The sequence below is a fragment of the Ovis canadensis genome, chromosome 15 (assembly GCF_042477335.2).
Source record: "Ovis canadensis isolate MfBH-ARS-UI-01 breed Bighorn chromosome 15, ARS-UI_OviCan_v2, whole genome shotgun sequence".
Classification (NCBI taxonomy): Eukaryota; Metazoa; Chordata; class Mammalia; order Artiodactyla; family Bovidae; genus Ovis; species Ovis canadensis.
Window position 1 is genome coordinate 84,742,709 of NC_091259.1, and position 287,025 is coordinate 85,029,733.

Here is a 287,025-nt window from a genome sequence, read left to right on the forward strand (position 1 = left end):
AATGACTGGCACCTAGATAGTACCTGATCAATGGTCTTTATTATTAGTAGGGATGCAATGCGGGCCAGCCACAGCATAAATAGTGTCTTCCAACCCTTCATGGACAGAGAAGCCTGGTGGGCGGGTTAGTCCATGGGGTCACAAAGAGTTGGACATGTCTGAGCATAGCACACAGCACAATCCTGCTTCACAACAGGAATGACCCGAGGAGCTGGTGAAAAGTACAGATGCAGTCTAAGAAAAGGCCCTGGGATGTATAACAAGCTGCTGGGTGACTCTTATTGGCCCATTTTGCAACACATCCAGGAAGCCTTCCCTCCAACCTCTTGCTTGCTTCAGTCCCTGTGCACCTGGCCCCGTATTCAGCAAAGATTTTGCTTGAGGGTAGACATGATTAAAAGGTCAAATATCATTATATACTCTCAAAGAGAATGTGCCTTGAACTTTACACAGTAGATTTCTTCCTGGAAAGCTGCTTGCAAATAGAATTTGGTGTGTGCCTATGTGTGCATGTGAACAGATGTATATTTAACACCTAAGTTTGCTATTCAAAGGAATGCAATCAGTTCAGCTAAATGAATATTATATGTGTGACTATTAAGTGCTGAGGATACAGTGACCAATAAGAGGCATGCCCTGTCTTCAGGGGTCTTACTTAGGGTCCAGTGTGGTAGATAAGGTTAGCACAGGAACCACGGAGGGAAAAGGGTGCCCAACTCAGCGCTGGGGCACCTGGGAAAGTTCTAGGCGAGGTGACATGGGAAGAAGAGACCTCTACACTGGAACCTAGTCTCAAATCCTTCTGGAAAGAGAATGGTCCTTCCCTAATTCATCCCTGCGTAAAAAATGGACTTTCACACCATGTTGCCCTGGATTCATTTACACAACCAGGCAGCTGCACAAATACTAGGTTCCTGCCATGGGTAAGGCACTGAACGAGGTGTTGTAGGGCAGCTAGGGAGAGAAAGGCCCAATCCCTGCCCTCAGGGAGTTTATACCACACCTGTTTATGATCCAGCAGGATTATTCAGGTCTTAACTCCCTTTCCTGAAAATATCGTGTATTCTGTTTCATCACCATGTTGTGGAGGAATGCAGTTCCGGCCAACACAACCATGAGCATCGTATTTCATCCAGGAGATAATCCAAGTGTGTGCAGGCATCCCCAGGGCTGCTTGCAGACCCTCCATGACGTGGTGGGAGGCTTCTGAGGTGGCCCAGTGGTAAAGAATCTGCCTGCCCATGCAGGAGATGCAAGAAATGCGGGTTGGAGTCCTGGACTGGGAAGATCCCCTGGAGAGGGAAATGGCAACCCACTCCAGTATTCTTGCCTGGAGAATCCCATGGACGGAGGAGCCTGGCAGGCTACAGTCCATGCGGTCACAAAAGAGTCAGACCTGACTGAGTGATTGAGCATGTATACACATGAAGCTATGGAGGCCTGGATGAATTCTTGGGGTCTACAGGGTCTGTGAGTGTCTGGGGCAACCTGAAGACCCGGAAGCACCCGAGGTAAGGGATGCTTTCCTCCCCCGCCCCTCCCCCACTGCTGTCATCAACAGGAATGTTTTCAAAAGACCTGTCTCTGCCCTGAGAAGAGGAAGAGTCAGGAAGGAACAGCATTCCTGGTGAATTACGATCAGTACACCATGTCCAACCAGTCCATCCTAAAGGAGATCAGTCCTGGGTGTTCATTGGAGGGACTGATGTTGAAGCTGAAACTCCAATACTTTGGCCACCTGATGAGAAGAGCTGACTCATTGGAAAAGACCCTGATGCTGGGAAAGATTGAGGGCAGGAGGAGAAGGGGATGACAGAGGATGAGATGGTTGGATGGCATCACCGACACAATGGACAGGGGTTTGGGTGGACTCTGGGAGTTGGCGATGGACAGGGAGGCCTGGCATGCTGCGGTTCATGGGGTTGCAAAGAGTTGGACACGACTGAGCAACTGAACTGAACTGAACTGCACACCATGTTTACACGAAAGATGGCAAGGTATTGCAGTAAACACGTGAGGTCCCCTTGCCTTATGCTTTCTGTGTGTGGTGCCCTGGGAGGGAAGGCAGGCTCCCATCTCCCAGATGGCAAACTCGAAGCACGAGGGGTGCCTGGAGGCTGTGCTGGCCACCTGGTGATTTGCACCCAAATCTAGCCCACACTTATCATGTTGCCTTTCAAAGTCTCCTCTCTATATGAGCCCCTCAACCTTGCATTCGCTGCTCCTCAGAAGGCCACGCCTGAAGCATCCACCTCCTGGTTTTGTTTTTTTTTTTTGCCAAGTTGCTTCCACTTCCTGGGCCACTGCCCGGCCTCTAACTGGCTGGTGAAATTCAACCCATCCCTCCAAGCCCAGCTCACGTGTCACCTCTCCCTCTGGTTGGAATTCACCTCTGTCTCCTCAGCACTCCTTGTTTGGCCTTTTCACTCATTACTTTTTCTTGGGCAGCAGGCTTAAGTCTCTCAGATCCTCACTTCTCTCCTCTGCGCTTGGGCATAGCATCTGCAGTAATCTTTAACCCTTTTCGGGGAGCGGACTTCTTTGAAAATGTGACGAAAGCTGCTGGAAGAGCTACTGTTGGAAGCCCACGGTGTGTCAGTGTCGGGCCTGGGGTTTAGGGCTTTTCCGTTCATGATTTCAGGTGACTGTCAAGTCTCTCCAGCCAGGTGCCAGTATCATCCTCACGTTACAGATGAGGAAAGGAGGCGCAGAGAGGTGAAACGCCTCTCCGCAGGTCACACAGCTGGTACCACTAGCAGAGCCAGGTCTACCCCACGGCAGAGTCGGTGCTAATCTCTGGATCCGCTCCAAAGCCCCGCTTTCAGCCTCCCTGGCCCGGGGATGGGGCGGGGGGGCGGGTTAAGACAACACACGGCACGTCTCCTGCAGTTTAAGGGTTCATGCGCCTCTAAGCCACCCACTGGTCAGGTCAAGCAGGCCATCGCTGGGGTGCCATCCTAACGCAGGCCTGGCTTCTCCCTAGGGAGGGGTCTCGGTCCACCTCTGGCGACCCAAACCTGGGGGCCCCGGAGCCGGGGCCGCGGGTACAGGCTCGTGGTTCGGGAGCCGCATCCCGGGTGCCGAGTCCCAGGAATGTGGGAGGGCTGAGCGGAGAGGGCGAGCGGGGCGGGGGCGCTTCCTCTGCCCGCCAGGAGGGGAGCCGCCCGGGCGCGCGCGGGTCGCGCCGCCGCCCCCTCCCAGCGGCCCGGCCGGCCCGGCGGGGGCGGGGGCTGCAGCGGGAGGGCGGCGAGGGGCCGCGGAGCTCGTCAGCCGCCCGGCCGGCCCGGGCGGGAGGAAGCGATGAATATTCAGAGGGGGAGGGGGAAGGGAGGGGGCTGAGCGCTCGCCGCGGCTCCCTGCAGCCGGAGCCGCATGACGCGCGGAGGAGGCAGCGGGAGCCGCCGGGGCCGCGGGAGCCGGGATCCGGGCGCCGTGCGCCGGGGGTGGGCGCCGCTTGCTCCGCCCTGCGAAGCCCCTACGCGTCCGGGGACGCGTCCCCCCCGCCGCAGCCGCGCCGGGCTCCGCCGTGTGGCCGCCGCCGCCGCCGCTGCCATGTCCCCGGGGAAGCCCGGGGCGGGCGGAGCGGGGACGAGGCGGACCGGCGGGAGGAGGCGGAGGCGGAGGCGGCGGCTGGAGGCGGTGACTCAGGCTCCGGGGCTCGGGCGCACGGCGGGGCCCGGCTCGCGCGTCCCGGGCACGTTCCAGGGCGCGCGGGGCATGAAGCCGGCGGCGCGGGAGGCGCGGCCGCCTCCGCGCTCGCCCGGGCTGCGCTGGGCGCTGCCGCCGCTGCTGCTGCTGCTGCGCTTGGGCCAGGTGAGCCGCCGGGTGGTGGGCGCCGGGGCGGGGGTGGTGGTGGCGGGGGTGCGGGGGCGCGAGGAGGGGGGGCGCCGGGACTGCAAGCCCCTGCACCTGCCCGGGCGCGTCCTGATTGCGGGGATCGGGGCAGATGGCCGGGGTGGGGTGGGGGGGGGCGCTCCGCGTCCCCGGGGCCCTCCCCTCCTGGAGGCCGGCCTCGCGCGCCGGCGACCCAGCCCTTTCCCCGGCTCCCGCGTCCCCGAAGGAGGGCGGCGGGCTCGGGGGTCCCGGGTTGCGGGGATCCGGAGCCTCGCCGTGGCCGCCCCCCGCGCGGGCTGCAGGCAGTCTCTGGCCCGGCCCGGCCCGGAGCTGGTCACATCTGGCGGGCGCGGGCCCGGCTCGCCCGGCCGGAGCGGCCGGAGGGGGCGTGTTTGCGGAGAGCTCCGACCGCGGAGCCGGGCCGGCCTGGCGGAGCGGCGGCCGACCTCCGACCCGGCCTGCGGGGGCCGAGGGGCGGGGCTGAAGGGCCGCGGCCGGCGGGGAGCCCGGGCCGGGGCCGGGGCCGCGGCCGCGGCGGGTGGTGGGCGAGGCGCGGGGCCTCCGGGCCGCGGGCGCTGCTTCTGGGGAAAGTTGCAGCCCCGGGGGAAGGTGGCTTCTCGCAGGCGTGCCTCCGAGCGACGGTCCTTCTCCCGGAGAAGCTGCCTGCTTTCCCTGGGTGCTTAATTCGTGCATTGTGGGCGCCGGCTTTCCCTACTCCCCCCGCGACCGCGCGCCCTGTTCTCGAGCTTCGCTTTTCAGATAACGCGGTGCCTGGCGTTTTGGCGATCCATCCCCCTGAAAAGCGCCGTTTCCCCTTCATGGTGTTCCCACAGGGTGAGGCAGGGCAGCCGAGCGATGTCCCCATTTCACAGACAGGGAACTGGAAGGAGAGAAGTGAAAAAGCAGAATCGCCCAGCCCCGCCGCCGCAGCTGAACCAGCGCGTTCGTTCCCTTCTAGGAGCCTGCTACGGTCTTGAACCCGCGATGGAAAGGGCCTTGCCGGTTTTGTGAAGGAAAAAATGTCTCTTTTAAACCGACGGCAGCTCTAAGAACAGGATGTTTGAAACCTGGGAAGCGAGTTATTGACTAGCGAGGGAACCTGGCTTCAGGGAAAACTATCCTCCCCCCTCCCCCCCACCTCACGCCCGGCCCCATCCCAGGTCCCTTCCTTTTTTTTTCTTTCTTGAAATTGAAGGCTAGTTGATTTGGACTATCGTGTTAATTTCGGGTGTACAGGAAAGTGATTTGGTTATATGTATACACGTATGTATCTTTCTGTACATTTTTGATTCTTTGCCGCTACGGTTTACTACAAGGGAAAACTTTTCAAGCACAAATAAAACGATTGCCTGAGAAGAGGAACATCAGCCTTGGGGCAACAATGCAGCCCAGCAGGCAGGACAGGAAGGTAGCTGGGGCCTGGGGGCTCCAGAGCTCTCTGCACCCGGAGGGCTCTCTGGCTGTCCACGTCCCTTCAGTTTTCCTGGGCAGGCTTTGACCAGTCCCTCTGGAAGGCCTAGAAGGTGTGGTGACCTCCTGCAGAGAAGGTGTGGTTAAGTGTTTCAGAAGACCAGCTCCAGGGCCAAGTTCAGTCTCCTCCATCCTCAGTTAATTGCTTTTGTAGGATGGGACCACCTGCCCCATGGGTTTCCCCGGTGGCTCAGTGGTAAGGAACCTGCCTACAATGCAGGAGACGCAAGAGAAGTAGGTTTGATCCCTGGGTTGGGAAGATCCTCTGGAGGAGGAAGTAGCAACCCACTCCAGTATTCTTGCTTTGGAAATTCCATGGACAGAGGAGCCTGGTGGCCTATAATCCAGGAGGTCACAAAGAGTCCAGTGAGACTGAACACACACACACACACACACACACCCACCCACCCACCCACCCACCCACCCCCACCTGCCCCATGGGCTTGTCTGAGGGGCTTTCACTGGCCAGTGTCTGAAATAGCCTTATGAACACGAAAGGGCATCCAGGTGGGATTATCATTAAGGTACAATGTGTATGGACTTGCTCCTTGTCCCTATAAGGAAATTCATGGAGAACAGTGTATGAGATTAAAAAAATGTCACCTTATACTGAAGATCTCTTGTACCAGACGCGTCATTTAGTTTACTTTGGTACAAATGTATCTTATAGCAGTTCCCGCTTTGCATGGGCCTTAGTGGTTGCTAGCTCCGTTTGGAATCAGCGAAAAGTTTCTTGGGTAAATTTGTTTCTTGCCCAATCCTTCCTTGTGTTTCAGTAGCATTTGCCGTGCGACACTTGTCCCCTATTCAGATATTTCCTTCCTCTCTAGTTTGTTCTGTAGAAACTTGGGGAGTCTTATTTCTCATTTTTGGATGCATTATAAAATGGGAAATGTAAAAGACTTTCTGAAAAAACATCTTCAAAATCCACATTCGACCATTCATTTTGATGTTGTGTGTTTCAGGGAGTCAGTGCATTTTTGAGCTGGACCAGACTTCAAGATAGCTCAAATTCCTTTTTTTTTTTTTTTTTTAAAGATAAGGCTTTTGAGGCCCAGGGAAGACAGTGATTGGACTGAGGCCACCTGGCAAGATGGTAGAGGAGTTGGGATGGGATTGAAGCCTGTGTCCCTTGCCTGTGTCTCTGATTTTCATGATTTTTGTTGTTGTTGTTACCATTTTTCACTTTGCTCTTGATTTTACTATAGGCACAGCGCTGCCTCACTGTATACTCCTGAAACTGTGTGTATGAATAGAGTTTTTCTTTTTTCCATCTTTTTGTGGGATCTTCCCGGGTCAGGAATCACATCCATGTCTCCTGCCTTGACAGGTGGATTCTTTACCACTGAGCTGCCAGGAAAGCCCTAGAGTTTTCCAAGTCAAATCATATTTTCCATGTATATGTTTGGCTGATCGCCTTTACTGTCCACCTGAAACTATCACAACATTGTTATCAGCTATTTACTCAGATATGAAATAGAAAGTTAAAGTCAAATCATATTTGAGATGGAAAGTCATATTTGAGGTGTTCAAAGCTTATACATTTAGGAAATGTGGGTAAGGGGTCCGATTGTCTCCCTAACACTTGGTTGGCTTAGTAAGGCTTGGATTGTGTGAGTGTGTGTGTGTGTATGTTTTAAAATGAAATCAATGGTAGCAGGTTGAAAAAATGGGCAAGTTGTGGAAAAAATGCACTCTGGGCATTCATGAGGACAGATACAGAAGCAGGGAAGCTGAGATGCTAGAAGCCTCAGTGTTTAGTAGGGCTGGAGAAGCAATTTTTGAACCTGTTTCCTCATCCCCTTTCTCCGAGGCAGGAAGGATGGCTGGGGATGATTCCAACATGTGGGCTTGACTGGTTACAATGACTTCACCCATTCTCCTAGCATTTTTGCACACTAATTTTGGTTTGTATGTATGTTTTAGGCAATGTGACAAAGCTATCCACCCCTCCTCCCTTGGTCTCCTTCTCTTGAGAAAAGTAGTTCTACAGATTCCTTTTGAAATCAGCTTGATCATGGACTGCTTTAAAATGAAGGAAAAAAAAAACCCCACAAAAACCCAAACCACGAACTGGTGACTGACAGCTGTTTTGTTGGTCTTATAGTGTTTTGGATTTGCTTTTATTTTCTTGTTTCCTGGTGAATAATAACTGTTTGTGTTTATTGTCTCCTGTAGCTAATCCTTAAGTTTGCTTGCCTACCTGTTTCATCCAGGGTACAAAAAATATTTTGACTCCTTCAAAATTGCTTATTAAATTCCCATAGAGGCAACTTTAAACATTTTTGTTTTGCTTCAGAACAACAATGGAAAAAACCGAATGATTATGTTTTGTTTGCAGGCAATTTAAGAAAACAGAGCAAATTGGTTTATGGTTAGACTGTGACTTTGAGCTGACTTCAACCTTAGCCCTGTGATAAAGATAACCCTGGAATACCCAAGGTTTCCTAAGCAAAGAGAATCTTGGCTCCCGAGTGAGCAGTTTTGGTCAGCAGAGAGGTTATTTAGCTCCTAAAAGTAATTTTTGCTTGGGATTGAGACCCAGGCAAAGTTGCTGGGTTTAACCAGCACATCATCAGCAATTACTTACTTAGTTTATTCACTGCTTGGCCAGGGGAATTATTTTGAGTGCAGGGTAAGAGGCAATTTTCTGTGCATTTCCCTTCTAATAGAATGCTGCTACTAAGACTGTAATTAATAGGTAGCTTTATATGTGGCAGGTGTTGTGCTAAGGGTTTTAATGCACTATCCCATTTGGCCATATCAGAAATAATTGAGAAGTAGGTGCTGTTCATGGCCCCATCTTATTTTTTAAAATTTTACTTATTTTTAAAATTTTTTGGCTGTACTCTGTGACTTGTAGGATCTTAGTTCCCCAACCAGGGACTGAACCTGGACCCTGGCACTGAAAGCATTGTGTCCACTGGACTGGACTTCTGGGGATTTCCTGGTCGCATTTTATCTGGGAGAAAACTGAAGTTCTGAACTTACCGAAGACTCATCACAATAGTCTGTGGCAGAGCTGCGTTTGCCATCTCTGGCGCTCTAGGTTACTCTCCCGTGCTGTGAGAAGGTGTGTTACGGAGTCTTCAGTGTTCAACTGGAGAGGAGGAGACACAAATGAGCCTGCCTGCGAGAGGGAAACAGACTCGGAGAGACCAGACTGGCCGCTGCCAGGGCAGGGGGTGGGGGAGGGATGCAGTGGGAGTTTGGGGTTAGCAGACACGAACCATTATATATAGAAAGGAGAAACAACAAAGGCCTAGTGTAGAGCAGGGCAAGCTATATTCAGTAGCTTGTGATGAACCATCATGCAAGAGAATTTAAAAAATGTTTATATAGGTATAACTGAATCATTTTGCTATGCAGCAGAAATTAATACAACACTGTAAATCAACTACACTTAAAAAAAAACAAACGGGGGAGGGGGGAGAGGAGGTGACTGACTTGTGAAGGACCAGCTTGTAGGGCCTTCCCCTTCCCCTGCTTATGTTTGTTTGGGAGCCTGAATCTGCAAGGCGGGTCTGCCTTAGTGGAGATGGAATGGGATTTGGGATGGAAAGACCTGGGTTAGTAGGTCCCCCCTCAGTCACTTAGTAGTTGCATAAACTTGGGCAAGCCACTTAACCTCTGTGACTTCTCATTTCCTTATCTGGAAAATGGGACTAATACTTCCTGTTTCACCGGGTGGTTGAGAGGATCAAGTGAGATAGAAGGGGAACTGCTCCGTGAAATCTAAGGCTCAAGTTCAGTTGGGGCCTCTGCTGTTATCTGGGGAGAGGATGTGAGGCTTCAAGTCATTTATTTGTTGAACAGGTATTTATTGTCTCCCACAGAGTGGTGCAGAATAACCCCAGGGGTGTGCAAAATGAACTCACATACCGTTAAAAATAGTAATTATTCGTTTTAGGGAGCTTTTAGTAAAAATGTAAGTGATATGTCAAATCTATGAGTGTCATGCTAATAAATTTGTGTGAAGCTTAATAAAAAAGTTGAGCTGAAGGAAAATATTGAGGGGACTTCCCTGGTGGTGGTCCAGTGGCTGGGACTCCTCGCTTCCAGTGCTGGGGCTGAGGGGGCAGGGTTGATCCCTGCTCGGGGAACTAGATCGTACCTGCTGCAGCTAGAGATCCCGCATGCCCAAACAAGGATCGAAGATCCCATGTGCCCCAGCTAAAACCTGCTGCAGCCAAATAAACAAATACTTAAATAATAAATGTATTTTCAAGAGAAAAATATTGAGTAAAATAATGATGTAAATAATGGTGTGGTTATGGCAGCCTTGTGAATGTGATACCTTTTTTAAATGGGGGACGCACCGCCTGGGGCCCAGGCAGTCGTGGTGAGCGAGAGAGGCAGCCTGGCTCCGTGTCTCTTACAGGCTGGTGGGCTGGCACCGCTTGGATCACCCCCAGCTCACCAGTCACAGTTGTGACACAGGCTGCTGGTGGTGTCCTTGCTGTCCCCTGCCCCACCCCACCCCCCGCCAGAGAAAGGGCTGGCCCTGGGTTTGCCAGGGAAGTGGTGATGAGAGGGACAAAGTGGAGATCCCTGGAAGCTGCAGCTGTGTCAGGCCAGAGGAGTCCACAGCAGTTTTGTCCCCGCTCCCTATGGCTTTCCAGTGGCTTTTCTGCTGCCCGCTGGGAACATAGGAGCTGCAGGAAGTTTGCTATTGCTTCCTTATCAGCCTTGGGATTCTGTGATAGTCACCCTATTGTCTCAGCCTTTCCATGACATGTAAATGCCTGGGTGAAGGGTGGTGGTAATGAGACAGCAGATGGGGGCCACTTTGAAAGCCAAGTAGTGTCAGCTCCCACAGAAGGTCTAATTTTAAACATGCAAATAATTTTCAGTTCCACTTTTCCTTCTTCCTGTTAGAGGGAAGCTGTCCCCTGTTGCCTTCTCTGAGGCTTGAGCAGACAATGTTGTTATTATGTCACAAACTATCCCCTTCTCCAGAGCAGGGATGGGGTGGTGTTTTTCTGAGTGCCTGTGCTGGCCCCAGCCCAGGATTGTTTCATGGCTTCTGAGAAGAGATGTGAGTGAATATTAAAAATTAGCACCAACACAGAGGTTCTTAATCTTTAGGGGAGGGCGAGGTTTACAACCCCAGTAGAGTATGTATATGTAAAGACTCCTCTCCCTAAAAGAAATGGACATATTTACAATTTTGTATCCAATTTCAGGAGTTTTACAGCTCATTTAAAATAGCCCATGAAGCCTAGGTTAAAAACCCTCCAATCTAAAATTGTCACAGTTACAAAAGTATCAGATAACCACTCTGGGTATCCTTGTTTTCCTCCTAGGGGGAAAAATGTTTCTATGTAATATATTTAAGTATCTTTGTTCATCATTTAAAAAAGTTACATCAAAGGAAACCTTATATATACATTGTTTTCTACTTTTAGCCTTTTACTTTACTTAGTTATCTTGGAGATTATTTCTTATCTGGACCCATTATTCTTTTAAATGCCTAATATTCTGTTGTGTGACTTTACCACGGTTTATTTGGCCATTCCGGTCAATGGACACTTTAGTTATTTTCTGACAACCCCCTCCTTCCCTTTTTTTTTTTTTTTTTTAACAAATCATGCTTCAGAGAGTGTGTTTGATACATATTTCTTGTAACTTTCAGGAGCCATAGGGTAAATTTCTAATTTTAGGATGGCTGGCTTAGAGGGAACCTGCATTTGAAAATTTGATAACTGTTAAATTTTCCCATTTGTACCTGCACACATAGGCTTGGAGAGTCTCTGTTATCTCCATACTGTAAGCTGAACTGAGGATTGTTAAGTTTTAAAATATGTATCAGCCTGAGAGGTAAAAAATTATATCCTGTTACTTTTAGTTATATCTTCAATTTTGAGTTAGTTGAGCATTTTTTCAGGCTATTTGCATTTCTTCCTTCCTTTTTTTTTTGGTGGGGAGAGTTAACTCCCTGTTCATTAAAAAGAGATTGTCTTTTTGTTATCTATTTCTGTGCAAGCTCTTTGGAAATGAAGAAAGTTAGTCCTTTTCTCTCATTTGTGTTTCAAATGCAACAATATAATTCAAATCTAAGTATATCTAAAATATGACTATTTTAGATGCAACCCTTGTCCTTAGGAACTGAAATTTAAATAAGACCTCTGGGTGATAAAGAGTGTATAGACTTTGTAGCGAGACCGCCAGGTTGGAGTCTTAGCTCCACCATCTAAAAGCTATGTGTTTTGGGCAGGCGCCTTAACCTTTCTGATCCTTGGTGTTCACATTTCTAAATTGCTAGTATAACAGTAGTACCTCTCACACAGGGTAGTTGGATAAGTTAAATGAGATCACATTATGTTAAAGTTCCTTGTAAATTGATCTCGAAATATAAGAACACTGTTTCACTTATTCAAGGATTAGATTTTTAAAGTTAGAGCAAAAGGACATAATTCTGAATTGTAAAGATTGTGTTACGAAATTTTAAAATTGAATTTGAGATTAAATCCGCAATGGATAGTATACATACACATATACATACATATATATATGTATGTATCTATGGCATCCGGTCCCATCACTTCATGGGAAATCGATGGGGAAACAGTGTCAGACTTTATTTTGGGAGGCTCCAAAATCACTGCAGATGGTGACTGCAGTCATGAAATTAAAAGACGCTTACTCCTTGGAAGAAAAGTTATGACCAACCTAGATAGCATATTCAAAAACAGAGACATTACTTTGCCAACTAAGGTCCATCTAGTCAAGGCTATGGTTTTTCCAGTGGTCATGTATGGATGTGAGAGTTGGACTGTGAAGAAGGCTGAGCACTGATGAATTGATGCTTTTGAACTGTGGTGTTGGAGAAGACTCTTGAGAGCCCTTGGACTGCAAGGAGATCCAACCAGTCCATTCTGAAGGAGATCAGCTCTGGGATTTCTTTGGAAGGAATGATGCTAACTGAAACTCCAGTACTTTGGCCACCTCATGTGAAGAGTTGACTCATTGGAAAAGACTCTGATGCTGGGAGGGATTGGGGGCAGGAGGAGAAGGGGACTACCGAGGATGAGATGGCTGGATGGCATCACGGACTCGATGGACATGAGTCTGAGTGAACTCCGGGAGATGGTGATGGACAGGGAGGCCTGGTGTGCTGCGATTCATGGGGTCGCAAAGAGTCAGACACGACTGAGCGACTGAACTGAACTGATATACCTATATATGTATATGTGTGTGTGTGTGTGTGTGTGTGTGTGTGTATAGATAGATATATTAAAATGTATAATGTGAAAAAAATGTCGGTGTAGGCTTCTCTGCTAGGGTAATTTAAATTATATTTCTCTTCTGACAAGTTGAATTAATATAGGTTAAATGAGGACAAGATGTCACTGAAGAGTGGCCAGTGTGATCTTTGTCCCCAAAGAGCATAGGACTATTGACCGTGTTCCTTAAAGAAACAGGGTCTTCCTTGAGCATTCCTATCTTTGTGACCTGGCCAGCTCTGACTGTGGCCACCTCCTATCTCTGGGGACATTTTCTCTAGGACGATGAGGCGTTATTTTATGCTGCCAACTGAAAGTTTGAAGGCGTTATTCTTGGCTGTAATTGCAGAAGATGGGAAGTTGAGAGAGTCCGTGCCGACTGGTCCACCTTGTTTCCATGGCGACAAGGTGATGCTGCAGTTCCTGCTGCTGGCTGAGGGGCTGCCATGTTCTCACGTCCGTCTGTCGTGGGGTTTACTCCTTCCCCACTAGGCATGGACCACACTCATTCTCTTATTTTGCTGAGACGCTGGCATACTTTACTATTTATGGAAACTAAAATATTATTTTTTACCTATTTGGTTTGCAAGGCCTTCAACATATATGATCTCATTCAGTTCTCACAGCATCCCTGAGCTTGTCATTGCCATCCCCATTTAAGATGTGACTTGGACTGTCTCTCTGTGACTTGTCTTGTCCATTTCAGGTGCCATCTGTCTGTTGTACAATAATAATGTACATTCACTATATAGCCCAGTTTTTAGCATTAGTCAAATTTAGAATTAGCTTTCAAGAGGCTAATTGGCCAGTTGAGTCCCCTAGTTTGGTTCACTCATAATTATTAGGTTGAACCATAGGAAATTACTGTTTTTGGTCCTTTGAGTCCCGGCAGTTGTATATGGTTCCATCTAATATGCTCCAGGAAATGTTCTTTTATAGTGAAGTTTAGAAAACCAAATCATAGACTTGCATGCTGTAAAGTGGTATGTTTGAAACCATGGGTCATAAAATCAGTTTAATGAGTTACAATCAGCATTAAAAAATGATAGAATAGAAGATATTGGCATCTTCTGCAGGTGGGATGGGCAAGAACTGCTTAATGAAAGCATATATATATATTTGTGTGTCTGTGTTTGCACTGAATTGCATATAAATTGAATTCATCACGGCTTCAGTCATTGCCAAGAACACTGCAAGCCACCGTTACACGGCAAGGAGAGGTGGAAGGTGTTGGTCAGGGAGGGGAGGTGGTTTCTGTCTCTAAAGACAGTGGAAACTAGCATAATGTCCCCAAATGTGCATCATCAGTGCCCACATAGATGACTGCAGACCATTGTGCAGTGGCTGGTACCGGAAGGCCCTTAGGAGGGGAGTGGGTTGACTGGCAGCTGAGGAGGCCTGACCTTAAGTAGCTGCCCTTCTGGAAACTTCGGGGGGACCACCCCAGTGAGACAAGTTATCGGCCATGCCCTATATTCTTTGGTGAATAGGTTTGGTTGGGAGCTGACACTGTCTGTCTAGTGTGTTGTGTACTTTGAATAAAAACTTAGGACCTTCTCAGGGGAGCTGAGACTCTGAGGGGTTGTCACCTGCCTGTTGAGTAGTGGGACTCAGACTCACAGCCTGGCCTTTTTTTTTTTTTTTAACCTTCAGGCCATGCTGCCCTCAATCCACTCATGCTGATTGATCCCCAGTTGCCTGGAGGATCCTGACCTAGAGTATGACTTTATTCCCCTATGAGTCAGTTCAGGGTTTTTTTTTTTTTTTTAATATAAAAATTTTGAAAATACAGATAAATAAAAAAAGAAAGCAAGATTATTATCTGTAATCTCCACTCCCTTGAAATTAACTCCTGGTACCGTTTTCTGATGAGTGATCTTTGTCTTTTTTTATGCTTGTTCTATCTGTTTCTACTAAAATAGGGTTACCTGCTATACATGCTTTATAATTTATATTTTTCAATTTTTTTAAAATTGGGGTAGATGCATTTGTAGGGTGTATCCCAGCAGCCCACCGCATAAACATGAGGCTTCTTCCTGGAAGGTCGCTGTTACTCAATAGAAAAGTGAAAGTGAAGTCGCTCAGTCGTGTCTGACTCTTTGCGACCCCATGGACTGTAGCCTACCAGGCTCCACTCTCCATGGAATTCTCCAGGCAAGAATACTGGAGTGGGTTGCCATTTCCTTCTCCAGGGGATCTTCCCAACCCAGGGATTGAACCCAGGTCTCCCACATTCCAGGCAGACGCTTTAACCTCTGAGCCACCAGGGAAGTCAGTAGAAAGTCTTTTGAAAAAAAAAAAAATTTTTTTTTTTAAACAAACATGGTTACATCCAGAAAATTTTCAGCAAATACAGAAGACAACAAAAAGAATCTCTGTCCCTCTGGGGTATGAGTTCACTTTCCTCTGCTAGTCTCAGGGGCATTTTGTAAAGTACTGATAGTATGTTGCAAACATTTCCCCCTTGAGAGTAAATACTCTTTCCTTCTCTAACTTTTAACTGTTGCATCTCATTGCATTGTATGGCTGTACCTTAGTTTATCTCATTCATCTTGTGATTAGTTGTCTAGTTTGATTCTAACATATTTTGCCATGAGAAAGACTATTTGGATAACTTTGTGGTTAAATCTGAACACATCTGGTGAGTTGGGGATCCGTGGTGATAATAATAGTAGCTACCATAGGTTGAATAGCCATTATGAATTGTGAGGCCTCTGTATGTGTTAACTAATACAATCCTATGGTGTAGGTACAGGGAAGGAAACTGAGGCCAGAGAGCTATAATCTGGACCATGGCCACAGCCTGTGCCAGGACCTCACCCAGCTCGTTGTGGGTTTCCTTGAGGACACAGGGAGATGTGGGGGGCATTGCCCCCATGCGCCGGGGTGCGACTGAGTCTCCTGGAAGGACAGCTGGGCTTGAGGGCCACTCTCACAGGTGGGAGAGCCACCTTCCTGAGGGGGAGGGGAAGCCCATTGACATTTGCTGCTCACGTGCCGTGACTTGGCAGGAATGAAATGCTTCCCAGAACCACAGAAGGTAAGAGTGTCTTGGCCATGGATTTTAGATCCTGAAGCTCTAAGTGGTAAATTGAAAGTGAAAGTGAAGTCGCTCAGTCGTGTCTGACTCTGCGATCCCGTGGACTGTAGCCTACCAGCCTTCTCCGTCCATGGGATTCTCCGGCCAAGAGTACTGGAGTGGGTTACCATTTCCTTCTCCAGGGGATCTTCCCGACTCAGGGATTGAACCTGGGTCTCCCGCATTGGAGGCAGACGCTTTAACCTCTGAGCCACCAGGGAAGCCCCTCTAAGTGGTAAAGGCTACCTGAAACTTTGGGGCCTTGGCTCAGATCAAATGATGACATAACGGCATGGCTTTGGGGTCTTGACCTTCCTTTTGTGAACGAATTTGGATTTCATAGAGCTTGAAATTGGGCATGGATGACATGTCTTTGGGGTGTCCCAGGAGAAGAGCAGCATGACAAAGGGCGTGGGCTTTGGCATCAGCAGAACATGCATCCAAATCCATGTTCGTCTTCTGCAGCCTTGTCTTGGAAACTTGTTACATCACCTGGGAAAGTGGTCATAATTACTGGGCCACATGTTATTAGGGTTAAATGAGGGAAGGTATGGCTTAAATGTGAGCTCCCAACTCACCCGTAGTATCATGGTGTTTCCTGACTTTGGGCTATAGTTGCCATGCATCCAAGGAGAAGACCTGCTGTGTAGGTGTTGAGACAGTTTCTGCCTTGGTGCCCAGGAGTAGTATTGTCTAGAGTGGTCACCAGACCCTACTGCGTGAAGAGAAATTGTAGGGGTACAGATGGGGGCTCTTATTTCAGATGACACGCTAGCATGTCTGAAGATGTGGGCATATATTCACTGTGAATCACAGTGACCTCTAAAAGAGAAAAATGTTAATTAAGCTGGAGCAGGAGATCATCAGACAGAGGGGTGGAGAGAAAGAGGTCACATACAAGCAGCTAGAGAGAGTCAGCTCTTCCTGGAGGAAAGTAATGGCCCCGTGTGCCTTTTCTCCCTGTTGGTGAGGTCATGCCAGCCTGTCACATTCTTGCTTCAGGCAGGAAACATTTAGCCAGCACTAATCTCACCTTTTAGATCTAGCACGCTGCAGCCCAGCCTGTCTCTCTAGGGTAGCTGTACCCATCCCGGTGACCTATAGCTTGGCTTCATCATCCAGCACCAGTCTTCAGACTTCCTGCCTGAATCCATCCCTCGAGGTCCTCTCCTCCTGCAAACCGCTCTACCTGATACCACCTCTGATTCTGCATTCTCGTTAGAGTTCAGACCTGATGCTGAAATTGTTTCATAGCACCGACCCGTGCACCTCTCCAGTCAATCATAACCTCCAACTTAGCTTCCTTGTATCTGGCTACTGGGAGTCCATTCCTGTGAGAATGGATGTCAGATGGCTTAAAGTCACTTTGGGGACAGTTTCACCAAACTCTGGGCTTGTTTCTGGAACTGAGAGACAGTGTGTGCAGTTGTCGGAGCCCAGGCTCTTGAGGAAGAAGACTGCATGGGAATCCCATGAGAAAGCGTGTTTTGTCATGTGGTTTAACCCCCCTGTGCCTCATTTTGCTCGTCTATAAAATAGTGGTGGTTGTATGATTCAGCTCTAGGGCTGTTAGAGGAAGCAGCTAAGATAAGGTAGGTATTGCAAAGAATTAGTCACCGCATGTTGAATATCAGTAGAGATTCCCAGGGAGCTCAGTGGGAAAGAGTCCGCCTGCCAGTGCCGGAGATGCAGGAGAGACGGGTTCAGTCCTTGAGTTGGGAAGATCCCCTGGAGAAGGGAATGGCAACCCACTCCAGTGTTCCTGCCTGGAAAACCCCATGGACAGAGAGCTACAGTCCATGGGGTCACAAAGAGTTGGACATGACTGAGCGCCCTCACACATGCAACTAAATATCAGTAAAAGTTACAAAAAAGGAAAGGGACTGGACGGGGGTAAGACTCAGGCGCTCGGCCTCTGTCTGACTGTAAAGTCTGTGACCAGCCGTTTGATTTCCTTTGGAAGAGGCACATGTGGTACTGAGCCTTTGCTGTCCCCTGGAATCTGGCCTTTAGGCTTTGAGGCTGTATCCCAGGGTCACTGGGGGTGAGAGGGGACAGCTACTATTCCTTTAGACCAGGGCTTCTCAACCTCAAATAATCCCTCATTTGGGGGACTAGTCTATGCACTGTAGGCTGTTTGGCAGCATCCATCCCTGGCCTCTGCCCATTGCCTCCCGCAACTTGTGACAATTAAAAAACAGTCTCCAGCTATTGCCAAATGTCCCCTGAGGGGTAATGTTGACTTAGTAGGCGGGCCCAGCTGTCCCTCCATTCCCAGGTGATGATGTCACTGACTTCATCTTTTCTTTTTTTGGTTGGACCCTTTTAAAAGTCTTTATTGAATTTGTTACAATATTGCTTCTGTTATATTTTGGTTTTTTGGCCAAGAGGCATGTGGGATCTTCCCTCCCGGAGCAGGGATTGAGCTGCACCCCGTGCATTGGAAGGCGAAGTCTTAACCCCTGAATTGCCAGGGAAGTCCCCCGCTGATTTCCTCTTGTGAGACAGTCACAAGATCTCAGCTAACAAGTGCATTTACAGATGTGACGAATAGCTGCACCGCTGGGTCTCAGAAGAGGACTCCCATTCAGCCTCTGCTTGTGCAGTGAGTACCTTTCAGGGATGCTATGCAGGTCAGGTGCTGTCCTGGGAGTCTCGGCACCCAGGAGTCGAGTCCTGTGCCAGGCTCCTCCCTGTGTGCTCAGGCTCACTTCTTCCTCTGCAAAATGGGAATAGCTGACACTGTTCTCATCCTGCCCAGTGGGACAGGAAGCCCGTGTTAATGTGATAAGTGTGGTTCGAAGCTTTCCTGCAGGGCATGTGAAGTTGAAGGAAAGGCTTCGTGTTTATTAGGAGTGAAGCCAGATGTGCCGAGTTCCGCACAAGAGATAGACTGGTCAAGAGGAGATCGCATTACACAGAGGCACTGCCAAGTTCCCCCTCCCACCACCTCCCTACAAGATTTTTCAGCTTTTTGAGTGTTTTGCAGCCCCAGAGGTAGGCATAAGCCTAGAGATAATGCCTTCAGAGCCAGTGACAGGGAGACCAGCAGGAGCAAGGCTGGAGGATGAACCCTGGAAAACCTGCTGAGATGGTGGTAGCGCCAGCCCAGGGCGAGGAGGGTTGAGAAGGGTTCGTGCATGGTGCTCAGTGGTGTCCAACTCCCTGCGACCCTACAGACTGTGGTTTCACCAGGCTCCCCGTCCCTGGGATTTTTTCATGCATGTTACTGGAGTAGGTTGCCATTGCCTTCCTCAGGGGCTCTACCTCACCCAGGGGTTGAACCTGCATCTTCTGTGTTGGTGGGCAGGTTCGTTACCCACTGAGCCATCTGGAAAGCCCTGTCCAAGAGGGTTGGGTTTCTGAAAGTCTGATATTGACGCAGCTGTTTGAGGACATGTCACTTTGTGAAGCCAACAAAGGGTTCCTCCCTCAGTGTCGGTCACGGCTGGTCAAGACATACTCTTTCTAGCGGCTCTAGTCTTGTACCCAGATTCCAGCAAGTTCTCCCAAGCTGGCCACTGGTCTGCCACATGCGGTGCTGGGCTCCCTCTTCATCCATTTCATTCTGGCCATTTCAGAGCTGAGGCACAAAGAGGTGAGGGGACTTGCCCAGAGCCAGGGATGGGGCTGCTCAGGAATCTTTCTATTGCTTTGTGATCAACAGCAATTTAAATAGCTTTCAAAGCCTGAATTTTCCTGCATTGCCAAATGGGGCTAATAAACACCTCAAAGGATTCTGATTGAGATGCCATGAGAAAATGCATGGGGAGCCCCCAGCCTGGTGCCTGGCATACAGAAGGTGCTCCATAAATGCCAGCTGCTGTTGTTATTATTGTCTCAACTATCAGTGATAGCACAGGGCACCAGCTTGGATGAGCTTTTCCAGGAATGGGAGTGGCTTGCCTGATCTAAGCATATAGCCAGTCTCAGGCCCTGCTCAGTGAATGTGTGGGGGGTGCACCTGTCTGGAGGGGAGGGGGGGATGTCATGGGAGGACGGAGAGCCTGGGATTGAGAGAAGAGAGCAAAGGAAAGCAGAATCTGCCCTCAGGGATGGACTACGCGATCTCCGTCAAACCACCTGAGCTCACTGGCACGCTACTTGGTGGTTATGTGTGGCTTATCAGAAGATAAAAAGGATCCTCATCTTGAAGAGTGAGAAAGGACCTTAGGGACATTAGGCTAGGACAGATGGGTTCCAGTTTGAGTCCATTTTCAAGTGGTTGATAGTGGCTGTGCCAGCCCTCCATGGCAGGGTTCTTAGACCACTTGGGTTGGCCTCGCTCCGCTGGAGAGAGTGCTGGGATCAATTAGTGATGTCTGTCACAGCCACAAGCAAGGCAAGAGGTAGCACAGGTTTATTTGCTCTCGTTGATTTCAGCTGAGACACTGAGGCCTAAGTACTCACTAGAGGGTCACCCAGCAAGTCATAAAACCACAAAAATCTCTTTTGGAAGGGATCTTTTAAGGGTATCTAATTCTTGGGTTTCATCTCCAAGAAAGTGATTTTTTGCTGGACTGTCTTTAGAGAGAAGGAGCTTGCTGCCTCAAAAGGTGGCTGGGTCTGTCTTTGGGCACCTCTCCGGTGTGCGTGCTAAGTCGCTTCGGTTGTGTCCGACTCTCGCGACCCCGTGGACTGTAGCCCTCCAGGCTCCTCTGTCCATGGGGTTCTCCAGCAAGAATACTGGAGCGGGCTGCCGTGCCCGCCTCCAGGGGATCTTCCTGAGCCAGGGATCGGACCTGCGTCTCCTGTATCTCCTGCTTTGGCAGGTGGGTTCTTTACCGTGAGCGCTACGTGGGAAGCACCTTTCCTGGGTGGCACTTCTACTGCAGACGGGGAGAAGGCCTTAGAAGCCACTTCTGGTGGTCTCTTCCCCACCGTGGCTGTACCTGGGGAGCTTCTAGAAAATGCTGATTGGAGGCCCCCCACTCCAACCAGTGGGGTTTGAACTTCTGGGTGGGTGGCCACACACCTCCCCCAGCTTTGTTGTTTCATTTTTATTTTTCCAGACGCCTCACGTGGTGTTAAAGTGTGGCCAGGCATGAGAATCACCAAGACCAAACTTTTTGTTTTTTGAATCAGAAGTCTGGAAAGCATATGGTTGTCCAGGTCTAGTGAGGCAGGGGAAGGAAACTAGGGTTTCTTTCTTCATAAAGGGCCAGCCATATACTAGGTTCTTTCAATTTCCTGCAGAGGCTCTTTTTGTCCCATAGAGGTGTGTAATCCCGCTGTTTAAACCCACATGGCTTCATATATAAACCCATATGGTGTGTCTGCAAGACCCTAAACCTTGGTCTGGATGACCAGACCCATCCTTCCTCTCTGACTCACCCTGTTCACCTGCTCCTTTTTGCCGACTCCATTCATGCTGGTTCCCTTGTAGCAGACACTGGTACTCACCCCGCTTTCTCCCTTGGTGGGTTGGGAGGACTTGCTACACGTTCTTCCCCAGATCCTTCTGGTTCCTTCTCAGGCTTTAACTCAGGTGACTTGCCCAGACCCCTCCAGCCCTTTGTCCTGCTTCATTTCCTCCCTGCTTGCCAGAAACTGTCTTAGTGGTTTGCTGTTTCTATTTCCCTTGTGGTTTAGCTGCTGAGTAGTGTCTGACTCTTTGCCACCCCGCGGGCTGTAGCCCACCAGGCTCCTCTGTCCATGGAATTTCCCAGGCAAGAACTTTGCAGTGGGTTGCCATTTCTGTTTCCCTGTTCCCTGGAATAAGAACTTCAGGAGGTAGGGACCCTGTCTGGGTCTCTGCTCCATCTCTCATGACTTGGACAGAGCCTGCCTCAAAAAGATGCTTGGTAAATGGATGAATTAAAAGAACAACCTTGACATAGACCTGGTATTATCCCCAAGTTGCAACCAACGAGGATCCCAGTTAACCGCCTCTCAATCTCATATTCTTTCCAATGATCTCATAACATTTTTACCTTTAGCCATGACAGCCCGAATGTGCATGTGTTTGTGAGAGGGCATGCTCTAGTTAAAAAAAAAAGCCCAGATTTTTAAGTCCTTTGGACTTCAGTTTGAATCCCTGCGTCTTGAATCCCAGCACTGCATCTTACTAGCTGTGTGATCTTGGGAGATTATGGAACCTGTCTGAGACCCAGTCTTTCTTGTCTGCAAAATGGAATGACAGGCAATAATAATGCTTGTGCAGCTGTGCTAAGTCACTTCAGTTGTGTCCGACTCTGTGTGACCCCATGGACTGTAGCCCACCAGGCTCCTCTGTCCATGGGATTCTCCAGGCAAGAGTACTGGAGTGGGTTGCCATGTCCTTCTCCAGGGGATCTTTCTGACCCAGGGATCGAACCCGCATCTCTTCCATCTCCTACATTTGCAGGCCGGTCCTTTCCCAGTAGGGCCGGCCACCTGGGAAGCTCAGTATTAATGCTTAGTTGGCATGGATTGAATGCTTTCTGTGTGCCAGGCACTGTGCAAAGGGCTTCATGTGTTTGGACTGAGTGAATCCTCATGACCACCTCAGGAGGAGGCTCTCTTTTTGCCTTCATTTTGTAGGAAAGAAAAACCGAGATCCAGAGAGGTTAGGCAACCAGCCTGAGGTCACACCGTGAATCCAGCCAGACGTGAGAGTTCAAACTTTGGCAGTTTGGTTCTAGAGTCAGAGTGTTTTGAATTTATGAAACCATATCCGGGTGGCCCCAGATGGGTGGTGGTGATGAGTCCCCAAGGCTTGCTCAGGGTGTTGAGCCCAGGCACTCAGGGAGTGTGGGCAAATGAGTGTATTTCCCATGAAAAAAACAAAACAAAAAAACTCTTTGCCTCAAATATTTAATCAGGTGTCTACTTTGTGCCTGGCATTGTGACTAGGGCCAGTAAAAAAAAAAATTAGAAAAGGTCTCAATCCTGTCACTCCAACTCATCAGCCTTTTATGCCTGACTACTTGGGCACTTCTTGTGGTTGTGATGGTTTTAACTGGACATATGACTTTATGACTGCTGGGCCTGGGTTGGGCATCAACTTGCTGAGGCATTTTCTGGAAGGACTTGCCCTGTTCTGATAAATGGAAGTGTGAACAGCCATGCCTGCATTTCCAGTAGCTGCTACACTTTGGGGTGAGCAGGCCTCAGGGTTGATGTGAGACTGAGAAGCCTCAAGTGAGTTTGGTCTTTTTTTTTTTTTAAATTATTTTTTCCTAATTATATTTGGGTGGCATAACAACATTAAAAGAAGCTGGAGAAATGGGGGGAAAAAGCCATGTATCTCTCCTTATCACAGAACTACTATATTTTAAAGCAGTTATAGCTATGATTTAGTCCATGCGGCTTCTTGTTTAAGATAATTGTGATCACTGCTATTAATATATTCAAAGTGGATAATCAACAAGAAGCTACATATAGCACATGGAACTCTGCTCAACATTATGTGCCAGCCTGGAAGGGAGCGGGTTGGGGGAGAATGGATGCGTGTATGTGTATGACTGCGTCCCTTCGCTGTCCACCCGAAATTATCACAGCATTGTCAACTGGCTACACGCCAATACAAAATAAAAAGTTTAAAGTTTCGAAGAAAATAAATAAAATAATGGTGATCACAGAACAGGGACAGTTTCAGACCTCTGAGGTCAAAAGGCCAAATGAAGAGCAAAACATTTTTCCCCGGTGATACATGGATGATATAACCATGATTTTTAATAGCTGCAGGATTCTGCACAGGGTGAATGTTCTGTAATTCACTTAAGCTTTTTCCTATTTAGAGTTTTAGGCAGCAGCCAATTTTCCCCTTGTTACAAGTAATGTAGGGACGACCGTCTTCATGCCTGTTGCTTTTTCTGAGAAACAGAAATGATTTCTTCTGGATTAATTTCCAAGCATCTTTATAATCTTTGACACCACTTGGCAAATGACTTTCCAAAAGGGGTGTATTGTTTATATTGCCATTAGAATGCATGAGACTGCCTGCTTCATTACGCCCACACTGGCACTGGGTGTTATCATTTTTTAAAGACAGATTTTAAATTTAATGTTTTCACTTGCAGACGTGCCAACTGGGCTATGTGGTGGCTGGCTGCCTCATGCCGCTTTTGACCACGTGTGACTCATATAGAACCTGTTTTGTGTAATCTTTTAAAAAAATTCGTTAATTCTTTTTTTTTTTTCTAATGCTTGGGGAAAATGTCAGGTCACTATCTGTGTTTTGTACCAAAGTCTACACTTGTCTGGTTCAGTTCAGTTCAGTTGCTCAGTCGTGTCCAACTCTTTGCGACCCCATGAATCACAGCATGCCAGGCCTCCCTGTCTATCACCAGCTCCTGGAGTTCACCCAAACTCATGTGCATCGAGTCGGTGATGCCATCCAGCCATCTCATCCTCTGTCATCCCCTTTTCCTCCTGTCCCCAATCCCTCCCAGCATCAGGGTCTTTTCCAATGAGTCAACTCTTATGCATGAGGTGGCCAAAGTATTGGAATTTCAGCCTCAGCATCAGTCCTTCCAACGAATGCCCAGGACTGATCTCCTTTAGGATGGACTGGTTGGATCTCCTTGCAGTCCAAGGGACTCTCAAGAGTATTCTCCAGCACCACAGTTCAAAAGCATCAATTCTTCGGCCCTCAGCTTTCTTCATAGTCCAATTCTCACACCCATACATGACCACTGGAAAAACCATAGCCTTGACCTTAGTTGGCAAAGTAATATCTCTGCTTTTGAATATGCTATCTAGGTTGGTCATAACCTTCCTTCCAGGGAGTAAGCATCTTTTAATTTCATGGCTGCAGTCACCATCTACAGTGATTTTGGAGTGGTTAGGTACCTAGAAAATTCTAAGCACAGCCAGAAGCCAGCTGGGCCTAGTTGGGTATTTTCTGATTGGAGAGATGATCAGCTGTATTCACTTCTGTTAGAGATGTCTGCCCTGCCGTATCTTAAACTTGAATTCTGTGATGGTTGGGGGGACATCGGGGAAATGAAATGTTATTGAGTGCTTCCTAGATATCTAGGCCTTCCTGGTTACAGCTTGAAAATGGCAGCACGTGCTAGCATAGCAGGCAGAGAAAGTGAAGTGAAGTCTCTCAGTCGTGTCCGACTCTTTGCGACCCGTGGACTGTAGCCCACCAAGCTCCTCCGTCCATGGGATTCTCCAGGCAAGAATACTGGAGTGGGTTGCCATTTCCTTCTCCAAGCAGGCAGAGAAAGCTGCGTTCAAATCCTCGCTGCGCCTCCTGCCTCCCCCCGCCCCTCCCTACCTGTAAGTCAGTCTGCTAGTGCTGAGGTCAGGGTGCAGAGCCCTGTTATCAAGGATTCAGCCCACAGGCAGACTTGGGGATCTCCTTTTGGTGTTGACGCAGCAGAGGCCTGAGAGGTGGGGACAGCAGAGGGAAGCAGGCCGCCCCACATGGGCTTCCTTTGGGAGGTTCTGGTTTAGCAGGAGAGATGAGATGGGCTGCTGGATCAGCGTCAGGCCATGGAGGGGACGGCCCTCAGAATAACGGCCGGTAGCTGAGACAGAAGGGAGCCCAAACGAGTTACCCTGGTCCCTGATCGGGGCTGAAGGTTGGGTGCCCAGCCCGGCAGTGGGGAGGACTCCTTCTGGGTCCAGTGGGGGAGTCGCAGTCAGCAAGTTCGGTGTGTTTGTGGCAAGGTGGGCTGGGGCCAGGCTGGAAGGTGTCTGGAGTCTGAGTACTTTAGACTCAGACTTGTAGAGCCCGAGGCCTTACAGGAGGATTTTCTTACAGATTTTAAATACTAACCGTTGTGTGTGTCTGTGTGTGTGTGTGTGAGTCACTCAGTCGTGTCCGACTCTTTGTGACCCCATGGACTGTAGCCCACCAGGTTTCTCTGTCCATTGGATTCTCCAGGCAAGAGTACTGGAGTGGGTTGCCATTCCCTTCTCCAGGGTATCTTCCCGACCCAGGGATCGAACCCTGGTCTCCTGCATTGCAGGCAGATTCTTTACCCTTTGAGCTACAAGGAAATCCTAACTGTTGTTTTGTTGTTATTTTTTCATGGTCTTTTAAAAGTTAACAGCTGTATTGAGATGTAATTCAGGTACCACAAGACTCATCCTTTTAAAGTCTCCAACTTGGTTGTTTTTACTATATTCAGAGGCAATCGTCTCTGTTACCTAGTTCCAAAATATTTTCATTATCTGCCCCCTATACCCACCCCCCCGCCCCCGCAAAATAACCCCATGCCCATTAGCAATCACTTCTGATGCTTCTTCCTCCCGGCGCCTGGCAACCACCAGTTTGCTTTCTGTTTCTAATAATTTGCCTGCTCTGTGTGTTTCGTGTAAGAAGAATTGTACAATATTTGTCCTCTTGTATCTTTCTGGCTTATTTCATCTAGCATAATGTTTTCAGGGTCCATCCTTCTTCTTTCTTTTTTTGACTGCACCACACAGCTTTCAGGATCTTGGTTCCCCAACCAGAGACTGGACCTGTGCCCTCTTCATTAAAATCCCAAAGTCCCAAACACTGGACTGCCAGGGAATTCCTTCAAGGTATACTGGAGAATAGCAGCACCTCATTCCTTTTCGTGGCCAAGTAATGCTCCACCATAGCCCCCCACCTCCCCGCCAGGTGTTATTTCTGCTTTAATGAATTGATGGGCATTTGCCCTAATCCCTCTTTTCAGCTGTTGTGAATAATGCTTCTGTGAACATTTGCGTGTAGGTTTTCCCGCGGACAGAGGTTTTCATTGTGAGAGGATTATGAACTGGGGAGTAGGTTCGGAGCCTTTGAGCAAGATGGTCTGTGAGGAGGCCCGTGTTGTCTCCACCCTTAGCAGGCCAGTCCAGGGCAAGCTTAACGTACTTCTTTTCTAAGGCCCTCTGAAGCAGAGTCTGATCTTACTCCGTTTTGACAGGTGAGGATACTCAGGTTCAATGAGGTGAAGTTATGTTGCCCGGCTAGAAAATGGTAAGTCCAGCTCAGTTTGCGCTCAGCTGGCTGGCAGGCCACCTGCTCCTGGAGATCGGGTGGTGGCGGTGGCCTCCCTGGGAGGCTGAGTGGTGCTGCAGAGTGTCAGGGAGTGGGATAGAGTGGGGTGTGTGTGCACCGGTGTGAGCCGGGTGTGTGGGGTGGGGAGGCCTTGTACAGGCATCAGGGGCAGGACCTGCCTTTCAGCTGCGACAGTGGAGAGAACCCTGAGCTGGAGTCAGTGAGAGTCAGTTGGATTCTTGGCACCATCTCTGTGACCTTGGGCAGATCTTGTCACCTCTGAACTTGACCTTCCTCGTCTGGAACCTGGGGCTCTTCTCCCAGCCTCCTGCCTCCCTGAAGACTGAAATGAGCAAGAAGTGAGTGCAGGGTGGGGAGAGAAGGGCAGAAGGGAGGCGAGGAGGAGAAAGGAAGAAGGGGGGACCAGAACCTGCTGGAACATGTCTGGAGGGGCGGCAGGGAGGGACACGTGGCAGGTGCAGGCAGGCTCGGGAGGAGGTCGCCAGCTGGTCTGGGAGGAGGAACATCCCTGACCATCTGGGGGAGTCCCGAACCCTGGAAGAGCTCCTACCTAGAGGTTAATGAGCTGGTTGTCACCCTGAAACTGTTGGTTTTTCCTAGTATTTGAATTGGAACTTTCGTTTCCAGGAAGAGTCTGGCGCTGACCTGCCCTCAGCATCAGTGGCTCCTCCAGCACATCCCTTCCTCATTCTGCCTGCGTACCACCTTTAAGCTGCTGAGGCTTGCCCGGGTCCTTGAGGTCACTCTGGTGGCCTCTCCTATCTGGGCCTGTTTCTGTTCCAGTGGCAGAGCTGGCTGTCCCCTTTATCAGTGACTTGCAGCTTACCAGCGTTTTGTGTAAAGCTTGTCATTGCCAGTTAGAAAATAAAGATAGAAACCTCCCCTTTGGAGTTGGCATTGCACTGACTTGCTCTTGTTCTGACTCCAGTATTTTGCTGGATTGTTATCAATCAGTCACTTTTTTTTCCCCCCAAGTGTGACAAGCACATTTGTCTTAGAATGAGAAGCTAGGGGTTTATGTGATGCAAGTCAGGTGATTTTACCTTAGACTAGGAATCCTGCCCTTACCTGGCAACCCAGGGCCAGTATCCTTGCCTCGAGAATCCCATGGACAGAGGAGCCTGGCGGGCTACGGTCCATAGGGTTACAATGAGTCGGACATGACTAAAGTGACTGAGGACGCATGAGGGCACAGGGGACTTCGGTGTCATCCTTCCTCTGTGTAGTTTCTGCCCCTTTGCCTCCAGGCAGCAGCTGTTGGCTTGGGGCTGCACTTATGAGCTCAGATTGTGGAGTCCAGTCACTGTTCATTTATATAACTGGTCAGGCCCAAGGGTCTCCTTCCCAGCAGGAAGGGACCTTAAGGCTCACCGCATCCAAACCTTGCCCTTTGCAGATACTGAGAGTGAGGCCCCAAGAACGGAAGCCGTGTGCCCTCGGCCACACAGCTGTTCACAATGTAAGCCCGGCTTCCTGGCTCCCCCAAGGTGCTGTCTTTCTTCCAGACAGTAAAGCTCCCAACAGTGAGCACGCCGTGGGGCCTTCCGGGAGCATACCTGTCTTGGATCCGTTTCCCTAGCAGATGCAGAGCTGGTTTTCTGGAGGTGAATTCTGTCACACGCTTGGCGATCTGCTGGGGAGAATTCCGTGCTTTCTGCGTAAGAGTTGAAGGTGTCCGCGGGAGTCTGGCGTCTCTGCACTTTTTGGCCATCTGGGGAGAGACTGAGCATGCTTAGATCCTGAAGGTATTGGCTGCCAGATGGTCCTCACCTGCTACCCCCAGTTATTGCATTTATATCTAATAGAGCAGGGGTTCCCCAACCTCCAGAGTCTAAGGCCTGACCATCTGAGGTGGAGCTGATGTCATATTAACAGCAATGAAGTACCCAATACGTGTCATGTGCCTGAATCATCCCAAAACTATCACCCCCTCCCAGTGCATGGAAAATGTGTCTTCCACGAAACCAAAAAGGTTGGGGACCACTGTAATAGAGAACCTAGCCCAGCAACCAAAACTGGGGGCGCTGAGTTGGGAAAGGAAAAGAGTGGTGTTTCTTTTAGAATAAAACTTGGTGTAGTTTTGAAAGTCATTGTCTTACTCATCCTTGTTGGAGATAAGTCACACAATGGGTGGTATCTGGGGTGCTGTTTGCCCTGTGAGAGCACAGTGAACTGAACCTTGTGTGGGCTGGTCGGTTGAAAACCCAGAAGCCATGGGTTGGAAACAACCGAAATGTTAAGCAGCGGGGGAGCTGCTGAAACCGTGCGCTGCCATGAGGTCATCACAGAGGCTTTGAAAGAATGCTCTGTGATCTGGGAAGATGTTCATCACGTAAGATACTAGAAGGTATGAGCTACAACATAAGGTAAAGCAGAAACATTCAACCTGACTTCAAACTCAAAAACGTGTTTTGCAAGGACGCAGCGGTGTCCTACAGTGTGGTGGTTTTTTTTTAAAACAGAAAAAGACAACAAACAGAAAGACTAGTTAGGCAGGCCTAGGCCCCTTGGGCAAGTCATCAGACCTTCCAGACTCAGGCTTCTCATCTGTAATTTGGGAGATGTTCCTTGCCTCTGGGTTGTGGGAGGAATTCCGTGAGCTCTTCAGGCCTTCAGAGATTGGGCTTGCCTCCACCTCCGGTCTTGGACCCTAAGTCTTCATGCTTCACTTCAGGTTGAGTGATTGGACCAGACGCAATTATCTGCCGCTTCAGGCCCATCAGAGCTCCCAGGGCCTTCTGGACCCTGGACCTGCACGCTGGGGGCTCAGACCGTCACGTAGCTTGCCGTTTCCTCCACGTGCTGTGCCCTTTCTGGCCACCAGGCCTGTACACGTGCTGAAGTATCTCATGTGTTTCTGTCTTCCTAAGTAGCCTGGCTTCCACCCAGGGCACCGTGTCCAGGAGGTGCTTAGTCCAGTGTTTGTCAACTGACTTGAAGAGGTGGGACTTGAATTGGGCCTTTAAGTGCGAAGTGGGGCTTGGTGATCGAGGTTGGAGCATCATCCTAGGAGCCAGGCAGGGCAGAGGGCAGTGGTGGTCATCACTCCTGCCTGTTCAGGGACCAGGCCAGCTGGGCACAGCAAGGAGTTGACATAGGCACAGCCTGCCTTTTTTTTTTTTTAATAATTTTACTTTTTTATTAATTTTTGGCTGTGCTGGGTTTTCACCGTTGCATGGACTTTTCTCTAGTTGGGGCCAGCAGGGGCTCCTCTCTAGTTGCGGGATGCCAGCTTCTCACCGGGGTGGCTTCACTTTGTCACGGAGCAGAGCTCTGAGGAGTGCGGGCTTTGGTGGTTGTGGCTGCCAGGCCCTAGTGCACTGGTTCAAGAGCTGTGGCGCATGAGCTTGGTTGCCCTGTGGCACGTGGGATCTCCCCAGATCAGGGCTGGACCCCATGCATCCTGCATCGGTAGCTGGGCTCTTTACCACGGAGCCGGCAGGAAAGCCCCGAGGCACAGCCTGCCTTCACTGTCCGTTGTCACTGGGCATCACTGCCCTTTGTAAGACATGCAGTGGGTCAGGCTTGATCGGTCTTGCTAGCTTTTGTAGCCTGGGGCCGTGTATGCTTCCTTATAAGAGAGACCCATTGAGACCAAGCCTGTGGGTGGTCATATGTGTATGGAGGCTGCTGAGATCCTGCTGAAGGCGAGACCCAGCTGGACCTGGAGGCAGGAGGCAGCCTGGGTGCTTTGTCTCACTTTGCCACTTCCTGGGTGTCCCAGGTGGCCCTAGTGGTAAAGAACCCTCCTGCCAATGCAGGAGGTACTAGAGACGCGGGCTTGATGCCTGGGTCGTGACGATCCCCTGGAGAAGGGCAAGGCAACCCACTCCAGTATTCTTGCCTGGAGAGTCCCATGGACAGAGGAGCCCTGCGGGCAGGCTATGGTCCATAGGGTCACAAAGAATCACACGTTTCACACAACTGAAATAACTTAACACCCCCCCCCCCCACACACACACTTACTAGATCATGTCCTGAGTGGAGTGACCTCAGGAATGAAAGCAGTGCTTGCCAGCATGTTCCGAGTGCCATCTAGCCCGGCGTTCTTATCTGGTTCTTACAGCACTGGTGTTGTTCCGAACGTGTCCAGTCAGTCGCACGGGTGTGGTTGCCGTCCGTGAGGCAGCAGGGAGAAGTGGGGACTCAGAGAATCTGCCCTGTTTGAAGGGGAGCTCTCCCCTTTTTAAGAGGATACATTAAAATGTGTCAGGCAGTTGTTTTTTTTTTTTGGCCAGACAGCCTATGGGATGCTAGTTCCCTGACAGGGACCAAACTCAGCTCCTGCCAGTGGCCAGTGAAAGGGCCACGTCCTGACCACTGGGCTGCTAGAGAATTCCCTTGCTGTTTTTTAAAAAATTGCAGTAAAATATACATAACATAAAATTTAGCATTTTAACCATTAAAATTTTCTTAAAAAACTTTGTTTTTATTTTGTGTGTTTCAGCCGTTTTTAAGCTCAGCACTGTGCACTCACAGAGCTATGTACTGGCCCCCACCCTCCACTCAGGCAGGTATTTTGTGCTTTATAAACACCACCCCCACTTAATCCTCACTAAACCTGCTGAGATAGCTCCGATTTTTAATCCTCATTTGAGAACTGAGGAATTTGAGCCACGGATGGGTTAAGGCACTGGTCAGTGTTGGAACTGGAATTCTAACCCTTAGGGGACCCAGAGTTGTCAGTTACTCTGATTCTTTTTTTATTTTTTCTTTCTTTCTTTTTTTCCAGAAAAGCTGGACATAGCTTTAAATGTTAAAACTCCTGCTTTTAAAAAAGATTGACTCAAACTAACCAAACAAAGCACCATGGAGGCCAGACAACAGCCTCTCCGTTACTATCTGGGCATGGTTTTCCCGGTAACTCACTGTCACCCATCCAGTCTGCCTCCAGAGGCACTGGGACAGTCCAGGGTCCAGTTGCTTCCCGGGTGATGCTAGTGGTAAAGAATCTGCCTGCCAACACAGGAGATTTAAGATACACTGATTCAGTCCCTGGGTCTGGAAGATCCCTTGGAGGAGAGTATGGCAACCCACTCCAGGATTCTTTCCTGGAGAATCCCATGGACAGTAGCCCAGGTTGCAAGAGTCGGACACGACTGAACGACTAAGCACACTCACACACAGGGAGATAATGTAAGTAAAACTGTGTGGAACCTGTGAGGAGCTGATGTCTGATTTGGGGGTTCGTGAGAGTAGCCAAGTACGCATATTGAGTGCTCTGTGTGTGTCAAGTCCTGTTCTTTCGAGAGCCCTCCAGGGTCGGGGTATCGTTGCCCTCCTTTTACAGATGTGGCTCAGACAGGTCAGGTACCTCTTCTGAGGTCAGGAGTGGTGGAGTCAGGATCTGAGCCTGGGCAGTGGACTCCAGAGTGAGGCTCTTGCCACTGTGCTTATTGCCTTGGAGCCCAACTCTGAAGAATTGCCAGGGAAGGGGAAGCGACGAGCATCTGTTTAAAGCCCAGAGCAGGGCCAGACACTTTGCCAGGCACCTTCTCACACTTTATTTCATTTCACTCTCACAACAATCAGGTGGGAACTGAGGCTCAGACAGGTCTAATGGCTCGCCAAGGTCCTGTGGGGAGAGAGTGGCAAAGCTGGGGTTTGAACTTGGATCTGAGAGACTGCAAAGCCTACGCTAGGCTTTCCTCTCCGTGAAAGGTGAAGTGTTAGTCTCTCAGTCATGTCTGACTCCTGCGACCCCATGGACTGTAGCCCACCAGGCTCCTTGGCCCATGGGGTTCTCCAGGCAAGAATACTGGAGTGGGTAGCCATTCTCCTCTCCAGGGGATCTTCCTGTCCCAGGGATCAAACCTGGGTCTCTATGTCTCCTGCATTGCAGGCAGATTCTTTACCATCTGAACCATCAGGAAAGCCCTTCTTCTTCATGGAAAGGTAGTAATCAACTAATTTTCATATTTTAAAAATGTATCTGCTTAAGGGAAGAGCGCTGAAAAAGTGCAGTTAGAAGATTAGGGCGGCTCAGGGGAAGCCCCCGAGAGCTGTAGCAGTTTCCCTCACGCGTGTTTAGGTGGCTCCTTGGGGGTCACGTGGGTCCAGATCTGCTGCAGTTCGGGGGTGTGGGGCAGGGAGCGTGGAGCTGGGGTGAGGGCTGTGCTGGCCCCAGTCTCCTCTTTTTTTTCTTTGTTTGGAATGCTGCTAACAACCCTTTTATTTAGCTTGTTTGGATCCACATCCTCCCTCTAAGTGGTGCTGATTGAAGGAACCACGGCCCCAAGGTGGTGTTTTCAAGGTTGGCATCTTGGGGGCTTGGTGGGAACGTCTTCCAGCCACTGTGCTGATGGCGCCTCCTCTCCATTCAGCACGGTCCCTCGAGGCTGGCCCTTGCCAAGCCCTGTGCTGAGTCCACGGGGAGTGAGAAGGCGGGGGATGTCCCCGTAGTTAAGGACTGAAGTCAAGGACCTCGTGATCCAATGCAGGAAAGAAGGAGCTGCCACTCTGCCTGTTGTGACAGCCGATCCGCCGTCAGAGAGGACCTTCTAGGTGGCAGGAACCACACGGGCAGATGAGGGGCATGCAGGGCATAGGGGAGAGACTTGTCGGCCGGGCCTTAGAAGAAGGGAGTTCGTGGACCTCACCCACCTTTCTGTCCCTGGAGCTTAGCCCTGGACCTGCTTACCAGGCTTCTGAGAATGAGTCAGGGTTGTATTTGAGCTGTCAGGCCCCAGGGGGCAGAAGGTAGATGGCAAGAGAGAGATGCTAAACCCTTGGGCCCATGTGCACCTGGCCACTTTGCTTTCTTTCAGACCCATGGACTAGGTGGCTAGAAGTAGGAGGACCGTGACTCTGTGGGTCCATGCTAGGTGAGGACCACAGGCCACAGCCTGCCAGTGGCACAAAGCTCAGAAGTTCAAGGCCAGGCCTTATTTAGAAGCCTGGGCCAGTACTTGGTCCTCAGGGCTAGGTAGGCCCTTAAAAGCTGCTTCTTGAATGAGCGGATGGACACCAGAACCCGCCCGGGGTGGATCCAAGGCTGGGAGCAGCCCTCCACTGCCCGGAAGTGCTCAGTAAATGCTTGTTAATCATTTCCTGCCTGGCAAGCCCTGTGGGTGCCCGGGAGAGCCCTGGTTCGCTTGGGGGAAGGGTCATTCAGATGACCTGGCTTCCGGCCCGCCCGGCTCTCTGGGAGCTGGAGGCGGGGTGGCACCTGCGGGCGTGGCGGCGGGAGCAGCAGCCAGGGAAACCTGGTGCCAGGAGGCCTCTCAGCTTAGTGAACTAAAGGGAAACACGTGACATGCCCTGCAGGCTGCCCCCCAGGGACTCCTGGATGGACACCTGTCCTGGCCTCCTCCCCCCGCACCCTGTTCTATGAATGTGCTGCCCACCCTGGGAGGTTGGGGGCTGGTGAGGACCCTTCCCTGGCCCCAGACGCAGATCTTTCCTTTGACTTGGGTGTTTCTCTGCAGGCTGGTGACCCCGAGCCAGGAGGCTGGGAGTCGGTCTTGCTGAACAATCGAGTTCTGGAATGTTCAGGGGCAGCCAGAGTGTCCATGTGTCCAGACAAGAGGGAGCTGCTTAGGTCTGAAGGATCCATTCTATTCGTAAAAATGCCATGTGTTCCAAAGTCAATAGGTGGTGGTAGTGGAGGGGGTTGGCTTGGAGACCAGGGATGCTCTTTGTTCCCTGGCGGTTATGGGACCATCTCTTATCTCTGGGGTGGCCCGCTTTTCCTTCTTAGGATAAGTTCAAATCCCCTGGGGTCATGAGAACACTTGTGAGTCTATTTCCATTCTGTGGGGGGAAAAGAGGAGGTTTTTGCTTAAGAAAATTTGGAGAACTCTGGGCTAAACAGAATCAAGCAGATGTCTTTCTTGCTAGACTTTCAAGAACCTTCTATGTGCTTCTGACTCTTTGAGAGGCGGGGGGATATAAAATGCTTATTTCCCCCAGTTTTTTGTTTTACCTCATGTCTATTTATCTGTTATTAGAAATACCTCAGGAGGCTTAATGTTTTTAGGAACCTGATGCAGGAAATGAATCAATTAATTCAGCAAACATTTATTGGGTAATTACTATGTGCAGTGGCCATTATAGATGCTATGGATAAGTTAATGACAAGTCCAGACCTAGAACCCTATGCTGGAGGAACTCATCTCCTTGTGGAAGTGATGACGTGACCTCTGCGGGGGACCTGCTGTGTGTCAGGCCTGTGCGTTATCACACGTTATCCTGTGTAACCCTCACAACAGCCTGGTTGGATAGAGGGACCATTTTATAGTTTAGGCTGTAACGGAAGCTCCCAAAGGTAAAGTGACCTCCCCACTTGGGCTGAGTTGCAAGAGGAGCTGGTGAAGTGAGGGACACCGGGCAGAGATGTTGGGGTCTGTGGCAAGGATCTGTTGCTATCCTCTGGTGTCCGTTTGTGAGGGTCTGATGGAGACACTTTCCCGAGAGTCTTTGAATCAGACAGCGGCAGACGTGCTTCTCCTGAACAACTGGTTTGTTTTCCTCTCTGGACACTGAGGATCTCATGACTGATCGTGTTTCCTTTTGGCTTCGGTTACTAAGCACCTGAGGGCTAGGTGTGTGACCTAGCTTGACACCTCTGCAGAAAGAAACTGACCATATGGTATATTTTTCTACGTGTTGGTCTTGCCTCTGGCTTTGTTATTTTCCTTATGCTTATTTTTCTCTTGGCCTGATTCCCTTGACTGTTTATTCTTTGGTGGTGTTTGTATTGTTTGCTGTAAATACTGGGTGGTGGGTGTAACTGAATTTAAAAAATGCTGGTCAGGTGCGTTGTGTCAGGTCCTCCAGCTAGTTGGCCGGGGGAGGCAGGCTCCATCTCTGTCCTCCACACCATGTGTCTTTCTGGATGAGGATCCACCAAGAGACAGTTCCGTTTGCTTTTGCAGCCGCCATTCTGTGGGTTTCAGCAGAAACCAGGCTGGCTGAATTGGAGGTCTTGAATGGCTTGAATTGACCTGCATGTCATACACGTGGTTTGAGCAAGACTCTGGGCTGTGGATCCTTTCTTGGTGAGAGCTCCTCAGCCTTCGCTTCCTGCCTGTGGTTTGGAGGGTTCCCAGGGGGGACAGACCCTCTCCCCGGCCTTGGACAGACAGATGAGCACTGGATGCTTTCTGCAGCTACCTCTCATTCATTATCCTCATGGCAACTCTGGAGAGTGTCAGGAGGAGCAGGTGGTATTGATGAGAAAACGGGCCTGGAGAGGCTAAAGGACTGCACCCACTGGGGGACACGTTAGCCTGCACCGCGACGTGAGAAACCACGCTGCCCCCAGGAGAGCTCCCTGAACCCTCTGTCGGCAGCGTGGGAGTGGGGAAGAGCTTGGGACTTGGGGTTTGGATCACACTGGACATGAGTCCTGGTGCACACAACTGTGTGTGCCTATGGGTGAGTCACTTTTTCTGAGCCTCGGAAGCCTCATCTGTAAAATGGGCGCCCTAATTCCTGCCCTGCCAGCCTCACTGGATAAAGGAGAAGGCGAGCATGGAAGCATTTGTCTGGTGTTAGGTACTGTGCGTGTGTGCTCTGCTCCATCTTCATTGCCCTGGTGATGAAGAGGGCGGCAATAACGATGCTGATGAGAATGGCGGAAGTCATAAGAATGTTACTTCTTTACTCATACGTTATCTTAATGAACGCACAAAGTAAGCAGATGAGTGGGGGATATGAGAGTTCCTTTTTGCAGGTGGAAAAAAAAATTGAGTAATTTATTTAAAAAAAGATTAAGTAATTTGCTTAAAGGCACAGAGCTATTAAGTGGTAAAGCCAAGATTTGAACCCAAGCAACTGACCCCACAGCTGAACTTATCATCACAATCATGGGAAAGGGCAGAAGCCCGGGGCCTTTTAGGGTGATGGTATTATTATTTTAGGGTGATGGTATTATTGCACATCAATGTGAGAGGAACCAGTAGGGACCACCTGGGCAGGCAGTTGGTGTGGGTGGTCCCTGGAACAGCCTTGGGCAACTGAACCCCCCTCGGAGATTCATGGTTTTCACCCGTAAGATGAGATAATAACATGCTTCTTGGTGTTAATGAAATAGGGGATGCATAGATGGTTGTACCTTGCTATAAAAGTGTTTGTGAGATGTGAATGACATTCTGCAGACATGGAGAGCAGATGTAAATTAGTTGTCACGGCCCCCTCTGTTTCTTAAAATCATCTCCCTTGATGAGATGGTGCGATCACCTGTAGTAGGCAGATTCTTCGTTCAACCAGTTTGTTGAGAATCCGTGTTGCAAAGTCTTAGCAAGGTGCTGGCTCAGCAGGTAAAGAATTCGCCTGCAGTGCTGGAGAGACAAGAGATGTGGGCTTGATCTCTGGGTCAGGAAGATGCTCCCCCCCACCCCCCACCACCTCGGAGGAGGAAAGGCAAACCACTCCAGTATTCTTGCCTGGACAGAGGGGCCTGGTGGGTTACAGTCCGTGGGGTGGCAGAGACAGAACTGAGCACAGCAAAGTGCCAGGCGGGGGGTGCCTACCCAGGGTGCTGCTTTTGCGGGTGGCTGGGGGCCATGTCGGCACTGCCCGAGGCCCTCGGCCTGCCTGGGAAGAGGTGGGAGGACCCTTAGCAGGGAAGCCCCTGGGATGAGGCAGTGGGATCCCAGGCTTCTCAGGTCGGGGGGGAGAATTCTCTTCTCATTGTTTAGTTCTTTTCTCTTCCCATCTACAAGTAATGCTAACACTTTGAAAAGTTATGTGAAAATCGGCTAGCTGAAAATGTAAATACGAGCCACTGGGAGATTGGAAACAGACCCCGGAGAAACAGGTTCCTTGGGAACAAGGTGTTTTTGTAAGCGCCAGTCGGGGGGCGGGGCGGGGGCGGGGCTGGCGAGCCACTCCCACCTTCTGAAGGGGGAGACGGGGCGCGCCGTTTGGTTAAGCTTGATGAACTTTGGCTTTGAGTAAGGGATAGCCCTTTTATTTCCTGCTTTGTTCTGTCCCAGGTATGCGGCGACCACAGCCCTCATTCATGCAAATAACAGCTGCCCGAGGGGGCGGGCTAGACACCTGGGAGGAGAAAACTGAAGCCTTCCTTTCCTCCTGTTTCCGTGGGAGTCCAGTTACCTTCTCTCCAAACTTCCTGACGGTGGTGGTGGTGGTGGTGTGTCTGTGTGGACAGGGACACCTGGCGTGCTGCAGTCCATGGGGTCACAAAGAGGTGGACACGACTGAGCCACTGAACAAAGGCCCCCGACCCAAGAAAGGCCCCGGGTGGGCCTTTGAGGTCAGGCTGTCCCAATCTCCCCCGTTCTTTTCCTGCCTTTGGGATGACCTCTGTCCAGGAATATGGAGGTGGCAGAGGTGAGGCAGACCCTTGGCCTTGACAGGAACAATGCAGAAGTACTCTCAGGGGAAAGGAAGCATCCTTCCTGGTTCACCCTCTCCTGCCTGACCCCTCTGGACAGATGCACATGGACAAGCCTGTTTGGACTGGAGACCTCTTCCCAACAGCCCCTCCCACCCCGCCCCCCAGTTCTGAAAGCAAAACTGAGGGCCTGCAGCCAAGGAAGCTTCAAACCAGGGGGAACTTGGCACCCTCGTCATAACTGATTCTGATTGAGGTAGTGACCCTGGGCTAGGCTGTGCTTAGTCGCTCAGTCGTGTCTGACTTTTTGCGACCCCATCCATGGGCTGCAGCCCGCCAGGCTCCTCTGTCCGTGGGGATTCTCCCGGCAGGAATACTGGAAGGGGTTACCATACATCTTCCCCACTCAGCAATAAACCGATATCTCCTGCATTGCAGGCAGATTCTTTACCAGCTGAGTTCCCAGGGAAGGACCCTAAGGAGTGTTATTTTGGGGAAGCATCTTTGGACTTAACTCCCCTCCCCAACCTCTAAAACATACCCAGCACCCACCATTTCTTTTCTCTGAGACTGAGAGGAGTAAACTGGGCTGGGGAATCTTCAGGAAGGGGTCCAACACTCGCTGTTGACCGTTCAGCAAACCCATATGCCCAAGCCCGAAGGTAAAAATTTGCTGACCCAGGTGAAAAGGGTGAAAACACGTTGTGCCAGGAACTCCAGGAGATAGTGAAGAACAGGGAGGCCTGTGTGCTGCAGTTAACGGGGCCGCAGAGGGTTGGACGGGTCTTAGCGGCTGAACGCCAGCAACAGAGGGAACCCACAGTGTGTGTCTGCTCCCAAGGCATCAGCCTGAGGCACAGGAACATGTGGGTCTCTCCTGCCAGTGTGTTGAATGCTTGTCAGCTTTCCCTTCCTGAGTCTTCATCTTAATAAATTATTTGAGTAAGGCGGATTTGCTTTGGAACGTCAGCACCTAAGTCTGCGCCATCAGAGGGCACACAGCTGACAGACCCATGCAGTTCTTTAGAATTCGCAAGCTGTGTTATGTACACAGCAGTGGACCTGGGTGGTGGTTATGTGTGTAACCGCTGACAAAAAAGGAACCATAAATTTTGCAGGAAAGAATTTGTTTTGGTTCCCTGTTCTTTTTGCTTTATATCGCATATTGTTTAAAAGAGGGATTTTTTTTTTTTTTTTTGGCTAAAGGAAAGGGAACTGTGTATTTGAGATAAGTAGACTAAAGTGAGATAAATAGTTGGGTTCTGTCATGTGCGAATCAAAATGGCGTGATTTCTGAGGTCACCCTGGTTCTGTCCTGAAAATTAAAACATATGAAGTATGGGCAGGTCCTGCGATGCTGGTTCGATTGGGATTTATGATGGCATTCCTTTCTGTTCGCTTTACAGAGCTGAGTTTGGTGAAGTTTCAGGAGATTGTAGCCAGTGGTGATCCAGAGACAATAAATATTGCTTTCTGGGGAGGTCTATGTCGTGTCTGATTTGGTGACTGTTAAATGGTGGCCAAATGGCAGAACCCATTATGCAAATGTGGAAGTGGCCAGATTTGAGTCAGTCACCTCCGCTTGCGGCATGAAATACCCTAATTTTTGGTGGCGATGGTGGAGGGCGTTGGCACAGAAAGTCAAGAGGCTTTCCATTCCCTGCTGCTGTGGGAATGTCTCTCATCTCTCCCAACCCTTCATTTGGTGTGGTCCCCGTTCCTTCTTAGGACATCTGGGGTTCCCTGGGGCGTGGGAACCCGGTCCACAGCTGACCCCCACTGAGCTCACGGTTGGAGGTCTAATAACTGGGCTTGGTGCAATCTGGGTGCAGACCAAATGCTTGGTGACCGCAGCTGTCCCAGCCCAAGACCCTGAGGTGGGTCAGAAGCTGAGCAGGCAGAGGTTTCAGAACCCTCTGAAAGTCAAGCTGTGTATTGATTCCGCCATTGCCTGCTGTCAGCCTGTAGCTTCTGGAGCTACCATTGGCGTGGATGAGCCAATGAGCTATGAACAGGCTGTGGGCAAGTTCATGAAACAGTAGATGAGCAGGGGCTTTGGACAGTTCACCTCTGAATTATCCGGCTTTATTTTATCATGTGTCAGAGTTGACCATAGGTCCCCAGATGCAGAGAAAGACCGCAGAGGGCAGGCTGAACACTGATGGCTTATTTTTTAAAGAAACAGCCGGGCACTTTCTTGCATTGAGTGGCATCACCGGTTCAATGGACATGAGTTTGAGCAAGCTCCAGGAGATGGTGAAGGACAGGGAAGCCTGGCCTGCTGCAGTCCATGGGGTCGCAAACAGTTGGAGATGACTGAGCGACTGGGCAACAACAGCAAGGCATTTTATTTTTCTGTGGCAGGAGAGTAGTCTGCCCAGAGCCCTTAACAGGAGGGTGGGTTTTGTATGCAAGCCTCAGGGTTTGGGGCATCAGAGGTAGGAATGAAGCCAAGAGCCTTATGCGAAGGACACATGCATTGTGAACAGGCTGAAAAATTTGGGCTACTGTGGACATTACCATGTGACTGCCTCATCCCACCCCTCACAAACAGGCAACGCCCGAGCGAAGAAGCCGACAGACCTCTCGGAGGGGCGTTTAGCACGCTCAGGCTTCCATTGCGACCTCCAGTGTCGTGGGTGTTGTTTTAATTTTTTGTGTTTGTTGTTCGTTTGCTTCTTAAGGGACCCTCTGGGTGTATTTCCTTTGTCAAATGGTTAATAGCACAGTATTCCCTTTTCTGCCTACTTTTCCTTCCAACAAAGTGCTTAAGAACCACCCATCTAAAGCCTGGCTCCCTGGGTTCAACCCCCTGGCTCCGCCCTCATCAGCTCTGTGACCTTGGCCTAATTCCTAAAGCTCTCTGTGTCTCGGTTTCCTACTCTGTGAAATGGAGGGCATAAGAGAACTCGTGTCCTTAAGACTGTTGTGGGGATGAAATGTGTTCACCTGTAAGAGAGGGCATAGGGAAGTGCTGGGCACCTGGTCGGTTCTATGCGAGTGTTGGTTACGTGAGTTGGTTAAGCAGCCGTGTGGGCAGTGGAAAGTGCTCTGGTCGGGTGAGTTGAGAAACCTGGCTTCCGGCCTGATTCTGACAGACTGAGGTCCTCCGGCCGGCTGGGCGCTTTCCCTCTCTGGGGGTTCTGACTTTGCACCTGTGAGATGAAGGCATTTGGCTTGATGAGTGCTTTTCTGGGGCTCTGTGGTAAGGGGTAAGAGGGGTGGGGGCAGCCCCACAACAGTGACAGAGGCTTGTAGGTCTCCGTCTTCACTTCAGCTGGAGCAGGTTGGGTTCACTGCATCTGTGGACTTTGGTTCAGGGGGAGGAAAGGGTTCTTTTTGGGGGTGGTGTGTGTGTGTAAGAGAGAGAGACAGAGAGGGGGGAGCAAAGAGGTATGGAAGTGGCTGAACTCAAGGGCCCTTCCTGGGGAAAGAGGCAGGGTGAGTGGGTCAGCCAAGGGGAAGTTGTCCAGGGAGGGGTGGGCCTGGTGGGCCTAACAGAGCCTGGGGAGGGGGTCTGAAGGCCTGAGGTCAAGCGGTACAGGACGGGACTAAATACAGAACAGTAGGGAAATGCTGCCTGTTCAAGTGGTCTGGGCTGATCTCCTTACTTGGGCAGTACAAATGACTGCTTGTTTATAAGGTGACCAGACTTTGGAGAAGAAATTAAGAGCCAGGAAACCAAAAAAAATGACTATTAGACGTGGAGAAATTCAGTTTTGTTATAGCTTACTAGTTCTTGCTGGAGGTCATCCCAACTTGAACAAAACAGTTGCTGCCTTTTCTAGAATTGAAACCAGAGGGTGTCTGCCAGTCCTTAATACTTGTTTCCATCTCCCCCTCTTTCCTTTCCATTCTAATAATCACTAGGAATTTCCCTGATATGAATGCCCATTCATTCCTTTATTATCACTTAGAGACGAGGCGCTATCTTGCCAAGTGGAAAACCCATTCACAGGCTGAATGGGTCCAACTTTCTCGAATGAGTTTTCCGTGGGATTTTGAACTTCATTCTTCCTAAAATGGGATTTAATGTTTCCTTTTTTTTTTTCTTCAATTGTAGTTTTATTAGATCTACAGTATTTTTTATCAGAGGGAGGTCCTGATGTTTAATCCAGCAGAAGTTAGATGATTTATGCCGCCCCGCCCAGGCTACTTCTTTGATTAAAAGCATCTTTCAAAACCCTGCCTTAGGGACGTCCCTGGTGGTCCAGTGGTTAAGGCTCCATACTACCAGTGCAGGGCGGGGGCAGGTTCAATCCCTGGTCAGGGAACTAAGATCCCACATGCTGTGGGACCAGAAAACTAAACCCCCTAAACAACAAAACACCAACAATCCCTCCCACATACCTGCCCCCCCACCTCCCCAGCACACACATCTCATCCAGCAGCTCTCCTACCTGGACCCCTGCCTCTGTTCACATTCCTCCCATATTGGTGACTTCATTAATCGGTAGGGTTCAGTGTTTGAATCCTTGACTAGGCTGTTAGCTCACTGAAGATAGGAGTCGTAGTTAGATTTCCTTTCTGTTAGTATTTTGCTGCCGTGACCAACCTTCTCTCTCTTTCCAGCCTCTCTCACTCTGTCTAAGATGAAAGCAGTGGAGTAGATTTCCTGGTACAAACAGCTGATTCTGATGGGAGTAAGGGCTGGGGACTGAACACCCACCCTGTCCTGAACAGGCTGTGCCTGCTGCCTTAGTTACCAGCTAGCTAGTGTTGAGCGTTTGCTTGCAGAATGTGCATGGATTGCTGTGTTTCGTGACTGAGCGGTGTTGTTATTTCCCTCATTCTGAGTGGCATCTAAGCCAGATCCGCCTGGGCTTACTCCAGGCTCCCCCCACCAACCCCGGACCTGGCAAACGCACGGATCCCACCTTACTCAGATGTTATTTCTTGACCTCTGCTTGGAAGGCCTGGCACGCACTGGGTCATCAGGAAGAGCTGAGCTGGTAATAGAAGGGAAAATCAAGATATCTTGCGTTTCCTCTGAGCTTGTTGCGCAGCTCTCTGGAGGGCGCTTCTGGATTCTTTTAGCCATGCTGTCGAGCAGGGCCTGAGAGTGTATGAGGAGGAGTGAGGTGCCAGGCCACTGTGAGTCAACCGTGGGCTCTGGGGTCAGGATCGGTACCTGGGGCTGAAGGAGTCAGGAATATCTGCTAGGCCCATAGGTCTAACATAAATGTGGTTGATGTTGCAACTCAGAGGGCTCTGGGGGTGTGGTAGGTGGCCTGGTAAAAGATAAGCGGACAGTGGAGGTTTACCCTCCTTCCTGGAGATTCGAGAGAGGTGACCGTATGGAAAACGGGTGGCTGTGTGCTCTGCCTAGTGGGAGCAGCTGCCAGTCAGCTTCTTTGTCACCGTGTAGAACTGTCATCCTAGAAAAATTCAGAATTTTTTTTTTTTTAATGCGATGTCTCCTAATTTTTGAGTGTTGGCAACTGTGTCAACCACAGAGTCACGCCTGCTGGCTGGCCTCAGGGTGGGAGGGCCAGGCTGATGAATGCCAGAGGCCCCCAGGGGACACACATTTGCCAGAGGGTCAGTTTGGGAGGGTGGAAGTCACCATCCTGATGGTGACATACCGTGATGGCCACGGAAATGGACTTGGCATTCGGGGTGGGCGGCGCAGAGGCCAGAGGTTGGCATCAAGGAGATGTTAATGACAAAGGCCGAGTTCTTGGCCCAGCAGAAAACCTTCCGGCTCCTGTCTCCTTCCCTGCCCCGTGCCTTCCAGGTCTCCTCCCTGCCCCCTGGAGCCTCAGTCTGCCTTTTTGAGTCTGACATTCAGGGCCTTCCTTGTGCGGTGTACCTGTAAATGTTGCTCCCGTGTCAGAGAGAGGCCTCAACCGACTGACACACCTGTGGGGTCCCACTGGGCCCCTCCAGGCTTCCCGGGTCGCGCCTGGGCGCTTCCAGGACACGCCCACAGCTTCTTCCCTCCTGGCTTCACTCACGCCGTCCGCTCTGCTGGAGCGCTCGTCCTTGCAGCGTATGGGCGAGCCCACGGCCTGCCCCGCTCTGTAGACTGGGAATGAACCGGGCGTTTCCCTTAGCTACCGCGGTGTGTTCTCTCCATCTGCACCCCTGTCCTCGGCTCGCGGATGTCTGAAGCTCTGGCTCCCGTGGTGGATGGTGCAGGCTTTGTGGGAGGGCCCCGGTCTCACTCGGCACTCTGTGCCCTCGGCGCTTGGCTCAGGACCGCGGTCCACAGGAGTTTGTTGAATTAGACGCTTCTATTGGGGGAATGGAGATTTCTTAAGAGGAAGCTGCTTCAGGTCTGCAGGGAGCATGGAAAAGGGGGCGTTGGCCGGAGAAGAGGGTGGGATGCTGCCTCGTGGGCTTTCTGGGCTTCAGAGCAGGCCCTGCCCACAGGACTGTCGGCTTTTGTTCCTCTTTACCCCCCAAAGCTCTTCTTTAGGGGCGTGCTTAGTTCCCACGCTCACAGGCACCCAGGGTCCAGGCATGGAGTGGCAATGAGAGGGGCTCCCCCGGCGAAGGGAAAAGCACCCCATGTTAATAGCCCTTCTTCACAGCCGCGCCTGCCTCGCGTCTTGGAGGCGGAGGGCTTTCCCGTTGCTCCGTTGTCTGCTCTCTCACTTTGCTGGGAGCACAGGGTCTTCCTGGCTTCTCTTTCCATTTTGTGCTGCTGACAGAGACATGGACGCCACGAAATGTTGCTTTTATGGTGGAGGAATAAGCTGGAGGTGGGTGCTGGCCTAACGTGGTGGTGCTGGGAGCAGCCTCGGGACCCCTCTGTGCCCCCTCGCACCACCTGTCATCCACCCTCAGCCCAAGCACGGGGATCTGGCACGCCCACATCCCCCAGGTCTTCGCAAAAAAACTGGAAATCTGGGCTTTTAATGGGAAATCTCTTAATCGTTAGCTTTGTTTCAAACACTGTGCAGCAGACCATCCATGGGGCTGATGAAGCCACGAGCCCCTCCTGGTCTTTGTCTGGGATCCGTGGCAGAGGGGAAAGCTAGAGCTGCATGTGAGGGCTCCTGAAAATAAAGGGTGGTTTGAAATTGAATAAAAGCAGAGAAGATCTGCAGTGGTAGGTGCGGGGTTTCTCACTGGGCCCTGGTGCCGTGTGGCAGAGGCTTGTCCCGGTGACGTGCGGGGGCTTTGAGCCCGGTGCTGGCCTTGCTGTGTCTGCCTCAGGCCCTGTGCTGGGAGCTGCCAGTGGACGCATCCTGCCTTGGTGGCCACCCCTCCCCGTGCCTCGATGGTGTGGGCTGCCTCTCACGGGTCAGGGGAGCCTCACACCTGTGTGCATTGCTTAGCCCCTGTGACCTCATGCAGACTGGTCCAATTACTTTTCCGTTTCCAGAGCCATGAACAATAACTTAATTTTTTTTTAAAGGGAAAAATGTCAGTACATGTACATGGTTGTATGAAATTCAGATTATACAGAAAGGTCTAGAGAGGAAATTACTTTTGGCCCTTTCCTCTCTTCCTCTCCCAGTTATTTGAAACAAACAAACAAACAAAAACAACTGGCTAGTTATGTGACCTCAGACAAATCCTCTAACCCCTCCAAACACAGTTTCCTTATATGTTATGGGATAATAGTAAAACATGAGCTTCCCTGGTGGCTCAGACAGTAAAGAATCTATCTGCAACGCAGGAGACCCGGGCTTCATCCCTGGGTTAGGAAGATCCCCTGGAGAAGGGAATGGCTACCCACTCCAGTATTCTTGCCTGGGGAATCCTGAGGATGGAGGAGCCTGGTAGGTCCATGGGAATCACAAAGAGTCAGACAAAAACCTAGCCCACAGTATTCTTAATTTTTCTTGAGCGTGGATTAAATGAGATGATGTGAAATCCCCCAAATCCTAAGCACACAGATTATGTTTTCTTTTTTTTTTCTTGTGTGGAGGATTTCTTTGGCAGTCTCATTTGTAATTATCACACGTTTGTCTTTGATAAACATACATGTTCAGCTGCATAAGAGAAATAATAAAAATAGTAAAGCTGAGCAGTACCATTTTCAACTTGAAATCCTGTTCCTCCCCGCTTCCCATGGAGGAATCTTTACATTGCTTCCATACCCTTGCATCCCGAGACTCCTGAAGACCTCTGATGACTGGCTCTCAGTAAGACCAGAGGACATTTTTCTCTCAATTAGAACAGGACGTGGGATCTTGATGGTACATTCTTTGCAGCCAGTGATAGAGATGGTAGTCTGAGATGTGCTGGAAGTCCAAATGTAAAGCAGATTAATTTGTAGGAATGTTGGATTTTTATCTGGGCAGATGTTTTGCTTTTTATGGAGTTGGTTGGGAGTAAAGATGTGGTCAGGGTTTCATTGGAGCTTTCGTTTTGCTTTGAGCTCATGTTGGTTAGGATCAGCTTCAGCTGCATGAGCTTCCCTGGTGTCTCAGATCATAGAGAGTCTGTCTGCCACGCCGGAGACCCAGGCTTGATCCCTGGGTCAGGAAGATTCTCCTGGAGAAGGGAATGGCTACCCACGCCAGTGTTCTTGCCTGGAGAATTCCATGGACAGAGGTGCCGGACAGGTTACAGTCCATGGGGTCGCAAAGAGTCAGACACGACTGAGCGACTAACCCTTCTTCTACACTTTTTAGCCGCATACAACAAAATGAAACCCCGGCAACCTCCAGGCTCACTGTAATTTAAAAGATGCTTAAGGGATGTAAGGTTTTGTTTCTCACGTAAAAATAAGCTGGAGGTAGAAGTTCAGGGCGGAGAAGGTGATGGCACCCCCCTCCAGTACTCTTGCCTGGAAAATCCCAGGACAGAGGAGCCTGGTGGGCTGCAGTCCATGGGGTCGCTAAGAGTCGGACACGACTGAGCGACTTCACTTTCACTTTCCACTTTCATGCATTGGAGAAGGAAATGGCAACCCACTCCAGTGTTCTTGCCTGGAGAATCCCAGGGACGGGGGAGCCTGGTGGGCTGCCGTCTATGGGGTTGCACAGAGTCGGACACGACTGAAGTGACTTGGCAGCAGCAGCAGCAGTTCAGGGCCCGTAGAGCCCCAGGGTGTCATCTGAGATCCAGGTTTCCATCCTCGGTCACTTCATGGTCAAGGGCGTTCCTTGAACCCCAGCTGTCGTGTCTGAGCCACATGCGGCCAGGGAAGGGAGGGCACAGCCCTCGCAGGAGGCGCCTCCTCTGCTGCCTTAGCGCTCTCTGAGCTCTTTTCTGGAAGCCCCACAGAACACTTCTGCTTGTGTCTCACTGTAGTGGCTTGGTCACGCACACACACACTTAGCTGTAAGGAGGCTGTAAAGTGTAGCCTTTTCGTCCCCAGTGCAATGTGTAAACTTAAAAAAAGGGTCTTTGACTGAGGAGAAGGAGCCTGGATATTATGGATGTGGGCAGCCAGCAGTGCTTTCAGGAACTGTAAATGGTAGAGATTTGTGAGCTGACCTCCTTCCCGCTTCTGTGCTCCCCTCTAAGCAAAGGACCACCTCATTGTTCCGTGCAGTGACCGTCGCCGATTAGTGTCTAGGGGTGCAGACTCCTAGCCGACTCCTCCTTTTTATAAATGGTGCGGTGAGGGTATCAGAGCCTGGAGAAGTTGGAGGGCTGATGGTAAACTAGCACGGGGCAGAAGGTAAATCGTGTGGGGCCGTAGAAGGCACCCAGGCCCTGGTGTTGGAAGACCTGGGTCAACTCCCAGCCTCCTCTGACCTCTCTGAGCTCTTCCCATCAGTGAGACGAGGAGTCCTGCCACCTTACAGGGCTGCTGAAGCCTGTGGAAGCCTTGGGGGATCCGCAAGCGTGATGTGAATGATTAACCCACTGCTGGGCTCAAGTGTTTCCCGCAGGCATGTGGGAAGTGCCCATAGGGCAGAAGATGCCGTGGGTTCAAAGACGTCACAGAAGCGGCCCAGCCTGAGTCTGGCCCAACACGCTGGTGGGGTGCAGTTGGACTCTGTTTTTTACCAAATGGCAACCCACTCCAGTATTCCTGCAAGATCCCATGGACGGAGGAGCCTGGCGGGCTACAGTCCGTGGGGTCGCAAGAGTCGGACACCACCACCATATATGTCCAGATGTGGCCTGCAGGGCGTGCAGGATTGGAAACACACGCCTTTTCCTTGTTGGTGTCCTCGTGCCTCTCTCAGTGTGGTCATGCTGCCTTGCCAGTGTGCTTCCAGGAATTAAAATGTATGTTTTCCATGTATGTTCCTTCATGTAGACCATCTGCCTGTCCCTTCATCTGTCCAGAGCTGGAGAGCAGGGGACAGTGTGTCCTTCCAGTGACTGCCTTGGTTGGCACATTTCGAGGGTTATTATGCCCGTGGTTGGTCCTATCCCCACACCCCAGTGACATTAGTACCTAGCCCTGTGTTAGAGGGAGCATCCCCATGGCTCTATCATGGGGTTGTCATGAGGATGAGCACCCAGCCAGGTGCCCGGCGCTTGGTCAGAGCTTGCTGAGTGACCACTGCTGTGTCCAGAGCAGGCCAGGCGGCAGAGAGTGACTCGGTTCCCCCAACACCTCTTCTGCCTCCTGCCAGGATGTTTCCCCAACTTGGTTCCTGTTTTTGGGGTGAGATTCTCATCCCTCAGCTCTGGATATTCATGTGCCATCAGTTTCAAACGTGATGAGAAATAAAACACAGAAGGGGGAAGGGAGAGAAGGGAAACCAAGCAGCTCAACCGGACTGGCTGCTGAGCACCTCCACGAGACTCCTTGGCTGGGCTTCAAGTGCGTCTTAAAAACTTGAAGTTAAGCCGCAGATATGATTTTGTTTTCTGACCCTTTCTTTGTCTATCTTGCCTTCTAATTAGTTAACCAGTTAATGGATTCATTCAGCACATGCCCCATATTCAGTGCCTGCTCTGTGTCAATCCCCACTTATGTCCTGGGGATACTGACATGCCCAGAACTGGCCACGCCCCTCCCTCATGGAGCTTCCATCTATCTGGTGGGGAAGACTGGTGGATTTCAGGCTGAGAACTAAAATAGGCAGGTACTGTTTTACATATGGCAGCCGGGGCAAGCCTCCACAAGGGGGTTCAGGAAACAGCAAGTACGGATGCCTTGAGGAAAGACCGATTGGCTTGTTTGTGGAACAGCAAGGAGGCAGCCCTTTGGGGGATGGAATGAACCGGGCAGGGGGTGTAGGTTTTAGACTTTTGAGCTTGAGATACTTTTCAGCATGAATGTGGAGGTTGAGTAGGGTGTTGGTAGCAGGTCCCTGGAGTTCAGAGGAGCCGCGGAGTCTGGGACTGGATCGCATGAGGTTGGTTGCACAGGCCAGGTGGTGCACGTGTCCAGTTTTGGTGGATCGCGGAGTCTGGGACTGGATCGCATGAGGTTGGTTGCACAGGCCAGGTGGTGCACGTGTCCAGTTTTGGTGGATCTTCAAGAGATACAGGTGCCCGTCTGCCTCATTCGTTGGCCGTGGATTTGCGTCTGGACAGAGTGACCAGGACCATTCCCTGTGTTGCTCCCCATCTGGTGTGGAAATCCCTCAGAAGGATGAGATGGGTACAGTGGAGAGGAAGTCACTGATGAGTCTGTCCTTGAGGTCTGGCCTCGATAACTGTTCGCTGGGTGGCCACTGATGGTGGTGGCCCCACTGGGACTGCTTAGCAGAACCAGAGCATTTGACCTGTACTAGCCAGCTGAGTTTTCAATAAGTGCGTTCTTTATTACCAGCCTTCTCTCCAAGGTGAATAGGGCCATGTACCGAGTAGGGACTCGGCAGGACTCCCAAGTGTGAACTCTGAAGTGCTGACATTATTAACAGCTGCCAAGTGGCAACAGCTGCCAGTTGTCAAGCCCTTCTTACTTGGTCAGAAAGTAGCATACAGACTTGGCACAGGACTCCCCTTTTCTCCTTCAGTCTGTCCTGTCCTGGTGCTAGACCCCGGCGTGGACCTTCCTGCTGGCCATTCCCTCAAGGTGGCATGTGAGAAGGATGTGATCTGTTGGGAAGAACTTGGCTGTGCAGGCAAAGGCTTGAGCTAGAAAAAGAACAAATGGTCATTCATTTAATGCTTCCCATTAACCAGTTTTTTCTTTTTTCTTAAAGGAAACCTTCAAGAAAGGGAGATTCCCAGGCCATCTTTAGAATTTAGGCCCTGATTTCACATCATAGAACTGTTTCTTTTGGGGGAGGTTCAATGAAAGACTTAAATAACTTAATGGATATGAATGTGAAGACATACTGTAGATGTTAGGAACTGCTGCTGTGGCCTTAAAGGATACCCTTTCCCCAATTCCCTGTTGATTCATCTTATTCATATAACAAATCCATAGCCTAGAGCCTGGCGCATATGTATACACCGTGTAACTGCTGTGCATGTATTAACTCATTCATCCGACACACTAGTTGGGAGGTAGGCGCTGTTATTTCATCTGTTTTACAGATGAGGAAATAGACACAGAGGTTAAATAAGGTCACCGAACTAGCAAGTGATAGAGCTCAGATATGAACCAGAGGAGCCTGGCTGTGGCTCCAGGCTTTTCACCTTATTGGCTTTTCCGCAAATCTTTACTAAAGAATAATGACAGTGGCCGTATCCGTATATTTCAGAGGCTAAAACTGTTCATTCCCGTGTCGTCTTCAAAGCCCATTTTTCAGAGAAGGAAACAAAAGGCTGCGGGTCATTAAATAACCACTCTGAGTCTGAGGAATGGCGCCAGGATGCCAACTGTGGCCTGTCTGGCTTCCGAATCCTGCTGTTTCCTCAGCACAATGACTGTCCTGCCCTCTGCACATAATGCTGTCCTGCCCTGGGTGACTCATGGTCCCCGGTCACCTCCTTTCAGACTTTTGTGGCCCATGGCACCAGTTGGGCTGCAGGACGGGACAGTGGCCCGTGTTTCTCCAGGCCTGGCTTCCAGGCCATGTGAACAATCCCCTGCCCCCCGCTACCCTCCTCCCCACTCCATCTCTGGGGAGGCTGGCGAAGTCGGAGCTTGGACTTGAAAGCTGTTAATCCAGCTGGGCCCCCTCCATATCTTCTGTTTTATTAAGCTCAGGGTTTTCCTAAAGCACCTCAGATCTCCTTTCCCTGTGCGAAGAGATTAGGCCAACACGCACACACCCAGTGTGTGCAAGATTAGGCATCACACCCAGTGTGATACGCAAGCATCCAGTTTCTGGTCTGCACTGGGATGAGCAGTTTCTCGTGACGTGCCCGGCCCTGGAGAAGCCTTGGGAGGGTGGGGACCATCTGTGCTGTCCTGTAAAGGAAATTGTGGTTTCTTTCTTTCCTTTTTTTTCTTTTTTTTTTCATTTATGGGAAAGGGAGACTTCTGTCTCAATCGAGTCTTTGTGGCATTGCATTTCAGAGAGTCACAGAAAATGTTCTATGTAAATGACTACAAGCCCTGATGAGGGCCTCAATGGGTGCCATTGTGTCATATTGCTATTATTGGCGATTGCAGGATTCTAAATGATATTCTCATCAGGCTGAAAAAGTTCAGTGTTAGCAGCAAAACTCGGGGTTAATTATACCGCTCTGAATTAGAGCATAGAATTAAGTTTCGAGGAGAGCGGGGCTCTTAATTTCTCTCCTCCCCTCCCCCACTCTCTGTCTCTGCAGGGTTGCTGTTGGAGGTTTGATCAGACTATTGTTTAACCCGTGTTCTAAATTTGTACTTATTGGCATTTTGCTCTGCATGAGTGAGTACCCTTTCTGGTGTTGGGAAACACAGGACCAATTTATAGGATGGTTGGAGAGGGGGAGAAGGGGTCAGCTTCCTAGCGCATCCTTAGTCCCTCTCTGCCTAAGAAAGACTGGAGTCTAAGGGGGCGTGCGGGACCCCCTGGAGAGGCTCCTTTAATTCAGCTCTTGTCTCTTCTGCCTTGGGATTATCGGCTGTTCTGATGCCGACTCACCTCTTTGAAGAAATGACACACTGACCTACATCTCAGCTGAAACAGATAGAAGCCTCTTCTCTCTGTTCTGCCCTTTCTGGGCATTCCCCGGGGGACCTGCACAGGAGGCCTGCAAGGCAGGCCCGCTCAGGTTTCTTGCCCTCGACTCTCTCTTGCCTGTTTGAACTGCAGAGCTTGGCTCTTTGACTCGTTGCTGATTGCAAACTTCCTGCATCCCTTCTGCTCCTTGCTTTTGTCTGTAAATTTCATGTTGCCTGCATCTCTTCTGACCCGCATCCCCCTTCTCTCTAATATGTTACATGGGCTATGAATGTAATTGTTACATTAAAAAAAAAAAACTTTGAAAAAAATTTTTTCGTAGCAGTAGCTTCCTAGTTTATTGTCTGTATATATCATTATTTAACCACTTCATCATTATTCAAAAAATTAATTTTTATTGGAGTATAGTTGCTTTACCGTGCTGCATTAGTTTCTGAACCAGCTATACTTACACAGATAGATATCTCCTCTGTTTTGGACTTCCTTCTATTTAGGTCACCTCGGAGGACAGGGTTGAGTTCCTAGAGCTGCACAGAAGGTTCTCGTTAGTTATTCACCGCTTTAGGTTTCTTTGTTTTTATTTTGGCTGCCCAGCTTGTGCGATCTTAATTCCCTGACCGGGGCTCGAACCCAGGCCCATGGTGGTGAAAGCACCCAGTTCTGAGCACTGGCTCACCAGGAACTCCCCACCACGTCACCACTTTTGGATGTTTAGGGTGAATCTTCCCTTTCTTTCTTTTGCTTTTGTCAGTCAGACTATATTGGCAACTAGCCTAGGACCAGTTCCTAGAAATGAGCGTACTGAGAGGACGGACTGAAAAGAAGAGAAAGCACTTGCAAACCCGGATCTGTCTGCCTCCAAACCCAGTGCTCCTTCTGCTGGTCTTAGTTCTCTTTGACCTGCCAGCAGATCCAGAGCCCGCCCAGAGGGGCCAGGCACACGCTACTGTCCCTGGGGGCCCCACTTCTCACCTGGATGGGTCAGAGGCACTGAGCTCTGGAATTCTTTCTCTCTCTCTTATTTTTGGAGTTTGACAGCGCTAAACAGTTCTCCGGGACAGCACCGGCTCCTGTCCTGCACAGCATGTACCGACTGAACACGTTCAAGAATACTACATCATTAACGCGTGGCCCTTCAAAGAATAAAAGATAGGTGTTTTTTTTTTTTTTTTTAATGGCCATGCTTCACAGCATGTGGAATCTTACTTCCATGACCACAGCTTGGTCAGCAGGACCACGACCCTCTGCAGTGGGAGCGAGGAGTCCTAACCACTGCCTGTCAGGGGCTGCCATATCGAATGTAATTTATTCCTCCCAGGGCAGACCCCTTGCAGAGTGTCCCATCCCTATTTGGAAACATTAGTTCTCAGTTTTCTCAGTCGGTGTGGTAACATATTTTCTATATTTATAGTATGTAAAACAGACGTTCTGAAGCACAGCCCTGACTGAAATGACTGTCTTTCCCACGCTGTGTATCCTCTCAGGACCTAGAGAGAGTATGAGGAGGGGGAAAAGGGGGTCCTTTGGTCAAACAAGCTGGGGAAGGGCTCTATTCTCAAGCGAGCCCTGGGGGACGTTCCTGGTGCTCCAGTGGTTAGGACTTTGCCTTCCAATATAAGGAGTTGTGGGTTCGATCCCTGATCCGGGGAGCAAAGATCCCGCATGTCTCGTGGCCAAAAAATCAAAACCTGAAACAGAAACAGCATTGTAACAAATTCAAAAGACTTTAAAGATGGTCCACATCAAAAAAGAAATCTTAGAAAAGAAAGCGACTCCTGAAGCCCTTAGACTCTTGGAGGCTCAGCTACGCTGCCATCTGAAGCCTGTTTAGTTCTGTGGAAGCCACTTTGTTCCCCTGGATACCTGTTGATGTCTTGCGGCAGAAGCAGCATGTGAAACAGCGCTGAGCCAGGGATTAAGTCCGGGCTCCTGGCGTTTCAGTCCCTGTACTTGCTCTCACCTTTTCGCTTCCCTTCCTTCCTGGCCTCTGTGCGTCTACGGACGCCGTTGTCTCCGCCGCCTATACCCTTTCCCTTATCCAAACACGGCCAAGTTCAACTGCATCTTCACATGGCCAACCCCATGTGCAAGACTCAGTTCAGAGCCTCCTTTTTTTCACTCTATCCTCAGACATTCTCCGTGCACTTTGCCTCTGGGCCCCTGGCATCCTTACAGCCCGCTATTCTTTATACCCGCCGTGCGTCATGACATCCCAGCTGGTCCTCCATCTATTCGTGCCCAGCTCTTTTCGACTGATGCGTCTCCTTGGAGATAAGACCGGTCTCCCTGTCATGGCTTCAGTGGGACGGTCACATTGTCTCGCACGCAGTAAGCGCTCAGTGAATGCTGAGCGGATGTTCGTCGTGTGGGTTGATGCTTCCGTGGAGGGAGGGCCTGTCAGCGGTGGTCATGGCGGAAATGTCCCACAGCAATGTCTGTGCCGACCTCAAAAAACTGGCCACTGAACGAGATACAGAATCTGCCTTCTCCGTTCAGCATTGCTGGGGAGGACAGCTTCTTTTTTTTAAAAGAAATTTTTATTGTGGTGAAGATCATATAATATAAAACACACTGTTTTAACTAATGTGACTGCACCTTTCAGTGGCTCTAAGTACATTTGTCGTGTGCAGCTCTCACGACCATCTCTCTCTGGCATCTTTCCCTTTCCTAAACTGAAACGCCGTCCCCATTAAATACTACCCAGGCCCAGGGACGGAAGCCGGCTCTCCCATATGGCAGGCAGACTCTTGACCATCTGAGCCACCAGGGAAGCCCCCTTCACCCCCACTCCCCCCACCCCCAGCCCCTGGCATCTATCAATGTACTTTCTTTCTTTCTTTCTTTTTTTTTTTAAAAAATAATTGTATTTATTTGTTTTTGGCCCTGCTGGGTCTTGGTTGCTCTGTGGGCTTTTTCTGGTTGCAGCAGGTGGGGGCTTCTCCCCAGTTGCGGGGTGCGGTCTTCTCACTGTGGTGGAGCACCGGCCGTAGGGCATGCGGGCTTCAGTAGCTGCCGCGTGCACACTCAGCAGCTGTGGTGCTGGGCTCTAGAGCGCAGGCTCAATAGTTGTGGAGCGCGAGTTTAGTTGCTGTGCGGAATGTGGGATCTTCCCGGACAGGAATTGAACCTGTGTCCCCTGCACTGGCAGGCAGATTCTATGCCACCAGGGAAGCCCCACCAATGTACTTTCTGACTCCACGAATGTGACTATTCTAGGTACCTCACACAGGTGGAATCAAACAGCATTTGTTTGCACCTACTGAATATTGGAATGCATCTTTCACGTTAACTTAATATATGTCCTGCAGATTGTATCTTACCCCCACCCTGTGCTATAGAGTAGTAGGTTCTCATTAGTTACACATTTTTACATAGCTGTGTGTATATGTCAATCTCAATCTCGCAGTTTATCCCCCATGTCCAGCGTCTGTTCCTTTAGCACAGCCTTGCTTCTGATTTTTTTCCCCCTGATCAGTTACAATGAAGGTTTCATTTCTAAGACTGCTGGTAAATGATCTTCACCTTCTTGAGCAGCACCTAGTGCATAAAGTCATTCAGTTCAGTTCAGTTCAGTCGCTCAGTCGTGTCTGACTCTTTGCGACCCCGTGAATCGCAGCATGCCAGGCCTCCCTGTCCATCACCAGCTCTCGGAGTTCACTCAGACTCACGTCCATCAAGTCAAAGTCGTTAGCACCTAGTTATCTCTATAATCCTTCTACCCAGTGAGTTAGGTTGGGTTTGTTACTCAGCCAGTGTCGAAAACTGTACCCCAGAGAGGTTAAAAAATGGGCTCAGGCATGGTCATATGGTAAATGGCAGTGCTGGGAATTAAACGCAGGTGTGACTCCAGAGTCCTTAATACCACATAACTCTATTGCCTTTCACCAAATGCAACAAATACTGTGGTAAGTGTGTGTCATTTATAGATTTATTGAATCGCATCTGGAGCCCTCCCTCCCCTTCCTCGTTTGAACAACACCATTTCTTCTCTCCTGGGTGCGATGTCTGTGGCTTTAGATGTGGCTAATTTACTCAGTTTTACACAGTTTCTTAATTCTACTTTTTCCCTCACCCCTCTTCTTTTTGAAGCTTTATCGAGAAAGCAGCTGATGGGAGGATAAAAGGCTCCTAGTGTCCAGTTTGACATTAATAGTTTACTGTCTCCCCCGATCTGCCCTTTGCCCTCTCTTGGCATCACCGACACATCCTAACCTCATGCCTTTCCAGATTCTGAGTCTGAGACCTGTTTTCTTTGGATACAGACTGCCCGTAGGTGTTGATTCTTTTGGAAGATCCCAGATAGCTTATGCGTGCATGCTAAGTAGCTTCAGTCATGTCTGACTCTTTGCAACGCTGTGGACTGCAGCCCACCAGCCTCCTTTGTGCATGGGATTCTCCAGGCAAGAATACTGGAGAGGGCCTTGCTAAACAACCCAGCGCCAGAAACTGTCACCAGCCCCCTGAGATGTGTGCGTGCATGTGTACGTGTGTGTACGCAAACACACACACACACACACACACACACACACACCTAGTGAGATGTAAACATTTACAGGGAATAAAGGACATTCTTTCCCCAGAGCTGAAATCTGGATAGTCTCCAATGTATACAGCGTTGACGGTGATTCCATATGTTTTGTTCGTCTTTACGTTTTTGCAGCCTCCACAAATTTATTTTCCACGCTGCTGCCACCAGCAGGAGACCGTTTCCCCGCTGCAGATCTGACAACCTGACCGTGTCTTTCCTTGGTTAAAAGTCTTTCATTGGTCCCCCGGAGCCCTCAGGGTGATTGGCCTGTTGGTTGCCCACTTTCCAGCCTCTCTTATGTGCTTCCTGTAAGTTTGCTCCAGCTGGGATGTATTCCAGGTTGTTCCTGCGTGTATGTGATTCTCTCTTCTCTAGGCATTCCTGCCTGGCTGCGCCTTCCGTGCCTGTCACTCGTCTCCCCCTGGCTAGTTCCTGTTGGCCACTTCCGGAAATCTATGCCCAATATGATCCATCCCGGGTCCACCCTTCTGTTGTGTCACTGGGCTCATTGGGCTCTGCTCCGATTCGCTTCCTCCCTCAGCTGGACCATTCACACCTTGCCTTCTTCATCTCTGTACCTGGCACACAGTCGGAGCTCAGTAACGGTTGAATGGAGGATTTAGTCACAAGACTTTATTTCCTCTGAAAATGCAGAAAGGTGGGAAAATCTGAGCATCCTTTTTCCTTGCGCACTCCCGGATTTGCTTGATAACCCACTCTGCTGAAGCGACTTAGCAGCAGCAGCAGCAGCAGCAGCAGCATCTGGTTATCCAGTGTGTGCTTTCCCAGCCTTCTGTTACCCTTGCTGTACCCACGTATATAGTGTTCCTACTGACCCCCTCACACAACTGAAGGAGCAGGGGCTCCGTTTCTCAGATGAGAAGTCAGGAGACCCTGGCTTCTCAGCATTTCAAGGCACTTTCTGCCTTTAAAGCTGAAGGGCCTCACCACCGAGGCTCAGGGAAATGGTGACAATATTGTGACAATATTTGAACACAATCTAGGGTGCTTGGGCCCCGAGAGAAGTCGCCAGTTGCCAATCCCTCTGAATGTAAAGGGGGAGAGGGGGATTTTCTTTCTCCAATAAATTGCATTTACATGAAGGCCAGATTGGAGTTGTTTATTGACTCAATAAAGACACTATCTCTTTGAATAATTCAGAATCTGATGGGCCTATTAGCCTGAGTTCCCCTTTTGTGAGCGACGCAGGCTGCTCACATGCTGCATTGCAGAGCTGGAGGGTTATCTTATAAGGGTCTCTTCAGCGTTGTCTTGCTCATATGAATTTTTATTTGCTCAGTAGGACATGACGGAGGCTCTGAATAGTCATAGAAGGCATCTCTCTTGTGCTTTTTCTCATGAATAGAACGCTCTGTGTCCTGAGGTTTTGCTCCACTGGGGCCAGCACATGGTGTATTTCCCTTATGTTTGAACCAATATGCCTTTTCATTTTGGGGCAATCCAGGTAAATTCTGGTGCTCCTGGGTGGCAAGGAAAGCATTTCTTTTGTGTTTTTCCCTTCTGTCCTGATGTTTGAAAAAGTAGATTCTGAGTTGCATGACTAATCAGCATATTTATTAGAAATTAATGTTCTGCCAGCGATCGGAAATTCCTTCCTCTCTTCCATGCTCTCAGATCAGAACAGTGCTGGGGGCTGGAACTCGGCGGGGTGGAGGGGCGGGGATTCAGATCCAGAGGACAGCAGTTCAGAACATTGGAGACATTTGCAAGAATAAGTCTATGGCCTTGGGCTCTGATTCTTTTATCGTGTGTGTGTGTGTGTGTGTGTGTGTGTGTGTGTGTGTGACAGTGTGATGGGGGGTAGGGTGAGAAAGAGAGGAAGATTGATTGGGAGGAGACTTGCACTGAGGAGAACAAGACTTCCTGAAACAGGGGACCCAAAGAGACATCATAGTGACCATGTTTTCCAGCCCTTGTGCCAGGCTCAAGTTCTGGTAAAAGCTTTCCTTATGTTTTGTGAATTTGTTAACGTGAAAAGTCTTCTGTAACTGTGGACATGTGGCTGGTAGACTGCTTTAGGGAGAAAAGCACCTACAGGGTGGGTCCTGACCTGTGAGCTCAGATCCTGATATGACTTGCAGACAGTGGTCTTCGGTCTTTGACCAGTTCCCTTTTGGGTGGAGCTGTCTCTGCCAGCCTGACAGTCATAAACTGCGCAGGTTTAGTCCGAGGTCTTTTTCTTTTCCAGGAAAAACAGAACCACACCCATCTGACCAGGAAGACCTGGGCTGAGCCCCAGGAAGACCAGCCTCTCTGGCTGGAGGGCTGTGGGAACTGAGGCAGACATGTGCAGGAAAAAATAACAATTTCTCATCTTTAGAAAAAAGTTCAGTGTTCACTTGACTAGAACAAGTGCCACCTGTATGATACCGTGGAAGGTCAAAGCAGAATAGGGAAGGAAATGGTTGAATAATTCTGTTTTTTTTTTTTCCTTTCTTGAGTTTTTTATTTTTTCCCCCTCTCCTTTTCTCCCTGTCTAGAGGGGTGTTTCACAGCTGGCAGAGTCCAGTGGATCTTGAGATTGTGGGGGTGGGGTCTGGGAGGGGGCCCAGCCATGGCTGACTCCCAGCTGTGGCTCAGAGGACGGCATGTGCCAGCATGGGTCTGTGCCAGCCTGTGCTTCGCCCTCAGAACCCTCCTCCGAGCTGAGAAAGCGGGGGCTTAGAGGGTGGGTCCCAGGGTCTCATGGCTGGTATGTGGCTTTCAGATCCGTGCTGGGGTTGGGGTGGGGTGGCAGGAGAAACCCCAGATGCATTCAGAAGGGCATTTGTGCAGCTCCTTTCCCGTCTCCCAGAAAGGATGCTCATCACTTCACTCCTGCTTCGATGCTCTGGAAGGTTCCAGAACCAAGAGATCTGTCTGCTCAGGGGGGCTCCCTGGAGCTTGGCTGCTGTCCTCCTCCATGGGGGACTGGCCGCGCAGGAAAGACAGGGACATCCGGTGTGCTGGGCTGCGGGAGGCATGGGCCTTGGTGCACACAGCTTTCTTGGGGACGGGGCGGTCCACGCTTGTGGTTTTCACTTGTGCTTGCTTTGAGGCACACACGCTTCTTGCTCAAGTGGGGCTGAACTGGCTCCTCACCCAGCTGGACTTGGGTTGACTTCCTCAGTGGATCCCACCTTGGGGTGTGCTTTCCAGTGTGGGCCGTGGTTCACAGCTGCTCTGCCATCAGGCGTGATGGCCACTGGGACCCTCAGAGGAACTGGGTGGCCCAGGGGTCAGGCTGGGGCGGGATGGTTGCCTGTCATCTTCAGCCTATGCTCAGGGATCTCCCAAACCGGCTGGCTTGCTAGTGATGCTGGACAGAGGAGTAACTCATTTGAGTAAGGCTTTTGTATGCTTCCGTGGGGTTTGGGTATGAGCTATAGGAACCCGCGAGATGCAGAGGTCGGGTCAGGTGGCGTTCTGCCCACTTCAGACATGAGGACGTGGAGACTTGTTAAAGACCATACAGTAGTTGGAACTCAGCTGCTTTCCTGAGGCCTGGGTTCCTTCCACTACCCTGTCCGAACCAGAGAGAGGACACACGCCAAGTCAGGCCTTCAGTGACCAGAGCTGCACTGGAGGAGGTGGCCAGATGGGCTTGACAGTGCCCCAAGACAGTGGGAGCGATCATTGCTGTGTCCCCAGCCCCTGACAGAGCCTGGCTGACGCGGCTTCTCAGTGTGGTGTTGCTGGGGCCTCGGAGGAGTTCCTAGGCCCTGGGGGAGTGACGCTGATGGAGTGAGGCTGATTACTCTGCACCTTTCAGATTGCTTCTCTTCCCTCTGTGGCCCCCAGATTCTTTCCTGCCCACTTCTTTCCTCCTTCCTGGGGTAGCAAGGCAGGAGGATGGTCCCTGAGCAGCACCTTTGAGATTCCCATCCCGCTTTTCCTTGCCCCCACAAATTATGGGACTTGGGACTGGGAGAGAGAACTTTCAGGCCCAGTGCATGAGCTTCAGGGGGCTTCCCAGGTGATGCTAGTGGTAGAGAACCCGCCTGCCAGTGCAGGAGACGCAAGAGACTTGGGTCAGGAAGATCCTCTGGAGGAAGGCACAGCAACCTGCTCCAGTATTCTTGCCTGGAGAATCCCATGGGTAGAGGAGCCTGGTGGGCTACAGTCCATAGGGTTCCACAGAGTCAGACACAACTGAACCAAGTTAGCATGCAGGCATGAACTTGAGGTCTGGATTTTGTGGCAGGCTTCTGATGCTTATAGACCCCTTTGACCTGGGAGGGTGTTCTTGTAACTTTTTTATTTTATCAGCTTAGGAGGGTGTGTCCCAGGGAAGTTTGGGGAGCTGCCTGGGGCTTCCCACTGAGCAGTGACGGAGCTGGGCGTGAACTTGGACTTTCGCTGCAGTGCTTTCTCTGTGATAGTCCCTTTTGTCCCAGACCCCAGTAAGTGATCTTCGATGTCTTTTGAGATTTAAGTCTTTCTGGTTTCTGCTGCTTGGAGCTGAGCAGGGGAACTTCTGGTTAGTGCAGAAGGATGGTGGGATGTGTCTAGGTAAGATCTCGAGGCCCCTGGTGCAAGACTCTTCCGGCTCTTGGGTATTTTTCTACTGAGTTTGGTTTTCTTCCCTCTCCTTTGCCTCTTTTCTCCACCCACCTTGTGTTTTGAGCCCCTCGTGGCTTCCCTGGGGTGGAGACAGGTAGAGGCAAGCAGGTGGAATATTTGCGTGTGGAGCTGATCCCCAGAACCCCTTGCGTGGGTGTGGCTGGTGGTGGTCCAGCTGGCTTGGCCTCTCTTCTGAGTCTGCAGGCTGAGGCCCACCCACCCGCCTCTCCCTGGAGGGCCCCGGGGCCGGCCACCTGGTGCTCACAAGGGCGGCTCTGCATGTGTTCTGTGGCCGAGGAGAGAGGGCGAGTGCCGCCTGATCACATGTGTACCCGTGACCGTTTCACAGCCTCGTTCTGTTTGTGATCTCGTGTGCACTGAAGGTGGGGTAGATTGCCACTTACTGGCACCTGTATGGAGGCCCTGCCCTGGGCACCTTCCCATCCATGAGCTCATTTAATCCTCACGATAATGCTGGGTGGGGGAGGGTGTTTCTCTTACAGAGCAGGAAACAGAGAGCCCTTTGCTCGGAGGTTACTTTCATTCTTCATGACACCTGTAGTTTCGGAGTGTCTGCTGTATGCCGAGTCCTGACCTGAACTTGGCCTTGATGCATGAGACCCACAAAGTCCCTGTCCTCGTGGAGCTGGGACTCTGGGGGTGGAGCTCCCTTAGTGAGGTCTGTGAGTGGAGGGCAGTGAGAGGGGACTGGAGGCTGGTGGAGGGACTTAGGGTTTTAGCCCATTTTACTTAGACACTTCATATTCCATCACGTTACCAGCCTTCTCCCTGGGTGTCTTCCCCACTCCCCTTAGATTATTAGCACGGTTTACCTATGTGTGAACCTAGGCTCAGAGAGGCTGGGTAACTTGTCTGAGGTCGCCCAGTAGGTGAGCTGGAATCTGAAGAAGACCCTGGGTGGATTTCTACTATCTTACACTGCCTACCTGTACATACCCTGTTTTCATAAAAAGATACAGTTGGCAGAAGAGCAGTAAGTCCTTCTGTGAGCATTTGGGTAAACTCTCAAACACGTTCACTTCAGAGTTGCTCCTGTGTAAGGGTGAGCTCTGTGTCTTATTTTGTAACTGGGACTCAGAGATGTGGGGGGGTCTGAGGTGGGGTCTGAGCATGTGGCCTTGGCTGTGTCTCATAATCTCGCTCCAGGGGAGAGTCAGGGTGAAACACCTCTTCAGAGAAAGCCCTCACTTTTGCTGCCAACAGGAGCCCATGGTAGTTTTTAAACCCTGCTCAAACTTTCAGAAAACAGAAGTCTGGAAATCCCACGTTGAGCCACCAGTGACTTCCTGGCACACGTGCGCGTGAGCGTGACGCGGGGATCCGGGCGGCTGATGTGGCCACGGGGCAGACGGCCTGGTGGTTCTCTTCAGAAACAGGAGTTCCTGGGCACGTGCAGCTCCTACCTTCTCAGGAGGCCTTCCGAGTTGGTTAGGACCAACTTTATTTGGTTCTGGTCGTCTGTGGCCTATTGGGGGTTGCCTTGCAGGGAGCGGACATTGTGGGGGCCCTGTTTGGAGCCCCCGAACACTGAGCTCGCGCTTGTTCTTGTCACGTGAAAGGGCAGCCTGATGGGGGCATGGGCTTTGCAGTTCAGTCTGCTGCTTGTTTGCTTGGGGTCTGCAGAGGAAGCCTGACTAATCCTTTCCTTTGCTACCAAATGCTGCTGCTGTGGGACTGTCTGGTCTCGGGCCCCTTCTCCTTCTTGCCTTTGCTTACTTAGTTATCACCCCCATCCAGGACATCTTTGGGGGTACAGGTGACCCCAGGAAACTCTGCTCAGAGACCCCCCGAGCTGCCCCACCTTGCTCAATGTCCCACGGGGCCCTGCCCTGCTTCTGGGAAGCCTTCTGCAGCCTGGCTGCTCCCCAGCTGATGGCAGAGATGGTTCTTAGCATTCAGAAGGCGTCTCAGCTTTGCCGATCGGTCTCTCCTAAAGTTTGTATTTGTGGCGTGCCGGGCACTGGAGTGCTGTGAAGCCTTTGTGCGCATAACTTCTCACTGTCTTCACCCAAACTTTGGGAGGTGAATGTTTTTCTTGTCCCCACTGGATGGGTGAAGAAACAGGCTTGGATGGAGGCTGTCACTTATACTAGTTCACACAGCCACCTGTGGAGGACTGCGTCTCACCGGAGGAGCGGAGTTCCACTTAGGGATGTCCTTCTTGCATGCGCGAGTGCAAAGTGGCTTCAGTCATGTCCCACTCTTTGTGACTCCTCGGACTGTAGCCCGCCAGCTCCTCTGTCCATGAGATTCTCCAGGCAAGGATACTGGAGTGCGTTGCCGTGCCCTCTTCCAGGGCATCTGCCCCACCCAGGGGTCGAGCCCTTGTCTCTGCATCTCCCTGCATTAGCAGGTGGGTTCCTTACCACTAGTGCCACTTGGAAAGCCCTGCAGACCTGAGGCGGGAGTTTTATTTCAAGGTTCCTTCATCTTTTCCCTCTTAAGCCTTCTAGTTAAGATAGGGCCTCTCAGCCTTGGCATTCCTGACATTTGGGGCCAGATCATTCTTTTTTTTATGTTTAACTTTTTGGCCACTCCAGGTGGCTTGTGGGATCTTTGTTCCCCAACCAGGGATCGAACCCGAGCCTCCTACATTGGAAGTGTGCCGTCTTAGCCGCTAGACTATGGGGGGAAGTCCTCTGATCATTCTGTATTGTGGGGATATCTCTGGCTTCTACCCATTTGATGCCAGTAGCCCCCCGTCCTGCCCTGTCCCCCCACCTCGCAGCCTCCAGTGCGACCACCCAAAGTGTCTCCAGATGTTGTCAGGTGTCTCCTGGGGCGGGGGTGGGACAAAACTGTGCCCAGTGAGGACCACTGGGTTATAGTGACCACTTTAAACCCTAAGCCAGGATGCACATTATTTGGGGATGGAGAAAGAGCATTTAAAATCAGGACTGTCTCAGCAAACTTGAAACTGCAGCTTTAACTATAGCGTTCAGTGTGGGAAGACAGATTGACAGCAGGCTTTATGTGGGGATAACCTTTCAAGATGAAATTGATTTATTTACTTTAAAACTATTTAATTAAATAATTTATTTGACTGGCTTCCCTGGAGGGTCAGTGGTAAAGAATCTGCCTGCAATGCAGGAGCCGCAAGAGACACGGGCTCGATCCCTGTGTCGGGAAGATTCCCTGGAGGAGGGCATGGCAACTCACTCCAGTATTCTTGCCCGGAGAGTCCCATGGACAGAGGAGCCTGGCGGATTACAGTCCATAGGGTTCCAAACAGGCGGACTCAGCTAAAGTGACTTAGCACGCACGCACGCACAGGTCTTAGCTGGCGGCATGTGGGATCTAGTTCCCTGACCAGGAATTGAAGCCGGGCCCCCTGCATAGGGAGTGTGGACTCTTAGCCACTGGACCACCGGGTAAGTCCCCCAGTGAAATTTAAATTACCCTGCATGCCTCTTGGAGGCCTGTTATGGAGTCCCCTTAAAGTCTTTTGTCTTTGCTGGTAGCTTGTGGGGAAAAAAATCATAGTCTTTGATTAGTGGAAGTTTTGAGGTTCAGGGCACTTTCTGCTGGAAAGAACCGGGTGACAACGAGAAGGGCCTCCCTCAGGCCCCAGGACACGTGGCAGGCGTGCCCTGACGGAGCACTCCTGTGATCTCCATACGCCCCTGCACACTTGCCCTGCAGGTCTCATTGGCGCCCCGGTCAGGTGTGCTGTGTGTATGCAAGCCCGCGTGACTTTATTTTCATACACACAGCTGGCAAACCTGTCATGTTTTGTCCGATGCAATTTTTTCTCCTCCGGGTGTAGCTCCTGCGGGTTCACACGTCCATCCTCAGACGCTCCAAGCCGACCTGTGCCAGGCTGCACCTGAAACCACAGAGCAGCTATTTGCAGAGATCATGAAACGTGGGAGCACGTGGTATGCCAAGATGCCTCACACTGAGGAAATCCCGCTTATTAAAACCTCAAATGAACAGTAACGTTGGGAAAGATGTTTTTTTCAGATGATGCAATCAGATGATAAATCCCATTTCTTTGGTTCTGTGGAAGAGTGCTCCCTTCTGTTAGATCATAAGTAGGGTGCTGTTCGCAACACCCGTTACACGTGCTTTTCCAGAAACACATGTATTAGCCAGGTGTAGTCTGGCCCTGCGCTGTAGTGGGCAACCTCCGGGGGCCATACTCGTGGCCCTGTGTTTAGTATGGCTTATGAGAGTGGCTGGTTTTCAGCAAATGGTTCCCTTGTCAGTCTTGGTAACTCAGGGGAATTTTGCAAAAGCGCCGGGTGAACATTTCTCTTTGCAGCACTAATATAACACCCCCAGGGGTGGTATCTAATTAACTGATGACATCTTTTTACCCGTAAGGACCCATCATTTTTTATTCCCAGGGCTTAACTCTCCCCTCCAATTGGAAAAGTCATAATAATAGCTACGTTAGGCGTCCTGCTCTCTCATTAGGAGTGTCATTAACTGGGAAAGTTAACCGCCCAGCACAGGGAGGCGCAGCAGGAGCCACAGAGCTGGGACCCCAGCCCTCAGGGCTTTCCCGCCTCTAAGACCGGTGTAGATATAGAACCGAGGGAACAAGGAGAGTTTAAAAAAGAAATAGAAATCCCTTCTTTTGCCGTCTCGAGGTCTACACTGTTAGCATTTTACCGTTTCCTTATGACTGAGCCCCCGGAATACTTAGAGACTGATCATACTGCATATGTCTTTATTTTGCTTGTATAATTTTTGTATCTCGTCTGCCTCACTTTGAGTTTTATTATGAGCACTTTCTCATGTTGACAGTTGTTCTTTTATCATTTGCCAGCTGCGCAAGATTCTAGCATCTCTTGTATTTTATTTATTCTATTATGGAGCATTCGGCGTTTATGATGTTTCATGATCCTCAGGGACTGTCACTGCAATGCTGCTCCGACACTAGGGCCATCAGAGAGAGAGTGTGTGTGTGTGTGTGTGTGTGTGCTTATGTGCAAGTTTGTGCAGACTGACTCACAGTGTGAAGGCTGTGTGACGGGCCATTGGGTTCTAGGCTCGAGCTGGAAGCTTACACTGGACTCCCAGGCCAAGCTGCTTGTGGTTTTCTCTTTCTTCCTTTTTGGTTTAGAGGAAGTCACTTGGTCATATTCCCCCTCCCCCGCCGGCCACCTCCCACGGCATAAGGAAAATGGTGTTTTTGATGATTGTGTTTCTCCGTAGATGCGGGAAAAAAACCTGCTCCTGGTTTTCAGAGAGGTTTTCCAGGTCACTGCGAGGTGGGTCTCAACTAGATGACCAGACTTACTCTAATGACAGCTGAGCACAGTCAAGCCCTGCCTGGGAGCCGGCTTCTGGCCCAGATTCTTGGCATAAGCAGTTCCATTTACTGGAGGAGCCCTGAGAAGGAGACACAGTGCTACTTCTATCTTACAAAGGAGGAGACCGAGGCATATGCTCAGAGGCTGGGCTGGGATTTAAGGCCAGGCTCAAACCCGGGCCCCTCTGCTAGCCCATGTCTCTTCTGTCCCTGGCTGTGCCTTGGTATCCAGTGCAGCTCACAGCTGGGGGCGACTTTGCCTCCCAGGGGACCTTGGGCAGTTATCAGGAGACTTTTTGATGTCATGATTGCGGGGCAGAGGATTTTAAAGTTGCTGTCGGACTTCCCTGATGGCTGAGCGGTAAAGAATCGGCCTGCCAATGCAGGAGACATGGGTTTGGTCCCTGGTCCAGGAAGATCCCACAGGCCACGGAGCAACTAAACTCGTGTTGCTGAAACTACTGAGCCTGTGCTTTGCAACTGCTGAGCCCACGGGCCCTAGAGCCTGTGCTCTGAAGCAAGAGAAGCCACCACAATGAGAAGCCCGAGCCCCACGGCTGGAGAGTGAACACTGCTCTCTGCAGCTAGGGAAAAGCCGAGCAGCGGCGAACACCCAGCAGGGCTGACGGTAAATAAAGTTGCTGTTGACAGCTGATGGGTGGGGCCCAGGCAGGCTGGTAAGGACTCTGCCTGCACAGGGTGGCTGCCCACAGTGATGGACCATCCAGCCTCAGATACCAGCCTTGGGAGGCGGGGCATTGAGAGGCCCTCCTGTGGGTGGGGGAGGGAGGAAAATACAGGCTTCTCGGGGGGTAACCAGGAGGGGGTGAAGAAAGTGGGCTTGGGAGAGGGAGCTCTTTTGCACAGACTTCTTGAGGCTCAGCTTCCTTATCTGAAAATCAGGAAGTAAGGCTTGACGGGCATTTCCAGCATGGGTTCAGGAGTCAGACTTCCTGGGCCTGAATTCTAGTTCCTTCTATGAGTTTGAGCGTGTTCCTTTGACTTTCCTAAGCCTCAGTTCTCTCCTTTGTAAACAGGCAGGTAATAGTCACACAGAAATGTGAGGCGTGTCTGTGTTCAGTTGCTCAGCTGTGTCTGAGTCTCTGTGACCCCATGGAGTATACAGTCCGTGGGATTCTCCAGGCAGGAGTACCGGAGTGGGTTGCCTTTCCCTTCCCCAGGGGATCTTCTTGACCCAGGGATCGAAGCCAAGTCTCCTGCACTGTAGGCGGATTCTTGACTGTCTGAGCCACCAAGGAATCTCACCAAAATGTGATAAAGAGAGTGAAATGCATTAACATGCCAGCTGAGACACAGTGGACACAGGGAATGTTAGTGCCTTGAAGATAGTGACAGCGGTGGGGAAGGCACTTGGCCGAGTCTGAGGGTGCAGAGTCTGCTTCCTGAGGGCAGGCTTTTGTCTTACTCTGTGCTGTCTCTCTAGAGTCTGGAATTGCCTGTAGGTTCTCCCCTGGAGCCCATCCGGGTGGGGCTGTGTTTAGAAAGACATGAGATATTGCGTCTCCAGTGATGTGAGGCTTAGTGTTTATTCTTGGCCTACAAGGTAGCTGAAGAGACTCCAGTCCTTTGGCCACCTGATGTAAAGAGCTGACTCACTGAAGAAAGGTGGTGATGCTGGGAAAGAGTGAGGGCAGGAGGAGGAGGGGGCGACGGAAGATGAGTTGGTTGGATGGCATCATTGACTCAGTGGGTATGAGTTTGAGCAAACTCTGGGAGAGGGTGGACAGGGAAGCCTGGTGTGCTGCAGTCCATGGGGTCACAGAGAGTCAGACACAACTTAGCAACTGGACAACAGCACAAAGTAGTGGAGTCGTGATTCAGCTGTGAGTGTGCCCTGGGATTGGTGGTGGACGGCCTTCAGGTCCCTCAAATGTAAGAACATGGTTCTCTTGAGGTAGGCACTGGCCTTTTCCTTTCCCTGCTAGGACTTCAGGAGATGCTGGCCATCCTCTGGAGCCCATAGATGGTCTTACTCCTGGCTTCAGCCTGAAACCAAGGTGCTCCCTGTTGTAGCCCTTGGGTCAGTGCCAGCAAGTCCCCCAGCCCTACCATCCACTGAACCTCCCCACCTGGCTTGACAAGGGTTTCTGCCTCCTGGGTGGTAGAAGAGCTCCTGAGGCCAGGAGGTGCTGGGGATCTCATGTATCTGCATCACTTCCCTGATGCTTCTGATGGGAGTGACTTGATCAGGTGGAGTCCAGATCTGAAAGGGTGGGACAGATGCACCCAGGAGGTGGAGAAGAGCTTGGGGGAGCATCACGCATGCTTGCCCGAGAGGGCTGGTTCCACATTACTGCTGTCAATGAAATGTCCTTCATGGATCCCCCAGGTAACAGGGAAGTGGTACCAAAAATCTTACAACCCAGTGAAGACTTGGCAGAATTGTAGAAACTGGTGAAGGCTCAGCGGCTGTGTCTCACAACACCTGGCTTTGTGCAGTGCTCACTTACCAGCCTACAGTGGCCGGGCAGCCATATACACGAGGGAAGTGAGCTGGCGGCACTGGTGTTGGGTTGGAGGGTTAGGTCCCCCATGGGGCCGCCCCTACTCAGCCCCAGCCCTTGTTGTCATGTGAGAATATGGCCCAGTGTTAGTAGATCTTTGCCTCCACCCCCGCCAGGAAAAGTGCATGCTCAGTGCCTCAGTCAGTCCCTAAGTCTGACTCTGTTTCCCTGTGGACTGTAGCCCACCAGGCTCCTCTGTTCATGGGGTTTACCAGGTGAGAATACTGGAGTGGGTTGCCATTTCCTTCTCTAGGTGATCTTCCCGAGCCAGGGATCAAACCCACATCTCCTGCATTGGCAGATGGATTCTTTACCCCTGAACCACCAGGGAAGCCTGAGAAAAGTAGGAAATTCTGTTTTGATGGAAGATACTCGCTTTCAGCAGATACCCCTCCAGAGTGGTCGGGACCTGTCGTTTGTAGACTGTGGGATCTTTTGGTCTCAGTGGACTGCATTTTTGCTTGGCCGGTTGCCTGCAGACACAGAACTTCTGATACAACAGTGATTCTTGGAGTCTAAGGGGCCCGAGACGCCCGGCCGATCTCTGGGGTTGACACACAGTCAACCTCCTGCCTTTATTCCCTGGCCTCTGTCCCCTCCACCTCCTCCTCCCACCAGTGAGACAGTCACATCCTCTCTAGAATATTTCTGATGAATTCCAGCCCTGGGAGGCTTGAGGGCTGGTCTCATGACCAACACGTGAAGGACAGCGTCACCCCACCCTCCCCACCTCGTATCCTTAATCGGGCCCCTGAGCTCCATAACTCAAGGCGGGTTAGCTTCCAAAGCCTGCTGACAAATACCCCTTCTGTTATCCCATGCACAGGCTGGGGGCTCCAGGGTTCCATTTCACCATTAGGCCTCAGGGCCGGTGGATGAAGATAGGACCCTGAAGTCAGGTTCAGTAAAGGCCACTGGGGCAGCTGGCCTTGGTTGGTGATGCTGACCTTAGGACCCAGTGGGACACTGCTAGCTTGCCTGGCTCAGCTGGGTTGGTGCTGGGAATAATAAGCAGTGTTGAAGACGCAATGCGTTTCCGTCCCCGTCACCCTGATCCCTCTCCAGGTGTTGGGAGAATGTTTTTCCAGCTCGGTTACTTGCTGGCATGCATAGGTAAATATCCAAGGTGTTCCCGGAGAAGCTGGGGCTGGATGTTGATTTTGCTCCCTGGGATGTGTTTTGGGGAGGAAGTGGGCTTTTCGGTTGTGGTGGGTATAGGATGTGGTCTGGGGAATTAGAATCATGCTGCTGATGAAGTTAACAAGAACAGTGGAACTCTTTTTTTTTTTTTTCCCTTTTGTACTTTTGGGCTTAAAAGGCTTCTCAAAAGGAGCTTTGTGTATCAGGGAGGTGCCCTTGATTCTGCAGGTATCCTAAACATTTGTATGGAAGCTAGAAGCACGCTCATCGCTCTATTTCATGCAGTAGATATATTTCTGGCAGGTCATTTGTAAGACCTGAGTTCAGCTTCTGACTTTGACACTTAGTATAACTTAACCACACACTGAATTTCAGATTGGGGAGTAAAAAGGGGGCAAAACTCATAGAGGTTTCAATGAGTTATTGCATGTAAAGCGCTTAGTGTACAATTCTTGGCTCACAGTAAGTATATTTAGTAATGGTAGTTGTTATCCTAATTATTAGGCAGCATGGTATGATGATACTAATAATAATAGTGATGATGGTAGTTATTGAGGGCTTACTGTATGTCAGTTATTCTTCCAAGTACTTTGCATCAATTAACACGTTTAGTTCTCACAGTAACCCAATGAGGTAGGTGCTGTTACAAACGCTGTTTTATAGGTGATGTAACTCAGGCACAGAGAGGTTGAGTAACGTGCCCAGAGTCACCCAGCTCATAAATATGCAAAGAGCAAGGACTTAGGAATCAAAAGACCTTGGCTGCATGTCCTGGTGTGATAGTGGGGTCTTTTGGCAATTGCTTACCTCTGAGTTGCCTTTCTTAGCTATAAAAAGGTGCTCCTGCGTCAGACCTCCCTCGCTTCCTCACCCTTCATCACTTTGTGCTTGGTTGTGGGTGCTTAATAATAGATGCTGAGTATTCATTTGCTGCCTGACTGATGTTAGGGAGGGGTAATGAGGTTCCAGTGGTGGTTGTTTTAAATGTCCCTACGCGCTTATCGTTGGGGTTTAAACAGCACACCTGTTTTTCAGATTTCTGAACCACTTAAGAGAGATACCAAGTAAAGAAAAGTCAATATAAAAATGTCACCTTTCTTACTGAGAAAGGCTTGCTTGGAGGATGTGGCTTAGGTGTGGGATACCATGAGCTTCCTGATAAGAGCTCGATGGTAGACAGATGGACCCACCCAGCCATGAGCAGACATGAGCAGCCAGGGGCCTCCTCCACGGGCTGATGGTGGTGGCAGCAGCGGCAGTGACTCCTGGGTGGAGGAGCGGACCACCAGGGTGGGATATGTCACTTCTGCATGGGGGGTGGCGGGTAGGGGGAGGCCTAGAGGGAGAGACAGACTAGATTCAGGAGTTTCGAAGGAACGTCTTTCTTTCTGATGTGGACCATTTAAAAAGTCTGTATTGAATTTGCTACAATATTGCTTCTGTTTTATGTTTTTGGATTTTTTTTTTTTCTTCCTGGCTGTGAAGCTTGTGGGAATCTTAGCTCCCTGACCAGGGAATCAAACCAGCACCCCTTGCATTAGCAGGTGAAGTCTTACCACTAGACTGCCAGGGAAGTCCCAGGAACATCCTTCTTTTTGGAAACTAGAAGTAGGGAAGAAGGATACTGGCTGCAAGGACTACTGAAAGAAATATTCTTCTCCCCCAGTCACCAGAGACGACCCTCGCTCATGGTTCTGGCCGCCTTCTGCCAGCACAGTCTGTGCCTGCTCATCTCTCTGCTTGCTCACCCCTAGAGCCTTTGGTCACCCTTGACGTTTCCCTCACACCCTGAATCTGTACCCCCGTCGGTCTGTGGGCTCAACCCTCAAAGCACATCCAGAATGCAAGCCATCATTGTCCCTTACCTGGGTTTTTGCAGGGGCCCCCTTACTGATCTCCGTATTTCTCCCTTCGTCTCGTTTCCGTCTGTTCTCTTGGAAGCAGCCACGAGGAACTGGGAGTCAGGTCACGACCTTCCCGCTCACGGCCTCCAGTAGACTGCATCGCCCCTCTTGCAGTCATAGCGTAGGCTCCAGGATTCTGATCCGGTTTGTGGGTGGATTCATCTCCAGCCACCAGGGCAGTGCCTGGCGCATAGTAGGTCCAGAACACGGGCCTGGAACAGCTCCTGGAGATTTTGCCGCGCGCGCTCGGAGCAGAGCAGGTGATGACCGCGTGCGTGTCCATAGCCCTCGCTGTATGCCCTGCACACCGCCCAGGCTGCTCTGCGGTCACCTGACAAGGCGGCTGCTGTTAAAAGTCTCCGTTTTGCGGGTGAGGAAACCGAGGCTGAGAAGGCATGGGCGGTGACCTAGCGTGGTGCACCTGGCACGCAGTGAAGTGAGTGTCAGCGCTTGGTGTCCCCTCCTAGTCTATGTCTCAGCCACCGCAGCATCTGTCTCCACTGGCAGAAACCTGCAAGACGCCTAAATCCAGCTTTGACTGAGGCTGAAGGGGAGCTTTGCTCGTGGTTAATGTGGTGTTCTGTCGCCAAGGGGTTCTGGGAAGCCTTCTCCACGGAAGGGATGCTTTGTAAAGTGAAGATGCCTCTGGTAAATGGAATAATGCCCCCCTCCTCACAATTAGCTTCATTTTCCAGTTTACTATATCAGGCTTTCAGAAGTGGAGATATGCCTATTTTATTTTTCTCTCTAGGTCTGGGAAGTAGATTTTTGTTATGAGTAAAATTAAAAATGACTGAGTCCTAGGGTTACTGAGAATTCAAGAGATAGACTAATAACTTTATTGTTTGAAAAACATTTTTGAGAAACCCTATTTATAACCAGAAGGCAGGCTTCATGAAACTTTCTTTTCCATTAAAGTGTTTATGGTGTACCGTAAACAAAGATTGAGCTCCTGTGAGCTGCTTTTCCATAACTTAAAAAAAAAAAAGCTATTTTTTTTTAAAGGATCCAAATTCATGTTGCCACACAAACAACAAAATAAACCAGTATGTGCCAAGAACAAACATTTGCTTTACCCACCCACAATCTTGGAAAGATGCAGGATGGAAGGAGAAGCCGGAAGCCAGTGGGGGCAGTGCCAGATTGTTCTGGGGGCTCCTGTTAATTTTAGCAAGTCTGGAAGAAGCTCTAAAGCTTTTGTTTTTATTAGAACCACCACCTCAACAGAGCTGTCAGAAAAAGTATTTTCGTGAAGATGCGCTGGGCTCCGTGTTCCCTGAGCAACTGCGAGGCGTGGGCCCCTTAACAGGAGGCCATTTCTACCCTGCCTCACTGTCCCATCCCCACTCTTCCAGAGCAGTGTGGGCAAAGGAGTTTTTGAATCTCCCATGTGACGAGCTTACGTGGCGGTGGTGGGGCGCCACTCACTGCTCACACCTGCCCCAGGAGCCGCCCTCTGTGGGGTGAGTGCTGTGGGCTGCCTGGGGTCCCTCCTGGCCCCACCCCATGAGCACGCTGCTGGGTTCCCACTCAGCGCCCAGTCGTCCTGTCTTCCACCCGACAGTAACCGCTTCTCCCAGTCTCACTTGCTTGAGTGGGCAACCACGTGACCCTGTCCACGGTTGCTTGTTGGGGTACCAGGTGGGGCTCCTGGGAAAGCCCTGAAAGGGGACTCACTCCGGTTTGCTCCTTGACGGTACCCTTCTGACGGGGGTGTGGAGGCTGTGCTTGGAGGCGCTGCAGTGATGCTACAAATAAATGCATAATAAATATAATAATACTTATTATTTAATACAATTATTATTTATATTTATATTTTAGTAAATATAAGCTAAAATAATATAAATATTATTTTATAATATAACTGTTATAGAATAATACTTTTATATAATATAAAATAATATAATAAATACTGCTAATAATAAATACAGAAACAGGGAGCCTGTGTGTCAGGTACTTTTCTGAGCCCGTTTTATTAACTTGTTTAAGATAGGTAATATAATCTCTGTTGGATAGAGGAGGAACCTGAGGCTGAGGAGGGCTAATGCTCTCCTGCTCCCACCGGGCCACAGACTAGGGGGCAGAGCTGGGACCCTGGTGCTGGAATTTGTATCCGCCCCCTGTCTGATACGCTGCCTGTCACAGCGGTGCAAGTTCTGTCCTGAAGAACGGAAGCAAGAAAGAGCCTTGAGCAGCTGCCTGTGTCCTGGGCTGCCTGCTCTGCCTGTTCCTGCTTGGAGCACTTGCTGTTTGGGAAACATAAACCTCTTACTTGTCACCAAGGGCCGATGCTTTATAAACCTGATGGAAGCACTCCAAGCGGTGTGACTGCGGATGTGCTGCTTAACCTTTCTCGTCGTGTCCGACTCTGTGCGACCCTGTGGACGGTAGCCCGCCAGCTCCTCTGTCCGAGGGATTTATCCAGACAAGAGTGCTGGAGTGGGCTGCCAGCTCCTTCTCCAGGGGTCTTCACCCTTTCTTGGTGTCGCTCTTTCATCTGTAAGATGTGGATGAAAACGGCGCCAACTCGTAAGTTGATTAGAATAGCTCCTGGCACGTGTTCATGCCCTGCTGTTACGTCATCATCTTCAATGGTGTTGGCAGATCCCCGACTCTGTACCCGCCTCAGCAATAGGGGGATAAAAATAGCCCATGAGGGGCGATGGTCAAGGTGCTGGAGAGGCATTGAGGAAGAGGGCTAAGCACTGAGCAACAGGACCACCTGGCTGGCTCTTGGACACCGTTGCTTCTGAAGCACTTTCTCATATCTTTTCCAATTTAATCGCCGCCTACCTGCCAGCGTTGCCCACAGAGCCATCCCTAGGTGGGTCTAGCTCTCCCTTATCAGTCTGGGGCTGAGAGGTGTCCCTGAGCAGGTCTCTGTGTCCACACCTGGATGGATGCAGGGGCCACAGGTGGGCACGGATTCCAGGCTACAATGCAGCAACAGGAAGCAGGTCAGTGTGGACTTAGGGGCAGGTATGAGGGGTGGGGAAGCGTCTTCGATGTTTCCACTGTAAAAGACAGAGAACGTGTTCCTTACTTGAAAGTCCACCTTTGGAGACGGCAGCTCCCCCCACCCCCGCGGCCCCTGCGAAGCAGGAGGTTTTGTGTGTTTTGTTTGGGGTCTCCTGCATAGCAGGCGGATTCTTTACCGTCTGAGCATCAGGGAAGCCCTCTGTTTTGTTTACGGCTCTAAAATAGCAACTGGCATGGCACTGTAGGTGCTCAGTGCATATTTGTTGAATGAGTAACGAGAGGAATTGCTTTCCTTGCTCAGTTCTCATTGAAAAGTCAGTTTTCACATAAAGGGCAGTGTCGTGGACAGGCTGACGCAGGGGAGCTGTTTGCGATAGCCTCAGTCTTTCCCAATGGAAGGAAGTGCACATTTTTCAGCTGCTTTTGCTCTGACCGATACACTTGGCTGCCTAACAAAAAGCCAGAGAAGAACCAAGATTTTTAGCATCGTTCAACATGCTTGCCATTCCTCCCGCTTTGCGAAATCGTGAGCTAGTTATTTCGAGTTCACATGAAGGTCAGAACTTGATCTGCAGGAAGGAGGTTCCCCTTGGTTTATGCTAAGAGAACTTTTTCCCCCTTCTGTTTATTTTACCCAAAGGCTTCTGTTTCTCTCCCAAGCTAAAAATCTGGCATTTGTTGTAGAAAGTTCTCAGCTTATGTATTTTTTTTTTTAAAGCTCATATTTTGGCTTTAGTTTTGATTCTTAGTGACTTTTTTTTAGCGCCTTAGTTGATTTTTATGCTTCTTGCAAGGCCAGCTCATAAGTGGGCGCCTGAAGTTCCCTTTCAGTTTTAGAGGTGACTTAAAAACCATTTTCCGAGGCCTTCTAAGAGCTGCTGCCAGCTCGCGTGGTTCTTCTGGTTTTAGCTGATCTAAAAGCAAACAGGGACAGGGTCTCTCGAAGTCCGTGGGCCCTTCTGCCTTCCCCTCCACCCCTGTTTTGTTTCTAATGACCGAGACAGATGAACTCTCTTTCCCCTGCATGTGTTATTTTTTTGGCAGGGGGAGAAGCCAGTGAAGTCCCTTGAGCCCTTGCACTGTCACAGCCCATCTCCTGGGGACTAAAGGTCTCGGGGCTGGGTTGGCTCAGAAGGTGGGGGGGCATTGGAACTCTGTGGGGAGGCTGCTGTAGGGGCTGTGCGGCGGGGCGGGGCTTGGTGCACAAGGCTGCCTAAGCCCTTTCTGCTCATCAGGATCCTTAGAATGGTTTCCTACTGAGCAGGGGTGGAGAATCAGCCCCAGGGGTCAGCAAAGAGAGGAACTGGGGGAGGGGTTCTCCCCATCCTGGGGGCGGCTTTGGCCTGCGTCCTCCAGTGGGCTTGGTCGCTGAGCCCTGCCTGCTCCTCCAAGGCCCCTCCCGGGGGAAGGCGTCCTTCCCAGGAACCCACGCTTTCCCCTGGACTCTTCAGGTCTTCATTCTTTCTCCTTGTGGTGCCCATCAGCTTTTCCCCATCACACGGATTTGCATTGTATTCTGGAAACTTCTGCATGTCTTTCTTCCCATTTATAAACTGTATGTCTTCTGTTGGATTTGAAAACTTTTGAAAGTAAGTGTCCTCTGTGTTCTGTGCTTTGTTTGTAGGGCTCAGATGACCAAGTGTGTTCAGGCCTTCTCTTACGTATGAACAGTAACCAGGGTGGACCTGCCATGGTGCTTCCTAAGAGCCAGGCTCTGTTCTAAGCCCTTTGGACCTACTAACTTACCCTTACCCCATGCACTGTGCTCATATCAGCCCTGATATATCGAGGGGAGAACTAAGCCAGAGAGAGGTTAAATGATACCCAGGCGGCCACACACTTGCAAATGCAGAGGTTGGATTTGAACTCAGGCAGGTGAGTGCCTTAGTGCGGTGTTTAAACCACTGCACCGCACTAGCCTTTGTATTAGCAGCAGGATTTGGACTTATCATTATTTTTTTCTCAAAAATGAAAACTCCTGGGAACTTCCCTCGTGGTCCAGTGGCTAGGACTCCGTGCTTCCAATGCAGGGGGCCTGGGTTCGATCCCTGGTCTGGGGGCCGGATCCCACATGCCACATGCCACTAAAGGTCCTGCGTGCCACAAGTAAGACAAGGTGCACCGAATAAGGGCCCGCTGGGAAAGACCCTGATGCTGGGAGAGATTGAGGGCAGGAGGAGGAGGGGGCAACCGAGGGTGAGATGGTGGGCTGTCCTCATGACTCGGTGGACGTGTTTGAGCAAACTCCGGGAGATGGTGAAGGGCAGGGAAGCCTGGAGTGCTGCAGTTCATGGGGTCGCAAAGAATCGGACCTGACTTAGCGACTGAACAACAAAAATGGGAAAAATAAACCGCCCTTTTCCTAAAAGATTCAAAAGTAACACCACAGGAAAAGCCTTGAGTGATGCGTATGAACGGGAGGTGAGTGCTCTCCCACCCCCGGCGCTCTTGAGATGGACCAGACTACTGACAGGGGTGCCGTGCTTACAGACTTCCTGTTTGGAATCCTTCGTGTATTCCATACATCGAGTGTAACATACATAATCACACTGATGGGCCCCACCGTCCTCCCGCAGGCGGTAGGAAGGCAGCTCAGGTGTTGAATCCACTCCAGGCACTCTCTGATGCCGAGGAAGAGTCTAGGTTTGAACCCAGATCCCCTGTCCGCTGTGCCCTCCTTCTGGGGACTGAGTCAGGGGCTGGTTTTACAATCCTCCGGTTGACGACGGATGATCTTCCATACAGACCTGTGGGCGCCTCCCGGGCTCATAAGTAAAAAGGGAATAGGTTTCAAGCAAAGACAGTAAAATGCAAATCTGCAGTTTCGCTTCAGAGAACCTGAAACTTGTGGTGGGGACATAGAAAATAAGGAAGTAGAATGATTGTCTTTCCCCCACCTCTCCCTTCTTTTCCCTCTTCCAGAGAGAGCGGGCTGGGAGGCCTCCTGGAAAAGACTCCTGGAGAATCCTTTCCTGTGATAAAACCAGCCCCTTCCCCTCCCCCAGGGCAATTGCAGAACGTCTGGCCTGGAACCCTGGAAGCATCCTCACCAGCCTGGAGGAGATACCATTCTGCAAACAATGGGGGGAAGGAAAGGAAAGCAATGCGTTTGCCAGTGCTGCAGATGACTTCCTTAATGCGAGACTGGCTTGTGCTCAGGGAATCCCTACTGGGAGGTCCCACGCATGTAGCCTTTGCTTTCACTCTCCACATCCTTTAGTCCAGGAAAGAACATTTCAAGGCGGTAGGGACGGGCCCTCTGGCTGTGAATTCAGATGGAAACTTGAAAGGGAAGGGAACTTTATCCTAGGAAGCCTCTCTCTCTTTCTGGATCGGACTGGTCAGGCAACAGCAATTATCTAAACCACAGCTCTGCACCAAGAGGCAAACCACAGGGAAAAGAAATGTGAACAAGCAGTGAATCCAGGCATTCATGTTTTTCTCAGAGGAGAGTTTTTTATTCACGGTTTTAAGGACAGGTCCAGTAAGCGGACTTCTGGTTTTCTATCCCTTAGCAGATAAGCAGGAAATTGAAAGGAATAGGAGAAGCCTATAGGGTATCTCCAGGGTGGAAATGGGAGAAACTAGGAAAAGGCAAAGTGTGTGCTTAATCACCTCTAAGCCCCTGGGGACCCTTCAGTTCAGTTCAGTTGCTCAGTCGTGTCTGACTCTTTGCCACCCCATGAATCGCAGCACGCCAGGCCTCCCTGTTCATCACCAACTCCCGGAGTTCACTCAGACTCATGTCCATCGAGTCCGTGATGCCATCCAGCCATCTCATCCTCTGTCGTCCGCTTCTCCTCCTGCCCCCAATCCCTCCCACCATCAGGGTCTTTTCCAATGAGTCAACTCTTTGCATGAGGTGGCCAAAGTACTGGAGTTTCAGCTTTAGCATCATTCCTTCCAAAGAAATCCCAGGGCTGATCTCCTTCAGAATGGACTGGTTGGATCTCCTTGCAGTCCAAGGGACTCTCAAGAGTCTTCTCCAACACCACAGTTCAAAAGCATCAATTCTTCGGCACTCAGCCTTCTTCACAGTCCAACTCTCACATCCATACATGACCACAGGAAAAACCATAGCCTTGACTAGATGGACCTTCGTCGGCAAAGTAATGTCTCTGCTTTTGAATATGCTGTCTAGGTTGATCATAACTTTTCTTCCAAGGAACAAGCATCTTTTAATTTCATGGCTGCAGTCACCACCTGCAGTGATTTTGGAGGACCCTTAGGTGCTTGATTTCTAATCAGAGTGTGGAAGGCCCTTATCTCAACTGCCCTAGGAAGCATTAACCCAGCACAGGTAGGGACAGGCTGCTGATAAGATGACTTGTCATCCTGGAAAGGTGAAGTGATGACCGAGGTGATATTGTTATAGCAGAGTACTCAGCTTAAGAAGGCGAGATGGGGGAGTTCAGAGGTTAGCGTTCAGTGCTTTCACTGCTGTGGGCCTGGGTGTGATATATACATACATACAGACTTCCATCATTTCTTCTTTATTCCTCCTTTGGAGAAGAAGAACAATTGAAATAGATGTGTGCGTGACAGCGGTTGGTTACTGGCCTGCTCTAGGCAGCGGGAACACTGAGCCAACATTCATTAGTCAGCTGGGAGAGGTGCAGAAGCGCTCAGGTTGCTGGGAATAGACACGGACTCGTCAACAGGGAGTTTGTGCTTCCCTGGCCCTGTGAGAGCACTGTGATCAGAACTGAGGTGGGAGGAGAGCCCGCTTGAGCCAGGCATTAAAGCTGGCCCTGCGTGTGTGCGCGCTCCGTCGCCTCTGATTCTTTGCAGCGCCCGTGGACTGCAACCCACTAGGCTTCTCTGTCCATGGACTCTTCCAGGCAAGAATATTCGAGTTGGTTGCCATTTCCTACTGCAGGGTACCTTCCTGACCCAGGGAGTGAAACCATGTCTCCTGCATCTCCTGCGTAATTGGCAGGCAGATTCTTTACCCCTGAGCCACCTGGGAAGCCCTGAAGCCCTGCCACTTGCCTTATTGATTGGCTGTGTCCCTCCCCTTTCTGATCTTCAGCTTGCTCATGCATGGGGTGAAGACTATAAAAGTTCTACCCTCAGAGGTCTCCTGGGAAGATGAAATGAGAAGAGGTATGGAAACTGCCTTTGCAGACTGCCCGGCATAGTCTGATAGCTGCCGTTCTTCTTATTTGATTCTCCTTCACATTCGAAATCTGCCCTGGGTGATGGTGGGGAATTCCAGGGCCACATTGGAGAGGAAGTGATCTTTGAATCCAGTCTTGAAGTCCCCCTAGTAGGTACAAAGGAGGTGATACCAGTTGAGAATAATTCTTAATGGCTGTGATAAGAAGTACAGTGAATTTTGTTTATTAGGCCACGTTGCCCGATGATGGTGGGAACAATGCAGCTTGACTGTGCAATACTTTGGTTTTGGACCGAGGTCATTGTGGGTGAGGCCAAGTGAAATAGAGTCTCATTTGGAGCGTGGGTTCCTGATGGAAAGTCAGGGCCGTGGCAGACCTGCTGTTTGGTTAGGATCACGAGTGAAAGGCATCATCCCTTGAGTTGTCCCCACATAGTGTCCAAGGTGGTATTTATCTGCCACACTAGGCACCTGTGCCGTCTTTCTCTCTCTTTTTTCGGCCGTACTTGTGGCGTGCAGGATCTTAGTTCCCTGACCAGGAGTCAGTCCTGTGCCCCTTGCACTGGGAGCTCAGAATCTTAACCACTGGACCACTGGGGATGCCATTTCTTAGCAAGCTTCCTCCATGGTTGAAAAAAGTGCCATCTGTGGTTGAGCATCAGACTTAGCAGCTGCTGCTGCTGCTAGGTCGCTTCAGTCGTGTCCGACTCTGTGTGACCCCATAGATGGCAGCCCACCAGGCTCCCTCGTCCCTGGGATTCTCCAGGCAAGAACACTGGAGTGGGTTGCCGTTTCCTTCTCCAATGCATGAAAGTGAAAAGTGAAAGTGAAGTCGCTCAGTCGTGTCTGACTCTTAGCGACCCCATGAACTACAGCCTACCAGGCTCCTTCATCCATGGGATTTTCCAGGCCGTATGAAAACTCTGTATCCTTAGGTTTTAAATGAGGATGGTGAGAAATGGTGCGTGGGAATTGGGACTTACTGGGCTTTGCTAGGGGCTCAGGGCTTCCCTAGTGGCTCAGATGGGAAAGAATCTGTCTGTAATGTAAGAGACTGGGGTTCGATCCCTGGGTTGGGAAGGTCCTCTGGAGAAGGGCATGGCAACCCCCTCCAGTATTCTTGCCTGGAGAATCCCATGGACAGAGGAGCCTTGGTGGGCTACAGACCATGAGGTTGCGAAGAGTCGGACATGACTGAGCAGCGAAACAGCAGCTTGGAACTCACCGAGGCTACGGTTGATTTGGGTTTCACAACAGATGGTGGGTGGAAGAGCTGCTACCATTTAAGTCATGTCTCTCTTACTTCTCCCCTCCTGTCAGCAGATGTAGTTTAACTCACCCCAGTGATATCGTTATATGATGGAACATCCACTTGGGCTTTTTGTTTTTGCTACTACTGCTGGTGATCTAATTTTAAATATGAATACGTCAGTGATAAGAGTTTTTGTTTTGTGTATTATTCTCCGTGGAAAATTTCTTAACGTATACTTCATTGTTTTATTCCTTGGCAGTTTACCAATAGCAGCAAATATCGTTCTTTCTTATTGTTCAGAGGAGCAGACTATTTTTATATTTTTCCATCCAAAGTGCTGTGACCTTTTCAACCATAAAGGGAGCTTTGATGATTTAGTGTTTTAGGAGGGCTGTCACCTGATCGTGCTCATTGCTGTAGACGTATATTATTACCTGTTTTCTGAGAGGTGGAGGGACTTGGTTTTCCTGGGTTTGCATAGTTATTGGTTCACTGGAATTGCAGATATATGAAAAGAAAGATTACAGACCATCGGGTTCATTCTCCTTCCAGTGCAGGGAACCTTCTACAAAGTTCTGAATAGATTGAATAGGTCATAATATCAATGACTAGAGCTCAGTGAAGCTCTTCTGCAAAACAATATGAAAAGTGCATAAATGTAAAAAGTATCTCAGCTGGTAAAGAATCTGCCTGCAGTGCAGGAGACCCCAGTTTGATTCCTGGGTCGAGAAGATCTGGAGAAGGAGTAGGCTACCCACTCCAGTATTCTTGGGCTTCTCTTGTGGCTCAGCTGGTAAAGAATCTGCCTGCAATGCAGGAGACCTGGATTCCATCCCTGGGTTGGGAAGATCTCCTGGAGAAGGGAATGGCTACCTACTGCAGTATTCTGCCCTGGAGAATTCCATGGACTGTATAGTCCATGGGGTCGCAAAATGTTGGACACAACTGAGTGATTTTCACTTCACTTCACCAAGTATCAAGAAGAAATCTCAAGCTACGATTAATATGTACTTGGCACTGTGGTGGTTAGTACTGGATGTATTTTTTTTAATAATCTCAACAGCCACCCTAATGGAAATAGCACGATATCATATCCATTTGCAGGTAGGATATACACAGATAGTCAGGAGTTTTAACCTAAAATTATCTAATTCAAGAGCCAATGGTCTTTTATTCTGCTTTGATCTGTAGTGCTACATATGGTGGTCCTTCAACTCCTGGGATGTGAGATGATGTTAGATGCTACCCGCATGACTAGTTATTTCAGTAGCCATCTCTTTTAAAATGTATTAGGGAAGAAAACCCAGAGAACAGTGAATGTCATGGTTTCTTGAATAGCATTACATAGGGTGAAGCTACGTTTGTTTCAGTAAAATCTGTAGATTGATTCACAGAAAAATATTAGATAAAAATGTGAGCGGCTTGTGACTGTGGCAGAAATGATGGTGACGGTACTTGAACGATGAAGCAATTTCAGTGATGCATTTGGAAATTAGATACTGTCCCACCGTTGACGTGGTTCTGCTGGTCGGAAACTCCTTACAGTGGGGTGGTCTGCATGCCGGCGCCTTTTGCCTACTAGTTCTATCTGGTTCCCCGAGAGCCCCCCACAAAGAACCTGCATCCACTTTCCTCACTCCCTGTAGTATCTTCTTTTCCGGGTTAAGCATTCCCAGCCATCTGCGTCCCTGTGTGCCTCGGTCATTCGTGCCCCAGGACAGCATTTCAAAACTGCGGCCGTCCCGCATGAGATCAGGTCACCTCCTGGGATTTCTAGAAATGCTGCTTCTGCGATGGTGACCTTCTACAGCAGATGCTCCAGGGCAGTCTGACCTCTTACGCATCGCTTCACCTCTTGATATTTTTCTCGTGAACCTCTCACCTCAGCTTTCTCATCTGTGAAATGGACAGACAACATGTAAAGTGCTTGGCAGAGTGTTTACTATACAGAGACTATTACTGCTATTACCAAGGCACTTTGCTGCTCATGGATCACTTTCTCTGATTATGCCTTCTTCAATTATGAATGAGTTAACTGTAACTGAAAATTTACAGCTTTAAGACTTTTGGCCTCATGGTGGAAGGACCCCTTCCTGATTCCCTTTTATCAGTTTTTCCTTTCAAAAAAAAAAAGGGATGTTTAACATCTTTTCACTTTCGAGTTCAGTTTCTCTCTTCTCCTTTTTTCTGGGTGATGGTTGAAGTTATTATTTAAAAAAAAAAGTTACATACATGTGACATAAAATAACCCGATGTAGCTGAAAGTGTCTAAAGGTGTTTCTTACATTTTTAGTAGACCCATTCACTTTATAAGTCCTTAGGGTGTTATATTTGAGACCTCTTGCAGCCTTTATGTATACTTTAAAGAGCAAAATTATGCTCACAAACATATTAAACTCTTTTTAAACCACAGGGGGAAATTCATTTCTAAATTTAAAAAACTAGGAAAAAAAAGTGTTTGTGTTAAGCCGCTTCATTTGTGTCTGATTCTTTTCGACCCTATGGACTGTAGCCCACCAGGCTCCTCTGTCCATGGGATTCTCCAGGCAAGAGTGGGCAGGAGTGGGTTGCCATGCCTACCTCCAGGGATTCTTCCCGAACCAGGGATCAAACCCATGTCTCTTATGTCTCCTGCATTGGCAGATAGGTTCTTTACCGCCAGGACCACCTGGGAAGCAAAAAAAAAAGAAAAAAAAGTGCTTAAAGTACTTTAAACTCGAGAACTTCACGTTTCTGTTCTGTGTTGCCAATTTATTTTTGCAATAGTAATTATTTCAGCTGCCTGTAGTATTAGCATTTAGTAACATTGCACTAATTCATTCATGACTATATTTAGAGCCTTTTACTTGATAAGAATCATATATATTATGCCTGAATTACCCAGCATGCTGTGCTTAGTTGCTCAGTCGTGTCTGATTCTTTGTGACCCATGGACTGTAGCCGACCAGGCTCTTCTGTCCATGGGGATTCTCCAGGCAAGAATACTAGAGTGGGTTGCCATGCCCTCCTTCAGGGGATCTTCCCAACCTAGGGATCAAACCCATGTCTCCTGCATTGCAGGCGGATTCTTTACAATCTGAGCCACCAGAGAAGCTCAGAACCAAATTAATATACAGTATTTAGATTCTGGGAAATAATGCCTAAATAGACTAGCATTGTTTAAGTTGTGCCAGAGTCTCTTCCCACCTGTTCTGTGAAGCTGGGCAAGGTATGTAACCTTTCTGGGCCTCACTTCCTTACTTATCACATGTAAGTAACTCACAGTGCAGTTTGGGCAAAAATCAAAGCCCAGGGTTAATGTGGCAGTCATGGAGACCTTGAACCTTAGTTCAAAGTTTGGACCTTAGCTCTTAGGTCAGGGCTTCAGTGTACTTTTGACTTTCTTGTTTGATGTTGTCTAAAGTGCAGTGTGCCGTAGCTTTTAGGTATTTTTGAAAATAGGGAAGCACTTACTGGAATAATTGATACGAGTATGGAATTTCACCAAATTAGGGCCGGGAGTCAGTGCTCTCAACACAGGAGAATCTCACCCTCCATCTATTTTAATGTAGGTTTCACATGATCAGCAAGAGCAGTAAAGGCACGGCGAGGGCAACAGTGCTTGCCCCCAGACTGGAGTTTTCTTTGCAAAGAGAGGAGTGAGTGGGCGCATATCAGCTTCAGGAAAACATAAAGAATACTTGGAACTTCACTGGATGTCCGAGATTCTCTGGTTTTGGTTTACACCCTGCAGCTGTGTTCCGGCCTCTTCCGTCTCTTCCAGAGAACTCCAGGAGGATGTTTTGATGTATGGTCATGTTCCTTACCTGCTCTGAAGCCCTTGTTTCCTGCCTCACTCCCCTAGACAGAGGCCAGGTTGTAGTTTAAGCAGCCTGATTGTTTTCTGTCTAAATGGCAAGTGCTGGGCCTTCAGCGTGGAATGCGCTGCCTTCCCAGCTGCGTCTACTAAAGTCCCGGTCGTCTGGTCTCCATCTCGAAGGTCCCTTGTTCCTAAACTCTCCCATGGTTTCCCTGCCCCAACAAGGCGTACGTTCCCTTTTCGTGGGACTGTCCTCCGAAGAATGTGGCAGGCTGACCTGTCCTCAGATTGCCGCCTGTGTGTTTCCCTGGGGAGTGACCTTTGGTGGGTCCATTCGTGTTCTTAGAGCTGTAGGTGAGAGCCTGACTCCCGTGAGTCAGCACAGCTAGGACACCTAACCAGCCCCTCTCCACGCACTGTTGCCCTAATGGCTTTTACGTTTGCTGTTGAGTTTTGTTTTTGTCTTGTTGTAGTCCAGGCGCTAAGTCATTTCCCACAAGCCAAACCACCGCCCTACTGATCGCCCCTGCACTGATGAAGAGAGAACAGGCTGGGAAAGAAAATCCGCAGAGCCTGGAGTCAGTTCTGGATTTGAATCCTGGTTTGTTTAATTGCTAAATTGTATCCGACTCTGTGTAAGCTTGTGGACTGCAGCACGCCAGGCTTCCCTGTTCTTCACCATCTCCTGGAGCTTGCTCAAACTCATGCCCAGTGAGTCGGTGATGCCATCCAATCCTCTCCTCCTCTGTTAACCCCTTCTCCTCCTGCCCTCAATCTTTCCCAGCATCAGGGTCTTTTCCAGTGAGTAGGCTCTTCACATCTGGTGGCCAAAGTATTGGAGCTGCAGCTTCAGCATCAGGCCTTCCAGTGGATTTTCAGGGTTGGTTTCCTTTAGGATTGACCGGTTTGATCTCTCTGCAGTCCAAGGGACTCTCAAGAGTCTTCTCTCGCACCATAGTTTTAAAGCATCAGTTCTTTGGTGCTCAGCCATCTTTATGATCCAGCTCTCACATCCATACATGACTACTGGAGAAACTACAGCTTTGACTGTATGGACATTTGTTATCAGCGTGATGTCTCTGCTTTTTCATATGCTGTTTAGGTCTGTCATAGCTTTTCTTTCAAGGAGAAATGTCTTAATTTCATGGTGACAGTCACCATCTGCAGTGATTTTGGAGCCCCAGAAAATAAAGTCCATCATTGCTTGCACTTTCCCCCCATCTATTTGCCATGAAGTGATGGACTGGATGCCATGATCTTTGTTTTTTTGAATGTTGAGTTTCAAGCCAGCTTTTTCACGCTCCTCTTTCACCCTCATCAAGAGGTTCTATGGTTCCTCATCACTTTCTGCAATTAAAGTGGTGTCATCTTATTGTTTTTGTCTTATTTTATTTTAGTAAGTTATAATCTTGTGAAAGAAAGCTGTCTTTTCTTTGTTTTCCCAATAGTGCCTAGCATAATGCTTTTACATAGATAGTGTGTTGATGCCAATTTCCATAGAATCAAGTTGGTCTGGAGTTATTCCAGTTAAGGGATAAAATTGGAGAGCGCTTGTGTTCAAAAGGGCCTTCTTCTCCCTTTTCATCCTGTATTTCTGTCTTCTCCCCATCTTTTAGCTTCCATTTTTACTTCTTTAGTACTGAGAATGTGCCAGGCTCACTTCAAAGAGCTGACTTCAAAGCCCCTCCTTGGCCGAGAACTGCTCGCCACTGAAGCCTATAGGGGTTGGCGTCAATGGAAGGTCTTGTGTTGGTTGCATTTGAGAGTTTTTCGAGACTTCTATTTTTATAATCCTTTTAAAGGGATGGTATAGAAACATCTGCTTCTTAAAAAAAAGGCACAAGCCAGTGTAATTCTAAAAAAAGTTAAGACGTCTTTTGAAAAAAAAAAGCTATTTTATAGTTGGTAAAAAAAACAAATCTTTTTCTTTAAAAAATTACTTTTTCTGGTCTGTCCTACTTTTATAAGGCTGAGGACGGAAATAGTCTTATGTGCAACGTTTCCTAAGATGGCCAAGCAGGGCTGCAGGTTGCAGACCAGAAAGCAGGGCTCAGGCCTGGTAAGAACTCAGACTCAGTTGTCCTTGGAGCTGTGGTGTGGGCTGGACGAGGAGAGGCAGTTAGAGACCAGGGATCTCCTGCCGTCGACCCTCTGATGCACTTGTATGTTGACTGTTTGAGGCTTGGAGTGACTGACTCTTCCAGGAATGAGAAACGGAATCCTCCCAGTTTCTATGGTCATCCCCCAACATATTTCCTGAAGGCCTACTGTGTGTCCACACCATGCTGAGCCTCCCGCAGCAGCCCTAGTGAGTGTGTGCCTGGGCCAAGAAACTCTTTGTGACCTGACGTTTGCCCCCTGCTCCACCCTTGCCTTTGCAGGACTCTCTGCAGCCTAGAATGCTGCTTTCCCTGCTCTCAAACCCTTTACGTCTTACCGGCTTGCTCACCCTTTGAGACCTGGATTAAGGGGTTTGCCTTTTATAGAGACTTCCTCCATTTTCTCCTGAGCTGGTTGCTCCCCCCACCCCCCCTTAAAACAGTTTGGCCGCACCGGGTCTTAGTTGCGGTGTGTGGTCTTTAGTCCCTGATCAGGGATTGAACACAGGCCCCCTGCCTTGGGAGCACAGAGTCTTAACCACGGACCACCGGGGAGTCCCACAGCTGGTGGCTTTGTTCTCCACTGTAGCACTGTGAACACCAATTAGAATGCCCATTTTATTCTTTGGTAATTATCTATTTGCACTTTTACCCCTGCTAATTGTAAGCCATTTGGTTTCCCTGGTAGCTCAGTTGGTAAAGAATCCGCCTTAAGTGCAGGAGACCCTGGTTTGATTCCTGGGTTGGGAAGATCCCCTGGAGAAGGGGATGGCTACCCACTCCGGTATTCTGGCCTGGAGAATTCTGTGGACTGTATAGTCCATGGGGTCACAAAGAGTTGGACACGACTACATGACTTTCACTTTCACCGGGGGCTAGATGAGTGAATGCTATGTGAATGGAGACTCAGTAGAGGTTAGGTGATCAGGGGAAGTTTTGAGGACAATCTCGGAGTCTAATCTATAAAGATGGATACAATTTATTTGCCAGATTGAAAAGGATGGCCTTAGGTAGTTTAGGCTCTTAAGAGACAGTATGAAAGATATCTGGGAACCTGAATGAGCCAGGCCTCACATGGCAGCCAAGATATTTGGCCATTTACAGAAGGGGAATGAGATGACTAAAACGGGATTTGTCGGAAGATCTGTGCAGGTAGGAGTAAGCAGGATGCAATTAAGGTGTAGTCAGGTGTGCTAGGGAGGCCCAGTGGAGAGTGTTGGTGAAGTCTGGGGGTGAGGTGTCAAGGGTGTAGACCAGGCCGGCCACCTGTTTTTGCATGGCCAGGGAGTTAAGCAAATATGTCTTGACATGGGGAAGTTATATGAAATTCAGACGTCAATGTCCATAAGTCAAGTTCTTTTGGAACACAGTCAGACCTATCCATTTGCATATTTGCTGTGGTTGCTTTTATACAAGTACGTCAGCCTTGAGTTTGCGACAGAGATCACGTGGCCCGTGATGGCTAAACTATGTACCATCCAGCCCATGACAGAATAAGCTTCTCGACCCCTGGAGTAGACCAGCCAGGGTGAGTGAGAGTGTGAGTGGAAAGGAGAGGAATGGTCAGGATCAAGGGACATTTTAGAGGAAGCTGCGACAGAGTTAAGCAGCTGTGCTTCCCTCCTTCTGGAACTCCGTGTCTTAGTGGTGGTGCCCTAGATCTGGGCTTCGCTAGGGGCAGGGGGCAGAGGGCAGGGAAAGGTGAAAGGATTGTGCTTTCACAGTGGGGGGCCGGGGTCAGTCTTCGAGTAAACCCAAATCACTGGGTGGCTCCAAGTCCTCCAGCCCAAGGACAGCTTGCTGGCTGCTGAATGAGCCAGGCCTCACATGCCAGCCAAGATATTGCTCATCCGGTGGGGCCGGATGAGGAAAGAGCGAAGCTGGGACTTCCCTGGGACTCCAGTGGTTAGGACCCTGTGCTTCCAGTGGCAGGAGGTGCCGGTTCCATCCCTGGTTAGGGAACTAAGATCCCACGTGTCACACAACCAAGAATGAAGCTGAGCAGCTCACACTTTACTGACTGGGGGGCTTTTGGGGTAACAGTTCTTTTGAGAGGTCGGGAGAGTGGTGGAAGGGGAGCAGCCCCCCGAGGCTCCTTTCTTCCCAGCTGCAGCTTCTCCAGGGTGTGTCTGTATGAGACCTAAGCAATCGGAGCTCTTTGTCTCTGGCTGGCTGGTGTTGACGCTTCTTTTCCCTGCCTTTGGGGATGAGAGAGGAAGCTGATGACTCCCTTTAGCCCTGGGTGTGGACAAGGCTGGGAGGTCAAGTTCCCTACTGTCCCGTGCCTGCCTGCTTGCAGGGGGAGGGTCACCCATAGAGCTTTTTGAGGATGAAAAGATACAAAGAAGAAGTCAGGGTGGGAAGGGAGACTCAAGAGGGAAGCACAGGGTTCTGAGGCATGTCCCTCATCAGGGAAAAGTTATGACTTTCAGCCAGCCTTAGGGGGGCCGAAAGCCATGAGTCAGAGGGGACATGCACACCAGTCCAGGACAGACCCTGAGGACTTAAAGTCTCTTTCCACTATTAGAAAAATGGAGTCGTTTCTCAAAAGATGTTAGGGTCAAGTGAGAAACTTGAGCCTGAGATGGATGTATTATATTTACAAAGCTGGTTGGTGATGGGTGTTGCTGTTCAGTTGCTCAGTGGCGTCCGACTCTTTGTGACCCCATGGATTGCAGCACACTAGGCTCCTCTTTCTTGCATTATCTTCCCAAACTCATGACCATTGAGTTGGTGGTGCTATCTAACCATCTCATCCTCTACTGCTCCCTTCTCCTTTTGCCTTTCATCTTTCCCAGCATCAGGGTCTTAAGTTTAATTGCAAACCTTTCATTATTATTGTTACTAAATAATTCTTAACCATTTGAACGTGTACCACATGCCAGGGGCTCCACGTGTAGACTTACCTTTCACTGCAACCTTGGAAAGCAGCTATTGTCTCTGCTTTTCAGATGAGGAAGGCAAGGCTTGGAAAGGCTCATGGCCTGCAACCTGGTAACTAGAAATGGTCCTCTGACCCTAGTCAGTCTCACTGCAGAGGCTGAGTAGCTTCCTGTTCTTGTCGTGTTCAGCCCATCCTCCACTTTTTTTTTGGATTAGACCATTTAAAAAGTCTTTATTGAAGATTTTGTTACAGTATTGCTTCTGTTTTATGCTTTGGTTTTTTTGGCCCTAAGTCATGTGGGATCTTAGCTTCCCAACCAGGGATCAAACCCATATCCATCACACTGGAAAGTGAAGTCTTAACCACTGGACCGCTAGGGAAGTCCCCATCCTCCATTTGTATTCATTCATCAGTGTGTACTGAGTGCCTTTGAGAAGTCAGGAGGGTGCTGGGGCTAAGTGAGGGGTGTCATCTTGGTTTTGGCTAAGCCAAGGGGAATGCCAAAGGCCAGCCAAGGTGGGGAATGATGGTTCCATAGCAGCCTGCTCCCCGCTGTCTGGGCCTCAGCTCCGAGATCCCATCTTCTGTGATGCTGCTTGCGACCACCCCCTCCCGGCAGAGCTGATTCTCCCATGTTTGAGCTTCCTCCGCGCTCTGTCTTCAGCACATCACACTGTGTCGTGTCTCCTTCGGATGCTTAGACTGGGAGCAGGTGCAGTTTTGTTTTCAGAAAAAATTTTTTAAAATTATTTTTTTAACTGCACTGAGTCTCCGTTGTTGCATACAGGCTTTCTCCTCGGTGGTAAGCAGGGGCTACTCTACACTGCAATACGCAGGCTTCTCATTACTGTGGCTTCTTTTATTGAGGCTTGTGGGCTCTAGAGCGAGACTCAGTAGCACATGGGCTGAGTTGCCCTGTGGCATGTGGGATCTTCCTGGACCAGGGATCGAACCCCTGTCCCCTGCATTACAAGGCAGATTCTTAACCACTGGGCCACCGGGGGAGCCAAGGAGCACGCGCATTTATCTTTGCATTCCTATATCACAGGTGGCAAGTGTTGAGTGATGAATGAATATGGACCCGGATCGTCCCTGGTTCTCAGACTTGATTTTGCAAATGAGTCACTTGAGGGGCTTGCGAAAGATTCACGCTCCTGAGTTCTCCCGCTGCTGGTTACTGGCAGGTTGGTGGAACCCGGATTCTGAATTTCCCTGCAGCACCAGGTGTTTCAGACGCGGGTGGTCCGCAAGCCATGTGCGGAGCAGCTCTGGCACAGGTGCCGAGCCTTCTGGAAGAAAGACAGGAACCGCACGTTAAAAATAGCACGCCATTCATTTCCTTCTGTTGGGATGCCAAGTGTCCCCTCCTGCCAGTGACAGGTCCGGATGTGGGCCAGTTCGCTGCCCAGGGAAAATGAACAGTGTCTTCTTCGCAGTGCCCAGAAGGGTCTGAGTCAGTGGAATGTGCCGGCCAGCCAGGCAGGCAGAAGGGAACTTCTACTTCTTTTTTAAACCTTGGTGGGAATGGTGCTGGCCAGGCAGACCGGGAGGAGAGGAAGCGTGATGTGGGCTTTGGGGTTGGCTGGCCTCGCAGGGCTGGCTGTACTTTGGGTGGCCGCCGAGGACCACTGCTATATATGCCCCTTTCCTCTAGAAATAGTCACTTCCCCGGCAGGGTGATGTGTTGCTTGGCCGCCTCAAATGTGTGGCTGTTATTCAAGGGGGCCTCCTGGGATGTTAAAAAGAGCAAATTAGGCCAGGCCGCAGCCAGGGCTTCTCAGGAAGACGAGCGAGGGGCTCTGGCCCCTGTCACACCTCTGACTCATCGTGAAGCTCAGAAGGAGTGGCTTCTGGGTCCTGGGCTTGCTTTTCCATCTGTAAAATGGGTGGGGCGAAGGGGCAGAGCAATAAAGCTCGTTTCTTCTCCTGAAATGCATGTTTCACAGCCAAGACTGTACACAGGGCTCTGTTGTTAATCTGATGCCATTGATGGAGACTCAGGAAGCTTGCAGTTAACCCTTCTGGGGAACACGTGATCAACAGTGCTGAGCCTCTGAGTTGGTGTCATGCTGGTGACAGCCTCCCGGACAGAAGCTCCAGAAGCGCAGGCCCTTGGTCTTTCTTCTTCATCTCTGTACCCTCACGGCTCCACACTGGCCCTGGCGTCCTAGGTCTCCATGAACCCTTGGAGAGCTCATGGCTCCAAATATGGGTGCCTACTGAGCATCAGGCTCCGTCTCTCTGTCTTCTTCATAAGTTCGACTTGCTGTCTGAGAAGGAGGATTGTGATGATCCAGGACATTTTTGGAGGAAGACACTAAGCTGCTATCATTGCTCTAAATGTCTCATCCATTTTCTTTTCCTTACTTGAAGGAGTATCAGAGGTGACGGAAATGGTGACAGTCTGTCTGGTGAAGTGAACCATGCAGAGGGGTCAGGGGACTTGGGTTCAAGTTCTGAGTTCGTTATGTCACAGGCACGTTGTCACGTATTAACCTCTGCCAGGCTCAGTTTCCTCATCTGAAAAAGGGGTGAATAATACCCGCCCCTGGTCACTGTCACGGAGCCATGTGAGGCTTGGGCCGGATGGCCAATGTGCCGTACAGGCCGGGGAAGGGATCCTGTGTGTCAGCAGGGAGGCTGTGGTCAGCCCGCTGGAGGGGCAGAAGCCTCTCTGTGAGGTAACTGCTGAGGTTTACCCCTCCTAGAGCCCCTGGAAGGGAATCCAGCCCCAGTGGTGAGCTCTCAACATTTCTAGGGCCGGTCACCCCCACCTCCCCACCCCCGCCCATGTCCGCAAGTATTTTTGTATTAAAAACAAACAAACAAAAAAAACACAGCAACCCATATTTTGTTGTGAAACCCTTAAATTAGCAAATCCCAAGCTGGCTGAATTAGGCCTCCCAGGGAACCCACATGCCCATGTGCAAATATATGGTATGGTGTCTCATTTTCCCTCTGGCACTTAGCATTACCTGACATTATTGTGTGCCTTTGCTGGCTGGTTCGTGTGTGGTCTGCCCTCCCCGTGAGAATGTGAGCTACACGAGGGCAGGGTTGCCTCGTTCACTGCGGAATTCCCAGCACCTGAAACAGATGTAGTGGGTGCCCAGTAAATAGTTGTGGAATGAACGAAGAGATACAGACATACATTCACTGGGTGTGAGCTTCTTACCGGTGGTTCTCTAAAAGTGGTCCTGGGACCTCTGGGCTTCCTTGAGACCCTTTCAGTGGATCTGCGTGGTCAAAACCATTTCTGTAATAATGTTGAACTGTGGTCTTTTCATTCTCATTCTCTCTTGGGTACAAATCTCAGTGAACTAATATTTTCCGAGTAACCGATGCATGATGGCGCAAAGCCACGCAGGGTAGAAAGGGCCATGCAAAGTGCAGTGAGCACAGAGAGCGATTGATTTTCATGTGACGGAAGATGAACAGTCATTGACAGTTTCAGATTCCGCGTTATGGCTGACTCTAATCAGCTACCTGTCACTTGCCGAGTTTTGGTGTAGTGTCAAAGAAAAATATCTGCGATTTCTGAGAAGGCTGAGAACATACTCCCTTTCCCAGCGACAGGTTTGTGTCAGGCCAGGATTTCTTCATTGACTTCAGCTCCCCAAACCATGCTATAACAGAGTAAATGCAGAAGCACACGTGAGAATCCAGCTTCTCTTACGCTACCAGACATGAAAGAGACGTGCACCAATCTAAAATAATGCCACTCCTCCCATGAATTTTTTTTCATGTTGGAAAATACCATTTCCATAATGATTTTTAAACAGGTAATAGATACTATATTATAAACATATATAATATTATAAACAAAAAGTCACTAATAAAAGGGGTCCCAAGACCAAACATTAAGAAGCTCTGGTCCAGATGGAGGCCCCCATGGGCTGCTGAAGGGACTGCGCTCATCTGGTAGGCCCCACAGGGATGCTCGCCCAGGTGGGTGGTTGGGTTTATGGAGCATCCCTTATGTCAGGCATGCCTGTCTGAATGATGTGCTTGCCTTCTACCCATGTGGCCTTGGGGAAGTTGCTCTCTCTCGGGGCCTTGCTTTTCTCGTTTGTGGAAGACTGGGGCTAGGAGCAGGTGGAAGAGACCGTGTTGGGTCTCTTTCAGGTTCTCTTCATGTTAGCTCTGCTCATCCCTCGCAAAGAGATGGTGAGGGAATTGAAATGGGGAGAGAAGGTTTCAGGGAGAAGAGGAGGCTTCAAGCTGAGCAAGGTTTGCCTGTGAGGCTGGGAGGGATTCGGACGAGGGGGATATTGCATCCGGTTGATGGGCAAACGGAGGCTCTCTGTCTGAGCCCCGAGTCACGTGGCCTGGGTGGAGGCGCAGTTACTTTGATTCTGGGCCCCAGCCTGTGTCCATCCAGTAATCTGGAGCTTTTCGTTCTTTTCACCCCAGAATGCAGCCCTGGCCTCACGGGGGGACTTTCCTGGGTTTACAGAGCAACTGAGGTCAGTGGCCTGAGACCACCCGGCCTTTGTGACTGATCAGCTAGCGTGCAGGAAGAAACCGAATATGTGTGTTCATTTTAATTGCCTTTCTATAACTTCCTGCTGCTCCTCTCAGGGCAACAGAGCTTTTTGAAATAGACTGTGAATATGTTTCTTCATGTTGAGCCTTGAAATAAGTTGCAATCTTTTTTTTTTTTTTTCAGTCTGAATCTATTTCCTTATCATGGTGCCCCTGGAGACTTGCATGTTGTTGCTGTTGAGTTGCTCAGTTGTATCCGACTCTTTGTGACCCTATGGACTATAGCCCAGTAGACTCCTCTGTTTTCTGAGGAAAGAATACGGGAGTGGGTTACCACTTCCTTCTCCAGGGACTCTTCCCTACCCAGGGATCGGACCCATGTCTCCTGCATTGACAGGCTTATTATTGTTATTATTATTATCTTACCACCGAGCCACCAGGGAAGCCTGGAGAACTGCATACCTTGATGGCAAATGGACAAAAATTGGATATGGAGAATTAAGTGACTCAATCCATGCAAAGCGCTGAGCATCTTGCCCGCCTCAACAACAACAAGAAATTAAAGTAATACATTATGGTTGGTACGGTTTCTCTGCAGCAATCTTGGTAATTGACTTCTGCAACTCACGTTGTATCAGTTTATTATGCAGCTAACATGCATCGAGGTCTTCCAGCATGCCAGGCAAAGCAATTAATTTTATGCTCTAAGATGAATGTGGCTGGAAGTGCCTCTGACAGTGATTCCCACACACTGGTCTGCAGACCAGTGCACAGCCTGTGCAGAGTTTTCAGGGGCCCGTGTTAAGAAGAGAAGAACAAGGACAACATACTGAGATTCTCATGACCCTACCTCAGTTCAAAGGAACATTCTTTCATCAGAATATGGCCTTCCTATATTTTTTGGGGAAACTATTTCCTTTCGTGAAACAAGAATGACAGACAGTAGGTGGTAAGTTACCCCTAGGCAAAATAAAAGTTGTGACTCTCGGGTTGACCCTTAAGGTTTTATGTGTTTAATGTTTGAAACTGCATTGGTCTGTGAAATCCTAAACCCTGGTAGATAAATCCATAAAATGTCAGAGCTAGAAGGGACCTTAGAAACCAGTCAAGGAATGTTCTCTTCATTTTAGAAGTGAGGAGCCTGAGACTCAGAGGAAGTACATGACCTGCCCAAGGTCATACAGCAAATCTGAGGCGAGTCAGGGCTAAAACCCAGAGAGGATGACTGTGAGTGCCGGTTTTGAGTTAACCATACCTGTGTTCAAATTCTGCCTCTGATCTCTTCCCTGTGAGATTGGGGTATCCACCCAAGAAGTTAGCTAACATGCAGACTTAGATGACTGGGTTTAGGAGGGATTTCTGGGTCGAAAGCAAAGGAAACCCTGTTTCTCTCCCTTCCCCCTCATTAGTAAAAGGTTCTTATGCTCTCAGTGAGTGACATCAGAGTTTTATTTTTAGCCTGGTTCCTGCATTTACTGTTTGTGGTTCTAAGTAATATCAGCTTCTAGTTGGGTTGGTTTCTTAGCCCTCTCTTGAGGATCTTTCAACTGTGGATGGACTTCAAAGATCTAATTTGAGTCTCCCTGCCCCCAGTTTCAGCCCAGGTCCTAGGAGGACGGGATAAAAGGGTTTTCCCTGGACTCTATGCTGTGTACACAGATCAGGCATTCTTCTCTTTCTCGAGAGGTCCCGCCTTCCTCTCCTAAGATGATTGACAAGCGTTTTCTCTCTCATCGGGGGCCTTACAAGGCAGCCTTTTAACAAAGACACCACAGAGTAGTGAGCATGGAGAAGTTCTCATGACATCCTGTCAGATTTAAAGACCAAAGAGCATCCCATGCTCCTTCCTGAAGCCTTGTAATAACTGACATAAATTATCTGTGGGAATGCAGCGGCCCTGGCCTCAGCTGAGCTGTACCACGCTCTCCCAGTGACAGCTTAGCGACTCCATATGCTCACAGATAAAGGGAGCACGGCGACTTGGCCAGTGGCCCCCTGTGCCCCTGGCTTGCTGCCACAGGTGCCTCCTCGAGGCCAAGTGGTGTTTGCAAGATGCCCACCTTTGCTCTGGGTGTGCGGTGGGCACCCCATAGGCGGTGGCTCTCGTGGCCGGGATCTTGGATCCAGATAGCCCTGCGGTCTCCTCTCTACCTGTCATTGGAGCATCGTGGTCTGCAGCCCCGCGTGTCCTTCAGGGTGGATGAATGAGACACCTCTGATGGGCCCATCCGTGCACCAGCTCAGGGGTCGCATGTGGCTTCTACACTCAGGCTTGTTACGCTTGGCTGGCGGCGAGCTTAGCGAATGCAGTTTCCAGCCTGGTATGTCATAGTAAGAGAGCTTATGTTGTGTTGGTGTCAGCCAAACCAGCCGACGTGCTTTGCTTTAGTAACTTTGCGAAGGGCTTGCCATCTATTCTGTATTCAGCTGACACACGGCGTCTCTTAATTTCAGAGCTGCTCCACTTGTCGTCCCTGGTCAGCGTCTTGTACAGCCAGGGGGGCTGTCCCTTGCGTTGGAGACCACTTTGAACGTTTTTAGTTTGGTGGTTATTATTCCCCACTGTGTTTTGCATGGAATTAAAAGTCCTGTGAAAGGAAGCCCTGCCCTGTGTGCAAAGGATGCCAGCTACAGAAGCGTATTGAAAAGAAGCTGCCTGTTACTGATTACCTGAGGAGACCACTATTAATGACTGGGTGTGTGTGTTCTCAGCATTTTTTTTTAATGCAAAAGGATACTTCAGTTGATGTCATCCTGTACGCATATAAACTCTTAAACAGAGATGGTGTCTTTTATTAGAGAGCTGTTGTGAGGGTTTAGTAAGATAACAAATGTGAAATGCCTTAGCACAGGGCTGGCATCTAGTTCAGTTCAGTTACTCAGTCATGTCCAACTCTTTGCCACCCCATGGACTGCAGCACGCCAGGCCTCCCTGTCCATCACCAACTCCTGGAACTTGCTCAAACTCATGTCCATTGAGTTGGTGATGCCATCCAATCATCTCATCCCCTTCTCCTCCTGCCTTCAATTTTTCCTAGCATCAGAGTCTTTTCTAGTGGGTCAGTTCTTCACATCAGGTGGCCAAAGAATTAGAGTTTGAGCTTCAGTATCAGTCCTTCCAATGAATATTCAGGACTGATTTCCTTTCGGAGGGACAGGTTGGATCTCCCTGCAGTCCAAGGGACTCTCAAGAGTCTTCTGCAGCACCATAGTTCAAAAGCATCAATTCTTTGGCGCTCAGTTTTCTGTATAGTCCAACTCTCACATTCATACGTGACTACTGGAAAAACCATAGCTTTGACTATATGGACCTTTGTTGGCAAAGTCATGTCTCTGCTTTTGAATATGCTCTCTAGGTTGGTCATAGCTTTTCATCCAAGGAGCGAGCGTCTTTTAATTTCATGGCTGCAGTCACCATCTGCAGTGATTTTGGAGCCCTCCAAAATAAAGTCTGTCACTGTTTCCACTGTTTCCCTATCTATTTGTCATGAAGTGATGGCATCTAGTAACCATCAGTAAGTGAAAGGAGTCTGTATGGGGGACATGGAGCAGAGGGGGCTCCAGGCCTGGCTCTGTTACGTCCTAGCTCCAGGGCCTTGTACCACCAGCCCATTTCCCCATCTGGGAAACGTGGCTAACCGTGGTGTACTCCCGGATAGCACATACTAGATCCTTGGAGCAGTGCTGCCGCACAGCCAGCTCATAGTAAATGTTGGCTGTTATTAATCAAGAGCAACACGGGGAAAACCCATTTTTAGACGTAGCAGGAGTTCAGTCCCCTCCTCTCTAGCCACCTGGACGTAGAGGGTCAGAAGAAACTCTGTCACTGAGCCTGTTGAGCAGCTCAGGGTCAGCTGGGAGCTGCCCGTGAGGACAGACAGTCTATCACCTCTGTACCCCAGGGCCCCATGGAGCCGGTGGCCTGGGCCCACCTCCATCCTTTAGCCCGCAGTGGAGGCCCACAGCCCCAGATGCTTCTTCCTCTTCTTCCTGACACACCCTTTCCTCTCCCCGGTCCACTTGTTACCCGAGCTTCAGGGAGGAGGAAGGAAAAATGGCCTCTTCTTCCCAGACCGCAGCCCACATCGGCTTCCCTTCTTGAAGCTCCTGGCCGGCTGGCTCTCCCTTCTGCATCGTCCCCTTGGGCCAGCCGTCGGGAGAGGCTTTGCTGTTATGGTGTCTCTGTCCAGAGCTGGCACGTTAGCCTCTGCAGAGGCAGGCCTGGGCCCCCGGGCTGGCCTTGTGAACCCTCGTGTCCTCACTGGCTACGACCGGCACACGCTGGTACCCCGACCTGCCTGGCCTGGCCGGTGGTTTTACTGAGCACCTGGCAGTTGCTGTTGCTTCTGCTCCATCGCACGGCAGTGTCTCGAAGTCAGTTCACGTGGCCGGGGATGCTGCGTGTGGCACGGCCTGGGGCCTGGTTTGCGTGGCTGGGTTTCCTCGGCTGCCTGGGCTCGGCTTGGCTGTGGTATGCGGCTGGGCCTTTGTATTTTGAGTGAGGCCTCTGTCCTGCTGGCGCATTCTCCCCAGGTCTCCCAGCATTTAAGGAAGCCCACCCAGGCTACCCTAGTGAGCGTCCGGGGGGCGGTGGTGAAGTGCTGCCCAGCTAGAGGTTGCCTAGGAGACCTTATCTGCAGGTTGACCCGAAGTGCTCAGGGGAGGGTGCTTACCTGTTTGCCTCAGAAGATTTCTTCAATCCGCAGCTAAACAAACTCCTCATTTAGAGGTGGGAGGATGGGGAGGACTTGCGGGGAAGAGCTGGAGGAAACATCCTACAGGCTAATGACATGGCCTTGGGCGATTCACTTCCTGTGTTCCAACCTCGATTTCCCAATTTGTGAAATGCAGATAAGAGCATCCCTTATCTCATAGGAGTTACTAGTATGCCATGAATGAGTTTCCCGGTATATGGGAAGAACTCAGTGAATGCCTGCTGCTGCCGTGATATTGTTGACATTATTAGAAGTTTGCATTTTATGACTTCCCTGTGAGGAGTTGTGTGTATGTGTGTTTAAGAGGTTAGGCTACCAAATAAAACTTTCTAAACCTCAGGACAGGATGGGTCTTATTTAGTTAGACTCCATAGCGGTGTTTGACAATGAGGGGAAAGCCAGAGACCCTGCTCATGTGTTAAGGGCAGGTCTGGACTGGCCTCTTTGAAGTGAAAAACATAGTTGTTCAAGTGACTTTTCTTTTCCCTTTCTGCTCCAGATTTGACATTTTTTAAAAAAATTATTTTTTTAACTAGAGGAAAATTGCTTTGCAGTGTTGTGATGGTTTCTGCCGTACGACAGTGCAGATCAGCCGTGATTATGCATATATCCCCTCTTAAGCCTGCCTCGCCTCTCTGCCTCCCACCCCTCTGGATGGTCACAGAGCCTGGCTGGGCTCCCTGTGCTACACGGCAGCTTCTCACCAGTACACGGAAGTGTATGCATGTGTGCTGATGCCACTGCCTCCATTCTTTCCTTCACATGGTTGAAACCTTGCTGAAAGGCACCTGCTTCCTCAGGGCTGCTGTCAACAGGCAGTGACGTAACCAGGTGAAGCCTGTTCCAAGAGCCCTTTGCTGTTTGCTCATGGTTGTTATTTCAATCAGAGGGTGGTGTCCCCTCCCTCAGCCACAGGACAGGGCCAGGCTTGTGTGCTGGTGCTCAGGGCCGACAGAGGTGGCTGAGGATTGGAGCGGAGCCCAGAGAACCGCTGGTCTGTGGGGTCGAATCGCGTTTCCCCTGCGAATCGAGCGTGTAGGTTGTCATCTTTGGCTGCAAACAGCGTTATTTTGGGAGTCCCCCGGGGTGCTGTTCAGACATGCAGGTGCTTCTAGAAAGCCACTGTTGTGGGAGACAGAAGTAGTGGTCAGAGTGATCAGGGAGTTCTGATAAACTGGCTTAAGCGTGTGCTTTTGCAGACAGGAGAAATCTGAAGTCTGCCAAGGGCTGGTTGGATCGTTGAAGAGTTTCTGTGCAGTTAGAAGGCAGGGGTGACCATATCACTTTACAGGCAAAAGAACAGAGGCCCGAACAAGGTGAGATGCCTTGACTCCAGGGATGGAGTAGGTCTGGATCCAGGACTCCAGACCCACAGAAATAGTGTCCCCCTCCCTTTAGATCAGTTTGGGTGGGTGGTGGGTGGGCAGGTGGCTTCTGATGTGATCTCTTACCAGGAAACTCCTGCACTGTCTCATGGGGGTCCCATCAGACAAACCACCTGAGCCAGCCAGCCAGCCAGCCACCTCCAGCCAGCTCCTGACTTTCTCTAATCCTCTTTCTTCTCACTCCCCTTCTTTTTCTCCCTCCTCTCTCACTTCCCTTTCTTCCTCTCTTTCCTTCAAGGCCAATGGTGGTCCTCAGGACCTTCCCACCCTGATGCTGAGCACAGGCTGAGGCTCTAAGCTGGCTCTAAACTTCTTTTCTTTTCATACAATTTTTTTTTTTAAATGTGAACCATTTTAAAAGTCTTTATTGAATTTGTTACAGTATTGCTTCCCTGGTGTCTCAGCTGGTAAAAAATCTGCCTGCAATGCCAGGGACCTGGCTTCGATCCCTGGGTTGGGAAGATCCCCTGGAGAAGGGAAAGACTACCCACTCCAGTATTCTGGCCTGGAAAGTTCCATGGACTGTATAGTCCATGGGGGTAGCAAAGAATCAGACTCAACTGAGTGACTTTCACTTTCATAATTTTGCTGTGTTATATTTTGTTTTTGTTGTGGCTGCAAGGCATGTAGTTCCCTGACCAGGGATCGAACCCACACCGCTTGCATTGGAAAGCAAAGTCCTAACCACTGGCCCACCAGGAAAGTCCCCTAAAATTGCCCCGTTGACGCCTAGTGAAGAAGGTCTGCTAAACCCTGTAGATGATGGCTGTTAGGAGAAAGCTTTGATTCGCTTTGACAAGATACCAACCATGTGTATGCTCCTTAGTAACAGATGATGGGCAATATTTCTTATGACAGAGGGCCACCCACCTTTCTGTTGCCACCTTGTCAGGTGAGAACCTCTCTTCTAGAAGCTAATGGTTTTAGCTGCCATTCAGGTAAAGCAATGGGTTCTAAAGTGCCCGTGGATGTGCATGGGTCAGCTTATAATGATTTACCAAGCACAGTAAATGACCAAGCATGTTATTCTGGTAATTACCTTACTATATAATATAATATATACTTCACTTATATATCCAGCCAATGGGTATTTATTGGGCACCTGCTAGGTGCTAGGCACTCAGAGGGGAACAGAGGTACTGGCACAGAGTGCCCCTTAACCTACACTGTGGTTGGGGAGATAAGGCAAACACCAGGTACCCTCAGGCGGGTGGTGACGTGTGGCCTTGAGCACCCTCCTCCTGGCCGAGGGCGAGGAGGCCTGGCTTTGCCTCCGGCTCTGACCTCCCACCTGGCAGTGCTCCCTGTCTAGTTCCGTGTGATTGGAGAGGTGCCCGGCCTCCAGGGATCGCCTGATAAATGTTGGCTGCTGTCAGCGTCAGTGACGGCAGTGGCTTGTGTCAGTGGCTTAGTCATGTTGTCATTTAACATATGATAATTTGAAAGAATATGGCTGAGTTACAAGTACAGTAACAGAGTACACCGGGAATAACCACCCAGTTATTTCATTTACCTGTGTTCCTTTTGAGCCCATCACTTGCCTCCCCTGCAACCAGATCACTGCTATCCTGAATGATGTTGGTCACTTTTCAGCATTAGAAAATATTTAAACATATGTTGTTGTTCAGTTGCTAAGTCATGTCTAACTCTTTGCAACCCCGTGGACTGCAGCACGCCAGGCTTCCCTGTGCTTCAGTATCTCCTGGAGCTTGCTCAAACTCATGTCCATCGAGTCTGTGATGCCATCCAGCCATCTCATCCTCTGTCGTCCCCTTCTCCTCCTGCCCCCAATCCCTCCCAGCATCAGGGTCTCTTCCAATGAGTCAACTCTTTGCATGAGGTGGTCAAAGTATTGGAGTTTCAGCTGCAGCATCAGTCCTTCCAGTGAATATTCAGGACTGATTTCCTTTAGGATGGACTGGTTGGATCTCCTTGCAGTCCAAGGGACTCTCAAGAGTCCTCTCCCACACTATAGTTCAAAAGCATCAGTTCTTTGGTGCTCAGCTTTCTTATGGTCTCTCACATCCATACATGACCACTGGAAAAACCATAACCTTGACTAGACGGACCTTTGTTTGCAAAGTAGTGTCTCTGCTTTTTAATATGCTGTCTAGGTTTGTAATAGTTTATCTTCTAAGGAGCAAGCGTCTTTTAATTTCATGGCTACAGTCACCATCTGCAGTGATTTCGGAGCCCAAGAAAATAAAGGCTGTCACTGTTTCATGTATAAGATTGGCCTATAGTTTTCCTTTTTCATTTTGTCCTTGTTTGCCTTGAATAAAGATTATATTGGCTTTAGAGAATCAGGGAATGCTCTCCTTCTTTTTTAAAAATCCTTTAGTAATGTTTGTATAAGTTTGGAATATAGATGAGTAATTAAAAATTCTCCCAAGGAAACATTCTGTAAAATGTTTCAGCAGTTCTGTTAAATGTTTGGTTCAAATTAAAAAAATATTATTATTTTATTATTTAAAACTTTCAACACAGTGCTGTATTTTATTTTATTTTTGTCTTAGACAAGAGTCTTTATTTTTACACAAAGCAGTGCAAAACGAGGCAGTTCTCCAAAGGGTGATTGATGGAGCTAGAAAAATCCATCCTGAGTGTGAAAGTGAAAGTGTTAGTCACTCAGTCCTGTCCAGCTCTTTGCGACCCCATGGACTGTAGCCTACCAAGCTCCTCTGTCCATGAAATTCTCCAGGCAAGAATACTGGAATTGGTTGCCATTTTCTTCTACAGGGAATGCTGTATTTTATACTTGAAAGTTACAAATAGAGTAGATCTCACATGTTCTTACCCCTCCCCCCAAAAGTAGCCATGTGAGGTAATCGATGTGTTCATTTACCTTGATGTGGTAATATTTCTGCAATGTATGCGTATATCAACTCACCATGTTGCATACCTTAAAATTACTCAATACTATGTCAGTTATCTCAGTAAAGCTAGGGGAAATAAAAACAACTTTCAACCTTGTAGGCTACTCATATTCCTTTGTACTGCCAGCTTAACTTTTTCTTTAAATTTAATGATGCCCTTAGGAATAAAACCTCTGCTCTCTATTTAATTTGGATGAATTGTTAAACTTGCACCATTTGAAGCTACACAGCTCTGTGAATCAGAATTTTGTTGATTTTTGTGCAACCAAATGAAACCCAGAAATGGATGAGATATAACACGTGATTTCAGATTTTTGTATTTGCCCAAGTTGCCATTAAAAAAAAAAGAATACTTCGTAATAAGTAAGTGATATAAACATGAACTATAAAAATACTTAAGGCTTCCTAATAATGTTACCCACCTTATCTGGTTTTATTTGGGTGTTAATTTGTCAAGAGGGTTTTGCTGTTCTAAAATAATAAAAAGAGGAGCCACTGATTGCTGATGGCTCCGAGAGCGCTGATGGTCCATGATGAAGTGTTCTTTGATTAAATGTCAAGATGAATGGAGCAAACCTTTGACAGGCAAGGCTGCAGCCGGAGAGAGCCTAGCGGTAACTGCTGACCTCACCATCTCCAGTGAGCAGGTGCTGAATGAGTTCAGTTCTCTCTCAGCCCTTCTTTTTCCCTGGTGGGTCATTGGCTTCTGAGTAAGATAGATGGATGCAATAGAAGAACTGTTAATAGCATTTACTCTGTCTTAATCCTTTTTAATCCCATTCATATTTCAGTGTCTGAACCTTGGCAGGATATCAGAAGCCACAATGCAGGCAGAGAAATTTTTCTTTGAACAGCAAGGACCAAGTAAAATTGTTTTCCTGGTATTTAATTTGTTAAAACACGTGAGACTGGAATATTCCCTCTTAGATCCCAAAGAAAGGCCACCAAAAGATTTTGTCAGTATGACCTTCCTGGAGTTTCTTCTTATCTTCATTTAAAAAATTGCCATAAAGTCATTTTATCAGGCTTACCAACTATCATAAGATATTCCTGGCATATTAAATTTACTTCATAACTTTGACAAACATTGACAGACAAGCATTGTCTGTCTGATGTCAAACCTGTTGGGAATTTGGATATTTTAACTCATTACTAATAAGACTTTAGCCTCTATTTGGGCTTGTTGACCCAACTTTTCCCCCCTTCTTCTTTTTCCCCAACTTTATTGAAATATGATTGATAATATAACATTGTATAAGCTTAAGCTGTGCAACAGGTTACTTTGATGCAAAATAATTACCATCATAGCATTAGCTAATATTTCAATCCCATCACAATTACCATTTTTTGATATAAAATTTTTTCAATTGAAATAGAGTCGATGTAAAATGTTTGCTAAATTTCAGTTGTACAGAAAGTGAGTTGGTTCCACTTATCTATCAAGTCTTTTTCAGAGTCTCTTCCCTTGGAGGTTATTACAAGATGTTGAGTGTAGCTCCTTGTGCTTTGTTGATCTATTCTGTATGCGATGGTGTGGATATTTTGATCCCCGAGTCCTAATTTATCTCCCCCTACCCCATTCCCTTTTGGTAACCATAAGTTTGTTTTCTGTATCTGTGAGTCTGTTTCTATTTTATAAAAAAACCTCACATGTATCATTTTTTTTTTTTTTGGATTCCACATATAAGCAATATCATATGATATTTGTCTTTCTCTGTCTGACTTCAGTTAGTATGATTATCTCGAGGTCCATCCGTGTTGCTGAAAATGGCCTTATTTTAACTTTTCCATTCATAGGACTAGGCTGTTTCCTTAAATATCTTATGTAAAGAATTTGGAGAACCCCATGAAAACCCCAGGAAGACTGAGGCAGCAGTCTCCATTGTAACTTGTCAAAGCTGAGATCGGGGGTCCTGGGGTTTGGTGTCTGCTGTGCTGAGTGCATATCTTAAATCTGTATTGTGGCCCTTAAGGATGATTCGGGGGTGTAGGAGTTCTTGGTAACACAACAGCTCCCCAAAGGCTAGATTCTGGATCCGACTTGGGGTCAACTTCAGGATAGCAGGAGGACGGATGCCCAAGGACATGCTGTCTTCGCCTTCCAAATGGCCTTCCGCTTCGCAGTGCTGGCCTTTCCTGGGCTGAGATGGGTCTTGTCTGCCATCTGAGTTCTTGCCGAGCCCCGGGGTGAGGGCTGACGGGGTGGTGGCGGGGGGACGTCCAGCCTATTGTGGGAGAGAAGGCCGAGGGCTCCTAGAGGAGCATTTGGGCTTTGAGTCGGTTGTGTCTTTGAAAAAAATTTACCCATTTTTGGACTTGTCTGTGGAAGCAATTAGGGAGATCACAGGACCGTTTCTGACTCCTGCTTCTGTGCAGTGTCTATTCAGAAAAGTAGAAAATAGTCAACTGGAACAGGATTATTTGAGCACACACAGAGTCCTGTTGTCTCAGAGGCATGCCCTCAGACAATTTGCCTTTTAGTGAAGTTTTAAGCCCATGAAAGGAAATAAAAAGTGTTTTATTTGATGGCAAAGAAAGATGGACTGGACTTATGAGACTTTGAGCATTTTAGCTTTTTCTTTGTTAATGCAAACTTTGGAAGAGAGTGACTCTTTATAGAATGCAATTTATTTATACAATGTGGTCATTAATCGATAATAGTTAATAATTATCTTCAACTGGGTAAAATACCAATGTGTGTGTGTGTTGTGTATCTTTTGTGTAAAGCTAAAAATTTCTACTTCTGAAGATAAGTGTGCCTCAGGGGCGTAACCAGCTAACAATTAAGCGTCTATTTTTTTCCCCAGACCTTACGGCGGTTCCTTCTTGTTACCACTGTGGGAAGTCAGGCAGCATTATTTGCCACCTGAACATGTGGACATGGAAGCTTCAAGAGAACTGGTGACTCCCCCAGTGCCATACGCCTAGTTGGTGGTAGCGTTGGATTTGAACCTGAGTCTGATTTGCAAAAACCGTTCTCGTGCTTCTGTAAAAGGCTGACTCACTCACTTTAGGCCTGGCTGGAACCCAGCCCAGTTCATTGCAGTTTACAGAATTTGTTTACATCCATCGTGTCTCTTAAGCATTGCATCTTGTTTCCTGAAAGCTCGTAAGGAAAATCAGGGGCTCCATGAATGGGACCTGTGATGTATTGTATGAACAGATGGTGCCAGTCAGAGGGCAGGAAAAGGACTTTTTGAGTGCTGAGTGGCAGAGCCTGGGTCTTCTGACCTTGGTAGGAAAATGGCTCAAGTTCTTGGTCAGTGAGGAAAATGAGCTCTTCATCCCAATTCCTACCTAGACTGTTGGGATTACGCACTAAGGTTTGTTGGGCGACTGGATTTGTTAAAGGAAGAGCTGGAGGAAGCTGGCAGAAGTTTGCCGTGCATCTGAGAAAAATCCTCCCTTTGATACACCTTCTCCACCAAGTACAGTTTGGTTTTAGCCCAGTTAGCACCTATGGGGTGACCTCAGTCTGAGTTCCAGAAGACCTGGCCCCTTTCTTGTTTAAAGACCATTAAAGGATGTCTTCAGTTGATTCTGGATTGAATTTTCCTCGAATCGGACAAGCGCGCCCAACCCCCTCCCTGGAGTGAGCTGTTCAGGGTTTTCCTGGGAGATCATGGGCTGTGGCTGCTTCAGACCAGAGGGGGCTCTCTGGGCTAGGTCATCTTTTCTCAGTGTCCCTTAAAATGACTTAAGCTGGTGGCTCTCAGGGGCTTGCCAGGTGGTGCTCGTGGTAAAGAACCCACGTGCCAGTGCAGGAGACATAAGAGACGTAAGTTCCATCCCTGGGTCGGGAAGATCCCCGGAGGAGGGCGTGGCAACCCACACCAGTGCTCTTGCTGGAGAATCCCATGGACTGCGGAGTCTGACAGGCCACAGTTCATGGGGTCACAAAGAGTCAGGCATGACATGACTGAAGCGACGTAGCAGCAGCAGCAGTGGTCCTCATACAAGTCACCTAGAGAGCTGATTTAGAACACAGAGCCCCAGGCTGCTTGAAGCAGGATGGGAACGGACCCTTTGTGTTTTTAACCAAGTTCCCTGGACGGTCCTGAACCAGAGTGTGAGGATCACGTCCACATGCTTCCTTGTCACTGTTTTTTTTCTCAGTCTATCCTTGGCTTCAAATGCTGTCTTCCCTACTTTTCTGCTGCCCAAATCAAATCTAGTTTCCATGTCTGGACCCTCTCCCCGCTGTCATCCTTTCAGCTACTAGACTTTTATTTTTAAAATGAAAAAATACAGAAGTATAGTTGATTTATAACGTGTTTGTTTCAGCTGTGCAGCAAGGTGATTCAGTTATGCATATTTGCACCTGTATCTGTATCTATCCTTTTCCAGATTCTTTTCCACTGCAGGTTATTACAAGATTACAGAATACAGTTCCCTGTTCTACATGGCACGTCCTTGTTTCATCTATGTAAACTTCTTACCATCCAAACGTCTGGTGGTCAGCCAGTTCAGGCACTGTGCTGGCCTTGTGTTAGAATCTCCAATGTCATGGAGTTTCCAGGCCATATGGACAGTTATGATAATAGTAAGTGGAAAGGCAGGGTGCTGCGCATCACAAGGAGAAGAGCTCAGCTGTGCTGGGGGAGGGAGTTTGGCCAAGTTGTCCTGGTATGAGGATGAGCAGGAGTGAGTCGGGCGGAGGAGAGAGTGAGACAGCTCTTGCCTTCTGGGGTGTGGGGCCAGCACAAGTCAGAGTAGGGGATAACAGCACAGCTTAGCAGGGGATTTGAGGTATGTTGACACATGGGAAAATGTACATGCAATGTGAATCCCGCCTTTATGACTCATACTTTCCTTTACAGAAGGCATGGGCTACGTCATTAAAAAAAAAAAAAGTTATGTTGAAAAGTTCAGAAGAAGACGTGAAGTGGAAGAAGTAGAATGTTGAAATCCTCACCAAGTGAAGTGGTTTCCACCTAAAGGGAGAAGAAGACCGTTGTTTGTTTGTCTCCCTTGCTAGTCTTTGGAAAGAAATGTGTATTTTATTTGGCTGTGTTGGGTCTTAGCTGTGGCATATGGTATCTTTGCTGCCATGTGTGGGCTCTAGCTTACTGACCAGGGATCGAACCCAGGCCCCCTGTGTTGGGAGCATGGAGTCTTAACTACTGGACCACCAGGAGGTCCTTCCCCTTGCTGGTCCATAAGCAACTTGAGACTGCGGGACTTTCATCTCTATGTCCCTAGAATGATAGTGCGGCCTGGCGTAGAGAACTCAGTCAGTGAACAGTGGGCGAGTGAAGGAGCTTCAGGTGCAGGAACATTGGACAGATCCCTTTGCCTCTCTGGGCCTCTGTTGCCTCAGCTCCAAGTAAAGGTTTTATCCAATATTTGTGACTGATGACCCATGTTCCAGTTGCTTGCTCTTGGGGCTCTGAAGTTCATGCCCGTGCATCCAAGTTTACCCACTAGTGGCCAGGCCAGCTCTTGTTCCAGGCATTGGAGATCCAATTAAAATCCACCAATCAGCCAATGTGGAATGAGCGTGGAAGGCCCTATGTTGGACATGGGTGGAAGTCAGTGTGTGAGTCCCCTTAAGCCTGCCATACAGAGTGAAGTAAGTCAGAAAGAGAAAAACAAATGTTATGTATTAACACACACACACATATGTAGAATCTGGAAAAACTGTGCTGATGAGCTGTTTTCAGGGCAGGAATAGAGACGCAGACAGAGAGAATGGATGGTGGACGCAGAGGAAAGGGGAGGGTGGGGCGAACTGAGACAGCATTGACATGTATACACGACCACGTGCTTCCGCGGTGGCTCAGGCGGAAAAGCGTCCGCCCGCAGTGCAGGAAAGCTGGGTTCCATCCCTGGGTTGGAAAGACCCCCCGGAGAAGGAAATGGCAACCCACTCCAGTATCCTTGCCTGGAAAATCCCAAGAGGAGATTTGACGGGCAGAAGAGCCTGACGGGCTGTACCGTCCATGGGGTCGCAAAGAGTCAGACACGACTGAGAGGCTAACACACACACAGGTAGAATAGCTAGGGAGAAGCCGCAGTGTAACACGGGGAGCTCAGCTTGGTGCTGTGGCGACCGAGAGGGATGGGATGGGGGCGTGGGGGGAGGCTCGAGAGTGAGGGGTGTCTGTATACACACAGCTGATTCACTTGGTTGTATAGCAGAAACGAACGCAGCGTTGTAAAGAAGTTACCATCTGATCTGAAACGGAGAGAGCTTATTGTCTGTTAAGATAAACTGGCTTCCCATTAAGTGCCGAAAGTCAGGATCAGTTTGCAGATGTACAGGCTACCAGGGGGGCTTCTCCGAGAAAGCAGTTCTGTAGCCAGTGTGTTTTGGCCATCGGCCACCATCCTCTGTTGCCAGTGGACCCGTGTGTGCTGTGCTAAGTCGCTTCAGTCGTGTCTGACTCCTTGCAATGCTATGGACTGGAGCCTGCCCGTCTCCTCTGCTCATGGGATTCCCAGGCAAGAACACTGGAGAGGGTTCCCATGCCCTCCTTCAGAGGATCTTCCCGACCCAGAGATCAAACTCGTATTTCTGTCTCCTGCAGTAGCCGGTGGGCTCTTTACCACGAGCACCGCCTGGGAAACCCCCATGGACCCATACTGCAAGGTAGCCTCCCTCAGATACCCTGGTTTCATGAAGAAAAGTTTTGTTCCTTTCCATGTCTTATCAGCCAGTTGGAAATTCAGGCCAGTACTGAGAGATCCTGTGTTCTTAAGCCGAGCTGGTTGATCTCTAGCCAAAAACCAAGAAACAATGGCAATAATGATAGAATCATCCTCTCTCGAACATTTGCCTTATGCCAGACATTATTTCATTTAATTAGCTTAAGTCTTTAGGAGGGGACTGTTGTAATCTCTATTTTCAGAGGAGAAGGTTAAACTTCAGCTTAGTACTCAAGCTAATAATTGTCAGATCCGGGACCCAAACCCAGACCGCAGGCTCACGCTCTGACCTGCTGCAGGCCTGTACCGGTGGCCCGTCCAGTGTAAATATGTGATTTAGGGCAGTGGTTGGCCAGCCACGGTCCCACAGGCCAGGTCCAGCCACGGTCTGTTTTGGGGTGGCCTGGGAGCCAAGAGTGGTTTTTTACATTTTTAAGCGGTTAAAAAAAAATCAAAGAGAAGAATAATATTTGATGACAGGCAAAAATTATTTGAAATACAAGTTTAATACTCATAACTAAAGTTGTAATGGGACAGAGCCACGGTTGTTACTTTGCACATTGTAAGTGGTTGATTTCCCGGTATAACAGCAGAGCCATAAGACCTGCAAAAGCCTAAAACATATACTGTCTGGCCTTTTACGGACACAGTTTGCCAACCTCCGATGGAGCATGTTCATCAGGCTTTAGGAGATGTTGAAAATCGGTCACCTCCCATTGCTGTCTCACCCTCACCATTTGTGGGTAGGCTCTGCTGATAATCAGTATTTTATGATTCCGCATTCTCGTTTCACTGCTTGGGTATTAAATGAAAGTGTTTACTCTGTGACCTCACTGGCTTGATAGTACCTGCCTTGAGGGATTCGCTCAGGTAGCGTTTTATCAAAGATCTGTCTTTTAGAGAAGACAGTGGTATGACTTTGCCTTGAAAAATCTTTTTTGTGGTGGTGGTGGTTGTATTTAGGTTAGTTAAAAACTGATTTGGGGAACAGTTGTCTGGTTGTTCCAGAGATGGAAGCACTTTTTAATTGAAGGAGAATATGGTAGGCAGGAAAATCTCTGTAAAAACTGACTTAATCACCACCACCTGTGATTATGAAGGCCACCCCGAGACTGTCCTGGCGGGTGGGGAGGACCCAGGCTGGGTCCTGCGCTCTCATTTCGCTGGCCTCGTGGGGAGCAGGGTGGACAGTGGGTTTGCAGAAGCAGGATGGTCTTGGTGCCACTCTGGCCCTGATGGCTGGCGAGAGTTGAGATTGCAGTCGGTCTGAGAATTTCAGCCCCATTTCTTCCTAACATGCACCAGAATCCCGGATGCCCGTTTGCTCTCTCTGCTGTCCTTGTTTCTGTGTGAGTTGCAACACTCCCTGGTTCTGCTTTCTCTTATGCTTTGTTGCGACAGCTCACCCCTCCCCACATATCACCTCTTGAACCTTCCTTTCCCAGCTTCTGCTTGGGGGTGATAATGGTAATACTAGCTAATATTTATTGGGCCCCCGCTTTCTGTTAAGTGCTTTGCATGGATTGTATCATTTAAGGCTTGTCAAAGTCATCCTGTGAGGTAAATACTGCTTAAACCATTTATTTTTTTAAGTTATGAAAGTTATCAAACACACACAGATGAACTCCAGGTACCCCTCTCTCGGGTTCTGCTAACTCTTTTGCCCCCTCCCTTGCTCAGGAAGGTGGTTACTGTAGTCGCTGAAAGAGGATAGGGAGCTGGTTCAGGTGCGTGCAGCTGGTTGGCTGGACACCGGAGTGTCTTCTCTCAATTCCTGTGTGCTCCCACTTGCTGACTGATCTTTGCTGCTGTTTAGGGAGTGCCTACTGTGTGCTACTTAACCCCCACGTCAAGCCTATAGAGTAGACGATAACTTACAGGTGAAAAGAGTTCCAAGAGGTGAGCTCCCTGGCCTCCAGACTCCTTACTAATAGCTAGCAAGACCAGGATTCACACCAGTCAATCCTAAAGGAAATCCACCCTGAATATTCATTGGAAGGATTGATGCTGAAGCTGAAGCTCCAATATTTTGGCCACCTTATGTGAAGAATTGACTCACTGGAAAAGACCCTGATGCTGGAAAAGATTGAAGGCAGGAGGAGAAGGGGGGCAGCAGAGGATAAGATGTTTGTACGGCATCACCGACTCAATGGACATGAGTTTGAGGAAATGCTGGGAGCTAGTAGTGAAGGATGGGGAAGCCTTGCCTGCTGCAGTCCACGGGGTCACAAAGAGTTGGACATGACTTGACAATTGAACACACCAGGATTCAAATCCAGAACTGACTCCAGGCCCTGTAGATTTTCTTCCCCACCCCACTCTCTGCCCTCCTGTTTTGGGCAAGTGCGGCGGGGGGGAAATCAGTGGGGTGGTGGTTTGGCTTGTGGGAACCTCTTGCTGCAAACTTTGCTAGCACATAGGGTTACTTCAGGATGAACTCTAGCAGGGTGTGAGGAGCTTCTGGGCCTGTTGAAATCTCTATTGGTCCTTGTGGCCTCAGAGACAGAATCCACCCTTGACCTTTGGGCCGTTTTTCATAGATAATGAGAGACCCCTTATCATCTGTGGTCAGCTGAAGGCAGAGCTCACCAGGCTGGCACTTGGGGGTCCCGATGGTCAGTGTGCTTCTGGGAGAGAGGGGGAGAGCTGAGGGGGGCTGGGGAGCTGGGAAGGGTGCGCTGTGGATGCACCCAGGTTGGGGCAGGGTGGGGATGGGGAGGTGTCCACGAGGAGCTGGCCCTGAACACAGCAGGCCCTCAGTCAGGGCTGAAAGGAAGTGTGCTCAGTCGTGTCTGACTCTTCGTGACCCCGTGGACTGTGGCCCACCAGGCTCCTCTGTCCATGGGGTTCTCCAGGCAAGAATACTGGAGTGGGTTGCCACGCCCTTCTTCCAGGGGGTCTTCCCGACTCAGGGATTGAACCCGTCTCGCGCACTGCAGGCAGGTCCTTTACTGCCTGAGCCGCCAGGGAAGCCCTAGTGAATGGTGGCTCTCAGCTATTTTGATCAGTACTCTAAGGTGGACAGGTGGTGCTGGAGGGAAGCAGTGGGATTTATGGAGTGGTTTTATTCAGGTTCAAGAGTGGGAAGTGAAAATCTTCAACGGAGAGGTGAACTCCCTTCTCTCTCTTTGCTCCTTTGGGCGGGCGGTAGTGGCGTGGGGGAGCAGGTCAGGGGATGAGTGGAGAATTTGCTGTTTGTGTCTCGGTTGTGCCCGACTCTTTGCAACCCCACGGACTGTAACCCGCCAGGCTCCTCTGTCCATGGGATTTCTCAGGCAAGAACACTGGAGTAGGTGGCCATTTCCTCCTCCAGGAGATCTTCCCGACCCAGAGATCGAAACCCTGTCTCTGGCACTGGCAGGATGAATTCTTTACCACTGAGCTGCCAGGAAAGCCTGAACAGAGAATCTAGGGGCAGGCGAAATGGTCTGTTTTGCATCTGACATTGGCCAGAGGTCTCTTCCTAAGAGAGAAAGTTAAAAGGTAAACATCACGAATAATTGCAACCTGTGAAGTTTACAAACTGCACTGCAGTTAGTGGTCAGAAGACGCACACGTGGTCGACCTGCGGGGAACACAAATGAATGGAACGTGCCAAGCGCTGAGAAGTCACGGTGCCTCTCCATCTTTAATATGCTCTTGTGTGATAGAGAAGGTGAAGAGTGTGGGCGCCATGCTGCTCGGCAGCTGCCGCGAGTCCAGCTTTGAGGTGACGGTGCTAGGGGGTGGCGGGGAACTCCAAGCGCTTGCCCCAGTGAGGGGGCAGCTGATGCGCGGATGCAGCGCTTTGCTTTCGTTGTTGTTGTTTAATCACTCAGTCGTGTCCGACTCTTCTGCGGCCCCCATGGGCTGTAGCCCACCAGGCTCCTCTGTCCATGGGGTTCTCTAGGCAAGAACGCTGGAGTGCGTCGCCATTGCCTCCTTCAGGGGATCTTCTCTACCCAGGGATCGAACTTGCATCTCCTGCATTGGCAGCTGGCTTCTTTAGCGCTGAACTACCAGGGAATCCTGACTCCTTGCTTACATGTGGCCAGATCTTCTTCGCCTTTTTTTTTTTTTCCTCTGAGAAGCTAAAAATCAGTACTTGAAAACATGCTGTCTCCCAATTTTAAAGTCTTCACTTAAGATTTTAAGAAACACTGTGGCAAATCATTATGTTTTATACCATAAATACATATAATCTTTTTTTGGTCAATTATATCAAAGTTGGAAAAAAAGTACAACGGGGGAAATAGAACAGTGTTCTAATGGAGGTAAATAAAAAAAAAAAAGCAACAACTCTGTAGATTAAATAAAACATGTCAGTGGGCTAGATTTGCACAGTGGAATTCTAACTTTGGAGCCCGGGATTTGGCGTGTGATGTGGGAGAGAGGCTCAGACGGGGGCCTGGCTCTTGCCAGCTCTGACGCTCTCATGAGACGGGGAGGTGAGCCCTGCTTCATGCTTTACTGTCAGGGCTGGGTCAGGTTCGTTTAGTTGCTGAACCACTTCGGACTGTTCTCAGCTTCCATCATGAAGTCAAAGGGGAGATTGATTAGTTGTTTACAAAGTGTGTCCCTTGAGGCTTGTTGGGGATTCCATAAGTGTTTCCTGTGAGTTTCCTTAAAAAAAAAATACACCCCACCCCATCTCCAACCCCTTCCAATGAACTGTAATGCAAACACTTATGTGTTACACCAATTTTTAATACATTGGAGAATCCAGGGTCTTGATTATGCATCTATTATATTGAAAATAAGAACAAGGTAACTTGAACTTTGAATGTATAATGAAAAGATTGCTTTTAATCTAGGACACATAGACACACATAGACATTTATACCTACGTAGGTATATATGATATGTGGAACTCTATGCATATAGTTCTTCATAAGATTCTTTGTAAAAGAAATAGTTCTGCTGCTAAAAATACCCATGGAAACTTCTGGCCTGGGGTTTTCAAGTTCATCTTCAGCTCTGCATCTCAGAGTTCACACAGCCTCACCAAAATAGCCCCTCTAGTTACTTTTTCCTCTCTTCTTTGGAAGGGAAATGTTCATCATGCCTTCAGCTGCCCCAAGAGGCAGAAGATGAGCCAGCTGGTAGTTGTTGCTTACTCCTTGTGTCAAAGCCTCACCTGACTTTTCTTGGGGCACAAAATTAGGGATTATGCTGACCCTTCTCCGCAGTCTCTTTTGATGGCAGTGTCAAGTTCAGAGAGTCGTATATTTGCCTATGAGGCAGAGTGGGCCAGCCCGCTCTCAGCTTGCTTTGCCTGATGTCTTGTGCTGTGGGGACCGCTTGCCGTGTTGCCTGTTGGTCTGCCTCTCCCCGCCTGGGGACTCTAGGATGGAAACGGATGCTGGGTGTTAAGGCTGCCCCACGATGTCACACCTGTCTTCTGGGAAGTTTCCCATAAAGGTGTCAATGGCCTGGCTTCTGGGTTCAGAGGGAGTGTTCAGCCTTTCCAGCTTTTCTATCAGATTTACCGTCTTTTTAAAGTGAAAGCAGCGCAGATTTTTAAAGCTTTACTCAGCTATAATTGATATACAAAATTGCAGACCGGGCCATGTGGCACGTGGGATCTTCGTTCCCCTGCCAGGGATGGAACTTGTGCCCTCCTGCAGTACAAGCATGGAGTCTTAACCACTGGACCACCAGGGAAGTTCCAGTGATTTACCTTTTTATCCCAGTTTTAAAGGGAGGTAAGTGGAAGAACGATGGCCGTCAGGACTGGAATGTGTGCCTGCACCGAATCCCATAAAATGCTGTTTGATTTTGAAAATCGCTTGACGCAGTTCACATTTTGGTTAATTACGTCAGTGGGTAAAAATAACTATTGTCATATGGTGTGTGGGCTTGGTTTTAGAAGGATAAAGAATCTATTGTTACCCATTGTGTTATTCAGTCACTTATTACCCACCCCGAAACTCTGAACGTTTGTAATAGAAAACCTGAGGCTGTGTCACTTGTTGAAATCCAGGCTCTGTGAATTTACCCTCAGACTCTGCTCCTTTTGAGAACAGTGCAGAATCCTTCTTCATCTAGCCCATTTAATAGATGGATGGGACCTGACCACAGGGTCTGTGACAGGCAGGGTTTGTGGCGTGCTGCCCCAGAAGTGCGTTTGGGTTCTGTGGCCTCAGGTGAGATTTGTCCAGGATACGAACTAGCTTAGGGCTCCCTGGAGTCATTAAGGTACAGAGCTTCAGAGTCAGATAGACCTGAGCCGGAACCTTGGTCTTACTAGCTATAGGATTCTGGGTCAGGAACTTAGCTTTTCCAAGGCTTAGTTTCTTCATCTGTATAATGGGGATCAACACAGTTCCTGCCTCCCAGGTCCTTGCCGTAAGCCTCTGGAAGGCGATGATGAATGGGATACCTGTAGTGAAATTGTTGGCCAGTAGCTAAGGGCTTAGTCCATATTACTGGAAGTCGACTCCACTAGCGTGAAGTTCCCGCGTGGGATCACTCTCAAGCCACCTGTGTGCCTCCCTCTGTGTCTCCCCTCCCTCAGCACCACCTACCCTCCAGCTGGGGGGCTCCTGGCTCCCTCTCGGCATTGCATCATCGTCTTTGATGTTGTTCCTGCCCGAGGCTCTTGGTGAGTCCGAACCACTTTATGTGCCCTGGTATCATGCAGCCCAGGGCCTGGTGCCGTGCCAGGGCTCCAGGGAAGGGCACAAATGGCTGGGGCTGAAAGGGACTCAGAGCCTGGGGAGCTCCTGGGGCTGGAGGGGTCATAGAAGGTCATCCAGAGAGTTGTCTGGTAGCCTCTTCGGAGTTTGTTGAGGCAGGAGGAAGGCTATGAGGTTGGACCTTTAGCAACCTGGTTTCATTAGCGCCCCAGAGAATGCCGATGTGGGCTGTGGACCGCATGTGTCCGTCTGTGGCTTTCCAGCAGATGGAATGGATGGCTCGGTGAGACCCAGCCAGGTCCCTGAGCTCACAGTGCCAGGGGCAGTGGGACCTCAGCCTCCTGATCACCTCTCTGGGCCGTGCCAGCCAGGTTCGCAGTGGTGAACCTCCGTGGTGATGTGACATGATCTCTGCTTCGGCCCGTCTGTGTGCAGCTGCGGGCCCCTGCCTCCCCACCCACTCATCTCCACCCGGCTCCGCCTGCCAGGAGGAGGCTGCCCTCCTTGGGCTATACCATGATTGCCCTTGATCCGCAGCTTCCTGCTGGGCTGGCCCCTCAGCCCCTTCCCTTGTTTGGTCCCACGGCTGCTAAAACTCTCACCCAGCCCTTGCTGGGTTCCCCTCACACCCTTGTAAACAGACCCTTTGAAACTCTCCTCAGTTACCCTGGTAGCGTGTCATCTGTCCCTGCCAGGCTCCCCATGAACACTGGCATGTTTTAGGAGGGGTAATCTAGCAGTTCTGTATTAACTTTCCACTATGCATTGAAGGGAGAGATGGAGAGAAGCAGCCAGGTGTGCGGGTGAAGGGATAGGGCTGGTTGTGCACAAAGAGCTTCAGTTTAGCTATTGGGCTTTTATATTCAAATGAGAGATTGTAGATAGCATCATGGTGATACACGGACAGGACAGAGATACAAACATACTGCAAACAAGTGTGTGTGTGTGTGTGTGTGTGTGTGTGTGTACACTGCGAGCTTCAAGATAGAAAAGGGGAAATGGTTTGTTTCAGCCCAAGGACAGTGCTGTCTTCTGTTTGGGCTGAGGGTTATGAGGTTTGTTTTTGGGTGGCCGCAGTGTGGAAGTGGGAAGTCCAGGTGCATTCGACACCCAAGCATCGTCAGGCCATGACCGCTGAGTGTACCCACAAAGGATGAAGGGAGGGAGTTTATGAACTGGGAGACAGGTGTGATGGCGCAGTCACAGAGGTATTGGGTTAGCCAAAAAGTTCATTCCAACCCAATACTTGGAGAGGGGGAGGAGAACATGTACAAGTCTGTTTTGGTGTGTATCTAGGAGGAATGTTTACCTGAAGAGGAACTGGGGGGCGTTTAGAAATTTTAGATGAATGTAGCTAGTGAGATCCCTGTGATTTAGGTGTTTGGTAGGAGAATCCAGCGTTCAACGTGGACCACTGGTGTGATGACTGTAGCTTTGGCTGAGTTGGGATGGTACCGAGGGCGGTATTAGCAGTTTTGTTTTCTCTGGGCGTGGAGGAAGACCCCTGTGACTGGAACCAAAGTTTCAGGACTGGGGGTGGTTCCCAAAGAGGGTTTGGCTCATCAGCGTGACCAGAGGAGGCTGTGAAGGAAGAGCACATCCCTGGGGCAGGGGGATGATGATAAAGGCTGGACGTCTGGACAGTGAGGGTCTGCTCCTTAGAAAAGAAGCAGGAGAAGGCTGCTGGGCAGTGTTGGGTGTTCTTGGGTGTCGGCAATGCTCGGCCATCTGGTTGACCAATGGGTGGACCACTGTCTGCTGTCCCTGGCGTAGCTCAGTAACTGGAAGTCCTTGGCAGACTGAGGACAGTCTTAGAGTCTTTTCTCGCATGTTGGTATGTCTTCCTCCTTGGACAGTGAGCGTAGTCCCCCTACTCTCTGGGCCCTGTTAGCCCAGTTTTGGGGGCCTGCAGAAGTCTTGGGCCACCTGTACAGGCGACTTTGCAGGGGGAAAGCAGGAACGTGGGTGGGCTATGAGGACTGTATCCAGGTCTGCCTCCCAGGAGAGAAGGCTTTGGGGAGTCTTGGCTGGAGTGGCTGAGGTCAAAACCTGGGTTGTTTTTGGTACTTCCTCACTGGCTGGGTAAGCCCCTGAGTGCCTCTGGGCCTCCGTGCCCACCTCTGTAACTGGGTTCTTGTTCAACTATGTATACACTTTGGAAAGGATGTGTTTCAAATTGCCTTTTGGTTATATCAGTAGAGTCTGAGCTTTGGTGTTGTCATCTGTAAAATAGAGATAAAATACTTTGCAGAGTTGCTCCGAAGATTCAAGGTAATGATGGTAGTAATAGTGGCTAAAGAGATCGTTTTATTTCATTTCATCCCTGTTCGTAGATGTGGACACCAAGGGACAGAGCTGTTAAGCTACCTGCCCAAAGTCACACTGCCAGTAAGTGGTGGCCCTGAATGACTTCACCCAGGCGGTCGGTCTGGTTCCAGAGCCCAGGCTCTTAGCCAAGATTCCATGAGTCTGTGCTCGGACAAAGGCCACAGCAAGCCCAGCTCAGTGCCCGGCATGCTGTGGGTGCCAAGTAAACTTGAGTTCCTTCCTTTTTATCCTCAGAATGCATCCGGAAGTGGAGGTCCCCACTGTGCTTCTGGTCAGACGCTTCAGCTCATGTTTTCTTTTTTATTTTCTCCCAGTTCTGGAGGTTAGCAGTGCCAGATCACGGTGTGCGTGGCTTGTGTGCTGAGTTCCTTTAGTCGACTCCGACTCTTTGAGACCCCATGGACTGTAGCCTGCCAGGCTCCTCTGTCCATGGGATTCTCCAGGCAAGAGTACTGGACTGGGCTGCCATGCCCTCCTCCAGGGGATCTTCCTGACCCAGGGATTGACCCCGCATCTCTCGGGTCTCCTGCATTGGCAGGCGGGTTCTTTACCGCTAGCGCCGCCTGGGAAGCCCTGCCTAGCTCATGCTACCTAATGTCTGGTTCAGGGAGGTTCATTCCCCCTTCTCCCAGTCCAAATCCACCTTTTAAAACCTTCCCATTTATTACCTTCCTCTTCTCCTCCCTCCCCAACCTCGTCCTGCTAGAAGCAACCTTCCGCTCCGCCTTCCCAGTGGCTCAGCTTGATGATACATAGTCACCTACTCACTACCTTTTTTTTTTTTTTAAATTGGGGTGATATTCACATAACGTAAAATGAGCCATTATAAAGTCTGCAGTTCAGTGACATTTAGTACACTGACCAGGCTGTGTAACCTCCACCTCCATTATAGTTTCAGAACATTTTTGTCCGCCCATAGAAAAGCCAGTACCTGTGGGCAATCACTCTCCCTTCCCATCTTCTGCCCCCTGGCACCCGCTAGTTCTGCCTTCTGTTTCTGTGGATTTCCCTCTTCTGGACGTTTTGTTTAAATGGAGCCACAGTCTGTTTGCTCCTGTGTCTGACTTCCTTCATTTGGCGTCATGGTTTTGCATCCATCCTCATTGTAGCATATATCAGAGTTTCCTTCCTTCTTCAGGCTGAACAGTGTCCCTTGCACATGTGTACACATTCTGCTTATCTGCCAGTGGACTGTGGGTTGTCTCCACCTTCAAGCTATTGAGACTGGTGCGGCTGTTAACCCCCACCATCTTTTATGCAAACGCCGCCCTCTTTGTCTGTTTGAGCACCGGGACTGTGACTTCTGGTGTCCCCGGAGTCCTTGCCACAGGGTGGGCTCATTCATCACTCCCTGCTGGGTCTCCTTAAGCCAAGAGGGAGAAGACTGTGAGCAAGAGCTGCCCCTTGCTCGTGGGCTGGCTCTACACACTTTATCTGGTTTAATTTCTGCCCAGAGGAAGGTAGCAAGTGGAAAGTGCCATTTTTTTCCTTCACTGTGAAGCACTTCTCACTCCTGTGCCTGGGGCAGGTTCGTAACAGCCAGCCAGGGAGTTTCTGAGCTTTGTGACCTAAGGCATTCTCTGGCCTTAGTGTTCTCATCTGCAGAATGGGAATGATCATTCCTTTTTCACAGACTTGTGTGAGGGTTAAATGAGATGGAGCCTGTGGAATGCTTGCTTCTTTCCCTACCTGGAACTGAGCTGTGGGTGAGGGCCCAGGTTGAAGAAGGGCCCTTGCAAGCCATTCAGGTATGACTGAATCAAGTCCCTCATGATTAGTGCAGGTAACTAATAGATTCAAGAGATTAGGTCTGGTAGACAGAGTGCCTAAAGAACTATGGATGGAAGTTTGTAACATTGTACAGGAAGCAGTGCCCAGAACCCTTCCAAAGAAAAAGAAATGCAAAAAGGTGAAATGGTTGTCCCAGGAGGCCCTACAAATAGCTGAGAAAAGAAGAGAAGCTAAAGGCAAAGGAGAAAGGGAAAGATATACCCAACCGAATGCAGAGTTCTAGAGAACAGCAAGGAGAGATCAGAAAGCCTATAAGTGAGCAATGTAAAGAAATAGAGGAAAACAGTACAATGAGAAAGACTAGAGACCTCTTCAAGAAAATCAGAGATGCCAAGGGAACATTTCATGCAAGAATGGACACAATAAAGGACAGAAATAGTATGGACCTATCAGAAGCAGAAGAGATTAAGAAGTTGCGAAAATCTACAGAACCATACAAAAAAGGTCTTAGTGACCCAGAAAACTGCGATGGTGTGGCCACTCACCTAGAGCCAGACATCCTGGAATGTGAGGTGAAGTGAGCCTTAGGAAGCATCACTGCAAACAAAGCTAGTGGAGGTGATGGAATTCCAGTGGAGCTCTTTCAAATCCTGAAAGATGATGCTGTGAAAGTGCTGCACTCAACATGCCAGCAAATTTGGAAAACTCAGCAGTGGCTACAGGACTGGAAAAGGTCAGTTTTCATTCCAGTCTCAAAGAATGGCAATGCGAAAGAATGTTCACACTATCACATGCTAGCAAGGTAATGCTCAAAATTCGTCGTTAGCCTTCCACACTATGTGAACCGAGAACTTCCAGATGTGCCAGCTGAATTTATAAAAGGCAGAGGAACCAGATATCAAATTGCCAACATCCATTGGATCATAGAAAAAGCAAGGGAATTGCAGAAAAACATCTACTTCTGCTTCCTTGACTATGCTAAAGCCTTTGACAGTGTGGATCACAAGAAACTGTGGAAAATTCTTAAGAGATGGGAGTGCCTACCTTACCTGCCTCCTGAGAAAGCTGTATGAAGGCCAAGAAGCAACAATTACAACTGGACATGAAACAATGAGTTGGTTCAAAATTGGGAAAGGAGTATGTCAAGACTGTATACTGTCTCCCTGATTGTTTAACTTCTTTGCAGAATACATCATGCAAAATGTCAGGCTGGATGAAGCACAAGTTAGAATCAAGATTGCCGGGAGAAATATCAACAACTTCAGATACGCAGATGATATGACTATAGTGGCAGAAAGTAAAGAGGAGCTAAAGAGCCTCTCGATGAGGGTGAAAGAGGAGAGTGAAAAAACTGACTTAAAACTCAGCATTCAAACAACTAAGATCATGGGATCCAGTTCCATCACTTCATGGCAAACAAAACGGGAAAAAGTGGAACCAGTGACGGAGTTTATTTTCTTGGGCTCCAAAGTCACTGCGGAAGGTGACTGCAGCCATGAAATTAAAAGATACGTTCCTTGGAAGAAAAGCTATGACTTTTAATAAACCTAGATAGCATATTAAAAAGCAGAGACATCACTTTGCCAACAAAGGTCTGTCTAGTCAAAGCTCTGGTTTTTCCAGTAGTCATGTACAGGTGTGCAAGTTGGACCATAAAGAAGGCTGAAGAATTGATTCTTTCGAATTGTGATGCTGGAGAAGACTCTTGAGAGTTCCTTGAACTGCAAGGGGATCCAACCAGTCAATCCTAAAGAAATTCAACCCTGAATATTCACTGGAAGGACTGATGCTGAAGCTCCAATACTTTGGGCATCTGATACGAAGAGTCAACTCTTTGGAAAACACCCTGATGCTAGGAAAGATTGCGGGCAGGAGGAGAAGAGGGCGACAGAGGATGACTTGGTTAGAGAGCATCACTGACTCAGTGGACATGAGTTTGAGCAAACTCCACAGTGAAGAATAGGGGAGCCTGGCGTGCAGCAGTTCATGGGTCACAAAGAGTCGGACACGACTTAGTAACTAAGAACAACAGCAACTTGCAGGCAGGGCGGTTTCTATGCAGGCCTTCCTGACGAGCGACCACCGGTGCCTCCGGGTGTCCCTTTAGAAGGGGAAGGAGCTGCAGTCATTCTCGTCACCGTGCTTAGTTGTCACTGCCGGAAAGTTGTCCCCACTGCAGAGTTTCCTGCAGTTAACTCTGGTGCTCAGTGTAGGAATCTGTGGAAACTTGTTTTCTCCCATCTCGCCCCCAGGCACAGCTGTGCTCCTCTGAGCTAAGTTTATTTCTGTTGACTGAATGACTGGAATGAGAGGGACCGCGCTCAGTCGTGTCCGACTCTTTGTAACCCTTTGGACTGTAGCCCGTTAGGCTCCTCTGTCCATGGGATTTCCCAGGCAAGAAGACTGGAGTGGGTTGCCATTTCCTTCTCCAGGGCATCTTCGCAACCCAGGGATTGAACCGCATCTCCTGCGCCGCCTGCATTGCAGGTGAATTCTTTATCCGCTAAGCCAACGGGGAGGCCCTTTCTGTTGCATTCTTTTAAAAAGTACTCATGAGGTGTCCCCCATGCCGTGTGTCTCGTGGGGTACTGTTTGCAAGGGTCCTTTTGGCCTGTGGTCAGTGGAAGAGTTTGGGGCCTGGACTGGCCTCCTGTGTCTGCCTCTCACTGACCTGCTTGGTGACCCTGGATGACAGGTCACTGACCTTTCACTTTCTTTATCTATAAAAATGAAGGTTACTGTGAAAATTAATCGTCTAGCTTTGTACTCATTATAGTGTCAACTAGTGTTCCAAAGAGCGTTCTTTTGGTTGCAAACCTTTGACAACCCAAACAAAAGTAGTTAAATTTAAAGGGGTATTACATCTCCCCAGCCAAGAAGTTCGGAAGTAGAAAGAGTCTAGAATTGCTTGATTTGGCAGTGCAAGGATCCAAGTGTTTTCTTTCTTTCCACATCAGCCGTCCTCAGCTGGTGGGTGAGTTCTTCCCTCCTTGTCACACAGTGGCTGCAGAAGCGCCAGGCATCACGGGCAGATCTGCTGAAGTCCAGCAAAGCAGGATGGTATTTCCTTCCATGCATTTCCTTTTTATTAGAGAAGAAGTATTCCCCCAAGAGACCCCTTGCAGATTTCTCTTAGGTGCCCTTGTCCTTCGTTTTAGATTCCCTGAGTCCTAAGGCAAGGACTAAGCTGCTGAGGCTTCATTTGGAAAGTCAAGGCCCATTGAGGTCAAGGTGAGGGAATGAAGCTGGGAAAGACATGAAGCCACGTGAGCTAGGGTGATGTCACTCTAGCTACTGTTTCATCATGAGCCTCAAAAAGATGCCAGCTGGTGTGTACACCTGGCATATAAGGTCTTTGGGAAGGTTGCCAGGAGAAACTGTGTCTGGATTTGTCAAAGAGGCACCCTGAGAATATCTTTTGAAGTTAATGTTTAAACCTTCCCTTAGTTCTAGCACATTTCTTGCCAGTTGCTTTCTGTTGGAAGCTAGTGGTTTAGGACGCAGACTGGAGTCAGACTGCCTGGGTTCAGACCCTGGTGCTATGGCTCAGTAGGGACCTGTGCCTCCTGTTTAGGGCTGTTGGGAAGAGTGAATGAGTTAGTGTCTGAAAGCACTCAGAACAGTGCTCTGTGCGTATTGGGTCAAAGGCGCTGAGAATACAGAGTCAAAGCATGATTCTAATCTTGGGAAACTTGCGTTTGGTCATGACTGTGACTCTTGGAATTTCATCTGTAGAACTCAGAGCTCTTTGACACGTTGTCCTGTGTTGTGACCAGCAGCCAGTCAGTGTTTGCCAAGTCTCGGACTGCAGAGGACCCAGACTGACATGCACAGACGCTCTTCCCCTTCCTGGTGTGCCTCCCCTGACTTCCCTCTGCAGGTGGTACCGACCCCAGGGCTCGCTCCATCCGTCCCCTCCCTCCCTCGCTCCACCATGGGGCCCGGGACTCGAGGCCTGTCTGCTTTGGTTCTGAGGTTTTAGCCCAGTGCTTGGCACACACGGGCGCTCAAGAGTTGCTTGTTAAATGTCAGTACTTTCTACCTTGACTGACTGATTTACAGACGTGTCTCATTTCCCTTCCTTTCCTGTAAACAGTTTGAAGACAAGATCTTTATTGCTTTAGGCAATATTTGGTGGCATGGATGGGTGGTTGAATGGCTTCCCGGTGAGGACACAGCCCACAGATGCCCAGGCAGAGAGATGGTAACATTGTAAAGGGCTGGGACGTGCCACCTGAGGGTCACAACTCCAGGGCAAAAAAAAAAAAAAAAAAAAAAAGTGTACTGCCCTGTGCTGCTTACCTAGCGACCTGTTCCTCCTTTTTCTCCCTTGTGTGGTCCATCCTGGATGGCATGGGGTGCGGAGCATAGAGTGAGGGTGAGGGCTGGAGGGAGGAAGGCAAGCTGGAAACGCTTAGGCCTGAGATGAGGCGGGTTGAAGGCTACATGGCGGTGGTGGGAATGGAAAGTCTGAGAGTGGGGTGTGAGCAGGAAGGGAAATCAACAGGGCTCGCCCACCCCTTGCCTCCCCGCTCCTGCCCCCTGGCACTCCATCCCACAGGCTGGCAGGGAGTGAGGAGAGGAGGAATGCTGGATTCCTTTGAGTCCTGGTGCCTGGGTCACTGGGAGACAGGGCTGGGGCCAGGCCCCCCTTCTGCCCATCTACCTCATGAGACGAGAGCGAATGTTCTTGTTTTCTCCATTTGATAAGCGCAAACTTGTGGGATAAGTGGGAGGAATACGGGGCTGAGTAATCGGGCTCCTGGGACCTGACCGGCCTTGGCCTTGTCCTTGCTGTGGAACCTTGGGCAAATCTTTCCCTTCACTGGGCCTTAGAGATTGGCTCCTCTGCAGAATGAGAGGCTCGTTCTTTCCTTCGTGCCACGTACTGAGTGCCTACCGTGTGTAATAGCCTAGGCGTGGGCACAGACGCAGTTTCTCTCCTGGAGTGTGCATTTCAGTCGGAGGAGACTGACGATGACTCAGGTGAAGGCTGGGAGAAAACGCACCAGTCAAGCAGTGTGACTGGGGCTCATTTCCATCGGCTGCTGGCACCATCTGGGAAGGTCTGGATGGCGGGGTGGGGGGTGAGGGCAGAGTGTTTTTGGAGAAGGGAATCAGTGCATAAAGGCTCCCGCGGAGAACCAGCTTCAAGAACATTGCAAAGGGCATGAGAGGTGATAACAGAGGGAACCTGTAGGCTGTGGTTAAGAGTTTGCATTTTATTCTAAGTGTGATGGGAGGTTTGAGGATGTTTTTTCCACTGGAGTCTCTTTTGATTATTTTCCACTTTACAAGGGCTGTAGTTGGAAATATCCCACTAACCAGAAAGGTGTGATTTTACTAAACAACAGGTTGAACAATCTTGAATTAATTTAGGCTTTTAAAGTGTGGGGAAATAATAGGGACTTGATAAATATCTTTGAGGATCCTCAGGGATCTAAACAGATGGCAGATGGAGACACCCTCTGGTTCAAACATTTATTCCTCACAAAGTCGTTTGCCGAATGATTTTTAAAAAGATTCCTGCCGCCTGCTGATAGAAGATGACCTTTTGCGCAGTGAACATCTCTAACACGGTGGATTTCTGCTGCCACCTGGCTTCATATCCTCCGTTCTCGACCCAAAGTGGCTCTGGGGAAGGGGCGATAGGGGTGGGGATGGCCCTGCCTTCTTTCTTTTGGTCCAAAGAATCTCCTGTTGCGGTGTCCTTTTGCCTCAGAGTACAGTGTAATGACGGGAAGGAGCGCGGACCTGGGGAGCTGCTCTTATTGGGTGTTTCCAGGGGAAGAAACGCTGGGTAGCCAGCAGCCGTTTGGTCTCCCTATAACTGAGTTCATCCGTTGTTTGCAGATGGCTGGCGCTTACCCTGAATTCCCACGTTCAATGGCCTCACACCCTAACCCTGGTTGGCAGGCCTTTGCTTAATGCATTTCTTAACACCCCACCCCAGTCATTAAATTTTCATCTGCTTTATTTCTGATTTGCAGTTTGCCCAGGCTGGAGGAATCTACTGACTTCCATTTTCTTTTTCTGTTACAGATCCTGTGCACAGGTGACTGTAGTAAGTACCACGGCCCACTCTGCTCGTGTGCTGTTCGCTACTGCCCCCTAATGGACGCATCAATATTAACAGGACAGTGAAAAATAGCAGAAGATGCTAATTTGCTAAAACTCGCTTAGTTCCAGTATTTCTTTGGAAGTGGGGTGAGGGTGGAAACAGCAAATGAAAGAAAAAATTTGATCAGTTGTGCAACCCTGACAAATATAATTTTTTTTTCTAGCCTACATTTGTGGGTGATTTTTTTTTTTAACAGACAACTTAGTTTTCATAATGTAGTATGATGTATATTTATTTCATGTACTGTTACCCTGTAAGCATTTTCTTGTGTTGCTGAATCACCCCATGATTTTTTAAATGATGTACAGGTTTTGTATATAATCTTTGGAAAACCAGACGTAGCCTCCTGTATATTGTGCTTCCATGTGGAGGGTTGAGTCTCAGTTACTAATTAGTTCCTGGTCCATTGACGTCCTCCCTGGTCTATAGTAAAATGAGAAAAATGGGGTTTCTGTAGGAAATTTTTAATGGAACTTAATATATTCAGTTGAAAGCACCATTTACTCTGGGGTTATGTCCTCACCAATTTTTTGATCATTATTCACTTCTGTAAGAAATAAAATGAACAATATTTAGTAATTTTTTAATGTACCTCTTTGAAAAATAAAAATCGGTGGCTTTTGTCTGTCATCAAAATTCGAGGACTACTTTTTTTTTTCCCCCAGTTGGTAAAATCTCGGCCTGTGAACCATAAAGATAAAATTCTTAGAATATTCTTACAGTGTCATTACAAAGGGGGCATCCTTGCTGAAACCTTCTAATAAAGAGAATCTCACTTAATGACAGTAATTATGCAAAGCCTGCGCAAACAATAGGAAGAGTTCTGTAATTGCTTTCTCTTCCTTGTTAATCAGTTTGGTAAATAAGTTCGTAGGTTCCTTGCACAGGCTCGAATCACTGATGCAAAAGAAGAAAAATATCTGTGTGTAGAGGCCATATTGTAAGGTGGGGGAGGGGAGATGAAAGAACTGTGATACACTTACAAAATTATAGTTAAAAGTCTGTTGTACGACCTGTATGTGGTGGTGGTGGGTGCCGTTTTATTAGCTTGCATTTTGTTTTCCTTTCCTGTGTTCTAGGCACCAGCTGCAATGTGACTACATTCTCATCTACAACCAGTAAGAGTGCATGGACCGCAGCCCCAGGAGAGCTTGGAACAGCAACTGTAATGGGTTCGAGTGGCCAGTCCACTCCAGCCGACAGTGGGACATTTTCACCCCTGGATCCTGGTATGCACTATCTTCTCACCCTTTAAAATGGCTCCAGTCAGTTCCGTCGCTCAGCTGTGTCTGACTCTTTGTGATCCCATGGGTTATAGCACGCCACCTTTCCCTGTCCGTCACCAACTCCTGGAGCTGGCTCAAACTCATGTCCATTGAGTTGGTGATGCCATCCGACCATCTCATCCTCTGTCATCCCCTTCTCCTCCTGCCTTCAATCTTTCCCAGCATCAGGGTCTTTTCTAATGAGTCAGTTCTTCACATCAGGTGGCCAAAGTATTGGAGTTTCAGCCTCAGCATCAGTCCTTCTAATGAATATTCAGGACTGACTTCCTTTAGGATGGACTGGTTGGATCTCCTTGCAGTCCAAGGGACTCTCAAGAGTCTTCTCCAGCATCACAGTTCAAAAGCATCAATTCTTTGGTGCTCAGCTTTCTTTATAGTCCAACTCCCACATCCATACATGACTACTGGAAAAACCATAGCTTTGACTATACGGACCTTGATTGGCAAAGTAATATCTCTGCTTTTTAATATGCTGTCTAGGTTAGTCATAACTTTCCTTCTAAGGAGTAAGCGTCTTTTAATTTCATGGCTGCAGTCACCTTCTTCAGTGATTTTGGTTCCCAAGAAAATAAACTCTGTCACTGTTTCCACTGTTTGCCCATCTATTTGCCATGAAGCAATGGGACCAGATGTCATGATCTTAGTTTTCTGAATGTTGAGTTTTAAGCCAGCTTTTTCAGTTTCCTCTTTCACTTTCATCAAGAGGCTCTTTAATTCTTTTTCACTTTTTACCATAAGGGTGGTGTCATCTGCGTATCTGAAGTTATTGATATTTCTCCCAGCAATCTTGATTCCAGCTTGTGCTTCATCCAGGCTGGCATTTCTCATGATGTGCTCTGCATATAAGTTAAATAAGCAGGGTGACAATATACAGCCTTGACATACTCCTTTCCCAGTTTGGAACCGATCTGTTGTTCCGTGTCCATTTCTAACTGTTGTTTCTTGACCTGCATTTAAATTTCTCAGGAGGCAGGTAGGGTGGTCTAGTATTCCCATCTCTTTAAGAATTTTCCACAGTTTGTTGTGATCCACACAGTCAAAGGGTTTGGCGTAGTCAATAAAGCAGAAGTAGATGTTTTTCTGGAACTCTTGTGCTTTTTCAGTGATCTAGTGGATGTTGGCAATTTGATCTCTGGTTCCTCTGCCTTTTCTAAAACCAGCTTGAACATCTGGAAGTTCATAGTTCACGGTCCACGTACTGCTGAAGCCTGGCTGGGAGAATTTTAAGCACTATTTTACTAGCGTGTGAGATGAGTGCAATTGTGCAGTAGTTTGAGCATTCTTTGTCATTGCCTTTCTTTGGGATTGGAATGAAAACTGACCTTTTCCAGTCCTGTAGCCACTGCTGAGTTTTCCAAATTTGCTGGCATATTGAGCGCAGCACTTTCACAGCATCATCTTTCAGGATTTGAAACAGCTCAACTGGAATGCCATCACCTCCGCTAGCTTTGTTCGTAGTGATGCTTCCTAAGACTCACTTGAGTTCACAATCCAGGATGTGTGGCTCTTGGTGAGTGATCACACTATCATGGTTATCTGGGTCGTGAAGACCTTTTTTGTACAGTTCTTCCGTGTATTCTTGCCACCTCTTCTTAACATCTTCTGCTTCTGTTAGGTCCATACCATTTCTGTCCTTTATTGTGCCCATCTTTGCATGAAATGTTCCCTTGGTATCTCTAATTTTCTTGAAGAGATCTCTAGTCTTTCCCATTGTAATGTTTTCCTCTATTTCTTTGCATTGATCACTGAGGAAAGCTTTCTTACCTCTCATTGCTATTCTTTGGAACTCTGCATTCAGATGGGTATATCTTTCCCTTTCTCCTTTGCCTTTAGCTTCTCTTCTTTTTTCAGCTATTTGTAAGGCCTCCTCAGACAACCATTTTGCCTTTTTGCATTTCTTTTTCTTGGCTGCCTCCTGTACAGTGTCACAAACCTCCATCCAAAGTTCTTCAGGGACTCTGTCTATCAGATCTAATCCCTTGAATCTATTTGTCACTTCCACTGTATAATCATAAGGGATTTGATTTAGGTCATACTTGAATGGTCTAGTGGTTTTCCCTACTTTCTTCAATTTAAGTCTCAATTTAGCAATAAAGAGCTCATGATCTGAACCATAGTCAATTCCTGGTCTTATGTTTGCTGACTGTATAGAGCTTCTCCATCTTTGGCTGCAAAGAATATATTCACTCTGATTTCGGTATTGACCATCTGGTGATGTCCACGTGTAAAGAGTTCTCTTGTGTTTTTGGAAGAGGGTGTTTGCTATGACCAGTGCGTTCTCTTGGCAAAGCTCTGTTAGCCTTTGCCCTGCTTCATTTTGTAATCCAAGGCCAAATTTGCCTGTTACTCCAGGTATCTCTTGACTTCCTACTTTTGCATTCTAGTCCCCTATAATGAAAAAGACACCTTTTTTGAATGTTAGTCCTGAAAAGTCTTGTAGGTCTTCACTGAACCATTCAACTTCAGCTTCTTTAGCATTACTGGTTGGGGCATAGACTTGGATTACTGTGATATTGAACAGTTTGCCTTGGAAATGAAGAGAGATCATTCTGTCATTTTTGAGACCGGATCCAAGTACTGCATTTCGGACTCATTGTTGACTGTGAAGGCTATTCCATTTCTTCTAAGAGATTCTTGCCCACAGTAGTAGGTATAATGGTCATCTGAGTTAAATTCATCCATTCCAGTCCATTTTTGTTCCCTGATTCCGAAAATGTACCTGGTGCCCAAAAGTGCAAACACATGAGCAAGACCTTTGGGGTAGGTTGTGGGTTTTGGAGAATGCCTATATCTTCTTATGTGCACTGTATTTAAGATCACTTCATCTAGGCTTCAGTAGTAAAACGCAACTACTTATATCTCTTTACTCCCTATTCTTGGCCTCATAGCCTGGCTCCCCTGGGAGCTGGTTTAACACATGTCTTTCTGTCTGCCCTCTGAGCAGCACTCCAGTGGCGTAGTGGTTAAGAGCCCAGACTGAAAATCAGAGTCCCAGCTTTGCTTCCTGGATCTGTCCCTGTCTCACTGTGTAACCCAGGGCTAGTTTTCCTCTTAGTTTATTGATTTATGTTTTTGCCCTCACCACACAGCTTGTGGGATCTTAGTTCCCCAAGAAAGTGAAAGTGAAGTTGCTCAGTCATGTCCGACTCTTTGCGACCCAGTGGACTGTAGCCCACCAGGCTCCTCTGTCCATGGGGATTCTCCAAGCAAGAATACTGGAGTGGGTTGCCATTGCCTCCTCCAGGGGATCTTCCCGACCTGGGGATTGAACCTGGGTTTTCTGCATTGTAGGCAGACGCTTTTACCATCTGACCCACCAGGGAAGTCCCTAAAAGAAATACTAAGTAATTTATTGAGGTTGGTTGGGCTTGAAGGGAACCCAGGAATCGAACCGGCATCTCCTGCATTAGCAGGTGGAATCTTCACCACTAAAGCATCAGGGAAGCCCCTGGCCCTTCCAGCCAGGAACTGAACCTGTGGCTCCTGCCGTGGGAGCCCAGAGTCTTGACCACTGGACCACTGGGTGAGTCCCTCACTGGTCCTCTTAGACCTCAGATTCTTCATCTTTATCACCAAAAATACATACATACACACACATATTTTTAAAAGATATTTTAAGATGTACTTTGTTTGCTGAACTATTGAAAGTTCAGAACTTGCTTTCTCAGGAATTCCCCGGCGGTCCAGTGTTTAGGACTCCAAACTTCCACTGTAGAGGGCACAAGTTTGATCCCTGGTCCAGGAACCTAAGGTTCCATATGTCATGTGGCATGGCCAAAAAAAAAAAAAAGAACTTGCTTTTCTAAAATCTTCCCAGAATCCTTGTGTGAATCAGAATTTAGGTCTTAGCACATTTCTTTTCCTTCTTAAAATGGTGCCGTCGCCTCCTTCGTGATTGTTCTGACGCACACATGGGACGATGTGTGCACAGCCCTGTGGCGTGGTCCTTGGGACCCGGCCAGCCTCCAGAATAGGGCTGCGGCTGTTCCTGCCGCCTCCGCGCTGTAACCGAGGCCGTTGTTTTATCATTCTCCTCCTCGCCATCATCATCACTGACTGCAAATGGCGTCCCAGTGATAACCCGCCAAAATGCTACTCTGACGCTGTGAGCGGTTACGTTGTAAAGAGGAGCTTCATGACTGGAGGGGCTTCCTAACCTGCAGTTTATTTAAGTGAGGGCCACTAGTGGTCCCTTTCTCTTGTTTCCTCTCCTGCCCTTCTTCTTCGTTTGGGCGATGTTTGCGTCTCCCTGGCTCCCGATGGGGCACACCCCCGTGCTGTTGTTTGAAGGGCACGTCCATGCAGAGATGGTGTTGCCTGTAAGCCCTGTGTTCTCCTCGGATCCAGCCCTGGGTCCTTGAGAGGGGCCTTACTGCTTGTGTTTATGCTTCTGTTTCGAGTTGTTGCTCATCCATCTAGGCTGTAGTTAGGATACACCCATCTTGAAGTTTTAATTCCTGTTAGTAACCGTCATGGCTTCCATTGTGTTAAGATCCCATACACCTGCAGTTTGACAGAGGAGGAAGTGACGTTCAGAGCAGTGAATTTTACTCTGAGTAAAATCACATGCCAGTGACTAACCGGATTGGACTCTGAGCCCTGACTTTTGAATGTCCAAATCCAGCGACGGTGTTTACAATGTCGTGGTGTCTTAATAATAATCCTTTATGTTTAAATGTAGCATTCTTGAGCTGTCAGCAGAGGAAAGTGAGACTGAGATGTTTTCAGGGGCTACTTCCTGGTCACGCAGCCACGGGGCAGAGCAGGTCCTTACGTCCAAGCTTGGATTCCACGGCCAACCCTTTCTTCTTTATGCTCGTCTGCCCTATGCCATCTGTATGCCAGAGAGCTGTGGCGCTTCCTCCTAAGATCTGAGCTTGGGAAACAAGCTATCACATGCACCAAGTTTAGGTCTTAACACAGTTTTTTCCTTCTTAAAATGGTGCCGTCGCCTCCCTCATGAAGTCGTCATGAAGCATACATGGCAGAATCCGTGCACGGCCCCTTGGCAGGGTCCTGGGGGCCATGTAGTGTATACACCTCTCCATGAGCAGCGTTTTCTGAGCGTCGGAGATGGATGCATTTAGCATCTCAGGTCAGCTTCTGTACAGATTTAACCCCATGTTCAAGTTGTAGCCAACAAGGCCAGACTCTATTGTTTTTATCTTTAAAAAAAACCTTTTTATTTTGTATTGGGGTATATGTTTGATTAACAAACAAGGTTGTGACAATTTCAGGTGAACAGCAAAGAGACTCAGCCAGGTATCTGTTCTCTCCCAAACTCCCCCCCATCCAAGCCACCACTTAACATTGAGCAGAGTTCCCCGTGCTATACAGTGGGTCCTTGGTGGTTATTCCTTTTAAATACATCCTGTGTATGTGTGCACCCTAAACTCCCCAACTGTCCCTTCTCCCCATTCCTTTCCCTGCCAGCCATAAGCGTGTTCCCCAAATCTGTGGATCTCTTTCTGTTTTGTAGCTTCCACACACAGGGGATGCCATACAGTATTTCTCCTCTGTCTGACTTTCTTCATTCAGTGTGAATATCTAGGTCCATGCTTAGTTTTATCTTTATTTTGTAGCCTCTGTCTCACTGACACATATGTATGTATTATATACATATATGTATGTGTATCTATCTATCTATCTATCTAAATACATGGAAATCTAAATGTATTTTGTTGGAGGGAAGTCCAGGAGGCAAATAAAGAGAAATGAAATTTTGTAGTTGCAAAACTCACTTCTGGAAAGTAGACATACAGAACAGCCTTTACTCTTACATTTCTTTTTGAAAAATAATTTTTTTCTGTCCTTTTTTTTGGAAACAATATTAAAATAGACTCCAGTCCTATGAAAGCAGTTACCATCAGTCCAACCAGTGTGACCCCAACTTGGACAAAGAACACAACTGCTTCTAATTCCATGGGCGGCATAAAGAGTACGAATGAGAATCCGCAGATGAGCTTTGCAAATCAGACAGGTGATAACAGCACGGATCCAGGTCCAGGAAGCAATGGGACTTCAGGAGATACCACAGCAGGTAAGATGGGTGGCTCCCAGGGCTGATCATGAACTGTCCTTCTCATCCTGTACCCTAGAGCCTTGCCCATTTCAAGTTGCCTGTTGGAAAGAGATTGATTTTTGTTGACTGTGGAAGATGAGGAAAAATTCTGTGTGGTTCACGCCCAGGAGTTCAGGTGGCAGGATCATTTAATACTAAGGTCCTGTGTGTTTTGGGATATTTTAACTGCTTCCAACTGTTTGGTTTTTAAAAAAATCTTTCATTATTATTGGTGAATACTTACTTTTCTGCGAAGACTTGGGAACAGGGACCTTGTTAGAAATGTGTTTTGATGCTGTCAGTAACTACTAGGCTTCTTTTAAGCTTCCCAGGAAAGTTGATGCTGTGTTTGTATTCCCAGAAGCTTCTGTTGGGCATGAAAGTTTGGATACTTTATAGAGGAGTATGTACTTCAAATGCAATAAGAGCCCAGTGACATTGGATTAAGGTTAGATTTTTATTTAGCTTAGGTATCAGTACCCTGAGCCACCTGTTATAACTGCAAATAACAGCTTTTTTTTTTTTTTAAGCTGAAAAGAACCAAAAACATAAAAAAGAGTTGAGATGCTTTTTTTTTTTTTTTTTTTTTAAGAAAAAGAGGTCCTGTGTTGCTTTTCTGATCTGGAGGGGCGGTGATGTCATTGGCTGGTGGAAGCCACGGGAAGCTGACCTCTCGAGCCCAGGGCTTGAAGTGGCCCCCTGGCACAGCACCTTCTGCACACAAAGCCAGCCAGTGCTAGACCAGTGGTTTTGAACATGGCTTTTTTCCAAGCCAGGAAATCATTTCTTTAAATAAAACGTTGCCCAGGTGCCCAGAAACTGCAAAGAACTGGAGAAAGAGGCGTTACAGGCACCTTTTAGAGGTGTCGCAGGCACCATTAAAAACTCCTGGAGGTCCTCAGAGCACAGTTTTAGAGACAACAAAACCTGCAGGAAAGCTTCACTGTATTGTGAGAGAGGCAGGAAAAGAAGGACAGGGCAGAGAGGAGATGGAAGAGGATGGAGGAGGAAGAAGAAAGCAGAATTTAGAGTTGGTAATGGGACAAGGTGACACAGAATTGGTGACTATAGGAACAGGGAGGTGAGCAGGTGACCCGAAGCACCCAGCTCAGGGGCTGAGGCTCCTCACTCCAGCTTAAGGCCCCCAAGGCCAAGGCTGTGTTTATCAGCTGCTATTTATTGAACATGTACTATGTGCTTCAGTTCAGTTCAGTCACTCAGTCGTGTCCGACTCTTTGCAACCCCATGGACTGCAGCACACCAGGCCTCCCTGTCCATCACCAACGCCTAGAGCTTGCTCAAACTCATGTCCATTGAGTCGGTGATGCCATCCAACCATCTCATCCTCTGTCGCCCCCTTTTCCTCCTGCCTTCAATCTTTCCCAGCATCAGGGTCTTTTCCAGTGAGTCTTTTCAAGGTGCTTAGCTGCCCCTAATACATCAGAGTGCCCTCACAGTAACCCCGAGGGCTACAGAGGAGGCATCTGTAATGCTGAGAAGCTAAGTTTCTTCTGCGCTCCTGGGGTCATTGAGCACCACGTGGTGGGATCCCAGGAGCCTGATTCCAGAGCACCGCGGTACAGTGGTGTCCATAGCGGTCACCCAGATCACTGAGCCGGCTGGTTTATTCACGTTCCATTTCTTTAAAAAAGACACCTGCATGACCCAGTTCAGAAATCTTGGCCTCAGATACTGTTTGACATGAAGAATAAAGTCGTAGAAGGGATCAGTGCGCCTCAGAGCTGGATGGGGCCTGACGGGCATGCATGCCAGTGCCTTTGGGTTGAGCCTCCTCAGGCAGGGTTGCTGCGTTTACTGTCTAGTTGCCAAGTCGCGTCTGACTCTTTGCGACCCCATGCTTAAAGCTAGAGCCCTGAGTTCTAGTTCCCTGATGCTCCAAGTATGCTGTTTGATCTTGAGCAAGTCACCCTGCCATTCTGAATTTCCATGCTCTCATCTTAAGACCGAAGGATGTGGATGTCATCTTGGCCAAAGTGGTTTGGTTTCGGTCACAATCAGCCAAATAAAGTGACAGAAAGGATGGTAGGGGGATAGTATAGATTGGAAGTCTTCAGAAAATTCCCCTTGGGGTTGGAATATGGGGATGAGCGTCTCGGTACTCTGACATATTCATATTATCTGGAATTGAGACCTTTAGATGTAGCAGATGGTAACTTTTTAGATGCTGCTTCCTGATACCTAAAACAAATATTAAAAGCTGCTGTTTAAAAGGGCAATTTAAAAGAGTGTCAAATCACTGTAGAAGTTGACTGTCTTGGAGAATAGTTCCTATCCTGAAAAGTTATGGCTTTAAGGATCATCCTTTTCTCCTTTTTCCTGCATAATGGTAAGTTTTCTGCCCACTGTGAAGCGATAGAATTACACTGGACTCTGACATATAGGAAGTATCTGTAGTGGGCCCCACTGAATCATTGGTGCCCCCAGTCATTCATAATGAAGGGTGACTGCAGGCATCTCGTTCCATCGGTGCCCACTGTGTGCTTTTCAAATAGAACCTCATCCAGTGATGGATCTGCATGCTGCCTTCGTGGGTGTGACGCACGTGACTCTTACCTGGAAGAGTGATAACATCACGGACACCTGCCGGATGCTCCTTGAAGGAAGCCAGGAGTCAACTGAAAACTTAATGGTCAATATTTCTGACCTGAAGATGGGGAGTCATTACACGGTCACCGTGTACCCTTTAGGATCAAATGAAACACAGGGAAGCCCCCTGTCGACAGAAAATGGCCTGGGTGAGTCACAGAGGTGGGCTTCTGACCCACAAGGCCTTGAAGGAGGAGTTGAGGTGACTCTGGTCTCTCTTCCTGCTTCTTTTAACCGGCCTTCCCCCTGGTCCAGCAGTTCTGCCTTTTACCCTCTCTCCGCAGGGATCTGGTCCAGGGAAAGAATGCTTTGAGTGGGGCTCTGCTTAGCCCAGTATGAATCACAGGGTTGTCCCTGGAAATCCATGTTTGGAGTTGGGTGGGAGAAGATGGGTTCTTGGAAGAAGTTGGGGGGCAATGCAAGTAGCTGCTTTGGAGAGAAAAGCACGTGTATCTGTGGTGCGACCTGGCCTTCCCTGGTGGCTCAGATGATAGAGTGTGCCTGCAATGCAAGAGAAGACCCGGGTTCAATCCCTGGGTTGGGAAGATCCCCTGGAGAAGGAAATGGCAACCCACTCTTGCCCGGAGAATCCCATAGACTGAGGAGCCTGGTGGGCTACAGTCCATAGGGTCACAAAGACGCAAGTGAGTGACTTAACACACCTGTGCTAAAAGTACAATGCAAAATACCTGCCAAAAATGAGGCTCCTGGGACTCCCCCGGCAGGTCAGTGGTTAAGAAGCCACCTTGCAACCCTGGGGAGCGTGGCTTCAGTTCCTGACCGTTAAACTAGGATCTCACGTGTGTCACACAATCAATGAATCAGTCAGTACACACATACACACCTCCCTACCCTAATCCACTGCTTAAAAATATCAGGCTTCTTCCAGGAGCGTGGATCTCTTTCTGGGGAGAAAGGGAACAGGTGTTCGTGGAATGCCAGTTGTGGGCCCTGTCTGATGTGGCATCCTTCACTGGGGAGGGCAGCGGCGCCAAAAGCAGGCAGGATGCACTCTGTCTCAGGTCACGTCTTCACCTTTTGTGTTTCAAACAGATGCCGGCAACACAGACAGCTTGCCTGGGGGTCCCGCGACCCCTGGGTCCAAATACCGACTGGAACGTGCAGGCCCGTCCTCTGACCCTTCTCTGGCCCAGGACACCGTGGAAGTCTTGCTTCTCAGGTTAAAGCCTGACACACAGTACAAGGCCACGGTCTATCCCCGAGCTGTTAACGGTGCCGAAGGACAGCCCCAGGCTACAGAGTTCAAAACAAGTATGTGGAGTTTTGTGAAATGGCTTCAGCCAGAGTTTCCTAGTGCAAAGTCTGTCTCCTGTGATTCTGGTCCTGAGTTATCTCTTGCTTCATAAGTCAGTTTGTGGTTGGAGAGAATTTTCTGGAAGAGATTTTGGACAGAGCAGGTCCAGTGAGTTTCTTCTGAGCTCTGTGGCTGAGGCTCTTCTTTCCTTGACCTCATCACAGCGTATTGAGCAGCTACTGTGTGCGGATGCGAGGGGCCTCCTTGCTCATTCTTGTATAGCTCTGCATACTGGCCAGGGAGGCACACTGGCGTAAGGTTTTTCTCTTGAAAGTTGTTATTCATTTTGTCCACGTTGGTTAAGTATTTTCACCCTGAGAGGAGAAAATGAGTTTTCTTTTTTGACCTAAACTTGAAAGGCATACTGACCTTCCTGTGTCACTTGCTGACATGCACGCTGCTGCTTTTTTAACCTAGAATCTGTCAGCATTCTTACTCTGTAAATTGAACAGTTTTGGAGACTTTTTGGATTAGCACTAATGAGGGCATAAAGAAATGCATGGTTCCCAGGCTCAGGAAATTTCAGAACAGAAGGGGAGTTGAGGTAAAATACGTGGAAAAGCACACAGCCGTGCTCAGTGGGTTCAGAAACGAATGCTCTAGCCTGTAGCCTTCGGGGGCTTGCTTGTGGGCGATACAGACTGGTTTGGGTTATCTTATCAAAAAATATATCTATTTTTCATGGCAGTCTCTCTGCTGCACAGCAGAAACTAACACGTTATAGATCAAATATATTCCAATAAAAACTAAAGCAAGCGAATACATACCCCCTCTCCTCCAAATATATCTATTCTGGAGGGCTGTCATAGATCCGTAGAACAGAGGGAGGAGGGTGGAGGCTGGAGGACCAAGGTCAGAACACCGAGTAGCAGGCAGGAAACTGGCGGGCTGGACCACGCTGGACCTGGTGACCCGGAACAGGAGGTGGTCAGGAGAAGGCTCCAGTGGCTTTCTCCTTCAGCCCCCACTAGCCTGCCTGTTTCACTCACTGGTGGAACCTGGCTCCAGCTCGCCCGGCAGAGTGCCCCAGTGATGCAGTGTGTGGGGGTCAGCATTGCGGGGACACAGAGCAGGCGGGAGAAGCACAGAGGGTGGATCGGGAGGGTGGGGCGGACAAGGGATGAATGGCTAGCACTCCTGTGTTTCCTTTCCTGGAGTTACGGCTGTTATCTTGATTTTTTTTTAATAGATGAGGAAACTGAGCTCAGTGATTTTCCTAAGATCTACTAGGCTCTTCAATAGAGCTCACCTTGGAACCCAGACCTGCCTCGTGCGAAAGTCTGTGACCTTGATCGTGTAGATAGTGTTAATTCTTGGATGGATCTATGCCTGAGAACTTTTGGGGCCACCCAGCACTTAGACGGGCGTGTGTAGAGTCCGTGTTGTGGTCTGAGGCATCTATTGCATCTCTAGGATTAGTCAACTTAACAGGGAGAATGAAGGGTAAATCAACTACGCAGTTGCAATTAGCCAGGCTGTTTCTTCACTGAAGATGCTGTCTGACTTGCTGGGACCCTGTCTACACTTGGGTCTGCTGTGTTAAATGGTGTCGAACAGGAAGAAGAATTGCTGAGAGTGTTTCTTGGATGAGATGCCTTGATGACAGCATCTCTCTCCCTGTCTCTCTCTCTGACTTGGCCATCTTGGTGGTGGTGAACCCTTCTTGTGTCTTCACAGATCCCAGTCAGGTTTTTGACATCAAATTTGTGAACATCAGTGCCACCAGCTTAACCATGACCTGGAAGATCAATGATAATGAGTCATCTTCAGTCTATACCTACAAGATACAAGTTGTGGGCGAGACAGATTCCTTCAATCTCACAGTCAATGAGACTTTCGCCGTCATCACTGCGCTCAGCTCAGGCACCTTGTACAACATCACGGTGTACCCTTTCCTTGATGACGGTTCCGAGGGCACGCCGGGCTTCATCCAAGTTTACACCCGTGAGTCCACTCATGGCTTTGCTAACCTTTCTTCCTGCCGGCCGTGTGCCCGGCCCAGATACGAGACAAACCCTGTTCCTTTTTCGAGGAACGCACAGTTCAGTGTGTGGGTCCACAGGGACTCTTAGCACCTTCAAGATTTTCAATCCTATAATGGTGACTGTTGACTGACCCTGCCCACACGCCCAGCATCGTGTGACATGTTTTCCTTTAATGTTCACACATCTGTGACGTGGTTGGCATTGGCCTCATTTTGTGGATGAGGAATTCCAGGCTGAGAGAGATGCTGTGGGCAGGTATCACATCTTGTAAGTGTCTGAGGTGGGATCACACGGCTGGGCTCTCTCAACCCGAGTCTGTGCTGGTGGCAACCATCCTAGCAAGGTGGAGACGGGGAGCAAATTGGTATGTGGAGATGAAAAGAACCTGGCTATTCACATGCTTTTGTCCTTTGAATGTTGACAAAATAATGAAGCAGGAAGCAGCTATCTCTCTCTTTTTTTTTCCCTTCTCATTTGAGTCTCTCAAAGATAAGGTGATTGGCAGCAATAAAAACCTTTCTGTTCCAAAGAAGGGCCAATAATTAAAACAATAATGGTCTGCCAGTAATGTAATAATACAGTGTATTAATATTACACCATGGTATTGGTGTCACATTGTGCCAGGAGCTTTGCATGTATCACAGGGGTCTTCATGGTAGCTGTTAGGATCCCTGTTTTTTTTTTAAATTTAATTTTATTTTTTGACTTTTTATTTTGTATTGGGGTATAGCTGATTGGAAATGGCAACCCATTCCAGTGTTCTTGCCTGGAGAATCCCAGGGATGGGAGAGCCTGGTGGGCAGCTGTCTTATGGTCGCACAGAGTGGGACACGACTGAAGCGACTTAGCAGCATAGCTGATTAACAATGCTCTGATTGTTTCAGGTGAACAGCGAAGGGACTCAGCCATACCTATACATGTATCCATTCTTCCCCAAACAGGATCCCTGTTTTACAGATGAAAAACCTACAGCCCAACGTGGCTGAAGAATTTTCCTAAGACCAGAGAGCTGGCAAGCGGCAGGGCAGGGCAGGGACTTGAATCCAGGGGTGCCTGGCTCTGGACCCAGGGCTCATCCCATCAGAATGCTTTATTCGAGTGTCTGATGCTTCCTGCAAGGCACCTTAGGCATTCTTACAAATGTCTTCTGACTGGGTCTTTGGAGTAAATGAAATCTGCTTCCTTTTTTTTCACCTTCTACTTAAAAAAAAAAAAATTTAATCTCTCTGTTACGATTAGGTTCACTGTGAGTAACAAACTCCCCAAGTATCCGAGACAGGAGTTTGTTTCTCTCTCACTGTAAAAGAAGCCCAGTGCTAAGCCCAGGGCTAAGGATGGGATGGTAGAGTCTTAGCTACGGCTCAGAGCAAGAAACAGGAACCGTGAGCTCACTGCAGCATTTTTGTTTTTTATTTTAACTTGTGGAAAATTGCTTTCCAGTGTTGCGTTGGTTTCTGCCGTACGACAAGAGTCAGTCATAGTTCTATACATATATATCTATATATATCTATATCTATATATATACACACATACATATCCCTTACCTCTTGAGACCCCCTCTCCTCCCCTCATCGCACCCTTCTAGGCCATCCTGAGTGCCAGGCTGGCTGGGCTCCCTGTGTCATATAACGGTTCCCCACTAACTGTTTTACACCTGATAGTATATATATGTCAACGCTACTTTCTCAGTCTGTCCCAGCCTCACCTCCCCCACTGTGCACACAAGCCCGTTTCTACTGGGTTCATCAGTGCCGTTTCTCTAGAGGCCGCATACATGTGTTAACGTGTGATCTTGGCTTTCCTGACTTCACTTCAGCCTCTATAACAGGCTCTAGGTTCCCTCACAGCACTACAACCGACTCCAATTCATTCCTTTTTGTGGCTGAGAGACTATGAGCTATTTGAGGCTGAGAAGGATCTAATCTTGGGAATTGAGAGTTTATAGAATCATTGGAAGGGCTGATGTGTTAATTTGCTAGGGCTGCCGTAACAAGCACCACAGATGGGGAGGCTTTAGCAGCAGAAATCTGCTCTCTCACAGTCTGGAGGCAAATAGTCTGAGATCAAGCGGTTCAGGGCTGGTTTCTTCTGAGATCTGCCTTCTTGGTTTTGTAATGGCCAGCTCCTCCCTGTGTCTTCACATGACTGTCCTTTGGTCTGTGCATGCCTGTGTCCCAATCACCTCTTTATTTTATTTTATTGAAACACTGTTGATTTACCATGTTGTATTTCTGCTGTATAGCAAAGTGACTCAGTTAAACATGTTTATATTCTTTTCCATTATGGTTTATCACAGGATATTGAATATAGTCCCTTCCAATTTCTTCTTATTAGGATATTAATAGTTGTGATTTAGGACCTACCTTAATGGCCTCATTTTACCTTAAACCCTTCTTTAAAAACCTTATCTCCAAGTATAGTCAGATTCTGAGGTACTGTGGGTTGGGACTTTAATATAAGAATTTTGAGGGGACATAATTCAGCTCATAACATGTGAGGTGCAGGGTCTAGGCTGGGACCCAGAAGTGACCCCCAGTCTAAGGGTGCAGAACTCCCCACCCAGGGAGTCCCCAGCAGTGTCACGCTCAGTACCAGGCTGTAGTTGTTGGCTCTTAGAATGTATGCAGTTGCTTGCTGGGCATCACGAGGCTGCAGCCGCTGCCACGTTGTTGGTTCTAGAGCCAGGTAGCCTGAGTCCAGGGATCACACCCACAGTTCAGCTACAAGGAGGAGAAAGGATAGAAAATAGTGCTCCCCCCTTTAAGGTTGCTTCTTAGGAGCCATATTGTTCTTATACTCACATCCCATTGGCCAAAACTTAGTCACATGGCTAGTTTCAAGGGAGGCTGGGAAATGTAGTTTTTTAAATCTCCAAGAGTCATGTGCTGCTGCTGCTGCTGCTAAGCCGCTTCAGTCGTGTCCGACTCTGTGCGACCCCATAGACGGCAGCCCACCAGGCTCCTCCAGGAGCCTGGATTCTCCAGGCAAGAACATTGGAGTGGGTTGCCATGTCCTTCTCCAATGCATGAAAGTGAAGAGTGAAAGTGAAGTCACTCGGTCATGTCGGACTCTTAGTGACCCCATGGTCTGCAGCCTATCAGGCTCTTCCACCCATGGGATTTTCCAGGCAAGAATACTGGAGTGGGTCGCCATTGCCTTCCCCGCCAAGAGTCATGTACGTTGCTAAAAATCTGGGAGTGTATGTTTAAAGAAAATGGAGGGGGATGAATTTTGGGAGTCAACAGCACCTTCTGCTGCACATCGTTAAAAAAAGACTCTGGGCGGCTAAGTGTTGTATGCAAGATAAGACTGCTGGCAGTGGCCAAGGACCCACTCCAGAGTCCGAGCCCCGAACCCTCGGGAATTCACGCCTCTTCTCATTTCCTTTGAGTGACTTTGTACAACCTAACTGGTGTCTGAACTCCTGTGGCCAATTGTTCTCCTGATGGTTAGAAACATGAGTTCCTAAGGGGCTTATGTTGCAGATGATGATAAAAAGAAGAGGAAAAGAGAGGTCAGGTGTTACCAAGTGTACATTTAATCTCTGTGTAAATATTTTGTGAGATTCAGTCACCCTTGTCTTCTGGAGAAATAGATTCTTAATCTAGTCATTTGCTTTCTGCACACAGCCCCCAGTCCAGTTTCTGACTTTAGAGTGACAAGTGTCAGCACAAGGGAAATTGGCTTAGCATGGAACAGCAATGACTCTCTTTCTTTTGAGATACATATCACACCTCATGAAGCTGGAAAACCTCGAATCATCACCACCATCGAACAAAGTATTGTCATTGGTGACTTATACCCTGGAACCAAGTATCATTTTGACATATATCCACAAGGACCAAATGGAACTAAAGGGGATTCCCAAACAGTTTCTACTACAACTGGTAAGCAAATAGGCTGTATTTTCTATGAATTAGTTATGTTTCTCAAGGGAAATCAGTATAAACCTTACATGTCAAAATTTCCAAATATTGTTCTTCTTTTAATTATCTTAGATAATTTTAGACCTTTTAAAAAATTGTTAATGACAGCAATGCATATTCATTATCTAAAATACAGATAAACAAAAAGAAAAATCACCTGTAAACTAACAGCCAGAAATAATCGCTAATAGCTTTTGATGCATGATGTTTTAGAACAGGGGTCCCCATGCCCCGGGCCACAGACTGGTACTGATCTGTGTCCTGTTAGGAACCAGGCTGCACAGCAGGAGGTGAGTGGTGGGTGAAGGAGTCACTCCCCATCGCTCGCATTTACTGCCTGACCTCCACCTCCTGTCAGATCGGCCATGGCATTAGATTCTCATAGGAGTGTGAACCCTCCTGTGAATTGCACACGCGAGGGGTGTACGTTGTGTGCTCTTTGTGAAAATCATCCCCAAACCACCCCTCTATGGAAACCACCCCTGTCTGTGGAAAAATGTCTTCCATGAAACCAGTCCATGGTGCCAAAAATGCTGTGGACTGCTCTTCTAGAATGTTAAGATATATAAAGGTGTATGTATGTATGTGTGCGTGTGTGTTTTACAAGTATTAAAATCCTCTACACGTGTTTTTTAAAGTCTGCTTTTTTTTCTATTCAAGTTTATTATGACTGTTCTTCCCTATCAGCATAAATATTCCTGCAGATTAATTTTAATATCTGCCTGGCATTCCATTGTCCAAATCAGGAGTCAGCAGACAATAGTGGTCCATGGGTCAAATCTGGCTCACTGCCTGTTTTTTTTTATATGGTGAAGTCGCTCAGTCATGTCCGACTCTTTGCGACCCCATGGACTATAGCCTACCAGGCTCTGTCCATGGGATTTTCCAGGCGATAGTCCTGGAGTGGATTGCCATTTCCTTCTCCAGGGGATCTTCCCGACCCAGGGATGGAACCCAGGCCTCCCGCATTGTAAATAGACGCTTTACCATCTGAGCCACCGGGGAAGTCATGAGCATGAAGCCATGCTCATTTCTTTATATAAAGTCTCTGACTTCTTTCATGCTAGAAACGAATAGTTGCAACAGAGAATACATGGCCTGCAAAGCCTAGGATATTTGTTCTGTGGTCCATGTAGAAAAAGTTTGCTGACCCTTGGTTAGATCGGTGGTTCTCAACGTGTGGTCTGGGGACCTCTGGGGTGGTCCGCTAGACTCTTTCAAGGGGGGTCTGTGAGGTATTAGTATTATCATAATACTACTAGAATACTATGTGGCTTTTTCACTCCCATTCTCTCGTGATAAGTGTATAGTGGAGTTTTCCAGATGCAGTGTGACGTGGGATGACATCATCCTTCTGTTGGCTCATGGAACGTATGATTTGTATTCTTACATTTTAAGCATTTCCTCATTAAAGATGTTCTGTTACAGCAGACATAAATATAACCTAAATAAAGAAAAATTCTCTGAGAGCCTCAATATTTTTTTAGAAGGTGAAGAGGTCCAGACTGCTGGTCTGGATGTATTATAAATTGCTTGACCATTTGCCTGTTGTTGGACAGGTAGATCATTACAGTCTTTTATGAACAATATTGTGATGCAATGGTCTTGTTAGTTTTATGAGGTGGATTGATGTTGATAAAAGTATTTCATGAAACCAATTCATTGTTCATTATTGTTACCTTTGAAATTTGAAGTGAAATTTTTTGGGAAAGCTTGGAGAACATCCAGTGTCCTTGCTCTTTGATTGAAGGGGACTTGAAATCCTTTCTACAGAAGGAAAGAGTAAAGAAATGGGACTGATTCCTTGAGCCATGTGTGAAGTCAGCTGGGCTCTTGAGATTCTCCTTGTGTGGGTTTTCTCAGCTCTGTTGGTTGGATTAAGCATTGATGGTTATTTGGAAGATCTGCTTCCAAAATAAGGGAACTGCTAAAATGCATGCCTCAGATGAAGTGCATAATTCCTTTTCAAGTCTCATTTTCAGATTAGACTTTTGAGATCAGGTTATAGTATCAACATATATATTTTTTCTCTCTTTTTGAGAATGTAGCTAATGGTAAGGGGATCACAATTTGGGTCCCTTTGATGTTGTGTGACTTGCCAATTCCCAGGGTTTAATCCAATAATAACATTATGTAGTGGGGGTCTACAAAGTGGTGGGCTCTCAGCCTTTGTATTTAAACATTTTGAACACAACTCTATGAGGTAGGCACTATTATCATCTCTATTTTATAGAGTAGGAAACGGGGAGTCTGTGAACTTAAGTAGCTGACCCAGGGTGACAAGGGAGTGAACTGGCCTCTGTCTGACTTTGAAGACTGAGGTCTTAACCACGGTGTGGACTGCACTTCGAAATGGAGCAACTGCAGAAGTAATTTAGGACTATTTGTAAGGAGAAGGCATCTCTTGTACTATTGCTTATAATCGTCCCAATGAATGGAAATCAAGAGCTGTTACTGGGGGAGAATCAATGTAACAGCATTAAAGGTGATTTTGAAAAAGGGAAGCAAGTACTGGATGACCCAGCGATTCCACTCTTACATGTATGCATATTTCTAAAAGAATTGAAATCAGGGACTTGAACATATTTCTCAACACCAACATTCATAGTAGCGTGATTCACAATAGCTAAAAGGTGGAGGCAGCCAAGTGTCCCATCAGCAGATGAAATGTGTTATATCCATATAATAGAATAGTTGTTGTTATTTAGTTGCTAAGTTGTGCCTGACTCTTTCGTGAGCCCCGTGGACTGTAGTCCACCAGCCTCCTCTGTCCATGGGATTCTGCAGGCAAGAATCCTAGAGTGGGTTGCCCTTTCCTCCCACAGGGTAGCTTCCTGTCCGAGGGACTGAACCCGCGTCTCCTGCATTGCAGGTGGATTCTTTACCATTGAGCCACCAGGGACGCCCCACAATAGAATGTTGTTTAGCCACACAGGAATGATGCACCAAGACATGCTACAGTGGGAATAAGCCTTGAAAGCATTATGCTAGGCGAAAAAAGCCCGACGTGGAAGAACAGCTACCACGTAAATCCACTTATGTGAGGCGCCTAGAACTGGCACATTCATAGAGATGGAAGATAGAGCAGTGGGGAGAAGGGAGGAACAAGAAGTTCTTATTTCACGGGAACAGAGTTTGTGTTGGGCATCATGAAACGCTTTGTGTTTAGACAGTGATGATGGTGTTACCAGACTGTGAGTGTATTTAACGCTGCTGAGTTGTACACTTACAAATGGTTCAGATGCTAACTGTTGCACCCTTTTTATTTTACTACCACAAAATTCAATAAAGACTTTAAAGATGGTCCTTGTAAAAAAAAAAAATCTTAAAAAAAAAAAGATTCTGTGCAATTATATTGCGGCTGGTTCAGTGTGTAGAGGTGAGACGGTGAGTGCAGAGCCCAGAGCACTCTGGGTAGTTTCGCTCCTGACTCCCTGCTGTGAGGATGCAGCCCCGTGGCTTCTCCGCCTTCCGCACTCCAGCCTTAAGTGATCCCACACAGTGTCAACTCTCCATTTCAGCTTTTCTCTTCAATATGCCTGCCTATGTTATAGAAAGATGTTTTCTTCCGAGGGAGTGGTTTTTAAAAACTTTGCTGAGATATAATACTTACGCTGAAACACACACACATCCTAAGTCCATAATTTGATGCGTCTTTACAAACCGAACCCATCTGGTTACTAGCCCTCAGATTAAGAAAAACTGAGCATGGTTTCCACTCTAGAAGACCCCCTCCCAACCACCCCCAAACCAAGGGGATGTCTCTATGACAAAAGCAAAAGGCCAGAGAACTGATAGGATAGGTTGGTAAATTCATTGGTGTTGCAGAAGAGCCAAGAGTCTTGAAAGAAACTGTTTCTCGCCTGCGTGTTAGAGAGGTTGCCCTTTGTGAACTCATTTGATGACAGAAGAGCAAGTTCTCTGGGCAGATACTTTAGAATAAAGCTGGACATTACGATGGTCATTGACAGACTTCCCTTTTTCTTCCTTTCCTCTGCCCAGACCCCAGTGCAGTGTTTGACATCCGTGTTGTTAACGTCACCACAACCGACATGCAGCTGCAGTGGCGGAACACAGACAACGCTACCGGGTACATCTACAGCGTAGAAATATGGTCTGAACACGGCTCTGATTTGAAAAACAGTTCTCACACAGGGATCACCTTCCACGGCCTGACCCCGGGCACCTTATATACAATCACAGTCACCCCCAGCATGAACTTGGTCCAGGGGGTGGCCAACTCCACTCTACAGTACACACGTGAGTGTTTTAGGACACCCTCCTGAGGAAGCATTTTCCCAGCCTTTCACCTGGAGGAGGGGAAATAAGCACAGGTTCAGTGACGAGGCAAGAGGCCCTTATGTTTCTGGGCTCCAGGTACAATGTGAAACCAAGTAAGCTGAAGACATTGGGCTCAGTCAACGTTCTGCCCTGCCCTGGCGGCACTGGTGCTGAGCCATGTGAACTTGGAATTGTCTTCCGAAGCAGAAGGGCATCCCATAAGCATGGGGAGCATCTGTATCCATTCATTCCTCGGGAATACAGACTGGAGGAGGGGTCACCCGGTCATGTTGACATGAAAGATGCTGCCCAAAGGACGCAGTTTCGCATGCACCAGTGAGGGACATGCTTTGCTAATATTTGACCTAAATATATGGTAGAGAGGGAAGTTGATAATGTCTTTTTTGTATATTTTTGTTTCATTAATCATATTTTAAAAACAGGTGGGAAATTACATCTTGAAAATAGATTTCAGATAAAGTATTAAAAGAAGTCTGAAAAGCTTCAGTTCTTTTGAGATTTAATCTGCATAATTATTTTCTAAATGTCTTTTTGGGGAAGCCTCCTCTTTTTTGATCCCAGCAAGTATTAGCTTTATTTATTCTTTACCCAAAGGACCAGTCTATTTTTATTTTAAATTTAATGAAAAAAAAAAAATGTCCAGGCTATTTTTAGATGCAGTCAATAAAATGGCTCAAGTTAATCCATCCTTTTTTTTTTTTTCCCCTAAAACTTAAGGGCCCAACAAGGTGTCCAGCATTGAGATAACGACCAATACCACAGCAGCAACCTTAAACTGGCAGAATGTTGATAAAGCCTCTTCAAACTATACCTACTGCCTTCTTATTGGGCAGAATGGAAGTTCCAGCAACGCCACGCCAATAGTCACAGGCATCGGCGTTACCCATGCTACAGTCACCAAGTTAATACCTGGTTCCTCCTACACCGTAGAGATCTTCACGCAGGTGGGAGATGTCCAGTCACCTGCACCCGGCAGGCAGTCATTCTGTACAGGTGAGTAGTCCTCAGGGGCCTCTTGGATTCCTTCTTGTATCATGCTGACCTTGCACATAGGTCCTTGCAATAAACTCTAGTTGGTTAGTTTTCTTGCCGACCACCATGGCATCTTAGTTTTCCAACCAGGGGTAGAACCTTCACCCCGCTGCAGTGGCCCACCAGGGAAGCCCCTCGAGTTCGTTAGCTTCTGTGTGGTGTGTGAGCATCCTGTTATCTCATTAGTGCTGTCTTGCTGCCCTCGTTGTTCATTCATTCCGCAGATATGTCCTGAGCATTTACTGTGTGTCAGGTACTGTCAAAGGTCACAGATGAGTCCCTGCCTTTCTGAAATTTTCATTCTGGTGGCAGAAGACCTAATAAGCGAGAAACGTAGGTTATTAGGTGACGATTACTGCTGAGGAAAGAGAAGTAAAAAGGATAGGAGAAATGAGATGTTTATCTTGGGGAAGGCTTTGTCGAAAAGGTGACTTTTGAGCAAAGACTTGCAGGAAGTGAAGCCAGTCACGTGGATGGGAGAGACGGGCAGCCCCAGTGTGGAGGTCCTGGGCCTGGAGTGTGCCTGCTGTGCTGGAGGAACAGCAGGAGGTCAGGATGGCAGAGGTGGAGCCACGGCAGCAAGAGGGGGAGGTGGAGGAGGTGAGGCCCACGGGGTGAGGGGCCAGGGCACAGCTGATGTCAGGCCTTGCAGCTCAATCGTTTGGCTTTTACCCTGAAGAAGACAGAAAAGAAAGGATATAGTTAAAAGGGATGCTCAGCGTCTTCACTTTTCTTGATCCTTATCTCTCAATGCAAAAAGTGTGTTTGTTTGAAGAGAAGAGCCCTGTGTTTAAACTGAAGGAGCTTTCAGAGAGTGAGTGGCGGGATGTTTGGTGAATGGCTGTGAGTCCGTCTGCTCACAGTTCTGATGGCGGGACCTTTATCCCTCTGGACCTGTGGGCCATCTTATCCCCTACCCGCTTTGCACTTGCTGCCTTTCTTCCTTAGACTAAGCCCTTCAGGTGTGTTCAGGCTGATCTGGAAGTGGGGCAGGGATCTCAGCAAATCAGCCTCCCTGGTAGTGTAGGGGCTGGGACCTCGATGACCTCTGACCTTTCATGTGGAGTGGCATGAGATGCTGGCAGCTCTGAGCCCCCTGTGTTAACTCGAACTCTGTTCACTGGGTCTAGACTCTGATCTTTGGCGTGTGGGTGGCTTCCACTGCTAATATTTATCTTAGCTGCAGTCATGGTTCCCTGTAGCAAGAGGAAGATATCTGTGAGCATTTATGAGTCGGGGGGTGGATGGACAGGACTGTGGGAGGGGGATTGTATCGGGCAGGTGGTCCTTCCAGGCCTTAGGTGGAGAATGTGGGCGCTGTGCTTGGGTGACACTTTAAAACTTTTTCTGCTTTAAAACACTGCAGTGTTCAAGTCATGATAATATCCCCACCCCCAGTATATTAACAGAGTTTTCCATTTATTTATTTTTGGAGGCACCACTGGGATCTGAAAGAGTTTTCCATTTATGTCAGCTTTCTGTGGACACTTAATAAAATCCTGCTGCTGCTGCTTAGTTGAGTCGGTCGTGTCTGAGTCTGAGACCCCATGAACTGCAGCCTGCCAGGCTCCTCTGTCCATGGGGTTCTCTTGGCAAGGGTACTGGAGCGGGTGGCCATGTCCTCCTCCGGGGGATCTTCCTGGCCCTGGGATTGAACCTGGGTCTCCTGCGTTGCAGGCAGATTCTTCACCGCAGAGCCACCAGGGAAGCTGTTCAAATGGGTAGAGACAAATAACACCCCATGTTAAAGATGAAGAAACGGGTGCCGTTTACCATTGATTATTCAGCCTGTTGTGTATGTAGAAAACACCCTGGACTTGGATTTAGAAAAGCCAAGATCTGTTTTGGCTTTGCCACTGGCCAGCCATGTCATTTGAGCAAATTACTTAATCTAAGTCTCAGTTGATTCAGCTACAAAATGGGACAGTATTAACCCTGCCTGTTCCAGAACGATGGTCAAGAGGGGGCCCAGATGAGAGGATGCAGGTGGAGAAATTGCTACCACTCCCAGCGTAAGGTAGCTATGTCTCACGGGCCCTTGTGCTCTCCCAGCCTGGAGCCTAATGGCCACCGTTTCATTTAATCCTCAGATAGTCCTGCAGCTGGGGCTGACCCAAGGTCACAAAGTTCAGTAAGGCCTGATTCAAGGTCAGCCTCTGCCTCTTCTGCCTTTCCCCACTGCTGTCTCCTCATCACCAACGGGCCAGGCATCCCAAGTTTAAGTGTTTGCAAAGGCAAACGTCCAAGAATCTCATGATGTGCTGTGCTTGCCTTGCAGACCCTGAGCCAGTAGCCTCCTTCGAGTGTGAAGCAGTCCCCAAGAAGGCCACCTTGGTCCTTAGGTGGGCCTGCCCTTTAGGCACCAACGCAGGCTTTGAGCTGGAGGTCAGCCATGGATACTGGAACGATACAATAACCGTGGAGGGCTGCTCCTCAAAGAACAGCTCTGAGTTCACGACGGAAGTCACGCATTTGAATTTTTCTACCTGGTACAACATCAGCATTGCTACCTCGTCCTGTAACAAGAAGGCACCGCCCGCCCGAAACACCTGCCTCTCTGGCATCACAGGTGGGCTTCCCAGAGGGCAGGGTAGCCAGCAGGTCATTTGATTACTCCTGGAAAGCTGACCCAGAGGCTCTGCCAAGTGTTGTTGGAAACCTGTTTCTAAAAAAAATTTATCCAAAATATTTGTTTTTGTTAACCCAGTTCTGTAGAAATCTAGTCTATATAGTCTATAGAAACTATAGTGAGTGAGTGAAAGTTGCTCAGTTGTGTCCGATTCTTTGCGACCCCATGGACTATACAGTCCATAGAATTCTCCAGGCCAGAATACTGGAGTGGGTAGCCTTTCCCTTCTCCAGAGGATCTTCCCAACCCAGAGATTGAACTCAGGTCTCCCACATTAAAGGCCGATTCTTTACCAGCCTAATCACAGGGGAGGCATAGAAACTGTATAATCTATAGAAATTTAGTGAGAATTATCTTTTACATTCCAAAAGTTGCCTTTGTTTTATGCAACAATTTGTTGCCACATATTCTTTTAAGTGGTAAGTTCCTTTACTGCATTAAAACAAAGTATTTTTATAGAAATGTTCAAATAGACACGAAAGCACAGGACAGTGTAATGGGACCCACGTACCATCATCACTCAGTTGACCATTTGTGGGCATTTGACCAATCTTGTTTCATTTATATCCCCTCCACTCTTATTGGATTTCTTTGAGACCAGTCCTGGTTATGCTATAATTTTATCTGTATGTTTTCCACATGTATTGATGCAACAGAGGGACTCCTTTCCGCCCCTTTTCAAACATAACTACATTACTATTCAGTTCAGTTCAGTTGCTCAGTTGTGTCTGACTCTTTGTGACCCCATGGACTGCAGCACGCCAGGCCTCCCTGTCCATCACCAACTCCCGGAGTTTACCCAAACTCATGTCCATTGAGTTGGTGATGCCATCCAACTATCTCATCCTCTGTCGTCCCCTTCTCCTCCCTCCTTCAATCTTTCCCAGCATCATGGTCTTTTCAAATAAGTCAGTTCTTGGCATCAGGTGGCCAAAGTACTGGAGTTTCAGCCTCAGTCCTTCCAATGAATATTCAGGACTGACTTCCTTTAGGATGAACTGGTTGGATCTCCTTGCTGTCCAAGGGACTCTCAAGACTCTTCTCCCACACCACAGCTCAAAAGCGTCAATTCTTTGGCATTCCTATTACCATTACATTAAAAAATTTAATGATCCTTTTTTTTTGGGCCAAGCTGCACAACTTGTAGGATCTCAGTTCCCTGACCAGGATTTGAACCTCGGTTACAGCAGCGAAAGCACTAAATCCTAACCACTAGGTCACCAGGGAACTCCCAACAATCTTTTTTTTTTTTTTAAACTATTATGAGAAACTCAGTCAAGATTCATATTTCGCTAGAATCTGGGTCAACAAATTCCCCAGCTGTTTTGGGGTCATTCACAAGAGATTCCTCCTAGTGAATGTTCTCACGTTGCTGCTTAGTTTCTCAGTCGTGTCTGACTCTTTTGCAGCCCCCTGGACCATAGCGCTACAGGCTCCTCTGTCCATGGGATTTCCCAGGCAAGAATCCTGGAGTGGGTTGTCATTTCCTTCTCCAGGGGATTTTCCCAATGCAGGCAGGCAGGGCCCCTTGAGTGTAGGACTGAGAAAGGCATTGAGAAGGAAAGAATTTCCAGGCTTGGAGGTGAATGCTGTCTTGGGGCAGGGAGCTGGGGACTCCCCGCTGGCGGGCTAGAAATCAAAGAGCTACCGGGGGTGTGGGAGTGGGTGTTACAGTGTCTGATGAGGCAGTTGACACCAAGACGTGGGAACAGCGCCTCCAAGTTGCCACTGCTGTCAGTTACTTGAGAGGTTGCCGGAGGATGGTTTAGAGCTGTGCCTTCCAGTAGTAAATCATATGAGCCTCTTGTATAATAAAAAATTTCCTAGGCACCACATTAGGCAACTGAAAAGAGCAGCTGAAATGAAGTTTTTATTTGTTTTTTTTTCTGCTCTATGTGGCATATGGGATCTTAGTTCCCCGACCAGGGATTGAACCCTTGCATTGGAAGTGTGGACCACTGGACTGCCAGGGAAGTCTCTGAAATGAGTTTTGAGCATATTTTATTTAACCCAGTATATTAAAAATGTTATCATTTCAGCATTTAATTTCATTTAATTTGTATAATGTAAGTTATTAATGGGGCTTCCCTGGTAGCTCAGTTGGTAAAGAAGCTACCTGCAATGCAGGAGACCCGGGTTTGATCCCTGGGTTGGGAAAGATCCCCTGGAGGAGGGCATGGCAACCCAGTCCAGTATTCTTGCCTAGAGAATCCCCATGGACAGAAGACCCTGGCGGGCTACAGTCCATGGGGTCGCAGAGTTGGACACGACGGAGTGCGCGCATGCACACAGACACACACGTTATTAATGAGATACTCTACGTCCAGAGTTGGACTAGTTACTTTTCAGAGTGATTTATTGTTGCTTAGTTGCTCAGTCACGTCCGACTCTTGCCACCCTGTGGACTGTAGCCCGCCCGGCTCCCCTGCCTGTGGGATTTCCCCAGCAAGAATACTGGACAGCATATGTTTGGAGAATTGGGCTGTGGGCTTTGTCTTTTTGGAGTTCACTTTTCTGAGTCTCTCTTGATTATAATAGCAAAGACACTCACACTGTACATGGGAGACAAGTTAGGTAGAGAGTGTATGAGGAGAGGGATCATCTTTATTCAGCTTTTCTTTCCTTTTGTGTCTTAAGTGGCTTAAGGCCACTCAGGATGTTTCTGTGTGGGCTCTTCTGGAAGAGCCTGTGACCTTCTTCCAGGAAGAGGGTCAGCTGGGTTTCTCTAGCGGAGTTTTAGACCATCCCTAGCGAACAAATGATGCAGAAGGGAATGGCACCCCACTCCAGTCCCCTTGCCTGGAAAATCCCAGGGACGGAGGAGCCTGGTGGGCTGCAGTCCATGGGGTCGCTAAGAGTCAGACACTACTGAGCGACTTCACTTTCACTTTCCACTTTCATGCATTGGAGAAGGAAATGGCAACCCGCTCCAGTGTTCTTGCCTGGAGAATCCCAGGGACAGGGGAGCCTGGTGAGCTGCCATCTGTGGGGTTGCACAGAGTCGGAGATGACTGAAGCGGCTTAGCAGCAGCAGCAGGGAACAGTCAGGACTTTGGTATGAAGGGCAGAGTAGGACTGCGGTCAGGTCTCAGGAGGAAGTGTGTTCTCTCCACGTGGTCCTTGCTTCCTTCTGGGTACCTGCTCCATCATTGTTCTCAGCTGACTGACCAGTCCTGGGGCCAAGTCCAGCTCCCAGGTCCCCACCTGGACGTTCCACCTACACAGCCTCTGTCTCGCTCTCCTCCTTCTGCCCCCCTTCTCAGGGTAAGCAACCTGGCCTTTCTGGGTCAGGAAGGACCGGCAGAAAACAGGAAAGACACATTACCTTCTAGAAGTGAGGTTGTCAGGAGGCCCCCTTGGGAATGTGGCTGGACCCACTGAAGGGGTGCTTGTCAGCTAGGCAGGCTCCCTGAGGAACCCCCGCCTCTGTCCCCACCAGTTCGCTCCCTCGCCCTTCACTTCTGGATTTGCTTTGTGTGAGCCCAACACACAGCATGCAGAACCAGGGGGGATCTTGAGGGGGGCACTACAGCAAATCCTCTCCTTAATAATTTTGTCCCTTCTTTGGTTTTAAGTGTTTTGTGTTGTCCTGTTTCAGACCCCCCTCTTCCAGATGGGTCCCCCAATATCACATCTGTCAGTCACAATTCAGTGAAGGTCAAGTTCAGCGGGTTTGAAGCCAGCCATGGACCTATCAAAGCCTATGCGCTTGTTCTCACCAGTGTGGATGGTAAGGAGGGGTCCTGATGGGTTCTGTAGCTGGTGGGTGATAGCGTGACCAGGCGCCACTTCATGCTCACCGAGGCACATTAGTGAGACAGACACATGTTGGGTTTGACACCGCGGCCCACACTTTGGCACTCACCCGGGGATGAGTGGGTGTAATTCTGATGAGTGCAGTCAGAGGTTGATAGACTTCCTGCAAAGGGCCAGACGGCAAACCATTTTAAACTTCGCAGGCTCTGCAGTCTCCTTCTCAGCTGCTCAACTTTGCGGCTGTCGCGTGAAAGAAACGATAGAAGATACAGAAAGAGTGAGAGTGACTATTCCAGAATTTACCAAAAATGGGTGGGTGGCTGGCTGTGGCCCTTGGATTTGAACTGCTTACCTCTAAGCCAGGTTTTTCATCTCTTTTGCAACACAGAGTCTTTTAGGTAGCAGATTAGTAGTTTTAACCAACTTTGTCTCTTGCACACGTGCATACATATGCACGCACACACACACACACACACACACACACGCGCCCAAATGATCCTCAAAGGGTGACTTTTTCTTGGGAGAAAACAACAAAAAAATTGCATTTGCAGTGGGAACTGGCAAAGAGCATCGCCACAGCTGAGAGAGGAGGTGGATTAAATGCCGCCTTTCCTTCAAGGGCTCTGTTACATTCCTTGGAAGTAAGAAGGGAAGGCTTCGAGGATGGGTGGGTGGGACTGGGTGCTCTGTTCAAGGCTTGGTTCAAGGCTCTGAGTTTTGGAACTTCCCTGAGGGTCCAGTGGTTAGGACTCTGAGCTTTCAAGGCCATGTACCTGGGTTCAATCCTGGTTTGGGAACTAAGCTCCGCAAGTTACGTGGCATGGCCAAAACACAAAAAAGGGCCAGGCTTTGCTTTTTGGTGATTCTTTAACTGTGAACAATGCCGTGCCGTCCCTGCCCAGCCGTGCAGCCTGTGATTCTGTCCTCATCTCCCCGAGGAAGACAGAGATCAAACCCACTGTCAGGGCAGTGCACATCCAGGAAGACAAGGGATTCGCTGGTGTCGTCAACCTGTGGCTTAATTTCAAAAAGAGACGTTGAGATCTCGGTCGCTCTCTTTCTTTCTGTCTTTTGTTTTGACTCTGTTTCAGACACCTGGTCATTTTGCTGTGAAGGTTTTCAGCAAATCCCAAGCTCAGATCTTTGCTGAATGGGGGAGATGAGGTTGCATACTGACCAGCCTGATCAGGACCAGTCTGAGATGGGTGAGGTCACACACACTCCCCGTCGGATGGTCTGGGTTAAAAATACAACTCCACCACCTTTGGGCCCAGGTCTCTTTTAGCCATGCCATGTAACTTGCAGAGCTTAGTTCCTCAACTGGGGACTGAACCCAGGTACATGGCCTTGAAAGCTCAGAGTCCTAACCACTGGACCCTCAGGGAAGTTCCAAAGCTCAGACCTTCTTACTGTACAGATGTATCCCCGTCTGCACAGTGGGGATAGTCAGCCTGTGCAATGAGATTATTGTGGGGATTAAATAGGTAAGGAAAGCTCTTAGAACTTAATAGAAGGAAAACCTGGCAGAGAGAGCATACGTAAGAGATGGCAGGGGTCACCACCAACATTCACCATCAAGGTCATTGTTTAGAAACGCTGGAGACACTGAACCTCTGGGAACCTCACTTTCTTTCTCTTTAAAAAAGATGTATACAATGTTTAAAGGTTACACTCTGTTTACAGCTGTCACACAGTACTGGGTGCATCCTCTGTGCTGTATAAGGCATCCCGGAGCCTCTTACACCAGCAGTTTGTACCCGCCTCCCCACCCGGCGTGCGATCCCTTTCTCACTTTCTTATGCCTTCCCTTCTGTGTGCCTTTCTTAGCTGTTCAGCTATCGGCAGATATTTTGAGATTCACATATGATGACTTCAAAAGGGGGGCCTCGAATACATATGTGACGTACCTCATAACGACAGAAGCAAAGAGACGTGCTCAGGGCTTGTCTGAAGTCTTGAAATATGAAGTTGATGTTGGCAATGAGTCCGTCACACACGGCTACTACAACGGGAAGCTGGAACCCCTGGGCTCCTATCGGTAATGCCTCGTGGTTGTTGCTCCGCGGGCCGGGCCTCTGAGTGCGGAGCTCTCTGTGCCTGGGACGGCAGGCCCTCTCTGTGCCTGGGCCTCTGAGCGCGGAGCTCTCTGTGCCTGGGACGTCACGTCTCAGTCACCTCTTTTTTTTCCCTTGTCACTCCACAGGGCTTGTGTGGCCGGATTCACCAGTATTGCCTTCAGCCCTCACGGCAAGAAACTCATAGACGGGAACGAGAGCTACGTGTCCTTCAGTCCCTGGTCAGAGGCCGTTTTCTTGCCCCAGGATCCAGGTAGAGGGGCAAGAATGCTGTTAGCAATTCACTGAGGCTTTGCTTCCAGTATCCACAGAAGGACGGGCATCTGCACCCCTCCCTGGGTCCCCAGGAGGCTTGGAAAGCCTGGTCTCTTTTCGCAGAAGCTGAGATGTCACTTGGCCATCAGGACCCAGCTCAGCTTCCTCTTCTGGGGTCCCCCCAGCCCCTGCCCGCCACGTCCCTCCTCTGAAGGCCCGTTGCACTTCCAGTCGGCGTGCTCTATTTGCTCCTTTCTCTCCAGTGCAGTGGTTTGTGTGCCCGTGTGCCAGACACACGTGCCCCTTGCAGTGAATGGAACTCTTGACTATTAGGATCAGAAGGAGCCGTGGAAATCATCGTGTCGGATGCGCATTTTATTTTTAAAAAAATTTTATTGAAGTATAGTTGATGTACAATGTTGTGTTGTCTCTGGAGTATGGCAGAGTGATTCAGACACACACACAGACGCACACACACACAGACGCACACACGCACACTTTCTTACATTCTTTTCCTTTACGGTTTATCACAGGGTGGGGACGCAGCTCCCCGTGCCGTGTGCAGTAGGCCTTGCTGTTTATCCGCCCTGGATATGATACTCTGCCTCTGCTGGTCCCAAGCTCTCAGTCCTTTCCTCCCCCCGCCCGCCGTCCCCTTGGCAACCGGAAGTCTGTTCTCTCTATCTGTGCAATCCCTGCTTTAGAAATGAGGGCGTTAAGGCCCAGAGAGGGGCAGTGACTGGCCCCAGGTTGCACGGTGCCTTTAGGGGCCGGCCCGACATTCTGGGCTTGGACTCCCTGTCGAGTGCTCCTGTCCTTTATCACAGAGTGAAGTGACTTAGGAGCTTCAAGGGCTCAAGTGGGCAGGGTGCATCCCCTCCGCTCAGGCCAGAGGCCAACTGGCCAGCCAGTTTATTTGTCTGGTCTCTGTACTTGGTAGCCGTTGGCTTCAGCAAAGAAGCCCAAGAGCCAAGTTCAGGGATCCCCAAAGCCTCCCCCGCAAGCACACGGGTTTGATGTCACCCGGGCGTGTGGGCGTTAGTGTCGAAAAGTCAACGGTGGAACTGCGTGTCCAGGAATTTTCAAACTGTGGCTGCTCCCGCACCCCCACACCCGCCACGGCCCATTCCCCGGGAGCTCCCGCCCGACTCTGAGCTCACCAAGAGCATTTCTGCCCGCTTGGCATCTTGTACGTTGGGGGGCTGCACACACCTCCCTGGGAGGAAAGGAAGTGGCGGGTGAGGACAACCCGAAAGTCACCGGTAGCTCAGCTGCCTCAGTTTGCAGGTGGAGGGAGTAGCGCCTTTCCCAGAGCAGCCAGGCAGCAGCGGCCGGGAGCCCAGGACTGCTCCCAGACACCTAGGCTACGTTACATCCAGAGCTGCCTACCTGCCCTCTGCCACACACACACACACACACGCACGCACGCACACACACACGCACGCACACACACACATGCACACACAGACACAGACAGACACACAGACACCACACAGACCACACACACACACACACACACAGACACAGACACAGACAGACACAGACACACGCATATAGACACCACACACACAGAGAGACACACACACGTGCACACACAGACACAGACAGACACACAGACACCACACAGACACAGACAGGCACACAGACACCACACACACAGACACAGACACACAGACACACACACAGACACACAGATACACAGATATACACAACACACGCAGACACACACCATGGACACACAGACCACACACACACACACAGACATACACAGAGACACACATACAGACAGACACACACACACAGGTGCACACATAGACACAGACACACACACATAGGCGCACACACAGACACAGACATACACATAGATATACCACACGCAGACACACACCACAGACACACAGACACACACAGACACGCACACAGACACAGACACAGACATAGATACACACACCACACGCAGACACACACCACATACACACAGACCACACACACAGACATACACATAGATCCACATACACACATAGACACACACAGACACAGACACACACGACACCACACACACACACACAGACAGACACACACATAGATACACACACCACATATACACACACACACGCACACACATAGACATAAGACACCACATACACACACAGACACAGATACACACACACCACACAGGCAGGATACACACAGACACACACAGACATACTACACACACACACATCACACACATACTACACACACACACCACACAGATATACACACAGACATACCACACACACACACACCCAACACACACACACGTTTTATGTCCAGAGCTATTACCCGCCCTCTGCCACACCCCGCCCCCCCCCCCCACACGAGCTGTCTGTGTGTCTGGCTGTGAGCGCCTCCCGACGTGCCTCCCGTGTGGACTCTCCCCAGGCGTCATCTGTGGAGCAGTGTTCGGATGTATCTTTGGTGCCCTGGTTATCGTGGCCGTGGGAGGCTTCATCTTCTGGAGGAAGAAAAGGTGACCGCTGCTTATGCTAATCATGATATGCTACACGTATTATCAGCTGATTGAGCAAGAGCCTGCGTGAGTGCGTTGCGGTGCGTCTGTGCCCCGGGCTTCCTCCTGGCCCGGAGCTTCCGATGCGTCCTGTACCTGGTTTTTTCTGACACCTTGCCCTCCTGGGTCAATAGGCAGTGCCTCTGGTCTAGCTTTTTGCATTAGATTCTATTTTTTTTTTTTTTGAGGGAGGGGTCAACAACAGCTTTATCATTTCTTGTTAAAGTAAACTTATACATACTTATGACAAAAGCAACAGTAAAAAACAGAAAGACAAGAAATAGCCCATACTTACACCGTGGAAAACTGCTCTTAACACGGATGTGACTACAAAACTCATAAATACACACACCCACAAACAATCATATTATATGTGTTATTTTCTGGCTTGCTTTTGTTCTTAAGACATTGTGGACAGCTCCAGGTCTTCATTTTAAGTGGCTATCGAGTGTTCAGCTGTATGGAAATTATTCAACCAATTTTCTGATGTTTTTGTGTCCTAATTTGCCACTGTTACTTATCCTTGTGTGTAAATCTGGCACAATCATAGTTATTCCCTTAGGCCAAATTCCAAGTTGGGTAATTGCTGGGCCAGTAGGTATGCATATTTTAAATTTTAATACATACTGCAAAATTGCCTTCCAGAGTTTTATCATTTTTTTTTTTTCAAATACAGTATGGAGCTTAGTCAGCAATACAGAAGAGCTCCAGGTCCCTCCCCCCAGCCCCCCCACCCCCCCCCGGTCCCTGGTCCCTCACCAACACTGGTTATGTTTTCTGGTTTATTACAGTAACTTTTTCAGAAAGGCTTACTCAAAAAACAAAACAAAAACAAAAATCAGAGTATGAACTAGTGAGCTTGACTGTATAATAGGGTGATGCTGCTGATCTGTATTTACTCAGAGAAATTCCTACAAGTTGCTTGAGTAGGATCCTGTGATACTTTTAGATGGTATAAAAGCGAGTAACTTCACGGGTTTAGACCGTTAAGCTTCAGTGTTTGTGAACAGGATCTGATGTGCTGTATAATCTAAGGCCTAGGGAAGAAGCGTCTTGTAGATACACGCAGGGAACAAAGCACAGTATTGAGCCGTTTTGATCTAATGAGTCTGTTTTTCTTTCAAAATAGGAAAGATGCAAAGAACAATGAGGTGACCTTTTCTCAAATTAAGTAAGTCTGTTCATTTATGAGCCTTAAGACATTTAACCCCCCAATCTGTTCAGTGACTATTTTGAGATTTTTTTTTTTGATGGGACTGCCATTTTTCCAGATTGACACGTTTGGACCTGATTGTGCAGAAGTTCTTATTAGCGTTGTTATCCTGCAAGGACCCATGTTTACTTGTCTCCCGAAGCTGGCTTCCTTGCCACGTTCTACCATGCCAAGTAGAACTATACTTGCCATATTCTACCAATAAATATATATTTTGTGATTAAAAACATGGTTATTCAAGGTCTAGGAGGAGAGAACTTGCTCAGAGTCAGGAAGCCACTCAGTTATATAACAGGGTCTAGAAGTCAGATTTCCTGATTCACATTTCAGTGTTTTGTGAATTACGTTACAGTGAACCTCCCCTAAACACCCCCTGCCCTTATACTATAGGTTTTCTTCTTTGGGGAAAATCTCTGGAGTTATGGTTGAGTCATTTTTTTTTTTCCTAATTGTCTTTTTTTTTTCCCCTTTGCTTTTCTACGGTGAAGACCTAAAAGGTGAGTACATAGTTTGCTTTTTAAAAATAAGTTGCATGTTTCTATCTTGAGTGTGAACTTGATTGAATGCAGCCAATTCTGACACATTGTTTTTTCCCCTAGATCCAAGTTAATCAAAGTGGAGAATTTTGAGGCCTACTTCAAGAAACAGCAAGCTGACTCCAACTGTGGGTTTGCAGAAGAATATGAAGTATGTGCTTGTTGAGTGTCGTAGTTTTATTTGCTTTATGTTTTTCCTGAAAGTTGGGAAGCTGCCTGTTTCTGTTTTATGGTGAAGCTTTGGGTAAGAGGTAGCCCTCTTTGAGGGAAGAGAGAAGGTTTTTTTTTCTGGCCATGCTGCATGGCATATGGGACCTTAGTTTCCCAATCAGGGATTGAACCCACAGCTCCTGCAGCGGAAGCGCTGGAGTCTTAACCACTGGACTTCCGGGGAAGTCTCCTGCCTCCATCTTTACGTGTCTCCCTTATGTGACTCTATCTCAGTGTCTTTTCTCTTCTTATAAAGGTATCAGGGATTTCCCTGGTGGTCCAGTGGCTAGGACTCTGTGCTCCAGGTGCGGGGGGCCCAGGTTCAATCCCTGAGCAGGGAAGTGGGTCCCACGTGCTGCCGCTAGAAGTTTACATGCCGCAACTAAGATCCTTCATGCCGCAAATAAAAACAGACCCTGCGTGCTGCAACTAAGACCTGGAATAACCAAATTAAAAAAAAAAAAAAAAAGACATCAGTGATACTGGATTAAGGGCCCCGCTCTCTGCAGTATGACCTCATCTTATCTTGATTTACATCCACAAAAGCTGTAATTTCCAGCCAGGCTGTGTTCACAGGTACCAAGGCTGAGAGCTGCTATGTCTTTCTGGGGATGCAGTGTTACCCGTAACATCTCTGCATCCCCGCTTTGTTCTGCTCTGCTCTTTGTGCTGTGTGAGTACTGTCCGGACACGGAGTGAATGAGCGGTTCTTATGGTCTGCCTTCAGGATCTGAAGCTTGTTGGAATTAACCTGCCTAAGTATGCAGCTGAACTGGCTGAGAACAGAGGAAAGAATCGCTATAACAACGTTCTGCCCTGTAAGTTGTGTTTCCCGCATCTTCCCTTTTTCACCCCATCTTGGACATCACGTCTCTGAGAGCAGGGGGCAGAGGAGTCAGGACACTAACCAGCCACTCCCACAGCCATCCATCAGTCACCTACTGTGTGCTCAGCACCGTGTTTAGGGGTAAGCCATTGGATTCAGCCTCACAATAGCCTTACAGAATAGGTAGTAGGATATTCTGCAAAAAAAAAAAAAAAAAAAAAGCAGCACAGAGTGGCTGAGTGATTTGTCTGAAGTCCCACTGAGGGCCGTGGTGGGACCAGACTTGGACTGGATCTGGCCATTTCCTGCAGGGAAAGGGCCGCAGTCCCTGCTTTGAGCCCCTTTACTCTCACAGCCCTTCTATGCCCCTTTATCCCGACATAAACACAGTTCTGGAACAAAAGGGGAGCCGGTGGAGGACAAGCAGGGAGCGACGCTTTCTGCTTGTCCAGACATGTCTCTGGTTGGCTGAGTACACTCCGTGTAGATGTGAATTACATTTGGATTCATCCCTGTTTTTGAGGATTGACAATGTCTGTAGCCTCACAGGAACAACAACACATCAGTTTACTCTGTGAGTTTGTTTCTGTTTTGTAAATAAGTTCATTTGCGTATTTGAGATTCCACACATACCACTTATAGTAGTCTTAGGCACCCAATTTATTTTTGCGTTTGGGACTGTCTTTTTATAACAACTTTTTATTTTTATTTTTATTTTTTTTATTTTTTATTTTTTTTCTTTATGAGTATTAACATTTTATTTTATTTATTTTTTTTTTAATTTTAAAATCTTTAATTCTTACATGCATTCCCAAACATGAACCCCCCTCCCACCTCCCTCCCCATAACATCTTTTTTTAATGAGAATAGGGAAAGTGTGAAAGGCTTAACTTTCTACCCTGAGGATCTACCCTGCCATAGTGGAAAGGGCACTGGATTTGAATTCTGGCTGCCACTCACCAGATGAAAGAGCTTGGAAAAAAATCACTTAACCTCTCTGACCCTCAGTTTTCTCATCTGTAAAACGGACACAGAAGCTCATAGGATGGTTATGAGGGATAAATAACTATGCAGGGCCTTCCTTGGCTTGTGGCATACACCCAAGGAAGGAAGTAGTTGGTTTCATCTAGAAGGTGGTCTGGAGTGGTTCAGAGCTTGGGCAGTGCCAGACTGTCAAGGTTAGAACCCTGGCTCTGCCACTTACTAGCTCTGCCCGGGAATCATGCAACTTCTCTGTGCCACGGTCATATCTGGTGACGGCGGGAATGCAGTAAGGCCGTGGATCTAAAACGCTGAGCCACGCAGCGTCAGGGTGTGATGGAGCCCCTGCGTTGCTGTTTTGCACTTGTTTCTCTGTTCTGAGATGAAATATTCTCTTCCGTATCCTAACGTGGAAATCTTCTCTTTGAATGTCACAGATGACATTTCCCGCGTCAAACTTTCAGTTCAGACCCATTCGACCGACGACTACATCAACGCCAACTACATGCCTGTGAGTGGGGAGCGGGGCTCGCGTGCTGGAGGCCCTTGGGCTCCTCCTCCGTCTCTTTGAGATCGACCCTGTGCTGCTCTCCTTTTTCTAGGGCTACCATTCCAAAGAAGATTTCATCGCCGCGCAAGGACCTCTGCCCAACACTCTGAAAGATTTTTGGCGTATGGTTTGGGAGAAAAATGTCTACGCCATTGTCATGCTGACCAAATGTGTTGAACAGGGACGGGTACGTAACTTTTGCTGTGATTCAGCTCAGTTCATTCATTCATAGTTACTGTGGTGGAGGGTGTTTTAAAACCTATTTTTTAAAAAAAGACACTCCCTCAAGCATTAGCACTTCTATTCTTAGAACTGTGTTTTTTGTCTTTTTCTCCTCTAAAAGTTTTAAAAAAATGCTAAAAAAAAAAAAATCTGTGTTATTGTTACCTTCTGTATGGAGAGAAGAATGTTCTCTATACATTAAGTCATTGCTGCTGGAGTTAATAGACATCAAGATTTGGGTTAGTGCCGCAAAAGAACTTCATGCAACTCCATCCTTCATCAGCTCCGTGTTAATGCATTTTTTTGGTCCTGCCCCGTGGCTTGTGGCATCTTAGTTCCCTGACCAGGGATTGAACCCATGCCTCCTGCATTGGAAGCACAGAGGCATAACCACTGTGCCACAGGGAAGTCCCCATCAGCTCTGTGAATGGGTGCAAGCCTGTCTTGTCCCCGAGCAACCAGCTGTACCTGTGAGATGACCAATATGAGTGATTCAGTGATTTTCAAACTGAGTTTTTAACATCAGAACCCTTTCTTTCTGCAAAATTTCCAACTTATCTCCCGATAAGTCTCAGCAGTTCCCTCTCCCCTGTGATGGCCTGGAATCCCCCCATCAAACACAAGATTTCTTCTAGTGATAAAATCCCTCGGCTTCCCTAGTGGCTCAGATGGTGAAGAATCTGCCTGAAATGCAGCAGATCTAGGTTCAATTCCTGGATTGGGAAGACTCCATGGAGAAGGGAATGGCAACCTACTCCAGTATCCTCCTTGGAAAATCCCATGGACAGAGGAGCCTGGCAGGCTGCAGTCCATGGGGTTGCAAAGAGTCGGACACCACTGAGTGACTTTCGCTTTCACCTTTCCACAAATAAACCAAGGGGAATTGAAAACCTTGGGCTAAATTCAGAAAAGTCCGTGCCTGAGGAATAGGACCTCGTGTGCTCTGTGAGTCTTTTCACGTAGGTCTGTTACTTGAAGAATAGGGTGGGAGTCAAGTCCCTAAGCCCGTGGTTCTGAAACATTAACGTGCCTCGGAGTCACCTGGAGGGTTTCCAGGTTTCCTGGAGGGTTTCCGCCTGCAGCGTCTCTGGTGGACCCCAGAGCTGCGTTTCTGCCAGTTCCTGGTGCTCCTGCTCCAGGGTGCTTGCACTATCCCCGGGAGAGTGGGAACCTGACAGGCATCATTTCTCTCCGTGTTCTTTTCTTTCACTTTAATTGAGCAGATGTGTGTCTGGCCCCAAGTGTGTGTGTAAGGCCCTGTGCTGGGGGTTGGGGATGGAGGAGGCAGAGGTAACAAAGAGCAATTAGAGATGGTTCCCATCTTCGCTTTATTTGCGATGCAGAAGGTTGGGTTCTGTACCTGCTTCTGACGTTAGAGCAGGTTATTATGCAAATGAAAGGCCACTGCTTATTTGTGTGCAAATAAGCTTTATGGTGCTGTTGAACCCAAGGCTTCACACATGGAACATTCTCCTAAATATCTGTTGGATAAATGAAAACAGCATAGTTAGTGGAGAGCAAGACAAATGTAAATGGGCCCTTGTTCATTTTTAAAGAAAAAATTAATATTTGGCTGTGCTGGGTCTTCGTTGTGGCTCATGGGCTCAATCGTTGCAGCTCGAGGGCCCTCATTCATCTTACATTGGGAGGGAAGTGGATGTTAATGACTAAGTGAGAGGAGAAGGGAGCCTGTATTATTGTTGTTCAGATGCTAGGTTGTGCCTGACTCTTTGCGACCCCATGAACTGCAGCACGCCTGGCTTCCCCTGTCCTTCACTATCTCCCAGAGTTTGCTCAAATTCATGTCAATTGAGTCGGTGTGTGAAAAGTGTGAAAGTGAAAGTCGCTCAGTTGTGTCCGACTCTTTGGCAACCCCATGGACTGTGGCCCACCAGGCTCCTCTGTGGATGGAATTCTCCAGCCCAGAATGCTAGAGAGGGTAGCCTCGCCCTTTTCCAAGGGATCTTCCCAACCCACGAATTGAACTGGGGTCTCCTGCATTGCAGGTGAATTCTTTACCAGCTGAACGAGTTGATGATACCATCCAACCATCTCATCCTCTGTCGCCAACTCTCTTCCTGTTCTCAATCTTTCCCAGCGTTAGGGTCTTTTCCAGTGAGTTGGCTCTTCACATCAGGTGGCCAAAGTTTTGGAGCTTCAGCATCAGTCCTTCCAATGAATATTCAGAGTTGATTTCCTTTAGAAATGACTGGTACTAGATTCTCCATATATATTCTTTTCCCCTCTAACAACCCTGGGAGATGTTACTATTTTATAGACGGGGAAACTAAAGCTTAGAGTTTAAGAACTTGCCCACAAGTTAGCAATGTAAATCCAGCTGGTAAGAGACCAACTTAGGCAAAAACTCCACGCCAGTGTATTCCCCAGTCCCGTGTTCTTTCTTGGAGCAGTGGTCCAGAAGCCGGGATTTTTTTTTTTGGCATCAACCAATAAAATTTATTTAGTGTATCATTTGGCAAAGTTACTAATGTCATGAACAACTTAAATTATTGGTTTTCAATTGGTTTCAACAAAGAGAAAAATTACATCAAAATCAATATGTCTTTTAACATGAATTAACTCAAAAAATGTCAGAGGTGAACCTTACTCTTTCATGAAGAAAATGAAATGGCATAGCTTAGTGTTCCTTCTCCTCAGCTTTCACCAAGTGCTGACATCAGGTACCATTTAAGTCAGTTTCTTATCTGAGGATGAGGTGTTATGTGCCGTGCTTAGTCGCTCAGTCGTGTCCGACTCTGTGTGACTCCATGGACTGCAGCCCGCCAGGCTCCTCTGCGGGGATTCTCCAGGCAAGAACACTGGAGTGGGTTGCCATGCCCTCCTCCAGGGGATCTTTCTGACCCAGAGATCGAACCCAGGTCTCCTGCATTGCAGGCGGATGTTTTACTGTCTGCAGGGAAGCCCATGAGGTATTTCTGATTTTCTGCAAGTTAAGAGTTTTTAAAAAGCAGAAGCTGGGATCGTTTAATAAATACAGACCTCTGGGCCAGAGTTAGCATCTCTGGAGTTGAGAAGCAGGCATCTGGTTTTAAAGCAAAACAAACCTCTCATTTAAAAAAAAAGTCAGTTACCAAGTAGGGATTCAGATACTTTCAGAGAGCGGTTGTTTCTTGATTTTTATTTCTGTTCACATTTTGACAGCCAGTGGACTGTCAGAGACCCCAGAATGATTTAATCTGATTTTTTTCTTTTGGTGTCCATATTTGTGTTGGAGTTAGTGTATATCTAAAAGTCTTGAGAAAAGCTCTCATTTCTTCTGCACGTGGAGAAGTTTAGTTCAGTGAACAGCTGGTGGAAGGGCTGTTGTAGGGCTGGGGAACCAGGGGGCACAGGGTCCCCTGTGAAGGAACAGTGGCTGCTCAGCTGTAAGTCAGTTTCTCTGTAGAAACGGGGGCTCAGTGTTGGCTAGGTCTTCTGATTTCTCAAGAGAGACCAGAAATCTGGATTTTTATAGGAAGACTCCCAAATTTATAAAGTTGGTAGGAATTGAAAATTAAAATACAAAATTTCAAGGGTCAGGCAGAACCCACATAAGGCTTGGATTCAGACTCTGATGCCTGGTTTTAATATCTCATCTCCTGTGAGGTTTCAGTGATGGCAGACAGTGTGATCTGAGTGTTTGCATTTTATTCTAGACCAAATGTGAGGAGTACTGGCCCTCCAAGCAGGCTCAGGATTACGGGGACATAGCTGTGGCAATGACGTCTGAAATTGTTCTTCCAGAATGGACCGTCAGAGACTTCACAGTGAAAAATGTAAGTAAGAAGTCAAGACGCGTAGATCGCCTATAAAATTAGTATAAATTACTTTTGGGGTGACACTTTTAGGTTCATATTGATATAAATCATTTTTTTTAATGCATCAGAATATTTTTGCTTTCTTCTTTATAGAATGTAACAATCCGTATCTGCATATACTCTAATGCAACCTGTTGGCTTTGCTTGCTTGAGAGTTTCATAAATTATTCTTTTTTTTTAATTTAAATTTTATTTTTTTACTTTACAGTACTGTATTGGTTTTGCCATACATTGACATGAGTCCACCACAGGAGTAAATTATTCTTAAATGAATCTTAGGAGCATGGCTCAGCATCTTTAACTTCTCTTCTTCCCCTTCCAGGTGACCTGCTTATAGAGCTTTTCTTACAGCTCAAGGCCCTTTTGGATTGTTTGGTCGGAAATTTGACATCAGGAGTGTCCATTTGCTGTTGAAATAGTTTATGATGACAGTTACGTTAAGAGGAGTTCAGGACATATCCATATGGCCTCCTTTCCCCTCAAAAGTTACGAAAACACATGCAATTAAATTGTGTAGGCATTCTAAGAAGTCAGTATATGTCCTTTTTATTTTTAAACGGTATTTAAAAATTGGATCACTGTCATGGGTGACTCTGATATCTTTTGATGGCTGTGTAAATCAGTATAGCCCTCTATAGTTTATATCAAAGGCATAAAAATATCTGTTCCCCTTTGATCTGCTGGTTTCAAGCTTGAGAATCTGTCCTAGAGAAATAATCTGAAATCTAGGAGAAGCATTCCTCTTCTTTTTTTAAACATTTATTTATTTATGCGGCTGCACTGGGTCTGAGTTGCAGAATGCGGGATCTAGTTCCCTGACCAGGGGTCGAAATGCAGGCCCACTGCATTGGAAGCATGGAGTCTTAGCCACTGAAGCACCAGGGAGTCCCTGATATATATATATATATATATACACACACACACACACACACACATATATATATATATATTAAAAAAGAAAACAAATATGCTTCAAAGGGTAGTCGTCATTGAGCAAATGCCTGCCGTCCAGGTGTAGTGCACACAGATGAGGTCTGTCCCCAGGTGTAGGCATAGTGAGTACAGTTGACTCAGGAATGGGAATGGTTCAGCCAGGGCAGAGTTCTGATAATTAAAGGTATGTGCTTTGGTCCACTGTAGGAAGGCAGTCTGTGTCATAACTCTGTTATAATGAGCTTCACTTTCTATCGTCTGTCTGAAGTTGAAATAGATGTCTCTTTTGGGAGGGAGTCCTTTCTCAAACCCCTACAGTTCTAAATATTTACTTGATGCTTGCTGTTTGCTTATCACTTTATTAAATTCTTTGGAAAGTGAAAGTTGCTCAGTCATGTCCAACTCTTGGCAACCCCATGGACTATACAATCCATGGAATTCTCCAAGCCAGAGTACTGGAGTGGGTAGGTTTTCCTTTCTCCAGAGGATCTTCCCAAGCCAGGGATCGTATCCAGGTCTCCCACATTGCAAGTGGATTCTTTACCATCTGAGCCACTGGGGAAGCCCAAGAATACTGGAGTGGGTAGCCTATCCCTTCTCCAGGGGATCTTCCTGACTCAGGAATTGAACCAGGGTCTCCTGTATTGCCCCTGGAGAAGGAAATGGCAACCCACTCCAGTACTCTTGCTTGGAGAATTCCATAGACAGAGGAGCCTGGTGGGCTCAGTTCATGGGATCGCAAAGAGTCAGACACGACTGTGTGACTAACTTAAACTTTCAACTTTCTCCTGCATTGCAGGCAGATTCTTCACCAACTGAGCTATCAGGGACGCCAAAATTCTTTGGAAGACATGTGAATTATGAGACAGTTCTTGCCCTGAAGGCACTGGTTATCATAGTTACATTTGCATAAATTTATTTCTGGCTGGTGACCTTCCCCCTGGGGCTCAGGGATGGCGGTTTATGAAGCTCTGAGGAGGTGTAGGTGTAAGAATGTGAGTGCACTGTTGGCAGAGGACTGTGGTAAAAAGGGAAGATTCTGAACTCAAAACTGAAGGATATGAGATTCCTGCCTCTGAGCTGAGTGTCCGAGATTGTCACTTCACAACTTGGAAAGTTTGTTTCCCCTTCTTAGAAGGGAGATAATAAGCCCTCCTGCTTGGCATGTTATTTGGATTTGCAGTCCATGCAAGCACTTGATCAGCTATTTTACCAGCGTACAATTCCAATGTGTAGTCCTAACCACGTCTGAGCTGCTTTTCAGCTGCACCGTGCAGTTCAGCCTTCAGGTGTGGCTCGATCTAGCTCGCCTTTCTCTCTGGCTCTAACCTCGTTTCTTGGTGTTTAGACTCCGACAAGTGAGAGTCACCCTCTGCGTCAGTTCCACTTCACCTCCTGGCCTGACCACGGTGTTCCTGACGCCACCGATCTGCTCATCAACTTCCGCTACCTTGTTCGAGACTACATGAAGCAGAGTCCTCCTGAGTCGCCAATACTGGTGCATTGCAGGTATGCATGCGTGACAGATTTCAAAAGTAATCATAAATACAGACACTTCTGAAAAAAGAAGAAAGCCTGAGAGGGGATGCAGTAGGTATTTATAAGTTCAAGAAGGTTTGGATATGGGACAATGGATTTATTCCCTAAGCCTTGAGACTTTAGAACAGGGATTGGCAAACGATGGCCTATGGGTCAGATTTGGTCAGCTAACTGTATTTTAAAAAGCATTGTAACGTATTTTATTTCCTATTTATAATATTTCCCTTTGAGATATTTCAACCTTACAAAAATGCAGAAAATAATTTAACAAAGCTCAGCATGACACCATATATGTTTCTTTTTGTTAATAATGCGTTACAGGTATAATTAAAGTCTCTACTTACTAGCCTCCTATCCCACTCTCCTTCTTACACAGGTGAACATTTGGTCCTAAAGTCGCTCTGTATTATTCCTTTGCATGCTTTTATATTTTATTGCATGTGTAGGTAACTCTATTGTTTTATATAACTTTAAACTTTTACTAGATTTTATAATGTATAAATTATTCTGCAGCCTGTTTTCTTTAGCATTTTGGTTTGCTATTTAATGGTGTTGAGATACATAATTCTAGTTCATTTTATTTACTTAAAAATATGTTTTCCACGTACAAAAACTGTCTGTAAATGAATGTATACAACCTGATAAGTTTGGAGATGAGTATACGTCCATGAAGCCATCACCACAATCTATTTGGCTGCCTGTTTTCATCAATAAAGTTTTATTGGAACACAGCCATGTCCCTTTGGTTACATAGTTTCTATGGTTACTTTCATGCCGCAGTGGCAGGACGAGTCTGCAAAGCTGATGATGTTTTACTTTCTGGTCCTTAAGAGAAAACTTTGCCACCCCCTCCTGCAGAACAACAATAGATTAGCTTTGGAGCTAAAGGAATTGATTCTGGGACAGAAGACAGGGGGACTTTGTTACCCTTTGAGAGTAACATTGAAATAGATGAAACTTGCCATCTTAGATACAGTGGCAACTTCGATGGGACTGAGATTAAAGACCTCTAACAAGGTGTTTTATTTGTGGCATCTGATTTGAAAGTAACTTTAGGACTTGGGTCCCAGTTCTAAGCTAGTACAGTCAGACTTGCTGAGGTTTTAATTAAGCCAGTGGCTAATGGTCCTGGCCTTGACCCTCAAAGCCTGATAGCTGGGGAGAGCAAGACACATGCGCAGATGGGGAAGTGGGAGTTTTACAGCAGAGGTAACCCATGCTCGGTGGTGCTAGTGGTTAAGAACCTGCCTTCCAATGCAGGAGGTACAGGAGACTCAGGTTCCATCCCTGGGTCAGGAAGATTCCCTGGAGGAGGGCATGGCAAGCCACTCCAGTATTCTTGCCTGGAGAATACCATGGACAGAGGAGCCTGGTGGGCTACAATCCACGGGATCACAAAGAGTCGGACACGACTGGAGTGACTTAGCACACTCAACCCGTGCTGACCTGCTCCTTTCCCCTTTTTTTCAGTGCTGGGGTGGGAAGGACGGGCACTTTCATTGCCATCGATCGTCTTATCTATCAGATAGAGAACGAGAGCACTGTGGACGTGTACGGCATTGTGTACGACCTTCGCATGCACAGGCCTTTAATGGTGCAAACAGAGGTGAGGCCCTTCCTGTTTGTGTTTTTTTTAAAATTAAAATTATTTATTTAAATTGGAGTATGATTACCTTACAGTGTAAGTTTCTGGTGTACGATAATGTGAATCAGCTCTATGTATTCCCTGAAGTGTTCCAGATAAACAGCATGCTCAAGGCGTGTTCTCAACAAGGGAATTGGGACATAGCCCTCCTCAAAGCTGTCAGGGTGAAGGCATCCTGACCAGGATAGAGCAGAATACTAATCTGGTGTCAGGCCGTCACCCTGAACCAGTTTAGAACTCTGGGAAGAGGTGCTGTGTTTCTGAGTCCAGCAGAGAATGTTCTAGAGGCCTCAGGTACATTGTGTGCTGTGGGGTGAGCAGGTGGCTGGGGTGGAAAGAGTGGAGTCGCCTCCTGTGTTGGTTGGTAGAGAGATCTTCTTTTTTCTGCGCTAATTATATGGAGTCATAGTTCTCCATCTTTTAGATTATGGGAAGCACAGAAATCTTATGCCTGTTTATAGATGTTCTCATCCCTTTTTAAAATATTTTGAAAATTGCATAAATTTGTTCATATCAAAACACTTAGTGCAGGATTATATAGAGGACATATTTCTCTTTTGCCTTTTCTTTTCCATTTCCGGGCCCTAGAGGTGGTTAGTGTTTACAGTCTGCATAGCCCCAGTACTTTGACCAGCTGATGTGAAAAGCTGACTCACTGGAAAAGACCCTGATGCTGGGAAAGATTGAAGGTGGGAGGAGAAGGGGATGACAGAGGATGAGAGGGTTGGATGGCGTCACTGACTCAATGGACATGAGTTTGAGCGAACTCTGGGAGATGGTGGAGAGAAGCCTGGGGTGTGGGGTCCATGGGGGTGCTAAGTGTCAGCATGACTTAGCAGCTGAACAGCAGCAACAATGTGTCTTTACAGGCTTCTTTATGCACATCTGTTAAAAAAAAACATGTATTGTGTACAGACATGGAGCGTATTTTATTTTTTTGAGAAGAATTGATGATTAGCTTTTGTTTTTTTGCCTTTTAGTGACTTGGTTATTTCATTTAGTATAATGTCCTCACGTTGTAGCATATTTCAAATGTTCCTTCCTAGAGCATGTTTGAAAAGCTGGAAACTATTTTATATGTAATGCTGTCCCATGATTTTTTTTTCCTCTTAAAGTTTGTGGCTGTCTTTCAGCAAACACCTCTTCTTTTTAATGGCTACCTACAGATTTTGATGTGCTTGTCTGAAGGGTGGGGATCCTGATCATAGCCCCAATCTCTACACCACCCACCCCCCCGAAGGGTAGGAGCCCCCAGCTCAACCGTGATCAGCCACCTTTATCTCACCCCTTTTGTTGAGAATCACAGTTTACTCCATATTCTTCACATCCTCTGTAGCAACTGTTGGGCATTTTGGTGACTGAATATGCACGTGCCTTAGCTCCTCCATGTATTGTCTTTGCCCTTCCTTAAGATTCTGGTACTTCTTGAGGAGCCGAGCTGTGTGTGGGGTGCACCCCTCTGGTTGATACTCATTAGTGACGAGAGCCTTGCTACCTCTAGTTTCAGATTTCCCCACTATGTAATTACTCCTTGACCACGTGAACTTGGAGTGTCCGCTTGCGGGGTGGTGAGTGGGGTTGGAGGGTGGGAATCTGAGAAAACCTTGGGTGCTAATCTTTGGTGCTCCCTTTTTTTCCCTCTTTCTTTTTCTAACAGGACCAGTATGTTTTCCTCAATCAGTGTGTTTTGGATATTATCAGATCCCAGAAGGACTCAAAAGTGGATCTTATCTACCAGAACACAACTGCGATGACAATCTATGAGAACCTTGCGCCCATAACCACGTTTGGAAAGACAAATGGTTACATCGCCTGATTCCAAAGGAAACCCTTTCTGGAGTTAACCAGACTGTCACACCCACAGCAGAGGAAAATGCCCCGATGTTGACATGTTTTTATATGTCTAATATCCTAATTCTTTGTTCTGTTTTGTTAGAACTAATTTGAGAGTGTGAAGCTGCACGTGTAAAGCATGACAGATGAGAGGCTGGGGCTATCAGGGGCTGTGGATGGCGGGTGAGCAAATCAACTACATTCCTGATTACCAATGGGATGAGTTCACTTTTTTTTTTTTTTTCTCTTGAGAATTACGGAATACCAGGAAAAGTGAGCTATGATTTTTTTTTTTCCTTTTACAAGACATTCTTTTTTAAAAAGACTATTTTCTATGATTCACACTCTAAAGCCAGGATTGTGTTGGGTTGAATATATTTTAAGTATCAGAGGTCTATTTTTACCTACTGTATCTTGGAATCTAGCTGATGGAAAATACATAATTGTGGATGATTATCACGTAGGGAGGGGTATGTGGTACCTCTTTTGCCTGTGTTTTCTATTTGAACATGTGCCTTTTCTGAATTATGCTTCCACAGGCAAAACTCAGTAGATATCTCTATTTTTATACTGAATCTCATAATTGGACTATGTGGAATATTTAAACAGTAGTTTAGTATTGGAGGTTCAGCCTTCTCAGTAACATTCCTGTTCTCATTTGATTAGAGAAGATCTCGCCTCCACCCCCCACTTCCCCGTTTCCTGCTTTGTGCTCTGTTCTTTCGTTCTTTTTCCCCAAAGGTGTTTCTGATGACCACATTTTCTGCCCACTGGTTGAGCAAGAGTGGAAACTAAATTATCATCTTGAAAATTTTGGGGGTGGGAGTTGGGTGAGCAGAGGAACCCTTCAGTGACACAGTAATCTTTTATTGTCCCTGTTTTATGCCCCCCCCCATTTCTGTATTTGGTAAGAAGGATTATTTAAAGGTGCAATATGTGACTTAGTGACTCATGATGCTCTAGGTTTTTAGTAACGTTTTACTCAGGTTGGCATTTTATGTGTCTCTGTGTGTCCGTGTGTGTGTGTGTGTGTTTCTAAACGTGTGGCAGTCTGTGAACACGTCCGTGTGAAAACGGTGTCAGATGAATCCCTTCTTAAAGTCTACTGGCTTTAGTCTGTATCTGCAGTGATACATACCCATATCTACTGTATATATATATATACTAAACTCTTAAAACAGTCATTCCTTGGAATTGAGGTGTAAAAAGTTTGAATTTGTATCAAAGATGTAATTATTATTTTTAAAACCTCTTTTTCACTATACTGCTGCTGTAATTACTTTGATTTTTTTTTAAATGTAGATTAATTTTTGTTTATTGTTATGTGGCTTTCAGGTGTGTATCCACCGAGAGTTTCCAAATCTATGTGGATTTATTTTATTGGTACATAATCTGTAAACTTCTCAAGGCATTAATTAACACAAAAGGATTTGTTTCTTGTTTTGTTTTGTTTTATTTTATATTGTGGCTCAGGTTCTATTCTGAAGATGTATTAAGTTTCTCCTCCAATAAGCAATGAAGTATTCAAGGTCTTAGGAAGGATCGGTCAAGTCCCCAAGTCCTGTGGCTGTTCCCACAGTGACAAATCCTGCTGTAAGTGTAGGACGAGGTGTCCTGTTGGAAATGGGAGTGGGGTCTGGCTCTGAGCGCCCCGGTCACCCTGGGCCGCGGGAGCCCGGCTCCTGGCCCTGCGCCCCGGCTTGCTGGCACTTTGAGCACTGATGGGGCGCTCCGGAGGGGGACCACAGCGTCCGGAGAGCCCTTGGGTCAGTGCCGGGCTCGAGGGCCACACGTCTTTTGTCTCCCTTTCCCTCTGAGGTACTGCAAGGAAGAGAGGAGAGGGGAGATGGTGTTGTGTTTTGGGAGAACCTTCCTTCCCAAGTGGAAATTGCACTTTTGGCTCTGTCCTTTGCTCTCTCTGTGGTGGAAAGCAGTTCATTCCGTGTCAGGCCCTTTGAGGAGCGGGCTGGCCAGGCGGGACCCGGTCCTCTCTGTTCCTGTATCAGGGAAGCCCCGCCATCCTGGGCTGCTGAGTAAAGCTGGGTTTGGGGGATGGCTTCCAAGTCTTTCGCGCGGGTCCGCCCCTCCGCGCCGATCTTGGAGAGCTCCCTAACTTCTTCAGGGCTCGCGGTCCAGGCGGCAGTTCCGGGGTCCCACCCCTTCCCACTCCAGTTTGCCAGGAAGCCACGCTGGTGGGTGCCGAGGTATCGTCAGGACCCACATAGGCATGCACCCTGCCCACGTCACTGCTGCTGCCCTGGAGAGGTCGGGGGGAAGGACTTGACTCCAGAAATTCCTTTAAAAGATGAAACAACAATAATCAGAAACATATGGGGGTAAAAAATGCAAAGATCAGAAACCCTCCTCCCTTCCGCCTGGGATGAGCTTGGGAAATGGGCCGTAGCCCGGTCAGCCTGCCTCAGACGTCACCCCCGGTCCCGGGAGGAAGCCTTGCGGTGGCCAGGTCTGGCTTCCAAATGGGCAGGTCACACGAAGGTCATTCACGATGCTTCTGCGCATCCTGAAGAGGCCTGGCGACGGGCCAGGGGGCGGAGGGGGGGTGGTGGTGAGGGTATTTATAGCACAGTGATTGAAAAGGGAAGATTAAGGTGTAAATATAGAGGACAGGCGGGCTGAGGGCTGGTCACAGAAGAGAGAAGGTTCTTTTGAGCTCCTGCCCCAAACCGTCCCAGGAGCGATGAGCTAAAATCTGAGTCCAGTGGAGTCACGGGGATGGCGTGATAACCCCTGCTTAGTATTTGACAAGTTTAGAAGTACGCCAGCCAGCGTGGGTTGAGCTGGTTTGAGGGATTTGGGCCTCTAAAATCTTCTTCCAAGAGCAAGGACGTTTGTGTCTGCAGAGTTAAATCTAGCGGTGGTTGGCAGCAGTGTGAAATGAGATGCAGGTCGGTTCCCTGTGGCCACGTGACAACCACCAGCTAGATTTTGGCATACTTGACCACTGGACATGGGCATCACAGAGTCGGAGGCTCCCGGGGCTTGGAGCTGATTCACGTTTGCTTTTCATCTGGGGGCGGAAAAGCCTGGTTTCCTTTTGAAATGCGTGATTGCACTTGCTGAGCTAAACAAGCCTTGGTGACTGACGTTGATTTGCCTCCAAAGTCCAAGTTCTGAATTTTCAGAGTCTGTGTAGCAGTCGAGTATTCAATATACTGTAGCTTTTTATCCCCTCGGGGGCACCTGTGAATAGGATGTGTTGATGTGGACTCTAAAACTGTAATTTTCTTGTAACTATTTTGGAATGATGCATATTTCTAATGTTTGTTATACTTGTACAGAGTATTGCTGTTGGTTGCTTTTTTCCCCCCTCTTTGGTTTGTTTTTTAAGGAAAAACATGGCCTGAAAAAAATTTTTTTAAAAAGACTTATAAATACCAAATATAAAAAATTGTCAACACATTATGCCTCTGTTTGCTTGTCTTTCTGCCTCCTTACTTTACATCCACCTCATATCATTTACCGAGCACTTTATTGGCCTCTGTTCAGCTGGGGGATCCTTAACAAAAGCATGTTTCCCTTGGGATTTTTCCACATTGTTTTGGGGTGCTAGGGGCTGCTGTAACAAAGTACAGCACGCTGAGGGGCTTACACATTAAAAAAAGGATCATCTTCCAGTCCTGGAGGCTAGACGTCCGAGACTGAGGTGTCGGCAGGTTGGTTTCCTCTGAGGCCACTCTGGCTGGGGGACGACCATCTTCCCCCCATGTGTTCTAATCTCCTCTTCTTACAAGGACACCAGGCACTGGGGATCACAGCCCATGCTAATGACCTCAGATGACCTGAGTTACCTCTGGAGACTCTTATCTCCAAATAGAGTTGCACTGGGAGGCACTGGAGGTTAGGACTTTAGCATATAAACTTTGGGGGCACATAAGTCAGCACAAAGGGCTTCCCTGGTGGCTCAGTGATAAAGAATCCCCCTGCAATGCAGGAGATGTGGGTTCAGTCCCTGGGTCGGGAAGATCCCCTGGAGGAGGAAATGGCAACACACTCCTGTATTCTTGCCTGGGAAACCCCATGGAGAGAGGAGTCTGGTGGGCTACAGTCCATGGGGTCACAAAAGAGTTGGACCACGACTTAGTAACTAAGCAACAACAGCAGCAACAGCAAAAGTCAGCCCAGAACACACACAGACGGTGATTAAGTGGGGGCCTGGAGGAGTGAGCGGGCCCCTAAAGCGTGGTGGCATATTCCCAGAGGGCGGGAGGCAGGGGTCTGCAGGTGGACAGACACCCACTTGGGGGCAGCTCACATGCCTTAGGCAAGCCTCCAGGATCTTTAGAGGCTCTCTGGTTGAGAGATTTGGGGAATCTCAAAATTTCCCGGGGGACGGTAGCAGTTTGGGTTTTTTTTCTTTCATCTCACTCCCTTATGCCTTGATGCAAACTCTTAAGTAGACTGAGATGATTTTCAGATGCCTCTTGCTCCTCTTTCCTGAAATAAATCAGTCCATTCACTAGTGATGTGTTGAACACATACTGTCCACCAGCAACTATACCTTGGTGGCTGAAGGCTCAACTATGAACAAAAGAGAAATCTCTGCCCTCGTGGAAAGTGAAAGTCACTCAGTCATGTCCGGACTCTTTGCAACCCTGTGGGTGTACAGTTCATGGAATTCTCCAGGCCAGAATACTGGAGTGGGTAGCCATTCCCTTCTCCAAGGGATCTTCCCAACCCAGGGATCGAGCCCAGGTCTCCAGCACTGCAAGCAGATTCTTTGCCAGTAAAGTGAGAGGAGGTGGGCAAACGTATGTAAATTAAATCCTTAGTATGTTAGAATCTCGCAGAGGATGAGCATGTGGAGAAAAATAGTGTCTCACACCTGGAAGCACGAGCTCATTTTCACTAAGGCAGTGCAGTCACAGTGTGTCACGGAGAAAGTGTCGCTACCCGCTCATCACTCAACCCCTGCTTCAAGCCTGTCAGGAAGATAAAGGTGAACACCGCACAAGTCCTGCCTGGAAGAAGTGGACAGTCCAGAGGGCCAGGGGCATGAGCGATGCAAATGCGAAATGAACCCGAAAAATACCAGAAGCGATTTAAAGGAGCAGGGGACAGAAATCCCAGGAGCGTAAGAGAGGGGATGGCAGGTGAGCTGAATCCTGAGCAGGATTTTAGGAGGAGGACACACACGGGGAGGCAGAGGGTGAATGTGCCCGCGTGGAGGCTGGTGAGACGTGAGCTTGCAGGGAGGGTGGGGTAAGGTCAGCTGACGTGCTGGCTGATGACCCTGGCAGGGAAGAACCCTGGGATTGTCAGCCTGGTTGATGAAAATGGCCTCACCTTTAAGATGCTGACCAGTCCTGTGTGTGTGTATGTACTGTGTATACACATAAATAAGTTAACTTACTGAGACATATGGGCTTCCCAGGTGGCTCAGACGGTAAAGAATCTGCCCGCAGTATGTGGGACACCTGGGTTCGATCCCTGGGTCGAGAAGATCCCCTGGAGAAGGGAATGGCAACCCATTCCAGTATTCTTGCCTGGAGAATCCCATGGATGGAGGAGTCTGGCAGGCTTCAGCCCAGGTTGCAAAGGATCGGGCTCGACTAAACGACTAACACACACACACACACACACACACATTTTGTCCTCACTATTTTCTTTGCACGGAAAGCGCATGGTGATCACAGAGGCAAGTAACCGCAGTAGGACGGAAGCAGGGGCCACACCAGACTCTTGGCTGGCTGGTGGGAGTGAATGGTGTGCTTTCCCGCACAGAACAGACCACGCTGGAGCACATTCGCCCGGAGCCTCCAGGCCCCACGAGGTCCTCCGTGGTCATTGCCATTGGCAGAGCAGGCAGGGGTCCTAGCAGACCTTTCGTTTGCTTTGCTGATCGCCTCCCCTCAATCCTTTGCTCTTTTCCCACTTCCCTTTCTCTATTTCTCATCCTCCTCGCCTGTGCCAGCCATCTGGAGACAACAGCTAAATGCTGGCCTTCTTGCCAAGTCAAAATAATACTGACAGTTCCAGCACATTCCTGAGTTGTTTGTTTGAAATACTGGGTGAAATCAGGTCAGTTTTCCAGGCATGGATTCCTGTAGTATGTCCAGGTCTGCCCGAAGTCTGTTGCTGTAATTACTTTTCTGATTAGGCAGAGAGCACAGATCTGGAGCATATGACAATGTAATTGTTCCAGATGTGATTACTAGCCTCAATGAGAATAGAAAATCTTTTGCTTTTAAAAAGAGGCTTCCAGATGTACGGTGGTAAGAAGGACGTTGTGGGTCCAAAGTTCAGAGGCCTGATCACAGAGTTCCCTGTGCTACATGGGAGATCCTTGTTGGTTATCCGTTTTCAATGTAGCAGTGTGTACTCGTCAGGGGGACTTCCAAACTGACTCAGTGGTAAGGAATCTGCCTGCCAGTCTATGAGACACAAGAGACGAGGGTTTGATCCCTGGGTCAGGATGATGCCCTGGAGCAGGAAATGGCAACCCACTCCAGTATTCTTGTCTGGAAAATCCCATGGACAGAGGAGCCTGGGGGGCTATGTATATATAGTCCATGGGGTTGCAAAGAGACATGACTGAACACACACACCCACCCACTCTCTCTCTCTCTCTCTCACACACACACACACGTAAATACCAAACTCCCTAACTATCCCTTGTCTGAAATGCTTACTCTCTGGTAACCATCAGTTTCTTTTCTTAAAAAAAGATGGGAAGCAGTAGGTGGCAGAGAGCTGAAGTTTGCCTGGGGAGTTTGGAGAGCAACATCTGTGGCTTGTTGAGTCCACAGCCTCGAGGGCCCGAGTGGACGTGGGCCAGGGTGGGCGTCTTCTTGTTAAATCTGAAGCCGTCTAGAGACTCAGTTTCTTCAGAGGGCATTGTCCTGCCTGTATTTTGAATCCATCCACATGTCTTGAATGGTCCCCTGACCATTACCCCTTCAACTGGGAAGCTTCCAGGGCCTACCTTCATGCCCCAGCAGAGAGGGGCCTTGAGGGTTAGTTCAGAAAGAAGACGGAGGAGTGTGGTGACGTGCCGAGACACTCAGCGTGTTGCCTAGGACATCTGAAACACCAGGTAGGTGCAGCTGTTTTTTTAATCAACTTAAAAATTTGTTTTGATGAAGTATTGTGGGCTGGCAGTGGGCCCTTGCTATGTACCTTTATGGGGAAAAAAAAAAGGCATGATCACTGCCCTTGTGGAATTTAAGGGCCTACAGACAGGCAGGAAGTGAAGAAGGAATTGAAAACATATCTGTTGATCCCTTCCGGCTGGAATGAGAGAGCTAGCCCCGAGGGAGTGGGCAGGGGGGCAGCCTGGGACAAACTGTGGCAGGAGTAGGTCTGGCATTTGAAGAGCAGTGTGGTCTTTGCGGCCTTGCTGGTAAAGGAGCTAAGGCATGATATGAAACCAGAGGGGTAGTCAGGGCCATCGAGGGGAGCTCCGTGAGCCGAGGTCTGGAGAGGGGAAGGTAGTCTGTGAGCCCTGGGAGGCCATCAGAGTTTCCAGAGCAGAGAGTCCTGACACGCTGGTCCCTGCATGGAGCTCGGGCTGCCGGGAGCCTGGAAGCAGGGAAGCCTGTTAGAGCCTCTGGTTTAGCAATGGTTTTGGAAACAGATGAATCTATAGCCCGTGAGGCCTTCCCTTGTGGCTCCGACGGTAAAGAATCCACCTGCAGTGAGGCAGACGTGGGTTCGATCCCTGGGTTGGGAAGATCCCCTGGAGAAGGGAATGGCTGCCCACTCCAGGATTCTTGCCTGGAGAACCCCAGGGACGGAGGAGCCTGGTGGCCTACAGTCCACGTGGTTGCAATAGAGTCGGTTATGACTTTCACTTTGACTTCACAGCCCTTGAGGAGGAACTAAATGTTCTTGACTTTAAAGGCTAAACTGCTAACCTTTTGTCCGTTTGGCTGCTTCTCTTCTGCGTCCTCTCACTTCTCTGATTAAATGTACCCTGTTTCTGGCTGTGTTGGGTCTTACTGCTGCGTGGAGGCTTTCTCTAGTTGCGGTGATCTGGGGCCGCTCTCCTGTGGTGGAGCGTGGGCCCCCGGGTGTAGGGGCTTCACTGGTTGGAGCCCCCAGGCTCTGTGGTTGTGGCGTCTGGGTTTAGTTGCTCCATGGCGTGTGGGATCTTCCCAGACCAGGGGCTGAACAGGAATCCCCTGCCTTGGCAGGAGGATTCTTAACCACTGGACCACCGTGGAAGTCCCCAGGTTTATTCTTCGGCTAAAATTTTTCTGCAGACAAGAGGCAGGCAGAAGACACGGTGGGGAGGGTGGGGGAGGTCTGTCCTGGGAAGGGCCCAGAGGATCCGGCTCGGTTACAACGGGAAATAAAAATCAAGTGATCGCCAGGGCTCTTATAACGTGTAAAGCTGAAGTGAGAAAAGCAGTTTATAGAACTATAAGAAAATAATTCCAGGAAGCAGTTAGGTAAGCACATAAGAAGACAAGAAAGATAACACCACAGTGAAGTAATGGTGGGGTTATAATTAAAAAAAAAAAGTATTTATTTTTGGCTGTGCTGGTCTTCGTTGCGCTGACTCTTCTCTAGGTGCGGTGAGCGGGGCCTGCTCTTTAGCTGCAGGGAGCAGGCTTCTCATCTCAGCGGCCTCTCCTGGTGCAGAGCCCAGGCTGTCGGGCCAGGGGGCTCAGTGTTGAGGTTCCCAGGCTCTAGAGCACAGGCTCTGTAGTTGGGACACATGGTCTTAGTTGCTCTGTGGCCTGTGGGATCTTCCCAGACCAGGGATCGAACCCATGTCATATGCATTGGTGGGCGGATTCTGTACCACTGAGCCTCCAGGGAAGCTCCCAATGGTGGGGGGTTATGAGTGGCTTTTATTTTTACTTTCCTAAATTTTATAATTTTCCCCAGAGTATGGAGTTCTTGTTGAGACTAATTTAAAACTTTAGCATTTTTCTTCTTGACTCAGAAAAGTAAGCTATAACATATTTCAAGATATATTTGTCCAAATTTACCAAGTTCTTCAAAATGAGTGTGAATCCAAGGCTTTTTTGAGTACCTCCAGTTGCAAGGAGTTTGTTAAAAAGTGAAAGTTAAATTTACGGTATTAGATTCTGAGCTGTTAAGCTGGAGGGAACGGGGCCCACGTTCTTGCTCCTGGTTGAGTGTGTGTCTCCCAAGGTGGAGGGCCTGGTGGGCCCCTGGGGGGCTGGGGGAGGAGATGGGGGGAAAGGAGGATGAGCCCTGCTCCTCAAAGTTCTTACAGCTCTCCCACCCCATCTGGGGTTCCACAGCTCCCTTCCTAGATGGTCCCTGTGTCCTCGGAAGAAAAACAGGAGGGCCTAGGCGTTACCCTGTAAATGATGTGTGTGCTCAGTCATCGTGTTCAACTCTTTGCCGCTCTGTCCACGCAATTGCTATTTCCTACACCAGGGGATCTTCCCGACTTAGGGATTTCCCAGCATCTGTAGACACAGCCTGACTTACTTTCTTGCAGGCAGGTGAGGCCCGGCAGCGATTTTGCATATCGCCACTAGATGGCGCCAAAGGACTGAGCTGAGAAGGCAATTCAGGTAGTCAGCCGGCAACGGAGGAAAACAGGTTTGCAAAAAAGGAAGTCACAGAGCTGGCTGGCTTTGAAGTGAGCACGCGTCATATTGTCCCCGAGGGTGTACAAGCAACTACCACCTTGGTGGGAGGTAGGGGTGGAGGTGGAGGAGCTGGAGTCAGGGCAGGAATTTCTGGCGCTCAGTAGCAGCCACCCCTCTACTGGGAGCGTGGACAGGGCCCGAGGTGTAGGAGCAGAAACCCTGAGGATCAGGTCTGAGCTGGTCCATGGATCCCTTCCAGGCGAGCGCGCATTCCTCAGCCGCAGCACTTCTTCCTAGTCGAGAACAGAACCAGGAGCAAGAGCGGCTGCAGTGGCCTCCCTGTGTGGGTGGGGTGCGTACTGGGGCAGCACTGAGGACCCAGTCAGAGCCCCAGGCAGTTTTCAGCCTCTTTCTCTGCGCTCTTCCCAGGAATAAGCAAGCATACGTGTACAATCTTCACAAGTGAAGTCACGCTCTTCACAAGTGGAGTCTTGGTTACCTCTAGACCTCCTGTATGTCTCTGGTTTTAGAACCAGCTAAGGGGACTCTTGTAACCGGGAAGAGCAAAACCCAGCTCCACGTTGGATCTGTTTCTTTGACTTTAACCTCTGCTTCTCATTGCTTTCGTTATTATAATCGGTAACAGGATGTTGTCTATAGCTGTGGCACCCCACTCTAGTACTCTTGCCTGGAAAATCCCATAGACGGAGGAGCCTGGAAGGCTGCAATCCATGGGGTCGTGAAGAGTCGGACATGACTGAGCGACTTCCCTTTCACTTTTCACTTTCAGGCATTGGAGAAGGAAATGGCAACCCACTGCAGTGTTCTTGCCTGGAGAATCCCAGGGATGGGGGAGCCTGGTGGGCTGCCGTCTATGGCGTCACACAGAGTCGGACACGACTGAAGTGACTTAACAGCAGCAGCAGCAGTTCAGTCGCTCAGTTGTGTCTGACTCTTTGCGACCCCATGGACTGCAGCACACCAGACCTCCCTGTCCATCACCAACTCCCAGAGCTTGCTCAAACTCATGTCCACTGAGTCGGTGATGCCATCCAACCATCTCGTCCTCTGTTGTCCCCTTCTCCTCCTGCCTTCAATCTTTCCCAGCATCAGGGTCTTTTCCAGTGAGTCAGTTCTTTGCATCAGGTGGCCAAAGGATTGGAGTTTCAGCTTCAGCATCAGTCCTTCCAAAGAATACTCAGGACTGATTTCCTTTAGGATGGACTGGTCTATAGCTGTAAGCGTATATAATGGCCTGCCTCTGGGAACCTGCCCCTCTGTCAGAATGTCAAACTAAAGTGCCTTTGTTCAACTCTCAGGGAGACCTTCTGACCCTGCCCACTTGCGAATGGCGGCAGGGAAGAGGAAATTAATATCTTCCACCCCTGCACTACCTCATGCTGGCCAAGCCAAGAGATGTTTTGCAAGACTGATTCTCTGTTTGGGCTTCCCAGGTGGCGCTAATGGTAAAGAACCTGCCTGCCAATGGAGGAGATATAAAGAATTGCAGTTTCAATCCCTGGGCCAGGAAGACCCCCTGGAGAACGAAATGGCAACCCACTCCAGTGTTCTTGCTTGGACAAGCCCTTGGATAGAGGAGCCTGGTGGGCTACAGTCCATGGGGTGGCAAAGAGTTTTTTAGTGACTAAACAGCAACAATGGCCTTTTCACTTCCTGCCCTCCTCCTCCCCTTTCTGTTCTATAAAAGAAACTGGCCTCCAGACCCCAGAAGATGTGCTCTACGGCACTAGCCTGCCATCAGACACCAGGCCTCAACACCTCCTCTCTTGATTACTGGCCTGTCCTGCAGCCAGCAGACTGAGCTTCGACTTGGAAACAGTCTTCCCAGTGTCAGACCCTGGGGGGTGGCACCCAGTAGAAATAGTAACAGACATTATTTTCTTGGGCTCCACAGTCACTGTGGACAGTGGCTGCAAGCCATGAAATTAAAGACACTTGTTCCTTGGAAGGAAAGCTGTGACAAACCTAGACTGTGTATTAAAAAACAGAGACATTACTTTGCTGACAAAGGTCCATAAAATCAAGCTGTGGTCTTTCTAGGAGTCATGTACAGATGTGAGCGTTGGACTATAAAGAAGGCTGAGTGCTGAAGAATTGATGCTTTTGAACTGTGGGGCTGCAGAAGCCTTTTGAGAGTCCCTTGGACTGCAAGGAGATCAAACAAGTCAATCCTAAAGGAAATCTACTCTGACTGTTCATTGGAAGGACTGATGCTGAGGCCGAAGTTCCAATGCTTTGGCCACCTGATGCAAAGAGCTGATTCATTGGAAAAGACCCTGATACTGGGAAAGCCTGAGGACAGGAGGAGAAGGGGACGACAGAGGATGAGATGGTTGGATGGCATCACTGACTTTGATGAGTCAGAGTTTGAGCAAACTCTGGGAAATTGTGAAGGACAGGGAAGCCTGGTGTGCTGCAGCTCATGGGGTCTCAAAGAGTTGGAGACAACTTAGCAACTGAACAACAACTGCTTCACTCCAGGAGGATCCACGAAAATATGATAGCCCCTCCTCTTCTGTGCATGCTCCGCTAAGGCATGGTTCTGAGCTGATCACTTCATCTCATCCCCAATTCATTATCAACCTCTCTTTACAGTCTTGTAATTATTGTTAATATTCCCTTGTGAAATCTGTGACAAGGCTGGTTGAAAATGTCATTTTGATAATCAAAGAAGAGATTTGGTGAAAGGAAGATACAGTTTAGCTGTTTATTTTCTAGCATCTTTTGGTCTTTATCTTTCAATGATGACCAAAGTTAGATTTCATCAATCTGTGGTTTGTCAAGGGACATAATTTAAAAACAAATAAAAGTTATTGATGATGATGATAAAAAAAAGAAAAGGAACTCAGAAGTTGATGTTCTGAGAAGAGACAGTCTCCATCATTATGTGAGAGAGAGAGGACTTCTGCTATTAAGGCAGAGGTGGCCTTGAGCCATTAGTTGGGTAAATAAATGATGTGATTTAATTTGTGAAATGAAAAATGGTGAAATAGATTGAATGGTGAGATTTCACCAGATGCTGAAATAGATTGAATGAGTTAGCTAAACTAACTGGTTTTATAAGGAATAACTCCCAGATCTCAGTGGTTTGATGCCTATGTCGCAGTTTAATGTGGCTGGCACTGTTCAAGGACGTAGACTGGTACAGGCCTCCCAGCTTTAACCCAAGCTTGTCGAGGTCATGCAGGGGTCACCATGCAGCTGGCGGATGAGCAAGAGAACTCAGGAGTCAGGAGGGAGGTTTCCTTGGGCCAGGTTTGTGAGTGACGTGTACCACTTCATCAACCTTCCATCGCTGGGAAACAGCATCTGACCGGGTACCCTGGAAAAGGAGAGCCGTGGGTTCTGGTGACCATGTGCATCCTGTGCCACCGATGTCAGACCAGTGGGTACAGTGCTCAGCACAGTGCCTGGCACCTTGCAGGGATTCCACAAGTGGTGGTCTCCTCCTCCCTTCCAGAGCCACCTGTCTGGGGAAGAAGTAGATGGGAAAGAAACGGCTTCTGTTCTGTGTTGGTATGGCAACCCAGCTGCTTCTAAAATGTATGGTTCGTGGACCTGACGGACTGGGAGATGCTGTGTCCTGGTGGAGGTCCACAGCACGCTTACAGGTGTCGGGGAGTGTGAGCTCATTAGTGACTTGCACATTCAGTGGGGATGTGCTCTTGAAGCTTCCAACCATGCCTTTAATTACTTACCTGAAGCTCCTGGGGATCTCAAGGCGGCAAAGAAACTTCTTCGTTTTGAAGAGCCCCCAAGGGATGGCTTTAATTTGCTCCTTCGCAAACTTTTCCTAACTCTTTGCCTCAGCTCCTGAGGGCGTAATTAATTGCCTGAAGTTGTCATCATGCCAGAAAACCCGAGTGTGGCCTCCAGAAAGTGGAGGAGTAACTGATCACTGTAGTCACAGAACAGAAAACTAATTGGCTCTTTTTCTTCCCTTGATGATCCTTGTAGCAGCAGATAACTTTTTCTATTAAATGCGAAGAGGCTAACATCTGAGTTGTGGAGTGTTAGTGGAAACTGCTGAGAAATATATGGATTTGATCAACAATTTTCTTTTTTACATTTACATTGTATTACACATACGTTTTCTCAACTTTTAAAAAAGTTTTGTAATACATTTCGGAGCTCTTTCAATATCAGTGTATGTAGATATGCTTACCTGTATTAGGCCTAGTTGCCATAGCAAAATATCAGCTGGGGTGGCTTAAGTAATGGGAATGTATTCTGGAGACCAGTAGCCCAAGATCAAGGTGCTGGTGGACTTGGTCCCTTGGTAAGGACATGCTTCCTGGCTTGCAGAGTCTCCCAGCTGTGTCCTGACATGGCAGAGAGAGAGAGAGAGAACGGGTTCTTCTGCTAATTCCATCATCAAGGTTCCACCCCTATTGCCTCCTTTAACTCTAATTACTTCCCAAAGACTCCATCTCAAATACCATCACAATAAGGGTTAGAACTTCAACACATTTGGCAGACACAATTAGTCCATGGGCTTCCCTCATAGCTCAGATGGTAAAGAATCTTCTTGCAATGCAGGAGACCTGGGTTCAATCCCTGGGTTGGGAAGATCCCTTTAAGAAGGAAATGGCAACCTACTCTAGTATTCTTGCCTAGAGAATCCCATGGACAGAGGAGCCTGGTGGGCTACAGAGCCAGACGCGACTGAGCGACGAAAGCACCACCACCAGTTAGTCCATAGCACTGTTCTTTATTTTCTATTTTTTATTTTATTTATTTATTTTAATTGGAGGCTAATTACTTTACAATATTGTATTGGTTTTGTCGCACATCAACATAAATCTGCCACGGGTATACACGTGTTCCCCATCCTGAGCCCCCTCCCACCTCCCTCCCCGTACCATCCCTCTGTTTTTATTTTATTTTTAATTTCAGCTTTGCTGAGGGATTGACAAATGAAATCATGAGGAAATTAAAGTATCTGTGGTAGTGATTTGATATATCTATATACACACATACATTGTGAAAGGACTCCCCTGTCTCGTCATGGCACATCCATCACTCTGCAAACTCACAAATTTATCTTTTATGGTGAGAATATCTAAGGTTTACTCTTTTAGTGAATTTTGGTTATACAGTATGGTGTTGTCAACTTTAGTCATCATGCTGTACATTAAATCCTCTGACCTTGTTCATCCTGTAGCTGAAAGTTCGTACCCTTTCACCAACTTTCCCTATTTCCCCCACCCTCCAGTGCCTAGAAACTACTTTTCTACTCTCTATTTCTGAGTTTGACCTTTTATTTTAGACTCCGCGTATTAACCTCTTTATTACTATCATGATGTGCTTTTTCTCTTGTTATGCTCTTTTTTAAACAATCTGTTTATTTATTTGGCTGCGACAGGCCGTAGTTGCAGCCTGTGGGGTCGCTCAGCAGTTGCGGTGTGTGGGCTTAGTTGCTCGGGGGCATGTGGGATCTTAGGTCCTTGACCAGGGATCGAACCTGAGTCCCTTGCTTCAGAAGGCAGATTCTTAACCACTGGGCCACCAGGGAAGTCCCTCTTATTATATTCTTTGATGAAAAGTCTATTTTTTTCTCATATAAGAGCAGCAACTCCTGCTCCCTTTTGGTTTCTATTTGCATGGAATATCCTTCTTCATTACTTCACTTTCTGTTTATGCCTTCAAGTTGAAGGGGTTATAGGCAGCGTATAGTTGGATCTTATCTTTTTAATTCACAAGACACTCTGTGTCTTTTGATTGGAGAATTTGTTCATTCACATTTAAAGTAATTGTTTATTGATATGGACTTACTTGGAGAAGGCAATGGCACCCCACTCCAGTACTCTTGCCTGGAAAATCCCATGGAGGGAGGAGCCTGGTAGGCTGCAGTCCATGGGGTCGTGAAGAGTCGGACACGACTGAGCAACTTCACTTTCACTTTTCACTTTCATGCATTGGAGAAGGAAATGGCAACCCACTCCAGTATTCTTGCCTGGAGAATCCCAGGGACGGGGGAGCCTGGTGGGCTGCCGTCTATGGGGTCGCACAGAGTCAGACACGACTGAAGCGACTTAGCAGCAGCAGCATGGACTTACTATTGCCATTTTAATTTAATTGTTTTCCAGCTTTTTTATAATTCCTTTGTATCTTTCTTCCTCTTGGTCTCTTCCTTTGTGATTTGATGATTTTCTGTAGTAGTATGCCTAGATTCCTTTCTTTTTTTATCTTTTGGGCATCTACTCGGAGAAGGCAATGGCGACCCACTCCAGTACTCTTGCCTGGAAAATCCCATGGATGGAGGAGCCTGGTAGGCTGCAGTCCATGGGGTCGTTGAGTCAGACACGACTGAGCAACTTCACTTTCACTTTTCACTTTCACACACTGGAGAAGGAAATGGCAACCCACTATGGCTTTTTTTTTTGTGTTTACCTTGAGGCTTACATGAAACATATTTATAATAGCCTCTTTTAAGCTGATGACAACTTAAGTTCAAATGCATACTAAAGCTCCACATTTTTACTACCCCAAACGTTTATGTCTTTGATGTCACAATTTATGTCTTCTTACTATGTGTGTCTGTTAACAAACTATTGTAGTTACAGTTATTTTTATGCTTTAAATGTTTAGCCATAAAACTAGAGCTTTAAGTCATTTACTCACCACTGTCACAACACTGGAATATTTTGAATTCAACTGTATATTTAACTTTATCAGTGAGATTTATATTTTCATATGTTTTACTGTTACTAATTAGAGTCCTTTCATTTTAGCTTGAACAATTTCCTTTAACACGTCTTATAGGACCGCTCCAGTGGTGATCGATTCCTTCACCTTTTGCTTGTCTGGGAAACTCTTGCTCTCGCCTTCAGTTCTGGAGGACAGCTTTGCTGGGTAGAGTGTGCTTGGGCGGCGCTTCCCCCTTTGCACGTTGTCTTCTCTGGGCCACAAAGCTTCTGCTGAGAAAGCTGCTGATAGTCTTATGGGGGTTCCCTTTTGCATAAAAAGTTGTTTTTCTCTTACTGCTTTTAAAGATTCTCTCCTTGGCTTTAACTTCACCAGTTGAATGGTAATATGTCTTGGTGTGAGGCTCTTTGTACTCATCTTATGTGTAACTTCCTGGGCTTCTGGGATATGGACATCTGTTTCTTTCTTCAGGTCAGGGGAATTTTCAGCTGTCATTTCTTTTCCATAAATTTAATTCTAACTGTAAAATGAAGACCAAATAATATTTCTGTGAATTTAAGTGCTTTTGTGAACATCATTTTGACAATTAAGAAATAAAAATCTTAACTAAACCAACCTGTAAATGTAAAAAAAAATTGTTTATTTATTTATTGGCTATTCAGGACCTGGGTGTTCATTGGAAGGACTGATGTTGAAGCTGAAACTCCAATACTTTGGCCACCTGATGTGAAGAGCTCATTTGAAAAGACCCTGATGCTGGGAAAGATTGAGGGCAGGAGGAGAAGGGGATGACAGAGGATGAGATGGTTGGATGGCATCACCGACTCAGTGGACATGGGTTTGGGTGGACTTTGGGAGTTGGTGATGGACAGGGAGGCCTGGTGTGCTGCAGTTCATGAGGTTGCAAAGAGTCAGACATGACTGAGTGACTGAATTGAACTGAACAGGACCTCAGTGGATTAGATGTTATATTGTCATGGGGGAGGGAAATATGCTTTACTCAGTCTACTGAGTCAAATGCTAATCTTTTCCAGGAATATCTTCATGGGCACACCCAGAAATAATGTTTAACCAGATATTTGACATTGTGTGGCCCAGTCAAGTTGACACATAGAATTAATCATCATAGACATCTACTGAGACTCAGTATTATCTGCATCCAGGCAGTGGCAGAGGAAAGACTGTGGAGCATGTTCATGGGAGGCTTCCTGTGGTCAGGGCTGAAAGTGGTCCATGTCACTCCTCACCTTCTATTGGAGAGATCTTATTTACGTTCACTCCTGACTACAGCAGTGGTCAGCAGTGTGAGCTAGCTGTATGACTATGGGAGGAAACAGCAGATCAATGAGAGATATTTCCTATTGATGAGATATTAGATAGTATGAGTAGTGATTTCTCACTCTCCTTTGTGGCTTTGGGCTCATCTTGGCTCATCTGAATCTCAGCCATCTCCTCCAGATGGCCTCTGTTAGGTTATTGGTCCTGCAGCCTCTGTTGTAGGGATATCTCCTCACTGAAGCCCCCAAAGAGGATCCCCTGACTTCCAGCCACCTTTCACCTCCTTCATACGATTTTCATACCACACAAAAGATCTATCCATTAAAATTTTTATTTTGCTGTACTTTATGCTTATCCATGTACCAAAGATTTCCTAATTTCATGATTTAAAGTTTCAGTATGTTTTGATATTTGTGTATAATGTTTAACCACTAAAAATAAGGTTTGTGAAGGTGTGATTTTCAGAATAGATGATTAGTTCAGTTCAGTTCAGTCACTCAGTTGTGTCTGACTCTTTGCAACCCCATGAACTGCAGCACGCCAGGCCTCCCTGTCCATCACCAACTCCTGGAGTTCACTCAGATTCACATTCATCGAGTCAGTGATGGCATCCAGCCATCTCTTCCTCTGTTGTCCCCTTCTCCTCCTGCCCCCAATCCCTCCCAGCATCAAAGTCTTTTCCAATGAGTCAACTCTTCGCATGAGGTGGCCAGAGTATTGGAGTTTCAGCTTTAGCATCATTCCTTTCAAAGAAATCCCAGGGCTGATCTCCTTCAGAATGGACTGGTTGGATCTAAGCAGCTCACAAAACCTATCCAAGAAGCAACAACAAAACTGGACAAAACTGTCAAAAATAATGATTAAAACCCCTGGATATTGACCAGAAGCATACAACAAGCCGGGAAGTGCTTATTCAAGGAAACTTACCCAACCTTGGAAAGAAGAGCGGGAATCTTTGGGCGTTTTATTTTGAGGCTGTCCCCATCCACTCACCTACTAGTTACATGGTGTAGACATTCTACTGGGGCGGAGCATCAGTCTGCAAGGACAGGGATCTATGCTTCTGGAGAGGGTTGACTATTTATTTGGAGCAGAGTGAAGACAATTTCATGTCCAGGGTCATTGTTGAAAGCAATAGTGATCTCAGTGACTAAAAATCAGAGACACTCAACATCGCATCTCTCCTGAGGTCTTGAGACTGTTTTGAGGCAAGTGACAATTTGGCAGAGAAATGAAAAATGTGGCAGGAAGATCTGGGGAGTTATATCTCTTCTCAGTTTTCTTTTTATTTATTACAGTAGAAAAACTCACTGAAGCAGTCCATGAAGGTCATTGCAGAGCACTTTCACTGCATAGTGAATCAGAGTGGAGAGTGGTTCTGGAGCACAGATAGAAGGGTTCGGGAGTCCACCGTTAGGGCTCTCAGCATCTGCTCTCAGCCTCATTCGGTCTATAGTTTATGTTCTCTACAAAGGAAATTAATCATGGTTCTGTGGGATGCTGTCAGTTCAATCATGATCTCATCTGAATCCTAAAATGTTAGCTACTACTGTGCTCTTGATATAAGGTAGGGGAAAAAAGGCAGGATAGCATACAACAATTGGAGAAGGAAATGGCAACCCACTCTGCTGGGAGCCAGCACGGGAGATCCCACCCATGACAAGGTCATGCAAAAGAGACCTGACAAGCAAGGCTTCAGGACTCGAGGGACTCCCTGGGCTGATTCCACCCATGAAAAGGTCATGTGGAAGAGACCTGATGAGCAAGACAGGTCAGGACTCGAGGGACCCCCTGGACCTGCTCGAGCATCTACCCCCAAACCAGAATCTGTATGTCTTACTATTTTATGCCTTTCACCAACTCTTTTGACATTAACAGGGGGCTATCCGCAACCACCTTTCTCTGGGAAAGGTCAGCTTAGGGCTCTAGCTAATAAGTCTCCTGGGCATGATAGGAGTGTTTAAATTCAAACCCCTCTGATGGCTTTCTAGCTTGCCTGACAGGTTTATCCAGACTCTTGCAGCTACGCATGTGATTGTTCACAGCCTCCCAACTGTGAGAGGCATGGGAAGCCTAAAACATTCTAAAAATATAGAGCCTTTTGAGGAGTTAAAAAACTATTAAAATAGTACTGGTGAAGGGTTTAATTGTTGAGCCAATGCTTGCTGCCAAGTTTCCATATCTTTTATTCATTGTGTGCCTGGGAGTGCATTAATTAATATAATTGGTATGTAGAAAAAATAAGCAGTAGCCTTGGCATAGCCAAGGTGTAGCAACAGTAGACCTTGAGTTAATAAGTTCTTTCTTTGATGTAACCTACTGTACCTTTGACCCGTAAGAATGTAACTCTATTTAGTGCTTTGAGGGTGATGCAGGTTAGAAATAGAAAGAAAAAACCACTTCAAGGGAAAACAAGTTTTTTGGTTGATCAACATTTATCAAGGAAAGAGCCGTAAAATGTTAACAGGCCTCCTGGCCAGAAGATAATGTACATAACATGAGACCCTTGTTTATGGAAAGACATACAGAAAAAATCCTGGTTTCGATAAGGGCAAAACTGCTGGAGTGTTTGGGCTGATTCTGCATGACCTTGCATCCTTCATTTCCCTCTACGTACAAGTCCGGGTATAAAAGCTCCTTTTGAAAATAAAGTTACGGGTCTTGCTCACTGAAGCTTGGTCTCCCCATGTCACTCTCTCTCTCTCTTTTCGCCAACGGCGTCCATCCTGAGGGTACCCCTGGATCCTGCTGGGGCTGGACCCCGGCACCACTCCAGTGTTCTTGCCTGGAGAATCCCAGGGACAGGGGAGCCTGGTGGGCTGCCATCTATGGGGTCGCACAGAGTTGGACACGACTGAAGTGACCTAGCAGCAGCAGCAGCATACAGCAATTACTACATGCATACATACAACAATTAGCACACAACAACTGCTATAGTTTCTGCTTCTGCAGCCAGTCAGTAGTCAGCAACCAGCCCATAGCCTGTACTGCCCTTAGACACAAGAGTGTGGGATCCTGACACCAGGTGCTATGCCCCCGGAGGTCAGCTTTTCAGAGCACCTTTCTTGAAATTTTAAAAGTCTCCATTTAGTGCTCAAAGGATAGCACTAAATGGAAAAGTATCCAGGATAAGGATATTTCCTTATCCCGCAGGAGATTTTTTAATCTCCTGAAAGATAAAGAAGCTCACTACTCAGAACTGTTCAAACTTCTTGGGTTTCAGTGATGAGAGGTTGAAGGTACTAGGCCATCATGTAAAAATCACATGCTGTTTATTGCACTGCTGCTGCTGCTGCTAAGTAGCTTTAGTCGTGTCCGAATCTTCGCGACCCCATAGACAGCAGCCCATCAGGCTCCCACGTCCCTGGGATTCTCTAGGCAAGAACACTGCAGTGGGTTGCCATTTCCTTCTCCAATGCATGAAAGTGAAAAGTGAAAGTGAAGTTGCTCAGTCGTGTCTGACTCTTCGTGACCCCATGGACTGCAGCCCACCAGGCTCCTCTGTTCATGGGATTTTCCAGGCAAGAGTACTGGAGTGGAGTGCCATTGCCTTCTCTGATTGCACTACTACAAGATTTAAGCTGCACATTTTTATCTGTTCTGGCTACTGTTTAAACAATTAGTAAACCTGCTCAGAAAGTAGAACTCTTTTCTCTTCAAGACATGCAAACTGAATTTAAATTATTTTTAATATTTGTGTACATTTCCCCCTTTTACTGTAAACCTATGTCAATGGTTGAACTCCCTAGGCAACATGTCTCAGGTTGAGTTTGTGTGTAAACATTTATTGGGAAGTTCTCCCAGTATTAACTTCTGTATAACAATGAAGAGGGCAGAATTGGGCAGAGGGGGAAGTCAAACCATGATATAGGGACAGAAAGATCTGGGAGGGTCCCCCAAGGAGCCTTAGAGCTGTGATGGCCCTTCGGAGTTGTCTCAAGTTGAGGCAGGAGGCCCAGGTCTTCTCACCATCCACTGACCATTCTTACATGCAGCCTGTGGAGGATGAGGATGTGATTCTGGTGCTGCCCTGGGGATGGCAGTGTCTAGAGAGGCATGAGGACTCAGACATGGGCAGCCATCCCTCCGGGCAGCTGAGGGAATGAAGGGGACTGTGCGTGGCTCACCACAGCATCCGCTAAAATCCCCTTCCTTGACTCAGATAGTCCAATGGTGAGCATGTTTTTAAACATTCTGAATCCAGCATCACTTGTACTGTAGCATCCACAGAAACAATTCCCATCGATGAACTGTTTAAAGAAAGCTATGTGAGAGAAACTCCTTAACCTCAAATTAAATTCTTGAAACGAGAGTTGCCTCGGTGTCTGGAGTTGCCAAGTTAATGGTAAGAACAATAAGGTCCACGAATGCAGCTCCTATCACAGAAAAATTGCTTTCACCTGCAGTTCCATCTCATTTGGTTCTCTGTGTAACCCTGAGAAGCGGTTGGAACAGTAGCGTCAATCCATTTAACAAATCGAGAAACATCCAAGGCAAAGGAGAGTGAAATCCACTTCAGCTTTGGTTTTGGTATTATCCCTTTATTAGAAAACCTAGACAGTGCATTAAAAAGCAGAGACATTCCTTTGCTGACAAAGGTCCGTCTAGTCAAGGCTATGGTTTTTCCAGTAGTCGTATATGGATGTGAGAATTGGACCATAAAGAAAGCTGAGGACTGAAGAATTGATGCTTTTGAACTGTGATGTTGGAGGAGACTCTTGAGAGTCCCTTGGACTGCAAGGAGATTCAACCAGTCCATCCTAAAGGAAATCAGTCCTGAATATTTATTGGAAGGACTGATGCTGAAGCTGAAACTCCAATACTTTGGCCACCTGATGTGAAGAACTGACTCATTTGAAAAGACCCTGATGCTGGGAAAGATTGAAGGCAGGAGGAGAAGGGGACAGAGGATGAGATGGTTGGATGGCATCACTAACTCGATGGATATGAGTCTGAGCAAGCTCTGGGAATTGGTGGTGGTCAGGGAAGCCTGGTGAGCTGCAGTCCATGAGGTTACAAAGAGTCGGACATGACTGAATGACTGAACTATATACCTGATATCAGTTCAGTTCAGTTCAATCACTCAGTCGTGTCTGACTCTTTGTGACTCCATGGACTGCAGCACACCAGGCTTCCTTGTCCATCACCAGCTCCCCGAGCTTGCTCAGACCTGACATACCTGACATGGCTCATGACTTAGAGGCATTGCCCAAAGACAACAATACCATCTTCTATGAAACAGACTGTATTTGGTGTCAGAATTCTCTGTACAAATGTTTAATCCACTCAGGGCTCCCAGTAGGGAATCTCTCTCTCTTTTTTTAATATAAATTTAATTCTTTTAATTGGAGGCTAATTACTTTACAATGTTGTATTGGTTTTTCCATAGATCAACATGAATCCACCATGGGAGTACACGAATATCTCTTATCAGATATTTGAATATCACTAAAGTCAAGCCACTAGTGACTAGTAAGATAGGTCCTCCAAATTAGGGCTTTAGACTTCAAATCCAAGACTCTTTATATTGGATTAATATTAAATTGCTTATTTGTGTGATGAGATTAAGGGCTGATTACTGACTATTCTCAGCAACCATTTTTGGAAACTGGTACAACTGAGCTTCCTATCAGAGTCTCTCCTATTTCTGCCAAACAACCTCTTGATCCACAGTCTCATCATGGCATTTTCCACATCCATGTTTCTCAGGGTGTAGGTCAAAGGGTTCAACTTGGGTGTGATGATGGTGTAAAATACAGCCACTATCTTGTTCTCAGGGAAAGTGGTGGAAGGTCTCAGGTACATGAAGAGGCAGGGGAAGAAAAGCAAGATGGCGGCAATGATATGGGAAGCACATGTGGACAGGGCCTCGTGCCTCCCCTCTGATGAGCAGGTCTTGAAAGAAAGCAAGATGACAATGTAAGAACCGACAAGAATGACAAAGGAGCTCAGTGAAATCACGCCACGGTTGGCCACCATAACGAGCCCCAGCACATACGAGTCTGTGCAAGCCAGCTTCAGTAAAGGGTGGACGTCACGGAAGTAGTGGTCATTCAGGTTTGGGCCACAGGAAGGCAGTTGTACAGTGAGCATGGTCTGGACCAGAGTATGCACAAACCCTCCTAACCAGCAGAACACCAGCAAGATGGAGCAGAATTTCCAGTCCATGATAGTCAAATAGTGCAGAGGCTTACCGATGGCCACGTACCTGTCATAGGCCATCACTGTGAGGATAAAGATTTCTGTGCAGCCAAACAGGTGGGAGAAAAAGAGCTGGAGCATACAGCTAACAAAAGACCCAGAGGGATGGTATGGGGAGGGAGGTGGGAGGGGGTTCAGGATTGGGAACACGTGTACACCCGTGGCAGATTCATGTTGATGTATGGCAAAACCAACACACTATTGTAAAGTAATTAGCCTCCAATTAAAATAAATAAATTTAAATAAAAAAGTGAGATTCTTTTGTTCTTGACTTGAAAGTCAATAATCAGCCTGGGGGCTGTGACAGAGGAATAGCAGATGTCAACAAAGGATAGGAAGCTGAGGAAGAAGAACTTCAGAGAGCTGATATTTGGGCTCCTTAGAACAGTCATTATAATGAAAAAATTTCCTGTCATGAGGATTATATAAAAGAATAGGAACAAAATGAAGCATAGTTGCTGTACTTCCTTATTCTGGGAAAGACCCATGAGGATCAATTCAGTAACATTATTTCCCATGAAACCCGGAAGTTCACAAGAGAGAAATGCTTTGTGATTTACCTGTTGGAAAAAGGATAAAGGACAATTAGATTGGGGCACATGATATAGCATTATTGTTATTATTATTATTTTTTACCAGTTATTCACAAAGCTCCTCCCTTAAAGGTTTTGGTTTCATTATACTCTGTTTCTTAAAATTACATGAGACTAAGGGTAGGATAGAGGGAGCAAGAGGAGAGAAAAGAAAAACTGATGGGTTTTAAATATATTTAGGCATGGAGTCTAGGTTCTCCACTTGTCAGTTGTCTGAGTCATAGTTGCTTGATAATTTAAATTATATCTTCTTTTTAAATCAAGTTTCCAAGTGATAAAGTCCACTCTCCTGTTCCAAGATGCTTTCCCCCTATGTTCCAGTTGATATGTGGAATGTGAAGTGAAGTGAAATTTGCTCAGTCGTATCTGACTCTTTGCAACCCCATGGACTATATAGTCCATGGAATTCTCTAGGCCAGAATACTGGAGTGGGTAGCCTTTTTCTTCTCCAGGGGATCCTCCCAGCCCAGGGATTGAACCCAGGTCCCCTGCATTGCAGGTGGATTCTTTACCAGCTGAGCCACAAGGGAAATATGGAATCTATGTAAATATACACACACATTTGTGAGCATAAGTACTGATACATGTCTTCATATGTACAACTTTGAGCCAGACCTGGGATGTAATGAGCCTTCTATGTAGCTCTTTGGCCTCCCAAATTACTTTCAACCTGATTGTCTTTATCACATTCAGTTCAGTTCAGTCGTTCAGTCATGTCTGACTCTCTGTGACCCCATGGACTGCAGTGCACCAGGCTTCGCTGTCCATCACCAACTCCCAGAGCTTACTCAAACTCGTGTCCATTGAGTTGGTGATGCCATCCAATCATCCCATCCTCTGTCATCCCCTTCTTCTCCTGCCTTCAATCTTTTCCAGCATCAGGGTCTTTTCAAATGAGTCAGTTATTCGCATCAAGTGGCCAAAGTATTGGAATTTCAGCTTCATCATCATCAGTCCTTCCAATGAATATTCAGGACTGATTTCCTTTAGGATGAACTGATTGGACCTCCTTGCAGTCCAATGGACTCTCAAGAGTCTTCTCCAACACCACAGTTCAAAAGCATCAATTATTCAATCCTCAGCTTTCTTTATGGTCCAACTCTCACATCCATACATGACTACTAGAAAAACCATAGCTTTGACTAGATGGACCTTTGTTGGCAAAATAATGTCTCTGCTTTATAATATGCTGTCTAGGTTGGTCATATCTTTTCTTCCAAGGAGCAAGCGTCTTTTAATTTCATGGCTGCAACCACCATCTGCAGTGATTTTGGAGCCCAAGAAAATGAAGTCTATCACTGTTTCCATTGTTTCCCCATCTATTTGCCATGAAGGGATGGGACTGGATGCCATCACCTCAGTTTTCTGAATGCTGAGTTTTAAGCTGGACTGCTTTTTGAATGATGAGTTTTTATCACATTAGATAATTATATTATTCTGGGACTTCACTTTTTGTCTCTTCTCATCTGTTTAGAAGTTGGAGAAAGTGCATAGAAGCTTCACAAAATGGAAATACCATTTGCAAGATACTCAAATCTTCAGATTCCACTTGACGTTAATTGTTACAGGATTTGGGGAGGTACCAGTTCTCAATTAGGTTTAGTAGTGCCTCTGACAATGCCCAACTGTGAGATCTGGGAAAAGTTATTTGTCTTCACTGAGACCTAATTTCTTTGGTCAAAGGATTGACTCTAGAAGGTCAATCCCTCTAGAGAACACCAAGGTCTCCTCCAGGTAATGTTATATCATGAAATTTAGGGTTATTTCTCCAATACAAAGAATCACTGTCATTGAATATGGTTTCTTTCTTTTACTGTTTTTGTGTCCCTTTGAACCAAAGATGAATAAAGGTGGGGGCAATGTGTATTTATTTTGGTGTTGGTTTATTAGTTTGGCAAGTCATTTAAGCATTTTTAAACTTCATCTTTCAAATGGGAAGCTACTGACTTCTTCAGAGAATTGTTTCAAGTACCAAACCTAGTCCAGCATATTGGAAGTGCTCACTGAATTATGCCTTTTGATTTTCCAACTTGACTTCCATTACATTTTGTTATGAAGCTTTTCAAATATACACAGAACAGAGATAATAAGTGCTCATATACTTGCTGTTTAGTCGCTAGGTCATGTCTGACTCTTTGTAACCCCATGAGCTGCAGCACCCCAGGCTTCCCTGCTCTTCAGTATCTCTCAGAGCTTTGCTCAGTCTCATGGCCACTGAGTCAGTGATGCTATCTAACCATCTCATTACTCAGGTTAAAAAATGATTTTGCCATTTTTACCACAATAATTCTGTGGTAAAATTATTTTACCACATTTGCTTCATGGGTCTCTCTTTTTCCTTACTTTTTTGTTCCAAAGTATTTTAGTGGAAGTCTATCATCACGTCATTTCAGCTTCAGTATCCATGTCTCTGGAATTAAGGCATTAAAAAAACGAGCATGAGGCCTTAACCACATCTAATAATATTGCCAATAGTTCCCGGGATCTGGTCTACGGCAGCCATGTTTTCTTCCCACTGCTCCTTATAGTAATTAGCTGAGCGCCTACTTTGCCTGCTCTGTGGAATAGGGTCACTCACTTTGAGTAACTGAATAGCTGCCGTATGGACAGTGTGATTAAAAAACTGAACTTTCAATTTTATTTAAATTTAATTAAAAAAAGTCATATAAAATGTTTGACATCATAAAAATATGTATAATTGAGTTAAATAAGATTTTAATATTACAAAAATCAGTTCAGTATAGTTCGGTCACTCAGTCATGTCTGACTCTTTGCAACCCCATGGACTGCAGCATGCCAGGCCTCCCTGTCCATCACCAACTCCCAGAGCTTCAGTTCAGTCAGTCGCTCAGTCGTGTCCGACTCAAACTCATCTGCATTGAGTTGGTGATGCCATCCAACCATCTCATCCTCTGTCATCCCCTTCTCCTCCTGCCTTCAATCTTTCCCAGCATCAGGGTCTTTTCCAAGGAGTCAGTTCTTCACATCAGGTGGCCAAGGTATTGGAGTTTCAGTTTTAGCATCAGTCCTTCCAGTGAATATTCCAGACCAATTTCCTTTAGTGTGGACTGGTTGGATCTCCTTGCAGTCCAAGGGACTCTCAAGAGTCTTCTCCAACACCACAGTTCAAAAGCATCAGTTCTTCGGCACTCAGCTTTCTTTATGGCTCAACTCTCACATCCATACATGACTACTGGAACAACCATAGCTTTGACTAGATGGACCTTTGTCTGCAAAGTAATGTCTCTTCTTTTTAATATGCTGTCTAGGTTGGTCATATCTTTTCTTCCAAGGAGTAAGCGTCTTTTAATTTCATGGCTGCAGTCACCATATGCAGTGATTTTTAAGCCCAAGAAAATGAATTCTGCCACTGTTTCCACATCTATTTGCCATGAAGGGATGGGACCGGACGCCATGATTTCAGTTTTTTGAATGTTGAGTTTTAAGCCAGCTTTTTTACTCTCTTGTTTCAGTTTTATCAAGAGGCTCTTTAGTTCTTCAATTTCTGCCATAAGGGTGGTGTCATCTGCATATCTGATGTTATTGATATTTCTCCCAGCAATCTTGATTCCAGCTTATGCTTCATCCAGTTCAGCATTTTGCATGATGTGCTCTGCATATAAGTTAAATAAGCAGGGTGACAATATATAGCCTCGAGGTACTCCTTTCCCAATTTGGAACCAGTCTGTTGTTCCATGTCTGGTTCTAACTGTTGTTTCTTCACCTGTGTACAAGTTTCTCAGGAGGCAGATGAGATGGCCTGGTATTCCCATCTCTTTAAGAATTTTCTACAGTTTGTTGTGATCCACACAGTCAAAGGCTTTGGTATAGTCAATAAACCAGAAGTAGATGTTTTTCTGGAACTCTCTTGCTTTTTCTATGATCCAACGGATGTTGGTAATTTGATTTCTGGTTCCTCTGACTTTCCTAAATCCAGCTTGAACATCTGGAAGTTCTCAGTTCATGTACTGTTGAAGCCTCGCTTGGAGAATTTTGAGTATTACTTTGCTAGCATTGTGTGATGAGTGCAATTATGCGGTAGTTTGAACATCCTTTGTCATTGCCTTACTTTGGGACTGGAATGAAAACTTAACCTTTTTCAGTCCTGTGCCCACTGCTGAGTTTTCCAAATTTGCTGGCTTATTGAGTGCAGCACTTTAAAAACATTATCTTTGAGGACTTGAAATAGCTCAGCTGGAATTCCATCACCTCCACTAGCTTTGTGATGCTATTGATGCTTCCTAAGGCCCACTTGACTTTGCACTTCAGGTTGTCTGGATCTAGGTGAGTGATACCATCATGGATATCTGGGTCATTAAGATCTTTTTTGTATAGTTCTTCTGTGTATTCTTGCCACTTTTTCTTAATATCTTCTGCTTCTGTTAGTTCTATACAATTTCTGTCCGTTATTGAGTCCATCTTTGCATGAAATGGTCCCTTGATATCTCTAATTTTCTTGAAGAGATCTCTAGTCTTTCCTATTCTATTGGTTTCCTCTATTTCTTTGCACTGATCACTAAAGAAGGCTTTCTTTTCTCTCCTTTCTATTCGTTGGAACTCTGCATTCAGATGGGTATATATTTCCTTTTCTCCTTTGTCTTTCACTTCTTTTCTTTTCTCAGCTATTTGTAAGCCCTCCTCAGACAACCATTTTGCTTTTTTGCATTTCTTTTTCTTTGAGATGGCCTTGATCACTTCCTCCTGTACAATATCATGAACCTTTGTCCATAGTTCTTCAGGCACTCTATCAAATTACAAAAATAAATTCTATCTATTTCTTTTGCTTTTATTATGTGGTTACGAAAATATTTAAAATGACAATGTGGCTTATATTCTGTTTATTTTCCACAGTGCTGTACTGAGGATTAGGCTCTGGTCTCAGTGTGTGACCATAATATCTAATTTAGTTGTAACACTCTGAAGTATGCTGCTGCTGCTGCTGCTAAGTCATTTCAGTTGTGTCTGACTCTGTGCGACCCCATAGATGGCAGCCCACCAGGGTCCCCCGTCCCTGGGATTCTCCAGGCAAGAACACTGGAGTGGATTGCCATTTCCTTCTCCAATGAATGAAAGTGAAAATAGGTTTGAGGTCTTCTTAATAGGGAGGTTCATATTTTTTAATGGCCAATGGAAATTTTACATTTAAGTGATATAATATAGCACAGGCTAAGACAATATTTTTTTAAATTTAAATTTATTTATTTTAACTGGAGGCTAATTACTTTACAATATTGTATTGGCCAATTGAATCTTTGTTCTACCAATGACTAGCTATGACTGTGGATAAACTTAGTTTTCCTTACTGGGTTTTATTTGTTATGTGAATAGTGGAACTAGTTCTACATACTCCACAGTGTCGCTACAATTAAATTAGATATTATGGTCATGTTTGAGGGCTTCTTGGGGTTCCCTGGTAGCCAGCTTGGTAAAGAAGCCACCTGCAATGCAGAAGACCCCAGTTTGATTCCTGGGTCGGGAAGATCTGCTGGAGAAGGGATAGGCTACCCACCCCAGTAATCTTGGGTGTCCCTGGTGGCTCAGCTGGTAAAGAATCTGTCTGCCATGTGAGACCTGGGTTTGATCCTTGGGTTGGGAAGGTCCCCTGGAGAAGGGAAAGGCTACCCACCCCAGCGTTTTTACCTGGAGAATTCCATGGACTGTATAGTCCATGGAGTCTCAAAGAGTCAGACACGACTGGGGCGACTCTAACCCAATCCAGTATTCTTGCCTGGAGAATCCCATGGATGGAGGCGCTTGGTGGGCTACAGTCCACGGGTTGCAAAGAGTTGGACATGACTTCACTTTCACTTTCACTTATTCTTCTAGGGTCTCTGGGAGAGAACTGCCACTTTAATTAACTTAAATAATGTAATTAACCAAGATGGACACCAGTACTCTGTGATAAGTTAGTGGATTCCTGATATCTGTGCCCTCAGTAGACCCACCGGCCTATAACTACACAGTCGTTCTGACTGTAGGACAGGCAGTCTTAGAAAAGGGTTTTGATCATGGAGAAGCATATTCACACTCTCCCATTATCCTGCCAGAGTCTGGGGCTCAGCAAGATCCTTTCACCCATCTTGCCTCCCCGACCGTTACCTGCCATGCGGTGCTGCAACTAGGTGTGGAGTTTCCCACATATGCCAGAAGCTTTCAATCAGTAGCTGAACGTGGATCGAGGCAAAAATCTAATGCATGAGACTTCAGGCTTCTCCAAATGCTAAATTCCACTGCCTGACTGGATGTCAACCCCTGAGAAAATCTATCATCACACTTGTCCCGAAAGAAGTGGCTTTCCAAAAGTCTGGTGTAGATGCATGTTTGACCCCTTTAGGTATCTTCTATTTATTTTGATCTTAATGTGTAAAGCCATCATCTTTGAGATTACTTGGTGTCTCCTGAAAAGTAGTCCCCCATTTATTCCTTAGAATTGCTGCCTTGGTCACAAAGCAAGGCCATTTGTTTTGATGCCTAGAGCAATGCTAAATTTATACATTGCTAAGATCTTGGCAGGTTTTCAGTAAACAGGAAGGACAGAGGATAAATGTAGAAGAGAAATATGTGACTGAGAACATTCCAAAGTTAACTTACTTTCTCTCTGAGATCCAGAGTTGCTTGTCATCTCAGTGTAAATTTGGTCAAGGGTCCCAGTTTAAGGCTTTTTCAATCCAAATGCTATGGCTTGAGAAGGAGAAAGAAAAGCCCCCTTTTACTTAGAGAATGCTGTGCTGTCACTATCCTGAGTAATGAGCTCCACTGAGCTTTCCAAGCTGCTTTCCCTGTTGAAAATTCTGATGAAAATACACAAAACTTTCCCACTGCATTGGTCAATGTGGGAATCCTCTTGGGAGATGACTGCTTTTTACGGTCCCTGGATGTGGATTGCCATGGATACCCATCCTTTAATTTAACTGTAATGGATTCCATTGGTTAAATACTTACTATGTGTTTTGCATTATTATAAGCACTTTGTAGGCATTGCATGGCTTCTTGTTTTGTGTTTAGGGCCTCAGTTGAACTGAATTGATGTAATCAGGATTGTTGTTTTGAGGATCACAATCATCATTGTTCCATGCACAACCTGTTCAGTATTATTTTAATAATACCTGTAAGCCATAATGTAATCCAAGTGTTGAGCATTATGAATAACTTAAATCTGCGTGCTTACTCACTAGCTTATCCCATTGTCTATCCTTGAACTCCAAGGATTAACTTTATTTTAAAGTCTGTGTCTTTTACTGTTTTGATTTAGAATATTTTAAGATTGAATGCTGTTTCTTGACTATCATGCCATTTTGATAGTTTTGTAAAAGGCCCCTACATTTTCTTTTTCATTTTTAGGTTAGTTATCTTTTGTTGTTGATCTGTAGAAGTCCTTTTTATGTAATCTGAATTTTATATAATCTGTGTAAAATCCCCTTGCCCTACCTGTATCTATGTTTCTGTCTCTATCTTCACATTTATATCATTTCCTCTCCCAACTTTGTAACTTGTTTTTTCTTTTAATGGTATTTCTTGAGGAATAGAAGTTCTTATTTTAACATTATATAATTTATTGATATTTCCCATAATGATAGTTGTTATGAACTGATTATTTTTTTGTCCTTCAAAATTCATATAAAATCTTAGCCCCCAATGTGATGGTATTGGAGGTGGTGCCTTTGAGATGTGATTAGGGCATGAGGGTGGAGCCCCCAAGAAAGACTCCAGAGAACTTGCTCATCCCTTCCACCACGTGGAGACACAGCAAAAGGCTTTCTGTGAGTCAAGAAGTGGGTCTTCTCCAGACACTGAATCCTTTGGTGCCTTCATCTTGGACTTTCCAGCCTTCAGATCTGTAAAATTTCTGTTATTTATAACTTACCCAGTCTTACAGGGCAGGAAACTGAAGATATAAGCCTGGATGAGGAGAATAGGAGGCATGTGGGAAAAGCACAAACCCTCAAACAGATCCCCCTCTCTTATAGAACAAAATGATAAACAAAACAGGTGAACAGGCATAGCAAAACAGAAGCAGAGTCATAGGTACAGAGAATGAACCGATGGTTGCCCGAGGGGAGAGGTGAGGAGGAGAAAGAGACAGGTGAGGGAGACTGAGAACAGGCTTCCACTTGCTTCTTGCCTGTTAACATTTGCTTTATGTGTTTAGGTGTTCCTCTGTTGGGTGCATATTTATTTATGATTTCATATCTTCTTCTTGGATTGACCTCTCACCATTGTGTATTTTCTTTTTTTTTTTTGTCTCTTATTACAGTCTTTAAAGCATATTTCGTCTGATATGAGCATTGCTATACACATTTTCTTTTTTCCATTTTCATAGAATATTTTTTTTCCATCCCCTCACTTTCAGTCTGTGTGTCTTTAGATCTGAAGGGAATCTCCTATTAGCAGCCTGTATATTATCTTGCTTTTTCTCTTTACTTAGCCACTTTATACCTTTAGATTGAAACATTCAGTCCATTTATATTAAAGTAATTATTGATAGTTATGTACTTATCGGAGAAGGCAATGGCATCCCACTCCAGTACTCTTGCCTGGAAAATCCCATGGATGGAGGAGCCTAATAGGCTGCAGTCCAAGTGGTTGCAAAGAGTCAGACACGACTGAGCGACTTCACTTTCACTTTCATGCACTGGAGAAGGAAATGGCAACCCACTCCAGTGTTCTTGCCTGGAGAATCCCAGGGACAGGGGAGCCTGGTGGGCTGCCGTCTATGGGGTCGCACAGAGTCGGACATGACTGAAGTGACTTAGCAGCAGCAGCAGCAGCATGTACTTATTACCATTTTGTTAATTGTCTTGTGGTTGCTTTTAGTTATTTTTCATTCCTTTTTCTTTCTTTTGTGCTCTTCTCTTATGATTTGATGACTATAGTGTTATGTTTGAATTATGTTCTCTTTTTAAGTGTATGCCTACTATAGATTTTTGGTTTGTAATTACCATGAGATTATATATAAAAGTATATATATATATATATATTGTTGCTTCAGTTGTATCCGACTCTTTGTGACCCCATGGACTGTAGCCCACCAGGCTCCTCCATCCATGGGGATTCTCCAGGCAAGAATACTGGAGTGGGTTGCCATGTCCTCCTCCAGTGGGTCTTCCCAACCCACGGATTGAACCCAGCTCTTCCACGTTGAAGGCGGATTCTTTACCATCTGAACTACCAGAGAAGCCCCACATACACACTGCTTTATATAAAATAGGTAACTGATAAGAACCTTTTTTATAGCACAGGGAACTCTACTCAATATTCCTATAGGCTAGATGGGAAAAGAATTGAAAAAACAAACAAACAATCCCCAAACAAGTGGCTACATGTATATGTGCAACTCATTTACTTTGCTGTTGAAACTAGCACAGCAATATAAATCAACTATATTCCAATAAAAGTTTTAAAAAAAGAAGTGTCAATCTGTACTCTAAAAAAACAAAATAGAGAAAATTTGCCCTGTAGGACTGCTGTGACTATAAGAGATAAAGGTTACAAAATGTCTGGTATAGTGCCTGGTACATGGTAGGTACTCAATAAATGGCAACTATTATTATTATTTTGATCATGATTGTCATCATTGCTTGTGTGGTATTTAAGTCTAAGTGACCTTGAAGCACAGATTGTCAGAGTGAGAAGGGACAGGAAAGAAATCTAGTCCAATTCTGTCATTTTATGTCTGCAGAACTGCAACCCATAGAGATGAAGGGACTTGCTGAAAGTCATCCAGTTTGTAGTCCCTTCCCCTGGGCCAGTCCTCTTTTCTCCCTGCAGACTCATACTCCCATGGTAGCTCAGAAAGTTGGGGCAAAAACTCTCCTAATGTCGTGCTTTTAGTTTCTCTCTCTCAGAGCATAATTACTGGATGTTTGTTAACTGCTCAAAGTTCTCTAAATTAATTGACACGCATTTTGAACTTTTTCTTAACTCCGTTTCTTGGAAAAGTTTCACACTAGAGACAAAAAGCCATGGGGGAAATTTGGTCCCTTGATCACGGCACGTGGCTCAGTTTATTTTAAATAGTTCAAGCATCTCCGTATTGAAAAACCATCTTTGGTTTTCTAGAGAGCGAGTAGGTTTCGTAAACCAACAGCAGGACCTAAAACTTACTGGTTAGCTGTTTTTGGTAGCTATTTTCCTGTTTCTAAATAGTTGATCTAAAGATCGGCTAAGGGACCAATTTCCTAAATCTCTCCTTTTGTGATTTATCCACGTCATCATAGGCTGTTCATTTTCTAAAAGATCACAGGGCTGTGGGGTGTGGTCAGATGGTAGCAAAATTGACACTGTTAATTGGCAATAACAATCACAAAACCAAAATCGCTAGACACAATCCCAGTATTTCAGAAACAGTACCTCAGCAGCTTGGCCAAAAAATAGCTATCTGACTTTGAGATGTCAGTTAAACTCTCTGGCCCTCAGCTGCTCCATGGATAGATTGAGAAGGTTGAGTGAACAGTCTACAGATTTCCTTTAAGCTCTAACATTTCGTCAGTCTCACCTGGTGCCTTGGCTGAGATGAAGTGGATTAACTCACTAGGGGCCTTCAGTGCAGAGAAAGAAGCCTAGTGGAAGGGTTTTGCTGTGAAGAGAGCCTTCTCTCAGCCCAGGACGTCTGTTTGAGTGAAGAGTTCTTGAGGAACTCTTGAGGAAGGAGAAACATTTCCTGTGCCCAAGGAGAAAACCCTTCATGTCCAGCTCCTTGCTCTAATATTGAACATTAACCATGCCAGGTAGGTGATGGCGTGCCTGGAGGTTTTCACAGGTTGACAGAATGTGAGAGGCTCCGAATCCCTGTGTGATCTGGGGTGAGTCACTCTTCTCTCTGGATCTTGGTTTCTCCTTCTATGAAAAGGAGAGGACTGGACAGGATGTTTCCTAAAGGTTTTTTTTTTTTTTTTTTTGGCTTTCACATCATGGGATTCCATGAAATACCACTTGGAGGTCCAAAGTGATTCCATGAAATACCACTTGGAGGTCCAAAGTGGGAAGGAGGCTCTCGTGATGTGATTTGAGCTCATAGCAATAAGTCTTCAGCCTATCACTTTATTATCGTGTCCTTATTGGATTTCTCTCACTGGGACTCTATGCTCATTCTTGTGTCTGTGTTCGGCCGTGTCCGACTCTTTGTGACCCCATGGCTGTGGCCAGCCAGGCTCCTCTGTCCATGGGATTATCCTGGCATGAATACTGCAGTGGGTTACAGTTTCCTTCTAGGGATCTTCCTGACACAGGGATCGAACCTGAGGCTCTGGCGTCTCCTGCATTGGCAGGCAGATTCTTTACCCCTGAGCAACCTGGGAAGCCCCAAGGTTAGAGGAGAAAATTCTAACTAGTTAGGGTCTAGACCATCATTTACCTATCTAGGTTTTTACATGCAACCCACGGATTATTTTGTAATCCTAAATTCCACAGTAAGGGTTTTATTTGGAGAAGTGACAGAGGGGAGAAGAGGTAATTAGTTACCGACTGTCTTTTTCTTGGGCCAGGGGAAAGAGAAACCAGAGAGAAATGTAAATAAATACCAGGAAGTCTGAGCTAATAATAGCTCCTATTGATTGGGAACTTCCTATTTGCCAGGCAACCCTCTTAAGTGCTTTATATGTTTTATCTCATATATAATTCATGCAACAAATATGTCACATAGGAATGGTTACCCCATTCTAAGAAAATGAGAAAAGCTGTTCCCAAAGACACGTGTATGCGGTGACAGAGCTGAGAATTGGCTGTCGGCTGCAATACTTGCTCTTATGACCACTTCTCTAGACTGATCTGGGAGGAGAGTGAAAGTCCGCTCAACCAGGCGTCCTTACTGCATTTTCTTTCCTTCTGCCCAGCGATCCACGAACCTGGAACTATTCCCTCCACCAAAAGATCACAATGGCATAAATCCTAGCTATCAAAACAGAAATATCAAGTCAAACCGTATAGCAAGACGTTGCTCACTTTTAGCTGTAGTTTACTGACAGTTCTATGCTATGCCATGACATTACATGTCGGTCAGGACCCTAGAGTGAGTCTGGACAGTCCGTACCATGTCCTACACCCTGTGGTTGAAAAACACTGAGAAAATGGAAGGGTGGTGGGATCAGGGGCCAGGCAAAGAGTGGGAACCACGTAACAGACTGCGGGAGGGACTCTGCAGCTTTTCTTTCCTGTGGGAGCCAGGAAAGACTTTGGTAGGGATGTTGCTTTTCCTTTTTTGCGGATGTATGTGTGAGACACAATCTGACTGATCTTTTAAGAGGATCTTGCTGGCTCTGCTAGCTGGAGAAGAAACTTTAGGAGAGAAAGTGGAAGCAGCAAGAGCAGTTAGGGGCATATGGTAGTAATCCAGCCTCGAGATAGTGGTAGCTTGGACTAGGTTAAACAGACATACAAGGCACCTGGGAATGTACCACTTTGTACAAAACCTGAGTGTTGCTTTTCTCTCTTAAAAGTTGGCTTTCTTTACTCCTGGGGGAAAGTAAGATGATTGATATTGCCTATTTTACAATTTTTTATCCATTGCCCATGAATAAGAGGCTCCAGGAATTCCCCCTGAGGCGTTAATATTGCCTTTCTATCTGCTCTCCAACTTTGTTGAATACATGCCCCTTTTGACGACCTTGTCCTGTTTCAGAGCTTAATTCACCAGACTCTGATGTCTACTCTGGACTCTAAGGTATATAGACATATTTCTTCACCTAAGGATCAGGTACTCCTGTAAGAATATGTGGCGTCAGAGACTGAACCAATAGCTAAGGCTATGTTTTTCTTTTTTAAACTTTGAATATAAATTTATTTATTTTAATTGGAGGTTAATTACTTTACAATATTGTATTGGTTTTGCCATACATCCATATGAATCCACCACGGGTGTACACATGTTCCCCACCCTGAACCCTCCTCCCTCCTCCCTCCCTGTACCATCCCTCTGGGTCGTTCCAGTGCAGCAGCCCCAAGCACCCAGTATCCTGCATCAAACCTGGACTGGCGACTCATTTCATATACGATATTATACATGTTTCCATGCCATTCTCCCAAATCATCCCACCCTCGCCCTCTCCCGCAGAGTCCAAGAGACTGTTCTATACATCTGTGTCTCTTTTGCTGTCTCGCATACAGGGTTATCATTACCATCTTTCTAAATTCCATATATATGTATTAGTATACTGTATTGGTGTTTTTCTTTCTGGCTTACTTTACTCTGTATAATAGGCTCCAGTCTCATCCCCCTCATTAGAACGGATTCAAATGTATTCTTTTTAATGGCTGAGTAATACTCCACTGTGTATATGTACCACAGCTTTCTTATCCATTCATCTGCTGATGGACATCTAGGTTGCTATGTTTTCCTTTGAGCCACAAGAGGGAGGGTACTACAGTACTTTTATCTTCACTAGAAAAGCATTGTTCGTGTATTATGCTCTTTCCTTGTTCGCTTGTGTCCCTCAGGTTCACCCATTGCCCGTGGTGAAGGAGGCTCCTCCTCTCTCCTCTAGACTGACCTGGGTTTCAGCCTTGACTTAACCACTCATAAGCTGTGTTTCTTTGGGTAAGTAACTTAACCTCTCTGAGACACAGTTTCCTCACCTTTCCATTCACTACCTCAAAATGGTAGGAAGATTTACGTGAGGAGAGGATTGTAACATGTTTCCCACAGTCCAGCACACAGCAGAAGCTGAACAAAGGGCGATAGCATCTGATGCTGTAGCTTGGCGATGAAAATGGTGAACATCCGGTAGCCACGTGCTTTTGTCTCCTTAAGGCACCAAACTATTTCACAGCCTCTTTGGGTTGTTTTTAATACCTTCCTTCCTTCTATTTCCCTGAATCAGTAAGGGAGGCTCATCATTTTTTTGTTTAAATTTATTTTTCTTATTTGGAGGAAAATTGCTTTACAATGTTGTGTTGGTTTCTGCCATATGACAACACGAATCAGCCATAATCATATGTATATCCCCTCCCGCCCCTCCCCCATCCCATCTTTTATGTCATCGCAGAGCCCCAGGTTGACTAAGGGAACTCCATCTTGCTTCATCTCTCCTGCTCAGCTGTGTTTTCTGGGTGCCCCCGTTTTAACCTTTCAATGCCCCATTTCTTCCCCAGTTTTAGCTAAATAACTTACTGAGGATCCTCTTAGCATATTTTCACCTTGTATATGTCTTCAAATTCTCATCAAGAGAAAAACTGGGGAGAAAGGAGGTGATTAATGTATTTCACTATGGATGCACAAGAGACAGAAGGAAAAAAATAAGAGGAATGAGATATTTCAAAGTAGTTTTAAAAGCAGAGGACGTCTTGACGGTTTTCTCTGTCTCCTTAATAAATGTGTCATTTAATTTCATGAAGTTGCAAGCTGCCTAAGGGTGAGAGCCACCTTTCTTCTTTCATACATCCTGGATCTCTGAGGCACATGGGAGGTCCTTAATAAAATATTTGGTCAAAGAATTGAACTAAAACAAATCTTTACCTCCTGCTGGCAAAAAATGTTTCTCAGTGGCAGGGAAACTGGAGAACAGAAAATAGCAAACTGGTGAACCTCCACGTGTCATATTTAAGCTGTCTTTGATAGTGAGCTATATTCTCAACAGTGCCTAGGTTTTTACCTTGGTCTCCAGGGTCAAAAGTTTCAAAAAATGTTGGTAAAAATTTATGAAGCTGTGGGACTGAGTGAAACCATAGCTCCGAAAGAATTCAGAAACTTGTCTAACTCATACAAAGAAAATATCAAAGGCATTCTTTAGAAAGGGAGGATTATCAATTGGATTGGCATTTCTGGGGAATAAAAGGAGAAAACAAGAGATTCAGGAGCAGAAGTTCACTTGAGAATTTCTAACACAAAGGTATGAAGAGAATGGGATAATTGTTAGTCATTAATATATATATGCTGCTGCTACTGCTGCTAAGTCACTTCAGTCATGTCCGACTTTGTGTGACCCCATAGACGGCAGCCCACCAGCCTCCCCCGTCCCTGGGATTCTCCAGGCAAAAACACTGGAGTGGGTTGCCATTTCCTTCTCCAATGCATGAAAGTGAAAAGTGAAAGTGAAGTCGCTCAGTCGTGTCTGACTCTTCGCGACCCCATGGACTGCAGTCCACCAGGCTCCTCCATCCGTGGGATTTTCCAGGCAAGAGTACTGGAGTGGGGTGCCATTGATGGCTATTAATGCTGAAGATAGTAATTTTTTTTTCAATGTGGTTTCTTGAAATAACATATTAGAATAAAATAATCTGGTTCTTGTTCTGAATCCATTTCTTGCTGGAAGTCTTGGTTAATTCTCAACCTCTCTGAGCCTCAGTCTTCTCACTTAGGATATGGAGATTATAAAGTTTTTTGTGAGGTATATTGAATCATGTCTTGCATAAAGTGGGCTACTGAACAAACATTTACTATATTAGTGATCAAATAAATTAACCAGTCAGATATTATGTGTGAAAGAGTTCCATCAACAGGCAAGTGCTAAGTAAGCATGAAGGACCGGGTGTTACGACTGTTTGTTTTATCACAGGTCTCTTCTCTTAAATCCATCTTCTTCGAGTGGATTCCATGGAGAGGACCAATAATGTGACTGAGTTAATTATCAGCGGTCTTTTCCAGGATTCAGAGGTGCAGAGAGCATGCTTTGTGGTGTTTCTGCCCATGTACTTGGCCACGGTGGTGGGCAATGGCCTCATTGTTCTGACTGTCAGCATCAGTAAGAGCCTGCGTTCCCCCATGTACTTCTTCCTTAGTCACCTGTCGCTGGTGGAGATCAGTTACTCCTCCACTGTTGTCCCTAAATTCATCACAGACTTACTTTCCAAGATTAAAACCATCTCTCTGGAGAGCTGTGTGGCTCAGATATTCTTCTTTCACTTCTTTGGGGTCGCTGAGATCCTCTTGCTCGTGGTGATGGCCTATGACCGCTATGTCGCCATCTGCAAACCTCTTCATTATATGAGCATTATGAACCGTCAACTGTGTCACCTACTAGTAGCTGGCTCCTGGTTTGGGGGCTTTTTTCACTCCATAATTCAGATTCTCATCACCATCCAATTGCCCTTCTGTGGTCCCAATGTGATTGACCACTACTTCTGTGACCTCCATCCCTTGTTCAAGCTTGCCTGCACTGACACCTCTGTGGAGGGGGTCATTGTGTTGGCCAACAGTGGCTTAATTGCTCTGTGCTCCTTCCTCCTCTTGGTGTCCTCCTACATTGTCATCCTGGTCAACTTGAGGAACCATTCAGCAGAGGGGAGACGCAAAGCCCTCTCCACCTGTGCCTCTCACATCACGGTGGTCGTCTTGTTCTTTGGACCTGCCATCTTCCTCTACATGCGGCCCCCCTCCACCTTCACTGAGGACAAGCTGGTGGCCGTGTTCTACACGGTGGTCACCCCCATGCTGAACCCCATCATCTACACACTCAGAAATGCAGAGGTGAAAGTTGCCATGAGGAGGTTGTGGGGCAAAAAGAACTCAGGGATGGAGCGAAAATGGGAAAGTGATTTATAAAAGCGTGCCCAATGATTATCTTTTCTTGATATGGATTTTGATTTTAGTGGGACATACACAAATGGCAGAAACAAATGTAAGGACTTAATGTTATTGCTACTATGATTCTCCCTAAGTAAGCAAGAGCTTCCCTGATGGCTCAGCTGGTAAAGAATCCCCCTGCAATGTGGGAGACATGGGTTCAGTCCCTGGGTTGGGAAGATCCCCTGGAGAAGGGAACAGCTACCCACTCCAGTATTCTGGCCTGGAGAATTCCATGGACTGTATAGTCCATGGGGTTGCAAGTAAGCAAAGATTCCCGGCTAATCCAGTGTAATGATCAAAGGGCAGAGGTCAGATTGGCTTCATGACATCCAACAACATCATGAGATTAGAAAATGTGAAGACTCAAACTAAGTGCAAATGCAAAGGAGAATATTTTAACAAGTGTTTCAGGGGATAAACCACTTATTCTATGATCACCTTCCTTCTTTCTCTTCTTCATCACTCCTTGCCTCCTTTCTTTCCTTCATTTTTTTCCCCTCCTTCCTTCTTCATTGTCCCCTCTTGGTTCAATCTCCCTAGTGATGACAACCAACATTTAGTTAAATATGGACATGAAGTAGAAGAATTATCATGGGATATTTGGGGAGGAGAGTAAAAATCTGATCTACTCTTCTGACATGGATGTCTGCTAAGTAACTCAATCATGTCCAACTTCTTGTGACTCCATGGATTGTAGTCTGCCAGGCTCTTCTGTCCATGGGATTTTCCAGGCAAGAATATTGGAGTGGGTTGCCATTTCCTTCTCCACGGGACCTTCCCAACCCAGAGACTGAACCCTTGACTCCTGCATCTTCCACATTTGCAGGTGGATTCTTTATCTGCTGAGCCAGCTGGGAAGCCCCACATGGATAAGTGTGTCTTTGAAAATTGCATGCAGGGATTTTTCTGTTTTTCTGGTTGTTTTAGCATCTTGTACCCTAGATCATTACCAGACCACCTGATCTGCCTCTTGAGAAACCTATATGCAGGTCAGGAAGCAGCAGTTAGAACTGGACATGGAACAACAGGCTGGTTCCAAATTGGGAAAGGAGTACGTCAAGGCTGTATATTGTTACCCTGCTTATTTAACTTGTATGCAGAGTACATCATGAGAAACACTGGGCTGGAAGAAGCACAAGCTGGAATCAAGATTGCTGGGAGAAATATCAATAACCTCAGATATGCAGATGACACCACCCTTATGGCAGAAAGTGAAGAGGAATTAAAAAGCCGCTTGATGAAAGTGAAAGAGGAGAGTGAAAAAGTTGGCTTAAAGCTCAACATTCAAAAAACTAAGATTATGGCACCTGGTCCCATCACTTCATGGGAAATAGATGGGGAAATGGAAACAGTGTCAGACTTTATTTTTGGGGGCTCCAAAATCACTGCAGATGGTGACTGCAGCCATGAAATTAAAAGATGCTTACTGTTTAGAAGGAAAGTTATGGCCAACCTAGATAGCATATTGAAAAGCAGAGACATTACTTTGCCAACAAAGGTCCATCTAGTCAAGGCTATGGTTTTTTCCTGTGGTCATGTATGGATGTGAGAATTGGACTGTGATCCACCTCCCAGAACACTGGAAATAAAAGCAAAAATAAACAAATGGGATCTAATTAAAATTAAAAGCTTCTGCACAACAAAAAGGAAACTATAAGCAAGGTGAAAAGAGAGCCTTCAGAATGGGAGAAAATAATAGTAGGTGAAGCAACTGACAAACAACTAATCTCAAAAATATACAAGCAACTTATGCAGCTCAATTCCAGAAAAATAAATGAACCAATCAAAAAATGGGCCAAAGAACTAAATAGACATTTCTCCAAAGAAGACATACAGATGGCTGACAAACACATGAAAAGATGCTCAACATCACTCATTATCAGAGAAATGCAAATCAAGACCACAAGGAGATACCGTTTCACACCAGTCAGAATGGCTGCGATCCAACAGTCTACAAGCAATAAATGCTGGAGAGGGTGTGGAGAAAAGGGAACCCTCCTACACTGTTGGGGGGAATGCAAGCTAGTACAGCCACTATGGAGAACAGTGTGGAGATTCCTTAAAAAACTGGAAATAGAACTGCCTTATGACGCAGCAATCCCACTGCTGGGCATACACACTGAGGAAACCAGAATTGAAAGAGACACGTGTACCCCAATGTTCATTGCAGCACTGTTTATAATAGCCAGGACATGAAAACAACCTAGATGTCCATCAGCAGACGAATGGATAAGAAAGCTGAGGTACATATACACAATGGAGTATTACTCTGCCGTTAAAAAGGATACATTTGAATCAGTTCTAATGAGATGGATGAAACTGGAGCCTATTATACAGAGTGAAGTAAGCCAGAAAGAAAAATACCAATACAGCATATTAACACATATATATGGAATTTAGAAAGATGATAATGATAACCCTGTATGTGAGACAGCAAAAGAGACACAGATGTATAGAACAGTCTCTTGGACTCTGTGGGAGAGGGCGAGGGTGGGGTGATTTGGGAGAATGGCATTGAAACATGTATACTATCATGTAAGAAACAATTTGATACAGTCTAGGTTTGGTACAGGATAAAGGATACTGGGGGATGGTGCTCTGGGATGACCCAGAGAGATGATATGGGGAGATAGATGGGAAGCGGGTTCAGGATTGGGAACTCATGTACACCCGTGGTGGATTCATGTCAATGTATGGCAAAACCAATATAGTATTGTAAAGTAAAATAAAAAAAAATAAAAATAAACAACAACAACAACAAAAAGACAGAAAGCTGAGCACCGAATAATCGATACTTTTGAACTGTGGTGTTGGAGAAGACTCTTGAGAGTCCCTTGGACTGCAAGGAGATCCAACCAGTCCATCCTAAAGGAGATCAGTCCTGGGTGTTCACTGGAAGGACTGATGCTAAAGCTGAAACTCCAATACTTTGGCCACCTCATGTGAAGAGCTGACTCATTGGAAAATACCCTGATGGTGGGAGGGATTGGGGGCAGGAGGAGACGGGGACGACAGAGGATGAGATGGCTAGATGGCATCGCCAACTCAATGGACATGAGTTTGAGTGAACTCTGGGAGTTGGTGATGGACAGAGGGAGGCCTGGCGTGCTGTGATTCATGGGGTCGCAAAGAGTCAGACACGACTGAGCGACTGAACTGAACTGAACCATAGATCATTTGAGCGCAAGTATCAGAAAAGTCCCTGGAGAAATTTCAGTTCCTGTGATGTGTTGACACAAAAGATAGTCCTTAAATCTGCTCTCACAGTGTTTACCATCAATAAATTAAAAAAAATCAAAATGTCATAGATTCTAGCTGTCAATAGAGAAAGGTCAAGTCAAACATTTCAACAAAGCTTTATCCACAGTAAATAAATACAGAATGTAGAAATTTCTTATTAGTTCTAACTTGAAGAATAAACGAGAGGCAAGTAATGTCCACATATGTTTCTACTCCATACTCTGTCCTTTATTCTAATTCTTGCATTGCAGCTTCTTTGGGGTAAGCATCCTCTGTTGCTTAATTGCTTTGGGCGCCCAGCACAGTAATTGCACATGGCAGATGCTCAATAAATATTTGCTAAGTGGTGGATGTTGACTGTCGCATGGCTTCCCCGTTCATCTTTTATGCTGGTGCACTTCATTTAATGTATATATGAAAGCATCTGATCCAGAGCTAAACCTAGAGAAGCCCCCTTTCCCTTGCTGCCTGGCTAGGAATGTAGGGTGCAGGCTGCGACAGGAGCTTCTTACTCACATGCAGCTTTAGTGTCCTCACTGGGAGCTACAGAAAACATCATCAGTGGATACCGCATGGGCAGATAGCGTCTACTCCACACGTGTTGCCATGATTCTCAGAGACTACCTCACCTATTGAGTGTCGAGACTTGGTGGGTCCATTGAGAATTAATTACTCGCTTTGTTCTGGTCTCACTGGAAAAGCACAAAAAGCAAAGGAGAGCATTGTTTTCACTGGTTGAAGAGACGGAGAGCGTTGTAAAGTTTTACAGATGGCTACTCAATTCACAGAAGCAGCAGTCTAATTGTACCACTTAGTGTCAGTGATCATATAATTAGTCCTCAATTGTTGATGCTGTCTCAGCATTAAAAATTATTTTAAAGACAATAAATATAAAAATAATTTACTAAAGAAAATTTGATAGCATGCTGCAAACCACTTTGCAAGTACTACATTTCCCCCATTTATTATTTGTGTTGTTTTTGGTATAGGTTTGACTACATAATAATAGAAAGTAAGGGCAACTTAGGAGATACAGCTACAGAAGTACAGAGGGAGAAAATCCGGCTTGATTGTGGCGGTCCAACAATATTATCAGAAATTGAGACTATTTATCTATTCCGAATGTATTACTTCAGCAGGTAGCTTCAGCCTGTGACCTCAAGGGACTGCTGAGACTCCATACGTGTGCTGTTCCGTAGAACTCATGCTGTGCTGGTGATACCTTCTGTTGCTCCTGTCTAATATGATAGCAATTTCTTGCTTTTAAAAGGTATTTTTACTTACTTATTTGGCTGCACCAGGTCTTCACTGTGGCATGCAGGGGCTAGTTCCCTGGCTAGAGCCTGACCCTGGCGGTGACAGATTTTATTTTCTTGGGCTCCAGAATCATTGTGGACGGTGACTGCAGCCACAAAATTAAAAGATCGTTTTCTCTTTTGGGAGACTTTCCAAAAGTCCCACACAAATTTTGCTTTCATCTTATTCCACTGACATTAATCACATGGTGACCCTTAATTGCCAGGGAGCCTGGAAACTATAATCTTTTATTCTGTGTGGAACTGCTTTTAGCTAAAATTAGCATTCTGTTCTAGTTTCAAAGAGGAAGAAGAGAATGGATACAAGTTAGCCCATCTTCTCAGGCATTCAGTTACACATCAATTTTCCAAGCAATTAAAATTTTTTCATAAAAACTATTTATGATGGGTGGGTAAGATCACAAAGTCTAATTGTAGCACAATTTACTTAATAGCCACTTGTTTCAGGGCATTTAGATTCATCTAAGAATTTATTTAACAAGACTTAAAGACCCTGTACTATGTGCCAGACATTGGTCTAAGTGCAGGAGGTGTATAAAGATACACAGGAGGGAGGAGGTCTTGCCTGCATGGAGCTTATGTTCTTGGAAAATATATATATATATTTTTTCTGAAGCAGCTGCGGTCTAGATCCGTGTTCTATGAGAAGGCTCAGTGATGATGGAAATGTTCTAAACCTGTGCTAATGCATGTGACCCCATGGACTAGCCATGTGGCTAGTCAGCATCTTAAATATGACTTTAATGATGGGAGAATTGAATTTTAAATTTTATTTAATTGTAGTGAACTAGCGTTTAAATAGCTACACGTGGCTGGTGACTACCACGTTGGATACACGAGTCTACACACTTCAGTGCTTACTTTGCTGCAAACTTGTACCTATTTTTCTGAGTCAGGGCAAAATTGCTCCTGGGCCCACTACCCTAATAGGTGTGTGGTGACTCCTGGGAGTTTGTACCTTTTGACCCCCTCCATCCATTTTTGCCTCCTCCTCACCCCAGCCTCAGGCAACTGCCAATCTGTTCTCTATATCCATGAGCTCGGTTTAGTTTGTTTTGTTTGAGATTCCACATATATGTGAGAGCAAGTGGTATTTATCATTTTCTGTCTGACTTATTTCACTCTGCTTGTCCCAGTCTAAACCCTTAGAGGTGTCTGAGATAGCTCTACTTCTTTGCTTTCCTAAATAAAAAAATCAGCAGATCTTATGAGGTGTACCTTCAAAATCTGTGCAGAATCCAAAAACTTCCTAAAACCTTTGTGCTACTGTCCTGGCCCGAAACACAAGCATCTTTGGCCAGGTTACTGCGATGTTTTCCTAACAGGTTTCCTTGGTTTCCCGCTCCTATATTTCCCACTCTTCTTCTCAAGCAGACAGAGGTCTTGGCAAGAGATGCCCTTTCCTTCTTAGCTATAGTAATATAATAATAACCACCAGCTTTCCTATCATCCTTACCCTGTTTCATTTTTCTCGATAGGACTTCGTTGTTGCTGTTCAGTAACTCAGTCGTGCCTGACTCTTTTTTTTTTTTTTAATTTTTAGTTTTTTATTTTTTAAATTTTAAAATCTTTAATTCTTACATGCATTCCCAAACATGAACCCCCCTCCCACCTCCCTCCCCTGAACATCTTTCTGAGTCATCCCCATGCACCAGCCCCAAGCATGCTGCATCCTGCGTCAGACATAGACTGGCGATTCAATTCACATGATAGTATACATGTTAGAATGTCATTCTCCCAAATCATCCCACCCTCTCCCTCTCCCTCTGAGTCCAAAAGTCCACTATACACATCTGTGTCTCTTTCCCTGTCTTGCATACAGGGTCATCATTGCCATCTTCCTAAATTCCATATATATGTGTTAGTATACTGTATTGGTGTTTTTCTTTCTGGCTTACTTCACTCTGTATAATCGGCTCCAGTTTCATCCATCTCATCAGAACTGATTCAAATGAATTCTTTTTAACGGCTGAGTAATACTCCATTGTGTATATGTACCACAGCTTTCTTATCCATTCATCTGCTGATGGACATCTAGGTTGTTTCCATGTCCTGGCTATTATAAACAGTGCTGCGATGAACATTGGGGTACATGTGTCTCTTTCAATTCTGGTTTCCTCGGTGTGTATGCCCAGAAGTGGGATTGCTGGGTCATAAGGTAGTTCTATTTGCAATTTTTTAAGGAATCTCCACACTGTTCTCCATAGTGGCTGTACTAGTTTGCATTCCCACCAACAGTGTAGGAGGGTTCCCTTTTCTCCACACCCTCTCCAGCATTTATTGCTTGCAGATTTTTGGATCGCAGCCATTCTGACTGGTGTGAAGTGGTACCTCATTGTGGTTTTGATTTGCATTTCTCTAATAATGAGTGATGTTGAGCATCTTTTCATGTGTTTGTTAGCCATCCGTATGTCTTCTTTGGAGAAATGTCTATTTAGTTCTTTGGCCCATTTTTTTGATTGGGTCGTTTATTTTTCTGGAGTTGAGCTGCAGAAGTTGCTTGTATATTTTTGAGATTAGTTGTTTGTCAGTTGCTTCATTTGCTATTATTTTCTCCCATTCAGATGGCTGTCTTTTCACCTTGCTTATATTTTCCTTTGTTGTGCAGAAGCTTTTAATTTTAATTAGATCCCATTTGTTTATTTTTGCTTTTATTTCCAGCATTCTGGGAGGTGGATCATAGAGGATCCTGCTGTGATTTATGTCTGAGAGTGTTTTGCCTATGTTCTCCTCTAGGAGTTTTATAGTTTCTGATCTTACATTTAGATCTTTAATCCATTTTGAGTTTATTTTTGTGTGCGGTGTTAGAAAGTGATCTAGTTTCATTCTTTTACAAGTGGTTGACCAGTTTTCCCAGCACCACTTGTTAAAGAGATTGTCTTTACTCCATTGTATATTCTTGCCTCCTTTGTCAAAGATAAGGTGTCCATATGTGTGTGGATTTATCTCTGGGCTTTCTATTTTGTTCCATTGATCTGTATGTCTGTCTTTGTGCCAGTACCATACTGTCTTGATGACTGTGGCTTTGTAGTAGAGCCTGAAGTCAGGCAAGTTGATTCCTCCAGTTCCATTCTTCTTTCTCAAGATTGCTTTGGCAATTCGAGTTTTTTTGTATTTCCATACAAATCTTGAAATTATTTGTTCTAGTTCTGTGAAAAATGTGGCTGGTAGCTTGACAGGGATTGCATTGAATTTGTAAATTGCTTTGGGTAGTATACTCATTTTCACTATATTGATTCTTCCGATCCATGAACATGGTATATTTCTCCATCTATTAGTGTCCTCTTTGATTTCTTTCATCAGTGTTTTATAGTTTTCTATATATAGGTCTTTAGTTTCTTTAGGTAGATATATTCCTAAGTATTTTATTCTTTTCGTTGCAATGGTGAATGGAATTGTTTCCTTAATTTCTTTTTCTACTTTCTCATTATTCGTGTATAGGAATGCAAGGGATTTCTGTGTGTTGATTTTATATCCTGCAACTTTACTATATTCATTGATGAGCTCTAGTAATTTTCTGGTGGAGTCTTTAGGGTTTTCCATGTAGAGGATCATGTCATCTGCAAACAGTGAGAGTTTTACTTCTTCTTTTCCAATTTGGATTCCTTTTATTTCTTTTTCTGCTCTGATTGCTGTGGCCAAAACTTCCAGAACTATGTTGAATAGTAGCGGTGAAAGTGGACACCCTTGTCTTGTTCCTGACTTTAGGGGAAATGCTTTCAGTTTTTCACCATTGAGGATAATGTTTGCTGTGGGTTTGTCATAGATAGCTTTTATTATGTTGAGGTATGTTCCTTCTATTCCTGCTTTCTGGAGAGTTTTTATCATAAATGGATGTTGAATTTTGTCAAAGGCCTTCTCTGCATCTATTGAGATAATCATATGGTTTTTATTTTTCAATTTGTTAATGTGGTGAATTACATTGATTGATTTGCGGATATTGAAGAATCCTTGCATCCCTGGGATAAAGCCCACTTGGTCATGATGTATGATCTTTTTAATGTGTTGTTGGATTCTGATTGCTAGAATTTTGTTGAGGATTTTTGCATCTATGTTCATCAGAGATATTGGCCTGTAGTTTTCTTTTTTTGTGACATCTTTGTCAGGTTTTGGTATTAGGGTGATGGTGGCCTCATAGAATGAGTTTGGAAGTTTACCTTCCTCTGCAATTTTCTGGAAGAGTTTGAGTAGGATAGGTGTTAGCTCTTCTCGAAATTTTTGGTAGAATTCAGCTGTGAAGCCATCTGGACCTGGGCTTTTGTTTGCTGGAAGATTTCTGATTACAGTATCAATTTCCGTGCTTGTGATGGGTCTGTTAAGATTTTCTATTTCTTTCTGGTTCAGTTTTGGAAAATTGTACTTTTCTAAGAATTTGTCCATTTCTTCCACGTTGTCCATTTTATTGGCATACAACTGCTGATAGTAGTCTCTTATGATCCTTTGTATTTCTGTGTTATCTGTTGTGATCTCTCCATTTTCATTTCTAATTTTATTGATTTGATTTTTCTCTCTTTGCTTCTTGATGAGTCTGGCTAATGGTTTGTCAATTTTATTTATCCTTTCAAAGAACCAGCTTTTGGCTTTGTTGATTTTTGCTATGGTCTCTTTTGTTTCTTTTGCATTTATTTCTGCCCTAATTTTTAAGATTTCTTTCCTTCTACTAACTCTGGGGTTCTCCAACTCTTCCTTTTCTAGTTGCTTTAGTTGTAGAGTTAGGTTATTTATTTGACTTTTTTCTTGTTTCTTGAGGTATGCCTGTATTGCTATGAACTTTCCTCTTAGCACTGCTTTTATAGTGTCCCACAGGTTTTGGGTTGTTGTGTTTTCATTTTCATTAGTTTCTATGCATATTTTGATTTCTTTTTTGATTTCTTCTGTGATTTGTTGGTTATTCAGAAGTGTGTTGTTCAACCTCCATATGTTAGAATTTTTAATAGTTTTTCTCCTGTAATTGAGATCTAATCTTAATGCATTATGGTCAGAAAAGATGCTTGGAATGATTTCGATTTTTTTGAATTTATCAAGTTTAGATTTATGGCCCAGGATGTGATCTATCCTGGAGAAGGTTCCATGAGCACTTGAAAAAAAGGTGAAATTCGTTGTTTTGGGGTGAAATGTCCTATAGATATCAATTAGGTCTAACTGATCTAATGTATCATTTAAAGTTTGCGTGCCTGACTCTTTGTGACCCCATGGACTGCAATGCTCCAGGGTGCCCTGTCCTTCACCATCTCCTGGAGCTTGCTCAAACTCATGTCCATTGGGCTGGTGATGCCATCCAACCGTCTCATCCTCTGTCTTCTCCTCCTGCCTTTGATCTTCCCAGCATCAGGGTCTTTTCCAATGGGTTGGTTCTTCGCATCACGTAGTCAAAGTACTGGTGCTTCAGTTTTAGCATCAGTCCTTCCAATGAGTATTAAGGATTGGTTTCCTTTAGGATGGACTGGTTGGATCTTTTTGCAGTCCAAGGGACTCTCAGAAGTCTTTTCCAACACCACAGTTCAAAAGCATCAAATCTTTGGTGGTCAGCCTTCTTTATGGTTCAACTCTTACATCCATACATAACTACTGGAAAAATCATAGCTTTAGCTAAATGGATCTTTGTTGGCAAAATAATGTCTCTGCTTTTTAATATGCTATCTAGGTTTGTTATAGCTTTTCTGCCTCTAAGAAGGAACACCTGTCTTTTAATTTCATGGCTGCAATCACAGACCACAGTGATTTTGGAGCCCCCAAATATAATGAAGTCTGTCACTGTTTCCATTGTTTCCCCATCTATTTGCCATGAAGTGATGGGACCAGATGCCATGATCTTAGTTTTTTGAATGTTGAATTTTAAGCCAGCTTTTTCACTCTCCTCTTTCACCTTCATGAAGAGGCTCTTAGGTTCCTCTATACTTTCTGCCATAAAGGTGGTGTCTTCTGCATATCTGAGGATCTGAGGTTATTGATATTTCTCCCAGAAATCTTGATTCCAGCTTATGCTTCATCCAGTCCAGCATTTTGCATGATGTGCTCTGCATATAAGTTTAATAAGCAGGGTGACAATATACAGCCTTGACGTACTCCTTTCCCAATTTGGAACCAGTCTGTTGTTCCATGTCCAATTCTAACTGTTGTTTCCTCACCTGCATATAGGTTTTGCAGGAGGCAGGTGAGATGACCTGGTATTCCCATCTTTTTAAGAATTTTCCACAGATTGTTGTGATCCACACAGTCAAAGGCTTTAGTGTAGTCAATGAAGCAGAAGTAGATGTTTTTCTGGAATTCCCTTGCTTTTTCTATGATCCAATGGATTTTGGTAGTTTGATATCTGGGTATTCTGCCTTTTCTAAATCCAACTCAAACATTTGGAAGTTCTCAGTTCATGTACTATTGAAGCCTAGCTTGGAGAATTTTAAGCATTACTTTGCTAGCATATGAAATGAGTGCAACTGTGTGGTAGTTTGAACATTCTTTGTTATCACCTTTCTTTGGAATTTGAATGAAAACTGACCTTTTCCAGTCCTGTGTCCACTGCTGAGTTTTCCAAATTTGTTGGCATATTGAGTGCAGCACTTTCACAGCATCATCTTTTAGGACTTGAAGTAGCTCTGCTAGAATTCCATCACCTCCAGTAGCTTTGTGATGTTAGTGATGCTTCCTAAGGCCCACTTGACTTTGCACTTCAAGATATCTGGCTCTAGGTGAGTAATCACACCATTGTGGTTATCTGAGTCATTAAGATCTTTTTTGTATAGTTATTCTGTGTATTCTTGCCACCACTTCTTAATATCTTCTGCTTCTGGTAGGTCCATAATATTCTGCCTTTTTTTTGTACCCATCTTTGCATGAAATGTTCCCTTGGTATCTCTAATTTTCTTGAAGAGATCTCTAGTCTTTCCCATTCTATTGTTTTCCTCTATTTCTTTGTACTGATCACTGAAGAAGGCTTTCTTATCTCTCCTTGCTATCCTTTGGAACTCTGCATTCAGATGGGTATCTTTTTTTTCCCTCCTTGCCTTTCACTTCTCTTCTTTTCTCAGCTATTTGTAAGGCCTCCTCAGACAACCATTCTGTCTTTTTGGATTTCTTTTTCTAGGGGATGGTTTTGATAGGACTACTGCTATCTAATTTTCATATCAAGTTTTATTTATTTATCATCTGTCTCTGTTTTCATTATGCCCTGATACATATGTGAAAGATAAAATCTCAATGAAGGGGGCTTTCCTGGTGTCTCAGTGGTAAAGAATCTGCCTGCCAATGCAAGAGACGCAGATTCAGTCCCTGGGTCAGGGAGATCCTCTGGAGTAGGAAATGGTAACCCACTCCAGTATTCTTGACTGGAAAATCCCATGGACAGAGCAGCCTGGTGTACAATCCATGGGATCTCAGAGTTGGACATCACTTAGCGATTGAATAACAAAACCTCAATGAACCTAGAGGCTTTGCTTTGTTACTAGCAAATTTTCAGCACCTAGAAGAGTGCTTAGCACATAATAAGACTAGATGCTATTTGTTAAACAAATGGATGGATGAATGTATGATGCATTTTTTCTGAGGAAATTTTCACTATATTGCATTATTATTAGTGCTATTTAATCGATGGAGAGGCTTAGCACAAAGAGACTGAGAGACTTAGACCTGAATCCATGAATGTTAGAATCGGGAGGTACAGTGGAGATTGTCTAGCCCAATTTTGTCAATTTATATAGAAGTAGAAACAGGGGAGAGTGAGAATTGGAGGGGTGAGATGACATGGCTTAATTTAGGTAGTTAATTCCTGAACTAAAAAGCCTCTTGATGAAAGTGAAAGAGGAGAGTGAAAAAGTTGGCTTAAAGCTCAACATTCAGAAAACGAAGATCATGGCATCTGGTCCCATCACTTCATGGGAAATATATGGGGAAACAGTGGAAACAGTGTCAGACTTTATTTTTTTGGGCTCCAAAATCACTGCAGATGGTGACTGCAGCCATGAAATTAAAAGACGCTTACTCCTTGAAAGGAAAGTTATGACCAACCTAGATAGCATATTGAAAAGCAGAGACATTACTTTGCCAACAAAGGTCCATTTAGTCAAGGCTATGGTTTTTCCTGTGGTCATGTATGGATGTGAGAGTTGGACTGTGAAGAAAGCTGAGCGCCGAAGAATTGATGCTTTTGAACTGTGGTGTTGGAGAAGACTCTTGAGAGTCCCTTGGATTGCAAGGACCAGTCCATTCTAAAGGAGATCAGCCCTGGGTGTTCTTTGGAAGGAATGTTGCTAAAGCTGAAACTCCAGTACTTTGGTCACCTCATGCGAAGGGTTGACTCATTGGAAGAGACTCTGATGCTGGGAGGGATTGGGGGCAGGAGGAAAAGGGGACAACAGAGGATGAGATGGCTGGATGGCATCGTCGACTTGATGGACATGAGGTTGAGTGAACTCCAGGAGTTGGTGATGGACAGGGAGGCCTGGAGTGCTGTGATTCATGGGGTTGCAAAGAGTTGGACACGACTGAGCAACTGACCTGACCTGAACTGAATTCCTGAACTGGAGCTAGTTCCCAGGTGTCTTGACTCCGTGTCCAGTCCTCTTTCTTCTCTATTTATTCTCTTTTTCATTCTCAGAAGTCCAGTCTAGAAAAACATTGCTTTTATGACTTACCATCAAGTTCCCTTTTAAAAAATGTTTTATTGGCTTTACAATAAAAAGTTTTATTGGCTTTGAAAAAGCTTTGCAATGTTATGCTGGTTTCTACTGAACAATGGAGTGAATCAGTAATTTGTATACAAGTTTCTTCTCTTACTATCGTATTATTGGGTACAGAAATTTTATAGAAACATCATCAAACTAAGTGAAACAGATTCCAAACCCTTCCTCAGTCATAGTTTACTTGACAAAGTTTCACCCAGGAGAAAGGAAATTCCACTGGGAAGATTTCCTCTTGATTATTGTGCATGGCTTAAATTATTTAAAATAGTCCAAAGATCTAACCATTTATTCAGAACTCTTGGACTTTCAGTGATTGGGTAGTTTTTCTTTACAATAAGCAGGATCTTAAAGATCTTTGAGTCTGATGGTTTCTGTGGCATTTGTCCATTTCCTATATATTATAACACAATTATCAACCTGGATCCAGAGCCCCTGAATTTTCCTCTCTTTTTGATGGTTCATCTTAGACATCATTGACTTTGCTTTCTAAAAGCTCACAGGTATATTGGTGATTTGTTGCTGGAGAAGAGCCTAATCTTTAATTTGCAGAAAGAAGGTGGAAATGGATGGGAGATGGTAGCAAAGAGAGGAAAAACTACAGGGAAGGCAGAGACTATAGGATAGGAAATGGTGGCTTTCCAAAAAGAAACTATCAGGTCTTCCTTCTCTGAGCAACAAAGACTGGAAATATTGGACTCTAAACAGTTCTGAGGGATCTCTCAGATTGGTCTTAGAATATTTAAATTTAACTTTTGATTTATGTGTCATGTACCCAGAGATTGTAAGGGTATTGGTTAGAGTATAGAGTCTGTGCTCAGGTTTTATTGGTGGTGGTTGAGCTGCTCAGTCATGTCTGAATCTTTGCAGTTCTACTGACTGTAGCCCACCAGGCTCCTCTGAACATGAGATTTTTTCAGGCAAGAATACTGGAGTGGGTTGCCATTTCCTTTTCCAGTGGTCAGACTAGTTGGGTTGAAATCCTGGCTTCACAGCTGTGTAATCTTAGACTGGTTAATTCACTTACCTGTATTCTCTTTTCCTCATATGTTAAAAAAGAATGATAATAATGATACCTGTGTTACCGGTATGTTCTGAGAATTGATGGAAATAATGTGTATAGAACACCTATAAAGTGTTTGGTACATAGTACTGTTGAAATGCTAACTATTATTATCAACCAGAATGTAATTAATAATAATAAAGCTTTAGGAAAAATTTTAAACAGATAATTTTGAATACAAAGAGTGTATTTCTTAGTAGAAGATATAGCCATAGAGGCTACAATTACAAAATATATTTTAATTGCTATAAAAGAGGTATGTAAATATACTATATCACAAAGAAGAGAATTTATTATTGTGTTTCTCTCTCCTATAGAAACGAAGTTCTCCAGAAACCTAGGAAGAAGGATTAGTAAACACAGAGAAGAAGAAAGGACACTTTGGGTTAGCAAATAGCTGTATGAGGTTCATTTGGGGGATGAAAATAAGGTTGTGAAAATATGTAGTAGCCAATTCAAGACGGACCTGGAATCCATGCTAAGAATGTTACAGTTTATGCTGTGGGCAATGGGGCATGCGTGCATGCTCGGTCATGTCTGACTCTTTGCAACACCATGGACTGTAGCCCTCCAGGCTCCTCTGTCCATGGAATTTCCCAGTCAAGAATATTGGAGCAAGTTGTCATTTCCTTCTCTGGGCAATGGAGAGGTGATGCCAAATTCTAGGTAGAGAAGGAACATGATCAGATTTACGTCTAAGGATAATTGTCAAAGGATTTGCGGTGCTCAGAGGAGATACATATAAGTTGGAGTGTTAATTGCAAGATTCATTGAACACACAGGACAGGAATTGGGGCTGGAAGGTGGTTAAGTTTGGGACAGACACAGAGAGGGTATTTCTGGTGAAGGGATCTCTGTGGTGGGAGTGAGCAGAGTGGGCATGTGGGAGAGAGAGGTGACCCTGAGTTAGCAGGGGTGAGTTGAAGTTTAGTGGGTAAAGCAGTGACCTTTGAGATGACTCCATCTGTGAAAATCTTTAAAAGTAAGTCCAGGCACTCAGGCTTTCACTGGTTTTATTCCCAAGCAGAGGAGGATCCAAGGTAGGAAGGGTCTAGGAAACAATCTTCTGGTTGCAGTGTGCCAGATGGATGGGGTGGGAAGTTGTAGAGACTAAGAGGCTTTGGTGGCTTAAGCATCAGCTGACAGTGAGTACGAAGGTGATGGGACCCATCTTCATAGACACAGACCCGTCTCTTTGCCTGTGTCTTCTCCAAGGTGGGAGCAAACTTGGAGAGAAAGTGCACAGGAGAGATGGTTTAAAGGTAAAATTAATGGGATGTGGTGACTGACTGGGCACAGGAATGAAAGGGAGGCATGGATCACATAGGACATCACAGTGAAAAGCCAGGGCATCTTGGAGGCTGATGCTGGCACTGAAGTATCTTTTGGGTCACACTGTTATTCTATAGCTTAGTGTCCTCAACTTCAACTCTAATCTCTGTTCAAATCCTTTCTTGAGCTCTTGAATGAGAATGTGTTAATAGGAGCTTCTTGAGGAGTTTCACAATCTTATTTTGTAACACTTCAGCTGCTTGGTTTTCCAAAGTCCTGAAATGACGCCAGATATTCTTAATATTCTGAGTTTTTTGTGTTCACATCACTGTTCTTACTGAAAAAGGACCCCATTATGATGAATTTATTAATATTGCTTGTGTTTGACATGAGTATCATTGTAATTTCTCTGCCACAACTATCATCCTAGAAACCTTTATTTCTTGGGTAGACAGTTTCTATTTCCATGGATGGCTGATCCTTTTTTCTTCTGCAAATGGCCATTCCCCTTCTTTTGTCTCATAGTTGTAATTCTTTCCAAAAAATCTGATAGCTGTAGCTCCTGTTTGGATAGACAGTAAGTTCTACTGTGGCTTTGACAGATATTTATATTGTAACAGTTTTTTTTTTTCTCTTATAAAGTGATTGTCAGATATCATTTGGAACTTTGACAAAACTTGATCTATCTTTTCCCTCTATGAAGGTTGAACTAACTCAGAAACAAGGCAAAGAAAGAAGGAATTTGGGGGAAAATGTTACCGTTGCTATTAGAAAAGGTGATGACAGAGACTGAGGTTTAAGATTTGGTACCAAGTGGCCTTTCTTAAACTGAGCTCTAGATATAGGTAAAAGTCCATACCCAGCGATGGCAGCCTTGGATCTACCCTACAGAGTAGCCTGGAATTCCCAGGTGGCTAAAGACTCTGTCTGCCAATGCAGGAGATGCAAGAGACACAGGCTTGATCCCTGGGTTGGGAAGATCCCCTGGAGTAGGAAACGACACCCATTTGAGTATTCTTGCCTGGAGAATACCATGAACAGAGGAGCCTGGTGGGCTACAGCCCATGGGGTTGCAAAGAGTAGGACATGAGTGAGCCAATAGAGTAACCTGTTTCTACCCCATAGAGACAGAGGTTGCCCCAGGGCAGTATAGGTACTGTGTTCTCTACAGCATCTTGCAGAAAAAGAGGAAGGGCCCATCATTGCATTTCGAATTTCTCCTTCCCAATTCACTTCACCTCCCCTGTGGGAGGATGGGGCAAGGAGCGGTTATCCTCTGTGGTGTCCTGATTATGACATTGTTAGCGTGAGGGTGTATCATAATCTGTATTTCTTTAGTCTAGTCCAAGACTGTATAGATGTGTAAGAGGCGTCAGTAAGTATCTTCTCCAGAGGAGTAACTCATGGAGCAATCTTCACTTTAGTTATCATATACTTTGCTGCTGGCTACCAGCCTGTCCAAGTCTTTGCGACCCCATGGCCTATAGCCCCCCAGGCTCCTCTGTCTGTGGGATTCTCCAGGCAAGAATTCTGGAGTGGGTTGCCATTTCCTCCTCCAGGAGATCTTCTCCATCCAGGGATCAATGTTGGGTCTCCTGTACTGCAGGTGGATTCTTTACTGTCCGAGCCGCCAGGAAAGCCCCAGGTGGCACTAGCAGTAAAGAATCTCCTTGCCAATACAGGGAGATAGAAGAAACGTGGATTTGATTCCTGGGTTGGGAAGCTCCCCTGGAGGAGGGCATGGCAACCCACTCTAGTATTCTTGCCTGGAGAATTCCATGGACAGAAAAGCCTGATAGGCTACAGTCCGTGGGGTTGCAAAGAGATGGCCATGACTGAAATGACTTAGCATGCACCCACCAACCTGGAACCAGGACAAGGAAGCCTGGTCAGCCACAACAGCACTCTCAGAGGATAAGCCCTTTGATTTCAGGATCTGTCAGTAGTTTGAACGGTGGGGCAAGAGGTAAGAAAGTAATAGTGAAATGATGGAGACAAACTGGTGGGTGGAATTCTCTCTAGAGTGTTGGAACATTGGTCATATAAGGACAGGTATTGAAGCTGCAAGTCTGGTGAAGGACTCTGACCTGAGTAGGGTGAAGACTGGCAGAGGGAAGAGGCCAATACTGAGGATGTTTTGGAAAGGGAAGGATTATCATTGGGAAGACGATTCCCTGCCACAGAGATGAAGGAAAGAAGGATCCAGGATAGGAGTCCATCTTGGGGATTCCCCAATAAGACAGAGTGATGAAAATGCAGTGAACATGGTTAAAACGTAGGTGCTGAAACGGACTGGCTGCCAAAATTCAGAATATCTTAAGGTAAGTTAGAAAGAACTCTGGACTCCTTTCAGAAAGTCTGATCCTGAGTTCCAGAATTCACTACTTTCTGTGTGCTTAGTCACTTCAGTCATGTCTGACTCTGCAACCCCATGGACTGTAGCCTGCCAGGCTCCTCTGTCCGTGGGATTCTCCAGGCAAGAATCCTGGAGTGGGTTGCCATGCCCTCCTCCAGGGAAATCTTCCCAACCTGGGGATTGAGCCCAGGTCTCCCTCATTGCAGATGGATTCTTTACTGTCTGAGTCACCAGGGTAGCTTTCTGTGTGATCCTGGGTAAATAACCATTTCTATGAGCGTACATTTTGTTTATATAAAGTGTTATTAGATTGACCATATTTAAAATTGAATGAATACATAATTGACTGAATGAGTGAGTTCATAATAAGTTTGTATTGTAAAGTGGTTTATGCTAACTTGCCATAAATGAGGCAGATTACTTACAATCAGTGTTTGTTTTATTGCAGGAAAGGATTCCATGGCGAGGACTGATAATGTGACTGAGTTAATTATCAGCGGTCTTTTCCAGGATCCAGAGGTGCAGAGGGCGTGCTTTGCGGTGTTTCTGCCCGTGTACTTGGCCACGGTGGTGGGCAATGGCCTCATTGTTCTGACGGTTAGAGTCAGTAAGAGCCTGCGTTCCCCCATGTACTTCTTCCTTAGTCACCTGTCGCTGGTGGAGATCAGTTACTCCTCTACTATTGTCCCTAAATTCATCACAGACTTACTTGTCAAGATTAAGACTATCTCTCTGGAAGGTTGTCTGGCTCAGATATTCTTCTCCCACTTTTTGGGGGTCACTGAGATCTTTTTGCTTGTGGTGATGGCTTATGACCGCTATGTCGCCATCTGCAAACCTCTTCATTATATGAATATTATGAGCCATCGACTGTGTCATGTGCTGGTGGCTAGTTCCTGGCTTGGAGGCTTTTTTCACTCCATAATTCAAATTCTCATCACCATCCAATTGCCCTTCTGCGGTCCCAATGTGATCGACCACTACTTCTGTGACCTCCATCCCTTGTTCAAGCTTGCCTGCACTGACACCTCTGTGGAGGGGGTCATTGTGTTGGCCAACAGTGGATTAATCTCTGTCTTCTCCTTCCTCCTCTTGGTGTCCTCATACGTTGTCATCCTGGTCAACTTGAGGAACCATTCAGCAGAGGGGAGACGCAAAGCCCTCTCCACCTGTGCCTCTCACATCACGGTGGTCGTCTTGTTCTTTGGACCTGCCATCTTCCTCTACATGCGGCCCCCCTCCACCTTCACTGAGGACAAGCTGGTGGCCGTGTTCTACACGGTGGTCACCCCCATGCTGAACCCCATCATCTACACACTCAGAAATGCAGAGGTGAAAGTTGCCATGAGGGGGCTGTGGGGCAAAAAGAAGAACTCAGGGATGGAGTGAAAATGGGAAAGTGATTTATAAAAGTGTGCCCGATTATTATCTTGAAATGGATTTTAATTTTAGTAGGACCAACAGGAATGGCAGAAACAAATGCAAGGACTTAGCGTTACTGTACTGTGACTCTCCTTAGCAACCAAAGTCTTTGTAGTACCCTAGTGTCATGTTCCAAGGACTGAGGTCCGATAGTCTTGTAGATCTTCAGTTAAGTTCAGTTCAGTCGCTCAGTCGTGTCTGACTCTTTGTGACTCCAAGAATTGCAGCACGCCAGGCCTCCCTGTCCATCACCAACTCCCAGAGTTCACTGAAACTCACGTCTATTGAGTTGGTGATGCCACCCAGCCATCTCATCCTCTGTCGTCCCCTTCTCCTCCTGTCCCCAGTCCCTCGCAGCATCAGAGTCTTTTCCAATGAGCCAACTCTTCGCATGAGGTGGCCAAAGTACTAGAATTTCAGCTTTAGCATCAGTCCTTCCAAAGAACACCCAGGACTGATCTCCTTTAGAATGGACTGGTTGGATCTCCTTGCAGTCCAAGGGACTCTCAAGAGTCTTCTCCAACCACAGTTCAAAAGATCTTAGAGAACTTAATTGACTCCGTGATATTCAGCAGTTTCATGGCACTGGTTAACACTGAAACTCAAATTAAGTACGAATGCAAAGGAGAACTCTTGGACAAATATTCTGTATGTTAAAGTGATTCTGTCACGCCCTTCCTATATTGCCTTCTACCTTCCTTCTTTCATCTTTTTCTTCATTTCTTCTTCATGCTTCCCTCTTTGTTTACCTCCGTGATGATAACAACCCATATTTCATTAGAAAGGAAACCAAACAGAGGAATTATCATGGGATATTTGGGGAGGAGGGTACCAATCTGATCTACTCTTCCAGTGTGGACAATTGTGTCTTTGAAAATTGCACCCAGGGATTTTTCTATTCCTCTGCTTATTTTAGCATCTTGTACCATCGACTTTTGAGCACAAGTAATAGAAAAGACCCTGGAGCAGTTTCAGTTCTTGTGATATGTTGACACAAAAGATAGTCCTTAAATCTCTTCTCATAATGTCCTGCATCCAAAATTTTAAAGATGATCAAACATGGCAATAGATCCTGGCTGCCAGTAGGGAAAGATCAAGACACACGTTTTAACAAAAAAGATCACTTTTAGCTTTATACAGATTTAAGTCAAAACAGAATATAAAAAACTTCTTGGGGATAAGTTGGGGAATGAAGGAGAGGGAAATAATGTCCAAGCATGTTTCTGCTCCACATTCTGTCCTTCATTCCACCTGATCAGCCAAGTCCATTTCTTGTCAAGCCTATTAGTATTTCTTGGTGGAGCAGGATGAGAGAGTTTGTGTTTGCATTATTGGTTCATCTCTGAGACACTCCTTTAACTGAACCAACTCTTATCATTGTGAATATAGAGAGAATGTAATAAAATTTGTTTCTACTGTCTTTGGAATAATATGGATTTTCTTGCACTTGCCCTCCATCCTTCCAACTGTCCTTGTGGATCAGGGGAAGTAATGCAGGCAGCTTCCTTGCAGAGGGATGGAGCATCATATCATGTCATAGGCCTTAAAGGTTTTTCCTTTTCTCCTCAGAAGCCGGTTAAGCATGCAGATGAATAGTGATTTTAAAGGTACCAGGAAATCTTCCCCACTTGCTTATCATCCTCACTAATCATTGACATGGATGACCATTCATTATCCCTGAGGAAAAACCACTTTTTTCTGGAATGACTTTACCACACTTTTCCACGTGACAAACTACGACATATCCTTCAAGACCCAGGTTAAAATCACTTTCCTTAAAAGTTCTTCTCTCACCTTGCTCTTCCTTGGGTTGGATTTTGTCTTCTAGCCATGGTTATTTTTACGTAATTTTATCAGTGTCCTTATCACTTTGGAGGTATTATTTTATATGTTTTTTTCTCTCTGAGTAGACTCCCTGAGTAGTTCTCAGGGACAGGGCTATTCACTTCACTTCTTTGCAACTCGAAGTATCATGTGTTAGCTGGTGCTTTGTCAGTGCTTATTGAAAAATCAAACAAACAAACAAGCAACATTTAGACCCATGAGCAATCGCTTCTAGATCATAGTTGGCAGAATTTTTTTTTTTAGAGTTTTCTTTATTTAATAGTTTAGGGAGGGCTTCTCCAGTGGCTCAGTGGTAAAGAATATGCCTGCCAATGCATGAGACCTAAGAGATTCAGGTTTGATCCCTGGATCAAGAAGATCCCCTGGAGAAGGATGGCAACCCACTCCAGTATTCTTGCCTGGGAAATCCCATGGACAGAAGAGCCTGGCAGGCTCCAGTTCTTGAAGCTGCAACTAGTCAGACAAAACTTAGCGACTGAACAACAATAGTTTTAAGTAGCAGTTGTTTACATTTACTATTTACACAATATTTTATTGAGACAAAATTTACAGAACATAAATTTTGCCGATTTGACCACTTTAAATTGTATAATTCAGTCATTTTTAGTACATTTTGCAACCATCACCACTAAGTACAGAACATGTTTAACACCTAGAAAACAAACCCTAAATCCATTAAGGAATTTTTAAGGGGCATGTCTCATGGTGGGGTGCCTAGCTCTTCCTGCTAACGTTGGAAGAGCTCAGGCTCTGAAACCAGCCAGGCTCTTTCAAGCGCCCCTCTCTCATAACTCATGATCCAAGTACTACTTCACTCACCACCAGTTTTTCGTAAATACAAGAAGATTAACAGTAATATGAACTTCAGAAGTATTCTGAATATTAGAATAGTTAATATACATTTGAGTTATTTTTCCCCATTAAAAAATAAATTAAAAATTCTGCAGTATCGCGTTGGTTTCTGCCGTGCAACAAAGCCAATCAGCCATGATCACACACCCCCTCTGTCCCTACTTATCTGTTTGTTTCTGGCTGTGCTGTGCCTTTGTCACTGCACCTGGGTGTGCTCTGGTTGTGGAGCTCGGGCTCCTCTTGTTGCAGACCACGGGCGCTAGAGCATTCAGGCTTCAGTAGCTGCAGCGCGTGGGCTCGGTAGTGGTGGCTCACAGGCTTAGCTGCCCCTTGGCATGTGGAGTCTTCCTGGACCAGGGATCGAACCCATGTCCCCTGCATTGGCAGGTGGATTCTTAACCACTGGGCCCCATGGAAGTCTCCAGTATACATCAAAGTTTTAGAAAAGAACATGGTATAGATTTATACTATAGACTCAGTAAATATTAGCTATCATAATCATTATTATAATCAGTGCTGGTCATTAATTTTATTTGTTTGATGACTACATGACTACTCACAAGTTGGACTTCTTTCCTGGGAATCTACTCAAATAGCCTTTGATTCCATCCTAAGAATGTTTTAGGCATTTGAGAGCTGTTAAATGCTTTTGTTTTGCAGCTTCTTTGGGCTAAATGTTCCCTGTTGTTTAATCACTTTTGAGTATATAGCATGGTCCCTTGTACATTGTAGGTGTTCAATAAATATTTGTTAAATAAATGTTAACTACCACATGGCCTCATTATCTTTTATGCTGAATGCATTTATATTTTGTTAATGTATATTTTAAAGCATTTGTTTCAGAACCAAAGTCGGTGGGGCTACCCTCCCTTTCTCTTGATGCCTTGATTGTACCGTGGCAGACTAGGCCTTCAGGATGTAGGCTGTGAAAGAAGCCTCTTACTCTTGTATACTTTTGGTTTCCTCACTGAGAACTACAGAAAGTACATCATCAGTACATCCTGAGTCACTGGATGCTCATGTACAGATAATGTCTCCTCTAACCAGACTGTCAGTTTTCTAGGGGACTACCTTACCTACTGAGGGTAAGTCTACTGAGGGCTGGTTACTCCCTTTGTTTTGATCTCACTGGAAAGATCATAGGAGACAAAGGCCAGCATCTTTTCAATTGTGCTAAGAGCCGACTATTGTTGCGACATTTAGAAAATGCTTACTAAATTCACAGAAGTAGTGACAGTCTATAATTACACCACTCAGCATTGGAGACCATGCAGTTAATTCTCCGTTATTGATTCTGCTGCAACATCAAGAAAGAAAAAAAAGGTCCCCAAATGTATATGTTTTAGATAATAAATAGAAAATTTCACTCAGGACAAGTTGGTACAGGGCTGCCAACTATTCTGCATATACAATTTTGTATTATTTTTCTATTTATTATTTACATATGTTTTAGGTATGAGTTTGACTGGATATAATAGAAAAATGGCAACTTAATGAGAGAGAACTACAGAACTACAGAAGTAAAAGTCCAACACTGTTGGGAGTTCCAAAAATATTAGAAATGCAGAGTCAGCCATCTAGTAGACTCAACCTCATGACCTTAAAGAGCTTCTAATTCTGCATATCAAGGCTGTCCTGCAGAATATATGTTACGCAGCTGATGCTCCATATCTGTGAGGTCCAGCATGGTAGTGGCTGCCGAGCTGTAGAGATGTGGTTTATTGAGACCAAAGAGCTGAATTTTAAATTTTATTTAGTTTTAACAGTTTAATTGAAAAAGCTAAATGTGGCTTGTGGATGTGATATTAGACAGTACAGCTCTAGTATTATATTTGTCTTTTAGGAGACCATAAAGGAGAATAGGGGAGGATAAGCTTATATCTTTTCGTTTAGGAGCTGTTTCAAAAGTGCCACCAAACACTTTTGCTTTCATTTTGTTCAACAGAAATATGCATGGTCACCCTTCTAGAATGTATAATCTTTTTTTTTCTATGTGAAATTGTGTTCTGTTAAAAAACATCAAGGTTTTATTGTGTTCTTCTCCCGAAGAAGAAAGGGAGAATGAACGTAAGGCTTGGCATATTACCTGAGGCATTCTGTGTGTATACAGTTTGTTTTGTAATTTCTTTTTTTTTTTTTTACATGGAATTGGTCTCTTAAAATAATGTATTCAACCAGGTGTATGCTTATGTGGATTTCTTTACCTAAATCCTGCCAACAACTGTGGGATGCAACAAAAGGAATTCTAAGAGGGACGTTCATAGCAATAGATGCCTACATCAAGAAACAAGAAAGATCTCAAATAGAAAACCTAATCCTATCCCTAAAGCAACTAGAAGAAGGAGAACAAATGAAGCCCAGAATTAGTAGAAGGAATGAAATAAGGAAGAGCAGAAAGAAGTGACTGGAGGCTCAGAGGGGAATAGAAAACATCAGCGAAACAAACCCAAAGATCGTTTAGCTAAACTCACCAAGAGGAAAAACAGGACTCAGGCCGTTCTCCCAGATCATCCCACCCTCTCCCTCTCCCTCTCCCACAGAGAAACGAATCGCCAGTCTAGGTTCGATACAGGATACAGGATGCTTGGGGCTGGTGCACCGGGATGACCCGGAGAGATGATATGGGGAGGGTGGTGGGAGGGGGGTTCAGGACTGGGAACTCATGGACACCCGTGGCGGATTCATGTCAATGTATGGCAAAAGCAATGCAGTATTGTAAGTAAAAAAACAAATACATAAAAAATAAAGAGCATGGGGGGAAAAAAGGACTCAAATAAATGAAAGAAATCAAAGAGGAGATATTACCTCCTTACCACATTCTGCAGTATTAACTAATAGGATCATAACAGACTACCACAAACAATTATATGTTAACAAACTGGATAATCTGGAAGAAACAAATAAATTCTAAGAAATATACAACCCAACAGACTGAACTGGTAAGAAACAAGAAACCTGAACAGACAGTTGGAAGGCTAGCTGGAAGGCTAAGTTTGTGATCAAGAACTTCCCCAAACAAACAAAAGTCCAGGGCCAGGTGACTCCACTGGTAGATTCTGCCCAACATTTGAGGAACTAGATGACTCTTATACACAAAATTAACTCAAAATGGATTTCAAACTATAAAGCCTATGTGCATCGAAGGAAACCATAAACAAAATAAAAAGGCAGTCACTGAATGAAAGAAAATGTTTGCAGATCGTATATCTGATAAGGCGCTATTTCCAAAATATATCAAGAATTCATACAACTCAGTAGCAATGCCCCCCCCCCAAATTAGAATAAAAATGGATAGATGATCTGATTACACATTTCCCCCCTCAAAGAAAACATACAAATGGTCAACAGGTACATGAAGGGATGCTCAAGATAACTAATTATCGGGGAAATGCCAATCAAAACTATCATGAGATATTCATCACACATTTTATAAAAAAAAATGACAAGGACAAAAAAAATCAGTAAGAATGTGAAAACAAGTGAACTCTTGTACACTGTTGGTAGGAAATTGTTACCGCCACTATGGAGAATAGTATAGAGTTTCCTCAGAAAATTAAAAACAAAGCTACCATATGATCCAGCAATTTCATCTGTGGATATTTATCTGAAGGAAACCAAACATTAACTCAAAAATATACATACACCTCAATGTTCATTGCATAATTATTCACAAGAGCTAAGACATAGAGGTGACTTCAGTGTCTGTTGATGGGCGAGTGGATACAGAAAATGTGGTGGATGTATACAATGGGATATTATCCAGCTGTAAAAAGGAAGGAAATCTTGCCATCTGTGATAATGTGGATGGACCTAAAGGACATTATACTAAATGAAATAAATCAGACAGAGATGACAAACATCATATGATCTTATTTATATGTGGAATCTAAAAACGAACGAATGAATCAACCAACCCAAGAACTGAATTCATAGAGGAAACAGGCTGGTGGTTGCCAGAGGCATTGGGTAGTGCGTAGGTTTTTCCCACTGAAGGATTTTATTCCAGCTGCAGATTTTTTTCCTCTTTGTCTCTCTTCAAGGGCTTTTTCTTTATTCACCTTCTAGGTGCCACTTTGTCTAACCACCATCCTGGACTCATTCTTCTTTACTCTGCCTCGTGAACATGTCCAGATCCACACTCTGAATCTGCTTCCATGCATTTCTTACAGTAACTCCAATCTCAATAACGGTAACTCCATTTTCCTCGCTCAAATCTACCTTTCAGGTATCCTTGAATTGTCTCTCTCCTCTCTTCAAAACCTCAGCAAATCTTTGTTCTATCTTTAGGATGCTTAGACTCTGACCACTTCCTAAAACCTTCAGTGCTACCATCCTGGTAAAGACAAGCAACTATTGGCTGGATTATTGCAATTGGTATTCACCTAATTGGTTTCCTCGTATTTCCCACCTCCCCTTGCTGGGAATATGACAGATATAACTGCTTTGGGTTAGGGACGTTGTTTCCTCATGGCCAAGTCTTTAGCACCCATGCTTGACACATTAAAGGACACAGTGCTGTTTCTTGAATAAATGCATGCATGACTGGATGGATGAATGACATCTCTTGCTGAGGAAATTCTTACTCTATTACATTATTATCACTGTCATTGGAGAGGCTGAAACCCAGGAAGTCTAAGTGGCTTATATGTGTGTGTTAGTTGCTCAGTCGTGTCCGACTCTTTGCAACCCCACAGACTGTAGCCCGACAGGCTCCTCTGTCCATGGGATTCTCCAGGCAAGAACACTGGAGTGGCTTGCCATTCCCTTCTCCAAGTGGCTTATACAGACATGTTACTATTGGAAGGTACAATGGGGGTAATCTAGCCCAATTCTGTCATTTTATTTAGAAGTGGAAACCGGGAGAGTGAGAGGTTGAAGGTGAAATGACCTGGTTAAGATAGAAGTGAGGCAGTTACCAAGCCTCAGCCAGTGCCCAGCTGTCCTGAGCCAGTGCCCCAGCTCCCTGTCCAGTCCTCACTGTTCCTCTAGTCAGTTGTCCTTTTTATTCTCAGCAGTTCAGTCTGGAAAAGTTTTCCCTTTATGTCTTACCTTCAGCTTTTTTCTTTTATTACTTTGTTTTTGGGTACAAACTTTATGGACATCTCCCTAAGCTAATGGAAAAGATTTTGAATCTCTCCTAAGTCAAGGTTAGTTGACAAAGTTTCACCTGAGGGAAAAGAAATTCCATGGGGAAGTTGTTCCCTTGATTAGAGTGTGTGGATTAATTTATTTAAAGGATCTTAACTTATGCAAGGAACTAATTACAACCATTGGGGTTTTGGTGGGTGTGTAAGTTTCCTTCATGAAAACCAAGGTCTTAAAATCTCTTTTCTGTTTTCTGTGGCATTTATTTCCTAGCTATTATAAATCAACTCCGATCCAGATTCCCTGAATTTGCCCCCGTTTTTTTGGTGATTCATCTTAGACATCATCTGCTTTGTGTTCTAAACTTCCCAGGGACACTGGTGCTTTTCTTCAGGGCAAGGTTTGATCCTTGAGTAGCAATAACAACCACCCTCCAGTCCTCAGTGCAGAAAGAGCGCTGACTTCTGAATTAGGTACCTGGGAAATAGCTGGTGTTCAGCTTGGGAATCCAATTACCCTCTCTCCTCCTCATTCACCTCATCTATAAACTGAAGAGGTTAGAGTAAAAGGTCTCTAAATGTTTTCAGCTCTAGTTAGAGTGACTGAGCTGGGTATGAACTGAACTTTGTTCAGGGGGACTTGAGTGAAAAAGCGAATGAGCTGGTGGTATTAGCAAAGGCACCTGTCTTGCCAGGATTTAGGATTCCAAGGGGGAGATTTCAATTCTCTATCCTATTCTAGTTTCTCCAAACCAGATCATCTCCTTGAGTAATGATCGATTCTAGCAGAGTGGCCAACTTCATGATGACTTGGATGTGTTCAGGTGCGTTTGAGATCCATCTGACTCAATCCTTTGTTCTGAGATAGAGCTAACTACACGAGCTATTTTGACTTAAAGGTAGGTGATATGACTGGAAGTGTAGAGTCTCTAAACAGCCATACGATGTTGGGTGAGTCAGTTTCTCTCTTAGAGCCTCAGTGTTCATTTGCTAAATGAGCTCAGTTCAGCTCAGTCGCTCAGTTGTGTCTGACTCTTTGTGACCCCTGGGACTGTAGGACGCCAGGCCTCCCTGTCCATCACCAACTCCCAGAGCTTACTCAAAATGAGCTGGTTGGGTTTAAAGTATTTGCTTTTTTTGGTGGGGGGAGTGAATTCAATTTATTTAATTTATTTTATTGTGGTAAATTATACAAAACATAAACTTGATGAATTTTAAGTCCTTTACAATTTTGGGACTCTGTGAGGTACCATTCGGGAATTATGAAGTGGGACACTGTGATTGGGATGGAGCTTCCATTACCTCACTCTGTGATCAGCCCCACTGGCACATGGAGATTTCTATTATATTTCCTTTGGGCATTGTCTCCATTCTATCATTACGCTCTGGTCCAGAGTCCAGCAGTTTACCTGATGTAGAGTCTATGCGTTCAAAGACTGATTTGGGCTTTTTTATGCTGGACACTCCCCCCACCCCTCATGCTTCTAGGTGAGGCAACATTGCGTTCAGAGAGGAGGTATGTTTTACCAGCTCAGTGGGGGAGATGGTGGAGGTGGCTGAGGGGTGGGTAGCAGAGGCAGGAATAGATACTGGAAGGCAAAGATGACAGAAAAGGAAAACGTAGTTTTCCAAGTTACCAGTTATTCTTTCTACTAGGGATAAAGACTAGAAAAACTGGACCCTCCTTGATTTCTCTCCTGTCTCTGAGTGAGCTCTCAGATTGGCCCTGGAATACTGTCCTTATTTTCTCTAGTGAATCAGAAAACATTGAGTTAATACTCAGGCAAGAGATATTTGTGTTGGGGAATCAGTAGGCATTGGATTTCTTTATTTTTTTTTTTTGAGGTAGGAAAATATTTTTATTTTTATTTATTTATTTATTTTTGAGTAAAATAAAGGCTTTTTTTCTTTTCATATAATTTGTTATACAGCAGTGTAATCAGGACACTTAGTATGTTGCCTGCACTTTTTTTTTTTTTTTTACTTTATTTTACTTTACAATACTGTATTGGTTTTGCCATACATTGACATGAATCCACCATGGGTGTACATGAGTTCCCAAACATGAACCCCCCTCCCATCTCCCTCCCCATAACATCTCTCTGGGTTATCCCCGTGCACCAGCCCCAAGCATCCTGTATCTTGCATCGGACATAAATTGGCGATTTGTTTCTTACATGATAGTATACATGTTTCAATGCCATTCTCCCAGATCATCCCACCCTCTCCCTCTCCCTCAGAGTCTGCGTTGGATTTCTTATAGAAGAGAATATTTAATTTTAACTCTTCAGTATGTGTTTATGGGCCTAGAAGTTGTATAGGGTAGTGATTAAAGAACATATGATCTGGAGTTAAATTGCTTGGGTTGAAATCCTGGCTTCACTGCTGTGTAATATAAACTTAGGTCAGTGAATTCACTTACCTGTGCTTCTTTTTATCCCCTCATATGTGAAAAATGGGGTGATAAAAATATGCACATCACAGGTTTGTTCTGGAAATTGAATTAATTAACGTATATAGAATAAAAAGCCCAAACACAAACAGACTAGTAGATACAGAGAACAAAATGTTGGTTGCCAGAGGGGAAGGGTGTTGGGGGAAGGATGAAATAGGTGAGAGGGATTAGGAGATACAAACTTCTAGCTACAAAATAAATAAGGCATAGGCATGTAATGTGTACATAGGGGATATAATCAGTAATATTGTGACAACTTTGTATGGTGACTGATGGTAACTGTTCTTATTGTATATTGAGTCACTATATTGCATACATAAAAGCAATGTAATATTACATACAATGTAATATTGTATGTTAATTACAACTAAAAATAACTGTGACATATGATGCCATTGAAATACTAGCTATTATTGTCAACCAAAATGCAATTAATAATAAAAATATAATAAAAACATTAAACAGATAATTTTGAATACTAGGATATGAATTTCTTGGTAGAGATAAAGAAACATTATAATTGTAAAGAATTTATTAACTGCTATAAAAAAGCAGTATGATGAGCTACTTACTGTAAGAGGGCAAAGGTAGGACTATATTATTTCTACAGTAATCAGATTCTTCATCTAAAAGGAAGGGAATACTAAACACTGCGAAGGAAGAAAGCACATTTTGGATTACGAAATAGCTGTATAATGTTCATTTTGGGGATGACAGATGCAAAAATAGGCAATGGCCAGTTCGAGAAGAACCTGGAATCCATGCTAAGAATACTGGAATTTGTGCTGTAGGCAATGCGGAGGTGTTGATATATTTTAGGTAGAGTAGTAGCCTGATTTGCTATGTGTTTAAGAAAAGTCACCAAAGTATTCTTTCAATGCTCAGAGAAGATACATATGAGTTGGAGTGTTAATCATGAGAGGGCTTCCCAGTGGCTCAATGGTAAAGAATCTGCCTGCCAATGCAGGAGATGCAGAGACTTGGCTTCGATCTCTAGGTTGGGAAGATCCCTTGGAGGAGGGCATGGCAACTCACTGCAGTATTCTTGCCTGGAAGACCCCATGGACAGAGGAATCTGGAAGGTCACAAAGAGTCAGACATGACTGAACGACTGAGCATACACACACACATTAATGACAACAGTCATTGAATGCACAGGACTGGAATTAGGGTTAGAAGGTGGATAGGATTGGGAACACATGTATACCCGTGGCAGATTCATGTTGATGTATGGCAAAACCAATACAGTATTGTAAAGTAAAATAAAGTAAAAAAAAAAAAAAAAAGAAAGAAAGGGACAAGGAGAGGGCATTTCGGATGAAGGCAGCTCTGTGGCGGGAATGAACAGCGTGGGCTTGCGGGAGGAGGAGAGGACCCTGAGTTGAATAGAGGTGAGTTGAAGTTTAGTTGGCTAAGAAGGGGACGGTTGAGATGGCTCACTCTGTGAAAGACTTTGAAAGTGAGCCAGAGGTGTCCAGGGTTTTCCCTGATTATTCCCAAGCAGTGGACGATCTGAGGAAGAAGGATCCAGGAAACAGTTTTCTGGCTGTAGTCTGCAGGATGGATGCAGTGGGAGCTTGTAGAGACTAAGAGGCTCTGCTGACTTGGGCATCAGCTGACAGCGGGTGTGAAGGTGAGGCGGCAAGGTTGGAGAGAAAGTGCGCAGGAGAGATGATTAAAGAGAAAATTAACGGACTGTGGTGACTGGCCGAATATGGGAATGAGGGGCACGAATCATATATGACATCAAAGCTACAAGCCTGGGCCTCTTGGAGGCTGATGGTGGCATCACAGTTGCTTGAAGTTCTCCTGTTATTCCGTAGCTTAGTCTTACCAGCTCCAATCTATCACTGTCCCAATCTTTTCCTTTGTTTCAAGTGAGGATGTGGTAAAAGGAGATTTTTGTGATGTCTTACAATCTTATCTTTTAACCATTCAGCGACTGGATTTTCCAAGGTGTTGTGATGCTGACAGGTATTCCTGATTCTGAGAGCCTCGTGTCCACAACACTGCTACCAATGGAAAGGGCGCTGTCCTATGATGAATTTATCAGTATTGCTGGCATTTGGTCATGAGTACCAATGTCATTTCTATACTGCATGCATCAATATCTTCCAGGAAACTGTCTCTTGACTAGGAAATTTCTTTTTGTTTCCATAAGTGACTGAGCCACCCCCTTTTTTTAACCCCTGCAGAAGGAGTTTAGTTTAGTTTAGGAGTTTAGAGTTTAGGAGTTTTGTCATATAAATGACAAAGAAAAATTTCATTGGATTTTAATTGAGGTTGCCTAAATTTGTATATAAAGTTAGGAATAGTCAAAATTATTATGTTAACTTTTACTATTTAAATATAATATGTAAGAATTTGGGGGGATGGATATGTTTTCCATTTGACATATATATTTTCTGGTGTTCTTGTGGTAGTTTTATGGTTTTCTCTACATAATTGTATTACATTTTAAAGTACTTAATATTTTTTCCCTTGGCTATCATAAAAGGAATATTTTTGAGCTGTGTTTTAATTAGTAATTGTATTTAAAACTTTTTTGTTGTGTTAGCAATGTTCAGATTTGTGTATGTATTTATTTACTTATTTATTCATTTCTTAGGTTTATGTATTAGGAGGTTTTGCTTGCAAGAAACAGAAACCCATTAAACTAGCCGAAGCAGAGAGGAGAATTTATTTGAGGAATAAGGGGCATTCTCAGGTACACAGGGACTGAATCAGGGATGGAAAAGTCAAGGATCATGGATGCTTTCTGCCATAAATTTTTTATTTCAGGTTTAGTGACTTTACATTATCCTAAAATTTTTAAAATATTAAAAAACTTTGGCAAAACCAATACAATATTATAAAGTAATTAACCTCCAATTAAAATAAATTAATTTAATTAAACAAATAAAAAACAAAAAAATTTTAAAATTGTATCTATTTCATATTTATCACTTGGTATTTGACGGTCATATACATAATGAAGTGATGACAAGTGTTAAGCCAATTAACATATTCATCTCTTCCTGTGGTTACTCTTGGTGTATGTGGGTGTCAGTGAGAAAACTTATAATCTGCTCTCAGGAAATCTTGAAGTTCAGCACATCCTGATGTGAGGAATTCTGACACTTATGACTGTTTCCATCTGTCTATATCATTGACTTCTGTTTTCTCTCTTGGTTCTAGTCCTTATTGACCAGGTGCAGTTTTACTTTTCCAAAAGTGTATTTCTTGAAAATTTCAGTGTGAAATCAGAGATAAGGGGAAAAGCAATGGGTAAAATTTAAAGCAGAGAATCAAGGTCTTCATACTGTTTCTTCCTTACTTCTCATGGATCCTATGTGGCAAAAATACACCTTACATGGCACATTACTCTAAGAGTGTTGTTTTGAATCTGATGTTGTGATCCATATTTCTCTTGTATTCTCTGAGGGAGTGTGTGTGTGTGTGCTCTGTCCCTCAGTAGTGTCTACTCTTTGTGACCCAGTGGACTGTAGACCATCAGGCTCCTCTGTCCATGGAATTTTCCAGGCAAGAATACTGAAGTGGGTTGCCATTTCCTACTTCAGGGGATCTTTGAGATCCAGGGATCAAACCCATGTCTCTTGTACGTCTTATTTTGGCGGGTGGATTCTTTACTATTGTACCACCCAGGAAGCCCACTCTGAGGGTGTATAGATGCATAAAAGGTGCTCGGTTAAGTATCTGCTCAGGGAAATAACTCTCAGAGAAATCTTCATCTTGTTATCATATACTTTGCTGCTGGCTGCCAACCGGGACCCGGGACAGGCGGTCTGGTCCGGCACAACAGTGCTCTTGGAGGACCAGCTCTGCGGGTTCAGGATCTGTGGGCCATCGGAGCAGTGTGCCAAGAGTTGTGAGAGTAAAATGATGCAGACACACTACTGAGCGGAATTCTCTACGAAGTGTTTGAACACTTGTTCTATAAGCGCAGTTATTGAAGCTGCAAGGCTGGTGAAGGACTCTGAGCTGAGTGAGCTGAGGATTAGAATGGAGTGAAGAAAACGATCCAGAGGACCTTTTGGAAAGGGAAGGGTTAACAATGGGAAGATAGTTCCCTGAAGAGTGGATGAGGGATAGAAGGAATGCAGAATTTAGGAGTAGCAGTGTGTTATGGCAAAGGCAGTGGCACTCCACTCCAGTACTCTTGCCTGGAAATTCCCATGGACGGAGGAGCCTGGTGGGCTGCAGTCCATGGGGTCGCGAAGAATCGGACACAACTGAGCGACTTCACTTTCACTTTTCACTTTCATACATTGGAGAAGGACATGGCACCCCACTCCAGTGTTCTTGCCTGGAGAACCCCAGCGACAGGGGAGCCTGGTGGGCTGCCGTCTATGGGGTCGCACACAGTCGGACATGACTGAAGTGACTTAGCAGCAGCAGCAGCAGTGTGTCATGGGGATTTCCCAATAAGACAGATCCATCAAAATGCAATGAAGATGCTAAAAATATAAGAGCTGAACTTGAATGACTCCCTAAATTCAGAATATCTTGTGGTGGGTTAGAAGAAACCCTATGAATTCAACCTGATTCTGAGTCCTACAGTGGGCTATTTTCTGCATGATCCTGGGTAGATGGCCATTTCTCTCAGCCCTCATTTTCTAATATATAAACTATTGTTAGATTGGTCATATTTAATGCTCAATGAGCACATATTGCCTAAATAAATGAGTTCATGATAAATTTTTGTTGTAAACTGATTTACGCTGTCCAACTTGCTATAAATGAGGTGAATTTGTTATAATCAGTGTTTGCAGATGTCTGATTATCTCCGGTCCAGTTCATATGAATCAACTCCATGGCAAGGACCAATAATGTGACTGAGTTAATTATCAGCGGTCTTTTCCAGGATCCAGAGGTGCAGAGAGCGTGCTTTGCGGTGTTTCTGCCCGTGTACTTGGCCACGGTGGTGGGCAATGGCCTCATTGTTCTGACGGTTAGAGTCAGTAAGAGCCTGCGTTCCCCCATGTACTTCTTCCTTAGTCACCTGTCGCTGGTGGAGATCAGTTACTCCTCCACTGTTGTCCCTAAATTCATCACAGACTTACTCTCCAAGATTAAGACCATCTCCCTGGAGGGCTGTGTGACTCAGATATTCTTCTTTCACTTCTTCGGAGTTACTGAGATCTTCCTGCTCACGGTGATGGCCTATGACCGCTACGTGGCCATCTGCAAGCCCCTTCACTACACAACCATCATGAGCCGGTCTCTGTGCCACCGTCTGGTGGCTGCTTCCTGGCTGGGGGGGTTTGTTCACTCCATGGTGCAGATCATTATTACTCTCCAGTTATCCTTCTGCGGTCCCAACGTGATTGACCACTACTTCTGTGACCTCCATCCCTTGTTCAGGCTTGCCTGCACTGACACCTCTGTGGAGGGGGTCATTGTGTTGGCCAACAGTGGATTATTCTCCATCTTCTCCTTCCTCCTCTTGGTGTCCTCCTATATTGTCATCCTGGTCAACTTGAGGAACCATTCAGCAGAGGGAAGACGCAAAGCCCTCTCCACCTGTGCCTCTCACGTCACGGTGGTCGTCTTGTTCTTTGGACCTGCCATCTTCCTCTACATGCGGCCCCCCTCCACCTTCACTGAGGACAAGCTGGTGGCCGTGTTCTACACGGTGGTCACCCCCATGCTGAACCCCATCATCTACACACTCAGAAATGCAGAGGTGAAAGTTGCCTTGAGGAGGTTGTGGGGCAGGAAAGTAAACTCAGGGTTGCAATAAAAATGAAAATATTAAAAATTTAGTATGTATAGGGTGACCAAATATGCATTCTGACTTTAGTGAATATGAGCAAGAGAGGAAAAGTTAACCTGTTCATACTTTTTGTTGTATTTTATTTTATTAGTTTTTACAACACTGCCCTATGATGATGAGAGTTTAAGTTTCCTTTTCCTTTAGACACCACCAGAAAATTCCAAACTTCCCTTGTACTTCAGTGCTGCCATCATTAAACCCAAATTCCGCACAGAATTCACGCTTGTAAATTTGTGGCAGCTTTCTTTTATTCTGTCTTTATTGTCATTAAACAATAAAATATATAATTATTTAGGTACTCTAGATATATGTGGTTGTTTAATTTCTATAAAGCTTATTTTATAAACAAAGATTTGTTGTTGATGATTTAGTTGCTAAGTGGTGTCTGACTTTTTTGCAACTCTGTGGGCTGCAGCCTGCCAGGCTCTTCTGTCTGTGGGGTTTCCCAGTCAAGAATACTGGAGTGGATTGCCGTTTCCTTCTCCAGGGGTCTTCCTGACCCAGGAACTGAAATCATGTCACCTGCATTAGCAGGTGGATTCTTGACCACCTACCCACCTGGGAAGCTCAGATGAAGATCTAGGTACCACTAATAAATTTACTGAATGACTGAAAAAGCTTGTTTCCAAAACAGTAACTGACTTGTTCCTGAGACTCCAACCAAGCTTGTCTGTCTACTTTGAGTGATGGCATAAAGGCACCCTTTTATCAGCCTATGTGGCTTCAGACTTCCCTGGCAATTCCAGAAGACCTTGGCTCCTGCTCTGTCTAAACCCGGCTAAGCCTTCACTATCTCAGTCTGGTCAGAACCGGGCCTTAAACTTCTTTCAGATACCATTCTTTTCATAAAACCTGTGCCAGTTTCCTTTGAGTTGGGAAGACTTGACTTCCTCTGAAAACTTATTGCCCTTTGCTTATATGGACAGGTTTTGGGTATTTAATCCTGTGTATATTATACTATTGCTCTTTCTGGATGTGTATACCTTGAAGTCTACTTGAGGGCTGAACATTACTTACCTTTATGCTCTGCTTCAGTGTCAGCATAATTTTATGCACATACTATATCCTCAGCAAAGTTGAATAAATGAATACAAACTTAAATAGATTAATGGATAACAGAACATGTCAATAGCATGTAAACTCTGGTGTCAAGGTTCATACACAGTGATGTGAAGAATAAAGAGTGTCTTATGGTCTCAGCATCCAATCCTAAACTTCAATTTCTAGAGTATACTTTTAAAATTATTTTCTTTGCACAGAAATGGTGAAATTTTCACTTGGCATTATAGCATCACTCCAATTAACAAACAATCCACATTAACCATTTTAATGTTAACATATGCTATCATTCACTTCAGTTCAATTCAGTCACTCAGTTGTGTCCAGTTCTGTGACACCGCGGACTGCAGCATGCCAGGCTTCCCTGTCTATCACCAACTTCCAGAGTTCACTCAAACTCATGTCCATTGAGTCAGTGATGCCATCCAACCATCTCATCCTCTGTCATCCCCTTCTCCTGCCTTCAATCTTTCCCAGCATCAGGGTTGTCTTTTCAAATGAGTCAGTTCTTTGCATCAGGTGGCCAAAGTATTGGAGTTTCAGTTTCAGCATCCGTCCTTCCAATGTATATTCGGGGCTGATTTCCTTTAGGATGGACTGGTGGATCTCCTAGATGTCCAAGGGACTCTCAAGAGTAACACTGATGCTCTCATTAGAGAGTAAAACTTGTTAATACACTTGAGTAATGGTGACAGAAGAAATATCGCTTCAAGTCATGATTTGGGTGAGATTAAGATAGAATTGCCACTTTGTTAACTTTCTGTATGGAGCATCTGAGATTGTGTTTTCACCCAAAATACTTTTGGTTTCTCATATACCATCTTTTCCCATATAAGACCTGAGTAGTTCATGTCACGTTGTGTTTTAGATAAGCTCCTTGTACTCCTTGGTAGCAATCATAGCTCTTTCTGAGCTGTCCTTATCTAAATGCCTTCTCTTCTTTGGTGACCCAGAAGGCAAAGTGCACAGATTTTAGGGAGGAACAGCTGGACTTCAATTCCCACCCTGTCATCTCCCGCCTGCACAACATTGGGCTCATTCACTTTTTCTCTTGGTGTCAGCACGCTGTGATGTGTGGAAAGACTGTGGCATGTGGAGAGAGATCATAATTGAAAAAATAATGTTATTTGTTTACTGATGGCTGCGCTGGGTCTTTATTGCTGTGCGGATCTTCTCTAGTCGAGGTGAGCAAAGGGCCGCTGTCTACTTGCGGTGCTTGGGCTTCTCACCGCGGAGGTTTCTCTTGTTGCGGAGCGCAGGCTCGAATGCACGGGCTTCACTTGTTGCCTCGCATGGGCCCCTTGGCTGCAGCTCCTGGGCTCTAGAGCACAGGCTAGTCGTGCTGCACGTGGGATCCTTCTGGATCAGGGACTGAATCTGGAGACAGAAGATTACAGTTTCGTATGATCCCTCCCTATCAGTGTGATAACATAGGAGTGCCAGGAAGGCTTTCCTAACTTCCTTGGTGCCCTCATCCCCTTAATATGATTCTAATGTCTGAAATTCCCCAGTAGGAGCTTTGTTTCAGGGCAGTAGGGCTTTGCTAGAAGGGAGACTATTGTTAATCACTAATATCTTAATTTGGATAATTTTACAAGATGGTTTTCTTTTCTTTCTAGATGGTTGTTATCTGGCCCCTGAAATACGGTTCAATCCAAATCCAGTTCATTGTCTGCTTTTGCTGTGAGCTAAGAATTGTTTTTACATATTAAATGTTTGAAAAAAATTCAAAGTAGGGTAATGCGTTGTGATACATGAAAGTTACACATAATTCAAATGTTAGTGACCATAAGTAAGGGTGCATTGGACTATAGTTGTACCCAGTATTTCACTTCTTATTTATGGCAGTTTTTGTGTTAGTTTGCCATGAGTAGCTGTGACACAGTGTGGTCTATATAGCCTAAAATACTTACCATGTAACCCTTTAGAGAACTTTGCCCATCCCTGGCTTAAGCCATAATGATCTTTATTACTTACTCGACAGGAAGTTGGGAGGTCAGCAGTCCCCGGGTTGTTTTGTTATTCCTATGACTCCCAAGCATCTGGCTGGTGCTCCTTCGATTCTGCAGTCTGCCTCATCATGGCCGCTAGGTGTCTCTAGCAGCTTTTGGTGTTATCTGCTCCCATGCAGGGAGGGAGAGGCTCTCATTTTATTGTGGGAAATATTTCCCAGAAATTCTCCAGAAAAGCTCTGACTCCTGTTGACCAGAACTAGGTCATATGTCTATGCCGAGATGCAAAGGAGGCTGGAATAGTAAGTAGTGAAAATAAGAATGAGATTATAATATGAGACCAAATACTGTGTTTCCTCTGAACTGGTCACACTGGTGTTCAATAATATCAGAGTCCTTTCATTAAATAAGGGAAGTCTCCACGGGGAGTTTTGGTAGAGGGAACCCTGGGCGATAGTGATGTGGGCACAGTGAGGTTGTTAAAAGGATTTGAATCTGGTGCCAGAGTCTTCAACTGAAATTGAGTTTAACCTCTTAGGGACTGTGCAACCCCAAGTAAGTGACTAAAACCCGTAATTCAGTTTCTTTAATTAGCATGAAAGTTTGGGCCAAGTGCAAGAAGCATTTTATTTTTTTGGCCATGCTACACAGCATGTGGGATCTTAGTTCCTTAACCAGAGATTGAACCTGTGCCCTCTGCATTGGAAGCATGAAGTCTTACCTACTGGACTGCCAGAGAAGTCCCAAGAACCATTTTCCTAGCAACACTGTTTTCCTGATAGCACACCCTGGTTTTTTCCCCTGACGAATGATAAAGGATTGAGGCCCTAGGATGAGAGTTCTTTTGTGAAATTTAAAGCATCTCTTGTTACAAGGAATTTAGACCATATGCAGTTGTTATGATAGCATGGTTCCTAGACTCGCCTGTACCAGATACCTAGTTTCAATAATGATCAGTTTAGCAGAAATCTTGCTATGTCTCTACCAGGGCATCTCAATGGCAGCATTGCTGACATTTTGGTTCAGACACTTTTGGGAGGCTGTTCTGTTCATGTAGGATGTGTCCTGGAATCCCAGGCTTCGACCTACTAGATGCCAGTAGGAACATTCTCCACCCAAACTGTGACCAGGACAAATGTCTCCAGATATTGCCAAATGTCCTCTCTGAGGAAGATTGCCCCCAGTTAAGAACCACTGATTTGTACCAGTTTCTCCTTCTATCCAAAATTAAGAGTGTTCCTGGAACGTCCCTGGTGGCCTGGTGGTTAAGAATCCACTTTCCTACGCAGCTGATGCGATTCTATCCCTGGTCAGGAGCTAGGATCCTTCGTGCCTGAGGGCGACTAAGCCCGGGGCCAAAACTGGAGAGTAGCCCAGGCATTGGAGAAAGCCCACGTGCGCAAGGGAAGATCTCATGTGCAGCTAAGGCCTGACACAGCCAAGCAAGTAAATAAAAACAGGAACACCCCAAATTCCCCAAACAAAACAAACCAAAAAAAACTAGAGTGTTTCTATATGATCCTCTGTAAACCGAAATGAGGTAAAGTGAAGTGGCAATCACTTTAGGACGCATCTTGCTAACAGATGCACAAAATAAGATAAACCACCGATGCTCACAGACAGAGCTGAGAGTTATGGCAGCTTGATGCTGAAATGCTTAGCAGTGCCAGTTGCTTGGGGTGTGTGCTGCCTCTACAATGCTCACTTGTTTAGACAAATGCTGCTATTTCCCCTTTTTATCTTTTTCTGTAAAAGGAAAAGTCCTCTTCGGGAAACAGGTATCAGTGGAAAACAGTGGTGGTGTAAAGTGAACCTCTGAAACGTGGGGGATGCCTGTAACCTCGTCCAAACCAAAGGCCAGGAGAAGGGCTATCTGTTTCCTGACACATACCACCCATATTCCTTGGACCCATCCTTTGAATGGTGTCCTGTCATGTGAAGTCACATGACTGAGTTCATGATAAGCAAGAGCTGGATCTAACTGACCTCTGCATGGTATAGGGACCCACAGCCTAAGCTCCCTGTGAACCCTGGGTGAAATTACTTTAATATATTCCCTACTGATTCCTGAAGTTATGTTACTTACAAGGAAGTTTGGGATGTTAGTACCCGGGTCCTGCTTCCCATGAGGCAGGTGCCTGATGAGGAAGGGGAAAGCACGCCTCTTTGGGGACCAATCTTCTCTCACTTGATCACCATGCCTTCCCTCTTAGCAGGGTGAATTCAAGGCTGAGCTGCCAGAATTATTCTTCTCTGTGGAACATGGACAGACAAGAGTTTTGTGTTCTTCTTTTTAATTGGGTGGAGTAGACTTAGGCTTAGTAGAATCAGGCTTAGTCTTAACATTCCCAAGCCTAAGGCTGGAAGGGAAACCGATTTCCCATCTGGCAACTTCTGAGCTGTATGAGCTCTGGTTGCGAGCTTCGCCTGACTGCTTTGAAATTGAAACCTGCACTAGGTGAGGGATGTTCTCGGGGTGATATTTGCCTCTCTCTGATCAGAGCAGAAAAAAGATCTGGGCTGAGGCACCAAAGGCACAGAAACTCTGGGGTGAGTTTTGTTTTGTGAGCATGTGATGATTACAATTCCACTTTGAAAGTAAAGGGGATGCTACCAGGAAGGCCGTGGTATTTTACAGAGTGCTCTCCCATTGGTCTGGTCTTTGCCTGAAATAAGCACTGAGCTAGATGTGGGATTCAGGGATGGAGAAGGTGTGGTCTTGGTCCTTGGTGACCTTTGTTCTTTCAGTATCTGCTGAACATCTGTGACGTACCAAACCCTGTGCTAAGAAGGCTAGGACGATCTATCTGCACTATTCCTCCATCCTATGTACATTCGGTGAGTGTGATTTTGTGCAGGTGCTTCAGTTAGCACTGGAGATAGAGTGGTAGTAAGAAATAATATCTGCTCTAGAAAGTTCAGCGTGGTGGGGCAGATGGTCACGTAAAACAGTTACAGTAAATTCAATGTGTACGTGCATGCTAAGTCGCTTTAGTCATGTCTGACTCTTTGCGACCCCATGGACTGTAGCCCACCAGGCTGCTCTGTCCATGGGCTTCTCCAGGCAAGAACTCTCTAGTGGGTTGCCATGCCCTCCTCCAGGGGATCTTCCCAACCCAGGGATCGAACCCACGTCTCTTGCATCTCCCGCATTGGCAGGGGGATTATTTACCATTAGTGCCACCTGGGAAGCCCCACAGTTCAATGTGCAAAGTGCTGTATTTCCAAAATGTTCTGAGAGAGGAGGGTCACTGAGCCTGGGGGTCTATGGTTTGCAGAGATGGATTTCCTATTTCTGAGAAGGTTCCAAGTTTGCAGAGTTTGAATGGTAGCATTTCAGGTACGCAAGGGACTATTATATAATTCACGCCTTAAGGAAGGTGTATCATTTCAGATCACCCTTCCAAATTCCTGCCTCCTGGTGGCTACATCATGGCTAAAACACACAATGTGACAGAATTCATTTTCCTGGGACTTTCTTCCAATCCAGAGGTGCAGAAAGCCTGCTCTGTGATATTTCTGCTCCTGTACACAGCCATTGTGCTGGGGAATTTCCTCATTGTCCTCACTGTCATGAGCAGCAGAAGCCTTGGCTCCCCCATGTACTTCTTCCTGAGCTACCTGTCCTTTGTGGAGATCTGCTACGCCTCGACGACAGCCCCCAGACTCATCTCAGATCTGCTGGCCGAGAGGAAAGCCATCCCTCTGTGGGGCTGCATGTCACAAGTTTTCTTTATCCACTTGTTTGGTGGCACTGAGATTTTCCTGCTCACTGTGATGGCCTATGACCGCTACGTGGCCATCTGCAAGCCCCTCAACTACACCACCATCATGAGCCGGCAGGCGTGTGCCGTCCTGGTGGGCGCAGCATGGGTGGGGGGCTTTGTGCATTCCTTGGCCCAAATCCTTCTTGTCTTCCGCTTGCCCTTCTGTGGCCCCAATGTGATCGACCACTATTTCTGCGACGTGCTTCCCCTGCTCAAACTTGCCTGCTCTGACACCATCCTCACTGGCCTTCTGATCGTTGCCAACGGGGGGACTCTGTCTGTGACCAGCTTCGTGGTCCTCTTAGCCTCCTATGTGGTCATCTTGCTCCATCTGAGGACTCGGAGCTCCGCGGGGCGGCGCAAGGCCCTGTCCACCTGTGGGGCCCACGTCACTGTGGTCACCTTGTTCTTTGGGCCCTGCATCTTCATCTATCTGAGACCCTCTACCACCCTGTCTGCGGACAAGACGGTGGCCGTGTTCTACACGGTGATCACCCCACTGCTCAACCCTGTCATCTACTCCCTGAGAAATGCTGAAGTGAAGAAGGCCGTGAAGAGGCTGTGGATCAGAGCAGTGAAAGCAGAAGAGAGGTAGAGGCTGAGCCTTGGTCTTGATCCGTGGGTTTACAATGATGCTAAGACCAGCATTTAAAAATCCTATTATAGAGGGAAATAAAAACAGAGAAATGCTCACAATAAACATTTTAATTAAAATATATTGTTTCATTCAATAAAAATGTAAAAGATTATGTCTAAGTAGATGTAAAGACTGGAAGGAAATCTACTCCATCTTTTCAGTAGTCAAAAAAAAAAAAAAAATGCCTAGTCCAAACTGAAGGGGCAGAATGGGACGAAGTTCAGTTCACAGGACTTGTTAGTTCTAGAGTATTCTCACTGGTTTCCATGCTCAACAACTTCATTATAATTACTTGTAAAATATTTCCTCGTATGGATATACTGTTACTTAAGCCAACCAGTCCATTCTGAAGGAGATCAGCCCTGGGATTTCTTTGGAAGGAATGATGCTAAAGCTGAAGCTCCAGTACTTTGGACACCTCATGCGAAGAGTTGACTCATTGGAAAAGACTCTGATGCTGGGAGGGATTGGCGGCAGGAGAAGAAGGGGACGACCGAAGATGAGATGGCTGGATGGCATCACTGACTCGATGGACACGAGTCTGAGTGAACTCCCGGAGATGGTGATGGACAGGGAGGCCTGGTGTGGTGTGATTCATGGGGTCGCGAAGAGTCGGACACGACTGAGTGACTGAACTGAAATGAAAGCCATTGTTTTGGTTCAAATGATAAAGTGTGATAAAATATTAATATTTGGGATATTTGGATCAAGCATATACAGGAATCCTTTGTACTATTATTGCAACATTTTTGTAAGTCAGAAATTATTTTAAAGTTAAAATATTTTCAAAATTAAATAGCTTGTTATACAACTTGCATTTTTAGTTTTTTTGGTAAGTGAATAGGATAGTTTTAATTATTGTTTAGCTTCAAGTCTTTTTTTTTTTTTTAATTTTAAAATCTTTAATTCTTACATGCGTTCCCAAACATGACCCCTCCTCCCACCTCCCTCCCCACAACAACTCTCTGGGTCATCCCCATGCACCAGCCCCAAGCATGCTGCACCCTATGTCAGACATGGACTGGCGATTCAATTCTTACATGATAGTTTACATGTTTTTAATGTTTAAAGCTTTACATTTCCACATAGTAATATTAATCAGTTTTTTCTTTTGATTTTTTGCATTGTGTCTGTTTAGATTATCTTACAAGATCAACTAAACTTACATATTTAAAGAAATTAGTTAAAATTTTAACATTATTTTGTGGACTAATAATATATTCTTAATATTAAAAATCATCAACAAAATAAAAAGACAGCCAAGTGGAAAGTTTCATTCCATTCTTTTCCACATTCCCACATCTGCACTAGATAAACAATTTTCTTAGTTTTCGTTTTTCTTTTGGTGTTTCTTTAAGCAAATACTAGAATATATATATGACATATATTATATATTATATTTGTATAATATATATTACATATTAATAATAACCCAATCTAATATTATATAATATTTATGTAAATTATATAAATATAATTATATTATATTATCATATATAAATATTTATATTATAAATATTAAAATATATAAATATATAATAACTATAAGTTTAATATATATTATATATGTATATATTATATACATATATTAATATGTATTATGTTATATATTATATATAATATTATATATTATATGTATTATTATATATTATATATGTTATGATCATATATATGCATATATACATATATTATTATATATGTACATATATTATTATATATTTATATTATATATAATATGTATAATCAATTATATATTATTAATATATGATATATATGTATATATCATATACATTACACATTATATTTTAATGTATATAATATATAAACCATATATAATTAAGATATATAATTATATATTTATATATTCAATTTATATATAAATTATATATGAATTATATGTATATATAATATACATACAGTATGTATATTATATATACTATATATAAATATATATGAATTATATTCCTGAATATATCATCTTATATGTATTCTAGTATTTGGTTAAAGAAAAAATATATATAAATATATATAATATATTATTATATATTATACATTTTATATATTATATTAATATATACTAATATAATTATTGTGTAATTGATTATTAATATTTAACCATAATTATTAATATAAATAAAATGTAATTAATGATATATTTCATGTCATATTATAATTATATATTATATTATATCTATATATATTTTAGTATTTGCTTAATTAAAACCAAAAAGAAAAAAAGAAAACTAAGAAAATTGTTTATCTAGTGGGTGTGTATATATATATATATATACATGTATATATATCTTTTATCTCTGTGTTTTACACAAACATGCTATGTAAATGAATCTGAAATTTTCTTCATTTACTTAACAATATATCTTGGGAAATTTTTGTGTATTAGTACAAGGAATACTTCCTCTTTCTTGTAGTTTTTCATGTTCATTGAACAGGTATACTGTCATTACTTGTCCAGTCTTCCACTGATCAATATTTGGATTGTTTTGAAGTGTTGCAGAGAATAACTTCGATCTAAACATGTGCAACAGAACTACTGTGTAGTTCTAGAAATAAAACTGCTTCAGATATTACCAAACTGTCCTTCATCTATTTCTACTCTCACCAACAACTTTGTTTTTCTTGTAAAATGTTTTGCTGAATTTTGGGATTTTGCTACATCCCAATACATTTCAATACAATCATTGAAAAAATGGGAAGTCAAATAATTTTAATGTTCATTTCTCTTATTTGGAATGAAGTTGAACATCTTTTGGGGAACTCCCTGGCAATCCTGTGGTTAGGACTCCACGCTTCACACACACACACTTTCACACGCGCGTGTGTGTGTGCACACACATGTGCCTGTATATGCATGGGTCTCTGACTAAAAGGAGTGAGGTAGGGCAGAAAGGAAACTCTGTCTTCCCACGTCTTTGGCCACAGAAATGCACACCGTGGACCACTGTTTATATCACTTCACTTCATCCCATCAGCCTATGTTATTCCTAGAAGTCCTTCCCAGGTTCTGGATGTAAAAAAGCTGTTAAACATACAGTGGATTTACTACATTTGTTTCTTTTTCAGAGTTATAATGGTGAGAAGGTAAGAAATTCTGAGCCTATTACAGTAGCCAATGCCGTTTAGTTAAAAAAAAGTTATGGAGATAGGCATTGATGGAGAAAGGTTTAACATAGGTTCCTTTAAGTAGTGAGAAATCCTGGGGCTTTAAAAATAGAGTTTCTGTTCTTGAAGTATTTAAGATGAGTTACAGGAAGAGGCCACATGCATCACACCACTGTTTCATAATGTATTTGGCCAAACATACAAAGCTCTGAAGAAGTAGCATGGCTGAAGACTGGGGGCAAATTCTAGTTTTATTTCCTTCTGGCCCCTTTGGTTCATAGTGAGGCACCAGCTGCTGGTGACATATTCTGCGTAGATGGGAGATGCTACACTGAGTCATTTGACACAACGGGAAAATGTATTATTTATATAGGTCTGAACCATTCTCATCATCCTTCTGAGCCCCAGTGACCTGATCTGTCCGGTGGGAATGCTAGTTTCTATAGTAGAGCGTTACTGTGACGGTATGTGAGATGGTAGGAGTTGAAGTACACAGATGTACTGTGCTGTTACTTATGAGACTATGCCCAGAAGTTAGGGAACTGCAGTCCTTCTGAAGCCCTTGCACATGAAAACCATGTGTTCACAGCGGTAAAATGCTTAGAACTTTAAAAGTGAGTCGTGGTAGGACCTCTGTACTAGGAGTTAGGAAGAGTTTAACTATGCTATCAATGGACAGGGTGGCTTTGGCACAGTGATTGTCCCTGTTTGACTGTTTGGGCATCTTTAAAATGAATGAGCTGGGCAAAATGATCCTGAAGGCCCTTCCGTGACTAGCATTCTGTGATTCAATAGTCACATGTGGACTATGTGCGTGAAGTGGTCCTGGTCCTCTTGGTTACAGTCTCCCTGGAGCTCACTGACTTCACTGAGCTAGTGAGGGTGGAGGTCAGAATCAGCCGGCAAAAGCCTCTTGTGGATGTCTGGGGTGGGACAGAAGGATGCTGTGATCCTGGATTCTCCTCCATCATTTGCTTGAAATGCAGATGGAAACCTCTAGGGGTCAGGGCAAGAGGTTGTTAATTATACAGGGGCGAGTAGAAGTCCCAGCATTGTAACTGGATTAATTAGAAGTTCCTTAACCTCTGAAAGGAAACAATTGGGAAGTTGACTTTTGCTCTTCTCAGAAATTCCCCAGACAGGGGATGCCAGAAAAGTTCAGGGAATTCAATTCTCTAGTCTCAGTTTTCCATCTCATTCACTTAAATACATACAGTTTCACTGCCCAGAAAATATTTTTCTAAATCTTCATTTTACTGGATTTTAGGATAGATTGATCTTGTTCTATTCGCCTATAACTTTCTTCATGAGAAAGTCATTAAGTGCTGGAATTGACACATGCAGATATTGGCATGGGTGGTGCCTTGTGAGTCCACTGAAGAAGGTAAGCATTAACTGGTGCTTTTTTTTGGGTAGAACAGCTTCTGACTCAGGCAGGGTCTTCACACACATCGCACCATTCATTTTTGTTACTCTAGCTTCCATGTATTTCAATCATGGGCAGTCTTTCTTAGATTTGTCCACTCTTCCAGCAGATGGGTCACACTTTAGATATCATCCTATATAAGTCTCTCCTGCCACCTTCAATGACAGGAGGAGAAAGTGACTCTGTAGTTTGACTTAGAGCAGATATGACAATCACCCTCACCAGAACCACTTGTAAAATGGTCACTGTGGGGGTGTTAAAGCTGGTTTTGATTTCTGCTGAGTCATGTACAAATATCCTTTTGAAAAATTCAAGGGGGCTGGCTAAAACATTTTCATGCCTGAAAGTCTCTGGTGAAAATGAAGGCATTAGCTTCTTTCAGACCTGGGGATAGAACTACACAGAACCTAAATATTGCTGAGGACCAATCGTGGCCCAAGATTCCCAAGTTTTAGATCAGTGCAAACTAACATACTATTTATATTTCCTTGTGTCTGTGAAACAAAAATCTCTGTCTGCCTGGAGTGACTTGAAGTGAATCAGTTTTCTGACTACGGAAGTTTCAGAAGATAAAGTTAAGAATCAAGGCAATAAGCAATATTCAAGGTAAGCTTATTCTTAATCTCTATAGGGGCATACTTTGGAATTATTTTCAGAAAGCTTACTTTTTACACTACATACCTTCATATACTTATATATATATTTATAAGATACTTGCAATGCTATCTTAGTTTTGAAATAGGGGTAGCAGCAGATGCAGAGTTCAGGGGTCAAACCTCCAGTATTTATTAACTCTGCTGAGTTCCCTACCCTATGTGAGGTGTAACAGTAGAACCCTGTAAAGATGGAAAACTGAAGTAGGAGCCCATTATTGTTCACATCGTTACTGTTATTTGTTTTAGAGCTTAATCTTTAGCCTTGCTTTGCCTTTTGCTATCAACATGACTCTTCTCTCTCCATGCTCTCTATTCAGCATGGAAGCCTGTCTGTGGGCACCAGTGGGAGGAGTCAGTGGATGAGATGTGCAAGGGAGAGAGTATTGGACAGGAAGCTGTGCAGACCGATCGTAGTCCAGGCTCTGCACCAGCCCGCTGTGTGAGTCTGGGTCTTCTGTAAGAAGAGGAATCCACGAGCTTCCTTCCAGATCTAACAGTTTATTTCACTCAGTAAGGGACACTAGTGAGGAGAGGCTGGGCATCTGATTCCTCTGGTGACAGAATATCTTTGGAAAACAAGTAGGATAAAATGAATACTGGAAAAGTCAGTCGGACCAGTTTGTTTAAAATTATACATTATTTGTTGGACTTATTGAGGACTTAAGCCTGGAATACAGCTACTCAGATAGCTCTGAGGAACTGTTCACACCAATCTTATTTTTCAGAAGTCCCAGGACCTAGAGTTCTATGATAGGAAAATTATAATAAGAAATCATAGATGAGGATGAGAATGAAGAAGCTTCACAGAAGTTGTTTATTGGGTCTAATGTGTCTTAAGCTTCTGGGTTCATCCTTGTTTCAGTTTTCTTAACCGTAAACCCTGGAAATGCGCAGTTACTTACTGACTGATAAGAGTACATTATCTTATCTTTCAGACTCTCTTCTTTGGTCCTGCCAGTTAAAATGTCAGAATTAAAATTAAAATTACCCCACAGGTGAAATGTCACTGCCACTGTGAATAATATACAGTCTGATGGCCTCTTTATGCAACTCTTTCCCAAATGTTTTGAAATGTCAACTTACTTTTCTTTCTTCCGATCTAAATACTTTTAAAATTTAACGTTTTACTGTCTTGGGGCTGGTGCATGGGGATGACCCAGAAAGATGTTCTGGGGAGGGAGGTGGGAGGGGGGTTCATGTTTGGGAATGCATGTAAGAATTAAAGATTTTAAAATTTAAAAAATAAAAAACTAAAAATTAAAAAAAAAAATTTAACGTTTTAGAGAAAACTTGATTGCACCAAATATACATGTTATTCTGTTAACCTTCAATGACGTTAGACAGAAAAGCAGAACTAATTTTTTTTTTTTTTAAATTTGAAGACTAAAGTGATCCTTACAAATCTTCTGAGAGAATCTCTCCCACTGGTACCCTCAAACAATGGCAATTATAGAAAGAGGCAGCATTTACATTCAAAGCTAAATTTCACAGAAATAATTTGTGAAATTAATTTTTTGTGAAAAAAGTATCCATTTCTAACACAGCCATTTTTGCCATGAGGGTGAAGCATGCCCACCTATGATTCCTGCTCTTCACAGAAACACCCTGAGGATGAAATACTGGCACACAGCCAGGGAGTCAGCTGGATACCCAGAGGAGCCTGGTGTGGAGGTAAGGGAAGGGCATGCAAATGAGTACAGTTTATGACACCTATTTTATACTTAAGGAAACTGAGACTCAGAGAGGTCCAGTCCCCTGCTCGAGGCCACAAAGCTCAGTTTGAACAGAGGTCTGTATTTTCCAAAATGAAGAGTGTGTAATATTGATTGCATAGCAAGAGTGTCCTATTGTGGACTTCCTCCAGCTAGTGCTAGTTTTTCAATTATTCTGCAACCTTTGAGATGAACCAAGTGCCCTAGTACATATTAGAGAGAAAAGGCAAAGGAAGTGCAAACCACAAGGTTGCCAAGCTTCAACCTCTATTCTTGGACGTTGGTATGGGTGAGGGGAAATGTGAGTCTCTTGGGTTTATCTATTTCTGTCTCTCTCTCATCTCTGTCTGTCTGTCTATCTATCTGTGGTAGAACACAAATAACATAAAATTTACCACTTTAACCATTTTTATGTGCACAAGTGAAGTGAAGTCGCTCAGTCGTGTCCAGCTCTTTGCAACCCCATGGACTGTAGCCTACCAGGCTCCTCCATCCATGGAATTTTCCAGGCAAGAGTACTGGAGTGGGGTGCCATTTCCTTCTCCAGGAGATCTTCCCTACCCAGATATTGAACCTGAGCCTCCTGCATTGCAGGCAGACGTTTTACCATCTGAGCACCAGGGAAGCCTTGACGTGCACAGTTCAGTGTATTAGAGAGCATACACGCTGTTGTGCAGCCGTCACCATCATCCATCTCAAGAACGCCTTTCATTGTCACAAACTACTCTGTGCCTGCACGCACCAAGCACTAACTCCATGTACCCCCACCCCCGGCCTCTGGAAACCACCATTCTACTTTTTGTCTCTCTGAATTTTACCACCCTGCAGACATCATACAAGCGGTCTCATGCAGCGTTTTTCTTCCTGGAACTGACTTTGCATGTCACTTAGCATATTCAGTCCTGTGTTATTCCATAGCCCACTATTCCATAAGCTAGTTCTAAGATGTTTAAGTCAGATCCTGAGGCTGCTGCACACAAAGATGGGTGTCAGACCTGCCTTCTGAAGTGGGGAACACTGAGTCCCCATCAGACTCTGCACTAATAGGGAGATAAGGCAGAGTAAAAGCGTAAATCAATTATACTGATATGCACTTCTCTAATAGTGATATTGAGCATCTTTTCATGTGATTCTTGGCCATCTGTATGTCTTCTTTGAAGAAATACCTATTCAGGTCTTTTGCCAGTGGTTTTTTTTTTTTTTTTTGATATTGAGCTGCATGAGTTGTTTGTATATTTGGAGATTAATCCTTCATCTGTTGCTTCACTTGCAAATATTTTCTCCCATTCTAAGGATTGTTTTTGCCTTGTTTTGTCTTCCTTTGCTGTATAAAAACTTGGATTCTCCAGTGGCACAGAAGGTGAAGAATCTGCCTGCAAGGCAGGAGACCCAGGAAGATCCCCTGGAGAAGGAAATGGCAACCCACTCCGGTATTCTTGCTTGGGAAATCCCATGGACAGAGGAGCCTGGCAGGCTATGGTCCATAGGGTTGCAAAGAGTCAGACATGATTGACAGATTAACACTTTCACTTTGCTGTACAAAAGCTTTTAAGTTTAATTAGGTTCTATTTTTTTATTTTTGCTTTCATAGAAACTAACACAACAGTGTAAAGCAATTAAACTCCAATAAAAATTATACCTGATATTCTTATCAATAATTCTCTTATACAATTACTGTTTGTTTTAAAACTTGTGAGCTCATTCAATCCCGAAAAACAGCACCATGGAAAAGGTACTTTTATTTCTGTTTTTCAGATGAAATTTATAGGCATGGAAGAAAATCATAGACTTGTTTAATATCACAGAGCTACTAAATAGCTGTGCTGGAATTGAAAACTCATCTCCTGACCCCAAACCCTGTGTTTCTGTCACTGGGTCAACACACAGACGCTGACCTGGACTGCAGGCTGGTTGTGAAGCGTGTGAATATGGTCTTAGGATACTGGCCGAGCTTGTTTACCTTGAGGGAACAACGGCTTCAGAAATGTGATTATACATTTTCTGTGTCTGATCACCCTTTGTCAGCTTGTAGAGCCCTCTAAAGACTTATTCACATTTCCTCCGCTCCATAGCCACCTCCAAGGACAGCAGATGAAGCAGGGTGACTGTCTCTTCCCTTTCAGCCTCTCTCCTATGTCTTTTAGGGAGCCAGCCTGCAATTCAGTAACTACAGGGTAATTGAGGTTGAGAACGTCTAGTTGCCACTGTAAAAGTTGCTTCCATGTTACCGTGTACGGCAGGACTGACTGAAACGTATTATGGATCCCAATAAAAGGTGCACACTTCAGGAGTAGAATATATAGTAGCAACAGCTACATTTTGAGAGATGCAGACCTCAGTTTAAAGACGAGCTGTGTGTCATTGAATTAGTGACTGAATTTCTCTGAGCTTCAATTTTTGTGTGTGAAATATTCTATTTCCTTGTGAAGATTCATTAGTTAATGTAGGGACTGAATCAGAGAAAACACTTCAAAGAAGCATTATTACAAGCTCAGCTCCTGCTTTGGGAATAATATCAAGATTTTATGACCATTGTCTTGTCCATTTGTCTCAAGGAGAGCATGTTTTGGAGAAGCTCAAGGCAGAGGGGATCAAGAAGGAGCAGGACAGCTTTCCTCAAGGTCTGAAAGGAAAAGGGAAAGGGAAGTCACTCAGTGGTGTCTGACTCTTTGCGACCCCAAGGACTGCAGCCTACCTGGCTCCTCCGTCCATGGATTTTCTAGGCAAGAGAACTGGAGTGGGGTGCCATTGCCTTCTCAAGGTCTGAAAAGGATGCTCCTAACTATTGAAGAGACCGCTTTGCTTTCTGTGATTTCAGGTGTCAGCCCCTGAGCTTTACAACATGGCTGCTACAAGCAATGTGACTGAAATCATTTTCTTGGGATTCTCCCAGAACCGGGACGCCCAGAAGGTCATTTCTGGGCTGTTTCTCCTCTTGTACGTGGCCGTCCTGCTGGGTAATGGCCTCATTGTGGTGACCATCATGGCCGGCAAAGGGCTCGCCTCCCCCATGTATTTATTCCTCAGCTACTTGTCCTTCGTGGAGATCTGCTACTGTTCTGTCACAGCCCCCAAGCTCATCCTGGACTCTTTGATGGAGAGGAAAGTCATTTCCCTCAAGGGCTGCATCACACAGATATTTTTCCTCCATTTCTTTGGTGGCACCTAGATCTTTCTCCTGACGCTGATGGCCTACGACCGCTACGTGGCCATCTGCAAGCCCCTGCACTACACGGTCGTCATGAACCGAAGGGCGTGTGGCCTCCTGGTGGGGGCGGCGTGGGGTGGGGGCTTGCTGCATTCTGTCGGGCAAACCTTCCTCATTTTCCAGCTGCCCTTATGTGGCCCCAAGGTCCTCGACCACTACTTCTGTGATGTCCACCCGGTGCTGAAGCTGGCCTGCTCAGACACCTTCCTCGTCAGCTTGCTGATCATCGCCAACGGCGGCTGCATCTCAGTGGTCAGCTTCATGGGGCTGCTTGCTTCCTACGTGGTCATCCTGCGCTCCCTGAGGACCCAGACCTCAGAAGGCCGGCGCAAGGCCCTCTCCACCTGCGCCTCTCACCTTGCGGTCGTGGCCCTGTTCTTCATCCCCTGTTCCTTTGTCTACATGAGGCCCTGTGTCACTCTCCCTGCAGACAAAATAGTCGCTGTGTTTTACACGGTGGTCACACCTCTCTTAAACCCCGTCATTTACTCATTCAGGAATGCTGAAGTGAAAACCGCCCTGCGGAGACTGATGGGGAGGAAAGGGCGTTGGGAGGAGAAATAGATGATTCCATCAGGGAGAAGGACTTCCCTGGTGGCTCAGACGGTAAAGCGTCTGTCTACAATGCAGGAGACCCGGGTTTGAGTCCTGCGTTGGGAAGATCCCCTGGAGAAGGAAATGGCAATCCACTCCAGTACTATTGCCTGGAAAATCCCACGGATGGAGGAGCCTGGTGGGCTACAGTCCATGGGGCCACAAAGAGTCGGACACGACTGAGCGACTTCACTCACTGTCACTTTGCTATCAGGGAAAAATGGGGAGCAAGGCGTAGGAAATTGGGGTACCGAGATTTCACTGTCTAAGTTTAACTGACCTAGAGGTCTTGGCCCAGCCACCATCTTTTTTTTTAACATATAATTTCTTCCTTTCATGTTCCTTCCTTCCTTCCTTTTCTATTCTTCAAATTCTTCTCCTGTTTAGGTTATTACAGAATATGGAACTAACTTGCTGTGCTGTACACTAGGTCCTTGTTGGTTATCTATTTTAAATATAGCAGAGTTTATATGTCCATCCCAAACTCCCAGTCTATCCCTTCCCCAATCCACTCTTCCCCACTGGTAATCATAAATTCATTCTCTAAGTCTGTGAGGCTGTTTTTTTAATCAAGTTTATTTGTATCATTTTTTAAAAAAAATATCCTGCATGTAAGTGATATCATTCAGAGAAGGCACTGGCACCCTACTCCAGTACTCTTGCCTGGGAAATCCTATGGATGGAGGAGCCTGGTAGGCTACAGTCAATGGGGTCATGAAGAGTCGGACACGACTTCACTTTCACTTTTCACTTTCATGCACTGGAGAAGGAAATGGCAACCCACTTCAGTATTCTTGCCTGGAGAATCCCAGGGACAGGAGCATGGTGGGCTGCCGTCTATGGGGTTGCACAGAGTCGGACACGACTGACGTGACTTAGCAGCAGCAGCAAGTGATATCATATGATATTTGTGTTTTTCTGTCTGACTTACTTCACTTACTTCACCTGATAATCTCCAGGTCCATCCATGCTGTGGCAGATGGCATTATTTCACTCTTTTTAATGACAGAGTAATATTCCATTATGTATATGTACCACATTTTCTGACCCATTTGCCTGTTGATAGACATTTAGCGTACTTTCATGTCTTATCTATTGTAAACAGTGATGCTCTGAACATTGGGGTGCATGAATACTTAGGAGCCAAATTTTTCTCTGGATATATGCCCAAGTTTCAGTTTCTTCTTCTTAATGGGACTGGACAGGGTTGAAGGGGTCTCTAGGATGAAGTCTAGGAGGGGTCTTCCGGTGCTGCACTTCCACATTTGACAGTGCTCTTGAGGCAGATTGGCTGATTTGGAGAGAATGAACTCTCTAGAAAACCAGGGGCTCTCTGGGAATAAAGAAGAGGTAGGTGGAAAAGGAGAAGGAGCTGCTTCAGGGCGGTGAAAGTTTGGGAGAGAAATAGTGGCCATTCCAATGCTTAGAAATTTTATTGTTCTGACATACCAAAGATTTGCCCAGTGGGTTCTAGGCAGGCCAAGTTGGTCCTGGAGGTTTTAGTCCTCAGAATAGAAGGTGTTTTAGCTTTTGACAGAGATTTTTTTTTAGCTGCATTCTGGTAAAGCTCACTGGCTTCTGAAGGTCCGTAGTGCCGTTTCTTTAAAATATTTTCCTGTTTCTACCTTTTAGCACTTTACCTACTTTACAATGCCCCTCAGAAATGCTGCTACCTTTAGGGAGCTTCCAAAATTATCCAAATTGAATGTGCCTTTTCCCTTCTTTGAACTCCATAATGCTCAGCTGGAATCTTTTAAGACCTTTAATAACTATATTTCAGTGTTCATTTTCCCCGTTAGAATATAACTCTTTTGAGAATATTGCCTGAATCCTATTTATTTGTATCTTGCTCTAAGTGACATAGTGTAAAACTCAGTAAATATTTTGTTGATTAAGTTTCTAGAATTCCATAGTGCTTCAGGTTGTAAGTGAACAATGGTTGTTATATCTCTATTATTTTGGTTCATCTCAATTATCTAAATAATACACCAACATCACACAACTTAAGACAGACTAATAGTTACACCTTGTATTATTTCTGAAGATAATGTTATATACAAAGAATAAATATGTATATGTGTGTATATCTTACAATTATCCAAGTGATTTCATATATTTTATCTCATTTGATCATATGATTAATAAGAAAGCACTTTGGTGAGATGAATACTTATCCTTTTGTTTTACAGGTGAAGACACTGAGCCTTTGGGAGATCAGTGTCTTGATTAAGGTCACAGAGTTAGTAACCTACAAAGCTGGGTTCAAACTCAGGTTTGCCTGATTCCTAAGCCCTTGTTCTCTCTGTACATGCCTCGACTTCTCTTTAAGGATCACCAAAACATACATACATCTAAGTTTCTGAATGCTGATCTGAGAGACCTGGTAATTTCTTTACTGTCAGGTATTTCTTTCCAGACACTTCAGGGTAAAAATAAATGTTTAAAAAAAATTGCCGCCTGACTACCTTCATGTTTCTGGGTCCACAGAAAACCTGAGCTGTGGATCTGGAAGTATAGGGCATGAAAACAGAAAGATATGATATTTCTTTCAGCTCATACTCCTCTTCTTACAGAGGAAAAACTTGGGCATTGAGCCGTGAGAGTTACCTAACACATGGAAACAAAACTCAATGTGTTGGCCAAGAAGAGAGTTTTTTCTAGTGACGTAATTACTGAAAATGGCACAAATCTTGAGACTATCATACAGATCAGACAACAGAAAGTATGACTCAAATGACTACTATGAATTGAGCATCCACCAATAAATTTCCTAAAGTTAGATCTCAGGGGCAAAGCTCACTTTGCAGTTGAGGAAACTTCAGGTCAAAGACTCTTCCAAAACCCTTGATGTTTTTTCTCTACCAGTTGTGTGTGGACTGATTTAGAATCCAGAGTTCTTCAGGTACATCAGGGGCTGGTGGGGGAGCAGAGCAGGAGAGGATAGGATGCAGTCTAACAGGCATGTGAGGACTTTCAATCAGAGCAGTGAATTCTCTCTTAAAAATCCATTTTATGTAAGATTTATGTTGATAAAAGTCAAATATTTTTATCAACATATATCTTTTTGATTTACGTTGATAAAAATATTCAAATCCTTAAAAAAGTTTAAAGTCACCGTAATATAATATGCTCACACTTCTTTCTTGATTGGTTATGGCCAGGTTCTGTGGCTTGGTTATGGAGTGGCAGGCTTTAGGAAATTACCTACATGCTGAGCAGGGAAAGCATCTAAAGTTTAAGTCCAGAGAGTCAGGGGAAGACCTTCCTCAATGAAAGTGAAGGCATGCCTCAGAATATGTAGCACGTCCAATCAGGATGAACTCTTCTGAACATGCAGTTGTTGACTCAGCCTGCTCAGCCCTCTTGGGATGATATCACTATTGTCTCTTTCTATTATAACTGCAGACTGTATCATGAGACTCATAGCATTCAGGGTCTTTTTCAAAATTTAAAAAAATGTGAGACTTGTATGGAACTAGAAGTATTGTGCTTTATGTGTGTGGTTAACGTCAAGGGAATTGGGTGAAACGTTCAGTTGCTAAGCTGCATTCCAACTCTTGGCGCTCCCATGGACTACAGCATGCCAGGCTTCCCTGTTCTTTACTATCTCCAGGAATTTGCCAAAATTCATGCCCGTTGAGTCAGTGATGCTGTCTAACCATGTCAGCCTCTGTTGCTCCCTTCTCCTTTCGCCTTTACTCTTCCCTAGCATCAGGGTCTTCTCCAATGAGTTGGCTCTTCACATAAAGTGGCCAAAGGATTGGAGCTTCCGCTTTAGCACCAGTCCTTCCAATGAATGGGTTGATTTCCTTAAAGACTGACTGTTTGATCTCCTTGCAGTCCAAGGAGCTCTCAAGAGGCTTCTCCAGCACTACAGTTCGACAACATCAATTCTTCAGTGCTCAGACGTCTTTGTGGTCCAACTTTTGCATCCATACATGACTACTGGAAAAACCATAACTTTGACTATGTGGACCTTTGTCAGCAAAGTGATGTCTCTGCTTTTTAATACATGGTCTAGGTTTATCATAGCTTATTCTTTTTTTCATATAAATTTATTTATTTTAATTGGAGGCTAATTGCTTTACAATATTGTATTGGTTTTGCCATACATCAACATGAATCTGCCATGGGTGTACACGTGTTCCCAATCCTGAAACCCCCTCCCACCTCCCTTCCCATACCATCCCTCTGGGTCATCCCAGTGCACCAGCCCCGAGCATCCTGTATCATGCATCGAACCTGGACTGGTGATTCATTTCACATATGATATTATACATGTTTCAATGCCATTCTCCCAAATCATCCCACCCTCGCCCTCTTCCACAGAGTCCAAAAGACTGTTCTATACATCTGTGTCTCTTTTGCTGTCTTGCATACAGGATTATCATTACCTTCTTTCTAAATTCCATATATATGCATTAGTATACTGTATTGGTGTTTTTCTTTCTGGCTTACTTCACTCTATATAATAGGCTCCAGTTTCATCCACCTCATTAGAACTGATTCAAATGTATTCTTTGTAAATTATATTGAGAATTCTAGGTGTTTAGGCTTTTATCAGTTGATAAACCATCTTCAGAGACATCTCCCTGGTTCTCTCGCTTCTTGGCCTTGTTTGACATCCACAGTTAGTCACATTTCTGGGAAGCAGAGACATAAAACAGAGATGTGGCTTCTTTAGGAAAAGTCTGAAAAGCCAGATGTTGCAACAGAGTTAAACCCATTGTATATCTTCTGAAAATGGTGATTTTCTTGTGTGTGAAAACCTACCCTGAGGAATCATAAACAGTGTTGGAGCTGACAGAGTCATAGTCACGTATGACATAGTTGTGGTCCTATGCAGGACATCACATAATGTAGGCATTGGGGGAGGTGTTATTACCCCCAGTTTACATAGATTTGGCTAATACTCAGATAATTTTGGCTAAAATTGCAGAGTAGATAGGTAGGGATTGGGTTTCACACCTATTTAATTTGGGAATGCTCTTTGACATAAAGCCTGGGTACTTTTTCAAAAGGTAGATGAGTTTTCCCACAAGCCTTTTAAAGAGCCATTTCTTAGTTTGCTATAGCCCTTTGAATCTTATGGACATGAGCCCTGTTGGTTTTAAAAGCCAGATGTGTTGGGGGCTTATCTCTTGGGTATATGTCTTAAAAGTTGGGATGCTTGAAGTGGGATACAAAGCCTTCACTGCTCAAGGAGAAGTTCTGGCTTGTGAGTTCCCTCCTGATTGGGGGTGTGTTCTGGGGTTGGGGTTCATGTAGGGGTTGTGTCTGAGCCTTGGAGGTATTAATATCTCCAACTATCATTGTGAATTTCATATTGATTTCTTTAAATCTGAGATAGGAAAAAAAATTAAGATGGGAAAATGGCATTCAGGAGATGTTAAGTCACTTGTTAAAAGTTATGTATCTACCAGGTGGCAAAGTTAACCTTTTAACAAGACAAATTGACCCTTTAGCCCTTGCTTTTAGGCATCATAGTATACTGTCTGTTGTCTGTCTTACCCTATTCACAGGGTGGAAATACTTTTCAACATGCTTTGTTAACATAAGGTAGTAGTCAAGTTGCTAGGTTAGTTCCAACTTGTCTCTGCTGCTTAAGAAAAACAAGGCAAAACCAGACAAGTTCTTACTTAATACTAGCTTTTCCCCTAAATTGATAACACAGTACTGCACTCGATATGTAGTAGTTGTTGTTGTTCAGTTGCTCAATAGAGTCTGATTCTTTGAGACACCATAGATTGCAGCATGCCAGGCTTCCCTGTCCTTTACTATCTCCTGGAGCTTGCTCAAACTCATGTCCATTGAGTCGGTGATGCCATCCAACCATCTTGTCCTCTGTTATCCCCTTCTAGTCTTGCCTTCAATCTTTCCCAGCATCAGGTTCTTTTCTAATGAGTCAGCTCTTCATATCAGGTGGCCAAAGTTTTGGAGCTTCAGCTTTAGCATCAGTCCTTCCAATGAATATTCAGGATTGATTTTCTTTAGGATTGACTTTCTTTAGGATTGATTTGTTTGATCCTCTTGCTGTCCAAGGGACTCTTAAGAGTCTTCTCCAATACCACAGTTCAAAAGCATCAATTCTTTGGCATTCAGCCTTCTTTATGATTCAACTCCTGCATCCATACATGACTACTGGAAAAACCATAACTTTGACTACATGGACCTTTGTTGGCAAAGTAATGTCTCTGGGCCTGTACTTGACCCCATATGTTTTTAACATTTGTTTCATGGTGTTATTTTCAGTCAAAAAGTCCTCATTATCGAAAACCTTACACATCAGATTTTCTGTTATTTCTCAAGAATTTTGGCACATCTGAATGTTTTAATCTACTCTGCACAGGACAGAATCCCACAATGCAGAAAACACTGTAGATTTTGGAAGCACTTCCAGTGAAGCCTCAGTGGGTGGTAAAATATTTTCTTACACGGGCTCTTCCCCCAATTAAATAATATCTGTAGAAAATGAAGAGAGAATGGAAACCCAGCAGCAAACCTGGAGGACAGTTCCAGAGCCTTCCTGTTATGCAGACAGCAGGGGCCCAGGTGCAAAAGGAGCGGGAAGGTAAGGGATTTTGGACGCAAGAGCCAAAGTGCAGCTCTTAGTGTTTGCAGCTCCGGTCACTACATAACCTGAGCAGCCCCTGCCCCGTCTGGCTAAGGCAGAGGGATGATGGCAGTGCGAGGAGGCGCTGCACTTTGTAAGTAGAAGGTGCAACAGAAAGTGTTCTCTCAATGCTAATTTTAGGCCAACTTCTTCCTTAACACAGGCAGAATCACCTGGGCGGCCTTCTGAAGAAAGGTTCGAGGGGTCTGTATGCTTAGACCATCCTAGATGACTGTCCTCCCGTACGTCCCCTGCTGGACCAGTGCCTGCTCCATCTGCACCCTACTCACAGAACTGACCATCCTGCAAACTTGCCCCAGGTGCAGCTGATGATTGTTCCCAATAGTTCATCAAAAGCGCGGTAAGGGGCGTGCCCCTCTGCTGGTTTCCCGGGTAACTGAGGAGCCGACCTGACGTCATTTCCTCCTGTAACTGTTTACCTAGCCTCCAGAGGGAAGACTGCCGCCATGTCCTGTTGCGTCTGCTGCACATAGTGATGAGTTGCTCCAGGACCTTGCTTCAGACGTGTAAGTTCTCTTTACCTGTTAAACCACTGATGTTTCTGTTGCTGACTCAGGACTTTTTCTTCAGTCTTTATGCTGGTCAAGTAAAGGCCTGGTAGGCCTGCAGGACAGAGGTCTTGTAGACCTGTGGGGCAGAGACCTTGTGGGCCTGTGGGGTAGAGGCCTGGTAGGCCTGTGGGAGTAGAGGCCTGGTGGGTCTGTGGGGTAGAGGCGTGGTGGGCCTGTGGGGTAGAGGCCTAGTGGGCCTGTGGGGTAGAGGCCTGGTAGGTCTGTGGGGTAGATGTATTGTAGGCCTGTGGGAGTAGAGGCCTGGTAGGCCTGTGGGAGTAGAGGCCTGGTAGGCCTGCGGGGTAGAGGCCTGGTGGGCCTGTGGGGTAGAGGCCTGGTGGGCCTGTGGGGGTAGAGGCCTGGTAGGTCTGCAGGGTAGATGTATTGTAGGCCTGTGGGGCAAAACCTCTTAGGCCTGTGGTGTGCAGCCCCACAGGGTCAGAGACACAGTCCTGTGAAATATGCTCCTCCCTTTATGTCAATTACAAGAAAATGCAGTTATGCCATTTGCCTGTTGCCATGCCCTAATTCATTTGAACAGTCCTTGGACTTCTTAGAGTTACGGCCTTAGACTGATCTGTTAGCCTGGTTCAGTACCTTAATAATGCTATGGCCCCTGCAGGTCCAAGTTAATGCTCCTTAATCCTTGTGGTTTGCACTGTGTACGTGCATGCTAAGTCATTTCAGTGCTCTCTGACTTTTTGCGACCCTATCGACTGTAGCCCACCAGGCTCCTCTGTCCATGGGATTCTCCAGGTGAGAGTACTGGAGTGGGTTGCTATGTTCTACTCCTGGGGATATTCCCAACCCAGCTAAGTTTGCATTAGGAGCCAGTATTTTTCCATGATCTAAGACAACCTCATGTCAGCTGCAAGAATGAAAACCAAGAAAGGCCCTAAAACATAGCCTCCAGGTGGAGAGCACTTCACTGACTTCTGGTCACTAATAGGAATTATTACAATGGCTTTCACCATATAGAAGTATTGCTCTGAACTCAAGGTCATTTGGCAAGTCCACAAGAACCACAGAATATAAGAGCCATGCTCAGGCCCTTTATGACAGATGAGGAAGACCACAGAGGAGCAGTGGCTTGCCCAAGGTCACAAAACATAAATGGTGGCAAAGCTGGTCCAAGAGCCCTTGCAACATGCCAGGCTTTCCCAGGGCCTCCCTGTACAGTTGAGCAAATTATGCCCTATGCAACCTGGGGGCCATATTCAGAAGCCCTGGCTCTCCCTTGCCCCTGGTGGAGTCTTTTGACCACTTGCTCAAGTGACCTGGGTTTTGCCTTATGTAAGAGAAGGGATTATAAATAGGACTTGGTTCACTCCTGTTTTATGGGAAACCTTCTTTGAACCGCAGATTGGGTTATATATCCCTCACTTCTGGGTTTCAGTTGCACTCTGAATTGTAAATAGCATTGAGAGGACTAGTGATTCCTTGAGGGCAGGGTCTAGTCTTCTTTACTTTATATCTATGGTTTTGTCCTTAGCAAATATCAGGTACTCAATAGACTCTCCTTGTCTTATTCTCAGTAATTCAACTCAATAAGCCCCATTTGGGGCCTAATGTTTGCTTGTTGCCAGCCCATTTCATAAAGCTGTGGGAAGACTTGTTATTCATTAACCATGGTGACCGCTTCTTGGTAGATAAGTCTAGATATGGAGTGGCTGCATCCTAAGACACCTCATGAAAAAAAAACCAAAACAGTACCTTACGTTTATTGACTGCCAATACCTTTCTAACTAGGGGGTAAATAGTATTATTATCCCAATGTTACTGTGAAAAAACAGGATGCCAGGAGATTTATCTTATGTTGCACAGCTGATGTTGAGCTGCAGACCTTGACTGTGTGATTCTAGAACTTGTGTATTCTAGAACAGTGTATTAAAGAGCAAGGTCTCTGCAAGATCATATTTCCTAGACAACTTAGGTTCAATTTTTTAAATACCAAAGCATCTAATTGTAGCCTAACATCTATTATGTACTTCATATCCAATATAAAGGTCACCAATCAGAACCCTCTGGGCTATTGAAGTATTGCAGGGACAAAGTTCCCCTTCACTGGATAACTCCAGACTTCCTTGATTTTTGAATGTAACAATTTTATTATTTCTATCATTATTACCTTTTAAAATTGCAAAGTAATACATGCTCATTGCATTAAGTTTAAAAAGATACAGAAAATAATGTATTCAAATGAAGTCCTCATGGTCACATGGAAGGGATTGTTGATGAAGGAATTCTGATAGGCTGTTCTGGATGACCTCTAGGGTTTATTATAGTACAGTGTTTCCACGTTGATTCAGTTCCCTGAAACACCTAGCATCTCATCATCAGAGCTGTCTGGTCTTGGCAGTTTCCTCCATTTAATTACATTATCACTTTCCCTACAAGCTACCATGGACTACCACTTTCCTTACAAGCTTCAAGTCCTCCATGACCTGATTGTCTAACTAAATTTCCCAGTGTTGTCTTATTTAGGCCTCCAAGACACAGTTGTTTTAGGAAAGCATCTTTTGTTCTGAACCATATATACAATGTTTACTTGGTCTTCTTTACTCAGTGTTATCTAGAGACCACTGGCATCAGATTAATCTGAGATCTGAGATGCACTTGTTAAAAACGGAGATTAAAGGAATTTCACCCAAGACCTATTAAATAAGAAAGTCTAAGACTGAAGTCAGAAATAAACATTTTTCTCCAACCAAAACATGCTTTGTTTTGTGTTAGCAAATTGTCAAACATATTCAAAAGTAGAGATAATAGCATAATAAGCCACATGTAGTCATTACTCAGTTTCAACAATTATTAATCCGTGGTCGATCTTATTTCATCTATAAATTGAAGTAAATTCCAGACACGATATCATTTGAATGTTTGCAGATCTGTCTATACAACATAACCACAATACAATGATCATATCTAAAAGTTAAATAATAATCATTAATGTCATTATATTTCTAGGGAAGATTTTCCTTGTCTTAAATATTTCTTAATTGTGTAGTGTCTCACTGCAGATGGTAATTGCAGCCATGAAATTAAAAGACGCTTACTCCTTGGAAGGAAAGTTATGACCAACCTAGATAGCATATTCAAAAGCAGAGACATTACTTTACCAACAAAGGTCCATCTAGTCAGTTCAGTTCATTTCAATTCAGTCGCTCAGTCATGTCAGACTCTTTGCGACCCCATGAATCACAGCACGCCAGGCCTCCATGTCCATCACCAACTCCCAGAGTTCACTCAGACTCATGTCCATCGAGTCAGTGATGCCATCCAGCCATCTCATCCTCTGTCGTCCCCTTCTCCTCCTGCCCCCAATCCCTCCCAGCATCAGGGTCTTTTCCAATGAGTCAGCTCTTCTCATGAGGTGGCCAAAGTACTGGAGTTTCAGCTTTAGCATCATTCCTTCCAAAGAAATCCCAGGGCTGATCTCGTTCAGAATGGACTGGTTGGATCTCCTTGCAGTCCAGGGGACTCTCAAGAGTCTTCTCCAACACCGCAGTTTATTTATTATTATTATTATTTTTTGGTTTCTATTTATTTTTTATTTTTATTTTTTTTAAATTTTTTTATTTTTTAAATTTTAAAATCTTTAATTCTTACATGCGTTCCCAAACATGAACCCCCCTCCCACCTCCCTCCCTATAACATCTCTCTGGTCATCCCCATGCACCGGCCCCAAGCATGCTGTATCCTGCGTCAGACATAGACTGGCGATTCAATTCTTACATGATAGTATACATGTTAGAATGCCATTCTCCCAAATCATCCCACCCCCTCCCTCTCCCTCTGAGTCCAAAAGTCCGTTATACACATCTGTGTCTTAAAAGCATCAATTCTTCGGCGCTCAGCCTTCTTCACAGTCCAACTCTCACATCCATACATGACCACTGGAAAAACCATAGCGTCTTTTAATTTCATGGCTGCAGTCACCATCTGCAGTGATTTTGGAGCCCCAAAAGATAAAGTCTGACATTGTTTCCACTGTCTCCCCATCTATTTCCCATGAAGTGATGGGACCAGATGCCATAATCTTAGTTTTCTGAATGTTGAGCTTTAAGCCAACTTTTTCACTCTGCATTTTCACTTTCATCAAGAGGCTTTTTAGCTCCTCTTCACTTTCTGCCATAAGGGTGGTGTCATCTGCATATCTGAGGTTACTGATACTTCTCCCAGCAATCTTGATTCCAGCTTGTGCTTCTTGCAGCCCAGCATTTCTCATGATGTACTCTGCATATAGGTTCAATAAGCAGGGTGGCAATATACAGCCTTGACGTACTCCTTTTCCTTTTTGGAACCAGTCTGTTGTTCCAGGTCCAGTTCTAGCTGTTGCTTCTTGACCTGCATATAGGTTTCTCAAGAGGCAGGTCAGGTGGTTTGGTATTCCCATCTCTTTCAGAATTTTCCACAGTTTATTGTGATCCACACAGTCAAAGGCTTTGGCATAGTCAAGGCTATGGTTTTTCCAGTGGTCATGTATGGATGTGAGATTTCATGGCAGCAGTCACCATCTGCAGAGATTTTGGAGCCCCCCAAAATAAAGTCTGTCTCTATTTCCATTGTTTCCCCATCTATTTGCTATGAAGTGATGGGACTGAATGCCATGATTTCAGTTTTTTGAATGTTGAATTTTAAGCCAGCTTTTTCACTCTCTTCTTTCACCTTCCTCAGGAGGCTCTTTAGTTCCTCTTGGTTTTCTGCCATAAGGGTGGTGTCATCTGCATATCTGAGGTTATTGATATTTCTCCTGGCAATCTTGATTCCAGCTTGTGCTTTATCCAGCCCTGCATTTCACATGATATACTCTGCATATAAGTTAAATAAGCTAGGTGACAATATACAGCCTTGATGTACTCCTTTCCCAACTTGGAACCAGTTCGTTGTTCCATGTCTGGTTCTAACTGTTGCATACATACACGTTTCTCAGGAGGCAGGTAAAGGCCTGGTATTCCCATCTCTCAGTTTTCCACAGTTCACTGTGATCCACGCAGTCAAAGGCTTTATCATCGTCGATGAAGCAGAAATAGATGTTTTTCCGAAATTCTGTTTTTTTTTTTTTCTATGAACCAATGGATGTTGGCAATTTGATATTTGGTTCCTTTGCCTTTTCTAAATCCAACTTGGACATCTGGAAGTTCTTGGTTCATGTACTGTTGAAGCCTAGCTTGGGGAATTTTGAGCATTACTTTGCTAGCATGTGAAATGAGTGCAGTTGTGCTTTAGTGAGGGATCACACCATCATGGCTATCTGGGTCTTTAATAGCTTTTTTATGTAGTTCTTCTGTGTATTCTTGCCACTTCTTAATATCTTCTGCTTCGGTTAGGTCCCTACCATTTCTGTTCTTTATTGTGCTCATCTTTTCATGAAAATTTCCCTTGGTATCTCTACATTTTCTTGAAGAGATCTCTAGTCTTTCCCATTCTATTGCTCTTCTGTGTTTCATTGCATTGGCCACTTAGGAAGGCTTTCTTATCTCTCCTTGCTATTCTTTGGAACTCTGCACTCAGGTGGATATATTTTTTCTTTTCTCCTTTGCCTTTTGCATCTCTTCTTTTCACAGCTATCTGTAAGGGCTCCTCAGACAACCATTTTGCCTTCTTGCATTTCTTTCTCTTGGGATGATTTTGATCACTGCCTCCTGTATAACATTACAAACCTTCTTCCATGGTTCTTCAGGCACTCTGTCTATCAGGTCTAATACCTTGAATCTATTTGTCACTTCCACTCTTTAATCATAAGAGATTTGACTTGGTCATACCTGAATGGTCTAGTGGTTTCCATACTTTCTTTGATTTAAGCCTGAATTTTGCAATAAAGGGTTCATGATCTGAGCCACAGTCAGCTCCTGGTCTTGTTTTTGCTTATAGAGCTTCTCCATCTTTGGCTAAAGAATCTGATTTTGGTATTGACGATCTGGCGATGTCCCTGTGTCTTTTGTGTTGTTGGTAGAGGTGTTTGCTATGACCAGTGCCTTCTCTTGGCAAAATTCTGATAACACAGTTTTGTGTCATCAGAAAAAATTGATAACGGGAAACTGTGCCCTGCATGTAGTGGTGGCTCAATAAATACAGTTGAGTGAATGGGTTTGGGATGATTCAGTACGGAAATCCAAAGTCGGGATAAGAAAGTGGTTTCCATGGACAGAGGAGCCTGGTGGGCTGCAGTCCGTTGGGTCGCAAAGAGTTGGACACAGCAAAGCGCAGCATGGTGGTGGCGGCCTCTAAAGTCTGTCTGAGCCACTGAGTTCATGGGACAAGGGAGCTGTGCCTGTCTCTGTGGCCCACTCCTCTAATTGGGTTGTAGTGCCTTTGGGGTCTCATTAGCAAACCTCAGGGTGCTCTTGCCAACCATGAATGTGTGTTGCTGACACTTCAGAAGCAGAGGTGTCCAAGCTCTACAATGGCTTTGCCTGTGGGAATTCTGTGTAAGATTCCCTGAACACTTTGTGCTTAAAAGTTTCCTGAGACCCTTCACTTCTGCAGCCAGAGTCCTTCACTCTCACTGCTCAGCTGGGAGGGTGGAGCTCACTAAGGTCAGTTCTCATGTAGTCATGAGAACTGGGGGCCTCTGGGGGGCCTCTCTAGCTAGAATAAAGCTGAACCAACCAAGGACTCTCATTGAAAACAGATGTTTTCACTTGCTCTGTGCTTTCTCTGTTTTGGTCTCAATACAAAGATAGACGTCCTGCTGCACAGTATCTTAGTGTTTCTTAAACAGCAGCAGTATATCATAGAATTATTTATTTGAGAAGATTTCCTTTTTTAGATCGCTTTATTTTAAACAAAGTTAAATGCATCTAGATGAAAAATAGAAATTTACTCTACTGTCAAGATTTAGAGGTTTAAAAAGAAGCATTCCGGAATTCGTAACATATTGGTGGAATTCGTCTGAGTGATTTAAAGGAATGAAGGAATTGAACTTTTCAAGCTTCCTCCCCAAGCACTGTCACTGCATTGGTGTAATTGTTCTCCTTTTGTCTTGATTTTTTTTTTCCCCCTAAAGACGTGGCATTTTTGTGGTTACAAAGCAGGGGTATAACCGATGTAGCCTGTGCTCACCTCTCGTCACTGAGCTCCTGTCTGCTGCCTTCAGTCATCACCTCCCTCCACTTTGGATGATCAGAAGCTCCGACTTTCCTAGTCGGGAGTGTTGTACAGCAGCTGAGGGCATAACTTGAGAGCTGTGTATCGGGTTGCATTTCTGGCTGTAACTCTTACTGGTCTGAGAACTTGGCCAAGTCACTCACTTGCTCTCATCCTCATTTCTCTCATCTGAAAAAGAGAAACAAGCCTTATAGCTTCCTCCAAGTACTGTTGAGTGGATTTACTGAGATGATGCATTTTAAGTGCTCCCCGTAGGGCTTGGCATACAGCGATGCTTAATAAATGCAAGCAAACGTCTTCGTGCTTGGGTGACCATTCCCTCTACTTGTGGAGGTGTTCAGACTCAGAGAGTGTTTTCACAAGTGCTTTATTATTTAGAGGCTTGCCATATGAATGCCCGGTCCTTCACTGGGGGTTGCTGAAGGCAGAATGGAGGGATCAGAGTGCGCAGAGAAGGCTGAGTTCCCAGCCTTTTCCCATGGGCTGTCCTGGTGTGTGGTCCCTGACACCAGTCAACTTCCTGGAAATCCGAGCAGATGCCACAGTGCATTTTACCGAGGCACAGTTTTAGCACCCTTTCCCCAAAGCACAGCTGGCAAATCATTTCAGTGACTCCTCAGATACCTGAAGTCTGAAAGCCTCTTAAAAGACTTAAGGTAGAAATGTTTCTAAATTGCATTACAAATTTCCTTTCTCTTTCAAGAGAGAGACTATATCTGAAAACTTGTGTGAGCTCAATCAAATTCAATGTAAGGCATGGGAAATATGAAATGCATACCCTAACCCCCCACCGATGCCTAAGCAAAGGAGTGAAAGACATGAGTAATCATATAAAGGTATTTACTTGCTTTCTAGTTATTTTAAAATTCACCACAATATTGATGATATTTATCAGTGAAATTAATTTGGGGGCTGTGTATTTCTACTTTCCCAGCTTAAAATCGCAGTACTTTTTCATACTATCATTTTGAATAGATGGGGAAATAGGGCACCAGGCAGAGAGAGAAAGAGAGTTGTTTGAGATGACTGCAAATAACAAAGTTGGGACTAATATTGAGGTCTTTTGACTTCCAGATCAGTGTCCTTTTCAGGGTTTCAAGCTGCTGCTTTTGGGCAAAGTCAAGTCTGTGTTAATTACCTGAAAATTTTCAGTAGGTTGAGAGTAGGGAAGGTGGGAGTCTGTAGCAAACAAGTACTGTAGGGGAGCGAGTGGGAGGAAATGATGGCAGTTGGGGTGAGGGGACTGTTGTATTGACTGGAAAAAAAAAAGCCTCAACCTAAAAGTTTCGAATTATGTTTTATTTGGTGGACACAACTGAGGATTTAAGCCAGGGACACAGCCTCTCAGATAACTCTGAGGGACTGGTCTGAACAGGCAGGGAGGGGAATCAAGATATACAGAAGTTTTTGCAACAAAGACCAGGCAGTTGGAACACCAAAGATCATTGTTAACTAAACCAGATAGCTCCAGTTGACGAATTCAGCACTCTTCTCTGTGTGGGAGGATGCAGGAGTCTGGGCTCCCTGAAATCGCCCCTTTGATATGCACCTCAGCTCTCTGCGGCCGGGATCCTGTTTCCTCATCCCAGTCTCCTCAGGGTGCACCCTTGAGGGTAGCTGCAGCAGGTGGCTGTAGATGTCAGGCGTCCTCTTTCCAACCTGAGTTCCCTCAGGGCTCACTGGAGGGGTGGCTGTAATTTGAAGGCTTGATGGCTGTGGCATCCTTTGCCTGCGGATACAGCAGGCAACGGTTTTCATTCACAATTGCAATAGGGAGAACTCTCTGACAGTAAGGTCCACAAGTGTCTTTCAGATCAGCTTGTAACACCTGTCATGGTGCTTGCTATCGGTGACCTCGAGCAAGTCCCTCAAACACTAAAGTTTTTGAGCTTCCTTTTCCACACCTCCAAAGTGAGAATATTAATAGTTGTCTTACAGGTTTGTGATGAGTGTGAACTCGGGTAATGCGTGAAGGTCATGAGCCGCGCCTGACCCACAGCAGCTCTGCCGCAAGAGGTGAAAAGTCCTTTTTGCACTCCACGCAGTCTTGTTCAGGTCCTCACAGGCGGCAAGGTCCAAAGGTGTGTTTACAGGTTACGGGTGGTGTGAGGACTTTGGGGGGAACCAGAGAGGAGGAAACAAGGACAGAAATGAGTCCTTGGAGGAGAGGCTGAAGGTGTATGAAGACCTTTAGGTTGGGGAAAAGTGGTCTGGGTTGGGAGTTAATGAGCATTCTTGTTTCATCAGTGTTTACTCCCAGGAACAGCAAATGATGTTGCTTCAAACTGCATGAGATTCTAGCTGGACTCTAATCATCATGCCCTCTCCCTCAGTCTTCCCATTCCAAGAAATTGATCCCAAGATATTTACAGAGGGAGGCCATACACTGGACTACGAAATAGGGAGCAACTCCAAGCTCATAAATAAGAAAAAAACAGTCACATAAATTAGGCTATGTGTTTTAAGATGCACCATTAAAAACATCTCTTGAAAACTATCACCTTGAGGAAATGCTGAAAGAAAGTGTCAAGGGAAAATGCTGAATATAATACTATGTATACATCTCATTCAAATTCATAAAAATGTTTTCATAACTGAAGGAAACAACCAAAAGAAACTCACTGTAATAATAGTGACTTCTAACTTCTAATAGTATTTTCACTACTTTCCAAAGTGTCTCTAATGAATATGCTGAACTTGAGCAAATTAGTTAATCTCCCTGAGCCTAATTTTCCTTCTCTGTAAAATGAGGATAAGGACAGTAAATATATACTCTGGATTAAATAACAAAGGCATGTGTTTTTTCATTATTTTATAATACAAATCATAAAAGTAAAGTTCATATGATGAAGATGATGTTCTCTGGGAGAGTCTGGGTCAGAACAGAGTCTCGTGAGTGAAAGGGAAGTGAGAATAAATCTTGACTTGCATCACCCAAACATGTTCCCTCTTTGTCCTTAGAGGAATCGGCTTTAAGAGCAGGTGGATGACCATCCTGCTCATTAGATATCCGAAGTTTAATGATTCTTTGTACTAGAAATTTAATAAAAATGTTTGGAAATTAAATGGCAAATCACCTTGGCAATAAATCCTAAGACATGGCCCTTGCAAACCAACCTCCCACCTGAGAATGACATGAAACCATTGAGACCTAATAATACTTGGTATTTACTCAGCACCTACTAAGGGCAAATAACTGGGCTATATGCTCTCTTCTTTAAAAAATTATTTATTTAATTTTGGTTGCACTGGGTCTTTGTTGCTGTGTGCAGATTTTCTCTATTTGTAGCGAGCAGCGGCTGTTTTTCATTATGGTGTATGGGTTTCAAAAGTTGTGGTACACAGGCTTAGTTGCTCTGCAGCTTGTGGAGTCTTTCTGGACCAAGGATTGAACCCATGTCCCCTGCATTGGCACGAGGATTCCTGTCCACTGTGCCCCAGGGAAGTCCTAAATACTCTTACTTTATCTTACAATGGCAGCCTAGGTGATATGTATTATTATCTGATATAGGAGGAAACAGTTTCTAAGGGGGTCAAGCAACTTGTCCAATGCCATCCAGAGAGGGAATGGAAGAACTGGAAATCAGTTTCACAGAATTTGTCTCACAGCGGCTGGCTGTGATACTGCCTCCCAAAGCAGTTTTCATTTGATGGCCTGAACACCAGCTGTGCAAGTCCAAGCATTTGCTCTCACATCAGA

At 46.1% G+C, this 287,025-nt stretch overlaps 7 protein-coding genes and 1 long non-coding RNA gene across 9 annotated transcripts; 7 read left to right on the plus strand and 1 right to left on the minus strand.

The window, feature by feature from the left end:
- The first annotated feature begins 3,310 nt into the window (after window positions 1-3,310).
- Window positions 3,311-178,194, plus strand: PTPRJ (protein tyrosine phosphatase receptor type J). 2 transcript variants are annotated; one of them, XM_069554147.1, is made up of 25 exons: window positions 3,311-3,813; window positions 126,610-126,631; window positions 127,768-127,917; window positions 133,814-134,014; window positions 136,549-136,791; window positions 137,696-137,914; window positions 139,635-139,901; window positions 143,572-143,829; window positions 147,871-148,128; window positions 148,888-149,163; window positions 151,481-151,771; window positions 155,430-155,561; window positions 157,415-157,625; window positions 157,791-157,915; window positions 160,342-160,429; window positions 161,598-161,639; window positions 162,170-162,178; window positions 162,281-162,368; window positions 163,155-163,245; window positions 164,672-164,745; window positions 164,837-164,971; window positions 168,663-168,782; window positions 171,106-171,266; window positions 172,767-172,902; window positions 174,599-178,194. In XM_069554147.1, exons 1-25 carry the CDS (start codon window positions 3,373-3,375, stop codon window positions 174,755-174,757), a joined length of 4,197 nt encoding a protein of 1,398 aa, XP_069410248.1. In that variant the 5' UTR covers window positions 3,311-3,372; the 3' UTR covers window positions 174,758-178,194. The 2 variants fall into 2 exon arrangements, with proteins under 2 accessions (XP_069410248.1, XP_069410247.1); XM_069554146.1 differs by lacking the exons at window positions 162,170-162,178; window positions 162,281-162,368; window positions 163,155-163,245; ... (4 more) ...; window positions 172,767-172,902; window positions 174,599-178,194 and adding an exon at window positions 161,740-161,908.
- Window positions 178,195-180,800: 2,606 nt separating this feature from the next.
- LOC138420723 (uncharacterized) lies at window positions 180,801-187,168 on the plus strand. The gene is made up of 3 exons (XR_011249295.1): window positions 180,801-181,145; window positions 181,461-181,828; window positions 185,762-187,168. It is a non-coding gene; the product is annotated as an uncharacterized lncRNA (long non-coding RNA).
- Window positions 187,169-197,801: 10,633 nt separating this feature from the next.
- LOC138420203 (olfactory receptor 4S2-like) lies at window positions 197,802-198,973 on the minus strand. Its single transcript, XM_069553336.1, has 2 exons — window positions 198,710-198,973; window positions 197,802-198,551 (listed from the first exon to the last, which is right to left on the minus strand). The coding sequence occupies exons 1-2, from the start codon at window positions 198,971-198,973 to the stop codon at window positions 197,802-197,804; spliced, it is 1,014 nt and encodes a 337-aa protein (XP_069409437.1).
- A 15,601-nt stretch (window positions 198,974-214,574) lies between these two features.
- On the plus strand, window positions 214,575-215,522 carry LOC138420204 (olfactory receptor 4B1-like). The gene has a single exon (XM_069553337.1). The coding sequence runs from the start codon at window positions 214,575-214,577 to the stop codon at window positions 215,520-215,522; it is 948 nt and encodes a 315-aa protein (XP_069409438.1).
- Window positions 215,523-233,924: 18,402 nt separating this feature from the next.
- LOC138420343 (olfactory receptor 4B1) lies at window positions 233,925-238,357 on the plus strand. The gene has a single exon (XM_069553531.1). The coding sequence runs from the start codon at window positions 233,925-233,927 to the stop codon at window positions 234,852-234,854; it is 930 nt and encodes a 309-aa protein (XP_069409632.1). The 3' UTR covers window positions 234,855-238,357.
- An 11,579-nt stretch (window positions 238,358-249,936) lies between these two features.
- LOC138420399 (olfactory receptor 4B1-like) lies at window positions 249,937-250,866 on the plus strand. The gene has a single exon (XM_069553585.1). It carries the CDS (start codon window positions 249,937-249,939, stop codon window positions 250,864-250,866), a length of 930 nt encoding a protein of 309 aa, XP_069409686.1.
- Window positions 250,867-257,342: 6,476 nt separating this feature from the next.
- On the plus strand, window positions 257,343-258,272 carry LOC138420724 (olfactory receptor 4X2-like). The gene has a single exon (XM_069554149.1). It carries the CDS (start codon window positions 257,343-257,345, stop codon window positions 258,270-258,272), a length of 930 nt encoding a protein of 309 aa, XP_069410250.1.
- Window positions 258,273-268,070: 9,798 nt separating this feature from the next.
- On the plus strand, window positions 268,071-269,000 carry OR4X1 (olfactory receptor family 4 subfamily X member 1). The gene is given in 1 exon segment (XM_069553740.1): window positions 268,071-269,000. A coding segment is annotated over 1 exon segment (930 nt).
- The last annotated feature ends 18,025 nt before the right edge of the window (window positions 269,001-287,025 follow it).

Coding starts and splice junctions, on each gene's coding strand:
- PTPRJ (XM_069554147.1), top strand. CDS start 3,373: ATGACGCGCGGAGGAGGCAGCGGGAGCCGCCGGGGCCGCGGGAGCCGG. Junction 143,830..147,870: donor AACAGTTTCTACTACAACTG/GTAAGCAAATAG, acceptor TCCTCTGCCCAG/ACCCCAGTGCAGTGTTTGAC. Junction 172,903..174,598: donor CTTTAATGGTGCAAACAGAG/GTGAGGCCCTTC, acceptor TTTTTCTAACAG/GACCAGTATGTTTTCCTCAA.
- LOC138420399 (XM_069553585.1), top strand. CDS start 249,937: ATGGCAAGGACCAATAATGTGACTGAGTTAATTATCAGCGGTCTTTTC.
- LOC138420204 (XM_069553337.1), top strand. CDS start 214,575: ATGGAGAGGACCAATAATGTGACTGAGTTAATTATCAGCGGTCTTTTC.
- LOC138420724 (XM_069554149.1), top strand. CDS start 257,343: ATGGCTAAAACACACAATGTGACAGAATTCATTTTCCTGGGACTTTCT.
- LOC138420343 (XM_069553531.1), top strand. CDS start 233,925: ATGGCGAGGACTGATAATGTGACTGAGTTAATTATCAGCGGTCTTTTC.
- LOC138420203 (XM_069553336.1), bottom strand. CDS start 198,973: ATGGGAAATAATGTTACTGAATTGATCCTCATGGGTCTTTCCCAGAAT. Junction 198,552..198,709: donor AAGTCAAGAACAAAAGAATC/TCACTTTTTTAT, acceptor CATCCCTCTGGG/TCTTTTGTTAGCTGTATGCT.